Genomic DNA, 288,358 nt, shown 5'->3' with positions numbered 1-288,358 from the left:
TCACATTTATTTGTTTGTTTTTTATATATGCCAAACAGATGTAGATCCTTCATTAGTACCAGATTTATATCTACCCAGAAGCGTGTGCTAATATCATTATCATTCTTAACACCTGTGATTTAATCAAAGCAGGAAGGTGGGAGCGAAAAGCTGTGGTTCTCATCCTTGATTGCATACTGCGAAAAGCTGTGGGTCTCATCCTTGATTGCATACTGCGATCACCTGAGGGCCTTTAAAAACTAACGCCTGCGCCCCACCCCCATATGGGTTCTGACTAAATTGCTCTAAGGCTGGCGGGGGCTCCCCAGGTGATTCTAATGTGCATCAGTGGTTGAGAACCGCTGGCATGGAGATGGGCTGTTGCTGTGGGCCGGGGTGTCTAGGGTGGACGTGAGGGAGTGTCTGTTGCTCACACTGCCTAGAAAGTCACTACACAACTTGTACAATGGCTGTATCTCCCATCAACATACTTCAATAAGCATCTGAGATAGTCAAAGATCAAGTCATAAAGAGAACTTCCATACCACGTAAAAACCTGAATTCTATCCTTTGTTTGCTAGAAACTAACTACTTAGCTGAGAAAAAATCTAACCCTTGATGTTATCTTATTCCTTTCATTAAAATGCTCCAAGAATTGGCTAAGTGGGTAGCTGGATGCCCTAAATGCGTCATCTATTTTTTCTATTTAATTTTATTACACCCACACCAGTGGTCCTGTACAGTACAGAAAATACAATAACTAAATAAAACAATAAAAGATTAAAAGAATCACTTCCATTCCTAACTGCCAGAAAAAATTTATTTTAACATTTTGGCACATATCTTAGGTTGCCCATACACATATTTGCCATCTACTTGGTAAGTGGCCAATAAATATTTATTGAATTAAGTATATTTGTGTAGATATTGTGTCATACTGCACATAATATTTTTTGTGTCAGTATACATCTCATTTCAGATTTAGTTTCCACTTTGATTAGGTTGAGCAATTTTCATATGCCTATTAGAAATGTGTTCTTTTTGTGAACTTGCTGTTAATACACTTTGTCCATTCTATCACTGGCTGCTCAGTTTTGTGGCCCATTGACAGCCAAGACATGGATGACATTTTCCTCAGTTCTGATCACCATAATCTCTGTAACCTCCACTACTACAGTGTAATTGGTCTCAAAGACCCATAATTCAATCTATTCTCCACTCTACAACTGATCTCATCACTTAAAACCCTTCAATGGTGTTTAATCATCTTAAATATTTAGTACAAAATCTTTAGCCTGAGTTGGAAAAGCCTTCAGCCTCCTGACTGGTTTCCAGTTTAGAACAGCTCTAATCAATTTTCCAATTTAAATTTTACCTGATCACAACCCAGATTAAAACTCCCCAGTAGCTTCCATTTACCCTCAGACTCTAATCCGAAAACCCTAATTCTCTTCTCAAATACTGATTCAAGTCTCCTTTCTGGTCACTGCCTCGCTAATGAATGTGTTTGGAGAGTAACCTGAAGAATGTAAGAGAAGAAGTAGTGCTTTTATCTGGAGAAATAACTTTCTAGGCGGAGCAATTAGCAAGTGCAAAGGCCTAAACTGGGACCACACTTGGCTTGTTGACTGAAAAAAGCAAGGCGAGCTGAGGCGATGGAGCAGAGTGAAGGGAAGCATTAGTGGAAATCAGAAAGGTAGCAAGGAACAAAATCCCATAGGATTCTGTAAGCTATTGTCAAGTCTTGGAACCATGGAATGATATTATCTAATTTACATTTTAAAAGGACTACTCTTGTTGAAAGTAGACTGTGGTTTGGGAAGGAAAAAGGCAGAAGCAGAGAGAGTTATGAAATATAACTAGAGATGATGGTGATAAGAACTGGTAGTATTCTGGGTGTATTTTAAAGAAAGAAAAGAAATATTTTCTGACAGATTGAGTTTGAACTACAAGAAAAGGAGAGAGTCAAAGATGCCATCAAGGTTTTTGATTCAATCAACGGGACTAATGGAGTTGGCATTACTAAAATGGGGAGAGTTTGAGAGGGTCAGGTTCAGTGCAGGGGATCAGGATTGAGTTGGGGAATTTTAAGTCTGACTTAAATTACCTATTAGACATCCAAGCAGAGATATTGAATTGGGAGTTGGATATACAAGCATGGAGATAAAAATCTGGAAGTAATCACCATTTGGGTGGTATTGAAAACCCTGAGATTGGATTACCGAGGGTAGGACTACATGCGTAGGAGATAAGAGATACAGGGGTTTGGCCTTGGGTGATTCAATAGATCCAAGGTCGGGGAGAGGTAGGGAGAAAGAGAAGGAACAAGCAAAGAAAACTTGAAGGAACAACCATTGATAAAGAAGGACACTCAGAAAGGGAGGCTGTCCTGGATCCATGAGAAGAAAGGTTTTCAAGTTGGAGAGAGCTCCTGATACTTAAAGTAAGATGGGGACTGGGAATTGATCGTTAGATTTTTGCAACATTAAGGTCATTAATTTGTGACTTTGATGAGAGGAGTGTACATGGAGGTTGGATGTGAGAGCCTGCCTGGAGTACATTTAAAAGAGAAGGAGGAGGAAAAGATCACCAACGTGCAAACAGCAAATATAGAGAACTCTTTAAAAGAGTTTTGCTGTAAAACAAAATAAAGAAATGAGATGGTAGCGATAAGGGATATGGGACTCAAGAGTTTTGTTGTTTTTTTCCTAACCTGGTAACGATTACAGTATGTTTATGTTGTGGATGGAGATGACAGAGTAGAGAGGGGAAACTGATAGTGATTTGAATCCCACAAATCTGAAGTTGCAAATTTTAAAATAGAATTAGTAAACTCGAATTTAAATTTAAATAATTTTTTTAATGCAAGCAGTTTAACTATAGTGTGGCCTTATAACCCTTGGCTATGTGAACACTTTTTAAAATTGAGATATAATTTACAAACCATAAAATTCACTCTTTTAAAATGTAAAATTCAGTGGTTTTTTAGTATATTCACAATGTTGTACGACCATCACCGCTATTTAATTCCAGCCCATTTTCACCACCTTAAAAAAACCTGTTAGGGGCTGGCCCTGTGGCCGAGTGGTTAAGTTCGCCCGCTCCGCTGCAGGCGGCCCAGTGTTTCGTTGGTTTGAATCCTGGGCGCGGACATGGCACTGCTCATCAAACCACGCTGAGGCAGCGTCCCACATGCCACAACTAGAAGGACCCACAACGAAGAACATACAACTGTGTACCGGGGGGCTTTGGGGAGAAAAAGGAAAAAAAATTAAAAAACATCTTTAAAAAAAATAAAGTCTTAAAAAAAAAAAAAATCTGTTAGCAGACACTCCCCATTCTGCCCTACCTTAATCCCTGACAAAAACTAATCTATTTTCTGTCTCTATTGATTTGCCTATACTGGACATTTCACATAAATAGAATTATACAGTATTTGACCTTTTGTGTCTGACCTTTTTTTGCTTAGCATATTTTCAAGATTCATCCACATTGAGCATGAATTAGTATTTTACTCCCTTTTTTTGTGGCTAGATAATATTCCAGTGCATGAATATATACCATATTTTCTTTATTCATTCATCAGTTTATGGACATTTGGGTTGTTTCCCCTTTAGCTATTATGAGTGAAGCTGCTATGATCATTCATATAACAAGTTATTGTGTAGACATACGTTTTCATTTCTCTTGCATATAGTATCTAAGAAAGGAATTGCTGGGTCATTGGTAACTCTATGTTTCACTTTTAGAAAACAGTTTTTTCTGCTTCTATTGAGATGATCTTATGTTTTTTGTCCTTTGTCCTATTGATATATTACAATGATTGATTTTTATATTTTTTTAAGGTTTTTTTTGAGAAAGATTAGCCCTGAGCTAACATCTGCTGCCAATCCTCCTCTTTTTGCTGAGGAAGACTGGCCCTGAGCTAACATCCGTGCCCATCTTCCTCTACTTTATATGTGGGACGCCTGCCACAGCTTGGCTTGCCAAGCGATGCCATGTCCACACCCAGGATCCGAACCGGTGAACCTTGGGCCCCCAAAGCGGAATGTGCGCACTTAACCACTGCACCACTGGGCCGGCCCCTGATTTTCGTATATTGAACCAACCTCACATTTCTAGAATAAATCCCCTTTGGTCATGGTGTCTAATTATTTTATATGTGGCTGGATTTGGATTGCTAGTATTTTGTTGAAGATTTTTTGCCTCTATATTCATAAGGGATATCAATATTTTTTTATCTTGGGATATCTCTGTCTGGTTTTGGCATCAGGGCATGATGGTCAGTTTTATGTGGCAACTTGGCTTGGTTACAGGCCCCAGTTATTCAATCAAACACTAAGGTAGGTGCTGCTGGTATTTTTAAGGTATCTTTTAGATGTAATTAAAATCCATATGAGTTGACTTTAGGTGAGGGAGATTATCCTGGATAACTTGAGTAAGCCTGATCCAATCAGTTAAGGCTTTAAGAGTAGAGCTGAGGCTTCCGTGAGGAGAACAAATTCTGCCTGTGGAGAGCAGCTTCACGTGCTGAAGGGTGCCCGAAGGATTTCAGATTTGTCTGGACAGCTTCTGCAATCGTGAAAGCCAATTCCTTGCAATAAATCTCTTAATGTTTATGTCCTACTGGTTCTGGTTGAAGGCTGACTGATAACATAGGGTAATTAATACTGTCTTCATAGAATGAGTTGAGAAATATTCCTTCCTCTTCTATTTTTTGAAAGAGTTTGTGAAGGGCTTAATTGTTATTTAAATGTTGGTAGAATTCAGCAGCGCAGCCATCTGATTATATGAGTGTTTATAAGATTTGTTTTTCAATGTGAGAAATTTATTTTATTGTATGTGTTAATTTGAAGTTGTTCTTTCATCTCAAATATATCTAGGATGTCTGTCCGTGTTAGTTTTTGTTGACCTAGTTCATACCTTTTTTATTGCTGAATTATATTCCATAGTAGAGTATGTGAGGTGTTTTTAGCTTGGCAGATCCGGGTTTAAATCCTCCTAGCAGTGTAGGTTTGGGCTGCTCTTTTCTCCCCCCTGAGATAGAGCCACAGATCAACCCGGGACTTAAACATGCCTGTGTTCTTTCTGTGGTGGTCTCCGCTCCAACATCTGAGCCACATCCCTTGCCTGTTCTCAAGTCTTCTGTTTTTGTTTTGTTTTCTTTCTTCTTTCTCCCCTTAAATCAACCTTGATCTCTGGAAATTTGTTGAGGAAAAGTCAACGAAAACAAAACACAAATCCCCTTGATATTAGTAGCCTGGTCACAGTATGCCCCATTGCAGTCACTTGTGAAAATTAAATGTTTCCTGCTAATAGTTTTATGGATATAGTATGGTATGGATATGGTAAAAATTATGGATTTCAGCGATAACAGAGAATAGGTTTAACCCCAGCAGAGTTGAATAGTTAAATGGGAAGAGAGGTTTTATTTATACAAATAATATACAATCTTCTGAGTCAGAAAAGGGAGAGAATGTGTGTGTGTGTGTGTGTGTGTTTTATTTATTTATTTATTTTTGCCTGCCAGTGATTGGCGGGTGAAATTAAGCAGGCCATGTGGACTATAGCTAGTTAGAGAAAGAAGCTTCCATCTAAAGATGAGAAGAACTCCTCAGATCCAGCCAATTGTTGATTAGATGGGAATTTAGGACCACTAATTTCAAAATTTTTAAATCTGGAAATTTGAATTTTAATTTCAAATCTCTTGAATTTTAAATGTTGGCCATAAATTCAAGATTTTGCTTTAAAAAGAGCAACTTACGGCGCCAGCCCTGTGGCCCAGTGGTTAAGTTCATGCTCTCCGCTCTGGCGGCCCAGGGTTGCGCAGGTTCGGATCCTGGGCACAGATGAGGCACCGCTCATCAGGCCATGCTGAGGTGGCGTCCCACATAGCACCACCAGAGGCACCTACAACTAGAATATACAACTATGCACTCTGGGGCATCGGGGAGAAGAAGAAGAGAAAGGAAAACAAAAAAGATTGGCAACAGATGTTAGCTCAGGTGCCAATCTTTTAAAAAATTAATTTAATTTAAAAGTGAACAATTCACAACATAAACAAAACATGTCTGTTTGCTAAATTTTGGCCCCAGGTACCATTTTGCAACCTCTCAGTTCATGATCTCATTCATTTCATGGCTTCAAGGATCTTCAAAGGTGAAGTAAACTCGTCCTCTCCACCATCAGTCTCAGGATCGTCTCCCACTGAATCACTGTCCCCAGGAGACACTACTGTCATCCCTGGACAGAGCCAGAAACCCAGTAGTCGTTAGTTTTACCTCCCTCTCTCTCACCACCATCCTCCAATCTTCAGATGGAGCCTCAGTATCTCCTGGTGCCATTCACTTTTTCATTTTCTCTACCACCTTCCCACTCCCAAAAGAGCAGGTCCATTACCACTCTAACTTATACCCATCTAGCTAATGCCCTCGTTATCCACTATGCTCCCTTCGCCACCATTCTCCCTTGGCAGCCAGAATCTTGTTTAAATACAAATTTATTTATGTTACTTGCTCTATTTAAAACCTCAAAAAAATTTACCATTCTCCTTAGCTAAAAGACCACAGCATTCAACTGTATAGAGAATTGCCTGACATATGTGTAAATGTTCAAATTACAGTTAAATTAATAAATTTGCTGGTAGTGCTGTTGAGTCGATTCTGACTCCTGGCCACCCTGTGGGTAGCAGAGCGGAACCTGCCCAGCCTCTGTGCGCCATCCTCTCACCTTCCGGCGCTCTATCGGACAGTGCTCTGCTGCGATTCACAGAGTATTCATGGCCAATTTTTTCAGAGCTGGGGGGGCCAGGTCCTCCTTCCTAATCTGTTTAGCCCGGAAGCTCTGCTGAAACCTGTCCACCATGGGTGACCCTGCTGGTATTTGAAATACCGGTGGCACAGCTTTCAGCATCACAGCAACACGCAGCCACCAAGGTATGACAAGCGACAGACAGGTAGTGTGGTTCCCTAACCTGGAAACAAACCCAAGCCTGCAGCAGGGAGAGTATCTCATCTTAACCACTAAGGCTGGCAAATTAATACACATATAATATGATAAAACAAAAACTATGAAATCAAGGACAGGAAAATTCCAAATTGAATAGAAGTTTAAATTAATGAAGAGGAATAGTGTATAAAAATGCAAGCTATTTGATCTTAATTAGATACTAATTTTGAGCCAAGAGTTGATTCAGAATTGTTGATTTGAGTCTCTTGACTGCCAAAGTTAAAAAGGACACATGATTAGTATTTTGAGAGAATATGTTAGTTTTCTGGAGAGATCAAAGTTTTTCCTGTGACAATTTTTTTAAACAATAGTAATTTTATCTGAGTATAAATTTAACATGTGATATAGACGAGCATCTCAATTAGGCAGTGAAATCACCTCTGGGACATAAGACTGAAATTACATCAATAATATACAGAGGAAACTTGTCCTCCTATAATCTATATAAGGAAAATGCATATACCTATCAAGAAACATCAATTTTAGGTACTAAAAACTTGGAAAGAAATAAGAATAGAAAATAGTCCTGTTTGCCCTTACTGAAAAGTCCCAAGACTTTCCTCTCTGAATTTTTGGGAAATAATTGCTGTCACCCCACAGTAAGGAGCAGGATTGAATGCAGGTTCATCACAAGCGTCAGTAACTATATGTGTCTAATTGAGCACATGCAATTGAACCCTCAGCTGCCAACACAAATTCAAGTCTAAGGGGAAGTGAACAAAAGCTACTGTGGAATTATTGCTGGCAGTTTCTCCTCAAGGAAATAAAAGGTGTAAAAGTGGTCAACAATGGAGTTTTCATTCTGGATCACACTTTCTAAGATCATTTGATCCAGTAGGTCTGGCACAGGGCCTAGCGAACCAGGACTCACTGTTTCCTACCTTCAAATAGCATTTTGTGTCAGAGACATCTACAAATGCTTAATTTTAAAAAGTATATGGATCAAAACGACTATCACATGAATGAAAAGAAAATTTGAAGGCCCCACAATGTGAGAAATTTAAATATGGAAAATTTAATGAGAAGGAAAATTATTGAATGATTCCCCAGAAAATCTATTTCTTTACAGCCTAATAAGTAACTTGTCTTATCCCTGAACTTGAACCTTCTCTCTAGAGATAGTTTTTCTCATTTTGTTAATGATTACATTTTGCCTTAATCATAATCTTATTCCCAACTTTCCCTTTCAGCTCTCCATTTCTGACTAAAGAGATTGTTTCCATATATGAAAGGTGGTGTTTAGGGAGTAGAAGGAGAGAGGAATGACTGGGTAGCCCAGGATATTGATAATGGAAGATATTGAGAGCAGAAATGATCCAGGATGCTTGGTAATGGTAGTACCACCAAGCATACGTACCCCATCAGTATCACCCATGTACTGTAAGGACCAGTAAGGGTCTATCGCTTGCAACAATGAAAGCAAATGTTGGCTTTGGTACTGTTTTTAGCATTCTTGGGCTTCACAATTACATGGGGCCTGTTACACAGCCAAGGAGGTGCAACACAGAAAGGCACAGTAAATTGCCTAAGATCACAAGATCATTAATTGTGAAAACTGAAGCAATATCAAGTCTGATTTGGAATAGTGCCTCCCAGAATCGATACGGGGTTGCTTAGAAACTTGGAGGGTTGCAAGGATGGGAAAGAGAATACAAAGTTTGAAATAGGTATCAGGGGCTCCCGGGAGAAGATGGTAGAAGTTATGGTTTGCTAAATTAGAATGCACAAATTATAATAACCCCAAAGATTTTCAAGAAAATATTTACTGTCTCTGTGAATTATCAGAAGATAAAAATTTTATATTACTATGTTTGTTAGCTGGAGAAATCAAAATGTGGGAAAACAATATTTTCAGGTACACTGAAATTAGCAAAGTCATTCTAAGCAATCCTGTGCTATACAGGGATCATTGAAATTTTAGAAATAAAAACAATTCTTTGTACTTTGTTTATTTTTGCAGTAAGCATATTACTTGGAAACATTTTGTTATAAATTGTACTTATTTTATTTTACATATTTTGGTTTTTGTTTTTGTTGTGGTGGTTTGTTCATGAAGGCTAACCCTGAGCTAACATCTGCTGCCAATCCTCTTTTTGCTGAGGAAGACCGGCCCTGAGCTAACATCTGTGCCCATCTTCCTCCACTTTATATGTGGGACGCCTGCCATGCGTGACTTGACGAGCAGTGCTCGGTCCATGCCCAGGATCCGAACCAGTAAACCCCAGGTTGCCAAAGCAGCGTGTGCAAATTTGACTGCTATGCCACTGGGCCAGCCCCTATTTTCCATATTTTGAACAAAACCAGACTGATGACGTTCAAGTTGGGAATTCAATAAGTTTAATGGGGTTCTTTTTCAAATTAGAGACATCTGGGAAATGGAAAATTCAGTTATTTACTTATAAGAGCTTTTGAATGTGTTCCTACAAGAATAAACTTTTTATCTCTTTCAGGACTTAGATAAAACCGTCTGGTGCTGAGAATTTTTTCATCTCTAAAAGAGAGAAAAGGAGAGAAGACCCAAAACAAGACGGTCATGGACCTATATCAGCAAGGGTTGGAAGCTAGTGACAACTTCACAAAATCCAAAAGTTGGAGTAAGAGTGAATTAAGTAGAAATCAAATAATAAGCAAATCGATTGCCTCTTACCTTTTATTCCATTCTAAACTGTTCTTTTACCTATAACCAAATCTTAGAAATTCATTACTAATTGACTATTTTGGGGCCACACAGGCACACCTAGTTCACAAAATAACTGGATTGGCCTGAAATGCAATATAAATCCACTTTTGGAGGATGGCATCAATGGCATCGATGGCATCAATGGCATGAGCTTTGAAGAGACCCTGAGTTCAGTACTACAATTTTTAGCCCAAGATGAACAATATATGAACCACCTGCAACATCTCCAGGACACAAAGACGTGTGATAAAGCCTTCCTTAATAGCTCAGATGCTACTCGGTCTGCAGGTATTCCATGGAATTATTAATATGATGGTTTTCACTAATTTCTTTTTTTTCTTTTTCTTTTTTTTTGAGGAAGACTAGCCCTGATCTAACATGTGCCTCCAATCCTCCTCTTTTTGCTGAGAAAGAGTGGCCCTGAGCTAACATCTGTGCCCATCTTCCTCTATTTTATGTGGGACACCTGCCACAGCATGGCTTGACAAGTGGCGCATATGTCCACACCTGGGATCTGAACCGGCGAACCCCAGGCTGCAGAAGCAGAACATGGGAACTTAATCGCTGCGCCACCGGGCCGGCCCTTACTAATTTATTTAAACAGACGCTGCTATTGCACAAGGCTCAAACAACATAAACGTATACAGCACAAAATGCAAAAGTCCCCCTCGTTCACTGGACACTTTATTTCATTCCCCCTTTGTAACCATAATGAAATTATGTGAGTGTCATTCACACTACACTCTCTCCTTCCATACCTGCACAATTATGCATGTACATAATTTTTACATACATGAGATTATACTAAAAAAAATTTGTAATTTGCATAGTATTTCATAGAATACGTGTAAAATACTTAAGCATTCTTCCATTGATGAACCTCAGTTTAAAAAAATAACATTGCCTATAATGTTATAATAGACGTCCTTTTACACACAGCTTTGTGCTAATGAACACGTATTTCTTGAACTTGCTAGATCAAAGTCTGTGTACCTTTTCCACATTGTTAAGTACTTCCAAATTTGTTTTCAAAAAGATTTTTACTGATTTGGACTCTCACAAACAGGGTATAAGAAATGTCATCTGCGGGGCCAGCCCCGTGGCTGAGTGGTTAAGTTCACACACTCCGCTGCAGGCGACTCAGTGTTTCATCAGTTCCGATCCTGGGCACGGACATGGTGCATGCCAGCCACGCTGAGGTGGCATCCCACATGCCACAACTGGAAGGACCCACAACTAAGAATATACAACTATGTACCGGGGGGCTTTGTGGAGAAAAAGGAAAAATAAAAAAATCTTTGAAAAGAAAAAAAAAAAGAAAAAGAAGTGTCATCTGAGGGGCCGGCCCCGTGGCCAAGTGGTTAAGTTCATGTGCTCCACTTCGGTGGCCCATTCGGATCCTGGGTGCAGACATGGCACTGCTCGTCAGGCCACGCTGAGGTGGCGTCCCACATGCCACAACTAGAAGGACCTGCAACTAAAATAAACTACTACGTACCGGGGGACTTTGGGGAGAAGAAGAAGAAGAAAAAAAAAAGAAGATTGGCAACAGACGTGAGCCCCGGTGCCAATCTTTAAAATAAAAAGAGTGCTACCATTTCAACAAGTTATTGACCACATGGAAGGCGTTGTTTGGAGGGAGCAGGTACTAACCTCATTTCTAAAAACAAAAAAAGAAATATTATCTGAATATATGTATTGTTTTAGGAATAACTTAAATCCAATCAAAGTAAAAGGGGTAAGCCTATGATTTATGATTGATTTAGGTTTATAACTATTACTCTATAAAAAGGGAGCTCAAAGATTACATTTATTTGTCATTGTCCAGAGAAAAAAGAACTATAGACCTCCAGATGTGGCAACACCAGCAAAGTACTACGTCCTCCTGAGACGCTGTGTCAGCAGCCAGGTGTCTGACTCTATTTTCAAGTCTTTGCCTTTCCATGAGTTCCTTAATTTCCAGAAAGAGATTCATCTCCTTTCCCTTTGTAAATCTACTTTAAAAAATTCTATGGAATATCGGAAATATGCAAAAACCTAGTTGACATATATTTAATTTATAGGCAAATAAATAACATGAACATGTAAGAATCAACCAACTCAAAAAACAATATATTTATTTTATAAAATATAAAACCGGGGCCAGCCCAGTGGCTCAGCAGTTAAGTGGGCATGTTCTGCTTTGGTGGCCCAGGGTTCACTGGTTCAGATCCCGGCTGCCGACATGGCACCACTTGGCAAGCCATGCTGTGGTGGGCATCCTACATAGAAAGTAGAGGAAGATGGGCACGGATGTTAGCTCAGGGCCAGTCTTCCTCAGCAAAAAGAGGAGGATTGGCAGCAGATGTTAGCTCAGGGCTAACCTTCCTCAAAAAAAAAATAAATAAAAATAAATAAAACCATATATATTATGTGTTATGTAGTAAATAATGTATCTTATTATCAATGTAAGCACAGCATTACCCATACATTTCTTCTACTTATCTGTATGCTTCCTCTAGTCTATCTTGTTTTTCCAACCATCTTTCTAGATTTTGTTTATCATTTCCTTAGTTTTATAATTTTTATCACACATTTATGTACCCTCCAATAATATTATTTGGGTTTTGAAGTTTTAAAAAATAATATTAATCATTATGTACTTTTTTGGACTTACTCTTTTTACTCAAAATTATGTTTCTGAAACTAACCATGTAGTTGAATGCGGTTTTAATTCATTAACTTCATTTGGACAGTAGACATTGGATTATTCCCACTTCTGTTGTTTCAGGCAACACTGGTCCGTCTTTATTCCTGTCTCCTGACGCACATCTGCACGAGGTTCTCCATGCACCCACCAAGGATAAGAGACTGTATAATTTTACAAGAGTGCTAAATTGTTTTCCAAACAACTCGAATCGCTTTACACTTCCACCAAAAATATATAAAAGTTCTTGTCAATCCACCACCATCTAACACTTGGTATTATTAGATTTCTTCATTTCTGCCTATCAAATGGGCATAAAATGGCAGCTCATTTTTATCTTCATCTTAATTACTAATAAGGCTGAAATTTTTTTCAAAATATTGGCCATTCAGGTCTATTTCTGACTCCTGTTATCCCCCTTTTCTTATTGGATTGTTGTTCTTTTCCTTATTGATTTATGGGAATTCTTTGTATGTTATAGATACCAATAATTTGTCAGTTATCTGTTACATATATTTTGTCCAGATTTGTGACTTTTCTCTTCACTTTATTATGGCATCTTTGGTTCTTTTTTTTTTTTTCTAAAGATTGGCACCTGAGCTAACATCTGTTGCCAATCTTTTTTTTTTTTAATTATCCCCAAAGCCCCCAAGACATAGTTGTATATTCTCGTTGTAGATCCTTCTAGTCGTGCTATGTGGGACGCCACCTCAGCGTGGCTCGATGAGCTGTGCTATGTCCGCACCCAGGATCCGAACTGGCAAAACCCGGGGCCACCGAAGCGGAACGCATGAACTTAACTACTCGGCCACGGGGCCAGCCCTGGTTCTCAATTTTAATATAAATTTTATCAATCTTTTCTAGCAGTATTTATTAAATAGCCCATTACTTCCCCCACTGATCTGTAATTCTCCTCTATCATATCAGTTTTTGATGATATACATGGGTCTGCTTTTAGACTCACTTTCAGTTCCAGTGGCTAATTTGTCCCCCTGTACAATATTACCTCACTGTCTTAATTACTATTGCTTTCTATTAACTTCCTAATTGTATTCTTTTTCTGTTGTGTCTTGGTTATTTTTAAGTTACTGATTTTTTTTTTTTTTTGAGGAAGTTTAGCCCTGAGCTAACTACTACCAATCCTCCTCTTTTTGCTGAGGAAGCCTCGCCCTGAGCTAACATCAGTGCCCATCTTCCTCTACTTTCTATGTGGGTCGCCTACCACAGCATGGCATGCCAAGTGGTGCCATGTCCGCACCTGGGACCTGAACTGGTGAACCCTGGGCCACCGAGAAGCCGAACATGCGCACTTAACTGCTGCACCACTGGGCTGGCCCTAAATTACTGATTTAATTTCTTTAATGGTACAAGTAGAGGGGATCATATAATATGTAATTTAAACCAGAGTTTAAAAGGTGAGAGTAAAAGGTGAGAGTTTAAACCAGAGAGTAAAAGGTGGTATCATTAATATTAATAATTATGACAGGACATGGGCATATGCCAGGACAATCCTGGGAAAACTGAAACATATGGATAAATTTCTAAAAACTATATGTCTTACCAAAACTCTCTCAAGAAGAAATAAAAAGCCTAATGGTCCTTTAACTAAAGTCACTTGTAACTTATGCATTTCAAGGTAACATTTTTGACTAATTAACATCACAAGGAGATGTATTAATTTCGATATATAGCCCTTTCAGCATATATTTAAATCCAAAAGAAAATTATTTTTAAGTTGTTCTCTTGATGAAAATCTTCGTTGAGTCTGACAACTTTCCTTTTTCTTTCTTCTCTGCTTTCCACCAATGTACAACATTCCTAGTTTATGAAAATCAAGGGGCCAGCTCCGTGGCCGAGTGGTTAAGTTCGCACGCTCTGCTGTGGCAGCCCAGGGTTCGGATCCTGGGCACAGACATGGCACCGCTCGTCAGGCCACGTTGAGGCAGTGTCCCACATCCCACAGCTAGAAGGACATGCAACTAAGATATACAACTGTGTATGGTGGGGGGGGGGGGGGTGTGTTTGAGGAGATAAAGCAGGGAGAAAAAAAAAAAGATTGGCAACAGTTGTTAGCCCAGGTGCCAATCTTTAAAAAAAAAAAAAAAAAGAAAATCAAATATATTCTTACACTGAAAAATGTCAACTATGATCTGAAAGTCAAGTTTAGCTGCAGCTTGATTTTATTCCACAGATCTTGCTACACAGAAACAACTACCTAAGCCTCGTGATCAGAATTCAGACCAATCAAATAGGAACCATAGTGAAGATGAAAGAAGCGGAAAGAAAAAATGGAAAGAAAGAGAAAAAGAAGAAGAAAAGGAAGATGAAATAGAAGAGAAACAGGAAGAGGATCAGAACAAAAGATTAGTGAGCAAACCTCTCATGGACGCTCTCTGGGCAACATTCAAGATGAACAGATGCCCCACAATAGGAGATAAGCTATCACTCGCATTTGAATTCAACATGACGGAAAAACAGGTGTGACAACATATTTCTTTATTGAGAGAGTCATTTGTGTAGCACTATAACTCATATAAACCAATATCCTTATTCCTGGATTAGTCACCTCCCCCACCTCAATTCTTTTGCAGATAGATCAATGGTTTTGTAAAAAGAGGAAGAAATACAATAAAGAAATGAAAAAGCGGAAATATAAGAAAAGACTTAAGAGGTAAGAATGTTTTATATGTAGAACACTAAGTTGTAAGGAAGTGAAAAAACATACTGACTTTTGGAGACAGATTGTGTTCCCATAGTTAATGGATAACCCATAAACTTTTTCGTGTTCCAGCCAGTGGCACAAAGAACAATTTAGTGCCCTTTTTTCACTCTGCTCAACACACAAAAATGCATATGCTTACATAGACATGCCACTATTCACCATGTAGTCGTATTACCAAATATACTGCTACAGCCGATAGATTTTTATTGATTGCAGTAGAATTAATAATTAATTTAAATAAATAAAAATAATTTAATAATTTTGTCTGTTTTTTTTCCTTAGATGCTGAATATATTTGATGTTTGACGTTTCTTTCTACCAATTGGCAGAATGTCATGTGGTTAGAAGGAATTAAGATAAGAACAACATTGACATTTTTAATAGCATTAGACTGCATATAGAATTTTAATATATTATTTATGTATATTTACATACAAATTTTTATGTATTACCTCAGTTGGTTATCACTCTAAACCACAAATGAGGACACTGAATTGCTGGGAAATAATGTGAGTTCCATCAACAAGTACCAATTCCAAATGTCTAAGCTTGAATTTGTGCTTTTGTCTCTCAGCTACAAATGCTGTGTGTTTTCAGTTATTACCTGGAAAATATTCTAGGCCGTATCAATCTGGGTTTCAAATGTAGAGTTTGTATACTCCTAATGTTCTCTATTAATTCCATTGTGAGACTATTTCAAATTTCTTGTATCTTCTCCACCTCCATAACTTCTTTACCCCTTTGAAATTTTTTTAGGAAAATCCCCTTGTTCTTCAGTGGAAGTTTTTTCCCAAATTTAACATATTTTGTTAAATATGTTTTGTTAAATGTATTAAATATTTTGTTAACATATACATTAAATACATGGAGCACGTTGTGGAAACATTTTATATGATACCATTCCCATGTATGAATAGAGTTCTGGAAGAATAAACAAGAAAATATTAACAATTGTTCATTCTGTGGAGTAGAACTGGATGAATGGAGTGCAAAGGAATGTCTAAGCATTTTATTTTTTACCCCCTATGGATTTGAAGTTTTTATAATACAAGTTCATTGATTTTATTTAAGAAAAAAATCAGTGAAGAAATTACTAACCTCTGGGGAAATGTTCAGAGATTGCAAGGGACATCCACCGTAGAATCAAATGGGTTTCATGCACCTGCAGTGTGTCAGTCTATCTCTAAATGACTCCTTCTGCCTTTTCTCTACAGACCTCACTGTGCTCCTGGAAGGGTGGTTTTTGTCTGGTGTGTGTATGTGAATGACAAGAGCAAAGTTATTAAGTTTTTTGCAAGAGAGATGTGATGAACGGGCCATGAATAAGGAGGGGAGTGAAGGCAAGAAGATGACACCAATGAACATGAGAACAAGAGACAATAAGTTGGGGGATAAATTGGAATATGGAAAGTGATTGATAAAGAAACTTAAGAGCATTATCTACCACTACTCTGGTCACTCCCCAGATTTCATCAAAGATTTTGACATTGATGTGATTTTCACAATTCATCTGGATAAACCATTTAACACCTAAGCTTTATACTTTTTGAACTGCCTGAAACTCACTGACCTTCACCCACTTATGGCCAAGATGTAGACCTTGTCATCTAGTGCATTTCACACCAGAAATCTCAAACTCGAAATCCCTTTCCTTAACTTCTTTCTGTTCTTCCAGCTGTTTCATACTGTCCTTCTACAGCTTCGAGGCAACCTGATAGAGAACTTCTGACTTGACGACTCAATTTTCTTCTGATCTAGCAGCACCATGCGGGTCTCATTCGAGTCTTTAAAGTCCGGATTATGTGGTTAACAACCTGAATTACCATCTCACCTCAGTTGTCTTGCCCTTTTTTGCATGCCTGGCAAAATCTCAGCCTTTTGCAATTCTCAAAATGCTCCTCTGCCAGGGTGGTTGTATACTGTTGGTAAAAATCAGGTTAAAAAAAATCACAGGAGGGGCTGGCCCCGTGGCCGAGTGGTTGGGTTCACGCGCTCTGCTTTGGCAGCCCAGGGTTTCGGCTGGTTCAGATCCTGGGTGCAGACATAGCACTGCTCATCAAGCCACGCTGAGGCGGCATCCCACATGCCGCAGCTGGAAGGACCCACAACTAAAAGTACACAACTATGTACTGGGGGGCTTTGGGGAGAAAAAGGAAAAATAAAATCTAAAAAAAAAAATCACTGGAAAGAAAGACAAAATGGGGCTTTCTGGTTGCATATATTAATACCTTAGGTGTGAGATAGAGTCATAGATGAGGTCAGGGTTTCTTTTGTACATATTATTTAGTACTTCAGAATAGTGGTTTCGCAGTTTATGTTAAAGGTTATGTCAAGGTTATGAAAACATTGTTCTTCCCTCTCTTGTTTTTTATCTTATCTTACCTCTTTTTGTCATCTCATCTCCTTCAACTCAGATTTCATCAAAGTGCACCAAAGCTTTTCTACTCATTCCTTCCTCTCAGTCTACAAAGAAGTGCAAATCCTTCTGATCCTAAAAACAAAACTTCCCTTGCCTTGCCTGCTACCCTGACTGATGGTTTGTAACCTCAGGAATTTCCCAGGTGCAATCTGAACCTGGCCCCCGGTACACAGAGGGCAAAGAGAGACAGAAGAAGGTGGCAGACCCCACTAGATTGATAGGTGGCAGGTTTAATAAACCAGGAATTTACATACGCGACTTGTCTCAGGTGGCTGCAAGATGAGTCATCTCTACACCCACTTGCCAGAATCTCAAGAGTTTATACAGAGGCCTGAACTGGATTCAGTCACATATACCATCCCGATGGTTTCAACGAGACATTGTTCTCTCAAGGCTGTGTCCTTGAAAACAGCTCTCTCTGTAGGAATGGTGGGCAGAACATACATTCCAAGGACAGGGGAGAGGGTGAGACAGCGCTGACGTGCCTGGGTCCAGCTCAAGGGTCAACTGGCGGTCACATTATCTCCATGACCTCCTCCAAAACTCCATCCTACAGGACCAGCTCTTACAATCTTCCACGCCCCCTTCTTCCACAATGTACCCTGAGCAGTCAGCAAGGGGTTTCATCAGCAAGGATGTACCTCAGATCTCTGGCTGTGCTGGAGGCAGATACCACAGCAACAACACAGGCATGTGCAAGAGAAAACACAGATTAAGGTACTCATTCACAAAATAAATAATCATTTTTTCCACCAAGAGCCCCAGGATCCAAACCATTGATTTATTCCGTCCCCTAGGCTGGGAGTCTGGTCACTCAGGACGTTCACATGTCCTCATGTGATTTGATAAAGATGATACGTTAGCAGACTCGTCAGGTAGGAACACAACACTCCATTTAGACAACGCACAAGTGCCTCGTTGCGAGGCAGTAATAATGTCCAAGGCCATCCTATTTTGGAGGACAGTTTTTCTCCTTAGAGACATTTCAGTGTTCATAAAGACAGGCTTTGCCGGCTACCATTTAAGGCTTGTTGGATGAATTTAGTAAGGGTTTCTACGTGTCCTATAACATCCTCCAGGCCAGGAGAAGGGACAAAGATAGTGGCCAAATGATTGTACCAGTGGAAAACAGAATGTGCCCACCCGGCCTTGAGGAGAGGGAGATTGGAAGCTTTAGGAACGTGACCTGGTTGTGTGTACCATACATGCTGGCCGGGGGAGGCAGCACTGTCTGGTATGAGGGGATAAACTGGGGGCAGGATATGCCAGACCAGGACCCCCACCTTCCTCCTTCCTTCAATGGTGCATATTCCATTCCAAGCATAGTGCATTTCAACAGGTCCAGCTTGCAGCAGAACAGCGGGATCCCAGTGGAGACTAAGGATTCCCCTTCACCCAGGGGTGCAAAGTAACCCACTCAGCCTTGTGGTATGTCCCTCTGGAAATTCCAGTAGATAATGCCATTCCCAGGCATGATGGGACTTGATGTTCTAAAAAGCGTAGCACCCTGATCCACAGTGAGAGTCAGGGCAGGGGTCTCCAGTCCGGCAGATGGGGAAACGGACCCTGCTGGTTGATCATTCAAACGTGTTAAAGCCTGGGACAGTACTTTACTTTAGTTCACTCAGCCAAGGTGGTTTTACATGTTAGTAATTTGATCTGCTGCTTTAATGTTCCATTTTTCCTTTCTACCAGCCCTGCTACTTGCGGGTTATAGAGGAGATGGAACCTTCATTCCACGTCATTTTCTTTTGCCCAGTCTTGCATATTATGACCTTTGAAATGTGACCTCCATCGCTGTCTCTTCAACGAGGGTTTCTGTACATAGTACTCAGCTTCTTTAATCCCTTAACGGTGGCCTGGTTTGCACGGTGACAGGGGAATGTTTTGTTAGCCAGATGCAGTGTCCACACAAACCAAGTCATATTTAGAAACCTCACTCAGAGGGAGGGCCCAGTATAATCAATTTGCCAGTTTCCCGCTGGTTGGGAACTCTGGTAGACGGCCCCAGACTCCTTTGGTGGTTGCCTTGGGTGTTATTTAGAACACGCAGGACATGCTGCTACTACTTTAACCAAGTCACTGTATTTCAAGGGAAATCCAGCATCCTTGGCAATGTGCCATCCCACCTGGACACTACGGTGGCCTCTCTTTCTATGCACCCAATCTGCTGTGTCTACTGAAGGGTCAGTTGTAATAGCTCATACCTGAGTTAGGGCATTAGCTTCCTGATTGCCAAGGGGCTGTCAGTACCTTATAAGCCGGGATGTGGAAGAACATGAGGACTCCCTCAGGCTCTTGCAGGCCAACCCAAATCTCTTTCCACATATCCTGACCCTGCAAGGGCTTATTTGTGATCATCCACCCGTTGGCTTCCTGTTGTCCAAGCCATAGGGTTAATCCCTTTAGAACAGCCCATGACATATGGTGGGGCTATGCAGGTAGCCTTGGGGAAGCACTTAAAATATCCATTGTTGCACCTCCCACATGAAGGCAAATTGATCTTGTGACTCAGCGGTCAGGGGGATACTGAAAAAAGCATTTGCTAAGTCCAGTACAGCATCATACACTTGTAAGACCATGGCCAAGGTATCTAAGATGATGGCAATGCTGGGCACAGCCATTTGGATGAGGGGGGCACCACCTTGTTCAATTCTCAGTTATCCACAGTCATCTGCCATGAGCCATTTGACTTTTTTACTGACTATACTGGGCTGTTGAAAGAACTACAGGCCGAGCATACAATAACCACTTGGTGCAGTTCTTTGATAGTTTCTCCTATTTTCTTATGCCCCCAGGCAATTTATACTGTTGGACAGTTACCACTCTTCACAGGGGTGGTAGACTTACAATTTCCCAGTTGGTGTTTCCCCTCAGCACTGGTATGATTACTCTAACCTGGAGACAGAATTCACCAACAGAGGTTTGCAGAGTTTAACCTGGTAGGATATCAATGCCCAACGTGTTCTCTGGTATTGAAGAGATAAAAAGCTCATATTCTCATAGGGGAGAATGGATAATTTGCAGTGTCAAAGGGACATTTCTGACCAAATCATTTGCCCCCTGTAACCATCGATGGTGTGAGGGGGCCAGAAAACTTCTGAGGGTTACCATGTAGTAGAGTACATTCAGCTCCGGAATCAACCAGAGCTGTCTCCTTTTGTTTATTTCTGGAGGATCAGTGAATAGTGAGCTCAAAATCAGGCCTCCCATCACCTCCAACAGCCCTCAGCTGGAGGCAGTCTTGGCCTGCATCCTATACCCGACGCATGGAAGGCAGCCCTCCTGAATAGGACTGTATCCCTGGGGCCTCTGCTGGAGCAGGAGGGGCATCAGGGATGGTAGGGGCTGGTGCGGCAGGTCTGAACTGTTATTCAGGGTTTGTTTGTTTGGTTTTGTTTGTTTGTTTGTTTGTTTGTTGAGGAAGATTCTCCTTGAGCCAACTTCTGTGCCAATCTTCCTCTCTTTTTTTTGTATGTGGGTCACCGCCACAGCATGGCTGCAGACAAGTGGTGTAGGTCCACACCCAAGAACTGAACCCAGGCTGCCAAAGCAGAGTATGTCAAGCTTAACCACTGGGCCACAGGGCTGGCCCCTGTTATTCAGGTTTTAAGGTTTTCCCCAGGCTGACCAACACAGCATTGGGTTGCCAGTCTCTTTTCAGGGGTGGTCCAGGCAGCAATGAGGTCCAACCACATTTGCTTCTGGGTTACTTTTACTAAAGCCTTTACAGCCAATTGGGATAGCCTTTTGGCTTTCTGAGCTCCCTGTCTATCTCAAATCTTTCCCACAGCATGTACCCATTTCTGGGATTTGTGTCTTTCCCCCGGAACAGCAATGATTTCCCAACATCCTAAGTGTCTTGTCCCACGACTGGGCTGAACATGGATATCTGTGTCCCGTACCAGGTGCTGGGGGCAGACTGCAGTATCTTGGCTTTCATTTCTGCAGTGAATGTGACCCAATCAGGGCCTTCAAAAACAGGGGCATAGATGACCTCTCTGGTTCCCAACTCCCAAGAATTTGTTGTACCTCCTCTATAGATTTCCAGGGTCCCACATGCTCAGGGAGATCCCCGCATTGGGCCAAACCTCCCTGCAGGCTAGAATAATCCAGTCTATAAGGGAGTGAGTTCCTTGAAACCCCCAAGCACCATTCAGGCATTGTCCCCCATCTCTCCATATCCCATAGCTACACTAACCATGCCTGGGTACTTTCCCTGGGCTTTTACTGAAACTTGGCAGTTATATCAATAAGCACAGTGGTAGTACATTCTCTCATCATGAACATTTCCTGAGCTGGGGGCTGCCCCCTGGCTCTTTTGTTGTTGCTGTGCTTTTGCTTTCCCTTGTATCAGGGGTTGGATGGCACAGGGCCTTTCACGTGTTTCACTGTCAATCACTACAACATCCTCCTCTTCCCTCTCCTGGCTTACCCAGGGATTCCACCCAGTAGAATCCCAATTAGGCTTTGTCACAAGTGCTCAGAACGTAACCTGTGACAGTTTGTGCCTCTTGGCTTTGCAAAACAGTGCACTGAGGTCTCCAGCTTCTCCTGCTCTCTCACCTTGTCTGCCAGCCCCAAAGCTAGCAGAATACTGACAACCACACGTCCTTCTCTAACCTCAGCTTTTCTTCCAACTTTCTAATTTGAGGTTCAGCCTCTAGTTGGGCATTGATGGCCAGCCAAACTGCCCACAGTAGAGGCCAGCCCACTGTGGCAGCCATTCGTTTCCCTTCTTTGCTGCAGTGCACTATGCACAGTTCCTCAAACCAGCTCATCAAACCAGTTGGCATTTTCAGGGCATCTTATATTCACGCAGTGGGCCACAATCATCTAACAAATGGGCCACTCCTCCCACATAGAGGTAGAAGGCCAACTACCCCCGAGAATGCCTTTTACCCAAGGCCTATTCCTTTGGTCTCCTGGCTGGCTCACTAATTGTTGACTCCTAACATTGAGAATTTCCCAGGTGAACTCTGAAATTGGCCCCCATGCACAGAAGGTAAGGAGAGACCGAAGAAAGAAGCAGACCACTCCAGATTGGTAGGTGGCAGGTTTAATAAGCAAGGGAACTTACATACAAGCCTTGTCTTGGGAAGAGGCAAGAAGAGTTGATCTCCACACCCACCTGCCAGAATCTTAAAAGTTTAAACAGAAGTCTTACTTGGGTTCAGTCACGCATACAGTCCAGATGATCTCAACAATACATTGTTCTCTCCAGGCTGCGTCCTTGAAAACAGCTCCCACACTGGGAATAGTGGGCAGAACATACATTCCAAGGACAAGGGAGGGGCGAGGAGCCTCTGAATGCCCAGATCCAGCTCAAGGATCAACCAGCGGTCATGCTCTCTCAATGACCTCCTCCAACGCTAACTCCTTCCATTCTCATATGGAATTTCCCTTTTTTTCCTTTTCATCTTTTTGTTTTTTAAATATAGAAGTAAGACCCTTTTGGGGAAAAAAAAGCCCAAAGGAAAGTAAAACCTACTTTTGAGCACATCCCCTAGAGATAATCCTTTAAGGTTTGATTGCGTTTCCTTCTAAGCTATTTTTGGTGCATATTTCAAACATTAGATTCATACTGTATGTATAATTTGCTTCTTTTCTTTTAAATAAAACACAAATGTGAAACATTTTCAAATCACACGCTTAAAAAGACTTTTTTATGGCTGCATAGTATATCACCTATAAACGTGTAAGTTTTACATTACTTAAATCTCTAGATGTGAAGTTACTGGGTTAGCATAAAATTTTTAAAATTATTTTCTATATAGCTCTATAGAAACAATTTAAAAATGTATTCTCTAGTAATATATGAAACCAGTTTTTCTGTTGTTGGTTTTTGGTTTTTGAGGTTTTTTGCAGGGAAAGATCCACCCTGAGCTAACATCTGTTGCCCACCTTCCTCTTGTATTTTCCCTCCCTAAAGCCCCAGTACATAGCCACATATTCTAGTAGTAAGTCCTTCTTGTTCTTCTGTGCGAGTCGCTGCCACAGCATGGCAATTGACAGACAGGTGGTGTAGTCCCACGACGGGGAAGCGAACCCAAGCCACTGAAGCAGTGAGAGCACTGACCTTTAACCACTAGGCCATCAGGGCTGGCCCTGAAACCAGTTTTTTTTTTTTTTACTGTATTATCATTTTAATAATCATTGACAATATCACACAAGATTCGTGTAAGATCTTCCACCAAATGTTTCCAACAATTAACCAAAAGGTACTTGTCTACCTGCATCAAAATCACCTGAGAACTTAAAAAAAATTCTCCCCAGTTGGTTATGATGTGCAACCAGATTGGGAACCACCGGTTTACACTCACAATCCCTACTTTCTCACATCTCATTTACTCCAATCCACTGAAAACTGACAGTGACTCCACTTATATACCAAAACTGTTCTGGCACAGGTAATCGATGACTTCTCTATTGTCAAGTCCAAGGGACTCTTCAGTCCTTAACTTTTCAGGTCACTAACTCTAGTATTCCCACTCCAACAGGTCTTCAATCCTTCCCTCACCTTCCATTCCCTATGATGGAAGTTTATATCCCATGATCTATTAGCGTAACAATCATCTCCTTCCTTATAGCCTCATTTTATACTCACCTTGCAAAGCCACAACCTTTTTTAAATTCTCCATTCATTTCACATTTCACCTGAGTAGCTGAAAAACACAACCATATTGGTTGGTAGCATTTTAAATTTATGATCATATGCCTCGGGTGAGAACCTCACTACTACACTACAAACCTACTGCATTTTCTCAATCCATTCATTCTTCCATTCTCCTAGACACTTTGACCCTTTTTCCTGCCTTCCAGTCATCAGCTTCTCTTTTCTGTCCTCACTCCTGGCTAATGACCTTTTTAAATATCTATTATAGAATAAAAGCCAAGAGAGAAAAACTCTTCATTTTCCCAGCACTAATTATACCAACCTACTTACATCTCCACCTGAATATTTTGTCTGCCTTCCTTAAAGCCTCCCCCACAACATTCCAGCTACTACAGATTTTTTTTTTAGGATTTTATTTTTTTCCTTTTTCTCCCCAAAGCCCTCCAGTACATAGTTGTATATTCTTCCTTGTGGGTCCTTCTAATTGTGGTATGTGGGACGCTGCCTCAGCGTGGTTTGATGAGCAGTGCTGTGTCCACTCCCAGGATTCGAACCAACAAAATACTGGGCCGCCTACAGCGGAGCACACGAACTTAACCACTCGGTCATGGGGACAGCCCCCTGCTGCTACAGATTTCTTGGCTTCTCAGTCCTCACATTACTTGATTTCTCATTATCATTTGGAATAACTGATCATTCCTTCTTTCTGGACATACTTCCTTCACTTACTTATACGACACCATTGTCTCCCAATTTATTTCTTACTGCATTGGCCACTCCTTGGTCTTCCTTAATCTTCTCCATTCTCTTCTCCAAGTCTACAGTTGGCAGAGCTCAGACTCCTCCCTAGCTCTCTTCTTAATACATACTCACACTCATTATTTTGTCTTTAAATACTACATATGAAAAGGAGGAAGCAGATCATCCTTATTTTCAGATGATTGTTTCCTGGAAAATTAAAAGAATCAACAGAAAAACTACTACAAAGAATAAGAAAACTCAGTAATTAAAAAGAATAAAATTATGATTCAAAAATCAATAGATTTCCTGTATACAAACAACTAGTTGGAAGATTTGATGGAAAGTGTCATTCACAATACAATAAAAAGATAAATAAATAAATTATTTAAGAAATAAACCTAACAAAAGATATGTAAAACCTTTATGAAGAAAACCTTAAAATGTTTTCACAAAAAGCTCAACATCCATACATTATTTTTTACTACTAACACCAAAATAGAAATAGAAGAGAATTTACTCTGATAAAGAGTATCTACAAAAAGTCTACAGCAGGGCTGGCCCGGTGGCGCAGTGGTTAAGTTTGTACCTTCCGCTTCTCGGAGGCCCAGGGTTCGCCAGTTCAGATCCCGGGTGCAGACATGGCACCAATTGGCACACCATGCTGTGGTAGGCAGCCCACATAGAAAGCAGAGGAAGATGGGCACAGATGTTAGCTCAGCACCAGGCTTCCTCAGCAAAAAAGAGGAGGACTGGCCGTAGTTAGCTCAGGGCTAATCTTCCTCAAAAAAAAAAAAAAAGTCTACAACAAATATCATACTAAATGGTAAAACAGTAAGGGCTTTCACTTTTAGACTGAGAATAATTCATAGCCACCCATTATTACTTCTATTTAACATTGTTCTGGAGATCCTAGCAAGTACAATAATGTAAGAAAGATAAATAAAAGGTATAAGAATTTGAGAAAGGAAGAAATACATCATTATTTACATGATAATAATTATGCACATTATACATTTAAAATCTACAGATAAGTTATTAGAATTTAAAAATTATCATGATGGGGGGGCCAGCCCCATGGCCGAGTGGTTAAGTTCGCGCTCTCTGCTGTGGTGGCCCAGCGTTTCGCTGGTTCAGATCCTGGGTGCAGACATGGCAATGCTCATCAGGCCATGTTGAGGCGGCATCCCACATGCCACAACTAGAAGGACCCACAACGAAGAATATACTGGGGGGCTTTGGGGAGAAAAAGGAAAAAAATAAAATCTTAAAAAAAAAAATTATCAAGATGGGGCTGGCCCAGTGGTGCAGTGGTCAAGTGCCCCCGTTCTACTTCTGTGGCCTGGGGTTCGCTGGTTCAGATCCCCAGTGCGGACATGGCGCTGCTTGGCAAGCCATGCTGTGGCAGGCGTCCCACGTATAAAATAGAGGAAGATGGGCAGGGATGTTAGCTCAGGGCCAGTCTTCCTCAGCAAAAAGAGGAGGATTGGCAGCAGATGTTAGATCAGGGCTAATCTTCCTCAAAAAAAAAATTATCAAGGTTGTTACATCAGAAATCAATATACAGGGGCTGGCCCCGTGGCCGAGTGGTTAAGCTCGCGCACTCTGCTGCAGGTGGCCCAGTGTTTCATTAGTTCGAATCCTGGGCGCGGACATGGCACTGCTCATCAGACCACGCTGAGGCAGCGTCCCACATGCCACAACTAGAAGAACCCACAACGAAGAATACACAACTATGTACCAGGGGGCTTTGGGGAGAAAAAGGAAAAAATAAAATCTTAAAAAAAAAAAAAAAAGAAATCAATATACAAAAATCTACTATATTTCAATTTACAAGTAAGAGTAAGAAAAGAAAAGTTAAGAAAAGAATGTGATGTACAATAGCGTTAAACAATTCCGAGGACCTAGAAATAGATGTAACAAAAGATTTGTAACACCTCTACAGAGAAAACTATATCTTACTAAAAAAAATTTTAAAAGACATGCAGAGAGAGAAATCTTATTCTATGACAAAATTCAATATTTTAAATGTGTGAATCTTTCTAAAATCTCTACGCATGCATTGTAATTCCAAAACAAATTCTTAAAGTGTTTTTTAAAAACGCGACAAATTGAGTCCATAATTTATGTGATGGACTTTGGGTCAATAACATGAGCCGCAAATAAACCAGACACTTTTTTTAAAGAAAAATAAAATATGAGAACTTATTGTATAATATATCAATATTTATTATAGCTATATCAATTTAGACAGTGCAGCATTATAGAAAAGTAGACGAGTAGACCAGTGAGATTGAGCAGACTCCAGACACAGATAGGCGCATATATGGAGATGATTTATGATAAAGACAGCACTGAAGAAAAATGGATCAAGGACTCATTAACAAGTGCTGGAACACTGGCTTATCCATATGATCATTCACATGGAAAATAATAAAAGTAGTCTTCTGCCTCACACCATACACAGAAATAATTCCAGATATTTCATAGAACAAAATATAAAAAGTAAAGAAATAAAACTTTAAAAAAAAAATGGGTTCTCACTATACATATTGTTTTGTATTTTATTTTTGTTTTGTTTTTTATTTTTTTAATGTCAAAAAGGATTATGAATATTTTTCACATTAGTAAAAATTGTTGTAGAACAAAAAAAGTGGTCATCACAGAAAATTAAGCAGTAAAAATGATTTTTAAAATTTGAAAGTATACAAAAAATATAGAGATCTAAGATTATTCCTTATTTTTAGTATGGCCTGCCTGAATCAGTTCACCTTTTTTGTTTCCATTTTCCATTTCCATCTCAGAATAATGATTGAAGGATTAATATATTTCCTGTGGTGATTCAATAGAAGCATGTTTTAAAGATTTTTTTAGATGGTAAGGTATACTTTTTTTTTTTTTTTAAAGATTTTATTTTTTCCTTTTTCTCCCCAAAGCCCCCCGGTACATAGTTGTGTAGCCCCCCGGTACATAGTTGTGTATTCTTCGCTGTGGGTTCCTCTAGTTGTGGCATGTGGGACGCTGCCTCAGCGTGGTCTGACGAGCAGTGCCATGTCCGCGCCCAGGATTCGAACCGACGAAACACTGGGCCGCCTGCAGCGGAGCGCGCGAACTTAACCACTCGGCCACGGGGCCAGCCCCGGTAAGGTATACTTTGTGGGTATGTATTTTTACTCTTGCTAACATTTTATCAGAAGAAAATTGAAATATAGTTAAATATCTTTCCAATAAAATGGATTTATTAATATGGATATTGGAGATTAGATCAGAAAAAAATCAATCCCCCACATATCTTACAATTCCTAGTAATACTGTGTATGAATAAAGAAAGATTAGAACTCAGGATGTTTGAGGATTTGTGAATTTACTTGGCACCATGGATAACTTCTATTTTAAATATTTCTGGGGGAAGATTATTTAGAAAAGTGACCAAAGTTGCTCGAGTAAGGGACCTAAAGGCTGAGTAATAATAACAAAAGAGGGGAAAAGCTAACCCTGCTAAATAAATGTTGATGTATTAGGAGTTTTATATACATTATCTCATTTAAACCTCAAATCAACCCTGCGGGGTAGTAATGTCTCTGAAGGACAGCAGAATATGACATTCCAAAAGATACCGCTTATGCATAAGGATTACTTTGAGCTAAAGGCACTTAAAATCAGCAGATGCCGGCTGGCCGGATGGCATAGTGGTTAAGTTCGCATGCTCTGCTTCGGTGGCCTGGGTTTCACTGGTTTGGATTCTGGGTGCAGACCTAATACTGTTTATCAAGCAATGCTGATCTTAGCTCAGGGCCAATCTTCCTCAGCAAAAAAAGAGGAGGATTGGCAGCTGGTGTTAGCTCAGGGCCAAACTTCCTCAAAAAAGAAAAAAAAGCAGCAGATGCAAGAAAGGTGCTCTGACCTCCCTTTTCTTCTTGAAAATAGGAGACAAAACTCCCATGTGAAAGATGCCCTCAATGTGCCAGAAAGAAAGGAATAGTCTTATCACGAGAGATGGGGAATCTGTGTAAGTAAACCTTGTTAAAATAACCTTTATCTTCTTTGAAGATATTTTAGTTACTTTTTTTAGTTACTTTTTCAAAATTACTACTGTTTTTTTCAAGCTTGTATACAAGCACTTATCTACGAACTGCTTTTCGGGTCTTTATTTTCCTGTTTAGAATTGCATGTGTAAAAATATTAAACAAAATAAATGCTTTTCTATTGTTAACTCGTTTTATGTCAACTTAATTCTTAGACCCAGCCAGAGACTCTAAAACGTTAGGGTTTTAGTAGAAGTAAACTTTTGCCTTCTGTACAGCTGTTTTACAGGTAATGGCACTAGAAAATCAGGCAGGTTAAATTAATTTACTCAAGATCCAAAAGCTGGAATAATGGTAGATCTGGAATTCAAACCCAGCTCTGACTAGCCTCAAAGCTAACAGTACCTTTCCAGGTTCCCCCAAACCATACAACACTACCTACGATTTGTAGGAGTGAGGGTGGGAGAGTGGGACTAACCTGAGGGAATTTTGTAAGAGGAAAGTAGAATCTTAAAAATTCTAGATATCTACTGTGACCAAAGGATCGTTATCTTTTTCAGCTATAACCTTTGACATTCTAGAGAACACGCACCATCCAAATGGGGATAACAATCTTCAAGAAATATAATAATGCCTTTAAAAGTGAGTTTGAAACAAATCATGTGTTCAGGGAGTAGGCAATAAATACAAGTGGAGGAAGAGGGTGGGGAAATGGAGATAGAATGCTAGAATAGACAAGGACATGGTTGAAGTGGGAGTCCTTAAAATAAAATGAACCAACTGTCACAGCCAAGAGGAGCCTTAGGAGACATAATGACTACACGAAATGTGGAATCTTGGATGCGGTTCTAGAACAAAAAAAGAAAACACAGGCATACCTCATTTCATTGTGCTTTGCAGATATTGGGGTTTTTTTTAAGTCGAGGGTTTGTGGCCACCCTGCGTTAGCAAGTCTATTGTGCCATTTTGCCAATAGCAGTTGTTTTCATGTCTGCTAACACAACATCCATTCTGCAGTCCATGGATCAAAGAGCAATTTCGACTTTCACGTCTTATTGTTTAAGAAAGACATTTCACAAGGCTATAGCTGCCACAGACAGTGATTCCTCTGATGGATCTGGGCAAAGGAAATTAAAAACCTTCTGGAAAGGATTCACCATTCTAGATGCCATCAAGAACGTTTGTGATTTATGCGAAGAGGTTAAAATATCAGTATTAACAGGATTTTGGAAGAAGTTGATTCCAAACCTCATGGATGACTTTGAGGGGTTCAAGACTTCAGTGCAGGAAGTAACTGCAGATGTGATGGAAACAGCAGGAGAACTAGAATTAGAAGTGAGGCCTGAAGATGTGACTGAATTGTGCAACCTCCTGATAAAACTTTAACAGATGAGGAGTTGCTTCTTACGAATGAGCAAAGAAAGTGGTTTCTGGCGATGGAATCTACTGCTGGTCAAGATGCTGTGAAGACCATCAAAATGACAACAAAAGATTTAGAACATTGCATAAACTTAGTTGATAAAGCAGCGGCAGGGTTTGAGAGGACCTACTCCAATTTTGAATGAAGTTCTGCTGTGGGTAAAATGCTATCAACCAGATCACATGCTACAGAGAGATGGTTCATGAAAGGAAGAGTCAATTGATGAGGCAAACGTCATTGTCTTATTTTAAGAAATTACCACAGCCGCCCCAACCTTCAGCAACCACCACTCTCATCAGTCAGTAGCCATCAGCATGGAGGCAAGACCCTCCACCAGCACAAAGATCAGACTCAGCAATTTTTAGCAATAAAGTATTTTTTAATGAAGATATGTACTTTTTTTAGACATGAGCTATTGCAAACAATAGACTTCAGTATAGTGTAAACTTAACTTTTTTTTTTAAAGATTGGCACCTGAGCTAACTGTTGCCAATATTCTTTTTTTTTACGCTTTTTCTCCCTAATCCCCCCAGTACATGGTTGCATATTTTTTCTTTTTTAGTTGTGGGTCCTTCTGATTGTGGCATGTGGGATGCCACCTCAGCATGGCCTGATGAGGGGTGCCATGTCTGCGCCCAGGATCTGAACCTGTGAAACCCTGGGCCACCAAAGCCCAGTGTGCGAATTTAACCACTCAGCCCTGGCCCCAGCGTAAACGTAACTTTTATATGTGCTGGGAAACCAACAAATTCATGTGACTCACCTTACTGCGATATATACTTTATTGCTGTGGTCTGGAACTGAACTCACACTCTCTCTGAGGTGTGCCTGTAGAGATCTGAGCCCTCCTGCCCCTGGAGACAATGGAGGCAGCGGGCAGCAGGAGAGCAGAACCCCGATGCCTGAGCATCCCTGCTACTCTCCTGTTTGAGAGGCAGTGTACCACTGGTGCACCGCCCTGGGGCATGGAGCAGTGAAGTGATTCTGTGCCGACCCTGGGCTGCAGTGGTCTGGAGCATTTTTGGCAGCGATGGCAGTGCCCACTTGTGGGCCCCTTTGGATGCCTGCGTGGGCATTCACCCTAAGTATTTTGAAATGATGGAATTAGATGTAGGAGATGCCACCCAAGTTTATATAGGATTCTTGTTTTACCTGGACCTCTTGGAGACTAAAAACCAGCATGAAGTAATCTGTGTGGGATTACCAGAAATCCAACTCATCTGCCTTGTCAGTACTGAGACAGAAGGAGAAGGGTTACCGACTGTGGTGCCCACACTCACTGGTGCTTCCCTCAGCCATAACAGAATATTTCCCTTAGAAGATGACATCTATTCTCCCCGATGCTTACTTTATTCATGCAGGATTGGATTGGAGACCCATCAGACTGCTTCATCTTTTATTTCTGAGAGAGTCAGGGTTGACTTAGCTGGTCCCATTCCATAAGTTTTCTTTCTGAGGAATAAACCTTCCCAGATAGAAGAATTTTTTTTTTGGTCAAAAATATAGAGTAGTTGCTTGAGAACTTTCTCATTGGAGACATTTAATTACAGTTATATACAAGTTTATGCCTAGGATGTGTTCACAGGAACGGAATAGATGCTTCTTCTGTCAGCCCCTACTCCTAGCTGCCTCTTTGTTCATTGCTGCCACTGCTAGCTCATTGTTGAGACTGTCGCCTCTTTCCCTTGCTCCACCCTCGCAGTGCATCATGGTCCCAAAAGCTAGCCTGGAATGGCATTTCATATGCCTTGACAGCTGGAGAGTTTATTTCAGTCTGCTTTTTCATCTCCAGTAGAAAGTAAAAGGTTTTTTTTCAATTAGTTTTCATGTTGAAATTACTGTCCCTCTTCATTTGACTTTAAATCAAAACTAAAAATATGCTCTTCCAGAGTGCAGACGCACTTATGTGGGGAACAGAGAAGTGCTGCCCCTCAAGAGCACCACGCTGGGGCTTCCCTTCCATTCTTGTTACCACCTCCCTTATTACATATGTCATAGCTGGAAAACTGAGAGAGACAGTAGGAGACAATGCCAGCCCTAAAAACATCTTTATTAAGTAGACCAGTCACACTGCTTTTGTCAGTGCCTCCCAATTAAGTTGCCTAAAGTATAAAAAATTATATGCACAAAGATGTTCCAATGGCATTACTCGGAATAGCCCAAATTTTAAACCACTTAAAAATTTAGGGCAGGGGTCAGCAAACTTTTTCTGTAAAGGGCCAAAAAGTAAATTTTTTTTTTTAAAGATTTTATTTTTTCCTTTTTCTCCCCAAAGCCCCCCGTACATAGTTGTTTTGTATATTCTTCGTTGTGGGTCCTTCTAGTTGTGGCATGTGGGACGCTGCCTCAGCGTGGCTTGATGAGCAGTGCCATGTCCGCGCCCAGGATTCGAACCAACGAAACACTGGGCCGCCTGCAGCGGAGTGCGCGAACTTAACCACTCGGCCACGGGGCCAGCCCCCACCAAAAAGTAAATATTTTAAGGTTTGCAGGACATACGGTCTCTGTCACAACTTCTCAACTCTGCTGTTTGTAGCGTGAAAATAACCATAGAAAATATGTAAACAAATGGGCTGGACTGGGTTCCAGTAAAACTCTATTTACAAATGCAGGGTCATTGTTTGCCAACCCCTGGTCTAAGGAAATACCACTTAATTAATGGTACATTATGCACTCATTAAAATTAGTGATGAATATAATGAAAAACATGAGAAAATATTATATTAAGTTATAAAAAAGCAAGACACAGAAGTGTATGAATGGGTGTGATCATGGCTGTAAATAGCACATCAAGCATGTAATGAAAAGATGAGAGTGGGCCAGACTGGTGGTGCAGTGGTTAAGCGGCACATTCTGCTCCGGCGGCCTGGGGTTTGCCGGTTGGGATCCCGGTTGTGGACATGGCACCACTTGGTGAGTCATGCTGTGGCAGGCATCCCATATTTAAAGTGGAGGAAGATGGGCACGGATGTGAGCTCAGGGCCAGTCTTCCTCAGCAAAAAGAGGAGGATTGGCAGCAGTTAGCTCAGGGCTAATCTTCCTCAAAAAAAAAAAGATGACAAAATAAATTACTAACTGTGGTTATAATAGGATGGCAGGGCAGTAAATGGGTGACTTTGTCCTTCAATATTTCAGTTTTTCTTTATTTGCATTACTTTTATAATACAAACATTTTAAAATTAAAAAAGAAAATAAATGAAAACTTAGAAAATATGAACAAAGTATGGACATCAGTTAATGACAGTATATCAATATTGGTTCATTAATTGTGACAATTGTACCCTACTAATGAAAGATGTTAATAACAAGGGGAACTAGGCATGGAATATGTGAGAATTCTGTGTACTATCTTCTCAATTTTTCTTTAACCCTTATTCTAAAACAGTTTATCTTCAAAATTACAAAAACGTAAATAAAATAGAACAGTATTACATTTGTTTGCTCAATATATGTTTGCTAATATTGGTTAAATATTATCAAACGTGAGTTTTCAACGTATTTTTTAAAGATCAAGAAAAACTGATAGAAGCCAAATGAATAGAAGAACTTTGTGAATAACAAATGCCAAATTCAACAAACCAAATAAATCAAATGCCACTTCCTTTTTTTAAATGTTGTTTTACTCTTTTAAAATTTTTATTTATTTATTTATTTTGAGGAAGATTAGCCCTGAGCTAACTGCTGCCAGTCCTCCACTTTTTTGCTGAGGAAGACTGGCCCTGAGCTAACATCTGTGCCCATCTTCCTCTACTTTATACGTGGGACGCCTGCCACAGCATGGCTTGCCAAGCGGTGCCGTGTCCGCACCCAGGATCCAAACCAGCGAACCCTGGGCCGCCAAGAAGCAGAATATGTGAACTTAACCGAACCCTGGGCCAAGAAGCAGAATGTGTGAACTTAACCGCTCTGCCACCGGGCTGGGGCCGGCCCTCAAATGCCACTTTCAACAGCTAGGTGTTAACATTGTTTGAGTTTATTCATTGTTAACATACAAAACAGCTGAATAAGTCAGGGTTCTACCATAGCAACAGAACCAGTAGGAGATATGTATCTATATGGTTATGCAGATAACAGACATTTATTTCAAGGACTTGGCTTACATGATCGTGGGAACTGGGGAAGTGGCAAATCCAAAATCCATAGGGCAGGCCAGCTGGCTAGAAATTCTCAGGCAGCAGCGGAAGCTGCAGTTCACAGGTGAAATTTCTTCTTACTCAGGGAAACCTGGGTTTTGCTCAAGGCCTGTCAGCTGATTGGATGAAGCTCACCCAGATTAAGGATAATGTCTTTTACTTAAAGTCAATTGATGGAAGATGTTAACTACAACTACAAAACACTTTCACAGCAACAGTAGAATAGTATTTAATTGAATAACTGAGTACTATAGCCAAGTTGACACATAAAATTAAGATTTTATTTTTTTCCTTTTTCTCCCCAAAGCTCCCTGGTACATAGTTGTGTATTTTTTTTTCCTAGTTGTGGGTCCTTCTAGTTGTGGCATGTGGGACGCCGCCTCAGCAGGGCCTGATGAGCCGTGCCATGTCCGTGCCCAGGATCCGAACCTGCGAAACCCTGGGCTGCCGCAGCAGAGCACACAAACTTAACCACTCGGCCACGGGGCCGGCCCCTGACATAAAATTAACCATCATAGTTCACCCCTTCTCAACTTGGCACCCACGTACATCTCCTTAAACCATATTTAATCTCCAAATAAAATAGCAAAGTCATACTTCTGCCTAACATGATACAACTGTCCTGTGTGCAACCAAAAACATGCTCTTTCTCAATAAGATGATACAAAGTCTTTGGGTGATGTTCACTCTTCTCCTTGACATCCTGTAACTTAAATACTATGATATAAAGTTAACTATTATTAATACATCTTATGTCAGATGATACAGGGATAAGAGAAGGATGTAAACAAAAATATTTGCTACATACATACGTTTGTAACTTTTATGGACTCAATTATGTCCTCCTCCAATTCCTATGTTGAAGCTCTAACTCCCAATGTGACAATATGTGCAGATACAGCCTTTAAGAGGTCGTTAAGTTTAAATGAGGTCATAAAATTGGGGCCCTAATCCAATAGGACTAATGTCCTTACAAGATGAGGAAGAGGGGCTGGCCCAGTGGCACAGCGGTTAAGTTTGCATGTTCCACTTCGGTGGCCCAGGGTTCGCCGGTTCGGATCCCAGGTACAGACATGGCAATGCTTGGCACACCATGCTGTGGTAGGTGTCTCACATGTAAAGTAGAGGAAGATGGGCACGGATGTTAGCTCAGGGCCAGTCTTCCTCAGCAAAAAGAGGAGGATTGGCAGCAGTTAGCTCAGGGCTAATCTTCCTTAAAAAAAACGCACTTCAGCTGGTAGTGATTCTTTGCCTGGTGGGGTGACCCAAACCTTCATTCCTGAAGGGTCTAGACCATTAGTAGTCCTGCCTGGGTTGGCTTGTTGTAGTTTTCTATTGACCTTAATCATAGGGCGTGACCTCTAGGCCAGCAGAGCATAACGTCACGGGAACCAGAAGCAAAAATCTTGCTAGTAGATCACTTGGGATAATAGTGGGTGCTGCCACTCCCATTTCTACCCCCTAGATTCTTGGACTTGTAAATCCTGATTATAGGAGAAACAACGACATGTGTTGGATGCTGATTTAGAGCATATACAGCCTCTTGGAGGACATGGCCCCAGCCCTGAAAGGCACTACCACCTAGCTGGCACTGGAACTGAGTCTTCCAAAGGTCATCTCAGCATTCTATTGAGCCAGCTGCTTTAGGATGATGGGAGACGTTGTGAGTCCAGTGAATTCCGCGTGACCGAATTGCAGCGCCTCATTTCCTGGTAGATAACATTCTACAAATCTGCAGATGGTAGTTTTGGCAAAAACGTTGCATGCAGGGAAGGCAAATCCATATCCAGAGTAAGTGTCTATTCCCATAACGACAAAGTGCTACCTCTTCCAAGATGGAAGTGGTCCAATGTAATCCACCTGCTGCTAGGTAGATGGCCGATCCTCTACGCTGGGGAATGGTGCCATATTTGGGATGCAGTATTGGTCTGCTGCTAGCAGATGGGGCACTCAGCAGTGGCTGTGGCTAGGTCAGTCTTGGGGAGCGGAAGTCCACGTTGCTGAGCCCATGCCAAAACTCCATCCCTGCCATCATCTTAGTCCCCACTACACTCCACTGTCTCCTGGATTCCCCGCCCCCCTCTAATCTGAGTGAGACCTGCCAAATATCCTTGCCACTGAAATGTTTATTTTGGCCTTACATGAAAATTAAGGGTAAAGTGAGTTATTTTCTACATCCATGTCTCTCTCAAATTTTATCTTACTCGCTGTCTGCCTGGCCCCTAGCATGTCTGAGTTTGCAACCTTGCTCCACCCGTTCACTCTGGCTGATTTTACAGCTTCAACTACCAGCCAGACACCAAGAACACGCTAATCTCTGTAAGATGAGCCCTCTCTAAAGGGTTTCATCTCTTATCTCAGCAACAGCTAGATGTATCTCAGATACTTCAATCTAAACACACCTGAAATTTAATTATCTTCTCCTCCAAAATTATTTCTGTTCGCCATTCAAGTTTGAGTCTATCCACTCAGAGACCAGCCAGAAAAAGTGTCCCAGAGATCCCTTTCTTCTTGCTCCCTACATCAAATTAGTTGGCAAGCCCTATCAATTGCACCCATTAATGTAGTTCATGTTCATTCACTCCCATGCCTCGTCTGCATGGCTCCCACTGTCGTAGAGACCCTGATCACTTCCGTTTAGGTCCAGAGTCAGCAAACTTTTTCTGCAAAGGGCCAAGCAGTAAATATTTTAGCATTTGCAAACTATGTGGTCTCTGTGACAGCTACTAAACTCTGCTGTTGCAGCATGAAAGCAGTCGTAAACAACACATAATTGAAACAGTGTGGCTATGGTTCCGAAAAAACTTTATTTAAGGACACTGAAATTTGAATGTCATATACTTTTCACAAATCACAAAATATTAATATTTTGATTTTTGTCTCCAACCATTTAAAAATATAAAAATCATTCTTAGTTCATGGACAATATGAAACAGGTAGCCAACTAGTTTACCAACCCCTGCTCTGGATTATTGCGTTAGTCTCTTAATGGGTTCTACTCCATCCGCTTCCTCAGATCCTCTTTAGGTGTTCTTTGTTTTTTTTTTGAGGAAGATTAGCCCTGAGCTAACTACTGCCAGTCCTCCTCGCTTTGCTGAGGAAGACTGGCCCGAGCCAACATCCGTGCCCATCTTCCTCCACCTCATATGTGACACGCCCACCACAGCATGGCGTGCCAAGCGGTGCCATGTCCGCACCTGGGATCCAAACTGGAGAACCCCAGGTCACCGAAGTGGAACGTGCGAACTTAACTGCTGCGCCATCAGGCTGGCACCTAGGTGTTCTTGTAAGACTGATTACACCGTTCCCCACTGACTCCGCTGACTTTAGTACAAAATCCAAACTCTTCAGTATGACATACAGCTGTAAGTTCTGGGTCCTATTTACCAGTTTCAGCATCATCTCTATCCATACCTGCACCAAACTATACATAGTCCCCAGTAGATGTCAGGCTGCTTCTTCATACTTGCTGCCTTTTTTCCTACTGCCTGCCCATCTTTCAAGACTGAATTCAGGTACCATCTATTTATGGTGATATTCCTAACTCATTTCCCTCCAAGAAAGAAGTCCCTCCTTTGTACTCCTGTTATATCTCACACATATTTATACCACAGCTCCAGGAACACTTTAATGCCTTCCTTTGTTTACACAGCTTCTTCTCCATACACCATAAAAATACCTTGGTATAAAAAGCGTGCATAATTCATTTCTTTCTCCCAGCACCTGACACTTCAGAGATGATTAAGAAATTTGTTGAGTGAAGGAATTAATGGATTCCCCAAAATATAGCATGCACAGAGAAAATAATAATAGCTACCTTTCTGATCAGTTCATACAGATTACCTCATTTACCAGTTAGTTACACGAAAGAAACTGAGGCATAAAAATGTGAAACTACTTGTCACATAACTAGTGGGTGGAAAGGGGATTCAGATTGAGGCTGTCTGACTCCATGTCTAAAACAGAAAAGAATGTGACAAAGGTCAAAGGAACTTGATTTCAAGATTCCTGGGCCTTTAAGAAAAATGCAAGCTGGCCTACTGGGGTGCTGGGAATGCCTTCTGTCTAGATCCTGGTGGTCATTACTTGAGTTGTACACATAAGTAAAAATTCATTAAGCTGAACAACTTGAGACTTGCTCACTTCCAGTATGTACGTTATTTCTCAATTTAAATTAAAAAAAAAAAAACCTTTGCCATATTGCCTCTTCTCTCTCTAACCCTTTCTAGCACCTTCAACAAATGCTTCCTTAAATTCGAATTCCTTTTTCAACGTCCTGCTGTTTGCCTTGGCTTGGAATGCTTTCTTTTATGCGATCAAACTTATTTGCTCCTAGGAGGCAGGAACCTCTTGCTGCCCCTTCCTCTAATCCGTTTATATTAGAATACTCTGGCATCCTGGAAGAGTCGAAGTACAACATTTAGATGCAGTATTTCTAGGGTTAACAGCTTTATTTCATCGCACTACCATCTAATTAGAACAACTAAGGTGCTAGATTTTTCCCTTTATTCTCCACACCAGCAGCTCTTCGCTTCACCTTACTCAACTCCTCCCACAATCGCCTCCTTTTGTAAGTTCTTCTTCTTCATTCTCTAACACCTACCGAGAAACTGAGAAGCTTATTGTCTTCTGGGCCAATAATATCACACTGTTCCAGAGCAATTTTATACATTTGCTAAACTTTGGTAGACATTCCTAGATGTTCCTTCTCTCCCTGGGGGCTGGACTTAACAGGGGTGAAAAAGAAATCTCTTTTTACATTGGGTCAAAGATCCCCTGAGGGTAGGGTGGGAAGAGGGAGTAATGCCCTGCTATCAACATGGCTCAGGGTCAGGACTCCGACAATTCAGTTTGATGGTTTCTCCTTCTGAACTCTTCGCTAGGAGACTTTAGAATCTGGTCACATAATAATTTAGCCCTTAAATATTAAAAGCCTTTGGTTAGCATAAGATCTGACAAATCCAAAACTGAATGACAAGGGAGAAATTTGGGTGTTTTTTTTTTTTGAGAGTTCTTGTAATTCTCCAATTTTCTGAATATCAATATTTTAGCCACTGGAGCTGATTCATTAATTTAATAAATATGTATTAAGATTTTTTCCCTGCTGCCAAGCACCATATTCCAGAGCAGTGCCTCTCACCTTAGGGTGACCAAGATTCAGAGATTCTTAAAAGACAGATTCCCGGACCCCCTCACAGAGATTCTTATTCAACAGCTCTAGGGTAACACCCAGCCCAAGAATTTGCATTTCAAACAAGCTTCCAGGTGATGCTGATGTTGCCGGGAAAATGGAACTAAGCTTTGAGTAGTATTGCACTTGGTTATATTAACAAACCAGTCCCTTAAGGAGGTATCGTTCCAGCCCAGAATCCAAACACGAAAAAAAGTACATAAAATGCAAAGTGACAACTGCTGTGGGAGGAGTTGGGCAGAGAAGAGGGGAACCTAATTCACTGGGAAAAAGGAGACTATAGATGGTGACACCTGATCCGTGTCTTGAAAGATAACTAAAAAGAACCGAGCAAGGAGAGGGGAGAAAAACCCTCAGGACACAGGGATTCCTTGGGTAGAGCAATTTGCCAAAGCTTGAAACTGGCTTGAGAGGCAGGCAGAGAGCAAACTGTGAGCTTACTTAGAGAAGACTTAGGCAGAGGGAAACCATAGCTGAATTTAAGGTAAATCACTTTGGTGCACTTGTTGGTTCAGCCTGTGGAAGGTAGACCGGAGGTCTACAGAAGTCTGGGCAAGAGATGATGCCTGAACAAGGGTAAAAGGAGTGGTGTTGAACATCCAGGGGACAGACTGGAGAAGTGCTAGGAAATAAAACTATCAGGACAGTTATTGATTGACTGAGTAAAGGTTTGGATGGTAGAAATAGGAGTCAATGATGTCTTACATATATTCCCATTAGATGAATGTTTTATTGAACTTCAAAATTTTTGCTTATGGTAAGGTCATTGATGAAACAAGATTGGCCACGAGTAAATTACTTAAACTGGATGATAGATGCATTATAAGGTTTATCATATTGTCTACTATGTAAATTTGGTTTTTCAAGAGAAGGTTCTTTTAGGGGGAAAACGTGTGTTCATGCTGTTATAGCTGCAATAGGCAAAATAAACAGAATATGCTATGTAATTCCAGTTGTGACCTCTAAACCAGCAGTTTTGGTGGTTGTGTGTTTCGTCTTTACAATAGGCAATTTGAGAGTAATCCATCTCCCAGAGGAGCCAAGATCCATGATTTGTTGCAGATTCAAGTGGACTCTTTCAGAAGAGCTCCAGGGTCAATGAATTCTGTTTAGGGGACTGGAGGCAAAGAGCATTGTTTTTTAAGGGTTATTTTACATATCACATTGAAGCAAACAATGTTTAAATGTAAGGAAACGGCTCCTACTATTTATTTGCTTACAAAGCCCTAGGTCTCATTTAAACAAATTCCTTCATTAACAAATAATGATGATGTGTTTACTATTTGCCTGGTACTATTCTAGACGGGTAGTTCCCAAACAATAGCAGGGGAAAGAATCACCCCGAGAACTTCTTAAACATACATTCCTAGTCACCTCCACCAGAAATTCCTATTCAGGAATTCTGTGGCAAAACCCATCCATCTGTGTCCCTAACAAGCTCCCAGGTGATGCTGATGATGCTGGTCTATGGACCACACTCTTTCAGGGCTGGGGATACTACGCGAAACAAAATGGAGAAAAATTAAAATAATTGCCCTCACAGAACTTATATTTTAGTGGTAGTGGGAGATAGAAGATGATGATAGATAGAGATAGATAGATAGATTGATAGATAGATGAATATAGACGGAATATATATTATGCAAGATGGTAATAAGTACTATGAAGAAAAATGAAGTGGAGAAGGATAGGAAGGGGGAGACATCATTGAGGAGGCAATATTAGAGATTTAAAGGAGGGGAGAGATCAAGCTGGTTAGATTTCTGGGAGAAGAACAGATCAGAGATAAAATCAAAGTAAGGTCAAAAGCCCTGATGCTGGAGCTTTCCTGGCTTGTTCCAGGATCAGGAAGGAGGCCAGCTTCATGAGGGTGGAGGAGAATACAAGAAGTACAAGGCCAGAGGAAAGCTAATGTACTTGAGTATTTTGACTTGTCACTCTGAAACTGAGAAAGCCAAAGGAAGATTTTGAGCAATGGAATAGCCTGGCGTGACCCGTCTTAAAAAAATTCATTCTGGCCGATAGGTTGAGACTCGATTTTAGGAAAGCTAAGGTGTGAATAGGGAGACCAGTCCGGAGGCTGTTGGAATAATCGACGTGATAGAAGGTAGCTTGGATAGGGTGGTGCCCTGAAGAAACCTAGAAAACATCGAGGGCAGCTTGTGTTGGCACACTTACCAATCTGAATTTACTGTTTTGCCAAAGGATGCAGACACTTTCAAGCCCCCAGCTCTCCTGTGACACAAGCCATAATAAAATAGATACATGTTCTTTAAAAGAATTAACCGTTTCTTACTACTCTGCTAGTTCTCCAAGCCCAAATCCAGGTGATGATCAAAAACTCATTCAAACAGCGGAAAAAGGAAAGCTGTGGAGGAAAAAATTTTTTAGAAAAAAGCAATTGGATTCTAGACATATGTTGACGGCATAGTCAACAAAGATGGCTTTAAGATTTTGGTCTGAGCAACCAGAAAGATGGAATTGTCATACACTGAGATGGAGAAGACTACAGGAGGTGTTTGTTAAATCACGAAATATACGACACATGTGTGTGCACAGATGTTGACAAGAAACAGTTACTTATAGAATGGGTTTATTAGGTAGAACGAAACAATGTAAAGAAGAGAGGAACAGGAGCAGAAACTTACATGAGAACTGAATAAAAAGAAAACAAGTGAATGCCTATCTGTTTCAATATACTCAAGCAAACTCAAGTGGACAATGGAGTGAAGAGTAAAAGCAATGATAAATCAATAATAAATCATGGGGCCGGCCCCATGGCCGAGTGGTTGAGTTTGCGCGCTCCACTTTGGCAGCCCGGGGTTTCGCTGGTTCGGATCCTGGGACATGGCATGACACAGACATGGCACCGCTCATCAAGCCATGCTGAGGTGGCGTCCCACGTGCCACAACTAGAAGGACCCATAAGTAAAAATATACAACTATGTACCGGGGGGCTTTGGGGAGAAAAAGGAAAAAAATAACATCTTAAAAAAATAATAATAATAAATTCAATAATTCTGCCAATGATAAATCAGAAATAAATTTGATAATTCCACCTGTTTGGTGTAATATCCTATTCCTGAGACTTGAGGGTTGGTGAAGACTATATTAATACTCATTATGATTGTCACTTCCTCCTTACCTAGACAATTCAGCAAAATTTGATAGAAAGGTAGCAGGACCTGGTCTCTTAAAAGATTGTGTGCCCTAAAATGCATTTCTTATTTATAACTGAGGAATAAATCATATCTGTGAATTATTTTTCATTTGTAACATTCAGCCTTTTTCCCCTTCTCATTCTCTGGTGATGCTCTGAGAAAAATAAAATCTAAAATCAAGATTTCATTGAATCACTTCGGCATTTGTGGCCCTGAATTCTAGCACATTATAACACACCCCTCCTCCACCCACACAGCCCACCCCAACAAACCCAAGGTCTCCGACAGCTTCGGAAGCATTCTCAACCTTATTCAAATAGCTGCCTTGGGCCAAGAATGTGGTAAGTCTGCCTTCCCGCCACCAGCCCCCTGCCCTTTGGTCTTTCACTCCGGAGGCTCTTCCCCTAGATACAATGGGACGCGGCTTGGGGGATGGGGTGAATTCGTCCCAGGCTTTCCTGCCAAGCCCCTGGTCAGCGAAGAACAAAGCTTCTCCTGCCCGCAGTTTAGAGAGCTGTGGGCAAACTGAGGTAATTTGGTGGGCTTGACTGAACCAGGAAGTCTAGTTTTCCCCTTTTTTATTTATTCTTTCCCCCAGTTTGATTGAGATGCAATTGACATATAACATTGTACTAGTTTATGGTGTACAACATAATTATTTGATAGATATATGTTGCGAAATAATTACCACAGTAAGTCAACACTCATCTAAATAAATAAGTTTAGTCATCACCTCATATTCCCGTTTTTAAAGAAATTATATTTTATTTCTAATGAGACAGGGACTATCTGCCTAAAGAACAATGTAGTTAGTCACCGGCAGCATAAGAACATTTGGGTCAACCATGGTCCGTATAGGTGACAGTGGTTCCATAAGGTTGGTACCCTATAGCCTAAGCGTGTAGCAGGCTATACCACCTAGGTTCATGTAAATAGAATCTATGATGTTCACACAATGATGAAGTCGTCTAACAACGCTCTTCTCAAGGCTATCCTCCATCGTTAAGCGACGTGTGACTGTATTTCCACCCACCCTCTTCTTGACGTTCCTATTCCAAACTCTATTGCCTTCCAGAATGATAGTCTGAGAAGACAAAGAAAAGGTTACATAAAATTTCATCCCTTGTTTGGATGCGGCAACACTCCTTCGCTCACAAGTTGGCATCTTTGCCTGGTGAACGAAAATCAGCTTGCATGGGAGCAAAGCCAGCAGCTCCAGCTGGAGACCCGCGTAGCAGAGTGCATGGGAGGATTAGCCAAGAGTTGCATCTTACACAAACATATAACTGGAATTTGCTATGGGTTTACTTTTAGGGGTGGGTGATTGGAAAAAGGGAAGAAAAGTTAGGTTTCTTGAGTGTTGAATTTGGGAATGGGGAAGAAAATTGAAAGCTGTGAACTGTTATATTTGTCCATAAATATTTTAGTGCTGGAACCCAACTCTAAAAACTGTTCCTTTGGAAGGCATACCAAAAAAACAAATTGACAGAGTGGGGATGGAGTGGGGTTGAAGGACATGAAAGGATCGCCAGGCTAGAGAAGGAAAAGTTGATTAAAGAGCGAGCCAGGGGGAAAAACAGCCAGAAAAAGACGTGAGCTTGGGAAGGAGGGCTAGGAGGGCAAAAATTGATTCTAAAAGGAACGCGTCACAAACGCTTGGGCAGGTCTGTTACGGGACGGTCATTTGCCTAGAGGGCGTTCTTCTTTGCCTCCCTCCTTTCACTTGGGTGGATTTACAGGTCAATAAATGCCTTTATTTCACATCTAGTAATGTCCCAGGTAAAACTAAAAGGGGGTGCTTTCATTCTATCATGTTGCTCACTGGATTAAAATAAAAATTACAGCACAAAGGTAATTTCAAACTTGGAGGTCATGGGCGTGGGATCCTAATAGAATTCCTATTAACAGCCACTGTTTGTAGATCACTGACACATCAAATATTAAGAGTACTTAGTGCTTAATTTTCCTTAATTATTACTTTCATCCTTACTTACAGATGAAGAAACTGAGATTTACTAAAGTAGCTGAGCCAAGAGTCTATCCAGAACATGTGTATAAAAACTAATTAAAACTCTTCCATAGTAATGGTATAACCTCTAATTACTACAGGGCACCAAAGTGCCTTAGGTCCGCAGCTCGCAGCTCCTTTCCTCTGGCTTTTGTTAAAAATAAGATAACAGTCCTGGTGGGGAGACTTGCCTGCCTTTCTGAAAGCTAAAAAACAAGAAAGAACTAAAGTGGGAGTTGAAAACAAGTATTTATTTTTAACATCAACTGATGCCTTAGCAACATACAATATGTCTTTTATTGTGACCTTAGGGTGAATCAAAGAGGAAAATGGAGCTAGTGGAAGCTTCTGCCTCCATTAGCCCGACTGAGACCCCAAAGGGTCTCAGATCAAGAAATTAATTGTCCTGGTGGGAATTCCAATCACCTGAGGTAGCCTCAGAAATTGGGGGTGCATCTTTGATCTTAAAAGGTGGAAACATGGTGAATCTACAGGTACTCAATTGCTGGGTTTATTTTGTCTCCAGGTTCTGTAGCCCCAGTTGGCTAGTTCCCCACCCAGTCTGGGTTATTCGGCAGCTACCTTTTGCATTACAATGGCCTTGGTGAGACTGGCAGACAGGATTAACTGAGAATTCGCAAGGGTGTGAGTGGGCGTTGGGCTGCCAGGAGGGGCGGGTCTACGTATGGTTGAGCCTTCCTTATAAATCTGGAGCCTCCAAAATTCTTACCTTTAGTGAGAGATTGGGCTGAATGGCTTCTATTACTGCAGAGGTGACTCGCTAAATCCTGCCTTTTTGGTAACTTCCGTTTGGCGATCTTCATATTTCTCTAAGGTCTTCTGCCTGGATACTTAAGCCTGGGCCTTTTTTACAATCTCACCCTTTGGATTCTTGCCCTCTCCTTCAACTTAACAGCATGAGTGTGGATCCCCATCTTGCCCAAAGCCTGCCTTGCCCTGAAGCATGCAATTCTAGGGGATCTTCACCAGTGCCTGAGATTTATGGGCCTGAAGAAAATTACGCATCCTTGCAGATGTCGTCTGCTGAGACACCCCACATGGAGACTGGTAAGAAAAAATTGAGTCCTTGAAAGGCTAATTTCCTTAAGGGAAAGAGAAAGAAGGAAGCGGGAGGTAAAGGTCATCCATTTCCCTCTTGAGCAATTATAGCCCATTAATACAAGCGGGTGTCATTATCTATTAATCCTCTTTATACCTCTCTTTCAACTGTAACCTGGTGGCATATGCCCTTTCACTTATGTCCCAGGTGTCAGGAGTTTTGGACTGAGGCGAGGGACACAGGACTCAGTAGTCCAACTGTACTGTATATCTGAGAGTTTACATGTGCGGCCACTGGAAACAAGTGTCTGATAAGTAAGCTGATGTATAAATCTTGGTGCCAGGCACACAGTAATAGGAAATGTTGCTGCTGAGCCACAAGTTATAACATCACAGCTTGGGGGGGGGGTGCATCATCTTTTTGGTTTGTCTATTCAAGGAGTACCAGAAACGGCTTGGCCAATTATGTGAATCTCCACCTTGTGGAAATGTTTTACCTTTCTACAACAGTAGCAGTCGGCTCCTCTCCCACCCTTTGGATGTGTGGGTGTCATTGGGCAGCTCCGAGTTTGTGAGTGCCTACTATTCTCAAGCCCCCCAAATGCAAAGGAAGCGCTCACCTCAGTTTATGGCAGATAATTCCAGAAGCTTTATTCTGCTGGCAGAGTGACTAGATCTCGGATTTGAGATCCAGTTTGGCTTCAAAACCTATACTCTAGTATTTAGGCCTCCAAATGGTAACTGCGAGTGTGGGGGAAGCTCGGGATACTGTTGAAGCTGCTACCACTTTTTTGGAAATCAATTTGGTAGTAGTTGTTAAAGAGGTAAGCCAACCTTTACCCAAAATGCCAATTTTAGCATTTACAGTATAAAATAATAGCTCAAATCTATCTATATTATGGTTACATCTGTAAAGCTAAGTTGTGGAGAAGGGATAAGTAAAATAATTGTTCTATCTTTCACGGTTAGATTTTCATGTTACTCCATTTTCCTAAACTTTGTGTTAATGTCCTTTTATAACCTCAAACGTTGAGTATACAGTGGGGTTTGTAAGAGAAATATCTTGGGAGTGAGCAAGTGGGCATGTCCTTATTAGCAAGCCAAGTGTAAGTTTTTATAGATAGTTAATTTTTAGGATAAACCCCACTTCCAGTCATCAGTTGAGGACTTTCTTTCCTTCTTAGATCTACTTGCAAAAAGCACGAGATTGTGGATTTGCGCCTTTTATTTATTTTATTTATTTTTTTGGTGAGGAAGTTTAGCCTTGAGATAACGTCCGCTGCCAGTCCTCTTTTTGCTGAGGAAGAGTGACCCCGAGCTAACATCTGTGCCCATTTTCCTCCATTTTTATATGTGGGACACTTGCCACAGCGTGGCTTGATGAGCGGTGTGTAGGTCCCTGCCAGGGATCTGATCCAGTGAATCCGGGGCAGCCAAAGCGGAGTGTGTGAACTTAACCACTACACCACCGGGCCGCCTCGAATTTGTGCCTTTTAAGCCTGTCTATTTATTCCACTACTAGGGTAGACGTGGAGTTGAGCACTGGGAATGCCTCAGTGCAAATTAGGGCATAGTGCCTACTAATGCTAGGTAATAGAGGAAATTTTCCGTTACACAGTCAATGTACACAAAGTTCCATGCTAGACAATTTTTATCTATTATCTCGTTTTATCAATGAGGAAACTCTGAAGGAGAAATAATTTTGGAGAAGGGGTCACAGAGTCAGTAAAAAGGTAAAGTCTGGATTGAAACGGAAGCCTATCGAAATTCACATTTCCTGCTAGTCCTGGTATTTAGAACGGGGCAATAAACTGCTGATTTTATAGGGTCCCCAGAATCTGATCATCAGTTTTAAAAATCATGTAGATTGATGAATAAGGTTACAAAAGAAAGTTATGGAGGGAACACAGCAAGTGGGAGTCAAGTGATCGTTTTGACCTTTATGAGCAGCCAGGATGTGGGCTCCTGAGCATCAGTTTACAGTAAAAATCGGTAGTCAAAAGGTTAATCTATGATGTTAACCATGTGCATTCTATGTGAAATGGTGACAGTGGTACACTTACCGGACGGTACAACTGTTGGCAAAGCATTCAGGGTCACTTACGAATTGTTACTTACTATCTAGCTCTAACGTTGTGAGGACTTTAAAAGTGCTTCGAAAACAATAAATTTGTAAATGTGATTTAATGTTTGAAATGTTTTAGAGAAAAGCGTCATTTTATTCCCAACAGTCTCTCCTCTGCCTTCCTCCATGGAAGAACTGCTCATTCAGGACAGCCCCGATTCATCCACCAGTCCCAGAGTAAAACCGCTGCCCGCTTCCGCAGAGACGAGCGAGGCAAAGAAGGAAGAGAAGGTCCATGGCAAGAAACAGAAGATCAGAACCGTGTTCTCTCAGACCCAGCTCTGTGTCCTCAATGACAGATTTCAGAGACAGAAATACCTCAGCCTCCAGCAGATGCAAGAACTTTCCAACATCCTGAACCTTAGCTACAAACAGGTAGGACTGTTTTGTTTTGTCGTTGTAATAAGAAATAAAAAATAAAGCTAATTTGCAGGTGAGCATTGCTCACATCTTTCTAGGTATTCTGTGTTTATGCACTCTCCCTACAAATAATTTAATATGAAAGTGGACTCTTTTTGTAATGTATTTCATGACCCTTTTTCAGTAAGTGCTCTGTTGTGGGACTATGCCATAAATTAGCCACTTTCCCTTATTGCACAAACCAAAATTGTGAAAATGTTTGCAATTTTTCCTTAATTAAAGGAGGAATATAATCCCATCTTCCAGGGTAGGAGAATGCCTAACCAACACTGGTTCTCATTAAAATAAAAACTGTGTATTTGATTACTAATGAGGATAATCATTTTTCATGCATTTATTGCTCATTTTATTCAGTCAAATATTTTATGGGTTTCTATCACTAGTGCCATACTTAGAAAGTCCTCTACCCCATGATTTTATAATATATATATATATTCTTCTAGTCCTTCTGTGATCTCGTTTTCTAAATAGTTGTCCTAGTGGTATATTTCATAATTCCTGAATTAAAAGACCACCATCACCACATTAAATGTAAATGTGCTTATATGAAGGGGGCTTTTTATTGCAAACATATAGTACCTTTAAAGATTTTATTTTTCCTTTTTCTCCCCAAAGCCCCCCGGTACATAGTTGTGTACTTTTAGTTGTTGGTCCTTCTAGTTGTGGCATGTGGGACGCCACCTCAGCATGGCCGGCTGAGCAGTGCCATGTCCACCCAGGATTCGAACTGGTGAAACCCTGGGCCGCCGAAGCAGAGTGCATAGACTTAACCGCTTGGCCATGGGGCCGGCCCCATATAATACCTTTAACTGTGGCTAATGGCATGGGTAAACCTTATGAAAAGGGAGATGAATAGACATTTAAATGTGAAGTCCTGGTTCGTAGATTTGCAGTGTCTTCTCTAACTGGTTAGGTTTATTAAACAAAAAGCAGCCAACTGACTTGAGGGGCTTGAAAATTCATTCATGGGATATTGGTTCAAGATTTAAGAAAGGACTCTAGAAATTCAAACTCGTTCCTGAACTTCAGATGGTGGTAGTTGTCAGGAAAAAAAAGGTTAACTGTATTGTTTGATCCTTAGCACATCCGCATTACTAGTATTTTATGCTTTCCTGTCACCTTTTTCCTGCAGGTTAAGACCTGGTTCCAGAACCAGAGAATGAAATGTAAGAGGTGGCAGAAAAACAACTGGCCGAAGACTAGCAACAGTGTCACTCGGGTAAGAGGAAACTTATTTTTTCTGCTCTTTCCTTAGGATGACTTTTTAGCTTTATCCATTGCTGAAGAATACAACCCAACCACAGACAATTCTGATTTTCCTTGTACCGTTTCCGTTAACCCACCATTCTTTTTCCGAAGGGCTCAGCAACTACAGACTACCCGGGGCTCTATTCCTACCACCAGGGGTGCCTGGTGAACACTGCTGGGAACGTTCCAATGTGGAGCCACCAGGCCTGGAATAACCCAGCTTGGAGCAACCAGACCTGGAACAGCCAGTCTTGGAGCAACCATTCCTGGAACAGTCAGACCTGGTGCTCCCAAGCCTGGAATAACCAGGCTTGGAACAATCAGGCCTGGAACAGTCCGTTCCACAGCTGTGGAGAGGAATTCCTGCAGCCCCAGATCCAGTTCCAGCAAAATTCTCCTGTCAGTGACCTGGAGGCCACCTTGGAAACCGCTGGGGAAAGCCATAACGCAACACAGCAAACTGCTAAGTATTTTAGTACCCAGCAAATCATGGATTTATTCCCAAATTACCCCATGAACATACAGCCTGAAGATATGTGAAGATGGCTACATTGAATCTCGATTTGGGCAGTGGCTATATTACTTCTAGGATTTTTCTTGATATTCTGCTTCTAATTATGCCCATTGTGTCAATCTGGGGAGTCGGGAGAGTATGACGGATTCTAGAGGGCTCGGTAGCCTTGGCTGCTGTGGCCAACATGGTAACAGGTGTCTCTGGCTGCAGATAACTAGATAGAATACTAGTTTGGATGTCTTTAGGGTCTAGAATCTACTCTCTAGGAAGTAACAGTACAAAGACGGGTGGTGAAGGATTATCCTATTTTCTGGGATTGGGAGACTTTACTTCTGAAAAACCTCACTTGTTAAGGTGAAGGGTTAAGCTATTAAGTGCTTCATTAATTTCCTCTACCCCTTTTGCTCTTTTACTGCAACCCCTAATTTGTTCTTACTCTAGTGCTTGTAGAAAGAGGCTTTATATTTTTGCTGCATCATGATAATAATAGAACCAGTTTGGCCAGTTGGTTTGTAAGTTTAAGTACAAATAAATAAAATATACATTTTACCTTTAGTTGTCTCTATCTTGATTTCACCCAGTGGCTCAAGGAGTAAAAATTTGACTAAACATGGGTCTTAATTACATTTTTTGAGGTGGGGGGGAAATTAACTGAAATCTTTTAGCTGTTAGGGAGATTGCTATCTTAGAAATGAATAAAGGAAAGGTAACCAAGTATACAATGCTGGGTGACTGATTAACCAAACCTGAACAAAGCTATTTACTCCCTGTGTGTGTAATGTTACTGAAACGATAAAATTTATGGTTATTTGCAGTTAAAGAAGAGTGCCACATCTGGAAAATATGGAACGGAGAAGTGATAAGCAGAGATCTTAGGTTTGTAAAGAGGATAAATGAAGGACAGCCAAGGGGAGAGGCAAATGATGGAAGGTGTAGAAGGGAGCTAAAGGAGGAGGGAAAAAGTGACTTATCTCACCCTGCAACTCACACATAGGAAAGGTTCTGTGACTGCTCTTCTGTACAAACACCCTGCCAGAAAGAACTATGTTGAAACAAGCTTATTTTTAAACATTTAAAAAAAATGCGAGCTTTTATTTTTTACGCACTGTTAAATTTGTAGGCCAACTACAAAGCACAATTCTTTTCTTTTTTAACAATTGGCACCTGAGCTAACAACTTGCCAATTCTTTTTTTTTTTCTGCTTTTTCTCCCCAAGCCCCCCAGTACATAGTTGTATATTTTTAGTTGTGGGTCCTTCTAGTTGTGGCATTTGGGACACCGCCTCAACATGGCCTGATGAGTGGCGCCATGTCCACGCCCAGGATCCGAACCGGTGAAACCCTGGGTGAAACCCTGGGCCACTGCAGCGGAGTGCGAGAACTTAACCTCTCGGCCACGGGGCCCGCCCCTACAAAGTACAATTTAATGCGTTATCTTAATGTATGAATCTATAACAGTTTAAAAAATTGGATCAGAGACTGATATATAAGTAAATTCTAAGCCTGGTTTGAATTTTTTTTTTTTTTTTTCAGTTTAAACTATGCTCTTAGCTTAGAAGGAGCTAAGCAGGAATCTTATGAAGTATGCTAATCCTTTTTTTACTGTCCTTACCCCATCCTAGCTTGCCCTAAGTTGATCTGATGGGGAGCCCTCTCATTTCACCACTCTGCCTTCCTGCTCCATGGGAACCTCCAGCCTCCAGCAGCAGCAGAGATGAAGGGAACAACCAAAGCAGTTTTCCTAGTCATTTCCCTCGGTTCCCCCAGTTTTCCAACGTTGCTCTGTAATAGTGTCCAACCCAGTTATCTAGACATTTGACAAAAGAGCAAGTCAGGGATAATTAATTTCTGCCAAGACCTAAGGACAACATGATATTTTCAACTGGCACATGAATTTTGAGTTTTGTGCCAAGCACCATATTATGAACTGAGTAGATAATGGAAACAGTGTTGATTGAGCAGTTAAACTGGCACATGAAATCTCATTCTCTAAGTCACCACTTTTTAGTCTTATAATTCAAACAGATTAAAGTGTGACTAAAAAAACAGAATCTCACTGGTCCTGCCAGTTTTTTCACTTATATTTGAAATGTATAAGTGAAGGAAAAATTCTTAGAAGAGATTGAAGAACTTTTTTTGTTAAAGATCTGTCAACTTGAACAGTTTTACAAAATCCTTGGCTCTAACTAAATGCACATAATGAATTGACAGCAAATTTGAGGAAATAGTAAATGGTGAACCAGAGCCTAGAAATTTGGGAAAATAGCTATTTTAAAGTGACAGAACCCAGGAAACTCCCAAATTTAGTTTTCCAGTACTGAACCATGCTGTGGAACAATTTTTCACACCCTGGTCTTTGCTTTGGATTAAGTTCAGCTGTAAGACTGGGAATAGGCAAGGAAGGGCTGATAAGGAAGGTTTAGAGGCAGAAAAGACAGGAGCATCTATTACATTTAAAGCATCATGCTAGATGATGGAGAAGAAAAAAGAAAGCAAGTAAGAGAAGGAAAGGAAAGAAAGATTGAAAAAGAAGAAAAGAGAAAGACTTGATTTCTGGTGTTCATCATTTTATTTGCTTTTGGAAATTAGTCATTTATGGAAATGCCATTCATCTATTGTTTCTTATACCCAAAAGGTGAATAGTAAAGGTGAAAAACCTAAGGCAGAGAAAAGTAAAATCCACAATCATCAAGGAACCAAGGAAAGTCTTGATTTTTCAAAAGATTGGAACTTTTGATAGCAAAACTTAGAAGAAACGAATTTAAGCAGTAGTGAAATAATGAAGCAAATCAAGTAATCACATCTATTCAGCACATATAATATGGGTGGTTTTATATATGAATTGTAATGGATAGTGTAACAATTATACATTCTCTTCTGAAAGCTTTTTTTCCACTCAGCATTACATCTTTAACCTCTTTGCATGTCAGAATTCAGAGATAATTTAGAGATTTTATATATCTATTAAAAATTGAAAACAGTTTCATTCAAAAATAAGATTTCCTATTTTCCTTAAATGTATTAGCCAAGGTTGAGATAGTTTTTTTCTCAAATATTCTGTCAAAATAATTCTGACATGAAGAAAAGAGTCATTCCCTTTTAAAAAAGCTATTCATAAAATAACATCATTATGTAAAGTTAACTTTGTTGACATCACTGTTAACTTGGATGTCGTCTTTCCAGACATTTTTATGCGTACACATGACACAAATAGAATTAGAATACATTTTTTTCTATCCAAATATGTAATTATATCACGCATTTCGTTCTGCAAATTGCTTTTTCTACTTAATGTATCTTTCCACATCAGTAAATTTAGATCAGACTCATTTTAATTGCTGTATAATACGCATTACTGTACTGCAACTTATTTCTGTTTTCATTATTTGCCACTGCAAATTATGTTGCTATTAACTTTTGCATTATTTAAACATGTTAAGACATTTTTCAAAATATGAAAAAAATGTTTTCATAAACAGAATAAGATTGAACTTTAAATTCACACTTGAAATTGCACACTACTTTTGGATTGGCCATTCCTTTGGTTCTTGCTGATTTCACACCTACCACTGGCTAATTTACTAAAGCACTAATTAGAAAATACTGTTAAAAAAATTAAGAAAATCTATATGTTCTTTAAAACTTAAAAAACAGTTAATACCTAAAAAGATTAAAGCATTAAAGTAAATTTCAGAGCCAAATTTACTATCTGTGTAAGCCACCATAGAAGCTGGAAAAAGTTGTCAAAAAGAATTAAGACAGGTGCAAACCCCATTTAAAAGTTTTGAGCTTATACCCTGGTCACAGGATCACCAAGAATATTTAGTATAAAAAAGGGAGATGAGGCAAAAAGGGAATTAAATATAAATTCACCTGCCAGCCTCTCCATCTTCATATCCCTCCCTTGGAAGATCGTGCTCTCTCCATTCTCCCCAAAGGAGGTGGTGATTACTTCTGATATCATATTTTGGTTACTTTATTATGAATTAGCTTTTAAAATTCACTTTGTCTTGATTTTCAGCTTGCGTCTCCGTTTCAGTTTGTACTTGAAGGGAAGAACACTGGATTGAATGCGTTTGGGTCTTTGAATTTCACAGTCTGGATTCAAAGCTCAGAATGGGAGGAATATAGGCTTTGCGTAGTGAATTTCAAGCACTCAATTCTCGGGAGTAAAGGCTGCGACTGTGAGCCCAAAGGTAAAGGCAGACAACCGCCAGACAGGCATGAAAGTGGGGGAGGACCTTTAGTAAATATTGCATGCCTCCTGGGGCCAAGCGAGCCTGCCTCAAGCAGGAGATACAGGGAATTTGTTAAATAAAGAAGCCATTTGGGGCAGACAAAAGCTTCTGGCACAGGAAGTTAGTTCGACTGAGGATACCGAAATGTAGGCATTTGAATAGGTTCCTCGGGGTGTGAGGGTGAAGTGGAACCTGATTGAAAAGAAGCAGCCGCTGGTGGCGAGGCTCTCCTTAAGCGATTCCTGGTTTCTAGGTAGTTGATGTAAACTCCAGGTCCAGGACAAAGTGTCCTTGAGAATTTTAAAAGGTTGAGCACCTGGGAGATTAATGCAATGGTAGCACTACCTCCAAGTATACTACCAAGCAAGCCATCAAATGGAAAAGCTCACAGATCAAATTAAGATGCTAGAATCATTAATTTAACTCACATGGCACAAAGCATGGGGCATGAGATGGGGCACACTGATGCACTTAGGATGTGTACGGTGCAAGTGGGGTAGGAAGGGTAGCAATATTCATACGACCTCTCTGATGCATGATATGGTTACAAAAAATGAGGACAAGGACTGAGGATGAGAATTTGAGATTGAATTGGGGCCAGGATTCTGCAGAAGGAATGTACCAGGACACAATCGCACCGGCTTGCTCTATGAGAGGCCCCGAGGGCAAGACTGGCCACAGAAGTAGCTCTCCTTAGCTTGATGAGCACCTATAGAACTTATTTTCACTGCTTGGGCAGAATACATGTGGGCTAGAATGGATGTCACCAATGGCTGGCCAATTCCAGAGTCAGGGATGTTGAGCGCCTTTGCCATATAAGGATATTTAAGTGTGAGACTAAGTGTGAGGTGCTTCTAGCTGCTTCCATCGCTTTGTGTCTTGTGTTCTGCGCACATGTACTCTGCTTATCTAAATCTACCACGTAGTACCGGTCACTAACTTATTTACAGTTAATACGCCTTATGTGTTACATAATTTTCGTTTTCTCTTCCATAGTCAAAGTGAACATTCTCAGACAGTTCAGTAAACACACATTACACCAGATTAACTGCACAGTTCTCGTCCTTTCTGCAACTCTCAATCTTCCCTGCTTCTTAGCCTCCCCCAGATCCCAGATCTCATTTAAATCTCATATCCTCCCTCAGTCACTTAATTCTACAATCATACTTAACATTCCCAAACTGCGTAAGGCTTTGCAGATTCCTTCAGCACTTTCCAATGAACCATTAAAAACTGTCCATCCCTGGGGCCGGCCCTGTTGCCAAGTGGTTAGGTTCCGGCACTCTCCTTCGGTGGCCCAGGGTTTCGCCATTTGGAATCCAGGACGTGGACATGGCACCAGTCATCACGCCATGCTGAGGCAGAGTCCCACATGCCACAACTAGAAGGACCCACAACTAAAAATACACAACTATGTACCCGGTGTGGGGGAGGGGGGGGGCTTTGGGAGAAAAAGGAAAAATAAAGTCTTTAAAACAAAACTGTCCAGGGGCTGCCCGGTGGCGCAGCGGTTAAGTGCGCACGTTCCGCTTCTCAGAGGCCCGGCGTTCTCCGGTTCGGATCCTGGGGCGGACGTGGCACCGCTTGGCAAAAGTCATGCTGTGGTGGGTGTCCCATAGGAAAAGTAGAGGAAGATGGGCAGGGATGTTAGCTCAGGGCCAGTCTTCCTCAGCAAAAAGAGGAGGATTGGCAGCGGATGTTAGCTCAGGGTTAATCTTACTCAAAAAAAAAAAAACCCAAAATTGTCCATACCCACTGGTGCCCTGATAAATTCTTATCTCATTAGGTCAATAAAAATGGTTCCTTTTATCTATTGAAACTCTCTACGGAAGAAAAGCCCTTGTTTAATTATCTGCTACGTCAGTCTTTGTCAGGATAAGAAAAATATGATTATTATTCTTAAGTCCACCAATGGCTCGTTACTGTCTTTCCTTATGCCACTTGCATCTTCCAAAAGCATAGTGAAAAATAAAGTGAGTTTCAACTTGGAGAAAATATCTATAAGAGTTCTTTACATTTATACAGCACTCTTTTACATGGGAAAATATGTATAAATTTTGTTTCACATGATCCTTAAATTACACTCTAAGGTTAACTACCATTTATATGTGAAGAAACTAAAGCTCTGAAAGTTTAGGTAACAAATCCCATGTTGTTTCACTGCCTCCCCTTCACAGTCTGAGTCGACTATAATGCCTGTCTCCGTTGAGAAATCTATTTTCTGTCCTTAAGCCATTGTAATAAGTCAAGCTAAAACTTAAAAATCACCTCAAAATTAATGCTTCAGTCGTTCATTCAATTAATATTTGTTAATACTAGGTATCAGATATTTTGCTAGGTGTTGAGGTGAGCAAAATAGACACAGTGCCTGTTTTCTTGGAGGTAACGAATGGTTAAATCCTTTGACCTTAGATATTATCTTACTTGACTCTTTCTAAATGGACATTTATAGCAACTACGTGCCCGGTATTGTGATAACTACTTTAAATGCGTTCTCTCGTTTAATTTTTGTAAAATGAGATATTGTCCTATTAGAGATGATGAGGGTTAGAGCATGAGTAACAACTTCCCAATGGACACACATCCTGAACTGACTCTAGAACTCATAATCTTAGCTATACTTTTATACTAATTTCTCTCCATTTCAGAATGTTGACACCACCTCCAATTTTAGTATATTTTTATTTCTAATTGTATTATACCATTTTTAAAAACAATCCTCTATTCCCTAGGCATGTGAATGCCTCTCCCAGCTTTACAAACTTTTATGGGCTTCTCTTCCTCTGCTAACTATGAACAGTGGTGGTGCCCAGGATTCGGTTCTAGTCTCAGCTTTCATGATTTCCCCTTGTTTTCCACTAGCCCCTCTATACCTCTAGGCTAATTGTTCTCCACTCTGTATCTGCAGTTTAAGAGTCTGCAGTGCCCCGACCCCAGACATATCTGCCTACTTGGTATCTCCATTCATGCTAACCTGACTCAGTTTCCTCGTCTGTAAATAAATATGAGTAATAATTTTCTTACTCTGTTGTGATGCGGATTGGTGCTAATGTATGTAAAAGACCTCCCGGATAGGCACTCAGTAAATGGTAACCACAATTCTCATTGTGGGAATTCCACTAGCATCTCAAACTTAACATGTCCAAAATCAAACCCATTATCTTCTTTCCCCACTCCTCTTTCAGCATTTTCATGCTATTCATGGCACTATAATCCACCCTCTTATCATGGCTGGAAGCCTGATGGTTATCCTAGGACACCTCCTTTCCTCCACCTCCCATATCCAAATAGTTACTAGTCAAGTCTCTCTTTAATATATTCCAAACCAATCAACAGGCTTCCATGTTAGCTACTGATATTGAGCAACTAGTGTATAATGAGCTTCTTCGTACTCCCCAGAATATTCCTGTGAGGGAGATAGTATTATAACCATTCTTATATGAGGAAAAAGAAGGCAGGAGCTTAAGTGACATGGCAAAGGTGGTACTGGTTCAAACCAGTAAAATCTAGACTCAAACTCTTAACTGCCTGACTCCAAAGCCCCAGATGTTCTTGCTGCACTGTTTTCCAGTGGATCCTGATCTAGACCCATATTGGTAGGCCTAATTATTAAAATTTATTTCTAGTGTTGCCCCGTTGCAATACCTTCCCCCTTGCAATTCCTTCTCCCCATAGGAGAGTAATCTAAAATGCTAATCTAAGTGTGTTACTCCTCAAAACCATTTTTTTTTTTTTTGAGGAAGTTTGGCCCTGAGCTAACATCTGCTGCCAATCCTCCTCTTTTTGCTGAGGAAGATTGGCCCTGAGCTAACATCCGTGCCCATCTTCCTCCACTTTATATGTGGGACACCTACCACAGCATGGCCTGCCAAGCGGTGCCATGTCTGCACCGGGGATCCGAACCGGGGAACCCTGGGCCGCTGAAACAGAACATGCAAACTTAAAAGCTGGGCCACCGGGCCGGCCCCTCCTCAAAACCTTTTAATGGCTCACATTTGCCTATCCTATAGTGTTTCTTTAGTATACTATCTTAATCCAAATGGTCTTTGGAGTTTATAAAAAATGCACATTCTGGGAAATCATCACAAATGCACAGAATCAGAATCTCTGGCCCAAGAATATGCATTTTAACAAGGACCTTAGATAATGCTTAAGCATGGTAAAGTCAGAGAGTCAAGAGGCCTACTGAATAAAATTTGAATTCATTTTTATGACAAAACAGTCCTACTGGAGGAGCTTCCAGGCTGGTGAACACGTGGAGGTGCTGGCAGAGTGGTGTTCCTGGAAAGAGCATGGAAGCTCCGCACCCCTTCCCGCACACCTTGCCCCGTGCATCTCCTCTATCTGGCTGTTCCTGACTTACATTGTTTGGTAATAAACCAGTAATCAAGGTCACAGTAAGTACAAGGCTACATTTCCCTTAGGAAGCTAACAGATGCTAAACCAGGCATCTTCATTTTGAAACAAACTGGACCAATTTGAATGAACTTCTTCAAGAATCAAGAACTAAGTTCTGTTATTGTTCTAGAGCAAATAGCATTAAAAAAAATCTTTAAAAAACGCTTTTAAGGAAGTTATAATCAGGGGCTGGCTCAGTGGTGTAGTGGTTAAGTTCGTGTGCTCCGCTTCGGTGGCCCAGGGTTTGCAGTTTCGGATCCCAGGCGTGGACCTAGCACTGCTCATCAAGCCATGCTGAGACAGCATCCCACATAACATAGAGGAAGATTGGCACAGATGTTAGCTCAGCGACAATCCTCCTCGAGCAAAAAGAGGAGGATTGGCAATGGATGTTAGCTGAGGGCCAATCTTCCTCACAAAGGAAGAAAGTCATAATTATTTTAGCCAAAAGGAAGGGAATATGAAATAAATCTGCTCAGTTTAGGTATTTACAAAGATCCTACTGGAGTCATGGAACTAATTTTTTTAAGATTTTATTTTTTTTCCTTTTTCTCCTCAAAGCCCCCGGGTACATAGTTGTATATTCTTTGTTGTGGGTCCTTCTACTTGTGGCATATGGGACGCTGCCTCAGCGTGGTTTGATGAGCAGTGCCATGTCCATACCCGGGATTTGAACCAGCGAACCCCAGGCTGCCTAGAAGTGGAACTTGCGCACTTAACCACTGCGCCACCGGGCCGGCCCCTGTGACTTATTTTTTTGACCCATGGATTACCTACTTACAAGTCTGTTTTTAATTTTCAAGTATTTTGTGTTTTTCCACTCATAATGCTATTGATTTCTAATTCAATTCTGTTGTAGCCAGAGAACATATTCTGTAAGATCTCAGTGTTTTGAAATTTATTGAGACTTGTTTTACGGCGTATTGTTTATCTTGTTTATAAGCATTTTCTTTATCTCGTTGAACGTTCCATGCATACTTTAAATAATGTGTATTCTTCAGTCATTGGGTGTAACGTTCTATAAATGCTATTTAGATAAAGGTGGTTGGTAAAGTTGTTCGGGTCTTCTATATACTTGCTGAACTTTGAGCAGTTGCTCCATTCATTTCTGAGAGGTGGTGGTAAAACTCCAACTATTTTTCATTTGTTTCTCTCTTTCTTTAGTTCTGTCCATTTTTACTTCATGTATTCTTAAATAGTTTTGATCCAAGCATATTTGATCCAAGACCTAGGCATTAGGTCTTCCTAATGAAATGATTCATTTTGTGATTTCTTAAAAATTATTTTATCATCCTGTTATTCTCTTTTAATACTCCTTTTCTTGAAGTATATTCTCTCTGATATCCTCCTATTCTATTGTAAACCCATGACAATTACATTTTCAACATCACTCCACCAAAACTCTTCCTGTAAAGATTGCAAATGATCTCTGCATTGCTAAATCCAATGGTAATTCTCAGTCCTTGTCTTACTAGACCATACAGAGGAAATCAGCATTTCCACAATAACTCTAAGTCATGTATTAAGATAAAAATTCAACTAACAGAAAAGATGCTTCACGTTTAGCTCCCTTGGACAAACATCATAATACCTTCATAGATATTCAATATTATACCCTTGGGGCTGGCCCAGTGGCGTGCAGCAGTTAAGTGCACAAGTTCCACTGTGGCAGCCCGGGGTTCGCCACTTCGGATCCTGGGTGTGGACATGGCACCACTTGGCAAGCCATGCTGTGATAGGTATCCCACATATAAAGTAGAGGAAGATGGGCACGGATGTTAGCTCAGGGCCAGTCTTCCTCAGCAAAAAGAGAAGGATTGGCAGCAGATGTTAGCTCAGGGCTAATCTTCCTCAAAACAAACAAACAAACAAAAACAAAACAAAATCAATATTATACTCTTCTTTGTTCCTTTTTTTATAAAGATTTTATTTTTTTCCTTTTTCTCCCCAAAGCCCCCCAGTACATAGTTGTATATTCTTAGTTGTGGGTCCTTCCAGTTGTGGCATGTGGAACGCCGCCTCAGCATGGCTTGATGAGCGGTGCCACGTTTGTGCCCAGGATCCGAACTGGCAAAACCCCGGGGCCACCGAAGCTGAGTGAAGCCAAGCGCGGGAACTTAACTCCACTCCACCACGGCCACGGGCTGGCCCCTTCTTTGTTTTTCTAAACAGTGTTATTCCTTTTGTTTTCAAACGTAAATGTGACTTCTTTTCCAATATATGTTTTCAGTACCCTCTTTCACATGTATATTATCAGTATAGCTTTCCAAAGACCTTTTTGGAGTTTGCTAATTTATAATAAGGTCCACCTTTTCCTCACCTGCTAAGCACCAAATGTCTACTCTTCCATGCTGGTATCACGAAGTTCTTCCTTCTCTATTTACCAGTAGGCAAATCTTGGAGTGGATCTTTGGTATATTTATGTATATAATGGAGAGCCTATAATTTTAATTTAAAAGCCTGGGGTGCTGATACCTAGGTCCTCTCTGATAAGCATTTTGCTTACCTCCTGTAACGTAGTTCTCATAAATAACAATGTTTTATTTCTAATTTGTTTCTGTGGTCTTTTCTCACAGAAAATCGATATATTCTTGGAAGGATCCGGAGCAACACAGACCCTAAGACCAGTGGAGGTAGAGTTCCAGGGTTTGGATCAAGTGTGCATATGGTGAAATTCCTTGGTGTCTTGCTTCCTTCAGGTGCCAAGCAAGCTCCATACTTGAGCTGTTTTCAGAAAGATATTGTTGTTTTCGGGTAGATATCATATACTGACCCTGTCTATCTGTTTGCCTGTCTGTTATGTCTAGCTTCTTTGTTACTGCTTCTTACCTGGACCCCAGAAAAATTTTGTCTACTCTTTTTCAACTTGGGAGAAATCCACTTCGCATTAGTAGTGCTTACTCCAACAGTCAGGATGGGAGCCCACTCCCACTTAGTTCATTTTAAACTATTGTGTTTTCCTTTATGCATAATTTGGAATTGGTACACCAGAAAAAAAAAATTGGTGGAGTTTTTTTCTTGACTTATCTTTCATATTTTATCTGTCATAAAACTTTCTCAGTTTATGGGGCAAATTTTCCAACATGTCTGTAAAGCTTTAGTCAAATTTCAACCACTTATCTTGTACCACCCTCATAGCTCTAACCAGGTAGAATGCAAACTGTGGCACTAAGCAAGGATTAAGTAATTTAGCAACAAAATATGCTGTGAGAGTCATTAGACCCTTCTAATTATCACGAGTATGCTGTGAAGTGCAGGTTAATGAATTGTGGGGCACAACCCATAGGAAATCCTTGCGGAACCCTAGAAGATTACAGCAGTTCACCTTTAACACCTAAAGGAGACATTAGTCTCATTTTCAAGAACTCACTCCTTTTCAGAATGAGCACAGGCTGCAACAGCCTATTTTCTTATCTGTCTCATCTAATGGAATACGGCCACAGATAACTGGTAAACTCCTGTGGTTTTCCATTAAGCTCAGTGCTTGACAGAAAAGCATGCACAAAACATTTGTGGTAAGGAAAAGAATGAAAATAAACAGAAGTGAAAGAAAAGAAATGAAGAGAAAAAGAAAAAGAAAAAGGCAAGAAAGTAGTCTAATAAAGTGCATGACTCAGCAGGGAAGAGCCTCCTAATCAGAAGAGGAAGTGTCTTACCTACAGAGATAAGAGGTGAATTGACGGGTCCAGGGAGTCAGGCTCCTCCTGGAAGTGCAGGCAAAATTTTGGATTTGTGCATGTGTGTTTTTCTCAGTAGAGTCCAAAACTTTTATCAGATTCTCAAAAAGTTTAATTACTAATGCAGAACATAATAAACTGTTTTCAGAACCAGAGGTTACCAACCTGTGACCCATCCCCTCTCCATCCCACCTCCATGATTGTGGTGATGACATCACAGGTGTACACATATGTAAAAAAATTATTGAATTGTATACTTGTTGTGCAATTTGTTATATGTCAATTACACTTCAATAAAGCTGGTTTTTAAAAACTCCATAATAAGAAAACTAACAAGCCAATTAAAAATGGGCAAAATATTTGGGCAGACACTTAACCAAAGAAGACATACAGATGGAAAAAAAACACATGAAAAGATGACCAAACATCATGGATCATCAGAAAACTGCAAATTAAAACTACAGTGAGGGGCTGGCCTGGTGGCACAACAGTTAAGTGCACACGTTCCACTTGGGCGGCCTGGGGTTTGCTGGTTCGGATCCCGGGTGCGGACATGGCACCACTTGGCACGCCGTGCCGTGGTAGGCATCCCACATATAAAGTAGAGGGAGATGGGCATGGATGTTAGCTCAGGGCCAGTCTTCCTCAGCAAAAAGAGGAGGATTGGCAGCAGTTAGCTCAGGGCTAATCTTCCTCAAAAAGAAAAAAAGAAAGAAAAATTGTATAGGGAAAAGAGGCTGGAGACTGGAATCCAGTCTGACTGACTGCCCCAAAAGGGCAATTTAAAATAAGTAAAAGATGCAGGGCACCTAACAACTAGAACAAATTAACTTTTAAAATGTGGTCTTCTTCCAGTCAACTGATTCATTGAAACATGAGGCTTGGGAAGAGAAAGGATGAGAGAGGGAGGAGTTGATGAGCCTTTGATTCCTGGGTGGCCACAAAGGCACCCGTGGTATGGAACTGCTGCCGTGCTGTGATCAGCTACTGGAAGTAAAAAGTTACCATTGAAATTCAGAAGTGATGGATCCAACTCCTGGGGCTCATGGGATGTATAAGGAAACAGAAAGTAATAAGAAACAAGCAAAATATGCAATCCCTTGGTTATTGTCATCTGTAATAGCTAAAATCAAAGTACAAGAGAGTGTTAGGGTAGATCCTGATGCTAGGCCAAGCTTGGATTCTGGCCAGCCTGAGCTACAGCTGCCAGCCTCAGACTCACTTCCAAACGGAAAAATTATGCTGAAATAACAAATAGCAAAGAAGGAATAATTTGTAAGAGAATGGACGAAACAAAAGGGAAAGAGAAAGGGAAGAGACAAGGGATTTGTCCTACCAGGGTGAAAATTCTTAAAACAATTAAGAAACAAGACGAATAAAGCAGACATTGATGGGGTCAAAACAAAGGTCTTAATGCAGCACTATCAGAAGTTGGCTGGACTGATGAGAGCCCTACTGGTCCCTCAACACTGAAGGGCTCTAAACAAAGCTGCTTTATTCACCCTAGTTTGAAGGAATTCAAGAAACTTGACCTCCAGTTACCTAGGGTAATATTCCTGCAACTTAATCAAAATAAGAAATGATGAGAGGTCCTAGGTCCTTTGTCCTGATCCCCAGCGGGGGACCCAAAGCCATATGTACATGAGTCAGTAAAACAGTCAGGGGATACACAAGTGTCATTTCTGGGACTCCTTGACATGGAAGCCCCATGCACTGTGGTTCCAAAACCTGGTGGTGAAGACCTAATGTGGGCTACAGTTAGGTTGGAAGGATATAAGAACACAAGGGGTTGATGAGACTAAGGTGAAAATTTCAATGGAAATTGGTATGTTTGAACAGGCTTTATGTGAAGTGGTTGTGTCTCCTTTACCCAAACGTATTATATAGATGGATATTGTGTCTGACTGGGGAATGCCTCCCTCCCTAGTTTTGTACAAAGCATGTAAATCCACCCCTCTGCCTATACTGATTGGACACACCAGGGTTGACCAAGACAATATTTTTTTCTTTTTCTTTTTCTTTATTTTTGAGGAAGATTAGCCCTGAGCTAACTACTGCCAGTCCTCCTCTTTTTTTGCTGAGGAAGCCTGGCCCTAAGCTAACATCTGTGCCTATCTTCCTCTACTTTATACCTGGGACACCTACCACAGCATGGCTTGCCAAGTGGTGCCATGTCCACACCCGGGATCTGGGCCAGCGAAACCCGGGCCACCTAGAAGTGGAACGTGGGAACTTAACTGCTGCGCCACCGGGCCGACCCCGACCAAGACAATATTTGAAGGAGTTGTTACCTAAAACATTGCTGATAGACTCTGCAATAATGAAACTTATTCCAGTGTTCTATTAAACCTATCTTTCAACAGAAAAGATGTCATTTACAATAAGCATCAATAAAATAAAATGATATAAAATATCTCCTAAGTATTTTATTTGAGAACCTCTACGAATAAACCTGTAAAACTTTTCTAAGGAATATACAGATAGGAAGACAATATTGTAAAGATACTAGTTCTTCTCAAATGAATTTATATTCAATGTTATCCCAATTAAAATACCAAAGGGATGGATTTCTTTTTGGAAGCTGAAAAAAATTAATCCTGGGAAATTCTAGGGGCCAGCCCTGTGGCGGAGTGGTTAAGTGTGCATGCTCCGCTTCGGCGGCCCAGGGTTTTGCTGGTTCAGATCCCAGGCGCCGACATGACACTGCTCATCAAGCCATGCTGAGGTGGCGTCCCATGTAGCAGAACCAGAGGCACTCACAACTAGAATATACAACGATGTACTGGGGGGTTTTGGGGAGAATAAGAAGGCAAAAAAAAATTCTGAAAAAGGAAAATGAAGAGGGTGTAGCCCAGCAGATATCTTATTTTATTTATTTATTTATTTTTTCCCTTTTTCTCCCCAAAGCCCCCCACTACATACTTGTTTATTCTTCGTTGTGGGTCCTTCTAGTTGTGGCATGTGGGACGCTGCCTCAGCGTGGCTTGATGAGCAGTGCCATGTCCGCGCCCAGGATTCAAACCCATGAAACACTGGGCCGCCTGCAGTGGAGCGCACGAACTTAACCACTCCGCCATGGGGCCAGCCCCTCCAGCAGATATTTTAAAAATAAGTAAGCAATTTGGTGCTGCAGAAGAAACAGATCAACGGGAGAAGATGGTCCAAAATAGCCCCAAGTACGTATGAAAATTTAATATATGGTAAAGTTGGTATTTCAAATCAGAGAAGAAAAGGAGTGTTCAGTGAATGATATTGGTTAGTTGTTGAGGAAAAAAACACAAAGGTGTATCCCTATTTCACACCATACTCACAAACTCCAAAGAAATCAAAGATTTAAACATAAATGAAAACTGTCAAATTACTAGAAGAAACATTGGTAAATATTTTTAATATTTGATACTTATAACACTGGGATGAAAAAGTCCTTTTTAAGAAGGAATTGGTACACAAAGGCTGTAAAGGAACAAATTGTGAGATTTGATTAATAACTATTTTTTAAAAATCCTGTGGGGCAAAACCAAAATAGAAATCTACCTTTGCAATATATATCACAAACAAAAAGTTAATTTCTTTCATATACAAAGAAGAGGGAGAGTCCATGGTAAAGAGTCTGCTTAAACTATCACTAACTGAAACTGATGTGTTGGACTCTCCAGCTATTATGGTGGATTTGCTAGTTGTATCAATTTTGCTTTATATATTTTGAGACCATTTTATTGGGTTTATACATATTTACAATTGTTAAATCTTCATGGTGAATTGGACCTTTGTCTTAATGAAGTGATATTCCTCTATTCCTCATTTTGATTTTGGTCTTAAGGTCTATTTTGGATAGTAATATAGTTAAAATAACTCTCTTCTAATTAAAGTTTGCCTGACATATCTTTAAAATTTTTTTTTTTGAATTTCCAGATCTTTAGACTATAGGCGCATCTCTTGTTAAAAGCATATAGCTGTTTACCACTTCTTCCAGCTCCATGGGTACCAAGCCATAATCGTCTTTTATCTGGATAATTGCAGGAGCTTCTGACTGGTCTCTCTGCATCTCTCGTTGCCTAAATTCAGTGCAAAATTTCCTTTGGGTACGTGACTAAGGATGGAATTACTGGGTCATTGGGTAGTTGAATTTCATCAGTTATCTTTTGCTCATAACAGCCCCAAAATTCGGTAGCTTAAAGTAACAATTATTTATTATCATTCACACATCTGTGAATGGGCTAGGGGGTCAGCAGATCCAGGCTGGGCTAGGCTCTGCTCCAAGCTAGAGATTTAGCTGAGTTAGGCTTCTCACTGATGTTTGGACTAAGATCTAACACCACTTGGTAGAGAGCATGGAATTGGGGGTGGGGTGGGGTGGGTGAAGAATTGGGGTCAGACTTGTTCAACTTTCCTAGATAAGCAAACTACTTTTTAAAGTGATGGTACAGCTTTACACTCTCACTAGCACTAAAGACAGTTTTCAGAGGCCAGCTGCGTGGCCGAGTGGTTAAGTTCACTCGCTCTGCTGTGGCAGCCCAGGGTTTCGCCCATTGGAATCCTTGGCGCGGACATGGCCCTGCTCATCAGGCCATGCTGAGGCGGCGTCCCACATGCCACAACTAGAAGGACCCACAACTAAAAATATGCAACTATGTACCCACGGGCTTTAGGGAGAAAAAGGAAAAATAAAATCTTTAAAAAAATTTAGTTTTACCAGTTTCCTATTCAGAACATTTAGGTTTTTACATCACTTTTTAATTCCTTACTTTCATTCTTGTTGTAAGCTTTTTATTAAACAGCTTTATTTTTACATAATTTATGTCTTATAAAGTTCAACTGTTTAAAGCATATAATTTAACGATTTTTAGCATTTTTACAGAGTTGTGGAACCACCACCATAATCTAATTTTAGAGTGATTCCATCACCCTTTGTCCCTATTAGAAGTCATTCCCTATCCCTCTGTGTCCTCACCCTCCTTCTTTTTCCTTCCCTTAGTTCTAGGATACCACTAATCTACTTTCTCTCTATAGATTTGCCTATTCTGAAAATTTCGTATAATATGTGGTCTTATAATATGTCATCATATATATATATGTGAGTCATATAATATGTGGTCTGTTGTGACTGGCTTCATACACTTACAATGTTTTCAAGGTTCATTCATATTATACCATGTATAGTATTTCATTCCTTTTTTATGGTCAGATAATATTGCATTGTATAGATGTACCACATTTTGTTTTTCCACTCATCTATTGATGGATATATGGGTTATTTCCAACTTGGGGTTACTGTGAATAATGCTGCTATGAACATTCATGAACAAGTTTTTGTGTGAATCTCTGTCTTCATTTTTCTTGAGTAATATACCTATTGCTGGGTCATATAGTAACCACTGTTTTTATAAACCCTATTTTATTTATTTTGTCTTGTTTCTTCTCCAAAAGACATCCTTTTCAAAATATTTCTCCTCTGATACATACAAATGGTTCACAGATAGGAAAATACAAATAGCATTTAACCATGAGAAAAAATGCACAATCTCATAATAAAAACGCAAACTTGAAGCACAGGATCCTTTTCTCACTTCAGACTGATAAAGATTAAATGTTTGATAATAAACCATTTTGGTAAAAATGCGTAGAAACTGTCACCCTTACACATGGTTGGCTACTTAACTTTACTCCAGTCCTTGAATATCTAATGAAGAGACAAGGGGTGCCAGTTTCAGTTTTGCCAATTCATTCACTGGGTTTCCTTATTTTCAAAAAAATGAGATTTGCATCTAATTTCTGAAATCTAGCCCAACTCAAATGATTCAGCCCTATCAATTAAGTCACAAACACTAAAACAACCCATGAAGGGTGGCTGAATTCACTTCAGAATAAGACAGGCGAGAAATACCTGCATTTGAAAGTTTGCTGGGTTCCCAGCATTTTCTGGGGCTATAGCTAGAACTGGTTTTAACGGTCTTGAACAAAACGGAGTAAGAACGACGGATTTCCGCGGCGCCCGCGCCTGCGCAGGAAGGCGGCTCGCGGAAGGCGCCGCGCGGCCGAAGCCCCGCCTCATGCAGGATCTGCAGCTCGCCCGCGCGGGTCGGGCCAACAACACGGCCCGGGCTGCGCAGCTGGGCGCTCTAGGCCGCAGGGCCACGCCTGGGGCCGTCGCGGCCGCGCGCCCCGGAACGCCTAGCGCGCTCTGTGCTCGCGGGCGGCTGCCGTCGAGGCTGGAGCGGTGGCATCGGAGAGAGCAGGGCTGCGAGCACAGAAGGAGGGTGGACTCCTGGCGGCACCCCCGCTTTCAGCGGTGCCGCCGCATCCTTGGCTCGGATCAAGGACACAGATTTGTTACTGGATGATTTGTTGGTGCCGCTCTGGGACTCGACACCCAAGAGGTTCTCCGTGGTGATGACCCAGAACGTAGAGCCTGATCTAGTCGGCTCAGGCCTCACCCGCAGCCTGGTCCCCAACATCATCTCGCAGCTCTGCGGTTCCAGGCGCAGAGGCACTCCCTGTGCTTTTCCCTTGTCTCACTCACTTGATCAGCTCTGGACAGGGGCCGCCAGCGCAGCCTCGGCTGGAGCCACCCAGTTGGAACTTTGGCCAAATTTCTGCAACACATATTTTTGATTAAAAAAAAAAAGTGACATGTTTCTAATTGAATTTTATCTAAAGCCCAGGTGGCTTTGGGAGGTGTAGAAGGAGGAAATTATTTCAATCAAGGACCACTTCATACAGACAGCCGTCTAACGTTTATTGTGCTAGTTATCAATTTATTGAAGTTCGAGATTCATCCTTCAATATCTGCTTTGTGGTAATGGATGGAATTCCTTTAAATCAGTTCTTCTTTAGAGTGTTAAGTACAATGAAGTTTTCTTAATAGAGGGTGCTGGAAGGATATTGTAGGAGGAAGGGGGCTTCTCCTGCTGGTTCCAGGGGCCACACCATAGGTCAGCAGTGTCCATGAGAGAACACTTGGTGTGCCCTGCCTCAGCCATGAACCCAGAGTGCGAGTTCCCTCAGCCACCTCATGGCCCCAGCCCAGGCCTGGCGATCAATTTCCACAAGGCTCCAGGCCTTCCACTCATAGTAGTTTCCTCTGAATATGCACATACTTGGCCACCAGCTGTGTCTCACCTGGAGAATTGTGTCCCACTTGTCTGGGGAATGCACACCAGCTCTGGCCCATGCAATCCAGCAAATTTGTCTGCTATCCGGCAGACTCCAACTATGCCTTTTCCATTAACATCTTAACCTCAGCTTTGGTATCTAGGATACCATACTGAGTTCTCTTACATACTTTATTTTTTACTTAGTCTTATTACAGTTTAATATTCTTTACATTAAACTTTCCTGTTTATTTATTTTGAGGAAGATTAGCCTTGAGCTAACATCTGCTGCCAATCCTCCTCTTTTTGCTGAGGAAGACTGGCCCTGAGCTAACATTTGTGCCCATCTTCCTCTACTTTATATGTGGGACACCTGCCACAGCCTGGCGTGCCAAGGGGTGCCATGTCTGCACCTGGGATCCGAACAGGTGAAACTTGAGCTGCCAAAGTCAAATGTGGGAACTTTGCTGTGCCACAGGGCTGGCCCCTAAACTTTGTGGTTTGCCTTGATAGGAGCCAGACTGATACACTTAATAAACATCAGTTACATGTCAGGCAGTGTTCTAGGCATGAACAAGGCAGACAAGGTACTTGCTATTATGGTGCTTATATTTCACAGAGGTTTTTAACTAAGACCTAACTTGCAAGATAGGCTCAGCCATGCCAACTTTTGAGACAGAATATTGTAAGCACAAGGGGACAAGTGTAAAGAAACTAAGTGATAATGAACTTGATGTAATGAGAACTAGGAAGACCAGTGGGGCTACACTTCAGTGAGCAGAGAGAATAACAAGAGAGGAAGATGAAAAAACAAACCTTTTAGGTAAAGTTAACCGTAACTTATTGTCAGGGTGGTTTTGAGAATGAATGAAAGCAGTATACTAAAAGTCACACCAGGGTAACAGGAGCAAGCTGGGACTTATGGTCACCCAATTTATAGGCCACAGTAAAGGAGTCTGGATACTATTTTAAGCGTGACAAGATGTAACTGGAAGGCTTTAAGCAGGGGAGTGACATGATCTGACTTTAAAAGATCACTCTGATTATGTGGAGAATGAACTATGAGGAAGCAAAGGTGGAAAAAGGGAGCTAACACAACCACAATTATGGAAAATGTGGTGTACTCAGAGGCTCTTTTGCGACAGTCAGGGGTCTTTCATTCTTTCATTTCCTCTAACATACAAAGTACCACTGTAAGGATTATGTTGAGAGTAAGGAAGCTCATGCCTGGGCTGAACAGAAATAGACAGTAGCAATTCAAATATCTTTAGTAAGTGAATAGAAACATAGGGAAGGGAGTGTCAGAACTACAGAAAGGCAGGCATGCAGGTGTTAATGAGTGCCATAGTGGGTGGGAGGTGTTTTCTTACATAAATGGGAGCTGACCGAAAAGGTAGCAGAGACCTTGCCCTGGAGGGCTGTGTGAGTCTTTTCTGTAGTCGATTGAAAACTATAGAAGGATTTTAAGTAGGATAGCGATAAATATGTCATATGGATGCCTTGACATCAGTGTAGACTGAATTTTAGACATCAAAGACTGGAGGAGAAAGGAAGTAGGAAAGACTCTAAGAAGGAAGAAAAGAATTCTCACGGGGGGAGGGCAGGGGGAAGAAAGCAACGTAATATATTAAATATGCAAAGCAATGTTACTAAGGCTTTTTCGTTTCATCTGCAGAATAACAAGTACTATTTTCATATGTATGAGACTTTCTTAGAAGAAACTTACTCAAGGTTACAACAGGTACTGAGTGGCCAAACCAGGATTTAAAGCTGATATTGTTGTTATAGGAAGGACAAAAATAAAACAAAACAAAAAAACCCAAGCCTGTGATGTCATATGTACTTTCAGAATTTTTATTTCAAAACAAAGAACTACAGTAACATTAATAATAGAAAATCCATTTGGAAATATTCACAATCTGGTCACTGAGAAACGGGAAAACTTCCACACTCCGTCACTGCCAACCCACTGCTTTTGAGGAGCCAGAAGGAGAGGCGCAGTTAGAGGAAAGTCACCTGTTCCAGCAAAGCCCCAGTCCATAGCTCTATGAGTTTTTATCCAAAGGCTCAATGACCAGAGGGAATGGTGAGAACTGAGAACTAAAATACTGCCGTAGGCAAGGGTTTGGCTAAAGGGCCTGAAATGTGTAAGCACCAAGGAGGGAAAGGGAGACCAAGCAACATACAAGAAAGGGAACATCGGGGTCCAATCTCCATTTATAAAAATACTGGGAAAGTAGATGACCGTGGAGGTGTCCGTGACCTGTAGCAAGTGTAAATCCCTCCACCTCATCCAACTCTCTGAAACACTCTAGTTAGAAAAGTCTTTAGCTTGTTTCTTAGCCCCTGAAAAGAATGCCTCCCTTTCCCCCAAGACCCTCCTCCAGGGTCCCCAGGAGGCCACATGTCCTGAGCTCACACTCTCCTTCCTACTCCCATCGTCTGGGTCTGGAGTGAGGCCGAGCCCTCCACTCTCAATCTCAAGATTTAGGGAGTTCTCCCCCTACTCTCCAACAAGGAAAGGTAGCCAGATGAGACTGAACTCTAAAGTCTGGAAGAAAACCATAGATGCAAATTCGACCCAGCAGAGGCAGTGTTATTTACATACATAGGGATGAGTTTTAACACATTCTACCCAAAGCGGGGCTGTGGGAACATAGAGGAAACAAGTTACCAGTAAACTACTTCCACCCAGAGCAAAGTGACAGTGCACATACATTCATACTCTCAAGTATGGGCTACACCGCACATTTACTCAATACCATCTCAAATGTGGCCTGCGGGAAAGACTCAAGTTCTCTAAGAGCACTTGACATAATACTATGGTAACATGGTAACAGGCTAACTTGACATGGTAACAGACATAAACAAGCATGCAATGACCCTAAAGCAACAATATACTTCAACTAAACAATCATTCAGAAAAAATCCTCCCCCAGAGCTGAGGTTACAAATTCCAAGTTAGCTATGAACATTCTCCTCCGAATTCCTTTTAAAGCTGTGGCTTATAACAAAATAAAAATCAACATCTAAAATCTCCTAAAGAACAAAATGGAGAAACAACAAACCTCTACCAAGAATCAATAGTTTAGGTTGGTCATTTGGAGGGCTTTCCCATCAAATGCGTGGTAGAAGTACTTGAAAAAAAAAGTGAGTCCACTACAAGGGGAAGAAGTTGTTTGATGCAGTGAGGGGAGAGATTTCTAGAAATAACCTTGACTTCTCTAGACACTATCCAAAATTAGAACCCATCAACCACCATTAACCACAATGCCCATCTTAGCAATAATCCTGGATTTCAAGTAATACTACATATAATCTTAAACAAAGAAAAAATTTCCAAAGGAAACCAGTAGCTTCTTTACACAGGCACATGACTTTTCTGAGAAATTAAACTTGAACTTTCCATCTGAAGGACAGAAATTGTTAAGAGGCAATGTGCAAACCTCACACACATCATATACCCTCCAATAACGCATTACATTTCTCCCTAAATTCTTCCATTCTTATTGCACCTTAGCCTCTCCAGTATCAAATCTTCCACCCTATAACCTATCTTTAAGCACCTCCCTCCAACCTCAATTTCCTTATGTTTTCATTATTTGGTAAAATTACTTTACACTTAAAAAAATAAATATTTATGCAATAAAACCAGAAGGTAAAATAAATAAAACTCAAGTTAATTTGCTCTGCAGAGCTGTATGGAAGTGAGGAAGGTGCTCTTATTGAATCCCTCTCTGTCCTCCACACTCATGTATATTTGCTTCCTGGTAAGTCTGAGGCTGGGGGGAATTGTACCCTCACTCTCATTCCCCTATGTGCCCTCGTGAGGCAATATTAGAACCTAAGGGGGAGGAGCTGGCAAAGCTGTCATATGCCAAGTGGCCAATCCCTCCTGAAATGAAGGTAGGTTCACTTGGTCTCTCCTAAACAGAAGAGAATGTCCAAGAAATGAAATGTTTAAAAAGCCATTGAAGATACAACTAACCTCAGCATTGGGTTCCTCTGAGTGCTCATGGAGTGTGTGGGATGAGAAAGGAATCAAGTAGCAGCATTCAGAAACAGTCCTGGGTTACAACCTGATGAGGTCTCTCCCTCATTCAGAGAGAGGCTGCTTTTCCATGTTGGGAGGGGGGCGGGAAGCAGGCATGGCTTAGACATTGGTGGTGGTCTCCTTGACAGGCTGGATGCTGTTCATCTCCATCATGGGGCCTTTCTCAGCTCTATTAGGATCCTGTACCTGCACTTCAAAAGCTCGCGTAATTTCCTCAAAAGTCCTGCCACGGGTCTCAGGGACTTTGAAGTAGGTGAAGACCAAGAAGATAACAAGGAAGGCGGAGAAGACAAGAAAAACGTAGGCTCCTAAATAGGTCTAGTGAAAGGAAACAAAAAACAAGTGTTGATATAAAAATCTGGTCATTGACAAACTCCAGTTTCCTTCACATCCATATTTCCAATAGGCTTCAAGCCTATATTTAACCTGATTGATGAACATCCCATGCTTAGTGAGCCTGTAAGATCATGAAGCTATTAACACTAATTCAAATTATAGATTTTAAGTACAGATCTTCCTCGACTTACGATGGGGTTATGTCCTGATAAACCCATCATTGTAAGTTAAAAATATCATTAGGTTGAAAATACATTTAATACGCCTAAGCTACTGAGCATCATAGCTTAGCCTAGCCTACCTTAAACGTGCTCAGAACACTTACATTAGCTTATAAATGGGCAAAATCATCTAATACAAAGCCTATATTATAGTAAACTGTAGAATATCTCATGTAATTTATTGACTACTGTACTGAAAGTGGAAAACAGAATGGTTGTCCAGGTATGGAATGGTCCTAAGTGTATCGGGTGTTTACCGTCACCATCTGATTGAAAGCTGGGACTCAAAGCTGTTGCCCAGCATCATGAGCGTATCTTACCACATATTGCTAGCCCAGGAAAAGATCAAAATCCAAAATTCCAAGTATGGTTTCCACTGAACGTGTATCACTTTCTCACCATCGTAAAGTCGAAAAATTGTAAGTCGAACCATTCTAAGTCAGGGACTGTTTGTATTGGTTTGGAATCCCTTGAGGCTTATCACTATCATTCTGTTTCTAGGCAGAACTCTGCCTGTATCATCTCAGACTAGCAGTCCTTTTTAAAAGTTTCCAGTTTTGCCCTCATGCTTCAATCTTTTCTGCTATAATCCCTTCTTTTTCTATATATCATTGAAAATTAGGGAAAAATCTGGTTTAAAGCCCTTGATATCTAATCCTTCATGATGTCAGTAACCATTATTAAGGTATATCTTAAACATGTTGGCTTAAGTGGGCTGGTTTCAAGATGGACTAGGTGAGTTTTATTTTACTTACTGCAGCTGAGGGGAAGAGCAGTCCAACTAAAAAGTTGGAGGTCCAGTTGGAACAACCAGCCACTGCCACTGCAGCTGGGCGAGGTCCCTGGCTGAAGAGTTCGGCCACAATAAACCAGGGAATGGGGCCTGGGCCAACTTCAAAGAAGGCCACGAAGATCAAGATAGCCCCAATACAGACAAAACTCATCCACTGATAGTCACCCTATATGAGGAAGGAAGAGATAAAAGTTAACATTAAAGACAGCATGATGGGGAGGGGGGAGAGCAAAAGGGGGGATTAGGCACAGATGTCTGGTGATGGACTATAATCAGTTTTTGGGTGGTGAACATGATGTAATGTACACAAAATTCGAAATATATTACAATGTACATCTGAAAGCTATATAATGTTATAATGCAATGTTACTGCAATAAAAACAAAAAAGGAGAAAAAAGAGAGAGAGAATAAAGACCATCTGAGCTTTGGGAAGTTCATTGAAAAAAAAAAACATAAAGACAGCCTGACTTAGGTAGGATCCAGCTTGCCAGAGATGAGTACTGATTGATAATGAAAAGCTCCTTCTGTCCTATGGAATAATGGAGTTACTGGACTGAGCCAAAAGCCTTGGGTTTTTGAATCCTAGCTGTGTGATTACACAAATGTCATTTTGCACTGAGACCATTTCATCATCTGTAAAACGGGAATAATAATTACCTCAAGATTACTTTAACAATTAGATAACTTTTTTTAAAAATAAAGATTGGCCCTGAGCTAACATCTGTTGCCGATCTTTTTTCCTTCTTCTTCTCCTTCCCAAAGCCCCCCAGTACATAGTTGTACATTTTAGTTGTAGGTTCTTCCAGTTCTGCTATGTGGGATGCTGCCTCAGCATGGCTTGATGAGCAGTGTTAGGTCCATGCCCAGGATCCGCACTGGTGAAACCCTGGGCTGCTGAAGCAGAGTGTGCGAACTTAACCACTTGGCCACGGAACCGGCCCCTAGATAACGTGTTTTACAAGCCATATGTTATATAGATTTAAGGATTCCAGCAGTTGTTTAATTACCTATCTCTAATGATCCACTTTTTTTTTAAAACTCTGGTAATGTTGCTTCTCTCAAATTTGACTTGATCCACCCCCAATCTTCAGTACCCATCCATCACAGAGAATCAACTGTAAGCTCTCCTTCCCCCATCCCCTTCCTTTCCTTCACTCAAAGAGCACTCACCTTTAATAAGAGAGAAACAGTCATGAGGATAGAACAAAAAGCCATCCCTCCAAGGCCTATCATATGTAGCGTCCTTCTCCCTGCCCTATCCACCAGGAACAGCTAAAAGAAGAAGAAAATAACATGAGACTTCTGCTTTCCCCCTTCATGAAAACACTGTATGAGCTACCTGCATCTGCCTTCTCAATAGCAGGATACTTGTTGCAGTCACACTCCCCCTTTTCCAGTTCCAAGTTTAAAGCATCCTATATAATAATCTCTTCTGTATCTCTTTCTTTCCCATCCATTCCACATTTGCTTGAAGAGAGTGAAGACTACTTACACTCATCATTCAATAACTCTTTTTCCCCAAAGAGGAAAAAAGGTTTAACTAAATGATGGTAAGGAGGTGGAAGGACATGCAACCTATCTTTGAACACGTGTAGCAAGAATTCTCCTTCCCCCCTGCTGAAAATTATCAAATCATTCAACTTACAGAAACTACGGTGAAGATAGTATTAACCACACCCGCACCAATAGTGGCATAAATTGGCTCCTGAACACCTGCATCTCTGAAGATTCCTGTTGAGTAGTAGAACACCTAATAGGAAACAAAAGAAGACGCACACTTGAAACAGCAACTATGCACAGCAGTTAAACAGAACTGTCAAAGTCCCAAAAGTTTCTAGGGTTTTTTGGTTCAATCACAGTATCTTTTCTGCAAATGAAATACCTTTTGTATCTTATCTCTATTCTCAATTCTAGTGGCTCATTTCCATTTTCTCTTCTAACTACGCTTATTCCTACCACTCCATTTAGTCTCTTCCTTACATTCACTTTATTACCTTATATAAAGGTTTAAGTCTTATTAAGTTTTTCATTTAAGCTTTTTCAATGGACTTTTCCCCTAACCCTCAAAACAGTGATAAGTACACTGATGTCCCAATTTGACAGTGAAGAAATTGAGGAGTAACCCCAGCTCGCTCATACAGTTAGAAGCAGAACTTGGGCAAGTATTCTTAGCCCTAGGTGCTTTCCAAGTGTTTTAGGAAATAATACTAGCTACTACTTTAATTTAATATAGTAAATAAACTACTATTTAATATATACTATTTTTATTATTTACTCAATACAGTGCTAAAACATAGGGTCGCAACAACTATCATTGTCAAAGAGATGTCAAAATATTGGACTCAGACTTCAAGGTAACATGAACACAGTATCTAGATCACCCAGATTCAGTCAGTCCCTCAGGTATGGCTCAGGAATTTATTATTTCACCCACAGTATTTGCCTCTATACTGGTACTCGCCAGACTTCTTTTTTGTTTCCTTTTTCTCCCCAAAGCCCCCCGGTACATAGTTGTATATTCTTCGTTGTGAGTCCTTCTAGTTGTGGCATGTGGGACGCTGCCTCAGCGTGGCTTGATGAGCAGTGCCATGTCCGTGCCCAGGATTCGAACCGACGAAGTACTGGGCCGCCTGCAGCGGAGCGCGCGAACTTAACCACTCGGCCACGGGGCCAGCCCCTCTGGTCAAGTGTTTTAAATGAAGTATTGTATGGCACCTTTGACACAAAGTAGATACTCACAGCATTGATTCCAGAGAGCTGCTGAGAGAGCTGGAGCATGATGGAAATGATGATGGGCTGCCGGTAGTTGGGTGCTCTAAAGAGCTCCAGCACAGTGACTTGCTTTTCCTGGGCCATCCTAATACTCTCATCTTTCATCTCCTGGATGTCCTGAGCCACATCCTGGGTGCCCCACAATCGCTGAAGGACTAGCAAAAAGAACAAAGAGGAAAGGATAAATATAAGGTGCTGTCCCAAATTCATTTTTTGCAAAAGACAGCTGGGAAGAAGCCACACAAGAGGAGCCCTGGATGTGGCTGATCAATCAGCATCCATGCCTTAACTTACCTTCTCATCTCATTCTTTAAGGGTTGAAAAAGTTTCTTACTTAAGAGTAATAAGAAAACTCACCACTTGGGTTCTGAGGGGCAGGGAAAGGAAATTACAAAAAATAGATCCAATACCCCCACCCTAAAACGAACCACAACCCTAAAATTCCTATAGTGAAGGTGTGAAAAATACTCACTCTTCTTAGTACTCTCCTCTTCCTTTCTGTTAATGAGCAAGAATCTAGGACTTTCAGGGCAAAATGGAAGGGCTGCACTTTGTAGGATAGCTGGAATGATGGTGAAGGCCAATAGCAGGGGCCAAAGATCATCAGTTCCCAAGATGACTTTCAGACCAAAGATCTAGAAACCAGACAAAGATAACACTATAGTATTATGCCACTATCTTATGTCACTATCTTATCCCATATAGTATTATTATAGTAGTATAAAGTAAATCCTGTACTTTATAGGTCTCAAGTTGATTTAAAAAAAAGTTCAGAAAATCATCCACTTTTTTTACCACAAGAAAAGATAAATTATGTTTCTTTTCCTTTCTCTACCCTGCCTGCTTCTTTAGCTGTCTGTGAGCTATCTGAAACTTATAATTGAATATGTGCCAGACATTCTTTTGAGTACTTTATCCATGTTAACTCATTTAATGAGCCATGAAACTAACATTCCTTAAGTATAACTTCTAGAGTACCTGGGCCACCAGAATCCCGACGACGATGCCCAGCTGGTTGAGAGTGCCAAAGGCCCCCCGTAGGGCAGTAGGAGATATCTCTCCAATGTACATGGGCACGAAACCTGTACAGAGTCCGCAGAAGAGGCCAATAATCAATCGGCCCAGAATCAGCATTTCAAATGACTCCGCTAATTTGCAGAACCCCATAAGGCAGCCACCAGTGACAGCCAACAGGTTGGCAATAAGCATTGAATTGCGCCTGAAAGGTTAAGCAAAGACAAGTGAAGTTAGCAAAATAGGCCCCAATCTCTCCCCTTCTTTCCTATCATTCTACTCTTTTCCAAACTCACATATTCTCTCTTTTTTTAAAAAAGATTTTATTTTTCCTTTTTCTCCCAAAGCCCCGTGGTACATAGTTCTATATTTTTAGTTGTGGCACGTGGGATGCCGCCTCAGCATGGCTTGATGAGCAGTGCCGTGTCCACGCCCAGGATTCAACCGGTGAAACCCTGGGCCACCGAAGCAGAGTGCGCGAACTTAACTACTTGGCCATGGGGCTGGCCCCTCACATATCCTCTTTTGGTCTAACTTGTCCACTTTCTATTATCAGATCATTTCTAGTTGGGCTAACTATGATCAATGGTTCTTACACCTCTATATGCATAAAACTCACCTAGAGAACTTGTTTAAGATTCCCCTGTCTTAGCTGTGGCCTAAGATTTTAGCAAGCACTTTTAGGGCAATAATTCTCAAAGTGGTCCGCAAACTAACAGCAACAGTTAGAAATTTGCTACATTGTCCCCCTCCACCCCAGAATTACTAAATCATTAGGTCTGACTCTGGAGCAAGGCCCACCAATCTGTTTTTCTAAAAGGCCTCCAGGTGATCTGATGCAATGCGGGGTAGCAGAGCTCCAGGCAAGAGTGGTCATATTCAGTGCCAGCTGGACTAGGTTTCCCTTGATCAGAATTTGAGGCGCTCTCACTTGAACGCATCATCACTTCCCCGCCCTAATTCTCAGTACCTTTTCTCAGCATAACCAGTAAAACCCTCTTCCTTGCCCAGTTTCTGGTCAATACCTGCCAAAGCGGTTGACAAAGAGTCCAACGGAGAAGGAGCCAATCATACCACCAACGGAGAAGATGGCCACAGACAAGGACCAGAGGGACGTGAGTAACACCTCAGTGGGACGGTATGTTAACTTGTCTTCCAAACTGTAATTGAGAAAGTCCCTTATGATCTGCAAATTAAAATGGTTGATGGGAGGGCAAACTGTTAGAGCTGGATGAGAAAAGAGACAAATATTGCAGATCTTCCCTCCCCTAAAAGAACAGCATTATGATTACCTTAAAAGTAAAGAATCAAGGGAATGAATAGATGGGATGGAAGAGATAGATAACATACTGGAGCCAATGTTACTAGCTCTGAAAAGAACAATTTTTTATTTGTCCTGAAAATCCCAGTAGGTAGTAGCACTGATGTTCAGTGACTACACCAGCCCACTCCTAAGAACAACCCCCTCTTCTTTGTAACTGACCCCTAAGGAATAATAAAGGAAGTCTATCACCATAGGGTGAGAGGAAGAATGAGTATAGTCCACAGTATAGGGGGCAAATGAGCTTTTTGATTTGATTAGTGATTCAACCAGACTTTCCCATCGATATTATTCTCCCTCTTCAGTCTTAAGACAAGTTAGATACCAAGTTTGTCTTAAAGTCTTAATTCTTGAAACCCTTCTTAAAGGAATAATTTCCCTATTCCAAATTCTAACTCTACTTGCTGGGCACTCACCATCTCAGGAGCATTGATGACTCCAGTGTTGTAGCCAAACTGGAAAGAGCCTATTGTAGCAATGCTGATGGCAAAGATCAGAGAGGCGGTGACCTGAGGAGGGGGAGGAGGAAGGGGAGAAACAGTCCTTAAAGCTCTTGATTGACGAATGACTCATTAATTAAGGAGAGGTATTAGGAGAACTTGGCATATGAGTAGTAAGAAAAGAACAAAAACTTAATAAGATTTAGGTAACGAATGGGGAAGACAAAAGAGGAGGTTATACTGAAGAACTTATCTGGAGATAAATGGACAGGCATGTAGAATAAAGTTGGGAAAACTGACAAGAAAATTTAGGAAGAAAGAACTTGGTTAGTCCGTTTGGAAGCATTCAAAAAAGTGCCCCAGTTAAAAGCAAGCATAGAATTGCACCCAAGAATAGAAAGAACTGGGAGATCAGAGGAAAAGAGAGCTTTAGGATTCCTAACAAGAGATTATTTTGTAAACAGCTAGGTCCACCGTAGTCTCATCTGTACCGCAGATTCCATGGAAGCCCGGAGTGGTGACGGCCACGTGCGTCTTTACCACTGGGCTGCTCTTTGACTATCTCTGGGTCATGGAATGTACAGTATCTACCCACTGCATCCTGGCCCCATTTGAAATTCTTCCCGTTTATTTAATACTGTACTGCTATCCTGCACCCAGCAGGGGGAGAGCACAAGCTCACTCCCAACCCAACACAGAGGAGACATTTCTTAGCGGAGGGTGGGGGGCAGAATCAACCCAGTCATCTCACCTTGCCGGGAATAATTCAAGTGGGTGTTATCTTAGATTTCCACCTCAAGGTAGCTCAATTTTTATGCCTGGGGCCATCCTCTATGGCCCCAAACCTTCCTTATCTTAAACTCCTTCTCTCTCAGGCAGGCTGGGACTTTCTGTTCCCCAAGTTGACCTTGCCTGCCAGGCAAACAGGCGTAAGTACCCCTGAGATCCTCTGCTAGTGCATAGTTCTTTCTGTTTAATCCTTTTCTTTTCAGTAAAAATTTCTTCTTTTCCCCCTCATCATCTACCATCCTTGAAGGCCTTTTCCTCTTCTTTCCCATTTTTCATCCCTTCTCTTATCTTTCTTTATTTTCAATTAAGTTTACCTTAGTGAAAATACCTTTTTCCCTGCAAATATTGCATACATGACACACAATAATACATTAACATCTCCTGCACTCACAATCATAACCACAATGGGAAAGACAACTGGAATTCTCTCTCCTTAGTATCCAGGGAATCCCAGAGGTTATGGAACAGATAGCTGGACACTGACCCACACCTCCAAACAAATCCCAGGTCCTTTCAAAGTCTAATGCTTCCAGGGAAATCCTCATGCTGGCTCTGAGACCCCCACTTGTAATCACCACAACCAAGCTGCCCCTGGTCCCCTGAACGCTTGATCCTCTCATCCTCAAATCTTCAGTAGCATGTAATTACGTAAAAAAAAAAATCTGAGAAGTAAACACAACTTCTCCAGGTGACTTTCTGTACAGCAGGAAGATGAACGGTGCTGGGATAAATCCTTTACAGGATATGACATTCAAAGAGAACTGGTGAAACTGTAGCATTGCAGGTTGGACAAGAATGAAAAGGCCTTCAGATGGCTAGGCTACTTAGAATAGAACACAGCAATCACCACTAAGGTTTGCCTTTCTGAATATATCCCAAACAAGCAAAAATAACTGGTAATTGTGTCATTCTTACCTTCTGTGTCCCCATGGCCCTAATTTAATTCTTTTCGAATCTTCACGAAAGATCTAGGAGTAGTATTCCAGAAACACCTCTTCCAGCCAACAAAACCTTAAAAATGTCCCCAGCAGCAAGTTTTCCTTCAGGTCCTCAGTTGTCCTCCTATGCCTCACCCACACTGTTTAGAGATCACGCCAGGCACCCATTTATAATCTCTGCAAGGGGTGGAGTCTGGAAGGGGACAAGCCACCCCCCCTACCCCCGCCCTGGCCCCACCCCGGCCCCACCCCACACCGGCTCCCAAGTAATCTTGTGACCTCTCAGAAGTTTCTGACCTCAAATTCTGGCTCCACCCTAGGCAACGACATACTCCTTCCTCTCGTTTAAAACCACATCCTTTACTGTCCCCATTCGGTTTTTTTACGCCGTCGTCCTTCCCTCTTTTAATAGCAGCTATAGCCTCTTAGTTTCACAGACAAAATGCTACCAGAAAAGCCTGGAGGGAGGGCAAATAAATTTTATCTTTTGCTCTCACATCTGCTCTGAATTGAATCAATCTATAAAGAGATGAGAATAAATATTATCTAAGTAAGGCAAGGTCGAGTGGGTGCTATTATCTGAGAATTAAGGTTTTTTGAAGGAGTGTAAGCAGAAAGAATTCATAATCCTATACATTTATCAGCTGCTTTTTGACTGCAGGCTGGGTCTACAATCTTGAAGGAGAGGGAAGGAAGGACAGTCTGAGAGAAGAAAAGAGAGGGAAAAATTGGACCAGTTTTTGGCTCTACTTGTCCTCAGATTAGCATAATCTCTCCTGGGAGTAAGGAAACCTGAATATCCAGGAGCCAGACCAACTCTCCTGGGCTGCAGGAAGGAGACAATTAACTGCCTGTGGGATACAATCCAAAATCCTTAATATGGCATTCATCATACCACCCATTCTGCGTTCTACCCATTCTGCAATGTTTTGCCCCTAGTCTCAGGTTTATAGCATCTAGAGATGGAACAGTTTGTCAAATTCAGTTAAACAGGTATTTGCTGAGCACATACTATGTATCAGGTACTCTTTAAGAAGTTGGGAATTTATCAGTATTAAAGGACAAAAAAATCCTAATCCTTAAGGAATTTGTAGTATTTCCCTTCTTCCACTTAAAAAAATAAAAAAGGGTAAAGCCAACTGGTTCTTACACAGATGAGACAATTATCAATATCTCAGTAACTATAGACTGAATTTCTTGAAAGAAAGTATGAGGTAAATATATGATTACTAAGCTATAAAAGAAAACTGAGCAAGTAAGAAAAACAGATAAGAAAAATGTGAACAGTGGAAGATGAAGGATAATGAAAGGAGAGAGGTGGCTGCAGTATGAGGGTAAACAAAGCAAAACAATTTAGTTGTGGTTAAAGAGTTGGGTAAGTGAGAGATAAGATCAAGGCTTTGCTGGAGGGGAAATATCAAAGGTCAAATTCCTAATGCCCATTAATTTGTAGCCTAGCAACCCCTTCAGTATGGGGTAAGAGGGTGTTTGGGTAAAAGAAGCCTGGTAAAGGGATACAATTTTTCTAAATTGTAGCCAGAGGAGATGCATCTTCTTTTGGGGTTTTGGTTGTAGGTCTACAATTCAAATTGCTACCACAGGACCTGAAACAAACCAGATGATGATGTTTCCTTCCCTTAAATGAGAATATCTGTTGTTGTTTTTTTTGAGGAAGATTAGCCCTGAGCTAACATCTGCTGCCCATCCGCCTCTTTTTGCTGAGGAAGATTGGCCCTGAGCTAACATCCGTGCCCATCTTCCTCCACTTTATATGTGGGACACCTACCACAGCATGGCTTGCCAAGTGGTGCCATGTCCGCACCCGGAATCTGAACTGGTGAACCCCAGGCCGCTGAAGCGGAACTTGTGCACTTAACCGCTGCGCCCCCAGGCTGGCCCTGAGAGAATATCTTCTAAATCTGATTGTTAGCTAAGAGAACTGAGGACGGGTGAAAGGTGACATCCAAGAAAACCTTCTCAGAGTTCACACTTCCCCTCCCCCATCTCATCCTGGTTTTCCAGGAAACACTGGGCCTAGAGGCCCCTTTAGTTAGCACAGCAACTGAATTTAGCAGCCGAAGGACAAAGAATATCCTATAGGGCAACACTGTCCAATAGAAATATAATTCAAGCCACTTGAGAAATATTAAATTTTCCAGTAGCCACATTAAAAATTTAAAAAGAAACAAGAGAAATTAACTTTAATAATTATTTTATTTGACTGGCTGTATAAAAAAATTATCATTTCAGCATGTAATCAACATAAAAATTATTAATTTACTTTTTGTCCAAGTCTTCAAAATCCAGTATATATTTTACATTTATAACACATCTCTATTTTAGACTCTAAGTTTTCTACAGTTAGAGTAACATGTCATTCTATCAAAACAACATGGGGCCGGCCTGGTGGCACAGCGGTTAAGTCCACATGTTTCGCTTCTCGGCGGCCCAGGGTTCCCCGGTTCAGATCCGGGATGTGGACATGGCACTGCTTGGCAAAAGCCATGCTGTAGTGGGTGTCCCACATATAAAGTAGAGGAAGATGGGCACGGATGTTAGTCAGAGCCAGGCTTCCTCAGCAAAAAGAGGAGGTTTGGCAGCAGATGTTAGCTCAGGGCTAATTTCCTCAAAACAAAACAAAACCAAAAAAAACTAAAGTTGTGTTTACTGGGAAAATATTTTAAATTTCTTCAATTTTAAATTAATTAAAATTAACAATTAAATTCCTCAGCCTCCCTAGCTACAGGTAAGTGCTCAACAGCTACCCGAGGCTCATAGCTGGACCTTGCAGCTTATATTAAGAAGATCATGTTGTCCCCTCTTTTCCTCTACTTTTTTCTCCAATGTTTTTTATGTTTGACTTTATTATTTGTCTCACAATGTCTTCTTGGCTTTAAATCACTTTGTCTTTTCTTTCTCCCTCTCCCTAGCCTTAGAATAATTATTTTTTAATGTTTTGCAAGAGTAAATGACAGGAGTGAAAGTAAAAAGTAGGTCTGTTTTATCTCTTCATTTACTCAGAGCAGGCTCCAATATAATTCCAGAACACAGCGTTTGCTCCAGTAATTATTTGCGCAATATTTATTAAAAGAATAAAGGAAATAATTACGAAGGCACAGGAATATACTTGTCCCAAAATAACTTGCGTAAAACAGCTATGGAGAAAGACAATACTGAGGGTTAAGTTTTAGATGTTTGAAATCTGTAGAATACTTTCTTCTTGGTAAAAAAAAAAAAAAGAAGGAGGGTGAAGGGGAGAGAGATCTGAAACCTGTTTTCTCTGGCTAAACTCAGTCTGAGAAAATTACTTTTAAAAACTAAGAACTACCAAATGATCTAGCTATTCCATTTCTGGGTATTTATCCAAAGAACACAAAAACGCTAATTTGAAAAGACATATGTACCCTTATATTCACTGCAGCATTATTTAAAATGCTAAGACTTGGAAACAACCTAAGTGCCTGTGGGGGATCAGAATCGGCCACCCCAAAATATGTCTCTTTGGCATGAGGATCATTTTGGGCTGGTTACTTTTAAAAACTGCACAGGGCCAGCCCTGTGGCCGAGTGGTTAAGTTTGTGTGCTCTGCTTCGGTGGCCCAGGGTTTTGCTGGTTCAGATCCTGGGTGCAGACATGGCACCGCTCATCAAGCCATGCTGAGGTGGCATCCCACATAGCACAGCCAGAGGGACTCACAACTAGAATATACAACTATGTACTGGGAGGGGGGGAGGGGGAGCTTTGGGGAGGAAAAGAAGAAAAGAAGAAGAAGGAGAAGAAGAAGAAGAAGAAGAAGAAGAAGAAAAAGAAGAAGAAAAGATTGCCAACAGATGTTAGCTCAGGTGCCAATCTTTAAACAAAACCTGCAGACATGGGAGAAGCTCTGAAAAGTAGAATTTTACCCTTTGCATGAGACATTTACATTTGTAAGGGAAATCTCCATCTGAAAATCTATATCCCTCTCTGTACCAGGAAGAAGGGGGCATGACCATATCTCTAGAAACTCTTATCAGTGCAGAAGGCAAGGACGTAAACCTGCATAATAACCTTACTCTTGTTTACTGTGCTTTTCTGGTAATCTCTCATAACTGACTCTCCCTACCCCCAACATCTTCCTTTGAAGATGGTATTTAAGAAGAGAGCCTCCACCATTTTGGCAAGTTGCTCAGTTTTCCTGAGTGCCTCCCATGTATATATGTTATAAAGCTTTGTTTGATTTTCTCCTGTTATTCTGTCTCATGTCATTTTAATTTGTAGCCCAGCCAGAAGGATCCAGAGTGGGTAAAGGAAATGTTCTTCCTCACCTACAGTTTGGTGACTTGGACAGGATAAAACTTCACTGGCTGGACACTGCTTGCTCCGGGACTACTGCAGCCAAGAGATTTTGGACCCCTGACAAGAGCCAGCAGGAGGTAAGAGTTCTTACCACATCAGTCTCCCGGATCTCTGCCTGCAGGGTCCAATGGAAGCAAGAGTGGTTGAGTTTTTTGCTTTTCTAAATTTAGATTAGCAGGAGAAAATATTGGTGAAGCTAGCTTCTTGGACTTAGCAATTCTAGGATTTGGTTGAGTACTCAAGGGTTGTAGATCCTTTTCCTCCCAGAGATAGTATTTTGCCTTGTCTCTGTCTTTTTTTTGTTGTTTGTCATAAGAAACAGGCATCTGGTGGTTGACAGATAGAAAGTTTGATGTTTGTTGTATTAATTACAGAGCACAGATAGAAACAACATGCATCTTTTTTCTTTTTTATAGTAAGTTGCAGTAGAACTTCAAATCTGCCAGCCATAGGTCCTTTCATTTTATTGTAGCCATCTTTGTCATTCATAGGTATTAAAACATTGCCTATAATTTTAACAGTTGATGTCTTAATGTTGACCAAAATTCTCTCTCTCTTTTTTTTTTTTGAGGAAGGGCTTTGAGGAAGCCCTGAGCTAACATCTGCTGCCAATCCTCCTCTTTTTGTTGAGGAAGCCTGGCCCTGAGCTAACATCTGTGCCCATCTTCCTCTAATTTATATGTGGGAGGCCTGCCACAGCATGGCTTGCTGAGCGGTGCCATATCTGCACCCAGGATCTGAACTGGTGAACCACAGGCCACTGAAGTGGAACATGCAAACTTAACCGCTGCGCCACTGGGCTGGCCCACTCTAAATTTTATTTAAAGAAATTTTTTATTTTACCTAATATTACTAGTCTTTAATACCAGGATATGTTGTGAGCTCTGATTCATAAAGCAGGGTAGCACTGCTGTGCTTGAACCAGCTCATGAGAGCCAACTGTGTACATGTCTTCCCAACTCTGTGTTTAGTGATATCATGTTGGTAACTTGAAATCTATCATGGTGGGGGATTTACACAATGGAAATTAGCAAATGCTACAAATCAGAGTCTCTATTTTTTTCAAAGTACTGATTTACTCGTGACTAATACTACTCTCCATTAAAAGTAAGACTTCTTAGAGAAATAGCTGATTCTACACCTGAGGCTAAGAAATAGAAGATGAGCCTGGAACATCTTACTGTGTCAGAAAGCAAGGAAGCTTTGAAAGAGTAATGTGGTCATGTCAAAAGGACAGAGAACCAATTTAAAAGGGACTCTCACTGGCCAAAGTTAAGATAATTTAGACATCAAAAAAAGAATATTTCTGAAGTTAATATATTGTAAATCTAAGAAATCCATAATGATACCAAAAGGAAAAAAGGTAACATCAAGTATTCTAAAAAGAAATTGAATAGAATAAAATGTATTTCTGCTAAATCTTATTATTCAATTATATTTACTCATTTATTTATTCATGAACAATATAGAAACAAGTAAATGTAAAATGTACCAGTTAGAAGGCATTTTTTGACTCAAGAGGAATGTTGGTAGAATGATTCTATGAATATGTCCTCAAGTCAAAGGCAGATTTAATATCCTAAATTTGAGTGGGTATAATTTTAAGTATTCTTAGAAATTGTACATTCCTGAGAATATAAAACAATTAAAATTCTATCAGGGCCAAGAGTCTTTAAAGTTATATTTCTTTGAATTTCAACAAGTTCAAGGCTTTGAAGTTATGGCTACTGTAAAACAAAAACGATCTGTGGCTGTCAGAATTGAAGTTTTAAGGTTACTAACTTTTACAAATTTTTCAGATCATTTCCATCTATACTATACAATTTATTCAATATGCATTTATTAAACACTATGTTAAACTGAGCCATTTAAGGAAAACAATGACCATACCAGTTACTATGCATTATCTACTAATGACTATGACGAGACACAAAGAATCCATTTTATTAATGAGAAAATAACTTGCTAGTTTTACACACACAGCTGGCAAATATAAAACTCTCGAACAACAGGCTTTGATGAGCTTCCAGGTTGAACATATCCACATTTGGGGAGGGTGATGTATCCCAGTTCCAGGGGGACAGAAGCTTCTGCTCTAAGGATCCTTCTGGACCTCGCCCTATGTACCTCTTCATCCGTATCCTTTATAATAAACTGTTAAACGTAAGTAAATGTTTCTCTGAGTTCTCTGAGCCTCTCTAGCATATTAATTGAACCCAATGAGGGGTTCATGGGAACCTCTGATTTATAGCCAGTCAGTCAGAAGCACAGGTAACAACCTGGACGTGAGATTGGTGGCTGAAGTGAGGGCAGTCTTGTGAGACTGAGCCCATAACCTGTGGGATCTGGTGCTATCTCCAAGTAGATAGTGTCAGAATTGAGTTAAACTGATAGGGCACCCAGGTAGTATCAGCTGAGAACTGGAGAAGTGCTTGGTGGCATGGAAAAATACACACTGGAGCCTGCCATAACAATACACCACAGAATGGATGACTTAAACAACAGAAATTTATTTTCTCACAATTCTGGAGGCTGGAGGTCCAAGATTAAGGTGTTGGCAGGTTTGGTTTCTCCTGAGGCTTCTCTCTTTGACTTGCGGATGGCTGGCTTCTTGCTATGGCCTCACATGGCCTTTTTCTCTTGGTGCATGCATCCTTGGTGTCTCCTTGTTTAAATTTCTTCTTCTTAAGAGGACATCAATCAGATCAGATTAGGGCCCACCCTAACGGCCTCATTTTACCTTAATCACTCCTTTAAAAGCTCTATCTCCTAATATAATCATATTCTGAGGTACCAGAGGTTAAGACTTCAATGTGAATTTGGGGGGCCAGGGCACAATTCAGTCCATAACGCCATGTTATTGGAGACTCACTCTTTTGTACTTTTCCATATGGAATGTCCTTTTGAACTGGCTAACTCCTGGTCATACGTCAATAACCAGCACCTCTTCCCCTTTGTGAAACATTCCCAGACAAACCTAAGAAGATATGATTACCTTGTGCCACAACCTATCTCAAACATACTTATCTTATAGTATTTATTAAATCCCATAGTGATTATTTGTTTACATATTTGCTTACCTTTCTAAATTGTGAGCAGAGACTTTATTTTACCTATCTTTATGTCCACAGTGTCTAACAAATAGGTGAACAAAAATGTTTGTTAAATTAGCTGAATAAAACATGTCCAAAGTATATCCTTAGGACTGTTGAGTATCTAAACAATCTATAACCTAATTAGTAAATAATATAACATGATTATAGAAATGATTCATTAATAAAGGTAGTGGTTCACAGAAGTCTTAAAAAATGTTCTTTTGACAAGAAAATCCTTTTAGGGATGTATGTGGATGGGGCTTGATAACTCAATTAAGGTGATCCAGTTTCTTTTATTTCCTGAGAATCATTCCTTTATGCATGTATGTATGTATTTATTTATTTTAAAGATTGGGACCTGCGCTAACATCTGTTGCCAATCTTTTTTTTTTTTCCTTTTCTTTCTCCCCACAGCCCCCCAGTATATAGCCGTATATTCTAGTTGTAGGTCCTTCTAGTTGTGCTATGTGGGATGCTGACTCAGCATGGCTTGATGAGTGGTGCTAGGTCCATGCCCAGGACCTGAACCAGCGAAACCCTGGGCCACCGAAGCAGAGTGAGTGAACTTAACCACTCGGCCACAGGGCTGGCCCCCCCTTAATGTATTTAAAGATCACAAGTATACTAGCATCCTTGAAGCTTTATTTTTCATTGGTAGAGTATAAAGTCAATTTATTTTTTAATTTTTTTGCTGAGGAAGATTCACCCTGAGCTAACATCTGCTGCCAATCTTCTTCTTTTTGTATGTGAGCCTCCGCCACTGCATGGCCACTGACAGATGAGTAGTGTAGGTCTGCGCCTGGGAACTGAACCTGGGCTGCCAAAGTGGAGCGCGCTGAACTTAATCACTAGGCAACTGGGGCTGGCCCTAAAGTCAATTTAAATAATGTAAAATCAGTCTTTTGTCTGTTTTGTTGTGCGGCACCACTACCCATCTCTGAAGCTCTGTCCAATCAGTCAGTAAAGCTCTCTGATGTTCAAAAAAAAACCCCAAAAACTTTAGTAGTAGTCTAGGCTAGTTCACTTAATTGGTAAGCATATACTGTTGAAGACACATATCCTAACTATAGCATTAAAAAGCTACAGGCTATACTCCTAATTTAAATAGGTATCTTGAAATGTGAGCTTTTGGTCAATATCTTATCTCTTAGAACATCTCATTTTATATGTTTTAGGTCTGTTATTAATTTTAAAGTGGGTAATTTCTAAGTGTATTTAACATAGACAAATTTATTACCATACCATATTATTTTGTATATTACTAAAAAATGTTTTGCTATTATTGGTTTATAAATTTACTCCTCCAAATGCACTGTGAGCTTCCTGACAGCAGTGACTACACTTTATTTGCCTCAATATTCTGAATATCTGATACATTATAAGTAATGAATAAATGTTTGTTGAGTGAAAAGTTGACATAAGTGGAGCCATTTTAAAATAGAGTAGAGCAGGTAATTCAGAGGAACTGCCTGCATGTCTTACTCCTTGAACCTTTGGACTGTTCAAACTGGGTCAGACCTTTGTACTGTGCCAGATCAACACTGTCTTCCAAACAACTGTTTGTAAAACTAACAGGAAAGCAGACATCCTGACCACAAAGACTGATGATTATGGACTCTCTTTCTGAAGACAGAATCAGTAACCAGTCACGTATAGCTAAAGAACCACCTAGCTTATTAACACCTATAGAAGGTTGTTTTTCCTCTTCCTCTTCTTTTCATGTAATTACTCCTTTCCTTTCCCATAAATACCCTCTTCTTTCACCCTGTAATTGGGACACTATTTGAGTTTCTACCTTAATCTGTGCTCCCTGAACTGCAATTCTTTGATCTCAAATAAATGCTTTGCCTCTTAAAATATGTTTTTGAAGGTTAACATATGGTGTCAGAAGTGGGATCTGAAGCAATCTCATCTTTGTGGACCACTGTCCCCTAGAAACGGGTACAGTACCTACAAGAGGCCCTTGTGCTTACCGCTTCCATGGAACACTGGCTTCTCTAATCGTGAGTTCTCTCAGGTTCTGATCTCCTTTCCTTTTGGTTGAGGTCACTGCCTTTCTTTGGGATTCTGTGGGCAATAGCCCAAACTGGGGTTGATCAACCAGGAGACAATTGTCTCAAAGCCGGCTCACAGCTATGGCTATCTGAAGGGTTTATTCTCTATCTAGGGAGTACTCAGTGAGTCTTTTGTGTTGTTTGTCCAAACAGCTATAGTCAGTGGGTCAGAAGCACAGGTAATAATCTGAGACTTGCAACTGGCATCTCTTTGTCTTTTTTTTTCTTTGAGGAAGATTAGCCCTGAGCTAACTGCTGCCAATCCTCCACTTTTTGCTGAGGAAGACCAGCCCTGAGCTAACATCCATGCCCCTCTTCCTCTACTTTATATGTGGGATGCCTACCACAGCATGGCATACCAAGCGGTGCCACGTCTGCACCCGGGATCCAAACTGGCAAACCCCGGGCTGCCTAAGTGGAATGTGCACACTTAACCGCTGCACCACCAGGCCAGCCCTCTCTTTGTCTTTTTGTCTGGGCCTTGCTTTTACATGAGAATTTCATCTTCTAAAACTTTCCAAGATGTTTGTCCCATGGGAACTCCAGTTGGGTTTATGTTTAAGAACTACAATCCTTCCTCTTGTAAATTTTTGTCCTGGTGGACCGATAATACTAAAGATGATTTAAAAGTATAGTGGCCACTTTGGGGCTCTTTTGAGCTTCCAAAACTTGTCTTTTTGCACATTAGTTTTGAGAGCAGCAGATTTAAGACCAGAAATAAGATATTTAATTTCTAAAGAGTCAAGCACACCACCTTCTGGCACACCTGCTTACAAACTATGGTCCTGGAAGCAATAAATACTTACAAAGAACAGTGCAATCTTATTAAGCTTGTTTTGTGTCCTGAGAGCTTAGCTGCATAGCCGTCAGGTTTGGGGCCCAAAATATGGTCAGACAGAAACGTGGGTTGCACCCCATTTGTGGCCAGATATGGCTAGGCAAAATTGCATGTTGAACTCTATTTGTGGCTAGGGTCCTACCAAATTGCTGCCAGCCCTCAGGAGAATTACATTAGCCATTATAAGGAATGTTCTAATTAGATAAGCTAATTTAAGAAATGCATTTAAAACCAAAGCCTTCAAAATTCCAAAATAGCCTTATTGAAAGTTTTGTTGCAAAAAGCTAATGAAAAATTAAAGATATAAGGTGTACCTAAAAGAAAAGACTATATGACCATAAACAAAAGTCCATTAAATTAATGCCTTTACAGACACCCTATATCTAACTTCTAAGGAGAGTCCTCCCTTATTGGCTCCTCCCAGAGTTAACAAGACTCTGAGAGATCCTCTGGTAAACGGCTATGTTATTGCATTAAACAACAAAGGGAAAACTAACATTAAAAAATTAATGGAGTAGTAACGGAGTTGTTTAATACTGCCAGAAATATTCACTGTTTATCCTAGCTGAAACCTAACAAGATATTTGAAAGGATTTAGTAACTTATGATGAGAAAGTTGGCCAAATTGGAAGCTCATATTCAGAGCCTGATATAATTTTTTTTTCTAGGGTTTACCTGGACTAAGCTAAAATAAACCTATGTACTCAGAGGGAAAGAAACGAATTAAGGTAATCGGATGGGTATCTCAGTCCTTTCAAAAGCAACTGACCTTCCCTGTTTATCTCAAAAAGGCTTGTAACCTATCCAAGAACTCTAATCTAGACCACCCATGACTCCTAAGACTGAAGGAAAAAAAGGGGAAGAAGCCTTTGGAGATGCAGACTGCTATGGAAGCACCGTTGCCCAAAAATCCAGGGAAAATTTTCAAACAGAGGCTATAAGATCTCTATTTGCGGGGCCAGCCTGGTGGCTGAATGGTTAAATTCACGCACTCTGCTTCAGTGGCCCAGGGTTTCGCTGGTTTGGATCCTGGGCGCGGACATGGCACCGCTCATCAAGCCATGCTGAGGCGGCATCCCACACGCCACAACTAGAAGGACCCACAACTAAAATATACAACTATGTACTGGCGGGCTTTGGGGAGAAAAAGGAAAAATAAAATCTTTAAAGAAATGAGCTATCAAGCCATGAGAAGACATAGAGGACCCTTAAATGCATATTATTAAGTGAAAGAAGCCAGTCTGAAAAGACTACATACCGTATGGTTCCAACTATACAACATTCTGCAAAAGGCAAAACTATGGATTCAGTAAAAAAGATCACTGGTTGCCAGGTTCTGGAGGGGCAGGGATGAGTAGGTGGAACAAAGGATTTTTAGGGCAATTAAACTATTCTGTATAATGCTGTAATAACATGTCAATATACATTTGCCCAAATCCCTAGAATGTACAGGGCCAAGAGCAGACCCCAAGGTAAAGTATGGACTTTGGATGATTATGATGTGTTAATGTAGGGCATGCATAAGTGACTGACTTAATATCTGCTAGGGCTTTAGAGTTTATCAGGTTTATTTTTCACTTGCATTATCTCATCTAATTTTCCAATAATTCCATGAGCTGAGTGTTAAGGTCTTTGATTTAAAAACTGAAATTGAGACTCAGAGAAGTTAAATGACCTGTTCAAATGTCTAAACTCTAGTTCATATTCTAATTCACGTTCATGGACTCAGATTCTGCTCTTTTGACTTCCAATCTTCTGCTTAGTCGATTACACTTAACTATAATTATTCTCTCTCTTACCTATTCTTCCTAGTATTGATAATAAGAGGAAATAGGGAACATGCTAATGGCAGTCTCTGCTGGGTGTTGACAAGGGTATATAGAGTGAGGAGGATATTAGTGCCCCACCAAGGCAGCTGTGGTCAGTAAGGGGCGGTGTCAGAGAAGGAGCTTCTGCTTTAGTGGTGGGTGATCATTTCAGGGAAGCACTGAGATGCTCTGCAAAGAGAGCGTGTCACTTCTTTCTCTAATCTTGGAAGAAGACAAGTTAAGAAAACACTGGAGAGAGTCTATAAATATAAACCCAAAGATTTTTCTCTGTGCTGCTTATCTTTCAAAATTAGTTCGGCATAGGAGGACTGAGGAGAGTTTGGGGCTGAATTGTGGGCAGCTGTTGTATAAGGTAGTGTTTTTTTTTTAGTTTGAATTGTGACATAAACAGTCACTTCTCCCTCTTAGTAACCTGGTTCTTCCTTTTTCTTCAGATCTTCCTTTGTCAACTTCAATGATCTACTCATCTTTCCAGATATTGTTTAGAGCATATTCTAACATACTGTTATTGATTATTAAGTACAATATACATGATGCTATGGCATAGTAGAATCCATTTACTCTCTGCCAAGTGTTAAAAAGTACTTGATCCAAAAAAAAATAATTACTTGGAATTGGCAAACAGATTTAAAAGCATGAAATGAGGTTTCTAAGGAGATAAGTACTAAATAAGGGATTATTCAAAGAAGTTTTGGAGTATGGTATTAAACAGCAAAGTTTACTGTTTTTTCCATATAGCATTCTTACCAATTGATTAATTGTTCGATAGAAATTAATAATTGAATTTCATTAAAGAAGTGACAAAGAGCAAGCCTGGTTGACCACTTAGGCAGGGCTTAAAAATCAAGTTGTTCTAGTGAAAGTGACAAGAGGCAGATTATAAATTTTTAATTGGCATTCTGGTTTACCAGTAAGAATGAAGAGTTTATGTCCCATCAGTACATTCTCTCCCATGCAGATCTGTCTGCCTCCAAAAGGAAACTTTTTAATGTCCCCTAAATACTTATCAAATGTTTACTCTAAATAATGTATTGTGCGAAGTATTGAGAGAGTGATGGAAATGATGCTGGAGGAAGAGACACAGAAGTGAAATATACACAGCCTCTGCTTTCAAGATTGGATAAGATTGCTTGTATACAGAAATGGTCATCTTTTTGTTTTTAAGATTTTATTTTATTATTTTATTTTTCTTCTTCTCCCCAAAGCCCGCCAGTACATAGTTGTATATTCTGGTTGTAGGTCCTCCTGGTTCTGCTGTGTGCGACGCTGCCTCAGCATGGCTTGATGAGCAGTACTAGGTCTGCACCCAGGATCCAAACCAGCGAAGCCCTGGGCCACTGAAGTGGACTTGGCTGTGGGGCCAGCCCCAGATTTAATTTTTTTAGTTCTCAACATCAGTAATCATCAGGGAAATGCAAATCAAAAAGATTTCACCTCATACCTCTCAGAAAGGCTATTTATCAAAAAGACAAAAAATAACTGTGGCCAGCCCTGCGGCCTAGTGGTTAAGTTCAGCACACTCCACTTCAGTGGCCCAGGTTCAGTTCCCAGGTGTGGACCTACACCACTCGTCAGTGGCCATGCTGTGGTGGCACCCACATACAAAATAGAGAAAGACTGGCAACAGATGTTAGCCAGGGTGAATCTTCCTCAGCCAATAAAAAAAAAAAAAGACAAAAAATAAGAGGTGTTGGCGAGGATGTGGAGAAAAGGGAATCCTGGTGCACTGTTGATGGGAATGCAAATTGGTGCAACCACCACAGAAAACAGTATGGAGGTTCCTCAAAAAATTAAAAATAGAACTATCATACTATCCAGCAATTCCACTTCTGAGTATTTATCCAAAGAAAAGAAAAACGCTAATTCAAAAGGACATATGCACCCTTATGTTCACTGAAGTATTTTTTACAAAAGCCAAGATATGGAAGCAACCTAAATGTCCAATGATAGATGAATGGATAAAGAAGACATGAGATTTATATATATATATTGTGTGTGTATATATATATATATATATATACACACACACATTGTGCATAATGCTTGGCCATAAAAAGAATGAAATCTTGCCATTTGTGAGAATATGGATGGACTTAGAGAGTATTATGCTAAGTGAAGTAAGTCAGACAGAGAAAGACAAATACCATATGATTTCACATATATGTGGAATCTAAAACATGAAACAAAACAGGAGCAGATTCATAGATACAGAGAACAAACTGGTGGTTACCAATGAGGGGAGATGGGCGAAATAGTTGAAAGGAATTAAGAAGTACAGACTTCTAGTTATAAAATAAATGTCATGGGATGTAATGTGTAGAGAACATGTTAATAACATTGTAGTAACTTTGTATAACAGAAAGTAACTAGACTTATTGTGGTGAGCATTTCATAATTTATATAAATAGTGAATCACTATATTGTACACCTGAAATTACTATAATATTATATGTCAATTATACTTGAATTAAAAAAGATTTTATTTTTTTAGAGCAGTTTTAGGCTTACAGCAAAATTAAGAGGAAGGCACAGAGACTTCCCATATACCTGCTACCCCCACACATGCACAGCCTCCCCCATTATAAACATTTCCCACCAGAGTGGTACACTTGCTACAACTGATGAACCTACATGTCTATCCTATGCCTGTCCCACCAATGTATTCTGGAAGCACATAACTTGTCTGGTTTCACAGGTTTACAGCTGGACAGGAATTTTGTCTCAGGATGAATCATACCTCGAGTATCACCCTCATCTGATTTAGGTGATGTTCAGATGAGACTTTGGACTTGGAATTGAGGTTGGAATGGGATAAGACTTTGGGGCTGTTGGAGTGGAGGTGAATGTATTTTGCATGTGAGAAAGATATGAATTTTGGGGGGCCAGAGGGTGGGGTCACGGACTGAATTGTGTCCTCCTGAAATTCATATGTTGAAGCCCTAACCTCCAGGACCTTAGAATGTAACTGTATTTGGAGACAGAGACTTTAAAGAGTTTATTAAGTTTAAATGGGGTCATAAGAACGGAGCCCTAATCCAATATGACTGATGTTCTTTTTTTTTAAAAAATTTTATTTTTCCTTTTTCTCCCAAAGCCCCCTGGTACACAGTTGTATATTTTTTTAGTTGTGGGTCCCTCTAGCTGTGGCATGTGGAGCGCCACCCCAACATGGCCTGAGAAGCGGTGCCATGTCCGCCCCCAGGATTAGAACTGGCGAAACCCTGGGCCGCTGAAGCAGAGCGCGCAAACTCAACCACTCGGCCATGGGGGCAGCCCCATGACTGGTGTTCTTAGAAGAAGAGAAAGAGACGCCAGGGGTGTGTGCGCAGAGAAAAGGCCATGTGAGGACACAGCACAGCCAGCTGCAAGGAGAGAAGTATCCAGAGAAACCAACCCTGCTGGCATCCTGATCTTGGACTTCTGGCCTCCAGAACTGGGAGGAAGTAAATTTCTATTACTTAAGGCACCCAGTCTGTGACATTTTGTTATGGCAGCCCTATCAGACTCATACAACAGACAATAAACAAATAAATAAATACATAACGTTAAGTAATGGTAAGGGAGGACTTTGAAGAGTAAAATAGCAAAGTAAGGTCATAAAGAATCGGAGGGGGGTTCATTATTTAAGATAGGGTGGTTAGGCTTGATCTCACTAGAGATGACATTTGAACAGCAATCTGAATGACATGAGGGAGCAAGCCTTGGGAGCACTTGTGAGAACAGTATTTCAAACAGAAGGTATTTCAAATACCAAGACACCAAGAGGAGGATGAGTGCTTAGCATGGTGCTAAAAGGCTGATTTGCAGGAGTGGAGTGAACCAGGGACAGAGAGATAGGAGAAATGATGTTGGAGAGAAAAGAAGGAGTCTGATCGTGGAAAGCATTGTAAGCACTGGTGAGGATCCTGGATTATATTTCAAATGCAACAGAAAGCCAGGAAGCTACAAAGCCACTTTAGGTTTTTGGGTGAAAGAGTGATATTGGTTGATTTATATTTTTTAAAAAGTATTTGCTATTGAATGGAGAAGATGTTGCAGGGGAGCAAGAGTGAAAACACTGACCAATTAGGAGGCTACTGGTCCAGGTGAGAATTGATGAGGGCTTGGACAAGCTATCGTGGTGGAAGCAATGAATTGTTGTTGGATTTGAAATATATTGTCAAGATAGAACCAAAAGAATTAACTGATAGTCTAGATGTTGGGCATGAAAGAAAAAAAGGAGTCAAGAATGATCCTAAGCCAGAGCAGCTGGAGAACTGGAGTTGTCATTTACTTCAATCAGGAAAGCAGAGAGAGGAGCAGTTTGAGGGGTCAAATTAAGAGTTTTGTTTTAGATATGTGAAGTCTGAGACATTTTTAGGATAAGCACTAATAACAGAACACTTTCCTTCTCTTTCATCCCTAGATTCTGGGAATATAAAGATACAAAAGATATGGTTCCTGCCTTTAAGTTCTCACGGAAGGGGATGGAAAGAGACGTATGAGCCAGCGGTTTTTCTTGTTTTGTTTTTTTATTAATAGACTTTATTTTGGGGGAGCAGTTTTAAGTTCACAGAAAAATTACGTTGAAAGTACAAAGATTTCCCATATACCCCTTCAACTTCTCTATTATTAACATCTTGCATTAGTGTAGTACATTTGTTACAATCGATGAACCTACACTGATACATCATAGTCACCCAGAGTCCATACTTTAGATTAGGGTCCACTCTTGGTCTTGCACATTTTATGGGTTCAGGCAAATGTATAATGGCATGTGTCCATCATTACAGTATCATATAGAGTAGTTTCACTGCCCTAAAAAATCTCTGTGTTCTGCCTATCCATCCCTCCTCTCCCTAGCCCCCAACCCCTGACAATTAGTGTTTTTATCGTTTCCATAGTTTTGCCTTTTACAGAGTGTCATATAGATGAAATTGTACAGTATGTAGCCTTTTCAGTTTGGCTTCTTTCACTTAGTAATAAGCACTTACAGGTCCTCCACGTCTTTTCATTTTTTTTTTAGTGCTGAATAATAGTCCATTTTCTGGATATATCATAGTTTATCTATTCACTTATTGAAGGACATCTTGGTTGCTTTCAAGTTTTGGCAATTGTGAATAAAGCTGCTATAAACATTTATGTGCAGGTTTTTGTGTGGATGTAGGTTTTCAACTCATTTGGGTAATTACCAAAAAGTGTGATTGCTGGATCATAAACAAGTATTTTAAAGATTTTATTTTTCCTTTTTCTCCCCAAAGCCCCCCAGTACATAGTTGTATATTTTTTAGTTGTGGGTCCTTCTTGTTGTGGCATGTGGGACACCGCCTCAGCATGGCTTGATGAGCGGTGCCATGTCCGCACCTAGGATCCAAACCAGCGACACCCCAGGCCGCCGGAGTGGAGCACACAAACTCAACCACTCAGCCATGGGGCGGGCCCCTAAACAAGTATTTTAAGTATCAACTTCTATACAAGCCTCTATAGGCAAGACAGACTATTGCTTGCCGGAAGCTAAGTGCTTTCTTTGAGTTTCTTAAGTTTACTCCAGCAATGCTCTAAAACTATAAATGTCCTTCCTTCTCTGTGTGGTTATTAGTCTGACACTGTCACCACGATACACTTTCCTAGCTCATTCACAGGAAGACAGCTACCAAATACTGATAACTAAAGTGCTCACGCTGACTCACATCCACCCTTTCAAAAAACCATGTGCGAGTGCCAATCTGTGGAAGAAGTAAGGAGCGAAACCACTTTTCAAGTGTTTTACAATTAAAGGTCTACGTTCTTTTAGCAAGGCTCTTCCCTAACTTTGGTGACCTTCCAGGCCAGCACAGCCTAACTCCTGAGAAAAAGTTCATCAAGTTCTCTGGAAGAAAAGGCTATTGAAGCTCTAGGGTAGTGTTTGTTAATATGGGGTTCTAATACGGACTAGGCAGATACACAAACCCCCTGAAAGTGAATGCAAATGTTGTGTTTCAATGTACTTTTCTAACGGGGAGGGGGACCATAAGCTCTTATCACATTCTCAAAAAGGAGTACACAAAACAGCCAAAGGGAGCTGCCAAACGTGTGATGTGGTAGGAAGGGGGAGGAGAAGAATCTGACCCCGCCTGGGTCATCACAGGAACTCTAGTGTGGAAACTGCAGGCATCATCTGTTTTCACATTGGTTCTCCTCCCACTCTTAGAGATGGTCTGGGCTCCAGCTAGAAACACAAAGAACAAGCTTTTTCAAGCCAGAGGGGAAGTTAAGAGAAAGCAGTCTTTTCTGAGTGCAGGAATAGTGCCACTTATTATTAGGGTACTTCAGCAAGAAGTACAACCAATCCTTAGAACAGGGCATAGTTTGAAGAGACTAAAAATCTTCACCTTTACTCATCTGAGCAGTCACTGTAATATTTTAGCATTTGCCTTTAGCAACTCAAAGAGGAAGAGATGTGGAGCAGTGGAGGCAAAGCCCTCCTGAGCTAAACTGAGAATAACGTGTTCTCCTTAGCAAAACTGTCCACACTGTATGCATTCAACAAACTTTATCAAGTGCCTATTATGTGCCACACAGTGTTCTAACCACCGTACTTCTAATAATTCTATGTCTCCTATATATGCTTCATTTAGAAGTGCCATGTGATCTTTCTTTGTAGTGAAAAATCAGCTTCCCTAATTTGCAAACTTTTTCAGAAATAATCAAATCCATTGTTCCTCTTGTTTTCAGTCTCAAATTGAATCTGGCAGTTACAGAAATATCTGGCTAAGGCGGGCCCAGAAACCAAAGAATCTCTTCTAGTCTAAGTCTATGCTGTAGGTTAGTCCCGCCTGCCTGCGTTTTTAAGAGGCTACGTAAGCTAGTGCAGACGTGCCTTGTAGAACGTCAGCAAAATCTCTGAAGTGACCAGTTCCATCACTCAAAGCTGACCAAAGGCTTCTGTCCCTTCTTTATATTTCTGCTTCTCCCCTCCTCCTACAGAATTTATTTTTGTGCTGATGCTACCCAGGGATGCAGGCAATATCCTTAACTCCCTCATCATCCTGTTTTTCTTCATCCTCTTTGGTTCTTGTTCCCTGTTTGATATGAATCTGCACAATCACATGGGCGTGTAAAACCCTGAGTGCTTCTTGCATGGCTGGATGCAAATTTATTGAATGAATATGTACCTATTTCAAAAATGTGTGCAAGAAGTGTTGACTTTGATGGCCTGACCCTCTAATTCTATAAGTAAGTGTTCAAATATGGGGAAGTTACTTTGATTACAGTCAAAATCTAAATTCTCTAAATATTAGGTTCCAGGTGGACTTTTCTATCCAATTTAATTCCAATTACATGTAAATTGCTGTTTTAAGCTAATTGGAAATAAACAAGTTTACACATGTTTCTACAAAATTAAGAGGAAAGAGATAATCCATTAAATCTCATACCCATGACAAACAACCCTTTAAAGGCTGTGGGCCTTAGCTTGTTATTCTCTGGCCTGCTCCCTCTCAATACTATTAATAAGCAGCAGCAGATCAACATACTGACAGCAAGAGTGAAGAAGAAATACAAATGGCCTGAAAAATGGTCTAGGTTAATTCATTTATTCATTCATACAGAGCTACTGTGTTGCCAGGCCCAGTTTTAGATACTGGGGATACTGTAGTGCAGGTGGTAGGAGAACTCCACTTCTTGTTTGCCTGGAGCTTAAATTCAAGTGGGTTGGGATTACATACACATTTTTAGTTTTTATTTCTATTAAAAAAATTATTTTAAAGCAAGTATAGCTAGAAGCATGGATTCTGGAGCCAGACATCCTGGGTTTGAATCCTAGCTCTGCCGCTTACACTGCTTTATCTTGGGAAAGTCACTTAGCCTCATTTGGTTCTATTTCCTCATCTATAAAATGAAGGAAATAATAGAGTCTAGTTCATAACACTTGTTAAGAGGATTAAATTAAATCAGTTAATATATGTAAAGTACTAAGCATAATGCCTGATATGTATTAAGTGTCATATATGTGTCGAATTAAAAAAATGGAACAAACATATCTATTTAATTTCATAGTTGAATATATATGTTCAGAGATAAAGAAGTTATTGCAGGTCATGGATTAATATCTAGATCTCCATTCTTTTTAAGAACATAAAGACTTTCTAAATATTCTCCAACACATATGAGAAACTCAAACAAATCATCACAGAAATATTCTCTGCAGTAGCAGTAATAATAGGTTCATGATAAATTGAAACTGTTTTTATTAAGTGCCAGGTTCTCATCACATTACCTCTCTTACAATTCACAACAATAGTTTAAATTTAGTATTATCATTCTGATTTACCATGAGACGTCTATAAGTAATTTGCTCAAGGACCAACAGTTTGGGGCAGAACCAGCTGTCTGATTGTACTATACTATATTTCTGCAGATTAGGAGAAGGATATAGCCAATGTAAGTTCAGAAAAAAGTATCTGGGGGCCAGCCCCACAGCAGAGTGGTTAAGTTCACGTGCTGCGCTTTGGTGGCCCAGGGTTTTGCCAGTTTGGATCCTGGGTGCCGACCTAGTACCGCTCATCAACCCATGCTGAGGCAGTGTCCCACATAGCAGAACCAGAAGGACCTACAACCAGAATATACAACTATGTACTGGGGGGCTTTGGGGAGAAGAAGGAAAAACAAAAAAGACTGGCAACAGATGTTAGCTCAGGTGCCAATCTTAAAAAAAATAAAATAAAATAAAAAATATCTGGGATAGCCAGTGTTTCCCCATCCCAACCCCCACCCCTTTCCTCCTAGAAACGGGGCCTATTTTGGCTTTCTTCTTAAGCAGCTGGTCATAAACAGGAAGAATGGCTGGGGTGCAATAAATCTGGAGGCTGACGATAAGTGGCTGTTCAAGAGTTGTAGGAAAAGGGAGCCATCCTCCCTCATTGGTTCAGTAAAGATCCTTATGCTCAGGCCATAGAGAGAAGATACTCCTAGTTGAGGAGAGATGAGGATGGCAGGGAAGGAGGCTACATGAGGAAAGGAAAGCTCTTGCTATTTATCAGTCTTGTCTTTGCCAGCAAGAAACACCAAAGGGAAAAAAGGAGGAGTCTCCATCAGGAGTAATGGATTTGGAGGGGTCAGCCCCGTGGCTGAGTGGTTAAGTTCTCTCGCTCCGCTTCAGCAGCCCAGGGTTTCGCCAGTTCGGATCCTGGGCGCAGACATGGCACTGCTCATCAGGCCACGCTGAGGCAGCGTCCCACATCGAACAACCAGAGGCACTCACAACTAGAACCTACACCTATGTACTGGGGCGCTTTGGGGAGAAGAATTGAAAAAAAAACATTGGCAACAGTTGTTAGCTCAGGTGGCAGTCTTTAAAAAAAAAAAAGGATTTGGAGAGCCCAACACCTGCTTTTGTACCACTCATAAACTAAGAATAGTTTTTATATTTTTAAATGGTCGGAAAAAAATCAAAATAAGAATAATATTACATGACTTATGAAAATCATATGAAATTCAAATTTCAGTACTCATAAGTAAAATTTTATTGGCACCAGCCATGCTCATTCATTTATATTGTCAGTGGCTGCTTTTGCATTACAATGGCGGAGGTGAGTAGTTAGGATGGAGACAACACAGCCCAAAAAGCCTAAAATATTTAGCTATCTGACCCTTAACAGTAGAATTAGCTAAATGTAGAAAAATGAATGAGTTAGACAGTAGATGAATCAAATGAATTATGGTCCTAAAGTTGTGAGAACCCACAGTATAGGGTTATACTAGGACTAAATCAGGGGAAGAAACAGAATGGGGCAGTGTAGCAGGAGTAGAGGGTGAAGAGAGAAAAGAATGGAATACAATTGGGCGGGATATGGACAATCTGAGTAGTAAAGATCTCTGAGGATTTCTTGTTAGGGAAGCAAAAAAGTGCGCCTACCAAGATGGAAATGCAAAATGGCTGAGACTAGGAAATAGAAATTTATCCTGTAAATTTCTCTCACTCCACCTAATATGGTATGAGAGAAAAACTTAGCAATGTTGAGAGCGCCCTCTCAAACTGGTTCCCTAGATTCACGGAGGGCTGCCAGGTTCACCTGATTCTTTTTACCTATCTAGAAACATGGTATAACACCTAAATCCCTAGTGGCCACCTTCAACATGGTGTTGCCCTCCACATTATTAGGAGAGGAAAACTCAGGAATAGATTAGAAAAGTGGCTAATGAAAGATGGGCTGTCGGCTAATTTTCAAGTCCAGTCTCCCTATCTTCCTTAGCTCCATGGTCATTTTCTGTGACCCCAAAAAGATGGCAGACACACTGCACTTTACATAATTGCCAAAGGGTATAGGAAAGAGCCCAGTAAGGACGGCTGAAGTGTACAGTACTGCACTGATAGTCAGACTGTTACCAGGGATTTCCCCATCTTCTAATATTCCTTTTTCCAGATGGAGAAGTGGAGGTCGAAAAAGATGGGGAAAAAGAAAAGATATGGAAGAAAAAATTGCGTGCACGTAAGTCTTCGGAGTCGGGGGCAGGGACAGGATGCAAGCGCGCCTTGGGCACCGTGCCACCATGCACGTCCTCTGCAGTGACAGGAAGCCGTTGCTCACGCCTCCTCTCTGCTGGGGTGAGATGCTGAAAGACTGGGGCCAAAACGTTACCACCACCATTCCCCATATACCTAATGAAGTGATGGGTGAAGAAATGGGATGTGGAGGATAGCAAATGAATAAGGACCTTGGTGGAGTTAGGTCCCTGAATAAAACGTTATAAATAGGAAGCATTATTAAACATAAGCAATTAATTTGTTTTTTACACTTACTGATTTCTATCACTGCTAGATGCTGAGTCATATTTTTAAATACACTTATGGGAAACAGTTATAAAAAAACAAAGTCAAACTATAGTTGGTTAAAGCCCTTCATAATTTTATAATAGAAATGCTTTGTTCCAATTCATTTCTTAGCAAATTCAGATTTTAGTCTGGCAAATAGGTGTGTATAAAGTAGAACATGCTTCAATTTTCTACTGACTGACTGACTTTCTACAATATATCGGATGCTACACTGACACTACCACTACCAAGTGCACAACTACAACATAATACACAAATAGAATGTCATGATACTTAAGTCACCTCGTTTTTAAAACGTGGCGCTTGTTTTTCTCCATGGCACAAAAAGGGAAAGAAAAATAAACACCAACAGAGGAATTAATTTACATCTCAACAGTAACGAAGATGAGGCAGGAAAAGGAGAGTCTTGACTTAGACTTTTTTTCCCCTTTCCTGGTTTCCTCTCGTTTTTCCTCTCAGGCACCCCTTCTGCCACAGCAAGCAGCGCGCAAAACGACCCCGCAACTGCCTCAGTTTGCTTTTTCTCCGTTTCCCTATACAAGTTTATTCTCTTCTTTGACGCCTCCATTAATTCTTACTGCTCTTCCCCTCCCAATCTTGCCTTATCTTTCTCAGCGTCTCAATTAGTTCAAAATAATCTCTTTTCTCTGTCTTTTCTCCATACAGCTCTGTCCACCCTTTCCCCTAACTGCGCTTTCTCCCTCTTTTTCACACACATTCCTCTCTCTCCAGTTTCCTTGTCCCCTCTCTTGCTCTCTACTCCGTCTTTTTCTTCTAAGCCCTCCCTACCGCTTTCCACTTCCATTCTTTTCACTTGTAGCTCTCCCTCCTCGACCAAAATTGGCCCGAGGTAGAGACCGAGGCAGATACGGAAGAAACTATGTGTGCACGTCAGTCTGCAGGGTCGGAAAGAAGCTGAGAGAATCCAGCCAGTGTGCTCAGCCCCCCAGCCGGGATTCCCGGGCCGGGGCGGCGACAGGATGCGAGCGCCCGTGGGCGCCGTGCCACGCCGCACGTCCTCACGTCCTCTACAGTGACGGGAAGAAGTTGCTCACGCCTCCCCCCTCCCCTGGGGCGAGAAGCTGACAGGGGCCCATAGGACCGCCCACCCAACAGGCCAGAGAAAGTTGCAATTTCCAGGAATCGGAGGCATCTCTAGGGAGATGCAAAACGTTATACAAAGGTTTTGCCTCAAGGGCAGATGCTTTTGTTCTGGGCAACTTAGCCCCAGCTTATCCCTTTTAGCAGCACTCAGCAGTGTCAGTCTGCATCCTCTACTCCTCCATCATACCCCAACAACCACGCCTGTTTAGTCTCAGGTCTGGTCTGGTGTTCCTTTCTGTCCTCTCCTCCCCCCTTTTCTTCTCTCGTCTTCTTTTTTCTATGTACATTCCACATTTCACACTTCCACACAGCACATCCTGTCGCCGCCCGGACCTAGGAATCCCGGCTGGGGGACTAAGCTAATCCCCCCTTTTTAGACCCTCAGACAATTTAGTCAGTTGACTAATCCTTCCGGAGAAATGAATGTTTTCTTTTTTCCTAAGGAAGGCTGAGGGTGAATAAAACACACTAGAGCAGAATAGTTGCTGAGTAGAAAGCAGGGTGGGAAAGTACTAAAACAGGGCGAGTTCCCTGGAGGCCTGGAAGGGGCATGCCCTAATGACAGTGGGAATGCTACAGGCACTGTTTCAAAAACAAGTTGATAAAAGTCTGAGAATGCAGCTGTAAAGGCTACTTGAAGGCTCCTTGGGCACGAGGACAGGATGTGAGCCCCTGGAATAGATTCATAAAGGAAAATGTCAGGAGGGACCATTGAGTTTAATGCGACACATTAGAAAAGATGGGAAAGTAGGTTACTGAGGAGAGATGAAGAAAAGTTGAAGACACCCCCCCCCCAAAGGGTATGTTGTATGGGAGGAGGGTGAAAAATCAATCTAAGAAAAGTAGACATAAGGACACAAAGATGAAAGATAAGAAGAAAAGGAAGGAAAAAACAAAAAAAAAATAGATTTGTTGCAATGTGGATGTAAACCTGGTCCTCTTCCTGAACCAGTGACACAGGGTTTCCACTTCCCTTTATGATCATATGTTGCTCAAGTCTAGAAACCGAGAAATCTGACCACCAACTCTGAATAAGGGAATAACCTCTAGTTCCATATATTAGATGTTCAAATTACAAAACTGAGCCTCTTTAATAATGCTAGGACTGTTAGCATTGAAACATTTCAAGAAAAAGAATTTGTCTTCTAGTAGTGTTAGAATTGAGGGGTGAATTCTTTTTTCCTGTTATGTCTTTTTCTTTCTTTTTTCTTTTTTACTGAAGTATAATATATATACATTAAAGCAGGTAAAAATGCACTAATCTTAAGTATTTACATCTATAGTCACCTCATAACCACTACCCAGATCAAGATCTAGATTCTAGAACACTTCTAGCTCCCCAGAAGTTTTCCTTGTGCCTGTTCCAGTCTATAGCCTCCCTCTCCAGAGGTAACCACTATACTAATTTCTATCATCATCAATTTATTTTATTGTTTTTGATCCACGTATAAATGGAATCACATAGTATGTACCCTTCCGTGCTAGGATTTCCTTTTGCACTCAGCGTAGTGTCTCTGAGCATTACGTGGTGTGCATCACTAGTTCATCCCTTGTTATTGCTGAGTAGTATTCCACTTATGGACATGTCACTATGTATTTATCCATTCTCCTGTTGACGTACACGTTATTGTTTCCAGTTTTGAGCTATTATAAACATTATTGTCATTTGCCATATGTATGCACTCTTTTCTCTTGGGTATATACTTAGGAATAGGATTGCTGACTAGCTATTTTTTCTCTTTTTTTAACTTTTTATTGAGATTCTGATAGTTTACAACCTTGTGAAATCTCAGTTGTACATTATTGTTTGTCAGTTGTGTTGTAGGTGTACCACTTCACCCTTTGTGCCCACCACCCACCCCCTCTTTCCCCTGGTAACCACTAATCTGTTCTCTTTCTGACTTGCTATTTTTGGCAATAAATAATAAATTCTAAATTAAAAAATGAGCTACATCTTTGTCTTAATATATGTATAGTATTTTAATAAAACTTTTTTTTTTTTTTGAGGAAGATTAGCCCTGAGCTAACTACTGCCAGTCCTCCTCTTTTTGCTGAGGAAGACTGGCCCTGAGCTAACATCCGTGCCCATCCTCCTCTACTTTATATGTGGGATGGCTGCCACAGCATGGCGTGCCAAGCGGTGCCATGTCTGCACCCAGGATGTGAACCGGCAAACCCCGGGCCACCGAGAAGCGGAATGTGGTAACTTAAGTGCTGTGCCACCAGGCCAGCCCCATAAAAATCTTTTATATATATATTGTTTCAATAGATCTTCAAAATGTTTTTGTGAAGTAAGTAGAGTAGGTAATACTAGCTCCATTTTACAGGTGTAGAAACTGAAACAGAGAATTGAAATGCCCAATTTAAAGCCATAAAATTAATAAACTGTGAATTAGGACTAGAAACCACATTTTCTTATTCCTAGTCAAGTTCATTTTTCCTTTTATATTCCTCTTTCACTGGCCTCATCTGAATGGAGAGATCACCTAAAGTCCAGTTTTAGCACTGAAAGGCCCTGGGCACACTGGCATGGTTGGTCACTCTCTGGAAAAAAGAAAGGAGTCAGATATCACGCCTTGCAAATGGGCAGAGAAAAACAAAACCTGTCTGATTTAGCTCATTTATGCTCCTCCATTCCCAAAGAAAAATATATTTTTAATCAAAGAACAATGCAATATCCATATATTTATGTACTATGTATGTCAGCCATATCCCTTGGCTTTGGAAATCATCTAGACTAGTGCTACTCAAATTGTGGTCCACGGACCAGAAGTATCAGCATCTCCAGAGAGTCTGTTAAAAATGTAAATTCATACCCCCTCCACCCCTGCTCCTCAACCCCAGACTGACAGAATCAGACTCTCTAAAGGAGGAGCTCAGGAATTTGTGTTTAAAAGCTCTCCAGGTTGGGTCAAGGAAAGCAGTGGGAAAAGGTGGCTAAAGTTTGAGAAGCACAGATCTAGCCAATTTCCTTTACAGAGAAATGGATAGCTATCTGGTTTTAAAGATCTCTGGGCAGAATGATTCCATTACTATAAGTAAACTTTGCTTATGTAAAACAAATCCCATTGTTGGTAAAATCATTCTTCCTTATTAAATCTCTTATCTAGCATTCTGGTCTTGAATGAGAGTACACTACATCATTTCATAGTTGGTTTTTTTCGTTCTTTTCTAGGGGCATTCCAAGTGTTCTTCATTATCACTTAAAATATGGTGTCCAGAATGAACCTAGTGAAAATCTATAGTACATCAAGAGACAGACCTTATGGTTCCAATGTGAATACTCATTAATCTTTAAGAAAATCACTTTTCAAGTACGATACATTAGAATCCATACATGTATAAGAATCATGAAACCTAGAAACAGAGAAAGAAAGAATAGTTAATCTGGATCATAAGAGAGGGAAAAAGAGAAGACAGACTGGCATAAAAGAGAAGGGATTTGCTGAATGAGTTTTGCTAGAAGGGGCCAGATTTGGTCCCCCAATTTGTGTTCCCTTAGGGTTTGTGTAACTTGGCTGGCATCCATTTACATAGTTTGTCTGTACTCTGTTCCAGGACTCAATCCAAAAGCTCGCCCTCCAACTTCAACCCAGCTTCTCAATGTCCATCTATTCTAGGCTCTCTCTTCCTTCTCTTTCCCCTCATTCTTTGCCAGAAGGGGGTTGCCATGGGGATGGAATCATAGTAAACCAGCTGGTAAAGAAAAGCAGTGACATAAGTAGAATGGGAAAGGGTGCAGAGAGAAAAATAAAGGACTAAGGCAAAAGGAAAAGACATAGATGAGACTTGAGACAGTCAAAAGAGGAACTACACAAGTGATAAGATACTATAAACAACTTACTTACAGAAATGGATGGAGTCATATTGCCCAGTTAGAGGAACAGAGTAGAGCTACTAAGGCAACAGACATAAGCAACCCAGAGGTCTGAAATATATGTAGAGACACAGGTGGGGAGAGTCACAGTGAGGTGGTGAACCAGATAATACAAGATTCTGGAGAAAGCAGCTGCAGACAGAACTTTGCTAAGAACAGAGACATTTCCAAGGAAGTGTTTATTTATCCTCATATGCCTCCCTGAGTCATTCCTATTTCCAAGGAAGGGATCAGTGGGAGGTTATAAGAGGATACTCTTAATTCTGCCTTGTTTTCAGTTCGTTTTCTTGCCTGTGGTCTTCTGACGTGCCAGGAAAGGAACCTCCCAAAGACAACCAAAGGCTAGGATCTTCCCCTTAGATATAACACTTTTAATGACTTGACTAGTCCTCCTTCCATCTCTTCAATATATGTATCTCAAAACTTCCACAATTCCTTCTCTTTCTTGCTCCCTTTTTCCTTTGTTTCCATTTTCCTCAGGTTCTAAGCCACTGTCTTAATGCTATCTTTGTCTATTCCATTCTCTTTCCCAATACCTCCCTTTACCTAAGTCATACTTGTCCCCACAACCTAGCCATAAACCTTGCTTTTTATAATTCCATTCTCAAATTTTGACCATTAGCTGCATACTTACTTGGACCTCTCAGTCTTTGGATAAGATAACATCTAATAAAAACAATGAGAAACAACAGTTTTCTAAATTCAGGAAGATTATGATGAGTCTTTTTTTTTTTAAAGATTTTATTTTTTTTTCCTTTTTCTCCCCAAAGCCCCCAGGTACATAGTTGTATATTCTTCGTTGTGGGTCCTTCTAGTTGTGGCACGTGGGACGCTGCCTCAGCGTGGTTTGATGAGCAGTGCCACGTCCGCGCCCAGGATTCGAACCAACGAAGCACTGGGCCGCCTGCAGCGGAGCGTGCGAACTTAACCACTCGGCCACGGGGCCAGCCCCATGATGAGTCTTTTTTTTAAGGCAATGTTGAGAACAACTAAAATATATCAAGGGTGCCTACAAAATGCACAGCACTCTGGTGAACAATGCAGAGGACCCAAAGTCCCTACCCTCAAGTTGATTATAATCTGGTTGTGGAGAGGACAAGAAAAGAAAAGTGCTGAAGGAAGCCAAAGAATCAAGAGATTTTATTCGTGTGGGAACAATCCAGAAAGGTTTCATGAAGTTAGAATTTGGAATGGATCTTGAGATGGGGAGGATAAGAGATAAAAGATAGGCAGAGATTAGAGACAGGCATTTCAGGAAGGTGGAATGGCCTGGGCAAAGATATGGTGGTAGGAAGTTTGTGCAGAAGGTTGGGGAATAGATCTTTGTCCAATTTAGCTGCAGAGTAGGGTACTTATAGGAGTCTAGTAAGAGATAATGCTAGAAAAGCAAGTTTGGGCTATGATACAGCAGTTTTTGAATACCAGAAATACTATTTGGAGTATAAGCCCTTAGGTGAGGAATGAAGTAAAATCTTGCGGCATTTTTTTCTTTTTTATAGCACCAGCATACTACCTGTACTCCAGAGATACCAAAAGTGTCACTTTTATCTTATATGCTTTGCCCCAACTGAAATATGTTCTCCTTGTTCTGTGCTTTTTCTAATCTCCCCTTTCTATAGGTTCCCTCAACCCCAACCATGAACCCCAAACTCTGTTGCTTCATTTCACTCTCCTATCCATTCTTTCAGTCAGAAGTCTTTCTGGATAGAAACCAACTTGTACAATGGTGGAAAGCAGACAATCTTTTCTGCAGACAATCTTCTCACTTCTATTTTTAGAACAAAGACGAGGTTGAAGGTTAGAAAACCCAGGTATCAGCTCAGACTATGGTACTGACTTGCTGTGCCACACACTATGCTAATCATTAGCTAACTCATTAAACTTGTGTCTCAGCTCTCTAATTCTAAAGGGTGGTCTTCGGACTGAAGGAGAAGGACCCTAGCTGTTTTATTCTCTGCAATCTCACGGGTCCCACAAATACTCTGCCTATACAAATATGTAGTGAGTTATGTATGTAAAGTAATCATTACCCCATGGAAGAAAGGTGATAAATTATATAAATATTTTGATTACTAAGTAGGTATTCACTTATCATTCCTCTTTCAAATACATACTTGAACTTTCCAAATTTTTAGAAGCTTTCCCTGGTTCAAGTCCCTTTTACATATAGACACATTCAATAAATATATGAATGAATGAATGAAACTCTAGCTCTGAATATAAAGGTATTGGGAAGGATTATTTTCACCACCAGATTCTGAGTGGGAACATAGTAGAAATTTGAAAAATTAGAAGCATCTGAAAGATGCCACCTACTTGTTTCTGGGTATGACCGAGGAAAGAATTTGTTTCCCCCGGTTCACTTTTTTTTTTTTTAAAGATTTTATTTTTCCTTTTTCTCCCTAAAGTCCCCTGGTACTTAATTGTATATTTTTAGTTATGGGTCCTTCTAGTTGTGGCATGTGGGACACTGCCTCAGTGTGGCTTGATGAGCAGTGCCATGTCCGCACCCAGGATCCCAACAGGCGAAACCCTGGGCCACCCAAGAGGAGTGCGTGAACTTAACCACTCGGCCACGGGGCTGGCCCCTGAGCCCCAACCCTGGTTCACATTTTAATCTCCATCAGAACTTGCTTCTTCCAGGTACCCTGAGAATGAAGCTATTTACTCCTGTCTCATTATTTCCTCTTTGATCTTGACAGCTGCAGTCACTACCAAGAAATAAAACAGCTGCAGGAAAAGACTCACATGTTCCCACCATTAAGGACGTGTAGTGACCAGCATTCTTCTCTGTCCCCTACACCTCTACCTCTAAGTACAACCAGTGACAGGAAAGTAACTTCCACCTCCACCTCTCTCATTAATAAACTAGTGACTATAACTAGCATAGCCACATCCTAAAATAGCTGCATGCCTCACTGGGGCTCCTGAAAGATAAGGAGAACAGAGCTTCTAGTTTAAGTTGTATTGTATTTATCCAGAGTTAAGAGATGACAGAAGAAAAGCAGGGTTATTCCTCTTCTGAAGAAACATAACTTTTCAGAAAGAATGAACAAAATATGGGGAAGAGAAACTAAAGGCCAGAAAATGCAATGAAACAGTAAGAGTGTACATTTGCTTTAAATAAAAGCATATGAAAACAATGTCCAGATTTGATCACTGAACATTGTTAATATTCTAAAAATTATGGAGTTTGGGAGAGGTGACAGAAGATTGGAGCTATGATAACTTTTCTTATTGAAAAAAGTAGTGCTTCATTATTTTCCATTAAATTCTAGAAGGATTAATAACAGATGGGTGGGTGTGTCATGCAATAAAAAGAGCAGTGATTAGTTGAAGCAGAAGTAATGCATTAACTTTAAATTGTGTCAATTTTTTCACATGTGGTTTTACTACCCTTTTTTCAATAAGGTTAGTAAACAAAATCAGAAAAATATTATAGTCCAGGGTTTTAAAATCTAGGTACTATTGACATTTTGGGCCAGATAATTCTCTGTTATTGGGCTTGTCTTGTGCATTGTAGAATGCTTAGCAGCATCTCTGGCCTCTACCCACAGATTCCAGTAGCATTCTCTTTGCCACAAGTCATGGCAACCATATATAGCTGCAGAAACTGACAAGTGTCCCAGGGGAGCAGAATCACTGCCGTTTGAGAACCACCACCTTAGACTGAGAACAACTCCAACGAGATCCCTGCATAAATGACTGAAATACCTCACCCACCTGGAACTCAACTATTTGGAAAAGTCACTTATTTGGAACATAGGTTTGAAAAACAAAGTAAGGAAAAAAGATTTTCTCACGAGAGTTCAAAGTTTTACTCATAGGAAGGCTCCTCTGGCTCCTCTCAGAAAGCACATACTCTTTCTCTCTTTTTAAATCATTATAAAATATTCCAAACATACAAAGCAAAATGTTAATATCTGATACGGAGCATAAGTTGGTTATTTGATTTCCAAACCAAGAACAGATTAGAAGAAAATTAGAAGAAACGTTGTATGCTACAGGCAGGGACTCTAACACACTAATGACAGCAAGGAAGAAAACAGACAAATTATAAAAAGTAAACATATTTCTGAAGTTATAACAAAGCAGAGAGATAACAGTTCTACATTCTGGGCATGTTATTCAGATCACCTTAGTCCCTGGCATCCTACTTTAAGAAAATTTGACCAGGATGATGAAGTTTCTGGAAACAAGGTCATGTAGAACAGCTGGGGGAACCAGGGTTATTTCCAGAGTCATATAGCTATAGCCTGTGTGATATCTCCACTTGGGTGGTCAAAAGGCATCTCAAACTTGGCAAAGTCAAAACAGAAGTACCGATTTCTCTTCCAAGCCCCCAAATCTTTTCCTTCCTCAGTCTTCTCCATCTCAGTAAACATTATCATTACTCACCCTTTTGCAAAAGCCAAAATGCCAGGAGCTATTCAGCATTTCTCTCTTTCCCACATCTTCCACATCTAATCCAACAAGTACCATCAGCTTTACCTCCAAAATATACCCAGATTCTTTCCACTCTCACATTTCCACTGCACCACCCTTGTTAAACCATCATAATTTGTCACATGATCTCTTACAATAGTCTTTTAATCAGTCTTACTGATTTCATTCTTATTCTTCTACAATTCATTCTTCATAGAGCTATCAAAACTGTACCTGGCCCCATCTCTCTTTCCTGCCTTGCTGCCTACCACTATTCCCTTACTTCACTGAGCTCCAGCCATATAGGGTTTTTTTTTCTGTTCCTCTATTATATCCAGTTCATTTCTGCCACAGGGCTTGCCTGGAGATGTCTTCACAAGATCTTCACAAGCCTGATTCTTTCTTGTCATTCAGATGTGAGCTCAAAACTACTTCCTCAGAGAGGCCTCCTTGACCAGGCTATCTATGTTGCCCTTCTACTCACCCACCATTTATCACATTTCCCTGTTTTAATTTTTTTCATAGACCTTATCACCAACTGAAATTATTTTTTTGGTTATTGTCTGTCCCCATTACAATAGGGACCTGTTCAACATATTTGTCCAATATACTTAATGCCTAGAAGAAGCCTGATACATACTACATGCTCAATTAATATTTGTTGAATAAATGAGTAACCAAATAATGATACAGATGACCTGGATAATTATTCCTACATTTGGTAGGCAATTGGACTAGATGATTACAGATTGGTGAGTATTATCAATAACTCAATGAGATTGGTGACTCTGAATTTATAATGGTACCAATCCTCTGCCTAGTTGTGTCTGTTTTTTTCAGCACCCCAGGTGTAATATCAAAGAAGGCTAAATCAATCCTGCAGATTTTTCAGGTGGGTGAAAGAGGACTACTGGGCAAGAGCCTCATTTAACCAAGCAGTTATCTTTGGAGGGTTAAGTACATGAAATGACATCTCTTTACAGAAGCTCGACTCAAGATTTTAGGGTATGGAGAAAATACTGCATTTAGAGAGACAAACCTTTTCCCAGCCTCTTCAAGCTCCAATCCCATTCCTGTTTCCTCCCTTTACCCAGATGACCAGATTCCATGCTTTTTCAGAAAATGGATTTTGTTCATTTTTATTCCTTACCCTCACCTCACCCTTAATCCATTTGTTCTAAAACCCTGCCTATTTTAGAAGTTTTCTGTCCTCCTCTCCATATCTGAATATCCCATCTATGCTCCAGGACACCATTCCATCCATAATTCCCATTTCTGCCCTATATTTCTTACTTTCTGCTTCCCCTTTCCCTGCTACCAATGGGAGTCTAAAGTATCCCCATCCTGAACTACTCTCATTCTTCCTATACCACTACTCCTCATAAGGTACTCTGTCCTTTACTGTCAAATTCCTCCAAAGAATGATCTATACTCCTTCTTTCTATTTCTTTCCCTCTCATTCAGCATCAGCATATTTCAGAATATCTAGTGGTCTGCACAGAAGTTCAGACCTCTATATGAAATTACATACCTACTACTAACAATATCTTTGGTATGACTGGAACTCTTATTTACTTTATTGAAATAATGATTATCCTCCTATGGCCACACCCTGGTGTGAAGGCATGGTTTCCCTGAAAAAAGTGGACATTCCCATTCTAGAGAAAAGAGGCGGGTCTACAAAAAAGGAAACCAGAACTCTTACACACATGTATAAGGAAACTGGACCTTGCTTCCTTAGACTTTGAGTTTAGATGTGGTGAGGACCCTCCCAAGAGGCACAAGGAAAAGTTGGCCTCTGACAAATGGAACTAGGCCAGGAGCTTCTCAGGAAGACAGCTCTGTAGTGAATCACCTCATTAAAAGAGAAATATCTATTATTCATAACTCTTGTAATATATTTTTTTCTTCTATCTCCTAGTCTTTGGAAAGTCTTGCTTCAACATTCCAGGCTTATCTCAGTTGTATTAAGTAAGTATTGAGTACTGAGTTAGAATTAAAGAAGAAGAGAAGCATTCTGCCTTCCTTGTGCCCCTTCCCTTAGGCTACCAAGATGGTAGTTATATAGTATTTAGCAATAATTTCCAAAGTTAAGATGTTTTTTGCTTGAAGGTTCAAACACTCTTCCCCACATTCCATTGCAACCTATTTACTGAAGCTGCAGTTGCAAAAGGCATGAATGACCTAATTGCAAAACCAGTGACCTCCTAGGCTATTATCAAAGCATAACCTCTCTTCATCATTTAAATTGTTAGTGAGCCCCCCTAATTTCTCTTGGCTTTCACACCATTCTCCAGGTAGTCTTCAACTTCTTTCACTCCTAATTCTACTTCTTTTTCATTGGTTCTCCTCATTCAATGACTCTTAAAAGTTAAGTTCATCTTTGACCAGATTCTCAGTGGTCTCAACTCCCACAGAAGAAGGGGACTTCCAAATCTACGGTTTTCACTACAAACATTCTTTTGAATTCCAGACCAAATTTACAATTGCCTGCCATGAATCTCAACATGGATATCCTGCAAGTACCTCAAGCTCAACATGCCCAGAACTGATCTTCCAAATCTGCTTTTGCTCTTCCTCCTCTAATTGATTTGTCCATTTTGGTTAATGGCATTACTAATTATCTAGTTCCTAAACTAAAATTTCTTATTCTTCTATCTCCTTCACCTTCTAGCTGTCAAGTCCTTTCAAGTGTGCTTTCAAAAAACATCCCACAATATCGGACTAGTTATTGACAAGATCAATCTTGTTTTGAAAAATAGTGCTGTGACAAGTGGATATCCACAGCACACAAATGAAGTTGAACCCCTTCCTCACATCATACATAAAAATTAACTCAAAATGGTTCACAGATCTAAATGCAAACATTGCTGACTTGGGTTAGACAAAGCCTTTTGTGATATGATGTCAAAAGTACAAGTAACAAAAGAAAAATTAGATAAACTGGACTTCATCAACAAACTTTTGTACTTCAAATAATACCATTAAGAAAGTGAAAAGACAACCTATACAATGTGAGAAAATATTTATAACTCATATATCTGATAAAGAACATATCCAAAATATATAAAAATTTACAAGTCAACAAAAACACAATCCAATTAAAAAATGGGCAAAGGACTTGAATAGATATGCCTCTAAAGAAGATATACAAATGGCCAATAAGCAAAAAAGATGCTTAATATCTTCAGTCATTAAGGAAACACAAATCAAACCCATACTGAGATACCAATTTGTACCCACTGGAACGGCTATAATAAAAAAGATACATAATAACAGTTGTTATTGGCAAAAGTATGGAGAAATTAGAACCCTCATACATTGTTGGTGGGTATGTAAAATGGTGCAGTGTTTTGAAAAATAGTTTAGCAGTTCCTCATAAGTTAAACATAGAGTTACCATATGACCCAGCAACTGCACTCCGATGTGGTATACCCAAGGGAATTGAAAACTTATGTCCGCACAAAAACTTGGGCAAGAATGTTCATAGCACCATTATTCATAATAGCCAAAAATGGGAAAAATTCAAATGTCAATCAACTAATGAATGGATAAACAAATGCAGCATAATCATCATACAATGAAATATTATTTGTCCATAGAAAGGAATGAAGTACCAATACATGCTATAACATGGATGAACCTTGAAACATCATGCTAAGAGGCCAGTCACAAAAGGTCACATATTTTATGATTTGGTTTATGAAATATCCACAATAGGCAAATCTATAGAGAGAGAAAGTAGTTTAGTGTTTGCCAAGGGCTGGGACTGGTTAAGGAGGAATGCAGAATTACTGCTAATGGTTATGGGGCTTCTTTTTGGACTGATAGAACGTTCTAAAATTGACTAATAGTTGCGCATCTCTGTGAATATACCAAAAATCCTTGAATTGTAACACTTTAAGTAGGTGAGTTGTATTGTATGTGAACCATATTTCAATAAAGCTGTTATATTTTTTAAAATGTCCCTCAAATCTATCTTCTATTCCCCATGCTAACAGCCACTGCTTCAATTTAAAGTGAATAACAGTTGGTCTCCTTTTCTTCAATGTCCCCAGCCCCACTCCCCGCCAGATACCTCCACATCACTACAGTTGCCTTTTTAAAATTTTATTTTTTCCTTTTTCTCCCCAAAGCCCCCCAGTACATAGTTGTGTATCCTTCGTTGTGGGTTCTTCTAGTTGTGGCATGTGGGACGCTGCCTCAGCGTGGTTTGATGAGCAGTGCCATGTCCGCGCCCAGGATTCGAACTAACGAAACACTGGGCCGCCTGCAGCGGAGCGCGCGAACTTAACCACTCGGCCACGGGGCCAGCCCCACTACAGTTGCCTTTTTAATACAAATATGATCTAAGCAAAACATGGAACATGTGAATTATAAAATATTTATAAATATTATCACATAAAGTTAAAACTTTCTATTGTGATAAAACATCATCAAAAATTTTTAAAGAAAAACTGGCAAAAATTTGTGCAATTCATATGATAAAGGCTTAATTTTCATAATATACAGAGAGCTCTTTCAGAGGAATAAGAGAAATGAACAATAAGAGACAAAAACAGGCCAAGCACAGAAACAAGCATTCACATAGGAAGACTCAGTAATGGCCAAAATGAAAAGACATCCAAACTTACTAAGAATAAAAGAAATGAAAATAAAAGCTTTTTTTTTTTCTCCTACAGAGACTGGTAAAATTATGAAGACTGACAATACACAGGCCTGGCTAAAGTTTTAGAAGATAGACACTTGGAATGAATGTAAAATTGCAAACTTTTGTGAAGGCAGCTTGACAAAATGTAAGCATTCATACTCTTTGACCCATAATTTCTACCATGCATGGATCCTACAAAATACTGCCACAGTGTGTTCAGATAAAAGTACAAGATGATCAATGTGGCATTATGTCATAGGAAAAATTTGGAAGCAACATAAACATCTAGCGGAATTTGTTTTAAAAAATGTTATCCACGGGGTCGGCCCCGTGGCCGAGTGGTTAAGTTCGCGCGCTCCGCTGCAGGCGGCCCAGGGTTTCACTGCTTCGGATTCTGGGCGCGGACATGGCGCCGCTCATCAAGCCATGCTGAGGCGGCATCCCGCATGCCACAACTAGAGGGACCCACAACTAAGAATATACAACTATGTACCGGGGGCTTTGGGGAGAAAAAGGAAAAAAAAAGTAAAAAAAATGTTATCTACAATCTCGCCTTGCACTATTAATCCCCCTTATTTACTAGCTGCAGCAACCACACTGATATTTTTTTCAGTTCCTCAGAAATCACCAAGCTCTCTTGCATTGTAGGGCCCTATATATGTTCCCTCTGCCAAGAGGGTTCTTTCCTCCCTTGCGTAGCATATTCTTTTAGGTCTCAGCTTCAATGTCACTACTGGGAAAGGTCTTCCCTAACCACCTTTCTTTTTCTTTTTTTTCAAAGATTGGCACCTGAGCTATCATCTGTTGCTAACCTTCCTTTTTTTTTTTTTTCCTTCTTCTTCTTCTCCCCAAAGCCCCCCAGTACATAGTTGTATATTCTGGTTGTTAGGTCCTTCTAGTTGTGCAATTTGGGATGCTGCCTCAGCATGGCCTGATGAGCGGTGCCACGTCCGTGCCCAGGATCCAAACCAGTGAAACCCTGGGCCGCCGAAGCAGAACGTGCGACCTTAACCACTCTGCCAAGGGGCCAGCCCCCCTAGCCACCTTTCTTAAACAGGGTCCTTCTCTGTTAATTTCTATTTTAAGTGCTTGTTGTTTCCTTCAACGCCCAACCTGGTGCCTGCTGTAAAGTGAGCTCTCAATAACTGTAGAATGAATAACCACTGTATGGTATAACCATACAATGAAATGTTATGTAGTTATTAAAAAGAATCAAATATAACTATAAATATTGACTTGAAAACATGTCTAGGCATATATTTCTTCACTGTATATTTTAAAAATAATATATGTTCATTGTAAAAAAATACCCAAATGAAAAAAGTAAAAAGTTAAAGACAGTCACTGCATTCCTATCCAATTTCAAGATTAATCATGGTTACAACCTTTGGGGGTGTGTATACAAATATACAAACACGTCTCATATATGTACACATATACAGATGAGTACATACACATGCTCTCTGCTTGTATACATGTATAATTATTAAAAATGGCATTATATAAATATATATCATTTCAGTATTTTGATATTTTTCCAATCAAAATTAAATCATTATTTAATATCAGTGCATTTAGATATGTTGCACAGTGGTCCATAATATGATAGTGGACAATAATTTATTGTCCATTTAGTTTGCTTTCTTATTACAAATAGTGCTGCAATGAACATCTTTGTGCATTTAACCTTGTGAACTTCCAAGAGCATTTTGTACGAAAAAATTTGTAGATATGGAACTGCTAGTTCAAAGGTACATATATTTTAAATTTTGAAAAGAACTGCTAGATTTCCTTCTCCTAAAGTACTAATTTTTATTCCTACCACTTGTGTAAAGAATGCCTTTTTCGTTATATCCCCACCCGAAGTGAATATTGATCATTCTTTTTCATTTGTCCAATCTTATAGGTAAAATAGGATACCACTTCTATGCTGATTATTAGTGAAGTATATTTCCAAATGTTCATATTTTTGTTGTAGTTGATAATGTTTGTGTGATTTGCCTCCCCATAGAAGATACCATTACTTCAAAAAAGGCAATGGCTAAAAGTATGGTTAGAATGATCTCTCTCTTCTTTTTTTTTGAGGAGGATTAGCCCTGAGCTAACATCCGCTGCCAATCCTCCTCTTTTTGCTGAGGAAGACTGGCCCTCAGCTAACATCCGTGTCCATCTTCCTCTACTTTATATGTGGGACGCCTAGCACAGCATGGCTTGCCAAGCGCTGCCATGTCCGCACCCGGGATCCGAACGGGCAAACCCCTGGCCGCTGAAGCAGAACACGTGAACTTAACCGCTGCACCACCGGGCCAGCCCCTGACCTCATTCTTATAAATAAATGAGTTATATATACACACATACACACATGCATATAGGCACAGAAAAAATATGCAGCATTATACCAACTGGTTAACTGAGTTGGATTATAGAGACCTTTCACTTTATCTGATATATATATTTTTCGGGAACAAACTTTTAAAAAAACATGCTTTGGTTTGTAGTAAAAAATAATGGTGAAAAATATTTTGAAACACATATCTGACTATATCACTGCTGTGCTCAAAACTCTTCAATGATTTGCTTCCTAAAGAATAAAATTCATATTGATTAATGAAGCATGTAAGGCCTTACACAATTTACCTTAATTTCCATCCCCCTCATTTATTCCTATTTAATCTGGTCACACAGACTATCTCTACACTCTTTTTATTGTGATTTCCTCTACTGGAAATATAGTTATTTACTTTTTCTGGCTGTTGCCATCCCTTCAAGGCCCAGCTCAAATGTCCCCCAGCGTGTACTCTTTCCAGTACTCACAATTAATTATGTTCTCCTGAGTGCTTACACAGTACCTTATTTTTTTACAATTTTACTATAGGACTAACCATAATCTTGTTATGTATTGTATATTATAGTTGAATGTACATATTAATTCCTTTAGTTTCCTTTATTTTTTTCCAGCACTCACTACAGAGCCTAGAATTATAAAGGCTGCAGTTATGTGGGCAAGAATGATAATGGCAATATCACTACAGAGTATTAGTCTTAGGAGGGAAGCATAGGAGACTCATGAAGCATAGGAGACTCATGAAGCATAGGAGACCCACGGGACTCTTACATTCCAATGGGGACATTGCATAGCATTGTGCAGGTTGTGTCTGCATACCCCAGATTACCATTCACACCAGAATTTACATGATTGGAGCTCCCCAGCAACCCAGCAGTGCACAACTTCCTGTCTTGCATGAGGGGACTTGGGAAAGAGATACAAAATTCATGCAGGAGGAAGGGGTGTGGTAGCATGCAGAAGGCTTCCTCTTTGAGAAGGTAAGTTGAGAAAGACCTGAAGGTTTGGTAGTAGTTGCCCTGACAAAGTAGGAGGGAGGAAGATAGGAGAACATAGTGTTCTAGGTTGATGGTATGGTATGAAAGAGGGCTTGAACGATAGAGTATGGTGTGTTTGTGATCCTCTGAGAATTTCAGCATGGCTGAAGTGTACAGGAGAGGGTCAAGAGGTGAGAAGAGGCTGGGAAGTAAGCAGGGATCATACCACAAATGGCCTAATATGCCAGATTAAGGAATTTGGACTTCATTCTGAGTACCATAGAGAACTAGTAGCTTAAGCATATTAATAACATGAGTAGATTTGAATCAGAAAGATTACTGACTGTATAAAACTAGTTAGGAGGCTTTTATACTAATAGATGATGATGACTTGAACTGAGGTACTGGCAGTGGGCTCGGAATAGCAGGTTTCAAAAGGATTTAAAAAGTACATCTAACGCAAACCTCTGCTTTCATGTAAATTTCCTTGAAAGGTAGATCTTATGATTTCTTGCTTGATTTTGTTTTTCCTAAACTACAGATGAGAAAAATAAGACAGAAATATTTGTAACAAAGCAGGAAAAATAAAACAGATCTTGACCTTGGGGTACTCATTCAATTCACATTTATTGATCACTTACTATATATTGGGCCCTCTTGGCATTCTCTGTATACTCATAGAGAGTTGTCATATTACTATGGCTTAAAGCCACTGCTAAGCTTCTAGACATGTGCTATCTGACCATGGAGAAGTGCCTTTCTGAGGGCTGGTGGCCCTCCTTGAACAAGAAAGTCTTTTAGAAAATGTTTCAGCTAATCCTAGTTTGTTTCTCCAGAACGGAGGCAAGATTACATATTCATTAGAAGATCAGGTGCTAACTACCTTGGCATTTGCTCCTCTTCAGCATTCTTGACCTTGCATGCTATTGGTTTTAGAAGAATAACCTTACAGTTTATCCACTTAAGAAACCTGTGTGGGTTGACCTTTCCCTCTCTTTCTCCCCTGTCAGGCCTGTCACAATTTTCATCAAGGGGATTTTTCCATGTCTGGTGCACATTTATTTTCATCTCTAATTGATCTATATCATTTTCTCTCTCCTGCTCGGCTTTTATCACCGCCACTTTGGAGCCATAGATAACACTATAACCTAAGAACAAAAGATATTTGGAATGTTAGGTACTCAGACAAGGAGAGGTGTCTGGGAGGGAGCATATGCAAGAAAGGGGGAAAGGTGAGGAAGGTTGATGCCCTCTAGCAGTAGGTAAGGAATCTCCATCTACAAAGTCCTCTTATTGCCTGGAGACACCAGTTCTCAACTAAGATTGAGTTAGGTTCTGGAAACTCTAACAATTAGATAATCTTTAAGGTCCCTTCCTGTTTTAAAATTTTATAATTCTCCTCGTGTGATTTCACCAACATATTTATTCACAAGGCTGATTTGTAAAGAGGACTAAATAATTCTTTTTTTTTTTTTTGAGGAAGATTAGCCCTGAGCTAACTACTGCCAATCCTCCTCTTTTTGCTGAGGAAGACTGGCCCTGAGCTAACATCCATGCCCATCTTCCTCTACTTTATATGTGGGACGCCTACCACAGCATGGCTTTTGCCAAGCAGTGCCATGTCTGCACCCAGGATCTGAACTGGCAAACCCCGGGCTGCCGAGAAGCAGAATGTGCGCACTTAACTGCTGTGCCACCAGGCTGGCCCCTAAATAATTCTTAATTAAAATTAGGACTGAGGATGTGAGACTCACAGATAAATCTGGGAATAGTACAAGTTAAATTTCTGGGATTTCCTACAGTTCCTTCAGTAGATTCCTGTAAAAGTTACCCAAAACATTAACAACCTTTTGCCTCTTTTGGGTCCTCTTACAATCCAAACAGTAGCAGTAAAACAAGAGTATTAGCTGGGCAATCTGTTTAAGATGTGCAATGTATTTTGAAGAAAAGTTAATTTATTCTTAATATGAAGGATAAAAGAAACAGGCAGAGTTGCCAGATTTAGGAGAAACAAACAAACAAACAGAATGTTATTAAATTTGAATTTCAGATAAACAATGAACACTTTTTTTAGTAAATATATCTAATGCAATGTTTGGGACACACCTATACCAAAAAACTATTTTATCTGGCAACCCTAAACAAGGTCTAAAAAGAGACAGCTAGGGGCTGACCCTGTGGCATAGTGGTTGAGTTCACCATGTTCTGCTTTAGAGGCCCAGGTTCATGGGTTTGGAGCCCAGGCGTGGACCTACACTACTCATGAGCCATGCTGTGGTGACTACCCACATAAAAAATAGAGAAAGAGTGGCACAGACGTTAGCTGAGGGCTAATATTCCTCAGGGGGAAAAAAAGAGGTAGCTGACGTTCTTTTCCATCTCATAGGTTATTAGGAGGATTAAATCAGATTAAGTGGAAAAAGTACCTAATACAATATCAATAAATAAAAGTTCTTTTTGCCTTCTCCTTAAGCTAAGGGATATGATATGGATAATTTTCTATTATTCACGTGTAGATTGTCCATATAAAAGTTAAATCCCAGTCACCCAGCTACTTGTGGTTCATTTTGTCTGCTGTCCATCTGTCTTAGCTACAGAAATGAAAAAATACTTAGCACTGGCTGAAACATAATTAGAAAAGAAAATCTGCTAGTGGATATTGAAAAAGTCATAAATTATTGTGGTTTAGTCATACAGTAGCTTCCATTAACACAAAGAACTGGCTTTATATTGGGCAACTGCAGATGTCAGAAAGAATTTTTGGTATAAAGTGAACGGCAGATTACAAATTGTATGACCTTGGCTGAGTTGTGCTTTAAAGTTTAGGTCTGTAGAATGGTGATAGGCATCGATTTATTGGGAAGATTAAATAACATATGTTAAAGTTCTTTGCACATTATAAAGTACTAACTTGATACTGCACTGAGTCCCACACAGTACAGAAAGTGAGGATTCCTTGAACCAGAGGTCATGCAATAGCTCATCCCACGGGCAGACTTTCCTCAAAGGCATGTCTCTTTACATATGTGTAGCTTGGGAAATCAATGAATGTCATTTGCCCAGTAAAATGACTTCACCACTTCCCAGGGTAATCCCTTAATTTTCACTCTGGACGTTAGGCAACCTATCTTTACATCCTCTTGAGAAAGTTACATCAATTTCAGTTCCTATCTGATTTCTGAAGACTGGCACCCTTTGCTCCCCACAGGTCTTTTATCGGTAATGTTGTGACCATAAGAAGAAACCTAAATAGGTCATGTAAAACACCCACAGCTTCATATTCTCCTTAATCAGGTGATGATGCATTCTTTACTCTAAACATTTACCGTGGTTCCTTCCAATCCACAAATACTCCTTCTTAATGCACCAACCTAATAACATGAAGTAGATTCAAAAAAATTTCTTTGTATTTACATTAGCCATACCATTTTGCACACAATTTTACATTTTTTAGTGTAAAATCTAACATGTGAAATTTTGACTACTTTGGTCACTTTTTTTATCCAGTACCCTTCAAACTGAAGTATCTTTTTTTTTTTTTTAAAGATTCATTATCAACATTCCCCACCAAAGTAGTACATTTATTACGGTTGATGAACCTACACTGGCACATCATTATCGCTCAAAGTCCATAATTTACATTAGGATTTACTCTTGGTGTTGTTCTACGTGTTTAGACAAATGCATGATGACTCGTTATCTACCATTATAGTATCATACGTATATACATACACAGTATCACAAGGTAGTTTCCCTGCCCTAAAAATCCTCTATACTCGACTTAGTCAACCCTCCCCCAACCCGTTTTTAATAAGTAATTTTCCAGATCTTCAACTTTCATGTGTTTTCTTTCCTAAAATTGTTTTTCTTAAGAATGTGTCTGGTTTGCTCCTTTTTCTTTCCCACCTTCCTTTTCACTACTTTCTCTCACTTTGCAAAAGAAAAGCTTATTTGTAACCAATCTTAATTTTTTATTATGGTGCAATATACACAATTTGAGAGTGCACAGCTCCTGAGGGAGAGTGCTGTGACAGACAACATGGCATTAATGGGAAATATTAAAGTGGGCAGCGCCTTATTTTATCCACTACTAGGATGAGCAACATCACCATCTCCTGGAAGCTTGGCAGACATGCAAACTTTCAGCTCCATCTTAGACCTGCTGAGTCAGAATCTCTCCAGGGCGGGACCAAGAAATCGGTATTACGAAGCCTTCCAAGTGACTCTTAAGTGTGCTAAGCTTTTAGAAGCATCAACTGGTAAAGAAACCCTAAGCAAAGTTCCATAGCATCTGTATGTCTTAGAATTAAATAAGATGGTTGGCACAGGGAGACATATCTTAAAATTTGTTTTTTTTTTTTAAAGATTTTATTTTTTTCCTTTTTCTTCCCAAAGGCCCCTGGTACATAGTTGTATATTCTTCGTTGTGGGTCCAGCTGTATATTCTTCGTTGTGGGTCCTTCTAGTTGTGGCATGTGGGACGCTGCCTCAGCGTGGCTTGATGAGCAGTGCCATGTCCGCGCCCAGGATTCGAACCAACGAAACACTGGGCCGCCTGCAGCGGAGCGTGCGAACTTAACCACTCGGCCACGGGGCCAGCCCCTTAACATTTTTATTTAAAATAAAAAAGGAAGTCAGATTTTTTCTGACAGAAAGGCAGTCTGATTTGGTTTACCAATGAAGAAATGGCATTGTCATTTAATTTACATTTGCACAAATTGAATGAGCTGTCTGTATTCAAAGGCTAAAAAAAAAAGACTACAAGGCCTCTGTGTATGGTTGTGCAGTTTAGGGGGCAAGAGGGTGCTGAAACCCAGTAGTGCACTTTTTTGGGGTAAGTAGAGGCTGAAACACAGCCCTCAATCCACTGGCCAGACTCTGCTCCTCAGCCAGAAGGAGAGACACCTTTTTCTTTGCACAAGGCTACCATCCCTAGAAAACTTGTCCACTCCGCTTTTCCCCAGAGGGATGCCTTTTTCTAATTGGCACAAAGGCACCTGAAAGGCTAGCAGTGGCCCTGAAAACATGTATGTGATACATTAGACAGGAGAAATTAGTCCCTGGAAGCTATTTAAATATAAGAAAATTGATTTTAGATGTCAACTTGAAAATGTGTGAGGGGGTTACATAGTTTTCCAAAAGTATTTTGTGAGTAAACAAACAAGAAAAAAAAAGATCACTGCTTCTATCTTTCCTTCAGTATTGCTCTGGTGCCCATTCCCCACCCTACACCCACAAGTCTGCAAGTCTCTTCCTTTCCTTGTGGTTCCTTCTTTCGGCCTTCGCTTTTTATACCCCATCATACCCTACCCTGAGACTGCTTCCTTTCCTTTTATCTATTTCTTGAACTTTTGCCTAAAGGTTCTCAAGTTTATTTTCTTCTCTTGAGGGCTTTGCAACTTCATTGCTAGGACCATGACAACACTTTTAGGCCTAACAAAATACACCAATACACATCACTTGCCTCACCCCAGCAACAGCTGTGGCTAGATTCTCATTTCCCCACAATCACACAGTACTAGGAAGGGTGCCTCACAGACATACACTGCCACCACCTAGTGGCCGACTGTTAAAGAGATCTGGCAACACCAGGATGCTCTTGGCAACCTAGCAAAAAGCCAGAAGGCAGATTTGCAAAAGCACCAGTTGTGGGCGGAACCAACAGTGTTAGCTCCTTCTTCCTTAGTAATAGTATTTTCTCTGGCTAGAAATATCTTTCTAAATCTGTTTCTCTCAAAATTCTTTTCATCTTTCAAAGTACAGCGTAAATGTCACTTCCCCCTCCATGATCCCCTTTCTGACCTTACAAGTCAGAGTACCTCAAGTCGGAATACTCTAAAAGTACCACCAAGTAGGTTCAGCATTTCATTCGTACCTCTTATGAGCTCCTCACTGCCTATTCCAAACTCTTTCTCATCCTCTAGTCCCTCAAAAACTCAGCTCCTTCGAAGTACATGCCATCAGCATACTGCAATCATCTGCTGATCTCCTGGGTCACTTCCCCTCATTCTCTGGAAATTTTAAAACCTGACTCACTCTCTCGGTTACACCACTCATACTGTCATCATTCCTGGTGACTTTGTCACCAGTGGAAACAACTCATCCCATACACTGGCCTCTCTGCTCCTTGTCCACTCATTTCCAATCATCTTGTCTTCCAGCCCACCTCAGTCATTTATTCCCATGATGATACCCCAGCTTTGCCCATTAATAATAAATGCACTCCGTCCAAAACCTGTTTTCTTGCATCTCACACTGACCATCACCTCCTCTTCAACAATTTCTTGACACAAGCAGGATTTCTAAGCTGTTAACCCTATCAATTTTCGCTGCCCATCACCCTTCTATTTTTACTTTCCACATCACCCAGCTTCAATTCCTTGACTCATCATTCTAAACGCTTCTTTGCATAAACTTGAACTCCCTGGCACTTCTTTTCCTTCTTTTGTATTCCTTGGTAAAATCCCAATTCTTGGTTAAATCCAACTCTACTTACTCTACTTGCTTGCACTCAATAACTAAAGAAACAGAGCTGGAGAAAAATCCCCAACTGTGCTAACTGGTTTCACAAGACATTTAGGGTGCTAATCTCAAGTGGGCACTCAGCACTGCTCTGTAAAGCTTTATTTTCCCAAATCAATTCACTCCCTACTCTCCAAGAAAACAATTTCACATCTTTTCCACTCTCCTCAAATTTCCAAGATCTCCTCTTCTTTTTTCACTCTCAGCTGATAATTTCATTGAAAAACTAAAGAGAAATTCCTTATCTTCCTACTTCACTTGCTGTATCAGTATCCACAGACTCAGCTTCCTCCCTGTTGCAGTGGATGAAGTCTCCTGCCCCCCTTCTCCTAAGGTCAGCCCTTCCACCAGAGAACTGGATTCCTTTCCCTCTCACCTTACTAAAAAATTTTATCCTAAAAGTATTTCCCGTATATCATCAACTTTTCCCTTTCTACTAGATCCATATCATAATACCTCCTAACAAGACTAAGACTTTCCCTTAGATAAAGACAAAATTCAGAAAAGTGAATACTATGGCATGGTGAGAAGCTAGACGAGAATCTTACAACACCTGTAAGATTCTATTTTTTGAGCAGATTGGTGGTTATCAAGGTCTTCATTTAAAAAATTCTTGCCTTTTTCATGAAGATGGTACTGAAAGCGAAGAGGGAAGCCCCTGCTCCTCCCAAAGCTGAAGCCAAAGCAAAGGCTCTGAAGGCCAAGAAAGCAGGACTGAAAGGTGTCTACACACCGCAGTTCTGAAGGCAGCTCAAATATCCTTGGAAGAACACCAGCAGGAAAAAAAGCTTGACCACTACGCCATCATCAAGTTCCCCCTGACCACTGAGTCAGCTATGAAGAAAATAGAAGACAACAACACACTTGAGTTCACTGTGGATGTCCGGGCCTACAAGCACTAGATCACACAGGCTGTGAAGAAGCTCTATGACACTGACGTGGCCAGGTCAACACCCTTATCAGGCCTAATGGAGAGAAGAGGGCATACGTTCAACTGGCTCCTGACTGTGATGCTTTGGATGTTGCCAACAAAATTGGGATCATCTAAACTGAGTCCACTTGGCTAATTCTAAATATAAATTTTTTCACCATAAAAAAATTCTTATATTGGGCCGGCCCCGTGGCTGAATGGTTAAGTTTGTACACTCCGCTTCGGCGGCTCAGGGTTTCGCTGGTTTGGATCCTGCGCACGGACATTGCACCACTCATTAGGCCATGCTGAGGCAGTGTCCTGCATGCCACAACTAGAGGGACCCACAACTAAGAAATATACAACTAGGTACTTGGGGGATTCAGGGGTAGCGGGGAAGAAGACTGGCAACAGTTGTTAGCTCAGGTGCCAATCTTTAAGAAAAAAAAAAATTCTTATAATACATATATTGCTTCACAGAAATGAAAGAAATAATTCTTCTCTTGCTCTTAAGTCCTTCTCAAGATTAGCACCCTAGATCTCTGCTCCTTTAAAGTAAAATTCCTCCAGCTCCTTAAAGCATTCTCTATTAAACCTACTCCAATTAGGCTTTTGTCCCTCCTGCTGTATTTGAACTACTTCTGTCAAGGTTATCAACAAACTCCATCTCACCAAATCCAATGACCAATTCTCTATCCTTACTCAACCACTCAAAAACATCTGACAAAACTGATCACTCCTTCCTTGTTCAAATATATTTCTTCCCTTGGCTTTTGATATGCCAACCTGTCCTGGTTTCTAGTTTATCTTCTTGCCTTTGCTCAGCATTTCTAAATGCTGGGGTGTCCCCAAAGTTCAATCCTTAAAATTCTTTTCCATATACACTCACTCCCTGGGTTGTCTCCTCTAGGTCCATGGCTTTAAATACCACCTATATTAAATCTGTCTACAGCTTGGACCTGGTCTCTAAGCCACACACTTGGATGTCTCCACATGGAGAAGTACCCAGGAGCGCACCAGGCTCCTGTTCTACTCCTCTGCTAACTTGTTCTTCCTCTAATTTTCCTACCTCAATTGCTTAAGCTAAAAACAGAGGAACTAGTATTGATTTCTGTATTACCTTAACATCTCATGTCCAATTCATTAGCATGTCCTGCCTGCTGAATCTGACTGCTTTTACTACCCTTTACTACCACCTTCGCCCAAGTCATTACTCTCTCTGCCAATATGATATCCGATAACTCATCTCTCTGCTTCTAAATTTGCCCCCACACAGTTCATTCTCCAACAGACAGGAACAGTTCTCTCTTAAAAACATAAATCTGGGGCCAGCCTGGTGGCAGAGTGGTTAAGTTCGTGTGCTCTGCTTCAGCAGCCTGCAGTTTGCAGGTTCGGATCCTGGGCACAGACTTACACACCACTCATCAAGCCATGCTGTGGTGGCATCTCACATACAAAAGAGAGGAAGACTGGCACAGATGTTAGCTCAGAGACAATCTTCCTCAAGCAAAATGAGGAAGATTGGCAACAGACGTTAGCTCAGGGCCAATCTTCCTCCCCCAAACCCCCCCCCCCCCGTAAATCTGCTTATTTCTCCCCTAGTCAAAACCCTTCCAGTGACCTACCTTCATATCTAGAAAAAAAAAAATTAAACATTTCACCATGGACTACTAGGCCTTACATGATCTGGCTCTGGGCTGCCTCCCCAACCTCATTTCCTACAACTCTTCTCCTTGATGCACCACATTCCTTCCTTGCCGTTCTTTGAATGGCCTGTGGGACAAATGCAGCCTGCCACCTGTTTTTTATTGTTGTTGTTTTTATTAACTTTTTATTTTGAGATAATTATAGATTCACATATAGTTCTAAGAAATAATACTGAGATCCTACATACTCTTCATCCAGTTTCCCCTAGTAGCAACATCTTGCATAACATACAACATCTCAACCAGGAAATTGATACTGATCAATCCACTCATCTTATTCAGACGTTACCAGATTTACATGCACTTATTCGTGTGTATGTGTTTAGTTCTACACAATTTTATTTCATGTGTAGATTCATATGACCATCATCACAGTCAAGATACAGAAGAATTCTATCAGAAGGATATCTCCAAAAAAAAGGAGAATCCCCCAGCTTCCCTTTTACAGCGATTTCTCTCCCTCAATTCCAACCAGTGGCAACCATTAATCTGTCCTCCATCTCTACAAAGTTGTCATGTTACAAGTGTCATATAAATGGGACCTATCTTAGTTTGGGCTGCTACAACAGAATACCATAGACTGGGTTACTTAACAACAAACATTTATTTCTCACAGTCCTGAAGTCTGGAAGTCCAACATCAGGGTGCCACCATGGTTGGGTTCTGGTGAAGGTCCTGTTCCTGGTTTACAGAGCCATCTTCTCATTATATCCTCACATGGTGGAGAAAGAGCAAGCTAGCTCTCTGGCTTCTTCTTATAAAGGCACTAATCCCATTCATGAAGGCTCCACCCTCATGTATGTATCAATAGTTTGTTCCTTTTTATTACTGAGTAGTATTCTGTGGTATGAATGTACCATAGTTTAACTATCATCTATTGAAGGACAACTGGGTTGCTTCTAGTTTCAGGGTATGATGAATAAAGCTGCTATGAACCCTCAAGTACAGGTTTTTGTATGATTATGTATTTATTTCTCTGGGATAAATGCCCAAGAGTGCAACTGCTGGGTCATACGGTAAGTGCATGTTTAGTTTAGAAAGAAATTCATATTTATTTTTTAAGATTTTATTTTTCCTCTTTCTCCCCGAAGCCCCCCGGTACATAGTTGTGTATTTTTAGTTGTGGGTCCTTCTAGTTGTGGCATGTGGAATGCCTGCCTCAGCATGGCCTGATGAGTGGTGCCATGTCCACGCCCAGGACTCGAACCTGCAAAACCCTGGGCGCAAAGTGGAGCGTGCGAACTTAACCACTCAGCCACAGGGCCAGCCCCAGAAACTCATATTCTTTATTGGAGTGGCTGTACCATTTTACATTTTCACCGTTAACATATGAATAATCCAGTTTCTCTGCATCCTCACCAGCAAATGGCGTTAGCATTATCTTTCATTTTAGCCATTCCAAAGTTATATCTTATTGCGGTTTTAATTTGCATTTCCCTAGTAGCTAATGATGTTGAGCATTGTTTCATGTGCTTATTTGTCCTCTATATATCTTCCTCAGTGAAATGTCTGTTCATGTCTTTCCCCATTTTTTTAACTGTTGTGTTTTTTATCAATAACAGCTTTATTGAGATATAAATCACATACTATACAATTCACCCATTTAAAGTGGACAATTCGAGTTTTTTTAATATATTCACAGAATTGTGCAGCCAGTATCACAATCAATTTTGGAACAATATTATCACCTGAAAAAGAAACTCTGTACCCATAAACAGTCACTGTCTTATTTCCTCCAAACTCCCAGCCCTAGGCAACCAGTAATCTACTTTTTATCTTTATGGATTTGCCTATTCCAGACATTTCATATAAACGGAATCATATAATATGTGGTCTTTTGTATCTGGCTTCTTTTTCTCAGTGTATTGTTTTCAAGGTTCATCCATGTTGTAGCATGTATCAGTACTCTACTTCTTTTTATTGTTAAATAACCTTCCATTGTATGGATATATCACATTTTATTTATCCAATCTTCAGTTGACGGACATTTGGGTTTTTTCCAGTATTAGGAATAATGCTGCTATGAGCACTCAAGTACAAGTTTTTATGCGGACATATGTGTTCATTTCTCCTGGGTATATACCTAGGAGTGGAATTGCTGGGTCATATGGTAATTCCATGTTTAACCTTTTGAATAACTGTCAGACTATTCTTCCAAAGCAGCTGTATCATTTTACCTTTCTACTACCAGTGTATGAGAGTTCCAATTTCTCCATATCCTTGCCAACACTTTTCAATGTTTGTATTTTCAATTATAGACAATCTAGTGAGTGTGAAGTAACATCTCACTGTGGTTGTGATTTGCATTTTGCTAGTAGCTGATGATACCCAGCACTGGTGGTCTAGTGGTTAAGATTCGCCACTCTCACCGCCGTAGCCTGGGTTCAATTCCTAGTCAGAGAAATGCACTACCTGCCTGTTAGTTGTCATACTATGGCAGCTGCATGTTGCTATGATGCTGAAAGCTATGTCACCGGTATTTCAAATACCAGGAGGGTCACACATGGTGGGCAGGTTTCAACAGAGCTTCCACACTAAGACAGACTAGGAAGAAGGACCTGGCCACGCACTTATGAAAAAATTGGCCATGAAAGCCCCATGAACAGCAGCACAGCATTGTCTGATATAGTGCTGGAAGATGAGAGGATGGTGCAAAGATCAGGCAGGGTTCAGCTCTGCTGTACACAGCATTGCTAACAGTTGGAATCGACTCAATGGCACTAACAAGAACAACGGCTAATGACACTGAGCATCTTTTCATGTGCTTACTGATCATTTGTATGTGTTCTTCTGAGAAATGTCTACATGGATCCTTTGCCCATTTTTTAATTGGGTTGTCTTTTATTATTGAATCAGAATAGTCTTTATATATTCTAGATACAAGTTTCTTACCATGTACATGATTTGCCAAAATTATCTCCCATTCCGTGGGTTGTCTTTTCACTTTTTTGATGGTGTCCTTTGAAGCATAAAAGCTTTTAATCTTGATTATATCCAATGTATCTATTCTTTCATTTGTTACTCATGCTTTTGGTGTCATATCTAAGAAATCACTGTCTAATTCAAGATCACAAAGGCCTACATCTTTGTTTCCTTCTAAGAGCTTTATGGTTTTACCTCTTACTTTTAGGTCTTTGGTTCATTTTCAGTTAATTTTTGTGTATGGGGTGAGGAAACGGTCTAACTTCACTCTTTTGCATATGGCTATGCAGTTGTTCCTACACCATTTATTGAAAAGACTATTCTTTCTCCAGAGAATGGCCTTGGCATCTTTATTGAAAATCGCTGAACATAGACACATGAGGTTTATTTCAGGATTCTCAATTCTATTCCACTGATCTATATGTCTATCCTTATGCTAATACCACACTGTTCTGATTACAGTTTACTGTTGAGTTTGAGAGGGCTTTTTATTTTCTAGATGCAAATTCTTTGTCATTATGTGGTTTGCAAATATTTTCTCCATAGTCTGTCTTTTCACCTAGAATCTTTCACAGAGTAAAAGCTTTTTAGTTTTGTAAGGCCGAATTTATCTATTTTTCTTTTTACGGCTGGTGCTTTTGATGTCGGGCCTCTGCTCATTTTGTAAATAAAGTTTCACTGTAACACAACCAAGCCCATTTGTTTACATAATGTCTGCATCTGCATTAACTTGTAACAGCAGAGTTGAATAGTTCTAACAGAGACCATATGGTCCACAAAGCCTAAAATATGTACTATTTGGCTCTTTATAACAGAGTTTGCTGACCTGTTGCTCTAATCCAGGGCCTTTATATATGCTCTTCCCACTGTCTGAAACACTCTTTTCCCAGATCATCGTCATTCTGGTTTCTGCTCAAATGTACCTTAGAGAGGCCTTCCCTGACCACATTATTTAGAATACGCAACCCTCCCCCCAATTTCACCCTCTATGCCCTTACCTTGCTTTATTTTTCTTCATAGAATTTATCATTTTCTTCACTAGAATGTAAGCTCCATGAGGGCTGTCCCTGGCACCAATAGTGCCTGTCATATAATAGCACTCAAGAAATATTTGAATGAATAAATGAGTCATACAGAATTACCACATCTTTCTAGGAAAAAAATCCTACTTATTATCCCATAAATTATTTTGTTAGAGGAATAATACTTGAATAAAAGAACAATATGTCTGATTCCCATCATGATTTGTGTAAGTGATGTTTACGTGTCACTTTACCTCCATGGTATTCCCTAACATAGCAAGCTGAGGAGTTACAGAGAACCAGAGAGTAAAGAAGTTTAAAAGTCTTTAGATTTGTTTCTAACTCTGTATTCCTTCCTGATGTCCTCTTGAACCTGAGCTGAAATCCAACGGGTGGATAACAATGCAGGTTATCTTTTTCACACTATAACTGATTTCTCCTGATTTCTCTTAAATTCTGAACCTCTTGATCTGTCTACTAGGGGAACAATGTAGAAGAGAAGAGGAAACAGAGTTCTGGTATCAGTCATAGGCCAGCTCTAGTAGTCACTGTGTGACCTTGAAAATTTATCTCAAGATCTTAAACCTTGATGTCAGATAATAATAGCTGCCTCACAAATCAATGTATGTAAATAATAATAAATTCCCAAGTATTTAACATCTTCTATATGCCAAATACTTTGCTAAGTGCTTAGAATATATTACCTAACTTAATTGTCACAATAATTGGCAAAGATGGACATCCAAAGGGCTAATTATAGTGTCTGGCTAATAGGTATGAAATAGGACAAACTTTCACAGCCACATATATCTGGCTATGTCAAAATGGCCTTGTCAAAAGTAAAATCACTGTTTGTAACGCCAGTAACAACAGCAACAACCATCTTGAATCTTCACTGATCCTTAAGTCCCATCAAAATTCAGGGGACTTTGTTCTTTAATTTCTGTGTTATTGGAATGTTTCACAGACATGTACTTCCTTTTAAATAAAACAACAACAATGATATACAATATCTTAATAATGATAAGGTTGGCATAATTGGCAAGCCCACAAATAATACAGGTAGACTATCCTATGATTTTTGAAATGGAAAACAAAGTTACTCCTACTCTTAAGTAGTAAAATCTAGTTATTAAATTAAATGAATATGCAACAAGGAGAGCCTCGTGGGGAACTGGGTTGGGCAGGGGGCACAGAATCTTTGCTTTTGATTGGTGGAAGAATAAAGACATTTAAAAAAATGATCACTCTTTGACTAATTTCTATCTCATATCTTGCTCTTACAGTACTTCGTCTAATGTCTTTCCAAAGCAGTCTTAACAATTGTCATCTAAACATATCATTTTTAAAAATGTGTTGACTTTTTAGATTTTCCAAAAGATACATCTTCTGGAAAACATGCTAAAGAAGAGCAATTGCTCCCCCTGCTCTGCTTCCCTTAGCATGACCATCAACAAGTTCAGGGAAAATCGGGCAGTCTGAGATGCCAGCCATTCAGACACTAGTGAATTCCCAGAGAATAAGCTTACTTAAAGTCTTTCTAGATTGATCACTTATGGTAAACCCTTGACTTCAGGAAATTTAGCCACCAGATGATGGATGCCTACCCTACCCCCATGCCATTCCAGAGGCTCATACATTACTTAACACCTTTTTGTGGATCTTCATCGCCACGCTTTGCAAGTAATATGACTCAGTTACACTCTAGAGTCTGCTCTATAAGAATAGCTCTTATTATTGTGCACATTCATATAATACTCTTCACATCTATACAGCCATGGCTTTTCTCAGGGAGATTCCCTCAAGACCAGTTGTGTATAATTTTACCGAGGCCTGTTTGCAATTACAATGCTGAACACAGATATCATTCTTATTGTTCTTGATAATATTAAAGCACTAAATGCCACAAATGGCAAATACTAATTAATTGTAAATAGAAAGAATGTGGGGATGTACCAACTCCATTGGCTGCAACAGTCTCTCCCACCATCACTTATGTCACACATTATGAAAACAAGAAAAATTTAGGAAGACGACAGGCATGTGATTATTAACATAAACATCACAAAACAATTTGATACCAATCTAATATAAATTCTTAATACTCACATCGTGTTTGTTGCTCTCCATCTCTCTGCTATACTAAGAATTGACTCTCCCTCCAATTCGTCTTCAAGGCACTGCTTCCTGTAAATTGTAATTGGCTAGTTATTTATGTGCTCTATCTACTTAAGCTCCTTGAGACAAGAAGCTGTGGCTTAGCCCCCTGGCCAAAGGCCACACCAACAAATACTTGTGGAAGGAGGTGAAACCTCATATAATTCTAATGATGCCTTAGACTAACTCAATTCTGGGGTCCTCAACAGAGCTCCTTCCATTTGTTCAGTAGTCAGTGGAAGAATTTTATCAAGTTAAGGGTTCTGGGGAGAGAAATGAGGGCTGAATATGGTGAAAACAGAACCTCTATATTTTTGAGTCATTGCTCTGTCACTACCGAGCAGTTTGCCCATCAGCAAAATGAGCAGGGACTGGATTAGGTGATCTTGCTGTTATAAAATTCTGCGATTTCACCTGAAATTTACACAATGTTATAAACCAATATAACTTCAATAAAATAATTTAAAAAATAAAATAAAATTTTGTGATTTAATGTGGCTTATTTTGCCATATAAAATTTAAACTATTTAAAGCAAGCCACCTCCTCATAGAATCACCTTTGCCTAAACCGCTAAGTGGGCTACAGGGGAGTCAGAAATCATGATTCTGCACAACCAGTTAGCAAGTCTGAGTCTGTTTCTTCCTCTACCAGCTCTCCTGACTTGGATGCATAGTTTGGGGGATCAGCCGAGATGCTGTATGTTGAAGCACCAGTATTATTTCCTGAGTTTATGAGGAGGAGGAGGAGAATTAGGATAAACCACTGCTTTGACTATTCCAGGTCTCCTTATTACCTTTTCCTTTTCATTTCTCTCTTCAACCTTCCCACCCCCAGCCTCATCGCTCTCCTTTCCTCTGTCTGCTAATTCTTGTCTTCTAGGTCATTGCCATTTGGGAGAAAACAAAATCAAAACAACCCCACCATTCTTTTAACTCAAACAAATATACTTTTCTTAAAAGGTGAGGTGCTACTTAGTTATTTGCAAAATTAACTCAGATGAACTCTACTTGAAAATCAATGGAAATTCTAAATTTAGTCAACGTATTAAACTGGGATAAAATTAAAACAGTATTTGCCAAGGGCACTTGCGCTTACCCTTTCTCACATTTCAGGAATAAAGTACCGAATGAATTCAGCGCTGAATGAATGAATGATCCATAATTTTCTAAGAAAATTCCAATTTTCACCTTGCAAGAACCTGCAAAGCTAATCTCGTCTGCACAGCACTTAAACCCCTGGTGGACATCTTTCAAAGGCAACACGGTTCCCTCTTCCTCAGTCCTGTTCCCTCTGCCTGCAGTATTCTTCGACCACTCCCTCAGGTCTCTGGTCCAAAGACACTTCCTCAGAAAGGGCTGCTCAGGTCCTCCCCTCTCCCTCCCCTCAATTTAATACACCAGTTTCCCCCCCCCCCCCCCATTCCCTAGTGTATATTTTCTTCAGAAGATGCATCACCGTCTGGCATTTTATTACGTGTCTATGCGTTTTCGTGTCTGTCCCTTCCCGAGAATACAGGCTCCAGGAGGGCAGGGCCTCTGTGCATCTCGGTCACCGCGGGATCTCCAGCACTGGAGCAGGGGGCGCTCGGGCCCCCGCGGTGCTCAGGAAACGCAGCTATCGTCGCCCGCGCTCCGCGGCCCTCGGCTAGTTTCTCCAGAGCCACGGGACCCCTGCCCCTCGGCCCAGCCCAGCTGTGGGGCCCACCCGCTTCGCCCGGCGCCCGGCTCTGGGGCCGTCCTCCCACCTGCCGGCCACACGGACAGCCGCGCTCCCGCCGCCCGTGCCGGCAGCTGCGGTTGGGCCCTGCGGCTCCGCTCAACAGCCCACCTCAGGGGCCACCCACGCCGCTCGGCTGCTCCGCGCCCGGCAGTGACAGAGCCGGCGCCAGCGCGCTTCCGCCGGCCCGCAGCGCAGCCGTTAGGACCCCCGCGCCGCTACGAAATGCCGAGGGTTCTTTTTTGAGAGATCCGTTGACGCGGTAGGAAAACGTGACTCGGTTTATCCCGCTCCTTCCGTCAGCGAGACGCAAGCCCCCACCCGGCGTGCAAGCAGCGGTCCCGCTCGCGACTCCCGGCCGCCGAGCCCCCGACTTCTCACCTTCACAGCTAACCGACCCGCGCCGGCCGCGCCGCGCGTCCCCCCGGCGCCCCTCAGGCGGCTCCCGGCGGGCGGGCGGGCGGGGAACCCTTCACGGGGAAACAGTTCCGGGCCCCACCATCCTCAACGTCGCCGTTAAGAGGGTGTTAACATTTCTGCTTTAAGAGATACCCGTCCCCTCACCGCCTTCTCGCCCGGGAGATGGTGCGCCAGATACCCTGCCGGGCGGGCCGGAGTCGGGGCCAAGATGGCCCAGGGCAGTTTCTGGGAGTTCTTTTGGACCCAGTAGTTCTTTTCTTTTCTTTACTTCCACCTCTTGGAAAACACCCTCTAGAGTTTTGCTTTTAGGAGTAATAAAAGTCGTCTCCCCCTGCCTCGTCGGTGCTGTCCAGGCGAGGGGGACCCCAAGAGACAGAATGCCAAGGTGTTTTGGCGAGTCTGTTCTCTCCTGAACCTAGGTTGGAATTATTTGGAGCTTCACCATGACAGCATGGGCTTTAGTAAAGGGTTAAAGATTTTAAAAAAGGGCTACCCTTCACTTCCCCAAAGAGAATATCCCAGTGAACAATAAACACAGGAAAAGGTGTGCAACTGGTCATCTGGGAACTCGAAATTTAAACCACATGAGATTCCACTGTACACCCGTCAGAACAGCTAAAGTGAAGGAGGAGGAAAAGGAAAGAAAGAGAGAATGCCAAACCTGAGGGGAAGTGGAACATGCAGAACTCTCATACACTGTTAATGGGGGTATAAATTGACAAAATGGTGCAACCACTCTGGAAAGCTATTTAGCTATTTATTAAAACAGAATATACGCTATGACCCAACAATTCCACTCCTAGGTTTATACTCAACAGAAATGCATACACCTGTTCATCAAAAAACAGACACTAGAGTGTTCATCTCAGCAGTATATGTAATAGCTTCACACTGGAAATAACCTAAATGTCTATTAAGAGAAGAATGGATAAATATATTTGGTATATTCACATAAGGGAATATTATACAGCAATGAGAGCAAATGTACGACAGTGACATGCAACTATATGGATGAATCGCACAAAGTTTGGTGAAAGAAATCAGGTGCAAAAGAGCACAGTGAATTATTCCATTTATGTAAAAGTCAAAACCAGGCAAAACTAACATATGGTGTCATAAATCTAGATTGTGGTTACCCTTTGAGGGTTCATGACTCAGAAGGGATGCTGTCTTCTATGACTTGGTCTGGGTGCTGTTAATTTTGGAAAAACAATCATCCACCTGAATATTTTTCCATACGTGTTTTACTTTAAAAACTTTTTAATTAAGAAAAAAAATCCTGAGCTATTATTTTGTCCAAGTTCTCCTCTATTCACGTCAACATACATTCATTTTATAGTCACTATATGTAAGGCACTAGTAGGCACTGTGGAGTCCTGGAAAGGTGCTCTGCCTTCCAGGAGTTCATAGTCTAGAAGGTGGTACAAACACAGAAGTCATTGCTTGGGAATAGTCTTTGATAGTAAGCTAATTGTTAGGGAAGTCCAAAATAATTACTTTGGAAGAAAGTTGGGGAAAAGAATATGCATCCAGGCAGAGTTTCTAAGTTAGAAAGGATCTTAAGATCCTCATAATTTCTTGTGGGCAGAGGCTAGGGTGATCAGCTGTCTCAGTTCTCCCAGGACTGAGGCGTTTTCCGAGATGAGGGACTTTTAGTGCTAAATCCAAGATAGTCCTGGGCCACCTGGGATGGGCCGTCACTCTAGCAGAGGCTGAGCCTGATTCATCTTTGAACTTGCTGAAGTATCTGACACAAATTCTGGCACATAGAGGATGCTCAATAAGCTCTCTAAATATTTGTTGAAATGAAACAGGGGGAAAGGGTAACAGAAATAAAGGCACCTATTCAGGTCATGTCAGTTGTTTTTTGGGGGGAAATTGTGGGAAATATGGGTTAGGACCAGGTTGAGGAGGGCCTTGAATACCAGGCTGAATAGTTTGGATTATATTTTATTGACAATTGGTAGCCATGTAATGCTTTTGAACAAAAGGAGTGACATGAAAAAAAAAAAAATCTGTGCTTTTCTTTATTAAATTTGGGTCGCTGAAGGGGACTAGTTGACATAAGTAGAGTCTACAAGCTGATGTCCAGGTGGAAGGTTATTAGGAGTTCAGAAAAAAGTTAAATAATAGACTTTTAGAACTGTAAGGGAAACAAGAGGTCCACTAATCTAATGCCTTTCTTATTTTTTCATTAACAATTTTTTCTTATTATATATTCCTTTTAGAAACTTTCTTTCATATCTTTTCTTCTCCTTTCTTTTTTAAAGATTTTTTTTCCTTTTTCTCCCAAAGCCCCCTGGTACACAGTTGTGTATTTTTTAGTTGTGGGTCCTTCTAGTTGTGGCATGTGGGACGCCGCCTCAGCATGGCTCGATGAGCGGTGTCATGTCCGTGCCCAGGATTCGAATTGGCGAAACCCTGGGCTGCCAAAGCAGAGTGCGCGAACCCAACCACTTGGCCACAGGCCGGCCCCTTCTTCTCCTTTCTTAAATGTTAATATTTATTTGTAATATAATTGTAGTTAGCAATAAATGAAAGCCCAGTGGTAAGGTGCCTTGTTCAAAGTTATTCAGCAAGTCTTATGCAGGGCTGGGCAAGAAAGTAGTTTCTTCCTTATACTACTTCAGTGGTTTCACAGCCCTGCCACACCGGAACAAAGTGTTCACTGAGAAAGGCAAGGACAAGGTAGTATTTTTCTTGAAGTTAAACGTATCCAGTTGTGGGGGCTGGCCCCGTGGCCAAGTGGTTAAGTTCTCGCACTCTGCTTGGGGAGCCCAGGGTTCTCCAGTTCAGATCCTGGGCACGGACCTAGTACCACTCATCAGGCCATGGTGTGGCAGCGTCAAACACAGAGAAACTAGAATAACCTACAACTAAGATATACAGCTATGTACTGGGGCTTTGGGGAGGAAAAAAAAAAAGCAGCAGCTTGGCAACAGATGTTAGCTTAGGGCCAGTCTACTACAAAAAAAAAAAAAATGTATCCAGTTCTTCAATTCTGAGAGTATAACCTTCCCACCTTTTTGGTGTTAAAAATGTTCATTTTATGAAATGATGGTTATGGTAGACGATAGTTCGTAATGTCTTTATGTGACAACGTAAAAAGTTCTCTGCTCCCCCTTGTGTCTCTATTTGTTTATAAAACGAAAAAAAGTCTAAAATAGATTTTTGCTTCATTCTTGTGCTGCTTTTAGCTTTGAATCCTTTCATTCTACTTATTACCAAGGACATTTTTTAAATGTAGATACATATACACTTGTGATGGATATGGCTGACCCACATTCTGTCTTGTTTTTATATTTTCTCCTGTACTGCATGAGGCTGGAAACCAAAAACTATTTCCCAGATTTTCTTGCATCTAAGATTCTAGTTGTGAATTTTGATCTATCCATAATTTGCACACCCAAGAGCCTTGAAAAGTAGAAGTGAGGCAGAGGCTGTTTGCTGGCTGCTGTGGCTGTTGCTCCAAGCGTGGTCATGAGATGGGTTTTTCTTCAGCAGTGTTCCAGCATCCATTCACTAGCTTCATGACCACTGAAGGTTGTTGAAGCAGTGTTAGCAACAGTAGCTTCCTGATTCCTGGATCACAGCTAGGCCCCTGTGTTCTTGAACTCAACAGTTTCAGCAATATACTCTTTTTTTTTTTTTTTAAAGATTTTTATTTTTCCTTTTTCTCCCCAAAGTCCCCTGGTACACAGTTGTGTATTTTTTTTAGTTGTGGGTCCTTCTAGTTGTGGCATGTGGGATGCTGCCTCAGCATGGCCTGATGAGCAGTGCCATGTCCACGCCCAGGATCAGAACCTGTGAAACCCTGGGCTGCTGAAGTGGAGCGTACAACCTTAACCACTCAGCCACGGGGCCGGCCCCAGCAATACACTCTTGATTCCTCATCTTTTTGAAGCTTCCCTGGTGGATGACTTTAGTAATCTCATTCTTGGAGCCATTTCTGGAATACAGCATAGACCCTGCTCCTTAGGTCCTTCCAATGATTTCGTAAGCACTATGTCCCTGTAATGAGGCCTTTTCTGCTTAAAATAAAGTGGATTCTGTTTACTGCAACCAACCCTGACAGATAGAATATCTGACTGAACAACAGTAAGTGCATTGTCCCCTGGATGTCTCTACCAGCCCCTCCTATACCCCGGCTTTCCCTTTTTCTCTTTCCCTAACTGCCAAATGCAGTATAACCTGGAGCTTTCATCCTTGTTTTTTTGAGGCCATGTAGCTGTTTCTTGGGTCTCAGGAGAGGAAAGAAACTCATGATCACCGTTTCACAAGGGGGCACGTTAGGGAGAGGGGTCAGCTAGGCTAGGAAGTTGAGGATTTTTCTAAGGCCCAAGATTTTATCTGACTCAGTGCCTCCTGTTCTCACCAATCAAGATGCCACTGGTTTATCTTTACATGCTGCAGGGCTTGGATCTGCAGTTAAGAACAATGACGGGTTTTTTTCTTCCTTAGACTTGCTGGTGGGCTCTAGGTCCCCTCAGAGACAATTTCTGCTTTGGTTTATTGGCCATCATCAAAGGGAAAGTGACAGTGCTATAAGTATATGAATTATTAACCTAAAAACAATTTTGTATGTTATGATTCATATAACATTAGGAACAAAATGTATTTTTCTCTCATGGACACAATTCTTAAAAATTTTCTTAGTATTTCCCTCCCCTCCCCTCCCCTCCCACTGCCCTTTGGCTTTTAAAGGCCTCAGGGTGTTAAGGAGAAAATGGTAACATTTTCACAAGTAGGTAGCTTCCCAGGTGGGTTTGGGAAGCAGAGCTATCTCTCAATTATGGCTGGATTAACCCAGGTGCTAAGTGAGTGTGAAACAGTTCTCCAGGATCATAAAATTGGCAAACATACCTTTAAAAACATATTCTAAAGCCCTGGCATCTTTAGAATTTGTCCAGCATACTTCATAAAAGTATTCTCATTCTGGTTTAGTTCAGTTTGATTCAGATCACCTACGACGTATCTGACACTGCCAGGCGCGGGAGAAACAAGGATGAATAAAATACACTCCCTACCCAAGAAGGTTTGTGTGTGTGATTAACGCCCTCCTTTCAGACACATGTTCAGAGTTCTCTTCGCCTCCACCCACCCTATTTCACGAATGGTTTCTTTAGGAACCCACCTGCTTGGATACCGTGATCCACGTTCAGTCCTTATCTTTCCATACGAGAACCTCAGTTTCCCTAGCCTCCCCTAAAGGCAGGGTTAAACCCCATGCTCTTCCTTTCCCCTGTCTCATTTCTTCTTTTAGGTAACCTAAGTAGGTGGGAAATCTGGGACCAAAGGCTCATAAGAATACAATTATCATGTATATTCCAGAAAGCCAGGGCGCACGCTGACTTCGTCGAGTAAACGGGAAACCATCCATCCCATGCAGGAAATGACTTGTTTGAGGGCAAGAAAAGTGCCGCGGATTTTCCTTTTTCCTTCAATTCCCTTCTAAACTCATTTCCGGGTTGCAGTCAAGGCGGTCCTTCACTACAATAACTGAGTCTGGATGGCTCTTCCCAGTCCCGCCCTAGACAACGTCCCTGCAAGAAAGGCCAATAGGCCCTTCCCTTTAGTGAATATTTGTATACCTTGTTTTACGTCATTGCAAATCTCAACCAATCAGTAGTTGGGGTAGGAGGTACGAAAATAATCTTCACTTCCTCCCCAAATAGCCACCCCTCGCTTGCGTCATCCTGATAGATTACTTATGGAGCCAATCAACAAGCAGCCTTGGGCCCAGCCTACCTTAAACCCAGTCAATTAAAATGAAGACGAGGAATTGGGGCGGAGAATGGAAAACTTGCCCCCTCTTTTGGAAATGGTTTGAAGAGGAGTGCCCGGACCTCAGGAACTTACAAATTTCGACTAATGATCACCGCATGCTACATATCTCAAAAGCCTCAGTTCCATCCCCTTTCGACCACACCCCAAGATGAGCCACACCCCTCAAATCCCCCCCTTCCCCCCCCCATTTCAGTAGAACATATCCCCACCGTGAATCCTCCGGAAAAGAACCAAACCCTAATGGCCTGTGCTTTACACGCTCCTCCCCGTGCCGGTAGAGTAGGGGGAAGGAGAGACCCTGCAGCCTCTGGCGCCAATCTTTCCATTCAGTTCGTCTCTCCTCCCTTCCCCACGTTCCCGGGTCGGGGCTGACACGGGAGTGGGAGGAGCTGAGTGCTTGCTCAGCTAGGGGAGAGGCTAAAGCTTCTTAAGGTGGCACAGAAATGTTGGGTGTCTGGGCCTCAAAACAACTGGATGATGACGTCCTCCTGCCTCCCAACCTCGCTTCCCACAGTTTCTCATCTGTCCCCCAGCCTTAGTTCTAGTCTTATTTTTTAGGGAGAATAAACAGGATAGGTAGAGGATATAAAATTAAAATAATAAAACAAAATAATGTTATGTAAAGGAAATACAAACCTTGGAGAGAACTTTTCCTTTATGAATCTCTTCTACTTTTATCCCGACATTGCCTTTTAAAGTAGCAGCTAGAATTTTTCTGATGTGCAAATGTGAGCTCAAATTTTGTCTGATAAGTATTTCTAAGTGACTCGTTTGTACGTTTGTTATTCTCTCCCCTCTAGATCTGACAGCAGTCACTAGTCGGTTACCTCCCACTCCTTTTTCCGCGGGTCCCCTGAAGCTGGAAGAGTGGAGGTGGTATATTTCGCAGCCTGGCAGTCTTGGCTCTGGTTCAGTCTTCTCATTTGTGAAATGAGGATAATAATACCTACCTTAGGTTTCGTGTGAGTACCAAAAGACACTGTGTAAATGAAAACACGTTGTAATCTGAAAGGTATAAACAAACGTTAGATAATATTATAAATACAAAGCATGTAGTAACAGTAATTATTTACCCAGTCCTCACTGTGTTCTAGCACTTTTTAAATAGTATTTTAAAAAAACTATTTTTTAAAATTTCAAACACATACAAAAGTAGAGAGAATAGTATCTAAAAGAAAAAAACAATCCATGTTATAATAGTAACACTTGGTCAGTCTTTTATCATCTATATCTCTCTCCTCCATCACTTGATTATTTTGAAGCAAATCTCAGGCATTTCATGATTAAATACTTCAGTATCCATCTTTAAAAGATAAAATTCTTAAAAAATAATAATTCTATGAATACATCTAAAATATAACAATAATTCCTTGCTATCACCAAAGTCAGGATTGAAATTTCACCATTTGCTTCATGATATTTTTTCCAGCTGTTTTCTTCAAATCAGGATCCCCCAAAAGGTTCACATATTGCATTTGATGGATATGTCTCTTGATCCATATATTGCATTTGGTTAATACGTCTTTTAAGCCTCTTTCAATCTCTGGGGTCCCTTCCCTCCTGCGCTGACTTCAATGCATTAGTGTACCTGCATGAAGCCACACAGTCCCCACACAACACCGTGAAGGAGGTACTATTATCATCCCCATTGTACTGATGAGGAAACTAAGTAATAGAGCAGTTAAATGACTTAAATTCTTTGTTATTGAGTACCAAAGCTGAGATTTGAATACATGAATCTTATCTACTATACTACCTTTCATATAACACAGGTCTTTAATAAATGCTTCCAAAATGTGTATTAGTCACCAATATTATGAAGAAGCATTTTGCTCAAGGTAGACTAACACTTGTGAAGAAAAACATAATATGTTCTAGTACAGAGAAGGGTGGATCCTTACACTTTGATTCCGAGTATGTCTAAGTGACTATATGTTTATTCTGCTCCATATCATCCTCCTTAATAGAAAGTGAGGGAGAATGACAGCAAGAGCTTTCCCCTGTCTTAGGGCAAAAACCAAACAAAACCAGGTTTACCAGGTTTTTTTTTTTAATATTAAAAATTACATAAGCAAAAACCATACAAACACTAATTATAGATATAGTAGAAAATGAGATAAATTAAAATAATCTTTATGTTCACATCTTTGGTGTATACCCATCTATGTCCGTGAGTGTGTCTGTGTATGTATATACACAGATACATACATACATAGACATACGTATCTATTTTACTATATGATTATATTACACAAACTTTTTAAACATGATTTATCACTGCAGTATATTCAGATATATGAAAAAAATTGATTCTTTAAAATAATACACGCCTATTTAAAAATATCTAAATGGTAAAGAAGATATAAAAGAAAACCAACTCCTCACTAATTCTGCCTTCCGGAGTTAAATACAATTACTCTTTTTTTTTTTTAAAGATTGGCACCTGAGCTAACATCTGTTGCCAATCTTCTTTTTTTTTTCTTTTTCTCCGCAAAGCCCCCCAGTACCTGGCTGTATATTCTAGTTGTAGGTCCTTCTGATTATGCTATATGGGATGCCACCTCAGCATGGCCTGATGAGCGGTGCTAGGTCCATGCCCAGGATCCAAACCAGTGAGACCCTGGGCCGCTGAAGTGGAGCAGGCGAACTTAACCACTCAGCGTGGACAGGCACCACAATTACTCTTTTAAAAGCTAAATAGTATTTTACTATATAGATGTACCATAGTTTATTTAACACCTACTCTATTACGGATATTTAAGCTTTTCTAATTTTCTACCATTACAAATAATGCTGCAACCAATATCTTGTATATATCAAATAATTTCTTGAGCTTTTAATTTTTCTAGATTTCTAGGAAAAGAGAGTCTAATCCTTCCCTAGCTTTTCCATTTTTAGTACTTCTACCTCTCGACCCTTTCCCCTCAAATTCCATATACATGTCAAAAAGGGTTGGAAAAAGAAACATTACAAAACATCTAACGCAAGGCAAGAGACATCTGATGAGAAATTATCTGTGTATGAGAGACTGAGTTAATGTTTCAAAGAGGGGAAAAAATATACAGCTTTAAACCTGGACTTGGAAGGGTGGGGAGGAAGAAAAGGCTCAGGTGGGCTTCGCTTCTTTTAAGGTTAAGACGACTTTTAACTCTGACAGCTTGGGACAACAGAATAGAAGTTAAGAGCCAGGTCTTTGGAATCATGTGGATCTATTAGTTTAAGTCCTGACTTTGCTATTTATTAATCATGTGAACTCAGACATACTCAATATCTCTAACTCATAGTTTTCTCATCTGTAAAACAGGTATAACAATAGTGCCTTATGGGATTGCTAGAAGAATTAAATGTGATAGCACATGCAGAGTGCTTAGCTCAATAAATGCCTGGCACACTGTAAATACAATGTAATTATATGTATAGTATAATTTAAATAAAATACAGTATCACATATTTAGCCAGAAGACAAAAAGACTTTATTATCTAAATGTGAAATGCAGTCATCAAGCTGTAATCTTTGAGTATGCAGTCTTTTTTTGAGCAATTCAAATATTTATGGATAATATTTTTGCTTTCATATTATTGTAGAGTAGATTGAGAAAAGTTCAATAGGTCACAGGATATATATATAAGAATTTGTAGAGGAATAATACAACTCCAGGAGGAAGAGTGGAGGTGTTCTCTCCTGTAGCATTTTGTCTCTGGGTGGGGATTATTCTGGAAGGGGCAGAGAATGAGAACATTCTATACTCTGTGACCAGGATAAGATATGTTATAGGATTGTCGGGGGAACTGAACAGTAGTCATACTTTGTATCCTTTGTATACTATATAGTTTAAAAAGCATTTTCACATAAATTATCTCATTTAATCTTTGCAACAGCCTTATAGGGTGGGCAAGGCGAATGTCAAGGTCCCCTCTTCGCTGACCAAGATTCCACTGAACTAGGGCCTTGCACAAGTTTTTATACATCTAGATTTTCTGATATTTAGTCCAGAGGTTTCTCCATTACACGTTCATTTATCCCTGGATACATTCACTCATTCAATAAGCATTTATTGAACTCCAGGATATCAGGGTAACATTAACTTCGCCCCAACCCCGTAAGTCTTTGTAAACTATCTCAGGGGAGAGAAGCCCATGGAAGGCATTCCTAAGCAAACCGGAGATGTTCATCTGTACATAGAATACGACAGAATAAAAAAAAGGTCGGTGTACCAGAATTAGAGTGTTCAGCTGGAACCGACAGTGTTTGGTGCGAACGAGGGACTCTCCCGACAGACAGCAGGGGGCTGGCATCTCGGTGGATGGCACGCCGCAAGGAGCGCAGCGGCCCGGGGGCGGCGGCGCGCGTCCCCGTCTCCCCGGAGCGGCCGCTCCTCCTTAACCCGCGCCGGGAGGCGGCGGCGGCGGCGGCCCGGCGGGCGGGGGAGGGGGAGGGGCGCGGAGCGCGGCGCGGAGGCCGGGGAGGAGCCGGGGCCTGCAGCGGAGCCGAGCCGAGCCCGAGCCCGAGCCGAGCCCTGACACTGGCCGTCCGCCTTCTGGCTCCCCGGGAGCCCGGACTGGCCGGAGCCCGAGAGGTGGCAGCGCGGGGAGCCCCACGCGCCGAAGGGAGCGGCCCGGACGGGACGGGACTCGAGGAGGCGCTGCCGCCACAGTAGCCAGTGACGGGCGTCGGGAGCCGCGGCCTCCCGGACCCTGCTGCCCAGGCCAGCCCGGGAGAGCGGGGAGTACGAACCCCCACCCTCGGGGGCACCCCAGGAGCGGAGGCGGGAGCGGGGACGGGCGCAACCTCTCTCCCTGGTGGAGAGAAGACCCTTACCACCCAGGGGAGGGAAAGAAGAGACCCCTCGAGGGGACGAGTCTCTCCATCCCAGAGGCGAGGAAAATCCCCATACTGGCCCGGGAATAGCCCTCCAGAAGTAGAAAGGGGTGATCCTGACGAGAGGAAGCCGACAGAGAGAGACCGCCCCGCCGTGCCTCCGCCCTGCAACACACACTCGCAGCTCTTCAGGACTTTTGAGGCAAAGAGAGGAGGGACATGCGTATGGAGTAGGCACCCTGCATCCTATCCAGTACTCACAGGGAGGGGAGTCCTCACGTTCAGAAGCAGAGGGCACTCCAGGGAAAGAAGAGGAATCGGCTCGCAGCCTTTCTGGAGAGGGGAGGAACTTCCCCCTCAACTTCCTTGTACCTAGACAGTGGAACAGGGCAGAGCCCCTCCGCTCGGACCTCCAGCAGACAGAAAGAGCCCTCCACTCCCGAAAGATCCAGTTGGGGGGGGAGGGGGACTCCCCCGAGGGGGAGGAGACAACTCCTGGTTGGGAGAGGCTCCTCCCCTCCTCCCCAGGGTAACAGGCAGGGTGTGGGGGGTGTGCCACCTACCCCAGGTAGGACCTCCTTCTCCTCCTCCCCCTCCTCCCTCCGCTCCTTATCCTCGGGGGACTCAGTTCCCCTCCCCAGCTTGGGAGGCTCAGCCAAGTACAGGAAGAGCCACTGAGGATGAGACTCTTCAGCTGCCTTTGAAGAGGGGCGTCCCTCCAACCCCAAACTCCAGTACCAGGTGGTTCCCTCCCTTTGCTGGAGGAACCTTGGAGACAGGTTAGTGCCTTCTTTCATCTCTCTGTCATCCTTAGGCGCTAGTGGGTGTAGGGGGCTGGGATGGGGGCTCTCGGGCTTCATTCCTGGGGAAGGTAGAGTAATAACTCAGAGAATCCTCTGGGAAATGTGTTCTGAGGAAGCTCCTGGATTTGAACCCACATCTAGCTGCAGAGGCTCTGAGAAATGGATTTCTTCGTGTTTCGGGACTAAAGGGATGGGATTCATTTGAGGTCCCTAGGAAAGTGTGTGTTTTCATGCTGACGGCAAAGGGATATCAGAAAACGCCTGCATTTTCAGAACTCCATCCATACTGTGTAGTAGTGGTGGACACATCCCAACCACACTCCCATACCACCCTCTATCCTTGGGCCTCTTCACCCTGAGAGAAGGCCCTCACTGAAGTGATGGTGGCCTTTCGTGGCCTGGCCTTGTCTGGGGCTTCCATTGGTATTATGTTTTCTTACCTGTAACCCCAGCTCAGCTTAATGTCCAGCAGAGATCTCTACCCCCTGTGGTTATTGCCCCCTTGACAGAAAAGCAGTCCGTCCCCACTCACGGTGCTGCAGACACCAAGAGGCCTCTTCTCGTGACATTCCCCTTCCTGGCTTGAAGTATGCCTCTGCCAATAAAATCCAAAGGGAAAACGGGAATCCCACATGTCCTGAGGCAAGAAGAAAGGGTGTAAGGGAATTCCACCTCCTGGGTTGAAGTTCTTCCCTGATGCTGGCCCTGTACCACTGCCCCAGTGCCCTACATGACTCCTGTTCTTCGCTGACAGTTCCTCAGGAAAAAGCAGATCTTAGATAGGAAGAGAGGAGTGTTGCTGCTCAGCTCCTTCCAGTCTTCCGTCTAAATAACTTGACCACCAGGGAGACTTGACCTCGGAGCGGTTTCCTTTTAGAAAAGCACCTAATAGTCTCATCCTCTGCCTCCCTGTTTCTTGTTCTGTTCTGGGTCTCTGGAACCTCGTATTTAAGTTTTCTTTCATAACGTCGGAGCAGGAATCATCAAAGTCCAGAATCTTCAGAAAAAGCAGGAAAAACGTGCCAGGAAATCCTTCTAGCTGAGCCCGGGCTGTGTGTTTAGGAGCTCTCTGCCTTTCAACCTGGGCTCAGTAGCTGGGTACCTGCCTTCCTACCTTGCCAGAAGGAAATACCTTATCTTCTGTAAGGGGTATTATACCCCACAGCAAGACCACGTGGGAGGCTTCATCTTACTTGAAATTTTATGTTTCCTCCTTCTCTGTCTGGCTCATGGATGGGCTACCTAAGTCCCTAAGTACATCCACTTGGTCCTGGAGGCTACCTGTTAGTAGTAGTAGATGAGACAGGGCTGTGATCCAGGTTTGTGTGGCTGTGCTTTGCAACGATGTGCGTGTTTCTTAATTCAGGTGAATGGCTCTGTCTCTGTTTTGAGTAGGTATGTGTGTGGAGACAGGTACATGTGTACTTCCAGACTAAGCTTTCAGTGGCCTAGAATTCTGTATTTCTGGTAGGCCTCTGACAACAGGTGCCCCCACGCAAGGACCTGGAAAGGGTGCTGGTAAGGATGCCCAACTGAGAGGAAAGGCTTGGCCTCCCCTGGCCAGGGGGAGCCCTCATGAGTGGCTGCATGAAAGTCATCCCACACAGCAGGGCAGCCCAGTCTCAGGCTGGGAGCATTGCTTCTAGGACTAATAAGAGAGCCTCATTTCTTATATCTCTGGTCTCAAAGGAATCAGGATCCTTGGCTGCTAACTCTAGAACTCCCTCCCCTACTTTTTGAAAAGAGACAGCTCTGGTGTAACAGCAGCCTATTTCTTACAAAGTACTTTACCAGATGCTGGAATGCAACTTGTTGAATGGCTTGGAGGGAACTGTGTCACCACACCTCCAGGTGTACCACCGCCACACGGTCTAACTGGCTCTGCTTGGACTGAGTTTCCCTAATTCTCCCTGCCTCTGTGAAATCAGTTAGAAGCAGATGGCTTTTGGGTTGGATTAACTGTGATTTAGAGAGCGCTATTTTCCAGATCATGTCTTATGACTAGCCGTAGTCCCCCCTGAGAAAGAAGAGATGCTATTCTCCCATTCCTTCCTCCTTGGAGTTTACTCTATCCTGATATTGGTCAGTACTGGGGTGACACTGTCCCCAAAGAAGACGTTTGAGATTCTGACATCCTGAAAACTATTGCAAGCTCACTGCAGACTTTGCAGTGTAAACCATTGCAGCCTTGCTGCTTCCAGCCTTACCTCTATGGTCTGTCAGTTTTCTAATTTTTAATTTCTAATACTTTCTTTTTCCTATTAAAAATAATATCTACACTTACATAACACTAAGTGCTTTAAAGATAGTAACTCAAGATAAATCCTTACAAAACCCCTATGTAGGTACAGTTATCACCTCCATTTTATAGATGAAGAAACTACAACACAGAGAGGTTAAGTAACTTTCCTGAAGTTGCACAGCCGGTAGGTAATGGATCCAGAATTGAAACCCAGGAGCCTGACTGGTAATTAGTAATGTGGTTAAGTTAGTCACTGCTCTCTTAGTTTTGGCATTATGTACAGAGCAGTAAGTTATCACTCATTAATACTTGACTTTAGCACCGCACAGAGAACAATTACTGGCCTTTCAGATAAAATGGGAAGAAAACTGTGCCTGTTGTTTTGGATCTTACACTTCTCATCCAGGATCAGTCTTCCACTCCAACAGAATGTCTTTCTGTTTTTCTCTGCCTTTCTCCCAGTACTGTAGTCTTCATTAGACGTCCTGTGGATGTGATGGAGCCTGCCCTTTGGCTGCCTTTCCCAGTTTCTTTGGGTATTTCCTTTCAGTCTTCCAGCATGCAAAGAAGAATGTGGCCTGACTCAGATTCTGCCCAAGCCCAGTGGCACGAGGCCCACCTGGAGAGAGAGGTCTGGGTAACTAGGTTGGTTTGACTGAGAAATGGAAGTACCTCTTGTTTGCCTTTCTAATAATAGCCCTGAACATTAGCCTCGTGCCATTATTTTGGGGAGTGTGGAATGTGCGGCAGCCACAAACTCATTAAGCTTCATTCACTTCCCTCCAGGGAGGAAGCTTCGGCAGTGTTTATGACTTCATCCCTTTTTTTGAAGGGGGAAACTGAGGCATCAAGACTTCAGGGAGCAAGGGGTAGTTAGGGACATTTAGTGAGTCAGTGTCAAGGTTGGGAGTAGAACCAAGGAACCTCAGTCTTTGGGGTTCCACGCACTGGGCTGCCCTTCAAGAATGGGGAAGTGGCGGGGGTGAGGAAGTGGGATGGGTTAAGGGAGAATGGTGCTGAAAAATCAGAAGGCTTTTTCTCTGCGAGCTTCTTGTAGCTGGGAAGACTGGAATATATTTTGAGTGCTGCGGCAGTATGTGGAGGGCTGACTGGGAGGGTGCTGGAGAAAGGTTAAATTTAACCTCAGTGTCCTAACCTGGTGTTGGGGTAAGGATAGAGGAGGGCATAGAACCACTAGCAAAAGGCTGAGAGTGCTTCCCTTTCTGGAATTCACAGTGATTGGCACGTGCCAAATGGGTTCTGCTAACCGCTTTAAATCTACTCTCGTGCCCCTGTCCAGTGTTGAGAGCGTTTCAGATGAAATATCCACTGAAGGCTTCTGTGTTCTTAAGATGAGATTTCCCAGGGATCATTAGCAGGAGATAATAGGAAATAGGGTAAAATTTCTTTACAGACCTCCCCTTTTAGGAAGGACCTAGGAGAACCCTGGTCATTGAGAACCTGCTCAATGTCGTGTCACTGTCCAGTTGGGATAACCCAGCTACAGGACCAGATTACTGCCCAAAGTGCTCTGCTTTGCCCCAGAGGCTGTGGCATGTGGATTTAGTAAAGTGCTAGGAGGTCTGAGGCTTTCTGGGATGATTAAACGTCCCTGTTAGTTTCCAAGTTTCCATGATTTTAGAGCAAAATGGTGGTCATGGGATGAAAAGGAGGGTGGTAGGGAGAGGAGCTAAGGATAAAGGGGGAAACCCCTTCATGATTCTACTGATGTTATTTATAAACAGTTTTTTTTTCCTTTCTCTTGTCAAACAATTCTTGGGTTGCAATTGGGTCTCCTGCTGCCCAGGCCCCTGAGGCACTAAGGTGTTTCCTTCAGCCCTGTGGAGTGGGCGTGTTGCTGGTGAGGACCACAAGGCAGGGTAGTTGCAGGTACACGCAAAGATTGTGTGGGTGGGGACCTTGGGAGAGGGAGGTGAGTGAGAATGCTGACCCTTAGGAGTAAGTGTCAAGGAGTGGCGAGTCGCTAACTGGTAGAGTGAGCTGGTAGCCTGCAAGAGGTGTTGGAGTCAGGAGAGAGGGCTAGGCAGTCATATCAGGGACTGAGCTTTTAATTGCAAAGTGTGTGGACTTGTATGTAGTTGTATGTATATGCTTGTGCATATTATCTGGGTGTGGATTTAGCGATTACATACATAATGCATTTCTGCCCAGGATTCTGAACCCTGAGGCATGCTAGCCCTGGCTGCTCAAGAGAAATGCCCTGGTGGGTCAGTCAGCAGGGATATGAGGAAGAAATACTAGCTGGAATCTGATGGCAGTACAGGCACAAACCTGTTAGGCTGCAAGTACTTAGGAGGTTGCTGGCATCAGCTGTGGTGGAGTGCCAAATGGCCACCAAGTGGTTCCTGTCAGCCTTTCTAGACCCTGCAATACAGATATCACCCATCATTTTTCACCTTCCCCCACCAAGACGTCACTCTAGCTACTCCTCTCTGCCAGCAAGAGCGCCCAGGCTGTGTGGGTGGCAGCAGGGCATGCAGACAGCAGGCGTGGGCGGTTTGGCAGCGCCAGGAGTTTGCATGGAGGTGCAGCGAGTGTGTGTGCCTGGCTGGGAAGGAAGGAGAGAGGAGGAGGGCGGGAGAAAGGGAGCCAGCTCTTAGCCCCAGAGTGGCTATTTTTAGCCAGGCTATCTGATTGTTACCGGTGTGCACACAGCTGGGTGTCTCCCTGGCTCAGCGAAGCCCAGCGGGCTGAGAGGTGGGAGGTCCTTGCTGATGACTTCTTCCTGGTGTTGGTGTCTGTGGGCGGGAGCTTGCAGGGGGTAGCTTTAAAGGTGTGAGGGCAGCTGTCCTTAGGATCTGTTACCTGTGTCTGTGACTTGTGCTCTGTTGGTAATGTATGCTGTATATCTAATTATGATCTCTGGGTATGTGGGCCACTGTTTATGTGTCTGTCTTGCTTCTGTCCTTTGTTGATTGTCATATTGTAATTTATGCTTGGGATATATCTAGTATGCCTCACGTGCACATGTATGTGAGATAAAAAGACAAATGCTCAAACATATCTAATAGGAAACATCTTGAAGAGTGTTGGTGTGTGCTTCACTTGTGTATATTTATGTTTACTCAGACTATTTTTCTTTATATGTTCACTCGTGCTATCTATCCGTGGATGTTGTATGTAAATATAATAGGCATCACATAATTGGAGAATAAACTTTGGCCACTTTACCCTGCTAACTAAATATTTTTTTGAAAAATTACTTCTACGTAGCTTAAAAATATTATGTTGTAGGGCTTTTAAGTAAGGAGAATTGAGAGAATAGCTCAATTTGGTGGGTGGTTTCATCTTTCTTAGTCCTGCATGAAAGGAGAGGCTTCTGGGCCATGTTCTGCATTAAGATGTAGGATAAGTACCAGTCTGTCATCTGGTAGATGGTTGGTGATATGTTCGTTTGTGACTCTGGGAACAGCTGGTTGAGGACTGTCCCCTGAGAGGAGTCTCCTATGGGAACATAGTGGGAATAAACTCTACTTCCCTTAAAGCTCTAGGATTTGAGTATTACTTTCCACCAGTAACCAGAGGTAACACTCACCTATTCAATTTTCCTCTCCCCTTTGTCCTTTTCTCTGCAGAACCCAGAAGTACCATGGCTTCTGACCTAGAGAGTAGCCTCACCTCCATAGACTGGCTCCCCCAGCTGACCCTCCGAGCTACCATTGAGAAGCTTGGGAGTGCCTCCCAGGCTGGGCCTCCAGGGGGCAGCCGCAAGTGTCCACCAGGCTCACCCACCGATCCTAATGCCACCCTGAGCAAAGATGAGGCAGCAGTCCACCAGGATGGCAAACCACGATACAGCTATGCCACCCTCATCACCTACGCCATCAACTCCTCTCCAGCCAAGAAGATGACCCTCAGTGAGATCTACCGCTGGATCTGTGATAACTTCCCCTATTACAAGAATGCTGGCATTGGTTGGAAGGTGGGACGGCTTCTATAACCTGGGGTTATTTATAGCCTTCGACAATATTTTTATCTACTTTTGCTTCTTCTGTAACCTGATTCACTTCACTCTGACCTGTCAGAGATGTATGAACTTAAAATCTCATATCTCCCATCCCTTACTTTTTTCAGAGTTGAACGACTTTCATAAGGTTTATCAGGGGAACTCCTGTGAAATCAAACCACTAAGTATACTTATGAGCATGGCAGGATGTTGTTACTTATCTCACCCTCTTATCTCTTGACTCTTCAAAAAGGAGATTCATTCGTTTCACAAATATTTATTGCCACTCTACTGTGTTCAAGTCACTGTGCAAGGCATAGCATTGCGCCTTCCTACCTAGAGGAAGGACTCTCACCACATTTCCAGAGCCTCACTGTGCACGGTCATCATCTTTTAAAAAATTGTATATCAGGAAAGAAATAATATAATTAGGTCCTTCACCAGCAGCTCATCCACCAAGCAAATAATGAGAGGATAAGTTGTTTGGCTGGAGATAAAGGAAGAAGGGGACTCCTCTTCTAAGCAAAGAAGGAAGGCTGATGTTCTTAGTCTTTTGGAGCAGCCATTCATTGTGATTCTTACATTCTATAAATCGCTGGTTGACATAGAATCCAGATGATGAGCTGGAGACTGTTGAAAGCATTCAGTTTTTCCTTTATAAATTTGTCCCTCCTAGCTACCACAAGCGCAGACCCCACCCAACACATATGCACAACAGTATTTCTTTCCTGCAAATGTGACCATTCTATGGGCTGTTGAAAAAACAAAGGTGAACTGTGCCTTTGTTTCACTCGTGATTTATATAAACAGTTTTAAAACGTTGTTCTTTGACTACAGAGAGAATGAATTAAGGAACTGGGCCGATGTGATTTTGAGGCATTCATATGCCTGTTGTCAGATGGGTGGAAAGATTGAAAGACTATGTAAGCAGCCTTCCAGAAGCACCTGGTAGTTGAGTTTATAGCCATTACCTCTCATCGGTTTAGTTTCTGCATTTTTCTTATTTCGTTGCTCTTGCTCCCTATTGGTAATTTCCTCCCTGAGTAGAGTTAAGAGGTGCTAAGTTTACCCTGATAATTGAACTTTATTGTGTGTTATGTCCTTTTGTGTCTCTCTGTGTCCTCTTGGTAAATTTTCTGCTATGCACAATGCTCAAATCTAATTTGGTTCTCTGCTTCCCCAGAATTCAATTCGGCACAACCTTTCTCTCAACAAGTGTTTCCGGAAGGTGCCCAGACCTCGGGATGACCCTGGGAAGGTGAGATACTGCCATAAGCGTTGAAGGGAGGAGCAGGAAGGAGAGAGAAGTAGTTGACAGCCCAGAGTCCTGCAGCTCTTTTAATTATCCAGAAGAGGAAATCATGTTAATTAGAGAAGCAGCTTTATTTTATCTCAAAGGAAGAGCTTGGTTATCAAGCTTGTGGGCCCCACTAAGGGGTGACTGAGGAGTGAATGAGTGAAAGAGTGACTAATGAGTGACTAAGAAGATTGTGAAATCTTTTTTTTTTTTTGAGGAAGATTAGCCCTTAGCTAACATCTGCTGCCAATCGTCCTCTTTTTGCTGAGGAAGATTGGCCCTGAGCTAACATCCATGCCTATCTTCCTCTACTTTCTATGTGGGATGCCTACCACAGCATGGCTTGTCAAGCGGTGCCACGTCCGCACCCGGGATTCAAACCGGCGAACCCCGGGCTGCCGAAGTAGAACGTGTGCCCTTAATGGCTGCACCACTGGGCCAGCCCCGAAATCTTAATTTTTTAATAGAAATATCTGTGGTAAAGTTGACTTTGATACCTCCTTCTTTGCGTGTAGCACTCTTTCTAGATGTAAAAGGTGGACTTAATAACCTTTGTTATATTCTATATAAAAATTCTGTTAGAAAAATAATTATAAAATATTATAAAAATTATATAAAAATTTTCTGTATAAAAATCTCATGACTTTTATCTTGAAAGGGGAGAAGGGAGAAATCATTGTCTTCACTTGACAGATGTGGGCTCTAAAGTCCAGGAGAGTCTTGCTTCATGTCGCCTGGAAGGGGAGCGTTGTGTATGGGCCTTTCTAGCTCTGTGAACTAAATATCATTGTTGCACCCCTCCAGACCAATCAGGGCCTGTGTTTGCACCCCAGGGGGTGCCTCTGACATACTCTGAGCTTTTAGGACAAATTTACTCCTCAAAAGTAGCCAGTACCCTCAGGATTCTGGGTGAATCTCCAGGTTTTTTTCCTTAATATAGCTGTTATTTTATGTGAAAATCCTCCCAAATATCTACTTTTCCAAAGGTGGGACTTTTCATATATAATGATTTTGTTCTCTGTGGGGATGGATTCTCCTACTAGGGCTCTTACTGGACAATCGACACTTGCCCTGACATCTCCCGAAAGAGAAGACACCCTCCAGACGATGATGTAAGTCCCCTCCTCATGGGGAGGTGCCATTTCTGAGCCAGCTGCTCCTTCCACATTCTTCCCTGTATTTTCAGTCCTTTCTTATATTTGGGGCAAAGGGTGAATACCAACAAAGGTGAAACCATGGGTCTTGGGAGGATGTTTAGCTTCTTCTTATAGGTTTCTATTCTTTCACAATCCTCAGCTATCCCAAGACTCACCAGAACAAGAAGCAAACAAGAGCCCACGGGGAGGCGTTCCAGGGAGTGGAGAAGCCTCGCTGCCTCCCGAGGGGAATCCTCAGATGTCACTTCAGAGCCCCACATCCATCACCAGCTACAGCCAGGTAGGAAGTAGAGGGGGCAGGGCCATAGGGGTGGAGGGATGGATGGGTGATTGAATAGATTCATATATCTGTCCGTTCAAAATTATGAATTGAGTATCTGTGATATAGTAGGCAGATAAATTGGGAAAGAAGGGGAAAGTAAAAGAGGGAAGCTGAGAGAGAGAGACATAACAGAACTTTGAGAAAGATCAGAAAAATAAAATAGAGAGAAGAGAAGAAGGGGAACCAAAAAGGTTATGAGAAGGGAAAGATGGGCATGGATGTAGCATAGGAAAAAGGCAAGACGCTACATCAACATAGGAACAAATGAGGGGCTGGCCCAGTGGTGCAGCAGTTAAGTTTTCACATTCCACTTCGGTGGCCCAGGGTTCGTTGGTTCAGATCCTGGGTGCAGACCTGGCACTGCTTGGCAAGCCATGCTGTGGCAGGCATCCCACATATAAAATAAAGGAAGATAGGCACAGATGTTAGCTCAGGGCCAATCTTCCTCAACAAAAAAGAGGAGGATTGTTGGCAGATGTTAGCTCAGGGCTAATTGTCCTCAAAAAAATTTAAAAAAAATTAAAAAACAAAAAGAGGGAGGAACGAATGAGAAAAGGAGAAAATGGTGCTCCTTCATTGAAAGGTTGGGACAGGATGAAGAGGACAGGCAGGAGAGCTGGGTGACCACTGAAGGATTGTATTTGTCCCTCTTTAGGACATGGATCAAGTCTTTCTTACCTCTTGTTTTCAGGGCACAGGGTCTGTGGATGGTGGAGCAGTGGCAGCAGGGGCTCCAGGCCGAGAAAGTGCTGAGGGGCCCCCTCCCCTGTATAACACCAACCATGACTTCAAATTCTCCTACTCAGAGATCAATTTTCAGGATCTAAGCTGGTCCTTCCGCAACCTCTACAAATCCATGCTGGAGAAATCCTCTTCCTCCTCTCAGCATGGTAAGTCTGGAGTTAGAATGGGGGCATGGATTTCCTTATATCTTTGAACAGCTGGTGACATTTCTCTTCTCTCCCTTCTTTCTTACTTTTAACACGAGAGGTCAGTCACTGCTCAGGGGAAGCATGTCATGAACCAAAACTGTTTGGAGTCCAGCTCTCCTGGCTTAGTTCTGAAGGACAGCTGTTTCAGAAGCAGGCTGGGTTAGAAGCTTCAGAATGTGGGTTGGAGGAATCCCCCTTCTAGAACTAAGGGCAATCATGTTATGGCTTCAGGCAAGTCATTTAGAGGATGGCCACTAGGGGACAGCAGTACATAGTTTCTTTTCCCAGAGAATCCTTGCATTTCGTTGTGAGAACAATTTAATTTTATGTTTTAGCATATTTATATTTATCTTAATTTCTATTAGGAAAAATTTCAAACAGATGCAAAAATAGAGAAAAAAGAATAATAAATCATGTTTTCATCACCCAACTTTAACAGTTACTAATGTTTTGTTAAGCGTATTTCATTTGCCATCAAGCTTTTTTTTTTAATTGGAGCAATTTAATGCAATTCCTAGACATGTCATTCTACCTGTAAATACTCTTTCAGTATGCATCTTTAATGACAAAGACTTTTATTTTAGTTATCCATTGCCATTATCACTCCTAACATAATTAATAAAGCTTCCTTAATATCAGTTTATACCTTGTCCGTGCTCAAATTTCCCGAATTATCATGTGAGAATGATTTTAAGTCCTTATTGGCTAGCTCCCTGAGAGGTCCTCAAGTTCAGCCCTCTGCAATTCCTGTTTTTTAATTTTTTTGCTTGAAGAACTTAGAAGTAGGGGTGAAGTCAAGACTTCAGGTGAGTCATCAGACCTTGTTCTGTGCAGTGCCCTTGTATGCATAGGCAGCAGAAGATTAATGGAATGATAAAAAGTGGTTAGAAGTCACTTTGTGGAAAATTTATATTAATTGTCATGAATTTCTTCTTTTAAATCCCGAAGGATTCATAGCTAGAGTGGTGTTCTAAGATTGTAGCATTTACTTGAGAAATGAGTCCAACTCAGATGATTGGTTGATTGTAAGTGGGAAACATGGAGGGGCTGTCAGAAACAAAGTGAAAAATTAGGGCGAGCGAGGACAGCAAAGTGTTCACTCAAGTTTAATTGTGGCTGAAAACCAGTAGGCTCAACCTCTAATTCTTCCCTGCGGAATCTGTTTGAGAAAGTCATCCATCTTACTCTCTTCCTCACCCAAGCCTCATTTGTTGGCAGTGAATATAAGAAGCCTGTACAGTAGGAGAGTGTAGACACAATAGGAAGAGGAGAGAGGGCTAGCCCGGTGGCGCAGGGGTTAGTTTCACACATTCTGCTTTGGCAGCCCCGGGTTTGCCGGTTCAGATCCCGGGTTCGGACATGGCACTGCTTGGCAAGCCATGCTGTGGTAGGCGTCCCACATATAAAGTAGAGGAAGATGGGTATGGATGTTAGCTTAGGGCCAGCTTTCCTCAGCAAAAAGAGGAGGATTGGCAGCAGACGTTAGCTCAGGGCTAATCTTCCTCAAAAAAAAAAAAAAAAAAAAAGAGGAGAGAATAGCTGTCCAATGGCTTTGTTTTATTTATAATTGACTTTTAAACTTTACCTGATGTCTGATTTCTTTTGAAACTGTGATTCCAGGCCTACACCAAAATCCTTGAAAAAATAGCATAAAAAAATCTCTTTTTGCTGGAATTTCAGTGGTTGTCACACTATCAAGGCCCTCCCTCTGTCTGTTATACCTGCCAAGGGGAGGGGCGGGGGAGCCAAGGGGATCCTTGCTGTCCCGGGACACACTTACCCTTTGAAGTCTGCGGTTCTGTCTGAGGCCTCCCATGTCAACCCAGCAGAAATCATGTTAAGTGAGAAATGCATTGGCCAAGTCACTTGCCTGCTTCCTCCCACCCTGCAGGCTTTTCGTCTCTCCTGGGGGACATGCCTCCCTCTAACAACTACTACATGTACCAGCAACAGCAGCCGCCGCCTCAACAGCAGCAGCCGCAGCCACCGCCACAGCCACCACCCCAACAATCACAGCCACAGCAACAGCAGGCATCAGCCCAGGGCCCCTCAACTGTAGGGAGTGCTCCTCCACTGCACACCCCAAGCCCAGATGGTTGTACCCCACCAGGGGGAAAGCAAGCTGGGGCTGAAGGCTATGGGCCTCCCCCTGTGATGGCTATGCATCCACCCCCACTGCAGCTTGGAGGCTACCACCCACATCAGCACCATCCCCACTCCCACCCTGCCCAGCAGCCGCCACCACCACAGCAGCAGGCACAAGGCCAAGCTCCTATCAACAGTACTGGCTTTGGTGAGTAAGGAGGGTGCAGGGAGATCCTAGAGGAGGGTGGAATGACCCCCTTGTTCTGACTCTGGCTTGGAGGTGCAATTGATTAGGAAGTTAATAGTGGGTCTTTTAGCCTTGCTCCCCCGTGGGGGCTCATCTGAGCAAACAGAAGTTGCTTCTTAGAGCTCTATAATATAGAATTCTTGGACAAATTGGGATATTTTTACATATTCTGCTTACGAGCTGGGCTGTCTATACCTAAAACATAGGTCGCTTTACTAGTCCTAAATCTCCAGGGAGGGGGATTCCGGAATTATCTTGATAATGCAATTGACAACCTGTGTAGATGCAAGAATCTTGCATGTAGTCAGTCTGCTATCAGTTGGCTGCCATCTTATTGGCTTCACTCTATCTTATTACCCACTTGCTCTTCCTCTTTACAGCCTTTCCTCCTGACTGGTGCTCCAATATCGACTCCTTAAAGGAAAGCTTCAAGATGGTGAATCGGCTCAATTGGTCCAGCATTGAGCAGTCACAGTTCTCAGGTTAGTGATCAAAGGATGATGATTGGAGGGAAGTGGGATACCTTGTAAGTGGGGAAACCCAATAGAAACCAAAACCAGAAGGGGGTGGTTAAGTGAAGTTTGAGGATTTCATTATTTCCCCTCTGTGTTTCACAAGGTGGATAATATTGATATTATTTTCAAATTAATTTTAATTAATTTTGCCTTAACTCAAAGTGTGACAATGGTTGTCAGAATTATCTTAGCTAATCTGTCTCTGGGAGAGGGAAGGCTCTCAGGAATTCAGAAACCCTAGATCACTATTTTGTAGTTTTGTCACCATTTACTGACAGTGTGACCATGGCTGATTCATTCAGTCACTTTGAAATTTTGCTTTATTCATCAGTAAGATGGAAATTATAATAAGAATTTAGTAAGGGACAAATAGAATGAGAGTTTTAAAATCTAGAGCTCTAACAGATGTCAATTGTTGTTGGTAACGTGCCTCATCAGTGGTGTTGATTTATGATGTGGTTGGAACAGTGAGATGGGTGGGTCTGGTGGGGGCTGTGGGACCACTGCAAGGTTGGCATTTCTTGCTTCTCTATTTGTAGAATTGATGGAGAGTCTGCGACAGGCAGAGCAGAAGAACTGGAGCCTCGACCAGCATCACATTGCCAATCTGTGTGACTCCCTCAACCACTTCCTTACTCAGACTGGTCACATGCTCCCTCAAGGGGGCTCTCACCGGCCACTAGCCTCTGCCCGCATTGCTGACTCCTGTGCTCTCACCAGTGGCAAACAAGAGCCAGCTATGAACCAAGGTACCAAATAAAGCAAGTTGCCAAGGGGGTGGAGACTGTGCTGAAAAGGGAGAGGGAGGAGAAAGGCAGAAGAGAATTGAGAAAAATCATCATGGGCACTGATCCAGACTGAGCAGTGGGACTAGTTTGTCTGCCACTTTGACTGAACATCTGTTGTATCAGTAAAGTCCTATACTGAAAAATGCCAGAGAAATAGACCATATGATTCCTTTTTAGACCTTGATTTGGGAGATCAGAATTACTTTAGAAAAGGGGGGAGATGGGCTGGCCCGGTGGCACAGAGGTTAAGTTCGCATGTTCCGCTTTGGTGGCCAGGGGTTTGCCAGGTCAGATCCTGGGTGCAGACCTGCGCACCACTTGTCAAGCCATGCTGTGGCAGGCATCCCACATATAAAGTAGAGGCAGATGGGCATAGATGATAGGTCAGGGCCGGTCTTCCTCCGGTGGAGGGTGTGGTGGGGAAGAGGAAGATTGGCAGCAGATGTTAGCTCAGGGCTAATCTTCCTAAAAAAAACAAGTACAAAAAGGGAGAGAAAGTTCCCACTCCAAATTTGTGTCTCAATAACCCCTACGTGGATCATATTAGGAAAGGCATGATTCTCTAAGTTATATGCTCTTCAAACTGGTGAAATGAGAGAGATTGGATGATCATGTTTCTGTATTTGTTATCGTTTTAATATCTTCGATATTTCACAATGCTAGTATCCAGTCCCTTTTTACCGTAAGTGGTGAGGACCGATAGCTTCTGTAGAAAGCCTTCATGCCTGCAGGAGCTACAGAACAGAGCAGGGAAGGGAGAAGAGACAAGGAGAGGAAGAGTACTTTTCTTCCCTCTCTGTTGGACCCTGCTTCTTTGAGTATAATGATTCCACTCAAGAAACTGTCATCTTGCTTTGGCAGTGAACTCTTACGGGCACCCACAAGCCCCTCACCTCTACCCTGGCCCGTCACCAATGTACCCAATCCCCACCCAGGACTCAGCAGGATACAATCGCCCAGGTAAGAACTAGACAGCTGGTTTTACCAGCAGTTGAGCACTCTCTACCCTGAAGAGTTTTTTCTCTTCCCTCTGGCTCTGAGCCTACATTCTCTGCCCTTTTGCCTGCACCAGCCAAGAGGGGAAGAGCCTTCATGATTCCCAAGGCTGGGGGGAGGGCCACCTGCTGGGGGGGTTATGTCATGGGAGACCAAAGAAAACTGATTTACTTTAAAATTAGCTCATGTCTTCAATAATGAAAAGAAGTAAAAACATGAATATAAAGAAAATATAGATATGTGGAACACTTTAGAATCTAGATGGGAGACATACTCAGGCAAATGAAATGAATGTGTTCAACAAACATACCTGCTTTGTGCCCATGTCTGCTTTCCTGTCACCTGACTTCTAGTATCAGGGGTCTAGGACTGAACTAGCTCTGATGGTGGAGGTGGGGGTAGAGACCCTAAATTGCTGTAAATAGTATAAATTTAATAGATCCTTCACCTTTAAATACATTTTAGAAGAGTCACTATGATCATCCCGCCTAACCACAAGGGTTTTCAGTTTTTTGGTTGACGTCTGACTCTTTGTCCATGTGTTCCTTATCCATGTAACACATATGCAAATTTATGCACTGCTATTTCATAGAATAGTATATTCTGTATTTTTTTTGTCATTATTACATAGTCTTTACAAGCATAATTTTTAATGACTGTGTACTACTATATTGCCATGTGACCTAGTTTACTGTAGTTTATTTCTTGAGACGTCACTGAAGTGGTGGCTGGCAACAAAAATAACTCTGGGCTGATAATGACAATAGTTTTACCAGACCTTCTCATGGTATTATTTGGGGCTAAGCACTGCCCATCCAGTTTGATAGAATGGCTTCCCATCCACTCTCCTTTTAATCTGTTTCTCTCTTCCTGACAGCACACCATATGGTCCCTCGGCCACCGGTTCCACCTCCTGGTGCCAATGAGGAGATCCCTGATGACTTCGACTGGGACTTGATCACTTAGTGCATCACAGAGTGTGGCCATCAGCCCAGGGCTGAGTGGTGAAGTCTGGCAGTGGGGAGAGAACAGCCCCAGCCCATCCCTTTCCCCTTGCCTGTATATAGATATATATCCTCTTTTTTCTTTCTCTGTCAGAGAAGCCACCGCAAGATGCTGCCGAAGATAACCCCCTCTTTCCTGACTGATTCTTCCTCTTTCTTGTTTTTTCCTAATTCTTTTATTATTATTCTTATTATATTATTATTATTATTATTATTATTGGTTATATGCTGTCCCCAGTCTCTTGTCCCTACACCATGGACCATGTCCATCTCTTGCTAATTTAAAATCATCTGGCTGGAAGGTGAGGCCATGATAGCTGCAGAGAAAGGTTTCAAACTATGACTTACCTTTCTCTTTGAGAAATTCAATGCTAATCCTACCTTTTGGCCCTGAATTTTTTTCTATTCCTGTCAGTTCACTTCAGGAATAGAGAGGCCACATTATCAAGTAGAAGGGATCTAAAACACTGCTTGGCAGCCATGAATTTGCAGGTTTTACTCAATGGTGCTAATTTTGTCCTTTGAGCTCTTCCTTGTCCTTTTATATCTTCAATCCTTACTTCTACCAATCCTCATTCCCCATCAAGGGTAAGAGTGATGGTGGTGGTGCAGGAGGGTGACAATAAAATCCTAGGCCTGGGTTGGGTTGAGTAGAATACTATAGAGGGGTGATGGAATATAAAAGAGTCAGAAATTGGATATATACTACTACATCAAATAAACTTCCATCGGCTTTTCCTAGCCCATTCTCTATAGGAGATAGGGTTACTCTTAGCCAGAACTCTGCTTCGATGGTAGGGATGAGGACAACTATTCAGCATAGGTTCAGCTTTTTGGAGATGGTACCAATTTAACCATTTTGGCTTTTTAAACATAATTTTCTCTGGAAATTAACTGTGGCTCTTACTTGCATTTACAAATCCTTGAATCCCCTTTTCTCATTCAGCAAATATTATTTTGTCCTCCTTTAATTGTTTGATCAACTCTTCTACCCATCTTATTTTCTTCCCCCATTTTCTGGGATTCTCAAGAAAGAAAAGTAACCCATTATCACTTTTTGTTTCATCACGTCCTAGGACTCTTTTCTACTAATCATACCAGAACCAAATCTCTAATACTGGCGGTAGGAGGATGGGGAAAGGAAAAGGGATCTGGCATAGACATGGCTAGGGAATATTTCACTTATTTAACTCTGTGGGCAAATGCTTCTCTTGGAATCCAGATCATTGGGGCTGAGGCTTTTTGCAATTAGGCTTTTGAGGGTGAAGGAAATCGGTGGAGGGGAGTAAATAATCTAGAGAGAAGAGTTCAGTGAGGGCCAAGGAAGACCCTCAGAAAAAGGTCTGGGGATAATTTATCTCCTTTAACAAGGACTGGCCATGATTTATTGCTGCAAAGTACATAGTGTATATTTAGTGTTAATTGTTGAACTTTAGTTATGAGAGGGAAGAACAAGTTTACTTTTGTTTTTATTTCACTGAATGTTCACTTTCTGAAAGCTACAGGACAAAATGTACGGAATGGACAAGCCACTCCCTCTGTGATTTCTGCTTTTTGTTCGTACTCTTTTATTTATCCATGATTTCCAAGAGATCTAGCTTTCTGCTCTCCTGCTTTTCCCCCTCATCCACCCCTTCCTTTCTTTGTAAGGGGGTTATATATGAGAGTTTGTTGAAGAAGTCCAGTGAGGCTGATGTTAAGAAAGGGTGGTTAACTAAAGAGCACTTTATTTCTTTGAAGTTTTTTGTAAGAAATGGGGGTATGAGTGGCTTGAATCCCCCATTGTGTTGGAGGGCAGTTAGTGGGGTTGAAGTATGACATAATATTTCCCATTGGGGAAAGGATAATTTCTCTTAGAGGGTGGTAAAATGCCTTTGCCCTGTGTCCTCTTCCTTATTCCTTCCAATCAGGGTGCCTCCTACACACAACTTCCCATTTGTTCTCCTCAAGATTTCCCCTCTACAAATCATCACTTCTCTTTTCTAAACTCCTTTTCTACTCAGATCCATACAGGATTTGCAAAGGTAGACTAAATCATACATGTAAATGTTCCTTTTTGTAATTCCATGTCTTCTGAAAACTAGTCTCGTTAAGAACCCTGGTGGGAGTCAGAGTAACTGAAGTTTGGGGCTAGAGCTGGAGATTGGCTATCAGACCTTCTGGGATTTTAGCTCCCCTCCACTAAACTCAGCTTTGGTAAACGGCACAGCACAAACCTGACCTTCTTTGGGCCTCAGTTTCCCCTCCCTTCCATGAAATGGAAAGAAAACTACTTTTTCTTGTTGGTCCAGCATTGTTGGACTTGAAGTATAGTCATTGTTGTTGTATTGGGTGATGTGTGCAAAACTGCAGGAGCTCACTGCCTACAAGAGGAAATAGGGAGGAAGTGGAGGAGAGGGACAGAAGGAGCAATTATTTGGTATAGATCCACCCATCCCTGCCTTCCTCTCTTCAACCCCCATGTTTCTGGTTTGGTGAGTCCTTCATACCACCCATAATGCTTTGCATTGGTGCAGGCTGGGAAGGGGGTGTATGGTCTCACAAGTTGTTGTTGTTTTTTGCATGCTTTCTTAATAAAAAAAAAAGATGAATGTTTATGGTTTTGTCTTACTGGTACTGGTCTCAAATTTCTTCTGGCCAGGGTAGCAAGGGAGAAATGCAAGAGCATTTGTTTTCAATTGGCCTGTAGCCTCTCCCTGACCCTCTACCACTTGGTGTGATTAGTTGACCCTGAAATTTTTTGTATGATTGATGGGAAAGAATAATTAAAAGCATGCCTTTAACAATCGTTTTTTCAAAACCTATTAAATATAGTGAAATATTTTGGGGAGAGGCAGTTACCCCTTGCAGCTTGGTGTGTGGACTAGGCCATTTTGCTTGTATTCTGGGATATTTTAAAGATTAAAGATATTACAATTTGGGGAGAAGTTGGGTCCCCATCTGGGACTTCCTGTGAGTACTTACAGGTACTCACCAGGGTTTTTCATCAGAAATTAGAGAATTCCAATTGTAGGAATTTCTTCAGAATACATTTCCAAGGCAAATGGAATTCTCAAAAGGAGTCCAAAAAAGCCAACTATTGGAGCTGGCCCCATGGCCGAGTGGTTAAGTTCGCGCAATCCGCCTCAGCGGCGCCAGGTTTCACCAGTTTGGATCCTGGGCGCGGACATGGCACCACTCATCAAGCCATGCTGAGGTGGCGTCCCACATGCCACAACTAGAAAGACCCACAACTAAAAACACACAACTATGTACTGGGGAGCTTTGGGGGAGGAAAAGGAAAAAATAAAATCTTAAAAAAAAAAAGCCAACTATTGAATGTTTATAACTATGCCAAGATCATTCACCCTAATATCCTATACACTGATCTCAGGAGTTTGGAACTTATACCCCGGGTCTTGTGAGATGTGTTGGGATTTTCAGAAGCCTAGCTAATTGCCACTTTAACAAGCCTATGAGATTTGTTTGTTCCATAATTAGAGATTATGATATAGTCTGAATGTCAAACAGTTAAAAGGATCCATGAATCTCTGAGCCTTGCGAGGAACCATGAGAAAGAAAGCATTTATTCACATCAAATATATAAACAGATTAAATTGGAAGGTAGCATTGCAAATCTTATGTCGTGTCAGACATTATTACCTCACAACTGAAGCTATTCCTAGTGATTTGAAATTCTTCTGCATAGTACTTTATAAGAAATTTGTAGTCCTACACCCTCACCTCAACCAGTGAACATATAGTAGTGCCTTACGAGTCTAAAACATCTTATTTTCTATTTGTTAGGTTAAATCATCATCTTCAGCTTAGATGAGGCTATGTTGTAGTACAAACAAACCTAAAATTTTACTGGTTTAACATAAAAGTTTATATACAGAGAAAAATGAGAAGGTGATAGGGAGTTGAATGTTTTTAGAAAGTGAAAGAAGGATAGAAGGAAAGCTGTATATATGGTTGGAAAGATTAGACAAAGTAGAAGAAAATGTGTGGTCATGAACAAATTAAAGTATGATGGTTAACGAATATTGGGATGCTAGATAAACAAAAAATACTAATGTGTTTGGACAAAATTATCTTTCAAAACAAGAAGTCATTTTATCATGTCTACAAAAACTAACAGCATAAGGATATGATTTCGAAATACCGTAAGTATCAGAAAATAGAGAACTCCCCAAACCGCAGCTTACATACCACTTCGTGAGTAAGTTTTTGGATGTCTTAGTAGTCTGTCTTTACACAATAGATGCTTATGTAGTTGCAATAATGGAAACTTGAAATTCCTATGTCCTCTCTCCAGGCGTATTCCAAATAGCAGGCATCCGGCATTGTACTCTGCTTCAGACTCAGTCTTAGAAGTCCTTGTTTCAAAGACTTTTTCTGTTTCCACTTTCTTTTTGTTTAAAGCCACCGCCAACCACCACCACAGTCACTACCACCACCACAACAAAGCCATAGAATAAATGATCATCTTCCACTTAGGTATGACCGGAAGAAATGGTTTTAAATGGAATCTGCAAGGGGATATAGATAATGCTAAAGAAAAACTTTAATGATGGTAACATCATTTTAAAACAGACTAGATTCTCATTTATCTCACGTGGCTTAGTTTGGGATAGAAGAAGACTAATTTTTTACAATGATTCTCAAATTTAGGATTCATCAGAAATGAGAGCTTCTTAAAATATTTGCTGGGTCCCACGGCCGGAGGTTCTGATTCAGCAGATCTGGGGGGGCTCCAGAATTTTCATTTCTAACAAGTTTCCAGTTGATGCTGATGTCACTAGTCTGGGACCACACTTCGAGAACTTCTGGACTGATTGACTCTTTGATGGTTTCTGAAATCCCCTGCTCACCATATTCCTTGTCCCTTTAGAAACATGTTGCACTGGGTGAATACCTAAGAGCCTCTCCTTCCATCAACTGCTCCACATTTTCACACAACTGTACCGATGCTGTTTTTTTCCGAAAAGACTTTGCTTGGGGTGCAGCTGGTAGAGTGTGTGAGCTCCTCACTGAAAGCTGCCTCTAGAATGCCCTGCATGGACTGCCTTGCTTTTTTCCTAAAATCTTTCCCCAGGAGGGCATAGAGGAAGGGATTGAAGCAACTATTGGCAGATGCTAGAGCAATGGACACATGGTCCCAGGCCAGCAGAGCTTCCCCAAAGGGAGTTTCTGAGTCAATAAACAATAATAGGACTCCAACAATGTGGTATGGAGCCCAGCAGACAAAGAAGACCACCACCACCACCATGGCCACTTGCAAGGTTTTGCTCCGAGACTTGGTAAGGCGGCCCCGTCGCATTCGTAAGATAATAAGGCTGTAACAGGCCACCATGATAAGAAAGGGCCCCAGGAAACCCACCACTAGCCTGGTGATGGTTATTGCCACAAGGGGTGTTGACATTTGATTGCTGTATGCAAATTGGCCTAAATTATCATCCAGGAAATCTTGCGATGGCTCATAAGTGTAGAATGAATTGCTGGAAGCATTAGAGAAAAGCTCTAAATCAGTAGAGAGAGAAGCATCAGAGTTATCCAGTGGGTTAATTCTGTGATCTTCAATGGGAAACCCACCGGGGCCTGTAGGTGAAATCTCATCAGCAGGTTTAAATAAATTATAATATAGATGTTGATTGGATAATCTAGCAGAATCCGTAGACAGTGAATCTCCAGATGGTCTTTGAAATGTTTGAGAATGGAGAACAGTGGTAGCTGTCCAAGGATGATCACCTGCTTGTAAAGAGAAAGAATCTAACCTATTATTCATTTCTCCAGGTAGTTGAACGAAGGCGTTGTCAAGAGATCCGTTTTCCAGTAGATCAAAGGTGAAGTCTGAGTAATCTAATGAACTGTAGGGACCAAAATTGTAGCCGCACATATTATGATTGTCTACACTGAACATTTCCCGGTATATGAACACAGGTATACACATTACAAAAGCCACCACCCAGATACATCCACAGATAGTGAAGGCTGTCCCCACATTGCGGTGATTCTGGCACCAGATTGGCTTGAGGACCAAAAGACAGCGGTCCAGGCTAATGGCAGTCAGCAGGAAGACGCTGGCAAACATGTTGAGGACAATGATGGAGGGGATGAGCTTGCATAGGAGCCAACCATACGGCCAGTGTCCTTGGAGAGCCAAGTGAGCCAGGGAGAAGGGCAAGGAGAGGCAGCAAAGAAAGTCCGCCACCGTGAGATGGATAAACCAAACTGTGTTCACTGTTCGCTTCATCTTTAGGCCAGCCACCCACAGCACTAGCCCGTTGCCTGGCAATCCCAATAAGAGAGTGAGGCTGAGAATGACCATGGAGAGAATTACTTGAAGTTTATTCTGGGGCTGTGAGTGTAGGTCAGTTGAATTGCTCTCAGCAGAGAAAGACTCCATTGCTAAATTTCTGAAAAAGATGAACAAAAATGTTTAAACTAAGAGTATCTTTTAAAAAATGAATATTCTTAGAATTCTAACCTTCCAACATAATGACGTAGAACCACAAAGGCTCTCAGACTATTTTAATTTATAACCCTTGACTTCCCATTGGATTACACAAAAACGTTCTCTGATAGACAATTTAAAATCTACTGTGTCAATTTAAATGTGTATCAAAATAATAACTCCATTTGGAAGTCCATATCGATGTAAATTTCTCCTCTTTCTTGTACTTTCAATCTCTCATTCTCCACTGATTCCTTTCCTAAGGTCCTCTATTTAAAACAAACAAGTTAAATGAGCAAACAAATAATAACTTTCAGATCAGATGTTCTCAACTTGAGATCCAAGAAAGGGCTTATGAAGCTCCATCACCACCTCAAATAATATGGAAAATTTTAGCTTTGCATATTTTTATTTCTCTGAGGGCAGAAGGTCCATCCATTCCTTCCACTGGATTTTCAAAGGACTCGCCATCACGGAAAAAGGTTCTCTAGACCAAGTTATGTTTTAGGTATAACCTCATGTTTTCCTTTTGCTATCAAATTTCTCAAGAGTTGTTTACCCTCTTTGTACTGATTTCCTCGCCACTTATTTCTTTCTTATTTATTTGTTTTTTATGAATATAACTTGGGAAAAATAGCTTTATTATTGCAGAAGCATAAAACATGCATGAAGAAAATTGGAAAATGTAGACAAGCAAAAATAAAATAAAAATGTCATATACCACCAGTGAGTGATTACTCTTTTAGCACCTTAATTTACATTCTTCTGAATCTTCTTTTCATATAAATATATGTATGTATGTGTGCATATGTTTTGTTAAGCAAAATTTAACAAAATTAGATCATACTATGTATATTGGTTTAAAAAATATATTTTTTTTGAGGAAGATTAGCCCTGAGCTAACATCTGCTGGCAATCCTCCTCTTTTTGCTGAGGGAGACTGGCCCTGAGCTAACATCCGTGCCCATCTTGCTCTACTTCATATGTGGGATGCCTACCACAACATGGCTTGCCAAGCAGTGCCATGTCTGCACCTGGGATCTGAACTGGCAAACCCTGGACCGCTAAAGTGGAACGTGCGCACTTAACTGCTGTGCCACCGGGCCAGCCCTTTAAAAATTTTTAATTGTGGTAAAATACATGTAATATAACATGTACCATCTTAACCATTTTTAAGTGTACAGTTCAGTAGCGTTAAGCATATTCACGTTATTGTGCACTCAATCTCCAGAATTTTTCGTCTTGTAAAACTGAAATGCTGTATCTATTGGAGAAAAACAGCCCACTTCCCTTTCCCTCCAGCCTCTGTCAGCCACCATTCTACTTTCTGTTCCTATGCGTTTGACTACTCTGGATACCTCACAGAATTGGAATCATACAGCATTTGTCTTTTTGTGTCTGGCTTATGTCACTTAGTATAATGTCCTCAAGGTTTATCCATGTTGTAGCATGTGTCAGAATTTCTTTCCTTTTTACTGCTGAATAATATTTCATTGTATGGATATACCATGTTTTGTTTATCTATTCACCTGTTGATGGACATTTGAGTTACTTCCACCTTTCAGCTATTGTGAATAATGCCGCTATGAACATGGGTGTAAAAGAATATTGTTCTATAAACTGCTTTTCTTTTTTTAATTTGCAGTCTCCGCATTATACAGTATGATTGTACCTTAAGGAATACTCAGTCTTTATCCAATTTTTTTCCAACAAAGAATGTTCCAAAACATCCTTTATAGTTGATTTGTCCACAATTATATCCAATCTAGTATCACACTTTGCATCAGATGTTATGTTTCTTAAGTCTCTTAATTTAGCATAATTTCTCTTTTTCAAGGATTCTGGCTTGTTTTGGGGTCTGTTGTTCTCACCACTCACTTCTTTTTTTTTTTTTAAGTTTTATTTTTCCTTTTTCCCCCCAAAAGCCCCCCAGTACATAGTTGTATATTCTTCGTTGTGGGTCCTTCTAGTTGTGGCATGTGGGACGCTGCCTCAGCGTGGTTTGATGAGCAGTGCCATGCCCGCACCCAGGATTCGAACCAACGAAACACTGGGCCACCTGCAGCGGAGCGCGCGAACCCAACCACTCGGCCACGGGGCCAGCCCCCTCACCACTCACTTCTTAATCCTTTGTAATTTGTCTTCTGCTCCATGGCTCCTTATAAGGAAGGTGTCCTTATAAGCTAAAATCACCTCTAAAGAACACATCCAAGTATCTTTTTCTGTCTTCATCCTCTACAGTAAAATATGTGTCATTTGATACATTGACTCCTTAACACTGTCTTCTCTTGGCCTCTGTGACATTACCCTCCCTTAGTTCTGAAGGGCCCCGTAAACATACCCTACTTTGTAGCTTTCCTAAACAACCCACTATTCCAAGTTAATGCCGCTTTCTATTTCTTGGCTAATGCTGTTTACTTCTATCTGGAATTAAGTCTTTCACCTTAATATCCTCTTTCCTCCATCTTTAATCACTACTTGTTGAAATCCTAGCTATTCTTCAAGATCAAGCTCAAATATTACATCTTCCTTGAAACCTTCTCTTATAATATCAATCAGAAATTAGTTCTTCAGCCTCTGAATTTTTCTGATATGTGTGGGTTGAACCTCTTTTCATATCTCTATGCAATAATGCATTTTGTCTTGTATTTATAATTATTATCGTGGCTGTCTTAGCCATCATTGTGGCCTTAAATTTCATGGTGGTGAAAAGGAGTTTTGTTCCTAAATGCTTGTTCCACAGAATTTGGCACAATGCCTTATATGACATAAAGATAAAGATTACTTGAATGGGTGGATGCTCATTTTGGGGGTTTACCTTTTTTTTCCCTTTTTCAACTAAATTTAAAATTTTTTCCCCTTTTCAACTAAATTTAAAATTCTTATTCTATGCCTTGAATCCAGTAAGGGTGCTACCTCTTCTCACTTCCTTTTTGTTTTCCAGTTCCCAATTCTTACAGGCTATAATAGCATTTCATAGAGTCCCAAAATAATTTTGTGACTTGGAAGTAGTTCTGCTGAGTTAACCAAATGTTGTCATAGACTCTTATATAATCAGCAGAACTTAAAATAACTGAGTCAACAAAATAGTAAAAAAGAAGAAGTTATTCTCATTCCCCTCTCTATAGCCTTACTTACTCAAACATTCAGATCCTATCAGATTCCCTGCCTTCCCTGTTGTGCATGGCAGCTGCACCCATCCACTGTTGTGCTCCAACACACACATTCACGTACAGATCCCTAAATTATTGAGAGAAGAATAGAGTCCTAGAATGCTAGGACTAAAAGGCAACTTAGCAATCATCTCTCCTTGTCTCTACTTTTATTTTGCAATTTTGACACTGAAACTCAGCAAATTAGGTGACTTTCACATATTCACAACTAGGAGGGTTCTCAGATCCTAGGTCCAGTGACTGTCAGACCAATACTCTTTTTACTACAAAGAATCAGATAACTGAAAAGCCTTTGGTATTGCTAATAAAAGAAGAGGTACTGAGAGTTGCACAAATTGAATTAATAAAGACTGAAAAGAGCAAAATTCCAATATAAAGAAACTGAGTCATATGGTGTGATCTATATTTTAAATGTCGCATATTATCCATCTTGAAATGAGAATATATATGAATCAGAGTCTTAGAAGTCTTTTGGAACAAGATTACTTTTTACATTTCTCCAAGTATTTTGGCTGAAAGATACCTCTACATTTAAGATTAGTAGAGGAATTTTTTTCAGTTTTCCATACTGAATTAACCGATAGTAATTAAAAAGGTAAGTAAAATTCTGAAACTAAAATTCAACTATGATAGGGGAAAAAAATGTAGATTCCAGAATCAAATACTAATGAGGATGACAGACTAATCCTATCAGCAATAAGGAATGAGCAAAAGAATAAAAGAAAAAAAAAGGGAAATGGAATGAGAAAAAAAAATCTATGTAAGGAAAAAACTCACGATCAATGATTTGAAAAAATGAACCTAACGAGGAAAGCTGGAATCAAAGGTCAGAAAGAGAAACATAGTCAATTTAAGACAGGGAAAAATGACATAAAAATTCACTATTAATTCAAGAATTAAAATATTAAGAGCAAAGTAAATAGAATGTGGAATATTTAGAAATAGAAAAAGGTGGATATAGGGTTAAAAAAAAGACAGAAAAGTTGGCGAAAGAATAGGAGGAAATAGAAGACAATGACCCTCAAACCATTTTCCATAATAAGCAAAACAAGCAAGGCACAAGTCATCACGTGAATTTAGGCTTTCTTACCAAAAACCCGAGACAGTAAGTGAAGGCGTCCTGTCTGGTCCCCACACTTAACTGCAGTCAAGTTGTGAAGTATGTTTAGGAAACGCGCTGAGCTCTTCTTTCTTCCCTTCTTGGGTTCTGATGGTAAACTCCACGCTTTTGGCTACTATCTGACTTCACAGGAAGAGTTTCAAAGTGAGTCATTTCTAAATGTCTTAGATAAAGAAAAGTCAAAAAACAGAAGTGGGAGGGCATCATTCTCAGATGTTTTCCGCAGGACACAGGATATGGTTAGAGAGAGAGCACTTCTCTATATAAGCCTCTCACTTATACATTTTTGCTTTTGTTTTGTTTTGTTTTAGAAATGCAAAAAAAAAAAAAAAAAAGACCCTATGGTATGTGAGGGTGAGGATGGAGAGCAGCTGGGAGGAAGGACCTACAGAACCCCAGGTAAGGAATCTCAAGTAACATCTCTTAAATTCTGAATATGTGTGAAGAAGTCTGCCATGGCAAAATCAGCTGAAGTAAACTGTATTCTAATCTCTAGAGATTCACAATCCAGTGGGAATATGCACCTATACACAAAAAACTGTAATATGACGCAGCCCGTGATAGATGTAATAATAGATGTCATAGGTAGGGGTATATTTAGCCTGGGGCCATCTAGGAAAATCTTAATGTAGAAATAAGATCTGAGCAAGCCCTTAAAGAACTGCAGGACTTCCATAGGCAGACAAAGCTGGAAAGTTGTTTAGAGTGTGAGAGCAGCATATCAGAGGCCGGTGGGTGGGAGAGTGCATCAGGCACTGGGGGACAGGCAGAAGTCTCGTCACTTAGACAATTTCATCAGGAAGGAGAGCAGAGGACGGAAGAGTGACCTTGAGTGGTGATTCCTGCTTAAAGTGTAGGTTGTAAAGAATTCTCACGCACATTATTCATTTACATGTATGCATAGGAAATAAAGTTTATTTGGGTCAAATGTATTTGATCACTATCACCTATGGTAAAGGCTTCAGTCCATATTAATCAGCTTATTGTCCAAACAATGATAGCTGCTTCTCCTCGTGTTTGCAGTCAAATAACCGTGTAATATTTTTGAGGCAGAAAGACCCAAGAAAAATGCCAAGAGTTGAGTTTTATTGTTTTATTTCTTTCTTTCCCTTGTTATTTTCTAATTACTAGAGTAGTACATACTTCTAAACAAAGATAAATTAAAATAATATGTAAGTATAAAGGGTAAAAGAATGAAGGTTTTCATTTCCAATTCCATTGCCCAGATGTAACTATTTTTAGTAGATTAGTATTCATTCTTAGTGAATTTTTTCTAAATACAACACACAATTTTTTTTTTAAGATTTTATTTTTCCTTTTTCTTCCCAAAGCCCCCAGGTACATAGTTGTATATTTTTAGTTGTGGGTCCTTCTAGTTGTGGCATGTGGGACAGCGCCTCAGCATGGCTTAATGGGTGGTGCCATGTCCGTGCCCAGGGTCCGAACCAGAGAAACCCTGGGCTGCCGAAGCAGAGCACATGAACTTAACCACTCGGCCACGGGAATGACCCCCAACACACATTTTTTAAAAAAGAGGTTCAAACAAATTCGAGATTATAATTTACACGTGATTTTTTAACTTTTTTCACTTAATATATCAGAACATATTTTCATGTCAGTGCATGTAATTCTATTAATTACATTCATTTTTTTAATCCAATATTTGGAAACATTGAATAATGAAGCTATTCACAAAGCAGAGATACAAAGCATACAAAAGAGACAGTATTACCATAAATTATATATGTATAATATATAATATATAATATATATACACACATGTATAAAGTAATTCATTTCCATGGTAAAAGACTTAAATATAAACGTAAAAACTAGAATTTCCTGAACTCCCAGCTACCCTAGTTTTGCTCCCAGCAGGTAATCCCTTTCATAAATACAAATGTAATTTCACCAAACATGTTTTATCCTGCTTTTTCTACTTATCTTTTCATTTCAGGATATAGATATAGTGGCCCACATCATACTTTTCTAATTGCTCCATATTATTCCATTTAATCAATTATTCCCCTGTTGTTGAATATTGTTTTTATCCAGTTTTAAAGAGTTGTGGTATTGTGATTTATAAGAAATACATATTTGATCATTCATATGACCAAAATATATTTTTCATATATATTTGGTCTTCATTCACAGTTCCTGGCTTACAGCTCCCAAAACCCTTGGAACTTCTGAAGCATTGAGAGCGATAAAGTGTCTTTTGTTTTGTGAGTAAGGTAACTTTTGGAAGCACCTGAGGATGTGAGCTGGTCACCAGGAAAACCAACCATGTGATTAGAGGGTTGGAACTTTCAGTCTCCGCCCCCCAACACCTCCAGGGAGGGGAGATGGGCTGGAGTTTGAATCAATTGCCAGTGGCCAATCATTTAATCAACCTATGTAATGAAGCCTCCATAAAAACCAAAAAGGACAGGGTTTGGAGAGCTTCCTAGTTGGGGAACACGTGGAGATTCGAGAGAGTGGCATGCTTTCCCCATGTCTTGCCCTATGCATCTCTTCTATCTGACTGTTCCTGAGTTGTATCCTTTTATAATAAACCAGTAATCTAGTAAGTAAAATGTTTCTCTGAGCTCTGTGAATCACTCTAGCAAATTAATCAAATCCAAGGAGGAAGTTATGAGAACCTCTGATTTATAGCCAGTTGGTCAGAAGTACGGGTAACAACCTGGGCTTATGACTGGTGTCTGAAGTAGGGGAGTGGGGGATATTCTCATAGGACTGAGCCCTCAACCTGTGGAATCTGTTGCTATCTCTGGGTAGATAGTGTCAGAATTGAGTTGAATTTTCGGACACCCTGCTGGTGTCCATTGCCTGCCACCCGCCCTGCCCTGCCAAATTAGAAATTGGGTCCAGGAATCCTTTGCAGCAGTTATAAACAATGCTTCAGTGAGCACTCTTGTGTTTTATACATCTATAAATATTTCTGTAGAGTAAGTTCCTAGAAGTGTAATTGCTAAATGGAAGAGCATGTGCATTGAAATTTTTGAAAGATGGAATTTCCCACTAAGGAGACTCCACCAATTTACACTCCCAGCAACAGTGGTGAGAGCATCTTTTCCACTTGCAAAAGGTAAGGTCTTTATTATTAAGTTTAACATCATAAACACGTATTCTGCCCCTACTATAGACACCATGCTTTGCCCTGGAGGAAATGCAGAATAATTGAGACATATATATAATTATAACACAGTCAGGGCCGCTAGGAGGGCACAACATACTCTGGGAACACGGAAGAGGGAAAGACTAATTTTCATTGAAGCAAACAGGAAGATGATGCATGGAAGAGGTGGCACTTGAGCTGGGCTTTGAGGGTGGGTAGGAATTTGACAGGCATTAATAGTGCTATAAAGTAATAATTTATCTGTCTCTCTACCCTGCTAGACCATAAATTTGTTTCTATATCCATTGCCTCCTATCGTGCCTGGTATAATACATGTTTGGGGCACCAATGAATGAATGAATGAATGGTCGAAAAGACTGTTAACTTTTGAGTACAATTCAAAGAGTTAATTTGAGTCTTTAAAGTTGTTTCTGGTGTGGATTCAGTTTTACTGATTCCTTTCTCTCTAAAGATTATAAAGCAATTAAAACCAGTTGGAGCATTTATAGCTGGATTCCTTGGATTTTCAGATCAGGAAGGAAATTACTGAAAACATCTTGGGAATCGCGCTCCAATTTCTAGGATGACTTTTGTCTCTTCTTATAAAGTACTAGTTGTTTCGCGGTATAATGTGGAAAATTGAGGGAAATTTATGTAGTTCACTTGTGTTTTCTTCCTTTTTAGTATCTAATTATAAATTTCTAAGCAGAGATCATATGCTTTGGACAGAATGAAAGTTTGAACATATATTACAAAGGCAGTCACATTAAAACCTTTTATGAGTCACTGATTAATTCTACAGTTTCAGTGATGGAGATCTGTATTCATTTGACCCAAATAAGAAATTTTAGAGTCATCGGATCTCTAGCCTGTTTTGTATGAGAGAATTAAAAATAAATATATGACAAAGTTTCTGCCCTTAAAGATTTTGATGAAAAATGATTAGCTCAATCATTAGACTGTATGCAGTCAACTATATTCTAAACTAAATATACCAAGTGCCCAAAACTGGATGACACAGACAAATGCTATGGCTAGCCAGCAAAGGGCAAGACTGATGGTGGTTAGAATTAACTAGGAAAATTTAATGGAAGAAGATTTTTGAGATGAAAAAAGCACTAGATTGGAAATTTGAGTTCCAGTTTTTGTAATAACTACTTGACCTTCGGCTAGACACTTGACCTAGAAATTTATTTTTAGGTGTAAAGTTAAAGAGTTGTATTGAATGGTCTTTAAGATTTCTTTTACATCTCACAATCTATAATTCTTCTGTTTGGGCAGGGAGAGAGAAGATGAAAGAGACGTTCAGAAAGGGGGAAACATAAGCACATATTAAGGTGGAGGTGAGCCCAATGTGTGAGTAAATGGCACAAGTAAAGTGGTTTGGCTAGAGTAAAAAGAACATACTAAGGAGTAACGGAAGGTAAGTAGAGAGAGCCTGACTTTGAATCTCAGCTCTGCCACTTATTAATTGTGCGACTGTACAGAAGTTATTCAAACTCTGTGTCTTCATTTCCTCTTCTGTAAAATGGGGAGTATGTCAGATACTATCTATTGAGACTCAAGCCATTCCCCTCCTTCCTTATTATCCCTCTATTGGAAGCCTGGCTCCTACACTTCCTAGGCTTTCTCTCCACTGGGTTCTAAATAGTTTCTGCCAGAGGGGCATGTTCATGTGCTCTTGGAAAGTGAAGAGAAAAAGGAATCATTACATTTGATTCTGGAACTTAGTTTGTGCACAGAAATTGCAAATCTATTTTAAAAGTAAAAGAATAAAAACTATAAAATAGAATAAACATTAAAACTACTAAAATAAAAGAAAGAGAGATTGAAGGGGAATCACTCAGCTTCTGGCTCCTGCAGAAGCAGACAACTCTGGTGGGCTCCAGCAATGGAGGTGGCAGGTGTGACTGTGGCAGCTGCTGGCTGCTGGGTGCTCTAGCAGGATTACTGCTTTCAGCAGCAGCCACAAGACTGAGTTCCTTGATTCCTGCTAAGCAGCAGCAAGAACCCCCAATCTCAAAGATAAGTACATACTTGCCTGTTCTAGGTAATACCCTTTGCTATTTTTCTCTTCCACTTGTAGGGAACAGCCCCTTGCAGTTATATCATCTTCTCCCCATTTATTTCTCTAGTCCTTCCAATACTTTTGCAACCAAGTCCTTGTATTAAATATCCTGTTTCAAGTACCTATAATGGTTTCTATTTTCCTGTCTGGGCAATGACTGATTTGGGGAATATTTGCTGTACCTACTTTATAGAATTGTTAAGAATAAATGAATTAATACATGGAAAACGCTTAATGCTGGCACACAAGCACTCAATAAATGTTAGCAGTTATTATGTCAAAAAACTAATGAGGCTTCCAGTTGTCCATTAGATCAAAACTATTCTCCCATCTTGGATGTGTAGCAAATAATTTACAGAATGTTCTTTTCCCATTGTTAAGTCACATCCTTTCTGTCAAATCAAATTCCAACCCATGGCTCTAAAGGATGTAGATTAGACATACTCTCTCCACCCTACAATATAACTCCCTAATTATGTACATAGTTATAATTTTTTTTTTTTGAGGAAGATTAGCCCCTGAGCTAACATCTGCTGCCAATCCTCCTCTTTTTGCTAAGGAAGATTGGCCCTGAGCTAACATCTGTGCCAATCTTCCTCTGTTTTGTATGTGAGATGCCTGCCACAACATGGCTTGATGAGCAGTGCATAGGTCCAAGCCTGGGATCTGGCCCGGTGAACCCCAGGCCACCAAAACAGAGCACACGAACTTAACTGCTACGTCATGGGGCCAGCCCCTGCACACAGTTATAGTAAAACCAAGTAGGAGCACAAATTGAAGAACAAAGTCACCCAGAAAGTAAAGTAATTCAGTGGAAAGGTAAATAAAACAAAACAAAGAACTCTTAATCTCATGATAATAACAAATACTTATCCAAGCACTTATGCTTGGATCTTGAATAAATTAGGAAAATTTGGCATGATGAATCATTCAAATCTGAGTGGTTTAAAGAAAATTCAACGAACTTTGTTTCTTCTGTTCATTTGTTGGTTATTGATTTTCTATAGTATGTATCTAAGTATGTATTACAGGATGTATCTAGGACAGCTGAAGAAGGGAGACTGATGGGGAAGTAAATTGAGTTTCATTAACACCCTTTGTGACTTTAGTTTCATGAAATGAAAGTGGACAAGGGGAAAAGGTTTCAGTTAGCATTCAACCAGTCTAATGAGAAGCCATAGGAATTTTTCGGGGCGGGGTGACAGGATTCAGGACTATTGGGGAGTGGATGGCTCTCATTAATGTGGGTCTAGATAAATTTTTTTTAATTTTTATTTTTTGATTGAGTTCATAATAGTTTACATCAATGTGAAATTTCAGTTGTACATTATTTCTTGACTGTCACCACATAGGTGCTCCCCTTCACCTCCTGTGTCCACCCTCCAGCCCCCTTCCTCTGGTAACCACTGAACTGTTTTCTTTGTCCATGTGTTTGTTTATATTCCACATATGAGTGAAACCATTTGGTGTTTGTCTTTCTCAGTCTGGCTTATTTTGCTTAACATAACCCCCTCGAGGTCCATCCATGGTGTTGCAAATGGGATGATTTTGTCTTTTTTATGGCTGAGTAGTATTCCGTTGTATATATATACCACATCTTCTTTATCCAATCCTTGGTCGAAGGGCACTTGGATTGTTTCCATGTCTTGGCTATTGTGAATAGTGCTGCAATGAACATAGGGGTACATATGTTACTTTGGATTGTAGATTTCAAGTTGTTTGGGTAGATACCCAGTAGTGGGATAGCTGGTCATATGGTAGTTCTATTGTTAGTTTTTTGAGGAACCTCCATACTGTTTTCCATAGTGGCTGCACCAGTTTGCATTCCCACCAGCAGTGGATGAGGGTTCCCTTTTCTCCACACCTTCTTCAACATTTGTTATTTTTTTGTCTTAGTAATTAGAGCCATTTTAACAGGTGTAAGGTGGTATCTTAGTGTAGTTTTGATTTGCATTTCCAAGATGATTAGTGATGTGGAACATCCTTTCATGCGTTTATTGGCCATCTATATCTTCTTTGGAAAAATGTCTGTTTATATCCACTGCCCATTTTTTAATCGGGCTGTTTGTTTTTTTATTGTCTTTATTGTTCAGTTGTGTGAATTCCTTATATATTATGGAGATTAAGCCCCGTTGGATATATGATCTGCAAATATTTTATCCAGATTGGTGGGTTGTCTTTTTGTTTTCATCCTACTTTCTTTTACCTTGCAGAAGCTCTTTAGTCTAATGAACTGCCACTTGTTTATTTTTTCTTTTGTTTCCCTTGTCTGAGAAGACATGGTATTTGAAAAGATCCGTTTAAGTTTGATGTCAAAGAGTGTACTACTGATATTGTCTTCCAGGAGTTTTATGGTTTCACGACTTATCTTAAAGTCTTCAATTTTGAGTTTATTTTTGTGTATGGTGTGAGATAATGGTCTATTTTCATTCTTTTGCATGTGGCTGTCCAGTTTTCCCAACACCATTTGTTGAAGAGACTATCTATCTTTTCTCCATTGTATGTTCTTGGCACCTTTGTTGAAGATGAGCTGTCCAGTCTAGATACATTTTTGAGGAAATTTTTATGGATTTTTTAGGTTAGCTATCCTATTTGTGCATTATTTAGAAAATGTCTTCTCCATTTCCTTTCTCCTTTGCTTTTTTCCCCCATTTCATCTCCACTAGAATGCAGACAAAAGAAAGTGGTGATACATAATAAACACACTGGGTTGGAAAATCACCCACTTTTTTCCTCTTTGTAGGGAAAAACACAGTTCTTCATCTCTTGTGTGTCTCCTTTACTTTCACACAGCTGACACCACTTCTGGTCACCAAATCTGTGGGGTTTTTTCCCCATATCAAACAATTCCGTGACACCAGTTGGGTGCCTTACAATTTAACTTAATTCTGACATTATCTACCTGAAGATAGCATCAGATCCCACAGATTAAGAGCTCAGTCCTACAAGACTGCCCCCCATTTCAGAGGCTTATCATGAGTGGTAGGTCCCCAGGTTACCCAAAACTTCTGTCCAACTTGGCTACAAATTTGAGGTTCCCATGATCTACTCCCCCTTGGATTTGATTATTTGCTAGATGGCTCACAGAACACAGGGAAACATGTTTACCAGTTTATTTAAGGATATGACAAAGGGTACAGATGAACAGCCAGATAAAGAGATACATAGGATGAGGTCTGGGTGGGTCCCAAGTGCAGGAGCTTCTGTCCCTATGGGGTTGGGGTGTGTTCACCCACCCCTATACACGGATGTGTTCACCAACCTGGAAGCTCTCTGGATCCCATACTTTTCGGAATGTTATGGAGGCTTCCCCATGTAAGCATGATCGATCATTAACTCCATTTTCAGCTTTTCTTCCTTCTCAAGAGAATGGGGGGTGGGGGCTGAAAATTCCAGACTTCTAATCGTGGCTTGGTCTTTCCAGTGATCAGCACTCATCAAGGAGCCCACCCGGAGTCACCCCATTAGAACAAAAGACACTCCTATCACCCAGGAAATTACAAGTGTTTCAGGAGCCCTGTGTCAGGCACTAGGGTCAAAGAGCAAATATTAGAACAAAAGATGCTGCTAGTGCTCTTGTCACTTAGGAATTTAAAAAGGGTTTTAGGAGCTCTGTGTCAGGAACCGGCGGCAGAAACCAAGATAAATATTTCTTATTATAAACTACCATTTAACACATACTCATTTCAGATGAAATGCTCCTTTTAAATTTCTCCAATCACACTACATTGGTCACATTTGTCAGCCATGTAGGGGAAAATGGTGTTAGAATGGTAATTCCATTTTAGTTATTATGTTCTCTAGTGTATAGCTTCTGAAATACTAAAAATGAGTGTGTCAATGTTTATATTTAGCTAAACAAACATAATTCTTATTTCAAAAGTAAATTATTATTAATATTAGCAATATCTTACACATTGAGGGCTTATCTACCAGACACTGTACTAAGTACTTCATTGACTGTTTGTCATTTAATTCTCATAACATTCCATTGATGAGATAGACACTAATGTTAGTACCTCATTTAGTATGTCATTGTCAAAAAGGACACTGAGATGCAAAAAGGCTAATGAATTATCCAAGTTCACACCACTATTTAAATGGCAGAACTGGAACCAGACAGTTGGCCTGCAGAACCTATCTTCTTAGCTAGTATGCTCCTCGTGAATGCCGGAACAGATTCCCTTTGTATTCGTGGTAGGTATGCTCTGTTATGTCACCAAGAACACTAAAGTAGCAGATACTGAGCCCTTGCTCCTCCGGGAAGTACAGGGTTAGGATCTTGCGAGCCTCTGGTCACAGCATTTTGGTCAGCTGATCAATACATAACCTTGCTATATGTGTGTTTCTGTTTAAAGACACTTGAATATATTGTGGTGATTAATTTACACTGACCTCTCCACCAACAGCACTATATCTCATGCCTGAATAAAATTGATCTAACGTATATTTTCTCCATAAAGCACATCACAGGCCTCTTGTGCTTAGGATACCACACAGCACTGCAGCACTGTGCTTGGGGACCATTGCCAACAAAAAGCCTAGAAATGAGAAAAACTTGGCACTAAATAGACTGTGAAAAGAACACTAGCTTACACTATGAGAGCCGACATAAGAAGGTGCCGCCCCACCTGGGATAATCACAGCTGTGTATGTGCATGTCCAGCGATTCAAATTTTTTGTCACTTTGTGCATGTCCTGGAATGACTGTGAAAGTTCAGTCAATGTTGATTTTGGGGTTACAGATAAATTTCAGTGAGTGGGCATATTCACAAATAGGAAATCCATGTATAATGGGTATCTATTGTAATTGCTAAAACTCTTGAATATTCTGTGCATTTTCTAGATGGAGGGAAAAGGAACAAACAGCTGAGGCAGAACTGCATATTGGTTAAGGACCTGGGCTTGAAGACACTTAGATCCATGTCTGCTACTTGTGACAGTGGAAAATTACTTAATCACACTGTATCAGTTTCTTCACCTGTAAAATAGGCAGGGTAGTAATAGTACCCATCTCTTGTGAGGATTAATGATATAATGTACATAAGCATGTAGAACAGTACTCAGTATTTAACAAATGCTAGTCATTACTATAATTCCACCATAGGCACAGGAATACTAATAATACATACAAACATTTAAATATAAGGCATAGGCAGCTGTTGTGTTGGTAACAGAAATTGAGAATTTTCCTTTCCTGACACTTACAGATTGGATGAGCAAGTTAATGACCTTTCTGTGTCTCAGCATATTTTTTTGTGAAAATGGGGAGAGTACTAGCTACCAGGCAAGACTGTTGTGAGAAATAAATACGATAGTGAATGTGAAAGCATTTTGTAATCTTGAAGGTGCTGTATAAATATTAGGTAATATTATCATTATTGTTATACAGAATGTTTACTGTTGAAATCAATGACAATTTAGTTGCTTCACATATCACCTTTTAAATTTTACTGTGAGGTATACAACACATTTGAAAGAGTGTCTATAATGAACATGTACATTTTAAATAACAATAAAATGATCCCCCATGAGCTAGTTTTAGAAGTAGAATGCCGGTTTTAGAAGTCGAATGCTACCAGTGATCTCAAGGCCCCTCTGTGCCCGTCCTCATCTCCTTCCTGCACCCTCCCCCTCCAAGTACCCACAACTGGGAATTTTGTGTTTATCGTTTCCTTACATTTTAAAAATGGCTTTACCACCTAAGTGTATTTCCCCAAATTATACAATTTTAGATTTGTCTATTTTTTAACATTGTGCAAATGGACAATTTTGTTTTTCCTTTTGTTAACTTACTTTTTTCCACACTCAACATTAAGTTTTTGCGATCTATTTATGTTGATGCACATAGCCAGTGGTTCATTCATGTTCACCATTTACACTAAACCATTATAGGAATATATCACAATTGATCTGTTCTAATAATGGATGTTTATTTCCAACGTCTTGCTGTTGTAAATGATAAACAATGTTGCAATGAAACTCTTGTACATTTCTCCTAATTACATCCAGCCCCTGGATGTATGTTCCTACCTAGTGTATTTGCAGGAGTTGCTTTCTTAACTCCTGTGATAAAGCGTGAACATGTTCAGCTTTAGTAGGTACTGCCAAACTCTCACCCGTTCCCATTGTCCTACGTTCTGGTCAACACTGGGTATTGACAGATTTAAAAAATTTTTGACGATCTGTGGTGTGAGACCTCAGTCAGGTGTAAGACTCTTTTCTGAATAAGGGGATTACTCTGGAAATCAAGTATTTCCTCAGTAAATCATCTGCCGATTCTAGTGACTATAGTAGGTAGTAGACATTCTTCCTGTTGGATTTGCATTTGGTAGTGTACTGGGATGGCAGAATTGGGAGGAAAAGTAGACATCTTTAGTGTCTGATCCTTCTTCTATTTACATCCAGCACCCGCCAATGCTTCACATCCTTGGGATCGAGTGGAGATTCTCTAAGGATGAATTATTGCTGCAAACTTCCCTGGATCCAGATCATTATCCATGTTCTGCAGCTGTTGAGGTTAGAACACCTAGGAGGAAACAGGTATTTTTTTAAATCAGGAAAAAGAATCCTACCTCCAGAGTTCTCATCTTGAACTTAAGTGTCTCCAAGTGAGACATATCCTTTGCTTTTCAGGTTTGTAGGACCTGATAGAGTTTTTTCCACCAAGCTAAGGTGACTTTGATCCTAAGTTCTGTAGTTCTAGGATTTTTTCAGTCTTTTTTTTTCTCTCTTGGCTTCTAGGTCACTATCTTTCAAACTACAGATATTGATTGAACACACCAGGTGTCAGGCACCGTTTTCGGTATTGGGGATACAGCAGTAAATCAACTGGACAAAGTTAGAATTTATTACCCCTCAGGTTTAGAGATGGTAAATTCACAAACTGGGCCAGTTTAACCTGACATAGTGGCTGCAGCAGAACACTGGGGAGCAAGGAGTAGGAAAGGCTAGATTTTGTCAATGGCTGACTTCATTTACTATTTAATTAAAACATTGTGAACTTATCCTAAGGCTAGAACAGTGTTTCTAACTTTTAAAAATGTTCAGTTTTTGAATTAAAAAAATAATACTTGCGCACTGTAAAAATCAAAGGCAACATGTATAAAGTAAAAAAAGTGAAAATTCTTTCTCTACTTCTCCTCTTCCCAAGTCCGTTTCCCAGGAGGTGACTGCTATTAAATGTAGTGTGTATCCTTTTAAATAATCTTTGATATACATGTAAGCAAATGTTGTGTTGTGTGTTTCTGAACATTGCATATACTCATTTTAAACTATAGATATAATTCTGCAACTTATATCACTCAGTAATTTATAAGGCCATTTCTTCATTATTTAATTTCTAGCTTTTGCTTTTTGGACTCTCATTCTCCATGTTATTATTATGGAATATTTAAAACAGATGAATAAGAATGCAAAAATATAATTAACATCAGCTTTATCAAGTTGTAACTAATCAGCTTTATTAAGGTCTTAACATACTTTTGTGCTTTTATTTTATATTTGTATGACTCCATAAGCAAAACATAGTTTTATTTTCATGTTTTAAAATTTTATGTGAACAGTTCTTGATTTACTTTTGCAAGTTATTGCTATTATTATAAGAGTAATATAAAGAAGGGTATAAAATGAAAAAGAGTTTCTCTTCTTTTCCCTTTTGTATTTCCCAGAAATAATAGCACCTGTTAGGTGTCTCTGCTATAGTGCCACAATTATTTTATGCCTATCAAACCTCAATATTTTATATTCATTTTTTATACAAATGACCTAATAGTATACTTTTTCTTATGTACCGTGCAGTTTTCACTTATCAATTTACCTTTTTATGTCAACATATAGATCAATCGAAATTCTAATGGACACATAGTACTTTATTGGTAAAAGTATAGTAATTTATTTACTTATGGAATTGGTCAGACTGATGGACATTTTGATTATTTCCATTTTTAATTACAAAAACACTGCCATAAATATCCCATATAACTTTGTGTACTTGTGAAGTTATCTTTATGGTTTATATCAAATGAAAAGCACAGATATGTGTACAAAACTGCACAAGTGTACTATTTTTGAACCAATGTCTTGGGTGTTTCTTGTAGCAGATAGCGTGGTGTGGTGAGGGAGCGTTAGTTTGTAAATCATGAGACATTAAGTTCCAATTCTGGCTGCAGCACCAACTGTGTCTTTGGACAAATGATTTAGTAAGTCTGGGATTCAAGTCTCTCATATGTAAAATGTGGGATTTTAACTATAAGATCACTAAGGTCCATTCTAAGTAAGAAAGATCTGTAAATTATGATTTAAATCTTATTACAATTTTTATCACTGCATTTGTAGCAATCTCAGGATTTAGGAAAATTATACTTTAGCAAGTACCATTTCATAACAGATAACAGTACCCTGAGCAAAGGCAAATCAGAATTTAAGAATCTGTGATAAATAACTTTTTGTGTGTGGCAAAGAAAGAGCTGAGAAATATGTTAACTGGTGGAGATGTCAAGAAACCCATGTCTTTTACTTTTTTGTTAAATTATATCTAAAAGTAATAAAGATTTAGATGGATGCGGCCTCCGTCATTTCCAACAAAAATGGCTTTTGGTTAAGTCACATAAACTTGGAAAGTCACACATATGGGAAAATTTGCTTAATTTCTGGGACCTTCTATTCTCCAGTCCAGAACTTTTGAATTGTGTTGCTACTTCCCCCTAGTGGTGGGCAGAGGTGAATTCCAGCTGAGACATTTTAAATGTTCTTGATTCAGAAAGAACAAATTATCCCTGAAAGATGGACAGAAATGATCATTCATTTAACAAAAAAAATGTACAGAGTTCTTACTATATTCTGAAAACTATGATAGATGGTGGGAAAATACAAACATGTTTCTTGCCCTTGGAAAATAGACACACCTATAAGCAATTGAATGCAATGTGATAAGAACTAAAACTGAAGTATAAAAAATGTTTTGGGAGCATAAAGGAGGGAGTTACTAGCTCTATTTAGGGAAGTTGAGGACAGCTTCTCAGAGAAACTGATATTTAAATAATTTCTGAAGGCATTTTACCAAGGAATGAATGGGAAGAGCATTTCAGCCTGAGCAAATGTACTTAACATGAATGAGGACGGTGTGTTTGGAAAATTATGGCAATGTGATCAGCTAAGCTAGAGAGGACATTGGGAGTGAGAGTGAGGAAGAGGGTGTGAAAGCTGTCTCTAGGTGTGGCTGGAAGGAAAAGCTGGGACAAGATTATGAAGAATCATCTAGCTAAGGAGCTTAGACTTTATTGTACAGCAAGTGGAGTGTTTATGACCCCAAAAATAGAGTACAAGGTACATAATGATCTTAGCATATGATCTAATCATTAGAAATTCTCTTTGTCTTCCTTAATTACTTTTTGTTTTAAGCTGTGAAACCATGAGCAGTGTTAGATCTGTTTTTAGTTTTTCACTGTGGGTCAAGAGTTACTAGTGTGTATTGAAATCAATTTTGTGGGTGGAGAGCAACAACATAAAAAAGAACAGGATGGAATAAAACACAATAAAAACTACAAACTGCCATCATGTTTAGTAAGGGTAATATTTTGGGAAACCTTTATTTCAGTTACATATCTGCTAGTATATATATGGGTGCATTGGGTTCTAATATAAAATGTATTCTTACTTTGGGTCATAGTAAATAAAAACGCTTGGAAAAGACTATTAAATAATGTCTAAGTATGTCTCCTAATTCAAAGTTCCTATACTTATACTACCTTCCAATGATTGACTGATTTTTTGAAAGTAAATCTTATTAATTTAACTTATAGGCAGTTCGAAAAGATTCAATAGGTAGTCTTTGAATGGAATGTATGAAACGTTGAAGTTTGAGGTCTACCTATGTGTACTGACATAAAAAGGTGTCTTGATGTATTGTTAAGTAAAAAGCAAAATGCAGACACTATGTATAGTATGATTCCATTTGTGTAAATTCATATCCTCACAACACACATACTTATAAACGCGCAATGCATAGAAAATACCAGGAACGAATATACAAAAAATTGTTTACAATAGTTAATTCAATGGAGAATGAAAGGAGAATGGATCCTGAGGAGTAAGGAAGTGGACTTTAAAATTTTTAAAAAGTATTTTTTATTATAATTTACATACAATAAAAATGCATGCATTTTAAGTATATACTTTCTTGAGTCTTGACTAGTACATACACTTTGTGTAACCAATAAGGTAGTCAAGATATAGGACATTTCCACCACACCCCCACCCCAAATAGCCTTGTGTCTTTTCCTGTTTAATCCCTGATCACCTTTGGTACCAGGCAACCAGTTATCTACTTTCTGTTACGATAGACCACTCTTTTTTAGGATTTTGTATAAGTGGAGTCATACAGTTTGTACTCTTTTGGGTCTGGCTTCTTTCATTCAATATGTTTTTGAGATCTAGCCATGTCATTGTGGGTATTAGTAGTTCAAACCTTTTTATTGCTATCACTGAGTATTAGCAGTTTGGTCCTCTTTATTGCTCTTCTATTTATTTTATTACTATTGTATGTCAATATGACAGTATTCTTTTTTATTATTTTTTTTATTGAGTTACTGATAGGTTACAATCTTGTGAAATTTCAATTGTACATTAATGTTTGTCAGTCGTGTTGTAGGTGCACCACTTCACCCTTTGTGCCCACCCCCCACCCCACCTTTCCCCTGGTATCCACTAAACTGTTCTTGGTCCATAGTTTTAAATTCCTCATATGAGTGGAGTCATACACAGATTATTTTTCTCTCGCTGACTTATTTCACTTAACATAATTCTCTCAAGGTCCATCCATGTTATTGCAAATGGAATGATTTTGTTCTGTTTTGCAGCTGAGTAGTATTCCATTGTATATATGTACCACATCTTCTTTATCCATTCGTCTGTTGCTGGGCACTTAGGTTGCTTCCACGTCTTGGCTATTGTAAACAGTGCTGCAATAAACATTGGGGTGCACAGGACTTTTGGGATTGCTGACTTCAGGCTCTTTGGATAAATACCCAGTAGTGGGATGGCTGGATCGTATGGTAGTTCTATTTTCAGTTTTTTGAGGAATCTCCATACTGTTTTCCATAGTGGCTGCACCAGTTTGCATTCCCACCAGCAGTGTATGAGGGTTCCTTTTTCTCCGCAACCTCTCCAACATTTGTTGCTAATAGTTTTAGATATTTTTGTCATTCTAACAGGTGTAAGGTGATATCTTAGTGTAGTTTTGATTTGCATTTCCCTGATGATCAGCGATGATGAGCATCTTTTCATGTGCCTATTGGCCATCAGTATATCTTCTTTGGAGAAATGTCTGTTCATGTCTCCAGCCCATTTTTTGATTGGGTTGTTTGATGTTTTGTGGTTGAGTTGCGAGAGTTCTTTATATATTAAGGATAGTAAGCCTTTGTCAATATGACAGTATTCTATTACAAGGATATACCACAATTTGTTTACTCATTAACCTGCTGATAGACATTTGTGTTATTTTCAGTTTTTGACTACTGTAAACAAAGCTGTTATGAACATTTGTATATATGTCTTTTTGTGAACCTATATTTTAATTTCCCTTGGGTAAATATCTTGGAGTGGGATGCTGGGTCATATGATAAATGTATGTTTAACTTTTAAGAAAATACTAAACTTTGTTTTCTAAAATGGTTGCACCATTTTAACTCCCCACTAGCACTGTATGAAAGTTGCTCCATATCTTTATTCCATAGTCTTGCCAGCATTTTGCTGTTGTCAAGTTTTCTTTCTAAGCCATTCTATTAGTTGCGTAGCGTTATCTCATTGTGGTTTCAATTTAATTTAACATACATATATATGTTTTGAATACAAGTCCTTTGTCAGATATATGTATTGTGAATATTTTCTCTTAGTCTGTGGCTTTCTTAGTGGTAATGGTATCTTTTGAAGTACAGAGATTTTCAATTTTTATGAATCTTAATTTATCAAATATTTTATGGTTTGTGGTTTTTGTGTTTTATCTAAAAGATCTTTGCCTACCCTAAGTTTGTACAGATTTCTTTTTCCCTAGAAGTTTTAGCTTTTATTTTTAAGATTTTATTTTTTATTTTTCCTTATTCTCCCCAAAGCCACCCAGTACATAGTTGTATATTTTAGTTGTGGGTCCTTCTAGTTGTGGCACGTGGGATGCCACGGGGCCAGCAACCTGGCTTTTACACATAGCTCTATGATTCATTTGAATTAATGTTTGTCTACAGTGTGAGGTACGGGTTGACATTCATTTTTTACCAGTTGTTCCCGCACAACTTGTTGAAAACTTCATCTTTCTCCATAGAATTACTTTGGCATCTTTGCCAAAAATCATTTGACTAGGGGCCAGCTCCGGGGCCGAGTAGTTAAGTTCGAGTTCTCCCCTTCGGTGGCCCAGGGTTTTGCTGGTTCAGATCCTGGATGCGGACATGGCACCACTCACCAGGTCATGCTGAGGTGGCGTCCCACATGCCACAACTAGAAGGACCCACAACTAAAAATATACAACTATGTACCGGGGGGCTTTGGGGAGAAAAAGGAAAAAAATTAAAAAATCTTTAAAACAAACAAACAAACAAACAAAACCATTTGACTATATAGCTGTAGGCCTATTCCCGATCCTCTGTCCTGTTACAATGATCTATGTGATCTATATGTTTACCCTTATGCCAGTGCAACACTGTGATGATTCTTTTTTTTGTTTTAATTCTTGTCCCCAGAGCCCTCCAGTGCACAGTCGTATATTCTAGTTGTGAGTGCCTCTGGTTGTGCCATGTGGGACACTGCCTCAGCATGGCGGGATGAGCGGTGCCATGTCTGTGCCCAGGATCCGAACCGGTGAAACACGTAGCTGCCAAAGCAGAGTGCGTGAACTTAACCACTTGGCCACGTGGCCGGCCCTGCACTGATTCTTGTATCTGGATTCTCGAAATAAGATAGTGAAAATTCTCCGCCTTAGTTCTTAACTTTCTAAGTTGTTTTGGCTCTTCTAGGGGCTTTGTATTTCCATATGCATTTATATATCAGGCTGTTGATTTCTACAAAAAAGCCTGCTTAGATTTTCTTTTTTGTGAGGAAGATTGGCCCTGAGCTAACATCTGTGCCAATCCTCCTCCATTTCGAATGTGGGATGCCACCTCAGCATGGCTCAGTGAGCAATGTGTAAGTCCGTTCCTGGGATCCGAACCTGTGCACCCCAGGTTGCCGAAGTGGAGTGTGCAAACTTAACCATTATGCCACTGCGCCGGCCCCACCTGCTCAGATTTTGATTGGGATTGCACTGAATGTATGGATCAATTCAGCAGAACTGACCTTTTAGCAATATTAAATCTTTCAATACATAAACATGGTATATCTCTCTTTTTATTGGGGTCTACTTTAATTTCTCTCAGCAGTGTTAAATTTATTTCAAAGTATGCCATGGTTTTTGATGCTATTATAAATGTTTTAAATTGTTTTGTATTTCAATTTCTGGTTATTGCTAGCATATGGAAATGAAATTGATTTTAGTGTACTGACTTTGTATCTTGCAACTTTGGTAAACTCAGATCTGTTGTTTTTTTATAGATCCCTCATGATTTTCTATGTAAGTAAAGAAGTCAAGGCAGTTTTTTTTTCCTTCCTTTCCAATCTGTATATTTTTAATTTCTTTTTCTTGCCCTATTGTATTGGCTAGGACTTCTAGGATGATAACAGACGTGGTGAGAGTGTAACACTTCTCTTGTTGTTCACTTGTTCTTGATCTTAGCAGAAAAGCATACAATCTTTAACCATTAAACATGATGTTAGCTGTAGGTTTTACTTAGATGTCCTTTATTGAATTGTGGAATTCCCCTTGTATGCCTAGTTTTCTGAGAGTTTTTATCATGAGTGAGTACTGATTTTTTTTTGTATTCTTTTTTCTGCTTCTATTGGGATAATTATTGCTTTTTCTTTATACTGTTAATATGGTGTATTCTATTTATTGATTTTTGAATGTCAAACTAACCTTAAATTCCAGGGGTAAATCTCATTTGGTCATGGTGTATTACCCCTTTTAAACATTACTGGATTTGACTTACTGGTATTTATTAAGAATTTTTGCTCATGAGGAAATGTTTTTCTATTGTTTTCTTATAACATCTTTGTCTGGTTTTGGTATCAAGGTAATGATTGTCTCATAAACATTAGTTGTGATGTGTTTTTTCTCTTCTGTTTTTTAAGAGAGTTTGTATAGGATTTCTATTATTTCTTCCTAAAATGTCTGATCAACAATGAAGTCACCTGGGCCTAGAGCTTTCTTTGTGGTAAGGTTTTCAGTTATGAATTCAATTCTTTTAATAGATATAGGGTTATTCAAATTTTCTATCTCTTCTTGAATTATTTTTGCTAAATTGTGTACATCAATGACCATTAAAGTTATTGAATTTGTTGGCATAATGTTGTTAGTAAATGGAGATGTGCACTTTTGCTTTTCATTTTATACTCTTTGAATTTTTTGCATAGTATATGTAGGGTCCTGAAATTGGAGAATTTTGGGAAATGGCCAAATTAAGTTAAATGATTAGACAAATATAAATCTTGTATTATTCAACAATTGTTATTGCCAACTATGTGAAGGACATTGTGCTGAGTGCTGAAAAAGCAAAGTTCTCACCTTCATGGAGCTCACGGTTTAGTAGGAGATATCTGAACTACAGTAATACATTAGGTACAATGAAAAGGTATAACAGAAGCAAACGGAAGGATTAGAGAAAATTTATCAAAGTAAAAGTCACAGAGGAGATATTATTTGAGCTGATGTCAGTTTGCCAAATTGGCAGGCTAGGGGAGAGTGTCTAAGGTACCAGGTTTAATGAATATAGAGGTATGAAGAATATGAAGATCATGGACAATTCAGGGAACCATAAGTAGTTGAGGATTACCAAAATTTTAAGGGAAAGTTTGCTGTTTTTTTTTTTTTTTTAAATCTTCGATCTCTTTCTATGGATTTAATATACATATCTATCTATATATCAAAGCATCCTATAGTAATGGATCATTAATCATTTTCTATTGGTAGACATTCATGTTGTTTCCATTTTTTCACTAGTATAAACAATGCTGTGATAAACATTTTTGTACATACTTTTTTGTGCATGTAAGAATTTCTCTAAAATACCTATTAGCATATTTGCTAAATTGAAGGTTATGTACAATATTTTGATCAGTTCTACTAATTTCCGTTCCAAAATGCTAATTTACATTTCTGCCAACAGTGTATGAGAGTAGCTGATCCTTGCCAGGGATGGATATTATAATTCTTTTTGAATTTTAAGATACCACTTTGCTACATACAGTAGACAAATGAGAGACAGGTTTTCAACCAGTCAATATAAGGAAATTATGAAGACCATTGCTGTCGTAGTCAGACGAGTTCGTACATCGGTTTTGCCTTTGCTAACCGTGCTAACTAAATAGTTTTTAAGTGAGAGTTTAAATGTGACAAGTTTACATTTGAGTGTACAAGGAATATATTTACGGAGACAATTCAGTAGGATTTATCATAATAATAGAACTGGGAATAAATAGCAGCCATTAAATAGTTCATTATCTTTCCCGAATTTGTCAGGAATTGAGATGATCCCACTTAAGAGTTTAACAGGGTCAAATTTTCCAAAATGATAACTAGAATAAACATGGAAAGTGCGACAGCCCACTTCAACAGATGCCGTTCTGAAAGGTCCCAGATAAAAGGGTGCTATTAGGCAATTAACTCAGGCTGGGTATTATTAAAATTTAGGCTCTGGAGGGTTAAAATTCACCATGTTTACTACTGGATCATCCATTTCCTGTAGGTACCCAATTTGGGAGCACCGACGGGCAGATGCTCCTTTTCCGTTTGGCAACTATGATGAAAAACTGACTGCTAAAAGAAAAATATTCGCCAGATGGCTCTTGTCCTCCGAGAGAACTGCAGGCACCTGCCGGGAGCGAGACAGCACTGCTCTTCTTTATCTCCCGGGGATGAAGGTTTCCATAACGTGAAGCACGCGCGGGGAGGGCATTTTTGCCATTACCCAAGATGGCGAGGCGCGCAGCTTCATGTTTCCAGGTTTCAACATGGCTCCCCGAACGCGCGCCGGCCGAGGTTAATCTCAGGAACCAAGCCAACTCGCGCGGAAGTAGCGTCAGCGGAAGTTGAGCGTATCGCAACTCCCCGCTCCCCTGTCCGGCCCGCTTCCTACGCCCCGCCCCCGGTGGCGCGGAGAGCAGAGCCAAGATGGCGGCTGAGTTGGAGTACGAGTCTGTCCTGTGTGTGAAGCCCGACGTCAGCGTCTACCGGATTCCGCCCCGAGCCTCCAACCGCGGTTACAGGTACTAAGTCCGAGGCACTGCAGCGTACGCGTACTTGGTTGGGGATAACACTTTCTTCCTCAGGTAGCACGCCTCCCGTCCCTGCCACTGCCACCTCTGGGTTGTCACCTTGCTAGCCTCCCTACCTGGGTTGTTATAACCCTCCTCTCCTGCTCTTCCTCCACTATGAGCTGCCATCATCCTTGTTTCCGCTGCTTTAAAAAATTACCATCCAGCATCCTCCCCCCCGTCCTCCCCCGGACCCCTCTGGGTTGTCCATCTGCTCCCTATCATCCACATCCTGTCGTGCCCGCTCCATCGCCAGTCACCTTTCGTTTGCTGTTCCCTGCGTCCTTCAGCTTATCACTCTCACCCCCCACCCCCCCATTGCTAATACCCCATGCACGTTTGTGGGTAATCCTTGTGTTGTTGGTCATTCTGCACGAGCTAATTTATCTTTTGTGCTGTTGTCAGTCTTGCCACCAAATATCGTCATCCACCCTTTGGTTTTCCTTTCAGCTCTTTTGCCAGTGGGCAAAGGTTATGATCATAAGTTTTCCAATGGTTGTCCAGTCTGATTCTTGTCAATATTTTCTTGGTGATCATCTAGTATTTTCTATCTTCCTTCCCTCCCTCTCCTCTCTTAACCTCTCCTATAGCTTTTCCTTCCAGAGTTAATGCAGCATTTTCTCTGTAGGGCTAACAAACCACCTTGTAATGTAATGACTGTGAGAGTCTGAAGATGCTGTAGGAAGTCTTGAAATCATGTAGTCGAAAGACTTAATGTGTAACTGACTGGGTTACATGTTAAATAATATGAGTATGAGCCCTGGCAACTTAAGAACTGTATGATTTGGGACAAATCTCTTAAGCTCTGCAAGCCTCAGTGTTCTCATCTGTAAAATAGGAAAAAAGAAGTTAATGATAATAAAACCTGCTCTCTTTATGTACCCCACAGAAGTTTTTGGAGGATTCAATGAAATCATATAATAAATGTGAAAGGATTTAGGAAGCAGTAAAGCAGTTTATAAATATATGATACTGTTCTTATTCCTCTCTCTGAGCCACATCACCATCCTGATTTTCCTCTTGGCATTTACTACCTTGGCTGAAAGGTTATCCTCTCCCTATGCCTGTTGTTTTGCCTCCTTACCAGAGGTTCATTCATCTTGAATCGATATCTTTGTGCTTGCTGACCTGTGCACTAGACCCTGTGGGTTGTGCCTTTTGTCAAAGAAGTAGTCCTAATTTCAAGCTTTCAATCAGACCCCAAATTGACTGTGAATGGGAATCTACACGCTTTTTGATGGTAGTCACAGGTACTAATATGTGTGGCTCATCTGAGACATCACTGTTTTTGGGAAGGCCTCCTTGACCCTTCCAGTCTGGCTTGGGTATGCTGTCTGTGTGCTTCCATAGCACCTATGCTTGTGTCTCTCACAGTGGTCTTCCTTCTGTGTCGTAGTTGATTGCTTGGTCTCCTGTTTCTCCAGTCTAGACTATGAACAGCTTGAGGTCTTCTTTAACTTTATGTTCCCAGAGTCTAGCATAGTGTCTGGCACATAGTGGGCACTCTGTAAATGTTAACTGAAAGAAGAAATAAGTAGATTACATTTAATCACATAAATTAGCATTGATTGAACTGTTGAATAAGGTAAAATAGCTCATGACTTTCAACTTTAAGTGTTAAGACTTCCTAAAGGATTTGATATACATTGAAGTGGGGTTCTCTTCTTTTTCTTCGACTTCAGGCTTTTTAAAAGACCTTCCTTCTCTTACCCATCTGCATTCTCTGCCTTCACTTCCTAGTTTATCCACAGCCTTTATCCTTATGTCAGTTAACTGCACTGAGCCATCAAAGCAATTTCTTAATTTTCCTCTTTTATTCTTTTTTCTCATTATCCTTCTATGTTTTCCATGCTTATTATTGACATTTCTTATCCTCCAAGAGGCATTTTTATCATCAACCGCTCTTCTCTTAGTATGAGTGAAGAGAACAGAGCAAAGTTTGAATCGTGATCTCATTTATTTGCTGGATTACCTTTGGTGGATTACCTTTGGCAAGTCACTTAACTCTTTTGGACTTTAGTTTCCTCATCTATAAAAATGGATATAATACTACTTAGTTTGCAAGATCCTCTCACTTAATTTTTCACGAGAATGGGCATAATGCCTGGCATATAATAGATACTTGATAAATACTACTTTTCTTTCTGTCTGCGTAATCTTTCTTGTTGTTTAGCAGAACCCATTTTACCTTATGAGCACAATTTATTCTTTAGGCTGACATTAAAGGAGAAACTGGGCTTTTTAGGAAGCAGGCGAAATCCTTTCATTGAATGGCTAGTAAGATCAGAGGGAATAAATGACTTTGATTCACCTAGTGTAAGCTGTTGCTTCCCAGACTTTCACTGACCAGACTTATGGAAGGAAAATTTAGGTTGATGAGAAAATTAAAAATGATTGGAAAATGGTTTCCCAACTTATAAAACTGTTTTTTTATTCATCACTACATTCCTCCCCAGCTAAATTAATATTAAACTGTATAGTGTGTTTTTATGTGATAAAAAGAATGCTGGACTTTGAAGTTAGGCATTAATATTTATCATGTTATTGTCATTTCCTTCATTTAGAGAGAGAGAGAGAGATGACAGGCTTTTCATGCCTATTGCATATGGCTGCTGTAAGGATTTATTGCTAAGGCAAATGAAAATATGAGGCCAGTTTAGAGTATTGTCAGAAGATCAGCAAAACCAGGAGTTATTTAGGCTGGGTGTTAAGAGTGGGAGAGGAACTAAGGCTGAGGGCTGAGCAAAACTGCTGCCATGAATATCCATTCACTTACTGAGAATTTGTTAAATATTGGTCACTAGACACACACGATAAGACGACAAGGAAGCTGTCCAAAGAAACACACATTGTAGGCTCATTCTTAATATTTTCAATAACCATTTACACAGTGTCTACCTCTTGATAGTATGGTAGAATAAGTAGTGAGTCATTTAAAAAAATTTAATGGGCAGAGGACCTCTAGAGTGCTCTAATCTGGATCAGATTCAGGTACTTGAGTCCCTCAGGGCAGGGCAGCAAGAGAGAAGGCATGACAAGGATTTATCTTAACAAATCCTCTTCAAAATCTGTGCTGATTTTAATTTTCACTCTCTTCCTTTCCACCTTTTGCTTACCCCCTTGTTAAATTCATTCTTGTTCAGATAAACCTGATTGTTTCCTTTCTAACCTGCGAATATTAGTCTTCAGGTTCCTAAAGGATGAGCTATTAATGACTTTTACTTTGCATTCCCTTTTCCACACTCCTGGCAAAACAAGATCACAAATGTGATGTTTTGTAAAATTGGTCATATTTGAATAATGTCTTAGATGTCATTCAAATTCATTTATAACACAGATTATAAACATTCAGTGTTTTATAATGCTTCCATGCACTTTTGTATTTCTAGCCCACATTTGTTTCCTGAACTCTAGACTCCTATATTCAACTACGTACTCTTTATCTTCTCTTGAAAGTCTGCTAGACTTCGCAAACTCAGCATATCCAAAACTGAACTCCTGACCTTTCTTCCCAGACATTCTCTCCTTATAGCTTTCCTCATCTCAATTATTGGCGACTCCTTTGCTCAGACTAAAAACGTTGTAGTCATCCTTGTCTTCTCTCTTTTTTGTCTACCTCACATCCAGTCCATTAGAAAATCCTGCTGCTTTAAATTTGAGTGTATCCGGAATCGAGACACTTCTGCTACTCTCTTCCTAGTTGTCATCATGACTCTCCTAGATTACTGCTGTAGTCTCCTAACTAATCCCTCTGCTTCAGCACTCATATCCCTACATCTCTTCTACACACAGCAGACAAAGTAATCCTTTTTTAAAATAAAAAGGAGACCATGTCACATCTCTGCTGAAAACCTGTAATGCCTTCTTTCTCACTCAAAGTAAAAGCCAAAGTTCTTAGCATGGCCTATGAGGTCCTATGTGATCCAGCCTTCTGTTCTCTCTCCCACCTCCTCTCTTACTTTATCCTAATCACAGTGGCTTCCCTGCTTGAGGGCCAACATGCCAGGCATTTGCCTACCTTAGCCCCTTTGCGCTGCATGGTCATTGATTTGGAACGCTTTTCCCCCAGATCTCTGCATAGGTAACTCTTGCTTCCTTGACATTTTTGCTCTTATTTCACCTTAATAAAGTGACTACTCTCTTGAATGCTGCAACCTGTTCACTGTCCCGCTACCTTCCCAGTCTCCCTTTTCTGTCTCTGCATTTTCTTTTTACTTTAGCACTTAATCACCTTCTGAGATAGGAATTATTTTACTTATTTATTATGTTTTTTTTTGTCTACTGTTTAGAAGGTAAGCCTCATGAAGGCAGGAATCTTGATTGTTGGCTATTGTATACCAAGCACCTAGAATAGTGCCTGTGACTTCATACACACTCTATAATATTGGTTGAATTCAATGAAAGATAGTAATATGTTTAGGGATTTGGGAAGGCTTCTATTACCCAGTATATTTCATTTAGTAGACTTTATTGTTATCTGATCAGTAAAACACTATTATATAAAATATTATCTACAGTATGGAAATAATATCATCATGACAGTTTTTTTTTAATTGCTTTTATTTGTACTTATACATGTTTTTATTGATGTTTATTGGAATCCAAAATCCTCAGGTAGTAACATGGTCTTCTATTTGCTTTGGACTGTATATAACATGAGGCGTCTGTATTGAAGGGAGCATGAGTTATCCTTGTTGGTTGTTTAATAGGTAGAAAGAATAAGCAATCCAGGACAGGGAAATAGAAATATGGCAAATGATTCTGTGTAGCTTCTTAGTATATTAAAGATGTGGACCCTAGGCCTGAGGCTTCCCATTTTCCTATCCTAGGGCATCTGACTGGAAGTTAGATCAGCCTGATTGGACTGGTCGTCTCCGAATCACTTCTAAAGGGAAGATTGCTTATATCAAACTCGAGGATAAAGTTTCAGGTAATCTTTGCTGGTGACCTTCTAACATATTCGGGATATTGGTTCAGTGTGCTTTTAAAAACACCTTCAAGTACTTAAAGTGACTGGAATGGAAATACTTGTTAATTGGAGTTTTAGGTTTTTGCTTCCTTTGCTCAGAGTCTTTTTTTTCCTGTCAGGGGAGCTCTTTGCTCAGGCACCAGTAGAACAATATCCTGGTATTGCTGTGGAGACAGTGACAGATTCCAGCCGCTACTTTGTAATCCGGATCCAGGATGGTACTGGTAAGACATCTGGAATTTTGAATGGGATGAGATTAGGAAAATAGGTAATGTACTTCAATGAAAGTGTGACCCAATTGCATGTATCTTACTTTAGTTTACTAAATTTTTCCTCCCCTTTCACCAAAGTTAATATAGTTGCTAAAGGAGAAGGATTAAATGTTATTTGTAATAGATACTGACACGAGTTCAAGACATGGTAATTAATGGGTAGACATAAATAAATCAAAATGCATATGTAACAAAAGAATGAACACATATTGCCTATTCATTCTTTATGGTGGTTTTATGGTGGGGCTGTCTTAAATCATCTATGTCTAGGGTAATCCTTCTCTATTTTTCCTCCATAGTCTATACCAGAGGTCGGCAAACTTTTTCTGTAAAGACACAGATAGTAAATATTTTAGGTTTGCGGGTCAGGTGGTTTCTATTGCATCTACTCAGTTCTGCTATTGTAGTGTGAATGCAGCCATAGATAATATGTAAACAAATTGGCGTGGCTGTGTTCTAGTAAAATTTTATTTACAAACACAAGCTATGGCAGTATTTGGCCCATGTTTGGGCCAGCTGTATGTAGTTTGCGGACCCCTAGTCTTTGAGAAAATGGTTCACATTCACAGATTTTATCTAGTTAGGGTAACTGTTATATTTTCATTGGGTAGGATTTTTCCTAAGGGACACTTCTTATTCTGAGTATTCCTTCCTATCTTTTTCACAGGGCGTAGTGCTTTCATTGGCATTGGCTTCACAGATCGGGGTGATGCCTTTGATTTTAACGTCTCCTTGCAAGATCACTTCAAGTGAGTGAAGCTTGTTCTTGGTTACCAGGTTAAATGGTTTTGAGAATGCTACTTCTCAAAATTGAGTGGACACTCTCTCTTTTACCTCCTGCTTTCTTTATTTGGTAAACTAGTTCATTGTGAATAGAAGTCTTCCCAGTCACTCTGTTTCCTTACGTTATCTTTCTGTCTATTCTATCCTTTCCTTATAGCCCGGCATATGTTTTAGATCCCTTGTGCAGTGGTTTGAGATGATGCTCTTGTTTACGCCTCTGGGGAATTTGCCCTTACTTTTAGGTGGCTGAGAGAGGCATCCAATCACAGCAGGATGGTATGTGAAGTGTGTGGGGAGTTATATGCCAATTTTATTACTTCACGTAGCTGACATGTTTTGTGCTTACTGCAACTTTTCTTCAGCCCACCTGATTCTGATGCAGCTTTGGTGGACAGCACCATGCACACTGTCAACTTCCTACCTCAAGGACAGACATACTTCTACTTTTTTGCCTCAGGACTGTAAAATTTTGGAAGACCACTCAGCACAGGGGTGCAGCCTTAAAGGACTGAAGAATTAACACGGCCTCGGGGCAGCCCTCAAGCATGGGGGATGGAAGTTGGTGGCTAAATGCCCTCCTTTGGAGGGACAACTTTAATATGCATTTTGTGTGGTTCCTCAGTGGTATTGAACCCCACTTACCCTTTTTCTTGACTTTTCTTCCTTTCTTTTCTCACTCTTCACGTTCCCCCACTCTGCTTTGTGGAGTTCTGTTTCACATAAATTAGCTATACTCAAATATGTGTGTCAGACTGTGCTTTCAAGGAATCTCAAATTAAGATAAGTTACTCTTTTACTGAAGGTGGGTAAAGCAGGAATCTGAGATTTCCAAAGAATGTCAGGAAATGGATACTCGTCCTAAGTTGGATCTGGGCTTCAAGGAGGGACAGACTATCACGTTGAGTATTGGGGTGAGTATGGTTTTCTTCCCCCACCCGGTCCTCCACCCCCACTGTATTTCCATATGCCATGACTTCTCTTTTTCTCTCCCTCTCCCTCTCTTTTTTCTTTGTAGAACATTACAACCAAGAAGGGAGGTGCTTCTAAGCCCAAGACTGCAGGGGCTGGGGGCCTAAGCTTACTCCCACCTCCACCTGGAGGCAAAGTCACTATTCCCCCACCGTCCTCCTCAGTTGCCATCAGCAATCATGTCACTCCACCACCCATTCCAAAATCTAACCATGGAGGTAGTGATGCAGGTAAATCTCTCTAGTACTTTTAACTTTGAGAAATCATATTTTAGATTTTAACACTTATTTGCCAAGGAGACTGTTGATGTTTTTGCTATTAAATGGCACTTGGTACTGACAAGGTGATTCTGGCAGCCTCTAGCAAGGATCAGAGCTTTTCTAGTGAACCAAGAGTCTTGGTATCTGGTAGGTTCTTTGGCAGAAAATGGGTGGATATTAAGAAAGACTGTTTCCTTCGTTGTATCTTGGTTAGATGCAAGTATTCCTGAGAGTTAGATGGACCAAGATTTCAGTCATGGCTCTGCTACATCACATGTGAATGTGCTTAGTAACGTTACTTAAGTTCTTTGAGTCTCAGTCTACTTATCTGCAAAATGGAGATGTAAAACTACCGCAGGGTTGTGAAGGTTCAATTATGCCATGCCCCGAAGGACAGTACTTGGAAAATAGTAGCCGTTCAGTAAATGTTATTTCGTAATCCTTTCGATTTCTTCACAAGGGCAATTGGGAGAAAATGAGACAGCATCTCATTTGTCCATATATTTTTGTTCTTCCTTACTATGGTGGGAAAAAGAATAAATAATAGTTATTTCCATTTAAAGAATGAGAACATTAGAACTTGGAAAGAAATTTTCTTAAGATCAGAGAACTAAATATTACAATCTGGGAGTTTTAACTTAATGTATTGGATGATATAGATAATTCGTATAATTGATTGCTAAGAGTAAACTTTCTGGAATTTTTGAGGTAAAAGTGATTAAAGCCTACTTCTTTTGGTAAGTGTTGCCAGAAGACACTGGAGATAGTATTTAGATTTATTTTTTATTTTGAGATAATTGTAGATTCACAAGCAGTTGTAAAAAATAATGCAAAGAAATTCTGTGTTCCCTTTATCCAGTTTCCCTCAATGGTAACATTTTCAAAACTATAGTCAAATATCACAACCAGGAATTGGACATTGATACCATCTACCAGTCTTACCGGTTTACTTATTCTCATTTCTGTGTATATGTGTATTTAGTTCAATGCACTTCTATCACGTGTAGCTTCCTAGATCTGCCACCATGGTCAGGATACAGTTCCATCACTACAGGGATCTTTCGTGCTACTGTTTTATAATTACAGCTCCCTCCCTCCTAGCCTCTTTCCCTTCTGCCCAATTGTCCATCCTTCTGGGTCCCTAACCCTTGGCAATCACTAATTTGTTCTCCATCTCTATTATTTTGTCATTTTAGGAATATTGTATAAATAGCGTATAGTATAAACCTTTTGGGATTGGCTTTTTTAACTCAGCATAACTCCCTTGAGATTCATTTAAATTGTTGTTTATATCAATAGTTTGTTTCTATTTATTGTTGAGTAGTAGTCCATAGTATGGATCACAGTGTGTTTAACCATCATCCATGGAAAGACTTCGAGGTTGTTTCCAGTTTTTGGCTATTACAAATAAAGCTGCTGTGAACATTTGTGTATAGATTTTTGTTGTGAACATAAGTTTTCATTTCTAAGTTTTTTATTATGTTTCCCCTTTTCTTTTTTCTTTTCATACCTTATATTCAGATATCCTTTTAGATTTGGATTCTCCTGCTCTTGTCACGACACCAGCACCAGCTCCAGTTTCTGCAAGCAGTGACTTGTGGGGAGACTTTAGCACTGCATCTAGGTATGAGCATAGTGAAACCAGCATACTCTCAATCAGGGTACAGGCACACCTCATTTTATTGTGCATTGCAGATATTACATTTTTTACAAGACCCCCACCATCAAAAAGATTATGACTTGCTGAAGGTTCAGATGATGGTTAGCATTTTTTAACAGTAAAGTATTTTTAAATTAAGATATTTACATTGTTTTTTTAGACATAATGCTATTGCATACTTAATAGACTACAGTATAGTGTAAACTTTTATATTTTATTTGGGAAATGAAAAAATTCCCGTGACTTGCTTTATTGTGATATTTGGTTTATTGCGGTGGTCTGGAACTGAAGCTGCAATATCTCCAAGGTCTGCCTGTATGGATGGTATGTACAGTCAAATGAAATCTTTGATCTGGGAAAACAGGGCATTTGCAGGTCACATAGAGTCTTTGGCAGGAATTCTAGGTAAGGAAGTATAGGAGTTCTGGTGATGGTGGGATAAGAAAGCTGTAGGATGGAGTTTGAGTGAGCTCTTTCAGGCTTTGCTAAGTAGAATTGCTGTGATGTGTAGTTTCAGAAATTCTGGGCAGTGATTTCTTGGAAACTATTAAAAATGGAGTAGCTATCCTAATATGCCGTTGACTTTCTCTCTATTCTCCTGTCTTGCAGCTCTGTTCCAAACCAGGCACCACAGCCATCCAACTGGGTCCAGTTCTGAATAGCATTGACAGGACATTAAGGACAGACTTGAAGAATAAAAATGACCTTGAGGGCACCAATCTGTGAGGGAACCACACATTCCTTCCCTTCCCTCCCCAGAACCACAATTACTGGACAGTCTTTTTCATGGCTTCTCCATTGCATTCAAGCTGGTTTATGTCACTCCCCTATGTTGTTATGTGCTGTGCAGCCAAGAAAGTATCTCTTATCTCCTGTTCACTGTCTAGGCAGAGGAATAGTGGGTCTTATCATACTTGTGGCTGACTGTGCAGGCCTCAAAAGGCCAGGGTCTCTTTGATAAGGAAATGACCTCTAAAATTTTTTTCCAGCTTTTAAATTCTTAGACGTATTTCAAAATCATCTCATGACCCTTGTGTTCCTCTTTGTGAAGCCCTATTTAGCAATTTCAGGGGGAGATAAAAACCTTGAAATTTCTTTTTCCATTAACCCAAGACTCTAAGAGTGGACAAGAGTGACTTCAGTGTTTACAAATTCAGAATTTTGATAGGGATAGGTATGAAGAACGACCTGTTTTCCTGGGTCTCTGCTACATCTCTTCCTTCAGGCTTATCCTATTCAGTGAACATCCACTGCTGGGTGCACCTCCATCACCCTCTCATGTGTTTACGTGTCTCTTCCTATGATAAGAGGGTTGTGTTGGTGGCGCCTCCACTATTCTTTTGTTTGTTGAATAGTGCAAGTCTTTGATCAGTGGATCTCTTGGATGAAGGAGGTTCAAGGGGCTGTGTTTTCCAAGTTATATTCTAGAGAAGCATTTATTTTCGTGCAGCTTCATCTAGATGCTGTGTTTGAAGCACGGCTTTACTTGGTATTTGCCCCATTATTTGACCTAAAGTTGAAGGGTTTAGGGTTTTTAACCTAATTTGTAGAGCAGAGAGGTTGTGAAAGCACTTAACTCTTGTTCAGTACCCACGTTGCCCTGCTGCCTGGGTATCTGGCCCCTTTCCGTAAACATATTTTTCAATCCATCTAGCTCTTCAGTAGAAAGCTGCTAGTACATGTGTTGTCATTTTTGAAGGAAGCTGGGGAGTCACAGCTTTAACTGTGATAGGTTTTGCCCAAGTGATGGCTTTGGTACCCATTTCCCAGGGTATGTCAAAAGCAAGTTGATCTCCCATCACATTTCTTTCCTTTTGCCCCACCATTCCTTTTACAATACTGTGAAGAGAGGTCCCTTTCTTAGATGAATGGGCACTATCTGTTTTGTTTGTTAAACGGGCAACTTTGAGGATGAAATGGGAGGATATCATTTCTTCCCTTAGCACCTATTTGGGAGTGTACAATCTGGCTAAAGGGAATCCTTACATTTAGTTTCAAAATACGTTCTTTCTCCCGGATTTTCTTCTCGACTCTTTAGCTTTGGGTCCATTATTTTTCATTGCCCTCTGTTGCAGGCAGCTCTATTCTTACAGAGCCTTGGCAGGACGTTTTAAAATTCCAATAGAAAACACTAAAAGGAAAGTCTATAGAATCACTAGTGACTGACTACTGAGAACCTGTTTTCTCAATCTTCCTCCATGTTGTGTTCTTTGTATTCTCAAGATGATAATATATTATGTATTTGAATTGCTGAAAAATTGAAAATGAAGTTTAAGATATATGTATATAAAGCGTATGCTGTATTGGTGCAATAATGGTAATTAAAAATATGGAAAAAGGTAGTGTCTCTTTTAATTTGCCTATTTCATTACTTTTTTAATTTGATTGACCTAATATAAAATGGGCCAGTAGGTAATAAAAGGATATTTTGTATCTATTACTCTTTCTCAAGAAATAGAGCTTTTAAGTTGAAGCTAGACCTCTGTGCTCATGGTTCTAAACCCACAGAGCTCACCCTATAGAGATCATTTATATTCATTACTTATTTGCTGATATAGTTAATTTCATTTGCTTCAAATTCTCTTCATAATGTAGGCTACCTCTCACACCCCAGAACTATAATCAGCATAAATGAAGGGAATCAGTATAAAAGAGAGAACTAAAGTCAGAGTCAGAGACTTTGGAAGCCAGAAAGATCTTGGAGTTCTTCAGTGATTCTTACAGGAGATAAATCAGAAAGATATGGGCGCTTGCTCTTTTTTTTTTTTTTTTTAAAGTAATGCATATGCTCTCTCCAGAGATTCTGCTGTGCCTCCCCTGTTGGCTCTCCGAGGGCGGGTCCTAGATGGCTTCCCCAGCCGTGGCCTTTCTTATCATTACTAAGGTTGTGAGACACTATCATTGATAGAAATATATCCTGAACCATAGATTTTGTTAGGGGAAAAATGTGGACAGTCATTTTGTAGCTCAGCCCCCCAGTTGTACATTGATCTGCCTTCACAATCGAATGGGAACCTTTATTATTCCTCACTGTCTCCATTCTGATAACCTTCTAGGTAGTTGGCTTTCCTCTAGCTTTCTCAGCTCCAATTCAGTTTATGTATTGCCACCACAGTAATCTTCCTAAAACCAAGCCCTGCTCATGCCCTTTCTTACCTTACTCATTGCCGTTAATGATTTTCCTTTGCTTACAGAATGAAGTCCACAGTACCATTTCATCCTCAACACTCAGTTTTCCCTTTTACTCACAACATGCTCCAGCAAACCAGAGTACTAGTCGTTCTTCAATTGCCATCAGCACCATGAGCATCGAATGCTTGCTAAAATTCCTTCTGCCTAGAATACCTTCCCTTCTGTTGACATCCTTCTCATCCTATAAAGCTAGCTCAAATACCACTTCGAGGAATGTTACCTATCCACTCAGTGTGAAAGATGATCTCCTTTTGTTTGGGTTGCTGTTGAAACTCTTTTCCTTATTAGTTTGTAAGCTCTTTGAATTTGAAGACCATGTTTTCATTTTTATCTACTCACTACTTCCCATATACCTTTCTAGACAGTAGAGGCTCATTAAATACTTGTTCTGTTTGTTTATTGAGGGAAAATTTGTTCATAGTATAAATTTCAGGTGTACATCATTATATTTCAATTTCTGTGCAGACAACATTGTAGACCCAAAGTCTAATTATCCATCATGGTACACATGTGCCCTCATACTCCTTTTGCCATCACCCTGACTCCTCCCTCTTGGTAACCATCATTCTAATTTGTATATCTATGTGTTTGTTTGTTGTTTTTATATTCCACATATAAGTGAAATCATACAGTATTTGGCTTTCCCCGTCTGACTTATTTCGCTTAGCATAAAACCCTCAAGGTCCATGCATGTCGCAATTGGCAAGATTTCATCTTTTTTTGTGGCTGAGTAGTATTGCGTTGTATGTATATACTACATCTCCTTTATCCATTCTTGTGTCGATGGGCACTTAGGTTGTTTCCAAGTCTTGGCTATTGTAAATAATGCTGCAATGAACACAGGGGTGCAAATATCTTTTCAAATTAGTCTTTTTGTGTTCTTTGGATAAATACCAAGAAGTGGAATAGCTGGATCATATGATAGTTCTATTTGAAATTTGTTGAGGAAACTCCATACTGTTTTCCATAGTGGCTGCACCAGTTTACATTCCCACCAGCAGTGTATGAGTGTTCCCTTTTCTACACATCATCTCCAACACTTATTTCCTGTCTTTATAACAATAGCTGTTCTGATGGGCATGAGGTGATATCTCGTTTTAATTTTGAATTACATTTCCCTAATAATTAGTGGTGTTGAACATGTTTTCATGTGCCTTTTGGCCATCTGTATATCTTCTTTGTAAAAATGCCTGTTCAGATCCTTTGCCCATTTTTTAATTGGGTGGGTTGTTTTTTGTTGTTGAGCTGTATTGTGAGTTTTTTAAAATATATTTTGGATATTAACCCCTTATCAGATATATGATTTACAAATATCTTCTCTCAATTGTTACGTTGTCTTTTCATTTTGTTGATGGTTTCCTTGGTTGTGCAGAAGATTTTTAGGTCAATGTAGTCCCATTTGTTTATTTTTTCTTTTGTTTCCCTTGCCTGGGGAGACATGATATTCAAGAAGATACTGCAAAGACCAATATCAAAGACCATACTGCTTATGTTTTCTTCTAGGAATTTTATGGTTTCAGGTCTTACATCCAAGTCTTTAGTCCATTTTGAGTTAATTTTTGTCTGTGGTGTAAGATAATGGTCTACTTTCATTCTTTTGTATTCTTTTGTGGCTGTCCAGTTTTCCCAACACCATTTATTGAAGAGACTTTCATTTCTCCATTGTATGTTCTTGGCTCCTTTGTCAAAAATTAGCTGTCTATAAATGTGTGTGTGTATTTCTGAGCTCTGAATTCTTTTCCATTGCTGTGTGTGTCTTTGTACCAGTACCATGCTGTTTTGATTACTATAGCTTTGTAGTGTATTTCAAAATCTGGGAGTGTGATAGCTCCAGCTTTGTTCCTTTTTTCCTCAGGACTGCTTTGACTATTAGGGGTCTTTTGATCCATATAATTTTTAGAATTCTTTGTTCTAGTTCTATAAAAAATGTAATTGGGACTTTGATAGGGATTGCATTGAATCTGTAGATTGCTTTAGGAAGTATAGATGTTTTAACTATGTTAATTCTTCCAATAGAAATGCAACTGATTTTTCTATGTTGATTTGTACCCTGCAACTTTACTGTATTCATTATTTCTAATAGCTTTTTGGTGAATTCTTCAGGGTTTTCTATATATAAAATCATGTCATCCACAAATAGTGACAGCTTTACTTCTTCCTTTCCAATTTTTTTCCCATCTTTTGTTTCTTTTTCTTGCCTGATTGCTCTGGCTAGGACTTCCAATACCATGTTAACTAAAAGTGGTGAAAGTGGGCATCCTTGTCCTATTCCTGTTCTTAGATGGTTAGCTTTCAGTTTTTCACCATAGAGATGATTTTCTCTGTAGGTTTGTCATATATGGCCTTTCTTATGTTGAGGAACTTTCCAACTATACTCATTTTATTCAAGGTTTTTATTATAAATGGATGCTGTATCTTGTCAAATGCTTTCTCTGCATCTGTTGAGATGATCATGTGATTTTTCTTCTTCATCTTGTTAATGTGGTATATCATGTTGATTGATTTGTGGATGTTGAAACATCCTTGCATCCCTGGTATAAACCCCACTTGATCATGGTTTGTGATCCTTTTGATGTATTGTTGTATTTGATTTGCTCGTATTTTTGTTGAAGATTTTTGCATCATCAGCAATATTGGCCTGTAGTTTTCTTTTTTTGTTGTCCTTGTCTAGTTTTGGTATCAAGGTAATGTTTGCCTTGTAAAATGAGTTAGGAAGTGTCCCTTCCTCTTCAGTTTTTTGGAGAGTTTGAGAAAGAAAGGTATTAAATTTTCTTTGAATGTCTGGTGAAATTCACTGAGAAAGCCATCTGGTCCTGGACTTTTGTTTTTTTGGAGTTTTTGATTACTGTTTTGGGCTTCTTACTAGTGATCAATCTTTTCAGATTCTCTGTTTCTTCTTGATTCAGTTTTGGAAGATTGTATCATTCTAAGAATTTATCCATTTCTTCTAGATTATTCAATTTGTTGGTGTATAGCTTTTCATGGTATTCTTTTATAATCATTTGTATTTCTGTGGTATCTGTTGTAGTTTCTCCTTCTTCGTTTTTGGTTTATTTATTTAGGCCTTATTTGTTTTTTTCTTGGTGAATCTAGCTAAAGGTTTATCAATTTTATCTATCTTTTCAAAGAGCTAGTTCTTAGTTTCATTGATTCTTTTTATTGTCTTTCTAGTCTCCACTTCATTTATTTCCATTCTGATTTTATTTTCTCCCTTCTACTAATTTTAGCATTCGTTTGTTCTTCTTTTTCTAGTTCTCCTAGGTGTATTGTTAGATTGTTTGAAATTTTTCTTGTTTGTTGAGGTAGGTCTGTATTGCTTTAAACTTCCCTCTTAGTACCATTTTTGCTGTATCCCATAAGTTTTGGTATGTTGTGTTTTCGTTTTCATTTGTCTCCAGGTGTTTTTTGATTTCTTCATCAATCCAATAGTTTAGTAGCATGTTATTTAGTCTCAACATATTTGTGACTTTTCCAGTTTTCTTATTGTAGTTGATTTCTAGTTTCATACCATTGTGGTTGGAAAAGATGCTTGATATGATTTCAATCTTCTTAAATTTCTTGAGGCCTGTTTTGTTTCCCAACATATGGTGTATCTTTGAGAATGTTTCATGTGCATTTGAGAAGAATGTGTATTCTGCTGCTTTTGGATGGGATGTTCTCTATATATCTACTAAGTCCATCTGGTCTAGTGTTTTACGTAAGGCCGCTGTTTCTTTGTTGACTTTCTGTCTAGCTGATCTGTAAGTAGAGTGTTAAAGTCCCCTATTGTTATTGTGTTACTGTCAATTTCTCCTTTTATGTTAGTTAATATTTGTTTTATGTATTTAGGTGCTCCTATGTTGGGCACATAGATATTTACATGTTTTATGCCCTCTTGTTGGATTGTCCCCTTTATCATTATGTAATGCTCTTCTTTGTCTCTTGTTACAGTTTTTGTTTTAAAGTCTATTTGTCTGATTTAAGTATTGCTACCCCAGCTTTCTTTTCATTTTCATTTGTATGGAGTATCTTTTTCCATCCCTTCACTTTAAGTTTCTGAGTGTCTTTAGGTCTGAAGTGTGTCTCTTGTATGCAGCATATATATGGGTTTTGATTTTTTTTTAATCCATTTAGCCACTCTATGTTTTTCTGAATGTTTTTGTAGTTCTTCTCTGTTCCTTTTTCTCTGCTTTCTTCCCTTGTGATTTGATGACTATCTTTAGTGTTATGTTTGAATTCCTGTCTCTTTATTTTTGTGTATTCATTATAGGTTTTTAGACTGTGGTTATCGTGAGGTTCATATATAATAATCTATGTAAGTTGATGGTCTCTTAGGTTTGACCTCTTACTTTTACTTACACTTTTACTCTCCTCCTCCCACATTTTATATTTTTATATCATGTTACCTAAACATTTTTATGTATCCCTTAATCTCTTATCATAGATATAGATGATTTCAGTACTTTTGTCTTTTGATTTTTATACTAGCTTTATAGGTGGTTGATCCACCACCTTACCTGTATATTTGCCTTTACCAGTGATATTTTTTCTTTGATAGTTTTCTTGTTCCTGTTTGTGGCCTTTCTTTTCCACTTAAGAAAGTCCCTTTAACATTTGTTGTAAGTCTGGTTTAGTGGTAATGAATTCCTTTAGTTTTTGAGTATTCAGGAAGCTCTTTGTCTCTCATATCATCTAACAATAACCTGGCCAGGTAAAGTATTCTTGGTCATAGGTTTTTTTCCCTTCAGCACTTTGAGTATATCATGCCATTCCCTTCTAGCCTGTAAGGTTTCTGCTGAAAAGTCAGCTAATAATAGCCTTATGGGATTTCCTTTGTATGTAAGTTGTAGCTTTTCTTTTACAACTTTTAGGGATCTCTATTTTTAACTTTTGACATTTTAATTATAATGTGTCTTAGTGTGGGCCTCTTTGGGTTTATCTTGTTTCATGCTCTGTTTCCTGTACCTGGAAGTCTGTTTTCTTCTGCAGGTTAGGGAAGTTTTCAGCTATTTTTTCTTCGGATAAGTTCTCTGCCCCTTTCTCTCTCTTCTTCTTCTGGGACACCTATAATACAGATGTTAGTATGCTTGATGTTGTCCTGGAGGTCCCTTAGACTGTTCTCATTCCTTTTAATTCTTTTTTCTTTTGTCTGTTCGGCTTGGATGATTTCCTCTACTCTTTCATCCAGATCATTGATCTGTTCTTCTGTGTCACCTACTCTGCTGATTCCCTCTAGTGAATTTTTCATTTTCATCATTGTATTCTTCAGTTCTGATTGGTTCTTTTTTATATTTTCCTGTTCTGTGTTGAAGTTCTCACTGAGTTCATCTATTCTTCTCCCAAGATCAGTGAGCAATCTTGTGACTTTTAGTTTGTACTCTTTATCAGGTCAATTGTTTCTGTTTCGCTTAGTTCTTTTCCTGAGGATTTGTCTTTTTCCCTTATGTGGAACATACTCCTTTTCCTCCTCGTTTTTCCTACTTCTCTTTGCTTATGTCTATCTATTAGGTAGATCAGCTATGTCTCCTTATCTTGGAAATGTGGCCTTATGTAAGAGATGCTTTATGGGCCAGCCTGGTGGTACAGTGGTTAAGTTCGCACGTTCCACTTCTCGGTGGTCTGGGGTTTGCCAGTTCAGATCCCGGGTATGGACATGGCACTGCTTGGCAAAAGCCATGCTGTGGTAGGCATCCCACATATAAAGTGAGGAAGATGGGCAGGGATATTAGCTCTAGGTCAGTCTGCCTTAGCAAAAAGAGGAGGATTGGCAGTAGTTAGCTCAGGGCTAATCTTCCTCAAAAAAAAAGAGTGCTTTATGAAGCCAGCAACAGCCTCCCCTCTCATCATCCATGCTAAATGCTTCAAGAGTATCCCTTGTCTGTGGTGTGTGCAGGTGCTCTTCTGCTGTGGCAGGGTTACTATTGCTGTGGGTGCATGGGTAGGCTAGGCTGGCCCTTGGTGTAGAGCTTGGCTGCATGTGGCTGCTATGGTTTTTATTGAGCTGGGAAGCCCTGGCATGGCTAGCTGTGAGATTTAATAGCACACAACTACTGCTGTTGGCTATTAAATGAGTCAGGCCTCTTGTGTGGCTGGTTGCTAGGCTCAGGGCTCACAATTGCTGCAGGCCTCAGGTGTAGCTGCTTGTGGTGTGCGGCTGTTATCAGCTCTCTTTTGGGCATGGCAAGCCTCTGGCTAGACCTGGCTGTGCTCTCCTGTGGTACACAGCTGCCTCAGAAGCACAGATGGGTGGAGCTGGCTCCAGGCATTTCAGGTGTTGGAAGACAGGGCAGATCCCCTGTGTGGTTGTTTGTGATGGCCAGCAGCACAGCTTTGCTGCGGGTCCAGATGTCCTGCTGCCCACAGGCCCACATGTTCCACTGCGGCAGGCCCACATGTACCCTGTGGGCCCACAAGTTTGCGATGTTCTTGCTAGCGGGCAGGGCCCATCCCTGGGGCAGGCTGCCTGCTGACTGACTGCGTTCCATTACCTTGGGTGTTCTAGTGGGTTGAGCAGAACCCTGTGCTAACAGGCTAGAGGGAGGAATATATATCTAGTGCCTGCCAGTGTCTGTGTCAGCACGACTGAACTAGCTCACTATAATTGCTGCCACCAGCGTCTTGGTCCCTGGGTTTGTGGGCCCAGCTGCCTCCTGCCTCTTCAAGATGTAGTTTGAGCCTAGTAAGTCTCTTTTACCAATAGACTATGCACTTTTTCTGATGTTTTTGTGTTGGTTTCTAGGTCAGGTGAGTATGTGTGTGCACTCTTAGAGAGTTTTTCCTTCTCTGAAGCTTTATCATTTTCCTGGGCATATTCCCCATTGGTTTTCAAAGTCAGCAAAGCCAGGTGTAATGGGATCTTTTCTCTCTTTTGCTGGATCTAAGGGCTTGGGTGCCTAATGGCGAACTTAAAACCCCTGCTCCTTCAGGAGAACTTCTGTACCTTTGAGATCGTTCCTGGCCGTGAAGTGCTGTGGCTAGAGTGTGGTTTTTCCTCAGCAGGGCTGTATTTTGGCCTCTTTCTCCCTGTCTGCCTTGTTCCTTGTTGTGGAGGTTCTTTTTATCTATTTTCCAGATCTCTCTCAGAGGAAATTATTCCACAGATAGTTGTAATTTTATTGTGTCTGTTGGAAGAGGTGACTTCAGAATCCTACTCCACTGCTGTCTTCCAAACTCTTGAATCTACTCATTCTTATTTGTGTTGTTTCTAGCTACATGGCATAAGTATTCCTTATATGCTTTGTCGTAGTCGCAGAGAATCTCATTTATGTGCTCCAGAGTCAGTCAATATTAGGGATCAAAAAAGCAGTAGTGAAGACAATTTTACTTTGGTGCATAAATCTCATGACTTGGGCAAAGAAAAACTGGATACTCTGTAGCATAGTGGCTGATAAATTTGGTATCTTAGCATCTCACTTTATTTATACATAACTGGCTAAGATTACATTGTAGTTTGGTTTTGTTTTTATTTTCTAGCTTTATTTTTTTAACCGTTTCTGTTATTGCTTTTTAACTGTGCATGATAAAATACATTTGGTTTAGAGCTCCTCATCAATCATGTATTCTCTTGAGAAAGAAAGGAAAAAGGAAAAGAGTTATCTTTACTTGCAGGTCTTGTAAGCCTGGGGGATGTATAGGTTTATGATTATTTTTATAGCAGTTTTATGGTCTGGCATTTACTTCAAATTTTGCAAGAATTGTCATTTTCAGTTCTCTTTCAAAAGATAGCAAGATATAGGGATGGTATATTTTAAAAAAGCTCTTGTATAGTTGAATTGTCTACATCTGAGCCAGGAACAAAATAATTTTCCATTGTGACCTCATGTTCTGCCCTGTCAGTCTAAGGATAGCATCATCCCCTCAGTTAGGCACAATAATGCGTTAAGACCCATCATGGAGTTTTTGGTTTGCTTTTTAATATTTTCTTTTCCCTTTTTCCGTGTGCTCTGCCGCTGAACCTATAACAGGAAAGAAATGTTGAAACACTTTCTGTGAATGCTTCACCTGGCTGCATATCAGCATGGGGCCACTAGAGGGCGTACTCCTCTAGCAACTCTAGCCCAACTCGAGGAAATATTGCTCAGACTTCTGGTGATCGGAGAAGCATTTAAAAAGACATAAATGAAGACTGTCAAGGGGCATGTCATCTATGGAGTTTAAACGTGCACTCAATCCAAAGTTTATTGGGAATGTAGAAAACTAGCTCTTTGAGTAGGGAGAAAATGAAGTACAAAATAATGTTTTTTTTTCAGGCTTTAAAACCTACATAAATTTTTGAATGGCAAATATACTTATTAATTTTAATGACTGCCCCCCTGCCCCGTCCCCAGCCACACAAAATAGATGATTAGTGAGTAGTAAAGAGTAGTGATTATGAGCATGGATTTGGGAGGAGACATTGCCTTAGTATGAAATTTTGCTCTGCTACTTATTGACTTTTTGAACTTGGCCAAGTTACTTAGCCTTTGTTTGCCTCAGTTTTCTTACATGAAAAATGAGTATAATAGTTCCTACTTTATAGGGTTATTATAACATTAAAATTTTCAAGCCAACCCTGATGCCTAGTGGTTAAAGTTCAGTGTTCTCACCACTTCAGTGGCCGGGTTCATTTTCCAGTCGCGGAACCACACCACCTGTCTGTCAGTTACCATGCCGTGGCAGTGGCTCACACAGGAGAACTACAAGGACTTACGGCTAGGACATAGGACCAGACACTGGGGCTTCGGGGAGAGGAAAAAACCAGATTCTTCTTTCCCCTAAAAGCGTTCATTCTTCCAATTCCAATATGAAAATAATACAAAAGCTTCCCATAGCCACGTCTTGGAATAGAATCTTTAAAAAAACTTTTTTCAAGTGCCTAGAACAGGGCCTGTCATATGGTAAGCTCTATGTTAGTCCTGCTACTACTACTGCTGCTGCTGCTGGACTGGCTGTTCCAATTCTGGCTGTCAGAATGTGCAATAAGATCATAAGTTTAAGGGCAAAACTATGGGAGTTCCTTTCCTTTTTAAAAAAATTTAATTTTTATTGAGATATAATTGACATTTTACATTCTATATGTTTAGATGTACAACATGTTGATTTGATATATATTGCAATATGATTACTACTCTAGTTTTGGCTAACACTTCTATCATATCACATAATAATCATTTCTTTTTTGTGGTGGAAACACTTAAGATCTAGTCTCTTGGCAACTTTGAAGTTTATAATACAGTATTGTTGTCTGAAATGACTATGCTGTGCATTAGATCTCCAGAACTTATTTGCTGGTTGCAAATGTGTACCCTTAAACCAAATCTCTCCAATTCTTCCTCCTCCCAGCCCCTGGTAACCACCAGTCTATTCTCTGTTTCTATGAGTTTGGCATTTTTAGATTTGACATATAAATGATATCACATAGTATTTGTCTTTCTCTGATTTATCTCACTTAACACAATGCCCTCACAGTCCATGCATGTTGTTGCAAATGGCAGGATTTCCTTCTTTCTCATGGCTGAATAATATTTTGTTGTATATATATACCACAACTTCTTTATCTGTTTATTGTAAATGGACAGTTAGGTTGTTTCCATATCTTGGCTGTTGTGAATAATGCTACAATAAACATAGGAGTGCGTATATCTCTTTGACATCCTGTGTTCATTTCCTTTATATATAAACTCAGACGTAGAATTGCTGGATCATATGGTAGTTCTGTTTTTAATGTTTTGAGGAGCCTCCATACTATTTTTCATAGTAGCTGTACCAATTTGCTTTTCCCACCAACAGCATACAAGTGTTCCTTTTTCTCCATATCTTCACCAACACATATCTCTTGTCTTCTTGATGATAGGCATTCTAACGGGTGTGAGGTGAAAGCTCATTGTGGTTTTGATTGCGTTTCTCTCATGATTACTGATGTTGAGGATCTTTTCGTGTGACTGGGCCCCAAGTATCACTTCTGCCAGTCTGGGCCCCAGTCCTAGGACTTAGAATGGAGTGAAGTAGAAATGGTTTCTTTGTGTCACACTGAGTCAGTCAACTGCTTGTGACTCTAAATAAACATAGCCTACCTTTTGTAAATGAAAAAAAAATGACCTGTTGGCCATGTCTTCTTTGGAAAAATGTCTATTTAGCTTATCTGCCCATGTTTTAATTGGATTGTTTGTTTTTTTGTCGTTGAGGTGTGTGTGATCTTTATATATTTTGGATATTAACTCCTTATCAGATGTATGGTTTGGAAATATTTTCTCCCATTCTGTAGGTTGTCTTCATTTTTTTGATTGTTTCTTTTGCTGTGCAGAAACTTTTTAGTTTGATGTAGTCCTAGCAATTGACTTTTGCTTTTGTTGCTTGGGCTTTTAATGTCATACCTAAAAAATTGTTACCAAGACCAAAGTTAAGGAGCTTCCTCCCTGTTTTTCTTTGAGGAGTTTTACTGTATTAGGTTTTATGTTTAAGTTTTTAATCTATTTTGAATTAATTTTTGGGAGTGGTGTAAGATAGGGGTCCAATTTCCTTTTTCTGTATGTAGTTATCCAGTTTTCCCAACTCTGTTTGTTGAAGAGACTATCCTTTCTTCACTGTCTTGGCTTCCTTGTCAAATATTAGTTGACTATAAATGTGGGGACTTATTTCTAGGCTCTCTAATCTGCTCTATTGGTTTATGTGTTTACTTTTATGCCAGTACTGTACTGTTTTAATTTCTGTATCTTTGTAGTATAGTTTTAAATGAAGAAATGTGATGCCTCTGGCTTTGTTCTTTTTTTCTTGTGATCACTTTGGCTATTGATTTGGAGAGGTCTTTTGTGGCTCCTTACAAATTTTAGGATTTCTTTTCTCTTTCTGTGAAAAATACCGTTCGAATTTTGATACAGATTGCATTGAATCTATAGATGGCTTGGTATAGACATTTTACCAATGTACAGGCATTTTATACATTTAAATATATAGACATCTTAACAATATTAATTTTTCTAATCCATGAACACAGGATATATTTCAAGTTTTTTGTGTCTTCAGTTTCTTTCATAAAGTTGTAATTTTTGGCGTACAAATTTTTGGTTGAGTTTATTCCTAAGTATTTTATTATTTTTGATGCTATTGTGAGTGGGATTGTTTTCTTTATTTCTTTTCTAGCTGTTTTATTGTTACTGTATAGAAATGTAACTGGTTTTTGTGTGTTTATTTTGTAACTGCAACTTTACTGAATTGATTTATTAGTTCTAACAGTTTTTTTTGATGGAGTCTTTAGGATTTTCTCTATATCAGATCATATCGTCTGCAAACAGAGACAATTTTACTTCTTCCTTTCTGATTTGGATAAATGTTATCTCTTTTTATTGCCTGGTTGCTCTAGCTAGGACTTCCAGTACTATGTTGAGTAAAAGTAGTGAGAGTGCGGGGCTGGCCCCGTGGCTGAGTGGTTAAGTTCGCGCGCTCCGCTGCAGGCGGCCCAGTGTTTCGTTGGTTCGAATCCTGGGCGCGGACATGGCACTGCTCATCAAACCACGCTGAGGCAGCGTCCCACATGCCACAACTAGAAGGACGCACAACGAAGAATATACAACTATGTACTGGGGAGCTTTGGGGAGAAAAAGGAAAAAAAATAAAATGTTAAAAAAAAAAAAAAAGTGAGAGTGGGCACCCTTTTCCTGTTCCTGATCTTGGAGGAAAAGCTTTCAGTTTTTCACAATTGAATATGATGTCAGCTGTGGACTTGTCATATATGGCCTTTATCATGTGAGCTATGTTCTTTTATACCCAATTTGTTGAAAGTTTTTATTATGAAAGGAGGTTGTATTTTGCCCAATGCTTTTTGTGCATCTATTGAGATGATCATGTGATTTTTGTCTTTCGTTTTATTAATGTGGTGTAACACAGTTAATGATTTGCATATGTTGAATCATCCTTGCATCCCAGGGATCAGTCCCACTTGATCATGGTATATGATCCTTTTAATGTGCTGTTGAATTTGGTTTGCTATTATTTTGAGATTTTTATATCTATATACATCAGGGATGTTGGCCTGTAGTTTTCTTTTCTTATGTTCTTATCTGGCTTTGACATCAAAGTAATGCTAGCTTTTTAAAATGGGTTTGGGAATGTTATCTCCTCTTGAATTTTTTAGAAGAGTTTGAGAAAGATTGGTGTTAATTTTTTAAAAATGTTTGGTGGAATTCTCCAGTGAAACCATCTGGTCCTGGGCTTTTCTTTGTTGGGAGGTTTTTGATTACTGATTCAATATCCTTACTTGTTATTGGTCTGTTCAGATTTTCTATTACTTCCTGATTCAGTCTTGGTAGGCTGTATGTTTCTAGGAATTTTTCCATTTTTGTAGATTATCCAATTTCTTGGCATATAATTTTTCATATTTGTCTCATGTAATCCTTTGTATTTCTGTAGTACCAGTTGTAATATCCTCTCTTTAATTTCTGATTTTATTTATTGGAGTCTTCTTTTTATTTTCTTAGTCTCACCAAAGGTTTGTCAGTTTGGTCTGTCTTTTCAAAATACTAGCTCTTAGGTTTGTTGACCTTTTCCTTGTTTTTCTGGTTTCTGTTTGATTTATTTCCACTCTGCCCTTTGTTATTTCATTCCTTCTGCTAACTTTGGGCTTAGTTTATTTTTCTTTTTCCAGTTCCTTGAGGTGTAAACTGAGGTTGTTTATTTGAGATCTTTCTTTTTTCTTAATTTAGGTATTTATCACTATAATTTTTCTTTTAGAACTTCTTTTGCAACCTCACATAGAGTTTGGTATGTTGTGTTTCCATTTTTGTTTGTCTCAAGATATTTTTTTGATTTCTCTCTTGATTTCTTCTTTGATCTATTGGTTGTTCAGGAATCCGTTGACTTCCTTTCCATATATTTGTGAATTTTCCAGCTTTCCTCCTGTTATTGATTTCTAGTTTCATACTGTTGTGGTTGGAGAAGATACTTGGGATGATTTCAAGCTTCTTCAACTTGCTAAGACTTGTTTTTGATCTAACATATGATCTTTTTTGGAGAATGTTCTATCTGTGCTTGAGAAGAATGTGTATTCTGCTTTTGTTGGATGGAATTTTCTGTATATGTCTATTGGAGTCCACTGGTCTAAAGTATGGTTGAAATTTGACAAATCTTTGTTGATTTTTTTGTCTGGTTGATCTGTCCATTGTTGAAAGTGGGGTATTGAAGTCTGCTATTATTGTATTGTTGTCTTTTTTTCCTTCAGAACTGTTAGTGTTTGCTTAATATTCTTAGGTGCTTTGATGTTGGGCACATATATTTTTATGATGGTTATATCTTCTTGATAATTATATAATGATCTTCATATATAATTATATCTTTGTTTCTTGTTACCATTTTTGACTTAAAGTCTGTTTTGTCTAATCTATGTATTCCTACCTCCTCTCTCTTTTGGTTTCCCTTTGTGTGGAATATCTTTTTCCATCCCTTTCCTTTTAGCCTGTGTGTGTTCTTAAAGCTGAAGTGAGTCTCTTGTAGGCTGTATATAGTTGGGTCTTATTTTTTTATCCATCCAGCTACTCCTCTTTTCATTGGAGAATTTAATCCATTTATATTTAGAGTAATTATTGATTGGTAAAGATTTACTAATGCCATCTTTTTAATTATTTTCTGTCTGTTTTGTAGTTCCCTTGTTTCTTTCTTCCTCTCTTGTTGCCTTCCTTTGTTAATTAATGATTTTCTCTAGGGCTATTCTTTAATCCCCTTCTCTTTGTCTTTTGTGACTCTGCTGCAGGTTTTTGATTTTTGGTTACCCTGAAGTTTACATTAAGCATCTTCTATATATTTACGTAACAGTCTGTTTTATGCCGATTACAATTTAATTTCAATTGCAAATCAAAACTCTACCCTTTTATTCTTCCTTTTTATGTTTTTGATGTCACTATTTACTTCTTTTTATATTATGTATCCATTAACAAATTATTGTAGCCATAGGTACTTTTAAAGTACTTCTGTGTTTAACTTTTGTACTAGAATACACACCATCATATTACAGTGTTAGAGTATCTGATTCTGACTGTATGCTTACCTTTATGAGTGTGTTTAATGTTTTCATGTTACTAATTAACATCCTTTCACTTCAGCTTAAAGAACTCCTTTCAGCATTTATTGTAAGGCAAGTCTGTTGTTGATGACTCCTTCAGCTTTTGTTTGTAAGGGAAAGTCTTTATCTTGCATTCATTTCTGAATAACAACTTTGGTGGGTAAAGTATTCTTGATGGGCTGTTTCTTTCTTTCAACAATTGGAATATATCATCCTGTTCTCTCCTGGCCTGCAAGGGCTCTGCTGGAAAATTTGCCTGTAGCCTTATGAGGGTCCTTTTGTATGAAAGAAATATTTTTTTCTCTTGCTACTTTTAAAATTCTCTGTTTCTCTTTGATTTTAGACAATTTTGCTATAATGTGTCTTGGAGAAGACTGTTTTGGATTGAGATTTGCGGTGACCTCTTGCCTCAGTAACTTAGATATCTAAATCTCTCCCCAGGTTTGGGATATTTTTAGCCATTATTTCTTAAGATAGCTTTCCGTCCCTTTTTCCCTCTCTTCTCCTTGTGGGACTCTGGTGATGTGTAGATTGCTTCTTTTAATAGTTCCCCATAAGTCCTGTAGGCTTTTTTTCTTTCCTTTTCATTCTTTTTTCTTTTTGCTTCTCTGAATGGATAATTTCAATTGATCTGTCTTCTAGAGCACTGATTCTTTCTTCTTCTTGGTTAAGTCTGATGTTGAAGCTCTCTATTGAATCCTTCAGTTCAGTCATTGTATTTTTAAGCTCCAAAATTTCTGTTTGGTTATTTTTATGTTATATCTCTGCTGAACTTCTCTTTTTTTTCTTGTATTGTTTTCCTGATATCATTAAATTGTTTATCTGTGTTCTTTTATAGCTCTCTGAGCATCTTTAGAACAATTATTTTGAATTCTTTGTTAGGTAATTCCTGGATCTCCATTTCTTTGGGCCCACATACTGGAAGTTTACTGTATTCTTTTACATGTTTCCCCGATTCTTTGTTACCCCTGTAGCCTAGCATAATTGTCTGAATATTTGAAGAAGCAGTCACCTCTTCTGGACTTATAGACTGACTTTAGTAAGGGAAGACTTTTGCTTGTGGATAGGGGCATGCTGGACTCCAGGTCTAGTAGTGCAGGGTGCCAAATGCTGGGGTGTGTAGTTGCACCAGATCTGGGAGATCATGATGTATCTTTCACTTAGGTCATTGGGTCTACATCATTGACAACTGTGTGGTCCTTGGTGAGCACTGCAGGGGATCTACAGAGGCTGTAAGGGCTTTTGGGCTCAGCGGGGCCTCCAAGTCCAGCAGCTAAGGACCAGAGTTAGCAGGCATTTGTGGTAGCTATAGCCAAGCTGGTGGTGTGCACACACTTGACTGTGGGGAACAGCTGCAGGTACCTGTGAAGTTGCTGAGGCCAGTTGGAGACATACATGTAGTGGTGGGGCCAGCGCAGGCAGCAATGGCCATAGCCAATATGGGCTCACTGGCAGGTATGGGAGCCCAGGCTGTCGGAGTGCTCTCCTCTTGTTGTGTAGTGTCCCCCTTCTGGTGTGGGCACTGGAGTGGAGGCTGGCGATGGGTGTGAGGCCTGCAACGTACAAATACACAACTGAAGAGGCTAGCCTCAAGTGTACATATGGTATTTGGGGTCAGTTGCTTGGGTCTGTGCTGGCAGCTTGTATTTGCACAGCCACTCAGGTGGCTGGCATCAGCAAATGTGGATACCTGTGGGGTGAAAGCTGATGAAATCTCCAGGGGGTCTGCTGTGGCTGTTAGTTTCTGCAGTGGTGATATTTGCTGGGTTTGTCTGCAGAGCGGGTCACTGAACTGTGATCTCTCCTGCTGTGTGGCTTCTTTTGATAGCCCCTGCTTTTCTTCCTTACTCCTAGCTGTCTTTGTGTCTCAGTTTTGTCAGTCTGGGTGGGGTGAAACTGAAGTGGGACCTTCTTGAAGTGCCTCAAAAGGCTGGGGAAGCTGATTGCTCACCCCACTCTCCTTCCCAGTAAGAGGAACTCTTTCTAGTTGTGAAGTTCCCTCTTTGTCTGAGCAGTGTTGGCTTGGTGGGTGGATGATGGAGGTGGAATGAAGCTGTCTTCCTTTTCTTCTTGTGTGGTTACTCTCAGGTTTTTTTTTTTTTTTTTTTGTCATTATGTTGCTAAAGTTTCTTAAGTGGAATCTAGAGTTCTCCTAAGAGCTGTTTTTGTTCATGGATAGCTGTGTAATTGCTTATCTTTTTGGGAGAACAGAGGCTGAGATCTCCTATATTGCCATTTTGGTGACAAAAAATAATTTATCCGATTCCTTTATATATGATGGGACAAGATATTCCAAATTCACCTTGTACTTTCCTACTGGTTTTTCTTTTTGAATGTAAAGCCCAGGGAGAAGTATTACTGATGGATGATCTTTTTCTAGTTTCCCTTTCACTTAATTTATAGTTTTGCAAGGATTCTGAATTAGGCAAGGGTCACAGTTCCAACTCCTTGCTTAGTGCTTGTCCAAGGCTTGTTTCATGCTCTTTGTGTGCATTTAATTCCAAACCTTTAGCCATCACTGAATCCTCCATTCAGATTAGATGACTCTCAGTTCATGATGGTTAACTCAGTTTGCATTTTCATCTCTTGTCCCACGTTCATGTGTTCTGATTCTGTGAGGATCCAGTGGCAAACTAAGAGCATTTCTCAGGAATAGAATGGTTACTTTCTGAAAGGGCATGACCTGCTCTAAAATATCATAGAGGCCTCTCTGGATCATCCTACTAGGGTTTACCTTACACTCCAACAGCATGGATTTGCCAAAGAGGGTTCAAACACCACTGGTTTATTAGGGCTAAGTGCAGACTATCTACTGTGCAGCCTACACTACCTGGACAGCCTTTACTTTGACTAATTAAATCCTGGAATGTTTTCAGTTATCTAGGGACGAATGTATTTGAACACCCAAATGTGAAATATGTTGCCTTCAAGATCCAAAGAGGCTTATAAATCCTATCTTTTTAAATGATAACTTGTTATTTTGGAGGGGATATTTATTTTTTTTAATAAACACTTCTCTAAATGTGGTACAGAAGAGCTATCTCTTTCACTCGTGAAGAAACCCTCCACTCAGTGTATTCTGGAGGTCCTACTTTCATAAACATAATGTGTACGGAAACACTTCTCTAAATACAGTACAGAAGAGCATATCCATCAACACCCAGAAATAGCATTCTTCTTAAGGTATTCTGCAAGTACTACTTTCGTAAACATCTTTAGTATATTTGCTTTCAAACAATCCTCCTATATTACAGAGGTGCTATCACTTTCATTCTGGAGTGAATATGTAAATGCCCTAGATATCCTTCAGAGTCACCTGGAGGGCCTGTTTAAAGACAGATTCTGTGCCCCACCCCCAAAATTTCTGATTCAGTCTCTCTAGGGTGAGGCCCAAGAATTTGCATTTCTAACATCTTCCCAGGTGATGGTGGTCCTTCTGGTTTGTGGACCACACAAAGAACTATGGCTTAGATCACTCAGAAGTTCAGTGGCATGAAGCTTACCAAGGCAGCTAAAAATCCAAAGAGGCTTATGAATCCTATCTTTTTAAATGATAACTTGTTATTTTGGAGGGGATATTTATTTATTTATTTATTTTTTAAGAAACACTTCTCTAAATGCAGTACAGAAGTGCAAGTTACCAGATTGTGCTCTCCTCATAGTATCTGCGTGATATCACTATTGGAGTGAACCAGCATGATGTCCTGTGAAATGGTGAGATGTTTAAGTTCTCTGCAGTATAAATGGTAGGACAGAATGAAAGAGTTATGTAGATCTGAGGCAAGATGTTGAAAGTATACTATTGTTTCTGGTAGGAGAAAAAGCAAATTGATTCTGATTTTTCTTCCTTATTTACTAAGTGGAGGAAACGATATCCACTATATTAACAGTATATACTAAGGACCAAGGACTGCACTGATTTGCTCTAGACCTCACATCTGGAATAGCAGCTAAAATTAGAGTCACCACCTGACTAAATTTTTGGTAATCCACTGCCATTGTCTATAACCCATATACATTGGCAAGATGGGCAAGTTAAATCAAGAATATAATTGGAATCATCAACTCTTCATCTTTGAAATCTTTGCTAATAGTACTAATCTCTGTGATTTTCTTATGGATACTTTACTGTTTTGGGTTTACTATTTTGTTAGGAAGGGGGAGATTTAGGGGCTTCAATTTGGCCTTTTCACCATGATAGATCTAAAGGAGACAATGTGGAAATTCTGCCAGCTGCAGATTATCTATTCCACCTGTGCAGTAGGCGCTTGGGCAATAACCACAGGGTAGATTCAGCCTCTCATCTGCCTACTCCTTTTGTGGGCAAAGGAAACTCAACAGACTTTGATGTTTGGGATGTTTTGGGATATATGGGAGTCTTTCATATATCTCTTTATCAGTTCTTGAGATCACAAATTAATCACAGTCAAGCCTCTAGTTTTCACTTAAGAGACCTAGCAAAGGTTGAATTCAACTGAGTTTGTAGTTTTCTAACCTGTAGAATCAAACTTAGAGTTTGGTTTTTGGCTTCTTCAGCCTGCATCTGTAAGCAATAAAGGAATCTTTTAACATAATCATAGAAACTCTGGTTTTCCAGTTTTACCTTAAGCCAAGAATTAAGGGCTTTGAGCTTGTTACTCTCTTTCTTTAGGTGGTCCAGTGCCATAAGAAGCAACTATTCTACTCTAGAGTGCTTACATTCTCTTTTTGCTTGCAGTCACTTGGTCTCCTAAAGTCTTGTCTACAATGGGCATTTTTTTAAGGTGACAGCATGTTTTAATTTTCATTTTAGTCTGTTCAGGCTGCTATTTAAAAAAATACCATAAGCTGGGTGGCTTATAACAGCAAACATTTATTTCTCACGGTTCTGGAGGCTGGGAAGTCTGAGATCACGGCACTGGCAGATTCTTTGTCTGGAGAGGGCCTGCTTGCTCATAGACAGCTGTCTTTTGTAATAGCCTCACAGGGTGGAAACAGTAAAGGAGTTTTCTCAGCCTTCTTTTATATGGGCACTAAGTCCATTCATGAGGGCTCTGACCTTATGACCTAATCATCTCTCAAAGGCCCTGCCTTCTAAAGCCATCACCTTGGAGGTTAGAATTTCAATATATGAATTTTGGGGGGACACAAACTTTCAGACCATAGCAATTTACTTGGTTATTTTGCCAGTGTATGACGAGGACTGCCAGGCCCATCCATTAACGCTAGTTGGGTTCACTCCTCTCTCATCTTCAACCAGGTTAGATAATAAATCTCAAATTTCCTCGATTTCACCGAGAGTCTATTGCCTTCAAGTTTTTATGGTACCAATTTCTGAAAGCAAATGTCTGGATTTTCAGCTTCTGTAGTATGTGAAGAGCTCTGTTTCATAGAGTGGGAGTGTTCTCCAAACACGGGAAGAGTTAGATGCTGGACAGCCCAACTGAATGGCGATACTGACCACACTTGCCATACTGTGATATGTTTCTCTTAATATGCTATTGTATTTTATTTGGTATTATTTTATTAGGATTTTTAAAAAGCTATATTCTTATGTGGTATCTACCTAGAGTCGTGATTTGTAGTTGTCTAATTTGGTTATTGGAATTATCTTCAACTTAAAGAAGGACTTGAGAAAGTTTCAATCATTTTTGTGTTCTAAAGAGTTAATAAAAAAGAGAATTATCTGCTTTTTTGAGGGGTAATAGAATTTGCCCATGAAGTGGCATTTAAAAAGTTGTTCTTGGGAGGCAGGACCAAGATGGCAGAGTGAGTAGTCTTCTTTGTCTCTCCCCCTTCGAATCTACAACTAATTGGACATTCACCGGTTAACAAAGGATATCCAGATAGCATCTCAAGACGCCTGAGAGACCCGTGCTGCTATACATCGGAAGGCGGATGAACTCCCCCCCAGGAGGAGGTGGAGATAGGTGAAAACTCTCTGACCCCTGACCCCCGGACAGCCTAGTACCTGCAAGAGGCTCTCTTCCAGCAGATTCCCCAATAGCATCGCCACGCACCAAGGGCGGGAGTGTGCACTCACTGGCGGAGCGACAGTGGAAACAGGTGAGTATAGCCCTACCTAAACCCCCCACGATTACACCTAAGCCCAGGGGGAAACTCCAAGGTCCCGCACCTGCCGGCAGGGAAAGCCTCTGCTCGCCATTAGCAGAGAGGCCCCACCCAGCATTCAGAACACTGGGAAGCTCCCAAAGAGTGGATTCCCCAGCAGGGCACCAGCCTGCCAGCCGCTGCTGGGCCCACAGTCTCCGGCTGTGCATGGGACAGTGCAAGAGGTGTCCAGAGTTCCCGTGGGTGTGCTTGGGGGCTGGGTGGAGCTCCAGCACCTGGCTGCATGGCCCAGGGGGAAACTCCAGAGTCCTGCACCTGCCAGCAGGGAAGGCCTCTGCTCGCCATTAGCAGAGAGGCCCTTCCCAGCATTCAGAATGCCAGGAAGCTCCCAAAGAGCAGAAATCCCTGCAAGGCAGCAGCCTGCCAGCCGCTGCTGGGCCCACGGACTCTGGCCGTGTCCTAGAAGGGGCAAGGGGCTCCCAGAGATTCCATGGGAGTGGTTTGGGGCTGGGTGGAGCTCCAGTGGAATGGCTACGTGGCCCAGGGGGGAACTCCAGGTTCCCACAGCAGCCTCAGCGAAAGCCTCTGCACAGCACTAGTGGAAAGGTCCCAACCAGTAATCACAAGGCTGGAAGGCCCTGGGGCAAAAGTAGCACAGCTAGGTGAGCTAACCACAGACTGCAGAAGATACCCATAGCTCTGCTGGGACCTATAGTGGACAAGTGTGATCTTGTGGGCTCTGACAGTGACAGAACTGTGATTATAGGTGATCCTGCTCCCGGCTGCTGGGAAAGCCCATGACACCGCTGCAGACCCCAAGGAGGGAGCACATGTAGGTGGTCTGCAACAGTAGGCACCAGCAGCCTGAGGCCCCCTTGCGATTGCCCCCACAACTGATGAGGGACCCCACAGGACCAGTGTGACTATGAGGAGGGGCCCAGGTCCAGTCAGTAACAGCTGACAGGGTTCCTGGTTGGTGTGGTCTAAACAGCTGCTCCCCCCCACACCAGTTGCAACAAGTAGAAGCAGTGGCTAAACTCTATCTGTATGCGGAGGCACAAATCCACGCCATCAAGCAGTATGAAAAAATATATTAAATCTCCAGAACAGAAGGAAAATGATAAGTACCCAGAAAACAATTCCAAAGACAATGAAATCTATAACCTAAATGACGATGATTTCAAAACAGCCATTATTAAAAAATCAATGAGTTAAAAGAGAATTCAGATAGACAACTCAATGAGTTCAGGAGCTATGTCACAAAAGAGCTTGATACTATAAAGAAGAACCAATTAGAAATACTGGAGATGAAGAACACAATGGAGGAGATTAGGAAAAATCTGGACTCTGACCAGTAGGGTCGATAATATGGAGGACAGAATTAGCAATTTGGAGGATAGGAATATAGGAATGCTGCAGACAGAGGAGGAGAGAGAACTAAGACTAAAAAGAAATGAAGAAACTCTCCGAGAATTATCTGACTCAATTAGGAGATGCAACATAAGGTGTATAGGTATACCAGAAGGAGAAGAGAAGGAGAAGGGGGCAGAAGGTCTGTTCAAAGAGATAATGGCTGAGAACTTTCCAAACTTGGGAAGAGAGCTGGAACTTCATGTGACAGAAGCCAATAGATGTCCAAACTTTATCAATGTAAGAAGACCAACCCCAAGGCATATAGTAGTGAAGCTAGCAAAAGTCAATGACAAAGAGAAAATACTAAGGTCAGCCAGGCAGAAGACAATAACCTACAAAGGAACCCCCATAAGGCTATCAGCAGATTTCTCAGGAGATAACTTACAGACTAGAAGAGATTGGAATGAAATATTCAAAACTCTGAAGGACAAAAACCTGCAGCCAAGAATACTCTACCCAGCAAAAATATCCTTCAAATATGATGGGGAAATAAAAACTTTCCCAGATAAACAAAAGTTAAGGGAGTTCATTGCCACAAGACCTCATCTTCAAGAAATGCTCCGGAAGAACCTCATACCTGAAAAATCAAAAAAAGGAAAGGGGTTACAAAATCCAGAACAAAGGAGATAAGCAGAGGACAATAACAGAAAGTAGCAGCTCTCCATCAGAACATGTTAGCAAAAGTTAAATAAAACATTAAAGATAAATGGAACAGAAACACCAAGAATAAATATAACCTAGTCATTTTAACCACAAACTCACAACACAAAAAGGAAGAGGAAAAAAAAAAATCTGACAATAACAACCTAGAAGGGGAACAGAAAAGAGATGGAACATTTTAATTTAAGGAAATAAGAGGCTATCAGAAAAAGGACTATCTCATCTATGAGATGTGTTATACAAACCACCTGGTAACCACTAAACAAATAACAAGAATAAAGACACAAATTACAAATAAGAAGAAAGCCAATACAGACATTTACCTACTTGAATTAGGAATCCAAAAATCATGGGACGAGAAACAAAGGAAATGCAAAAGAACTGGAAAACAAGTGATAAAATGGCAGCAGTAGGCCCCCATGTTTCAATAATCACTCTAATGTAAGTGGATTGAACTCTCCAAATAAAAGACACAGAGTGGCAGGATGGATCAAAGAACAAGATCCAACAATATGCTGCCTCCAGGAAACACACCTCAGCCCCAAAGACAAACACAGACTCAGAGTGAAGGGATGGAAGACAATACTCCAAGCTAATAATGAACAAAAGAAAGCAGGTGTTGCCATACTTATATCAGACAAAGTAGACTTCAAAGCAAAACAGATAAAGAAAGACAAAGAGGGGCAGTATATAATGATAAAAGGGACACTCCACCAAGATGACATAACACTTATAAATATATACGCACCCAACACAGGAGCACCAAAATTTGTAAAGAAACTATTAACAAAACTAAAAGGAGACATCAACAACAATACAATAATAGTAGGGGACCTCAACACCCCATTAACACCAATGGATAGATCATCCAGACAGAAACTCAACAAGGAAATTATAGAATTAAATGAAAAATTAGACCAGATGGACTTAATAGAGATATATAGAACACCTCATCCAAAAACAGCAGGTTACACACTCTTCTCAAGCACGCATGGAACATTCTCAAGGATAGACCGGAACTTGGGAAACAAAGCAAGCATCAATAAATTCAAGAGGGTTGAAATAATATCGAGCATCTTTTCAGATCATAATGCTAGAAATCAACTACAAGAATAAAGCTGGGAAAGGGGCAAAAATGTGGAGACTAAACAACATGCTACTGAACAAACAATGGATTATTGAAGAAATTAAAGAAGAAATCAAATATTATCTGGAGACAAATGAAAATGAAAACACACCATACCAACTTATTTGGGACACAGCAAAAGCAGCCCTAAGAGGGAAATTCATTGCAATACAGGCTCACCTCAATAAGCAAGAAAAATCTTACATAAAGAACCTCAAACGACACCTAACGGAATTAGAAAAAGAAGAACAAACAAAGCCCAAAGTCAGTAGAAGGAGGGAAATAATAAAAATTAGAGCAGAAATAAACAATATTGAAACAAAAAAGACAGTAGAAAGGATGAATGAAAGAAAGAGTTGGTTCTTTGAAAAAATGAACAAAATTGACAAACATTTAGGCAGACTCACTAAGAAAAGAGAGAGAAGTCTCAAATAAATAAAATTAGAAATGAGAGAGGAGAAATCACAACAGATACCAAAGAAATACAAAGGACCATAAGAGAATACTATGAAAACCTATATGCCAACAAGTTGAACAACCTAGAAGAAATGGATAAATTCCTAGACTCATACAACCTCCCCAAACTGAATCAGGAAGAAATAGAGAATCTGAATAGACCAATCACAAGTAAAGAAATAGAAACAGTAATCAAAAACCTCCCCAAAAATAAGAGTCCAGGACCAGACGGCTTCTCTGGAGAATTCTACCAAACATTCAAAGAAGATTTAATACCTATCCTTCTCAAACTATTCCAGAAAATTGAGGAAGTTGGAGCACTCCCTAACACATTCTATGAAGCCAACATCACCCTGATCCCCAAACCTGACAAGGACAACACAAAGAAGGAAAACTACAGGTCAATATCACTGATGAACATAGATGCAAAAATCCTCAACAAAATTTTGGCAAACTGAATACAGCAATACATCAAAAAGATTATACACCATGATCAAGTGGGATTTATACCAGGGACACAGGGATGGTTCAACATCCACAAGTCAATCAACGTGATTCACTACATTAACTAAATGAGAAGCAAAAACCACATGATCATCTCAATAGATGCAGAGAAAGCATTCAACAAGATCCAACATCCATTTATGATAAAAACCCTCAATAAAATAGGTACAGAAGGAAAGTACCTCAACATAATAAAGACCATATATGACAAACCCACAGCCAACATCATACTCAACGGACAAAAACTGAAACCCATCCCTCTCAGAACAGGAACAAGACAAGTGTGCCCACTTTCACTGCTCTTATTCAACACAGTACTGGAGGTTTTGGCCAGAGCAATTCAGCAGGAAAAAGAAATAAAAGGAATCCAAATAGTCAACGAAGAAGTAAAACTCTCGCTGTTTGCAGACGACATGATCTTATATATAGAAAACCCCGAAGAATCCATAGGAAAACTATTAGAAACAATCAACAACTACAGCAAAGTTGCAGGGTATAAAATCAACATACATAAATCATTAGCATTTCTATATGCTAACAATGAACAAACAGAAAAAGATCTCAAGAACTCAATCCTATTCACAATCGCAACAAAAAGAATAAAATACCTTGGGATAAATTTAACCAAGGAAGTGAAAGATCTATACAACGAAAACTACAAGACTTTCTGGAAAGAAACCGATGACGACATAAAGAGATGGAAGGACATTCCATTCACATGGATTGGAAAAATAAACATAGTTAAAATGTCCATACTACCTAAAGTAATCTACAGATTCAATGCTGTCCCAATCAGAATACCAATGACATTCTTTACAGAAATTGAACAAAGAATCCTAAAATTCAGATTGGGCAACAAAAGACCCCAAATTGCTAAAGCAATCCTGAGAAAGAAGAACAAAGCTGGAGGCATCACAATCCCTGACTTCAAAGCATACTACAAAGCTACAGTAATCAAAACAGCATAGTACTGGTACAAAAACAGTGCACAGATCAATGGAACAGAATTGAAAGCCCAGAAATAAAACCACACATCTATGGACAGCTAATCTTCGACAAAGGAGCTGAGGGCCTACAATGGAGAAAAGAAAGTCTCTTCAACAAATGGTGCTGGGAAAACTGGAAAGCCACATGTAAAAGAATGAAAATTGACCATTTTTTTTCACCATTCACCAAAATAAACTCAAAATGGATCAAAGACCTAAAGATTAGGACTGAAACAATAAGTCTTCTAGAAGAGAATATAGGCAGTACATTCTTTGACGTCAGTTTCAAAAGAATCTTTTCGGACACCATAACCCCTCAGATGAGGGAAACAATAGAAAGAATAAACAAATGGGACTTCATCAGACTAAAGAGTTTCTTTTAGGCAAGGGAAAACAGGATTGAAACAAAAAAACAGCCCACTAATTGGGAAAAAGTATTTTCAAGTTATTTATCTGACAAAGGGTTAACCTCCATAATATATGAAGAACTCACACAGCTCAACAACAAAAAATCAAACAACCCAATCAAAAAATGGGCAGGGGGCATGAACAGACATTTCTCCAAAGAAGACATATGGATGGCCAATAGACACATGAAAAGAGGCTTATCATCACTAATTATCAGGGAAATGCAAATCAAAACTACACTAAGATACCACCTTACACCCGTTAGATTGGCAAAAATATCCAAAACCAAGAGTGACAAATGTTGAAGAGGCTGTGGAGAAAAAGGAACCCTCATACACTGTTGGTGGGAATGCAAACTGGTGCAGCCACTATGGAAAACAGTATGGAGATTTCTCAAAAAGTTAAAAATAGAAATATCTTATGACCCAGCCATCCCACTACTGGGTATCTATCCTAAGAACCTGAAATCAGCAATTCCAAAAGTCCTGTGCACCCATATGTTCATCGCAGCATTATTCACAATAGCCAAGTCATGGACCCAACCTAAGTGCCCAGCAACTGATGATTGGATAAAGAAGATATGGTATATATGTATGCAATGGAATACTACTCAGCCATAAAAAAGGACAAAGTCGTCCCATTCACAACAACCTGGATAGACCTTGAGGGTATTATGTTGAGTGAAATAAGGCAGACAGAGAAAGACGAACTCTGTGTGACTCCACTCATAGGTGGTAGTTAACATATAGACAAAGAGAACTGATCGGTGGTTACCAGGGGAAAGGGGGGTTGGGGGGAGGGCACTAAGGGTGAAGTGGTGTACCTACAACATGACTAATAATAACGTACAACTGTAATTTCACAAGGTTGTTAACTGTCATAATCTTAATTAAAAATAAAGTTGTTCTTGGGGCCAGCCTGGTGGCACAGCGGTTAAGTTCACACATTCTGCTTCAGCGGCCTGGGGTTTGCTGGTTCGGATCCCGGGTGTGGACATGGCACCACTTGGCAAGCCATGCTGTGGTAGGCGTCCCACATATAAAGTAGAGGAAGATGGGCACGGATGTGAGCTCAGGGCCAGTCTTCCTCAGCAAAAAGAGGAAGATTGGCAGTAGATGTTAGCTCAGGGTTAGTCTTCCTCAAAAAAATAAAAGTTGTTCTCAAAACCTTTGCCTTTAAATTTAGTGAGAAACAAGTATGTGATGGTTAGTTCAATCTACAAAACGGAAGTTACTGTCAAGTTAGCTGCCTTTTGCTAAGTGTATGCTTCACTGTTGATGGTTGAAGGTCAGCCTGGAATTATTCAGTAGGGGAAACTCTAAGGGGCTGATTTTGAGATAGCTTCTTCACAGAAGGAATGTCTTTCAACCATTGACAAGTTGCCACAACCTCTATTTAGTTGCATGGGATTTTTATAAAAGTAATATTTGGCAATAGGGGGACTGGAGACCCACATCTTTTTTCTGTTTCTCACCAGCCACGACATAAACTCCATCCTTTTTTTGATCAGGATCCTTAATATTTTTATAGGTTCCAAGGAATCACAAAATCTTTGTTTTGAAAAAGACTTAATGACAATTTTGCAGAAAACATCATTTTCTGTAACATCCTTGAGAGATAGTTATCCAATATCTGCTTGGGTAGCTCACTCCTCAAAAGTTAGCCTTTTGAAATACAAACAAATTTTGGTTTTGGAATTAGGCAGGCCTGGGTTAAAATTAAAAGCCTATTTTTGTTGGATATGTGATCTTGGCCAATTAGCTAAATTCTCAGACTCTCAGTTTCTTTATTGGTCAAATGAGGAATAGCAATCCATATTTTTCAGGATCATTTTGAATATTAAATGAGATAATGAAAGCAGTATATTCATCACAGTGTGCAGGACATAGTGGGTTCAAATATGTTAATCATTATTGCAAGTCATTTCCCTGTTGATGACTCTAATAGCAAGCCTATTTGCTTTTTCCTTTTTTCTACTTCTTCTCCCCAAATCCCCCCACTACATAGTTGTATATTTTTAGTTGTGGGTCTTTCTGGTTGCAGCATGTGGGATGCCACCTCAGCGTGGTCCAGCAAGCGGTGCCATATCCATGCCCAGGATTCAAACCTGCGAAACCCTGGGCCGCTGAAGCGGAGTGTGCGAACTTAACCACTCAGTCATGGGGCTGGCCCCAAGCCTATTTCTTTTAGTGGGAGGAAATCTAAATTGAGCCATTACAATACAGGAGAATTATTGATTCACAATACCAGGAAGGGCAAGGGTGAGGATGACCTTTAGAGTGACTGGTACTAAGAACTTTTTTGTAGACTGATACCAGTCCATGGATGGCTGTTAATGGCTATCATATAAATTGTGTTTAGAAGCTTGAGGAGTCTTGATTATTATTCTTTGTTTGGGTTTTATGGAAGCATTGTAAACCAGCAATGGAAAAACATAGAACAGTTTTATTTCTCCAATAACTGGTACCAACTTATCCCTCTTTTTAGATCTAGGATCAGAAGCAGAAAAATATGGCAGTCCATGTTTTCTTAGTTCTTTTCAATAAACACTAGTCCTTTCCAATAAATGATTATCCAATCTAACAATTAAAATGTCATTCTGAGGGCCTATCAGTTGCTGGTCATATGTAGAACTGTTGATCCTGTGTTATTTGCTTGCCGTACTTGATGGGTTTCTACGTCTTAAGAGTGCTTGGTGTATGTATTGTGTGCTGTCTATGTGTGCTGTCCTTGCCCCTACTCCAGGTTATGATGGCCTCTCAGACAGGACCTTCTAGTCTTCAATCAGTGATTGCATCTCACCCTTTTTTGGTATGTTTCTTTGTTCTTAACCGAGGTGTCTCTCACAGCCTAGCCCACTGACAGCATCTCAGTGTCCTTAGTACTATGTATCAAGGAGTATTTTTAAGTCTCTTAGTTTGCTCTCCTGGAACAGGGGATGGTGTAGGTCTCAGGACCTATCACTATTGCCATCTCAGTACAGAACACTTCTGCAAGCATCAAGCTAGGAGAAATCCCAGTGAGAATGGGTACTTAACCTTGCATTCCAGATTTACTCAACCTCCTGAAAAAGATTATTACAGCAACTCTAATTTGTCCGCACTTTCTGGTAGTATTTGTCTTGTAACTTTATACTGATTCTTGACTTGACCATGTAAAATGCTTTGGCTGGTGAAAGACTACACAATGTGATGCAAGTAGAGATTTGAAACATGTGCACATTGGACTTGCCCTCTTGCTGCTTAGAACCTTGCTGGTTTAGCCTGCTGAAGAAGGAGAGACCACGTGGAGCAGACATAAGCTGTCCCAGTTTGGGCCATCTTAGCTAAATCCCTATCAATCTGGCATCTGACATAGATGCATGAGCAGAGTGAGCCGAGACCTGACACCTGATTCAAACCAGAAGTATCCAGCTGAGCCCAGCCCAGTTTGCTGAACTCACAGGAATTTGAACTAAATAAATGGTGGCTGTGGTAAGTTACTAAGACTTAAGATGGTTGATTATATAGCAAAAGATAGCTGATAATCTCATAAGTAATTCTGTTCTATATGTTGTAATAAACACAAGGAACTAAAAGGGATGTAGTAAAGGCAAAGTAAATAATATTTTAAAATAATTTTCAAGTTACTTATTAATGGAACAAAATGTCTGTCTAGTTGTAAATTTGGTTTCTTCCAATATTCGCTTTTAATAGCTGTCAGTTGTAAAACATACCTCACAATGTTAATATGGCCCAGAATGAGAAGTATACTATTCATTGTGCTTAACAAGTTATGATTCTCATTTTTCAATTCTCTCCATGAATCTTTTTGTTGAAACTATCTAGTAAATACCTTATTTCATGATATTAATCCAGTTGTTCTTAAAAACTAATGAGAGGGTGTTACTCTCATTTTAAATTCATCAATAAATGAGTTCAAAAGCCACTGAAACCCCTCATTTTGAATATTTCAGAGAGGAGGGTGTATAAGCCACACCCATACATAATTTCTGGCAAAAGGAAAAAAATCACAACATGATGGAAATATTTCTTTTCCAAGCATCACTTTTCCAAATGCTCTTTCCATAACACAAGTTTCTTTTATAAAGTGGTTGTCTTCTCATTTATTCTGAGTCGCCTTCTCATTTATTATTAAAACATCTTTACCTTGAAAGCACAAGTTAATTATGTGTGTGTGTGCTCATGTGCTTTAATATCTGCTAATTGACATACCACTGGAAGCTATTTCACAGCACTGAAAAAGTGAGCAAAAGTTAGAACACTTGTCTTTTTTTTTGTTTTTCAAGCATAGTAACATTTAATAAGCTTCCAAATTCTTTTAAGGAATTTCCTAAGTGAACAAAATGGTCACTTCCCATCTTGTTAAAAAATATAGATATTCTAACAAACAGCTTGTTTTTATGAAATTAAACATATTGAAGTATTATAATGATTTATCACACCAACTGCCTGGAGTTAGGCCAAATTTCACAGGTTAAAGGCATATGCCTCCACAAGACTGGCCTCATTTCAGATACTAGCCACAAATTTGGGGGTTTCTAGGGCTACCCACACTTCTGATCAACTACCTACAAATTTCAGGGCTCCCATGACTCCTTTAGATTTGAGAAATCCTTAGAATAACTCACTGAACTCAGAAAAGTGCCAGCCATACTTACAGTTACAGTTTTATTATAGCAAAAGGATACAAATCAGAGCCAGCTAAAGGGAGAGACGCATAGGGCGAAGTCTGGGAGGATCCCAAATGTGGAGCTTTCATTTTCCCTATGGATGCATCACCTTCCTGACACATTAGTATATGACAATACGCAGAGTATCCCCAACGAGGGGAGCTCCCCTGACCTTTGGTGTCCAGAGTTTTTATTGGGGTTTATTACATAGGCGTGCTTGATTAAGTCATTTGCCACAAAGTTGAACTCAATCTCCAGCATCCCTCCATTGTCTGTGCTGATATCTCAGGGCTCAAAGCCTCAACCCTCTAATCCCATGGTTGGTCTTTCTAGCTTGGCCAGTCCCCATCTTGAATCATCTTGATAGTATAAACTATCCAGGGGCCCACTATGAGTGACTTTATTAGCATAAAGTATCAGGGCTCACCATAAATAACAAAGACACTCCTACTACTCAGGAAGTTCCAAGGACTTAGAGGCTACCTCTCAGAACTGGGTTCAAAGGGCCAGCCAAATTCTTGATTATACAGATATTTAAACTACAATATGATGTAACTTGCAGAGTGAATGAACAGTGGAGGTACGCCATCAACTTCTCAGAGTTGTGGAACCTCCGCTCTTTCCCCATGATGGATCCCATAACACGCATGACATGCAACCAACACTAAATCCATATGATATTAGTAAGGCTTATTTTCCTTAACATTTTGAATACATATAAATAGAAGTTCTAATATCTTCTTTCTGTGCCCCAGAGGATCCTCTTTTATACCACCTGGGCTACTTGTGCCCCATTTTGGAGATAACTTCCCTAGAGATCCCTTGGCTAAATAATTTAAAGAGTGCTGTGGTCTGAATGTTTGTGTCTCCTCAAAATTTATATGTTGAAATCCTAACCCCTAATGTGATTGTATTTGGAGGTGGGGCCTTTGGGAGGTGATTAGGTCATAAGGGTGGAACTCTCATGAATAGGATTAGTGTCCTTATAAAAGAGACCCCAGAGAACTCCTTTGCCCCTTCTGCCACGTGAGGACACAGTGAGAAGATGGCCATCTACCAACTAGGAGGGAGAGACTCACCAGACACTGAATCTGCTGGTAACTTGATCTTGGAATTCCCAGCCTCCAGAACTGTGGGCAATAAATTGTTATTTAAACTGTCCAATGTATGGTATTTTCCTGTTTTTGACATGTCTCCCTGTAGGTAGAGTATACTTCCCTGCCCCATTCACAGCAAGTCCAGGTGATTTCCATTGGCCAATGGAAAGAGAGTGGATATAACCACTCTTAATAGAAGATCTGAATGTTACTGGATGTTTCAGGTTACAAGGAACTGCTCTATGATCCTAGGTTCCAGAGTGAGACAATACTTAGAGACGAGCCAAGCAGAGTTACAGTCAACCTTACAGACCCTAAGCCCGCATGTAATGTGAGTGAGAAATAAATGTTTGTTGTTGTAAGCCACTCAGATTTTGGGATTGTTTATGATACAGTGAAATCCAGTTGTAATGCAGCTTACTCCAGGGAAAAAGAGATGCCTTGAAGAATATAGTTTGCTTTCTCCTTACAAGCTTAGATTGTTAAGACTGTGATGATCGCTGATTATTTTTGGGGTGAGGGTGTGTACATGCACACTTGTCCACATGCAAGTGCTTGTTAGGTCCAGGGGTTATTTTGCTGGAAAATTGGTAAGAATTAGCTCTTCCTCTTCTCTTACTTTTTTTCATACACCTTTCCCTTTTCATACTAAACAATTCAGTCCTAAATAAAGCATTAGATGGGACAGAGCAAGGTAGGTGTCTTGTTATAGACAAGACATATATATATAGAATGGGGTGGGAGAACAGCAGTGGTCTGGTGCAGGTTGTGAGGGCTCAGGCAGGGGGAGAAGGGTGGCTATGCAGGGAGTTGGCTTGGCAGTGGTGTTAGGGCCCAAGAAGAGTGAGGAGAACATCCCTGCAGTGTCGAGAAAGTGCTGTGGCATGGGGAACTAGAGCCTGTGCAAGTTGAAGAGAGTATCCACACATGGCATTGGCCTGGTTTAGGGTATCAGAAGCAGCCTGGTGTGGGGTGCCAATGCCTGAGAGGTGAAGAAGACTTCTATGTGGTGGAGTCGTCAGGTGCAGGGAGCTCAAGCAGGGTAGAGAGGGCGTCCTTGCTGGGAGGTGGAAGACCTGTCATGGAGTGTCAGGGCCCAAGCAGGGTGAGGAAAGCATCCAGGCAGAGGGTAGACCTGGTGTGGGTTTCAGAGGCTGAGCAGGATAAGGAGGCTGTCCATGTGGTGGGGCACCCCAGTGTGGGGGCTTAAAGGCAAGGCCGGGTGAGGAGGATTCTACGCATGAAGGTAAGTAGGATGTTAGAGCCTAAGTAGGGAAAGGATAGATTCCAAGAGGGGATTAGGGAGCCAGCATCAGGAATCAGACTCTAGGCAGAGTAAGGAGGGCTTTCCTGTGGAGGCTGGCCTAGCATAAGGTGCCACGTCTCAGCAGGGTGAGGAGGGTGTCCATGGAGGTTGGCTGGCCCTGTTCAAGAAAACCAAAGCAGAATGAAGAGGGTGTCAACAAAAATGGGGGCCTGGATTTGGCCTACCCAGGGAGAGATAGGCATCTTAGGCAAGGAGTGTGAGCAAAAATAGAAGACGGGTTAATTCCAAGGGATTGATCAAATAAGTAAATAAGTTAAAGATAATGGAAGCAGGTTTCTTAGTGTCATGGGATGGAGTTGAAAATGTGGAAAGGGAGAAAACTAGAAGGAACTCTTTGCTGTTGGACTGGAATTACAGGTATTAGTGTGAACTCTTGGTTTTCAATATGTTTACATATAGAAATAAATATAGAGGTAAATGTGCGTGTGTGTGTGTGTGATGCAGAAGAAGGAGGAGTTAGGTAGGGGAGATTAAAAGAAGGAGGATCCTTTGGGGAGAGCTGAATCTAGGGTGTGAGCTGAGCATGCCTGTGGAAGGATGAAGTATATAATTTTTGGAGTGTTTTCCTCTTGATCTTTGGAAAAAGTCATATTTAGCACTCAGTTTATCTCCTTACAAATTGTAATTCCATTAAATTATCCTAACTTGTTGAAAATAGTCATATATACCTGTGTAACCTTTTGTTGTGGACTTGTGGGGCTTATATGGATAGAGAAGGATGGAAAGAAAGGGTAGCCCACTCCTCTAACATTCAGTAGAGAGATCTGCTTTCAGGAGTTGCTGGAGGTGACTATAGCAAAATGAGTGGAGATTCATGATGGAGTTAGTTAAGAACAACAGGGAAAAGCAGAGAGCGCTGAGGAGCAGCTTCAGAAGGCATACGATCTAAACTTTGACTTTTCCACTACATTGGTACACCGACTCTTGAAAGTGGGGAGGCTGACATGTAAATTTTCGTTGATGATCCTCTTAGAATGTGGTACCCCAAAGTTGCCCAATTGGCCACAAATGATGAGGAGCATGCAGCATGAATGAGTACATGCCCAAGTTGGTTGGTCTATAAATAATTATATTTGCCCATAGATGCACACAAATTCTTGAATTTCATTCCTTTTTTTTTTTTTTTTTTGGTGAGGAAGATTGGCCTTGAGCTAACATCTATGGCCAATCTTCCTCTTTTTTTTTTTTATCTCCCCAAAGCCCCAGTACATAGTTGTATATTCTAGTTTTAGGTTACTCTAGTTCTTCTATGTGGGATGCAGCCACAGCATGGCTTGATGAGCAGTGGTAGGTCTGTGCCCAGGGTCCAAACCAGTGAACCCCAGGCTGCTGAAGTAGAGCATGCAAACTTAACCACTTGGCCATGGGGCTGGCCCCCTTGAATTTCATTCTGGCTAGTGAGTTCAGATATCACAGTTCTCAGGAAAGATTTCCCTAATTGCTTGGTTCCTCTTTTCCTTTCCTTCCTATTGCTTTCCTCTACACTTTGAGTTTGTACTTTTATTACATTTGTTAGCACATGTTTAAATGTTGTGATTCTCACTGTGCTGGTCCTGGGGGTTGGGCCTCTCTGAGGTTTTTAGTTTTCATGAGATTCCTCTCAGGGTTGTTTGCCTATCTGGGACCTCTGTTCTCATCTAATTGTGTGATAGGAAGTATGTCAAGTTACCACCATATTTGGGTTTTATTTTAAGATGTTTTCAGGAAGAGGTGAAATGAACTTTTTGAAGAGAGCAGAAGATCTCAATATGTCTTCAGAGGTCACTTATGCTGAAGTGAGGTTCAAAAATGAATCCAAGTCCTCAGGCAGCCAATCAGAGCCTCCTGAAGGTAAGAAACGTTTTCTTGTGGTCAGAGTTAATGATGAGATGAAGGATGAGGAGACAATACTATAAACGAAGCATAGGGAATGTTAGTTGCTGGTTCTCTGGCTGGCCACAGTCAGAAAATGGGATTTACAGAAGATTGAGTTTCCTGAAAATAAGCTTTAAGGGATTGTACAGTTATACTATAACAAAACTGAAGTGTGAGAAATCCACTAAAGGCCCGAGCTAAGGAGAGTGCCAGTTATGGTGACAAACTGTCCCTCCTGTGCCTTCTGAGGCTGAATGAGGTTGTGGTCAAGAGATTGGCTACAGGTCCTTTAAACCATCAGCCCAGATGCAGGGGCTATTGATGAATTAGCGGACTTAAGAAGGGAAGAGTTTGGGTGGAAGTGATGTGGGTGTATCTGTTAGTCCTGGACTAACGTGGGACAAAAGATCTTTGCAGATGAAAGACTGGAAAGTCTTACCGAGAAACTCCTTTCCATTTCAAGGGAAATTGCTCTGCAGTCAGAAAATCCATTGCATACTGCATCTCTGAGATGGATTGAACGAAGTTGGGACTAGATAGAGGGTAATTTGATTAGCATGTATGATAGATATAGAGCAAAAGAGAGAGAGAGAAAGCACGTTGACTATAAGAAACTATGAGAGAGATAATGATTGTTCTTCTAAAACGCTTCTGTGGAGACATGGAGAATGCTTAGGAAATCTGTTCTTTCCCTTAAAAAACTTTATATAACTTTTTATTATATATTGAAATGTTCATTACAGAAAAAAATCAAAAACTAGAGGTACACACAAATTTAAGTTATATGTGTTCTTACCATGTAGCAATAACTATAATTTACATTTTAGTGTATATGCTTCCAGATATAAATATACATAAATGTGTATATGTATTTTTCTAAATGTAAGATCATATTATATGTTATTGAGGGTTTTCTCCCACTTGTCAATTATTCACAACTTAAAGAAAATAATTCTTTTTTTTTATTGAGGTATAATTGACATAGAACGTTATATTAATTTCAGGTGTACAATGTAAATGATTTGATTTTTGTATATATTGCAAAATGATCACCACAATGTCTAGTAAACATCTGTCACCAGACATACATACACAAAATTTTTCTATTTTTCTACTTTTTTTTTTGAGGAAGATTGGCCCTGAACTAACATCTGTGCACATCTTCCTCTATTTTATATGTGGGACCCCTGCCACAGCATGGCTTGATAAGCAGCGCTAAGTCTGCACTTGGGATCTGAGCCAGTGAACCCTGGGCCATTGAAGTAGAGTGCACAATCTTAACCACGCTGCCACCAGGCTGGCCCCCACAAAGTTTTACTTTTGAAGAATTTTAAGATTTATTCTCTTAGCAACTTTCAAATAAAGTATGCAATGATATTTAATAGTTAATAATACTGTAAGTTGCTATAGTCACCATGCTACATTACATCACTGTGACTTAAACTTATTTCATAACTGGAAGTTTCAACCTTTTGATGTCCTTCACCCATTTTGCCCTCCCCCGCAACAAACCACCTCTGGCAACCTCAAATCTGCTCTCTTGTATCTATGAGTTCTGTTTTTAAAAGATTTTATTTAATTAATTAATTTATTTTATTGAGATAACATTGGTGTATAACATTATATAAATTTTAGGTACACATCATTATATTTTGATTCCTGTGTAGATTATGTTTACCACCCAGAGTCCTTTTGCCCTTCCTCCCATCTTCCCCTGCACTAACCACCAATCTAGTCCCTGTATCTATGTGTTTGTTTGCTATTGTTGGTTTTTTTTAATCTTCCACATGTAAGTGAAAACACATTATATATGGCTTTCTCTGTCTGACTTTTTCGCTTAGTGTAATACCCTCAAGATCCATCCGTGTTGTTGCAAATGGCAAGATTTCATCTTTTTTTATAGCTGAGTGGTATTCCATTATTTTATGTTCTTTATCTATTCATCTTCTTTATCCATTCATCCATTGATGCGCACTTAGGTTGTTTCCAAGTCTTGGCTATTGTAAATAATGCTGCAATGAAGATAGGGTTGTAAATATCTTTTTGAATTAGTGTTTTTGTATGTTTTTGGAAAAATACCCAGAAGTGGAATAGCTGGATCATGTGATAATTATATCCTTAGTTTTTGAAGACTCTTCATACTGTTTTCCATAGTGTCTGCACCAGTTTACATTCCCACCAGCAGTGCATAAGGGTTCCCTTTTCCCCACATTGTCACCAACACTTGTTATTTCCTGTCTTTTTAGTAATAGCCATTCTGCTGGGTGTAAAGTTTTATGCAAGTTTGACTTGCATTTCCCTAATAATTAGTGATGTTGAATGTCTTTCCATGTGCCTATTGGATACTGTATTCTTCAGAAAAATGCCTTTTCAGATTCTTTGCCTATTTTTTAAGGGATTGTTTGTTTTTTTGTTGAGTCCTATAAGTTCTTCATATATTTTGGATATTAACCCCTTATCAAATGTATGATTTGCAAATATCTTCTCCCAATTGTTAGGTTATCTTTTCGTTTTGTTGATGGTTTCTTTTGCTGTGCAGAAGCTTTTCAGTTTGATGTAGTCCCATCTGTTTATTTTTCCTTTTGTTTCCCTTGCCTGGGGAGACATGATATTCAAGAAGATACTGCTAAGACCCATGTTGAAGAGCATATTGCCTGTGTTTTCTTCTGGGAGTTTTATGTCTTACATTCAAGTCTTTAATCCATTTTGAGTTAATTTTTGTGTGTAGTGTAAGATAATGGTCTACTTTCATTCTTTTGCATGTGGCTGTCCAGTTTTCCCAACATCATTTATTGAAGAAATGTTCCTTTTTTCACTGTATGTTCTTGGCTCCCTTGTCAAAAATTAGCTGTCCATAGATGTGCGGTTTTATTTCTGGGCTTTTGATTCTGTTCCATTGATCTGTGTGTCTGTTTTGGTGCCAGTACCATGCTGTTTGATTACTATAGCTTTGTAGTATATTTTGAAATCATGAAGTGTGATACCTCCAATTTGGTCTTTTTTTCCTCAGGATTGCTTTGGCTATTTGGAATCTTTTGTTGTTGAATGTATATTTTAGGAATCCTTATTCTATTTCCATGAAAAATGTCCTTGGGACTTTGATAGGGATTGCAAGGAATCTATAGATGGCTTTAGGAAGTATGGACATTTTTACTACCAATTCTTCCAATCCATGAGCATGGAATATCTTTCCATTTTTTTTGTGTCATCTTTGATTTCTTTCACCAATGTTTTATAGTTTTCAGTGTACAGGTCTTTCACCTCTTTGATTAAATTTATTCCTAGGTGTTTTATTCTTTTTGTTGCAATTGTAAATGGAGCTGTATTCTTGGTTTCTCTTTCCGCTATTATGTTGTTAGTGTATAGAAATGCAACTAATTTTTGTATGTTGATTTGTACCCTGAAACTTTGCTGTATTCATTTATTATTTCTAATAGTTTTTTGGTGGATTCTTTAGGATTTTCTATATATAAAATCATGTCATCTGCAAATAGTGACAGTTTTACTTCTTCCTTTCCAATTTGTGTCCCTTTTGTTTCTTTTTCTTGACTGATTGCTCTGGCTAGGACTTCCAATACTATATTAAATGAATGGCAAAAGTGGGCATCTTTGTCTTGTTCCTTTCTTAGAGGGATAGCTTTCAGTTTTTCAACACTGAGTATGATTTTACCTGGGGGTTGTCTTATATGGCCTCTATTAGGTTGTGTTACTTTCCTTCTATACCTATTTTATTCAGACTTTTTATCATAAATGGATGCTATATCTTGTCAAATACTTTCTCTGCATCTATTGAGATGATCGTGTGATTTTCTTTTCATTTTGTTAATGTGGTGTATCACCTTGATTGATTTGCAGATGCTGAAACATCCTTGCTTCCCTGGTATAAACCCCACTTGATCATGGTATATGATCCTTGTATTTGATCTGTGTATTTGATTTGCTCATATTTTTGTTGAGAATTTTTGCATGAATGTTCCTCGGCAATATTGGCCTCTAATTTTTGTGTGTGTGTGTTGTCTGGTTTTGGTATCAGGGTAAGGTTGGCCCCATGGAGTGAGTTAGGAATTGTCCCCTGTTCTTCAATCTTTTGGAAGAGTTTGAGAAGGGGAGATATTAAATATTCTTTGCATGGCTGGTTGAATTCACTAGAGAAGCTGTCTGGCCCTGGACTTTTGTCTTTTGGGAGGTTTTTGATTACTGTTTTGATCTTCTTACTAGTGATTGGTCTATTCAGATTCTTTATTTCTTCTTGATTCAGTTTTGGGAGGTTGTATGATTCTAAGAATTTACCCATTTCTTCTAGATTATCCAATTTGTTGACACATAGTTTTTCATAGTATTCTCTTATAATCGTTTGTATTTCTGAGGTGTCCGTTGTAATTTCTCCTTTGTTTCTGGTTTTATTTATTTGAGTCTTCTCTCTTTTTCTTGGTGAGTCTAGCTAAGATTTGTCCATTTTGTTTCTCTCTTCAAAGAACCAGTTCTTAGTTTTATTGAACCTTTGTATTGTCTTTCTAGTCTCCACTTGATGTGTTTCCACTCTGATTTCTATTATATCCTCCCTTCTACTAATTTTGGGCTTCACTTGTTCTTCTTTTTTCTGGTGGCTTTATGTGGATTGTTAAATTGTTTATTTGAGATTTTTCTTTTTTCTTAAGGTAGGCCTGTATTGCTATAATATTCCCCTTTAGTACTGCTTTTGCTGTATCCCATAAGTTTTGGTATGTTGTGTTTTCATTTTCGTGTGTCTCCAGATATTTTTTGATTTCTCCATTGATCCAATAATTTAGTAGCATGTTAATTAGTCTCAATATATTTGTGACTTTTCCGGTTTTCTTCTTGTGGTTGATTTCTGGTTTCATACCATTGTGGTCAGAAAGATGCCTAATATGATTTCAGTCTTCTTAAATTTCTTGAGGCCTGCTTTGTTTCCCAACATATGGTTTATCTTTGAGAAGATTTCACATGTATTTGAGAAGAATGTGTGCTCTGTTGCTTTTGGATGGAATGTTCTATGTATATCTATTAAGTCCATCTGGTTTAACGTTTCATTTAAGGCCACTGTTTCCTTGTTGATTTTCTGTCTAGATGATCTATCCACTGACATAAGTGTGGTGGTAAAGTTCTCTACTATTATTGTGTTATTCTCAATTTCTCCCTTTTGGCCTGTTAATAGTTGGCTATATACTTTGGTGCTCCTCTATTAGGTGTGTATATATTAATAAGTGTTATGTCTTCTTGGTGGAATGTTCCTTTTATCATTATATAATGTCTATCTTTTTCTCTTATTATCTTTTTTGGCTTGAAGTGTATTTTGTCTGATATAAGTAGAGCTACACCCACTTTCTTTTGGTTGCCATTTGCTTGGAGTATCATTTTCCATGCTTCACTCTGAACATATGTTGTCTCTAGAGCTGAGATGGGTCTCCTGGAGGCAGCATATTGTTGGGTCTTGTTTTTTAAACTGTTCAGCCACTCTGTCTTTTGATTGATGAATTCAATCCATTTACATTTTGAGTGATTATTGCTATATGAGGACTTAATAATGCCAGTTTATCTTTTGATTTCTTGTTGTTTTATATTTTCATTTTTTCTTTTTCCTTGTATTTCTGTCTGCCATTTCAGTTTGGTGGTTTTCTGGGGTGTTTTTCTCAGTTTCCTCTTTATTTATGATTTGTGACTCTGTTCTGATTTTTTGCTTTGTGGTTATCATGAGGTTTGTATAAAAGATCTCATAGATGGATGAGATAGTCCTTTTTCTGCTGATAGCATCTTATCTCCATTAGCCTATTCAGATTCCATCCTTTTCTCTTTCTCGTCTATGTTTTTGTTGTCACTAATCATCCTTTTTTGTATTGCGAATTTGTTATTAAATTGAAATGGTTATAGTTATTATTGATACTTTCTTTCCCTTTAGCCTTTGTGTTATAGTTAAGTGTTTACTAACCTATTCTGATATAGACTTGCAATTTTCTGATTCTGTCTGTCTATTTATCACTGTGTTTAAAGCTTGGTAAACCTTTTTTTTATTGTTTCAGGTAGGAAGGCTCCTTTTGACATTGCTTGTAAGGCAGGTCTAGTGGCGATGAATTCCCTCAGCTTTTGTTTGTCAGGGAAAGCTTTTATTTATCCTTCATATCTGAAGGATAAATTTGTTGGATAGAGTATTCTTGGCTGATAGTTTTTCTTTCAATATTCTGAATATATCATTCTACTCTCTCCCAGCCTGTAGAGTTTCTGCTGAGAAATCCACTAATAGCCTGATGAGGGTTCCTTTGTAAGTTATTTTCTTGTCTCTAGCTGCCCGTCGTATTCTTTCTTTGTCACTGACTTTTGACAATTTTAATATAATATGCCTTGGAGAAGATTTTTTTGCATTGAGATAGTTAGGAGTTATATTGGCTTCATATACTTGTATATTCAGTTCCTTCTCCAGATTTGGGAAGTTCTCAGCTGTTATTTCTTTGAGTAAGCTCTCTGCTTCCTTCTCCGTCTCTTCTACTTCTGGGATACCTATTATCTTTATGTTGCATTTTCTTTTTTTATTTTAAAGATTTTATTTTTCCTTTTTCTCCCCAAAGCCTCCTGGTCCATAGTTGCATATTTTTTCTTTTGGTTGTGGGTCCTTCTAGTTGTGGCATGTGGGATGCCACTCAGTGTGGCTTGATGAATGGTGCCATGTCTGTGCCCAGGACCTGAACCAGCAAAACCCTGGGCTGCCAAAGCAGAGTGCTTGAACTTAACCACTAGGCCACGGGGCTGGCCCCTATGTTGCTTTTTCTAATTGAGTTGGATATTTCTCATAGAATTTCTTTGTTTTTAAAAAATCTTAATTCTCTCTCCTCTTCCACTTGAATCATTTCTATATTTCTATCTTCAGGCTTACTAATTCTTTCTTCCATATGGTCTGCTGTATAGTCAATGATTTCTACTTTACTTTTTGTCTCATTAATTGTCTTCTTCATCTCAAGAATTTCTCTTTTTTCCCCCGAGTTTCAGTTTCTTTGATGAACTCCTTTTCTTCATTAGTTTTATTCCTGAGCTCATTGAAATGTCTTTCTGAGTCTTCTTGTAACTTGTTGAGTTTCCTTGTGTCAGCTATTTTGAATTCTCTGTCAGTTAGATTGTAATCTTCTGTGATTTCAAATTTGGTTTCTGAAGAGTTGTTATTTTCTTTCTGTTCTGCTGTGTTACTGTAGTTCTTCATGGTACTTGATGAGTTGATCCTCTGCTGGTGTATTTGTGGTAGTAAACACCTTTTTTATTTGGGTAAGGCTTTGGTTACTTTGGTTCTGAGCTTCTTCTGATTGTATTTGAGAGCCTGCACTTTCCATCCTCCACTGCCTCTGCTAGAGGTGTCTTCAGTGCCTTCCATGTGCTGCTTGTGCCTCTGAGGTTGCTGGTGCCTTGCTGCTTATGATGTCACTACAATCTCAGGTGTCACCACTGGGGTCACCAAGCTGTGAGCACTTTTGCTGCTTCTGGGATCACCTGGGTCTTGTGGTCCCCCACAGGCTTTCTGCAGGATCTCCTCAGGCTCAGGTGCTGTTACTCCGTTAACCACCTGTGCTGCTGCTCCCAGATTATCTGGGGTTGCTGGAAGCACCACTGCCAGGGGTGCTAAGTTCACAGGTGTTGCTGTTGCTGCCAGGGTTTGGGGTCTTATATGCAGCCCTTGCTGCTGGTAGAGCCAGTGATGGGGATGCTGCCACTAGGGTTAGGTCACGGGTTCTACTGTGATTCATGAAGCCTCAGATAGCAAGTGCCATCTGTCACTGCTGGGGGAGAGACAGGGGCTAAGCCATGACTGTTGTTGCTGGTCCTGCAGTTTCTGGTGGTTGGCATGCACTGGTGTGCTTTGAAACCTTAGGTCAGGGCACTCTACCCCTGCTGGGGAAATATGTGTTTTAGATGTAATCCCCATGTTAGAGAGACCAGTGCCACTGCCAGGGGAGAGGGAAGTGATGGGTCACTAGCTCTGCTTTGTGTCTTGAGGCCTCAGGACATGTGCACCACCTGCCACCACTGTGGTGGGCAGGTGCTAAGCTGTGAGTGAGTGTCATTGCTGCTCATGCAGCCTCTGGTCACTAGCATGTGTTGGTGTATTTTGAAACCTCAGATCAGAGCACCCCACCACCACTGGAGAAATGCATGTTTTAGTTGCTATCCCCACTGCTGGAAAGACCAGAGCCACTTCTAGGGGAGAGGGAGGGAGGGGGCTGGGTCACTGGCTCCGTTCTGTGTTGTGAAGCCTCAGGATGACTGTGCCACCTGCCACCACTGGTAGGGGGTAGGGGCTAAGCGATGAGTGGTATGTCTGCCCCTGCAGTCTCTGGTTGCTGGCACACTCACCAGTGTGAAGATTCATGTTTTGAATCACTGCTGTGGGCAGGCGGACGGGGCTGCTCCAGTGGTTCCACTTGCCTCCTGGAGGTCCAACCCACCACCTTTAGATATATAGATGCATGGATCTCTCAGGCATTCTGGTGTGCTGTGCAGGGAGTCCTCTGTTGGTCAGTGGATATCCTACTGGGTTTTAATTTAGAGAGGAGTGACAAAGGGAACAATTCACTCTGCCATGATACTGATGTCACCTCTATATTTTCCAGTCCTTCCCTGAAGTTCTCACTGTGTTCATCTATTCTCCCAAGATCAGTGAGCATTGCTGTGACTTTTAGTTTGTCTGGTAGATTGTTTATTTCTGTTTTGTTTAGTTCATTTTCTGAGGATTTGTCCTGTTCCCTTATTTGGAACATATTCCTTTCCTCTTCCTTTTGCCTACTTCTCTGCTTATTTCTATGTATTAGGTAAATCAGCTACATCTCCTAATCTTGGAAATGTGGCCTTATGTAAGAGATGCCTTATGGGGCCCAGAATGTTCTCCCCTCTCATCACCAATGCCAAATGCTCCAGGAATCCCCTATGTGAGTTGCATGTGCCCTTCTGCTGTGGCAGGATTGCTATTGCTGCAGGTGCATGGGTAGGCTAGGCTGGCCCCTGGGCCAGCTAGTTGTAAGACTAAGCCACATGTGGCTGCTACAGTCACTTTATTGGGTGGGGCAAGCCCCAGCATGGCTGACTGCAAGGCCTAATATCACACAACTACTGCTGTTTTGCTGTTAAGTGAGTCAGGCTCCAATATGTCTGGTTGCTAGGCTCAGGGGCTCACAGTTGCTGCAGGCCTCTGGTGAGGCTCCCTGCAGCATGCAGCTGTCATCAGCTCTCTTTTGGGCAGGGCTGGCTTCTGGCCAGATCTAGCTATGCTGTCGTGTGGTACACAGCTGCCTCAGGAGTGCAGACGGGTAGAGCCAGCCCCAGGCATGGCAGTGCACAATAATTTCAGGCTTTGGAAGGCAGGGCAGATCCCCTGTTTGGCTGTTTGTGATGGCCAGCAGCGCAAGTCTGCTGTGGACCCACATGTCCCACCGATGTGGGCCCACGAGTTTGCTGTGGGGCCAGTCCCTGGAGTGGGATCCCTGCTGCCTGGCAATGCTCCATTACCTTGGGTGTTCTAGTGGTCAGGGAAGACCCTTGTGCTAACAGGCTAGAGGAAGGAATCCAATGTCACCTGCCAGCATCAGTGTCAACACAACTGAACTAGGCCACAATAATAGCTGCCACCAGTGTCTTGGTCCCTGGGTGGACGGGCCCAGCTGCCTCCTGGCTCTCTGGGATATACTCTGAGCTTAGTGAGTGAGTTTTGTCTTTTTGTTTGTTTGTTTGTTTTTACCAATAGACTATGCACTTTTCTATCTGGTGTTTTTGTGCTGGTTTCTAGGTTGGGTAAGTTTGTGTGTGGGCCCTTTAAGAGCAGGTTTTTCTTTCTCTGAAGTTCTGTAATTTTCCTGGGTATATTCCCTATTAATTTTCAAAGCCAGCAAAACCAGGTATTATGAGATATTGTCTCTTTGTGCTGGATCTAAGGGCTGGGGTGCCTAATATGGAGCTCAGATCCCCTACTCTTTCAGAAACTACTCCATACCTTTGACATCACTTCTGGCCGTGAAGTACTATGGCTAGGATGTGGTTTTTTCCCTCAGCAAGGCTGTATTTCTGCCTCGTCCACACCTGTCAGCGTTGTCCCTTTTGTGGAGGTTCTTTTTATCCATTTTCCAGATCTTTCTCAGAGGAAATTGTTCCACAGGTAGTTGTAGATTTGTTGAGTCCACGGGAGGAGATGAGCTCAGGATTCTTCTGTGCTGCCATCTTCCAAACTCTCCCTGTCGCCCTTTGGATTCCACATATAGGTGGGATCATACAGTATTTGTCTTTGTCTGACTTATTTCATTTAGCATAATCCCTTCAAGGTCCATCCATGTTGTCTCAAATGGCAAGATGGCATTCTTTTTTATGGCTGAATAATATTCTATTGTATATAAATACCACATTTTCTTTATGCATTCATCCTTTGATGGATACTTGAGAAAGTAATTCTTAACCATGAAATAGCAATTAAAAGGATGTGACCTTATTTTAAGGATGTGATGAGGGATGATTCTAAAGATTTATCTGCTATGGTATTATTTAAAGTTTTTGAAGTTGGAAACAATCTGGAAGGTTATTTAAATACATAATGAAATACTATGCAACCACAATAGAGAATGTTAAAGAAGAAAATATAGTGGTATGAAAAATGTTCATCATATAGTGTATGAGAAAATAGGAGATCAGAAACTGGTATATACAGTATGTCAATCATGTGGGAAAATGTGCATGCATGTATATACACTTTAAAAATTACTGGAAGGATATATACCAAAATATTAACAACAGTTATCGTCAATGGTAGAAATTTGTGCTTTTATGTATTTTTCAAAGTTTCTACAACGAACATTATTATTTCTTTCCTATTTTCATGTTATTTCAAATATTGCATTGTTAGTAATAGTGTGTCATCCAAGGAAAGGAGATGAGGAAGAGAAAGAGAAAGAGGAGGTAAAGGTCAGAATTTATTACTGATGAAACTAATTTGATTTCTCCTTCAGCTCCTAAAGAGAACACCAGCTTTCGCAAATGTAACTCTGGTTTTCTCAAGCTACTTCTTGTCTTATTGCTGACATTTTTGCTGCTATTTGGAATTTCATTTTCTGTCGCTTTTACCAGTAAGTATCCAACTGAATCTATAAGGAATGTCTGCCTTATATGAACAGATGGCATACATTAGATACTGATACTTAACAGTGGGTTTATCCAGAAATTTGGAAAAGAAGTCTTCTCTGGGGGGAGACATAATTAGTGGGAATCCATTGGAAATTCTGTTTTATTTGAATTTAGTTACTCTTCTATAAAAATAATGGAATCCACTCTCTTTAGAGAAATTGAGGAATATATGTGTGTGCATGTGTTTGTGTTGTAGAGTGAAATCTATAGGGCACCATTTCTACACTAGACAGTTGTGCAAGTGAGAGAGAATCTATATTTCCTTACTAGTGTTTATAAGGCCATGCCTTTTTGAGTGCACAGACATGTATTTTGGGATGAGCAGGTAGACAAGAAGGAGATGGGAAGAAATATTCCAGGAAGAGTTTCCCTGTGAAATTTCACCTTAATTATTTCTATTGTGCCCAAGACTGTGTGGAATCTAAAAGCCCATTTGGCAAATATGTGGATTTCTGCATATCTTTGGCTTTAAGAATTTCTCAAATTTTTAAAAGGTATTAAAATGAATATATATTTGGGTAGATATTTTATTCTTCCATTTTGTCATTTAATAAGCAATAATGGCTGTCTACTATATGTCAGGCACTGTGCCAGACAGAGTCTAGACAGAGCCATAGCCCTTGGTCTCAAGAAGTTCAGGGAATGGTGGTAAGTGTTCAAATGAACCAATGGTTATAACATTTTATGGTAAGTGTTGTGTAGATAAGAAGCACAGGATGCTGAGATAGGCTTCCTGAAGGAGGTGACACTTACAGCTGTGTGTACCAAGAATGACGTAGAGATGTGAGAAAGCATGGAAAAATTTGTGGAAACATAAATATAAATAACTGGAACATATGGTGCTAAGTGCACTGTGAGAAATGAAGTTGTAGGTGGGAGACATAAGTAGGGCTCAGATTATGAAGAGTGTTTTGTAGCATTCTAAAGAGTATGGATTTTTTTCCCTGAAGGCTGTTTTATTAGTATCTTCTGCTGCTTAATAAACCAATCTAAAACTTAGTGGATTAAAAGAACAACTATTTATTTAGCTCATAATTCTGTGGTTTGGCAATTTGGACTGAGCTCAAGTGGGAGGTACCTTGCTCCTGGCTGAAATCATTCATGCATATGCAGTCAGGTTCCTGTCACTCAGTTTCTAAGGAAGAGGATGTCAGCTGGAATGACATGGGCAATTCGGTCATATTTCTTCCATAGTTCATTAGGCTAGCCTGAGCTTATTCAAATGGAGACTTGTAGGCTTCCAAGAGTGACAGTGGAAATGAGCAAAGCCTCTTGAAGCCTTAGCTTTGAACTAACTAGAGTTGCTTCTGCACATTCTATTGGCCAAAGGAAGTCTTAAAGCCAGCCCACATTCAAGTGGTGGAGAAATAGACCCCACTTATTTGTTGGAAAAGCTGAGAAGTCATATTGCAAAGGAATGTGGACACATGGAGAGTTGAATATTGTGGCCACTTTTGCAATGTGTCGTAGTCATGGAGAGCCATGGAAGGATTTTAAGCAAGGAAGTGATATAATTAAATTTGACTAATAGAAATATGCTTTTGGCAGAGGTGTATAAAATGGATATTTGAGGACAAAATTGAAAGTAAAGAGAGCGGTTAGAAAGCCAATTCATTATCCAGTTGGGAAATAATGAGAACCTGATCTAAGGCTGTGGTAGTGAAGAAGGAGAAGAGGGGGTAGCTTTGAATGATAGTGAGGAGGTAGAATAAAGGAGGTAAAAAGGCTTGATGAACATTTAGATCTGAGGAATAAGGGATCAAGAGAAGTAAAGTGCAGCTCCAATATTCTGACTTGGTGAACTAAGAAATCATGAAGTTAATCAAAGAGGGAGATAATATAGGATGAATAACAGGTTTGTGATGAAAGATGGAGATTTAAGTTTTGGGCATACTGAGTTTTATATGACTCTGGAAACCTCAAATGGATGTATTTAATTGGAAACATATTTGTCTGGATCTCAGGAAAGAGGTCTGAGTTTTGGTAGTCATTTACATATGTGTAGCAGTTGAAACCATGGGGACACGTAATATCACTCAGGAGAGGATTTAGTACGAGGAAGAAGGATAAAGATGGAACTTTGGGGATTGTTACATTTTAAAAGAGATGGATGGAGAAAGAGGAGCTTTTCAAGGAGTATAAGAAGCAACAACAAGAAACATGGGGGCAAAACCAGGAAAGAGTAGTGTCCCAAGAGTTAAAAGGGAAGAGAACTAGGGTCAAGTATTACAGGAGGTCAAAGAGGAAGAAAACTAAGAAGTGGTCTAGGATATTACTGATGACCCACTGCAAGCCTGATTTTAGTGGAGTGGTGGAAGCAGAAGCCAGTATGTGGTGGGTTAAGGAGCAAATGAGGTCAGGAGGAAAGAAAGAGAAAATTCACTTTCTAGAGGGAGAGTAGGTTAGTTTTAAGTTGTGAGAGACTGGAGCGTGTTGGTGTACTAAGGAATAAGAGTCAGTTGGGATGGATAAAGGAAAGAAAGTGAAGAAAATAATGTCCTGCCCTCCTGATCAATGTTGGATTTTCTTTTTTGTGTATGTGTGAGGAAGATTGGCCCCGAACTAAGATCCATTGTGAACCTTCCTCTTTTTGCTGAGGAAGATTAGACCTGAGCTAATATTGGTGCCCATCTCCCATATATTTTGTATATATATGAGATGCTGCCACAGCATGGCATGATGAACAGTGCATGAGTCCATGCCCAGGATCTGAACCTGCAAATCTCAGGCTGCTGAAGTGGAGCATGTGAACATCCTCAGATAGAAATGTTTAACCATTTTCTCTCCATTTCCCCTCCTCCAAGGCTTAGCCTTTGCATGCATCATACATCTAGTATTGAAGGAAAATATAGGTAAGTCCCTTTAGACCCACTGTAGGGGAACTGTCCTGTTCTCTTTCAACTACTGATCTTCAGCTATTTCTGAAGAAATCTATGGTTTCAAAATCAGTAGGATTAGGATTACATTAAATGTGGGGTGATGGGAAATTTTTTCCACAGTCTGGATCCTTCTACTCAAGTAATTGAACATTTGTAGACTTTGTTTGTGTAAAGAATGCAAGAGAGTAATAATAAAGAACAAAGTCAAAACACTACCAGTAAAATGAATGGTCTTATTCTCTTTTTCAGTTTATTATCACAAATATTCTCACTGTCTTAAAGAAGAAAAGACTATAAAGGAAATCAGGTACACAACACTGGAATGTGTGAAAGAAAACTTGAAGATGGAAGGTAAAAATTAATGTGCCTATAATTCAGTTGTTGACTATACTGTGTAAGGATTCCAAATCAATATTTCCAACAAGATTCACAGGGAGATCATACTAAGAAGTTGAGTCTCAGGATCATTTTAAGCTTTAGGTGTACAAATATATAGAACTTAAAACTCTTATATGCATATCTTTAATTTGTGCAAGGAGAGTCTTAATTGTGAAAAAGGTTATGTTGCTTTTGGATTTCTTCAGCCTTCACTTCTCTCTGAACTTTTGTGCACACTTGCTCTGTTTCTCACATATCAGTTAAAGCACACTTTCTCAAGAGAGATCTAATCCATTTGTGCTTTGAGAAAACATGTGTTGTATGTGTGTAAAACGTTTATGGGAGGATGCATAAAATACTCTTACTGAGTTCTGCCTACGGAGACTAAGCTTGAAGACGTTGCAAGAGAGCGAAAGTTTTAGTTTTGTTTGATGAAGAAGATGATGATGATATGAAGATGATGATTTTAATATAGAGGTGAATTGTTTAAATTAAAAAATAGACTATTTTTAAAGAATAGTTTTATTTTTGCAGCAAAATCGAGCAGATAATAGAGTTTCCATGTCACTCCCCTCCCCGTACATACAATTTCCCCAATTATTAACATCTTACATTAGTATGGTACATTTCTTACAACTAATGAACCAATATTGATACACTATCATTAACTAATTCACAGTTTATTCAGGTTTCCTTAGTTTTTACCTAGTGTTATTTTTGTGTTCTGGGATCCCATCCAGAATACTGCATTACATTTAGCTTTCATGTCTCTTTAGGCTCCTCTTGGCTGTGGTAGTTTCTCAGATGTTCCTTGTTTTTCAAGACTTTGACAGTTTTGAGGGCTATAGGACAGGCATATTGTAGGATGTCCCTCTGGTGGAATTTGTCTGATGTTTTTCTAATGATTAGACTGGGGTTACTGGCTTTTCAGAGGAAGATCATAGACATAAAGTAGCATTTTCATCACATCATATCAACATAATTTTTGACTGTTGATGTTGACTTTGATCAACTGGCTGAGGTAGTTTGTTAGGTTTCTCCACGGTAAAGTTATTCCTTTTTCCTCCTTTCCGTACTGTACCTTTAGAGGGAAGTTGCTTTGCACAGCCCACAATTAGGGCTTGGAGAATTAAGCTCCCTTTCCTGTAGGATAGAGTATTGTATTAGTCTTCTTGGGCTGCCATAACAAAATATCACAAAGTGGGTGGCTTAAACAACAGACAATTATTTTCTCCCAGTTCTGGAGGCTGGCAGTTTAATATCAAGGTGCCGGCAGGGTTGGTTTCTATTGAGGCATCTCGGCTTCTCTCTCTGGCTTACAGATGGCCACCCTCTTGCTGTGTCCTCATATGGCCTTTCTTCTGTGCACACGCAGAGAGGTAGAAAGAGAGAGAGAGAGGGAGCTGATGTCTCTTCTTCTTATAAGGACACCAGTTCTATTGGATGACCGCCCCGTGCTTATGACCTCATTTAATCTTAATTACTTCCTAAAAGGCACTATCTACAAATACAGACACATTAGGGGTTAGGGCTTCAACATATCAATTTTGGGAGAACACATTTCAGTCCATAACATTCCACCCTCTGACCCCCCAAATTCATATTCTTCTTGCATGCAAAATACATTCACCCTGTCCCAATAGCCCCTAAATTTTTAACCCATTCCAATGTCCATTCCAATTGCAATTGGAATTCCAATTCTAATATCAAAGTCTCATCTGATTATCATCTAAATCAAGTATGGATGACACAAAGTATAATTCATCCTGAGGCAAAATTTCTTTCCATCTGTGAACCTATAAATCCAGACAAGTTATATGCTTCCAAAATTCAATGGTGGACACACATAGGATAGACATTTCCATTCCCAAAGGGAGAAATCAGAAAGAGGAAAGGGATGATATGTTCCAAACAAGTCCAAATCTAGCAAGGCAAATTTCATTAGACTTTAAGGTTTGAGAATAATCTTCTTTGGCTTGATGTTCTGCCCTCTGGGCCCGCTAGAGTGGCAGTGTCACCCCCATGGTTCTACATGGGAGCTCTGTCCCATGGCTCTGTGGGATAGCCTTGCCCCTGAGACACTGGGCAGCGGCCTCCTGGCCCACTGAAACCGAGAAGGTTGCCCCATACTCTGAAACCAAGGAGGAAACAGCCTTACCCCCTTCACCTGTGGTGAAAGTGGCAGCCCTGATGATCCTTGAATTGCCTTCAAGTCATTGTTCCCTTTTCATAAAAGATAATACATGTTTGAAGCCTATAGCTCTATTGCCCCATGCTGTAGAATAACAATACCATGCTGTAGAAAGTCCAATAACTTTCCTTCGTTCTGTCCCATTTTCTATCTCCTTTAGTCCCAGCTGACAGTATTTCTGCTGGTATGATCCTATTTCAATTCCTGGTTAAATCCATGGTAATCTCTTTATGGAGTGATTGTCCAGCCACATCCTTAGTGTTCTGTCCAGAATATATTTTCTCATTTTTTTACAATATGGCTAGGTTGAGAATTTTCCAGATCTCCAAGTTCTTGTTCTTTTTTGCTGAAAACTTCCTTCAATTTTATCTCTTTTCTCTTGCATTTTACTATAAGCAGGAAGGAGAAATCAGGCCACAACTTTGACACTTTTCTTAGAAATCTCCTCTGCTAAATATCCAAGGTTGTCACTTAAAGTTCTACCTTCCATAAAACAAGAGGAAAACATAATTCAGCATTTTTTTTGCCAGTTTATTACAAGAATTGCCTTTCCTCCAATTTCCAATAGCATGTTCCTCATTTCCACCTGAGACCTAAAGCATCTTTAACGTTATTTCCACCATCATTCTATTCATTACAATATATGTATTCTCTAAGATGATAGAACCTTTATCTACAGCTCTCTTTTCTTTCTGAGTTCTTACCAGAATCACATTTAAGATCCATATTTCTACCAACACACCTTTCCAGGCAATTTAGGCTTTTTCTAGCATCACCTCAAAACTCTTCTAGCCTTCCCATCACCCATGTTCAAAAGCCGCTTTCACATTTCTAGGTATCTGTTACAGTAGCGCCCTACTTTGTACCAAAATCTGTGTTAGTCTGCTTGTGCTGCCATGATAAAATGTCACAGACTGGGTGGCATAAACAACAGAAATCTATTTTCTTAGTTATGAAGGCTAGAAGTCCAACATACCATAAGAGTTGGTTTCTAGTGAGGCCTCTCTTCCTGGCTTATAGACGGCTACCTTCTTACTGTGTCCTCACTTAGCTTCTTCTCTGTGTGCATGGGAGGAGAGAGAGAGATTTCTGGAATCCCTTCTTTTTCTTATAAGGAGAAATCCTATTGGATTAAGGCCCTACCCTTATGACCTCATTTAACCTTAATTACCTCCTTAAAGGCTCTACCTCCAAATATAGTCACATTGAGGGTATAGCTTCAATATATGAATTTTTGGAGAACACAATTCAGTTCATAACAAGTATCTATATAATTTATTTGGAATTCTTGTGCATGTGAGATTTGTCTCTTGTACCCTATTTATTGATTTATTCAATCATTTATTTATATTTGTATGTACTCATAGATATTTATTTTATATTTTGAGTTATAATCCAATACTGTATTTATTTTGTTGCTCAAGTTATTTTACCATTACCATTGGGAGCTCTTTCAGTTGGCTCTTGTGTCTTTGTGACATACCCTCATCAATGTGTTGTTTTGTCTTTGAGCACTTCCCTATTTTCGGGGAGTACAATATGCTCTGGGCTTGTATTGTATATTTCCTGTGCCAGTCTTAGAATCAGCTACTCCTCTGTGGAGCTCTGGCTCATGTTATTGAAGAATGGTATTAGGAACCAAGATCTGGACACTAGGTATGCTTATTACTACTGGGGTGTAATTTCTTTTAGGCCCTCTCAGCTGACAGAGCAAAGAAATATATGTGAGTACTAACCTGTGAATGTTCATATGTTAATAAATATTTCTACATGCAACCATCTGTAACTACAATAAGTAAAACATCAGTTTTTACTGATGTCTTCAAACTGTAATCCACTGGCACATCCATCATTCTAGCATACTTCTTTTGATATCATTAAATGACCACTCCAACAGAGAGAATCTGGTTCCCACAATCTGCTCAGTACATTAAGTTAATTATTCAATTCCAATGAACACATATAGCAATGTCAGAATTGTCAACTCCTACCACCATGGGCAACAACTTTATCAACTAGAATATAGTGCTTATGTGCAATTTCTTTTTAACTTTCTTTCTTTTGTAACTTCTTTTATAAGTTCTTTTATAACTTTTGTAATTTTATTTTGTACTCTTATTAGACTCCATTTCCAAAGTTACTTAGGTTATCACTTTACTCCCACCCTCTTCATTGTGGCTGCTGCCTACATTTGTAATACAGTTAGATTCTCTTGTCGCAGTCTTCATTCTTTCATGGGATACCCTGACCTCCTAAATGAATTTTTAACATTTGCATACAATAGATATGTAATATTCTATGGATTTTCTGTGTTCTAGGATGAATGTGTAATGTCATGTATCCACTGTTGCAGTATCATACAGAATAGTTTCACTGCCCTAAAAATCTCCTGTGCTCCAGTCTCCTCTCCAAACTCTTGGTAACCACTGAAATTTTTATTGTCTCTATAGTTTTGCCTTTTCCAGAATATCTTATCATTGTAATCATACAGTCAGTAGCCTTTTTACATTGCCTTATTTTACTTAGCAATCTGCATTTAAAGTTTCTCCGTGTCTGTTCATGACTTGATAGCTCATTTAAAAGTCACTGAATACTATTTCCTTGTATGGATATACTGATGTTTGTTTGTCTGTCCATCTGTTGAAGGACAGCTTGATGGCTTCTAGTTTTTGAGGCTAATAAATAAAGCTACTATAAACATTTGCATACAGGGTCTAGTGGGGATGTGTTTTTAACTCAATTGGGTCAATACCTACAAGCATGATTATTAGATTATATGAGAAGACTATTTTTAGTTTTGTAAGAAACTACCAAATTGTTTTCCAAAGTGGCTGTATCATTTTGCATTCCCACTAGTAATGAATGAGAGTTCCTGTTGCTCAACATTAGCACTTCCTATTGTTAATTTTTGTATCCATTCTAATAAATGTGTAGAAGTATCTCGTTGTTTTAATTTGTAGTTCATAAATTGCAATGACATATGATGCTGAGCATCTTTCCATATGCTTGTTTACCATCTGCACATCTTCTTTGGTGTGCTGTCTATTCCCATCTTATGGCCATTTTTAATTGGTTTGTTTGTTTTCTTATTGTTGAGTTTTGAGTGTTCTCTGTATATTTTAGATACAAGTACTTTATCAGATATGTGTTTTGCAAATATTTTCTCCCAGTCTGTGGCTTGTCTTTTCATTCTCTTAATAATATCTTTCATATAGTAGAATTTTCTTTTTGAGGAGACTTTGAATTTATTCAACTTCAAGTTGGATCAGTATGTAACAATTGCAGGAGCTTAAATTTGAGATCAAGATACTAATTTCCAAAGAGACAATACAGATAGAGGTACCGGCACACATTTATAGAGTATGTTTGATTAGGTTTTTTTCCAGAGAGATATACAGATAAATATCAGATGACTCTGTATAAAGAGTATGAGTTACTTTGACGAATGAAACATCTCTATCTCAATGACTCAGATTGGCTACTAAATAAAATGGTGCATGTATCTGTGTATCAATTTCAGTCTCAGTGTTTTGTTTTGTTTTTTCACTTAAAAGTACTGGAAAATATATTTGATCAAATTCAGTTGCGTGATTTTCTTTCCTGTTTGAGGTCTGCATCACTTGCTTGTATAACATTCAAATGGGTGTACTGTTTGTTGAAATTTTCACTCCACTGAATATTTGAGTTCACATGGTCATAACATCCTAGTAACCTGATCCTTGTTTTACAGTTGGCCATGCCATTCTGAGCTGATGAAGGTAAATTTTAAAACAATAGATAAATAAGAAGCAATTACCCTTGGGTGATATAAGTACTGCTTTCAGTTACTTTAAAGTAAGCTTTTTAAAGCTGACAATAAGAACTCATTGTCTGATAAACACTACTGGAAAAATAAGAGCTCTCATTTTGAATTCTTATAAATTTATGAGGTTATATTAATGGAAGGCTCTAGTCATATGAAGCCTGCTGTAATGGAGTTGAGTCATCCTGGGGGTAACTGTATAATGATAACTCAAAGGAAATGAAATGCAGTTCTCAAATTGCTTATTTTGCAGTAAGACAACATAAAATGCAACAGTAACTTTGATAAATGTATCTTATAAATTCTGATCCTGAATTTCACAGTTAGTTGGTCTGTACAAATACAATATATTAAAGTAGGTATGTAATGTATTTGCTTTCATGAAAATAGAACAACTTTTATGTCATCACTCAGTTTATGTGATTTGGATCAAGAACTGTATTCACTTTTGTGTTTACTAATCCATTGCACCAAATTCCCCAAAACTCATGATGATGATGATGTGATATGTGCCATATGCAGAGAAAGATGACCAAATAAGCAACCTATTAAGAATGTTGGTTATCATCTTCTTCTTTTAAGGCTGAATAGTATATACCACATTTTCTTTATCCATTCACCTGTTGATGGACATTTCCAAAATAGTCAAATTCATAAAATCAAAGACTGGAATGGTGGTTACCAGGGACTGGCAGGAGGGGGAAATTAAGAGTTATTAATCAACAGGCATAAAGTTTCAGTTAAGTAAGATGGGTAAGCTCTAGAGATTTGCTGTACAGCATTTTAGCTATAGTCAACAATAATGTAACATACACTTAAAATTTGTTAAGGGGATAAATCTCATGTTAACTGTCCTTGCCACAATAAAATCAATAAATTAATAGGGATAAATCTCATGTTAACTGTTCTTGCCACAATAAAATCAATAAATTAATACATCAAGAATGTTGCTTACCAGTTGTACTTCCCTAGAGACAAGAATTATGACTGCAGATTCATCTGACAGCTATCAGGTTTTCCCAAAGAGTCTCCTTGGAAACTATAGTCCAATAATTTAGGTGGGAAAATATATATAGTTTGTTTGAAAAATAATATAACCTTTTATCACTGGGATATCCAGTGTGCCTTAGCATGTTAACAATTTTGTAAAGTTCTACATTTATCCTTTCATTTATTCATTCTGTACATATTTACAGATGCGGATGATGAGCCGGCAATGGGACATTGAACAAAACAGAAAGGTTCTTTCCCTTACAGAACTTTTCTTAAAGAGGGGGAAGAAAGTAAATATATTTTATGTGGTAATAAGTGCTGTGTTAAAAGTTAACTATTAAAAGGGGACAGCAAATGCTTGGTTATGCTATTCAATATAGAACGATTAGGGATGATTCTAAGAAAAGGAGACACTGAGCAGAGATCTGAAGGAAGTGAAGAAGCAAGTCATGAATATCTTAGGAAATGAGCCTCTCAAGCAAGGGAAGTAGATAGTGTAAAGGTCTTCTTGACAGAAACATTCTTAGAATGCGTATGAAACAGGTTGGCCAGTCAGCCAGGAACAGTGTGAATAAGAGGGGGTGAAGTCAGAAAGTTAGCAGAGATCACATGTGCTGTGGTAGACTTTGGCTTACATTGAGTGCATTTGAACGTGTGAGTGGCATAATTTCATTTTCATTTTTGAAGGACCATTCTTACTGATGAATGAAGAATAGATTTTAGCAGAGAAAAGGTAGAAACTTGGAGACAAATAAGAAATCTGTTGCAATAATATAGTGAGAAATAATGATGGCTAGAAACTGGACAATGGTGGATGATATGGTGGGATTCTGTATATAATTTGTAGGTATAGCCAATAAGAAAGTTGTTGGTAGATTGGATATGAAGTGTGCAAGAAAGATTCCTTGGCCTGAGAAACTGGAAAAATGTATTGCCAATTGTGAAGAAAAGGAAGACAAAGGAAAGGGCATAAGTTTTTTAATTTGTGAGACATCAAATGTTCTCTTTGGAAAATATAAAATCAGAGCTGCTTACTACGTTTAAGGGGGAATGTTGGGAAGTTGTTGGGCATAAGAATCTGTAGATTAGAGTATGCAAAGCTAAAGACTAGATTAGATCACTTGAAGAGTGACAGTGAAAGTAGACAGTGAAAAGTCCACTATTTGAGTTCATGGAGATAAGGAGCAACTTATAAAGAATATTAAGGGGTAAGAGCCACACAAATAGAACTTGAAGTAAAAGAGAATGACATACTGAAGGCCAAGGGAGGAAAATGTCTCAAGAAGAATTGAGTCATCTGAGTCAATTTATCTCAATAACGAACTCAAGTTGCATGTGGAAGAGAATTGAAAAAAGGATTTGGCAATTAGGACATCTTCAGTGACTTTGGGTAGAGCCATTTTGGTGGAGTTCAGGGTTTGAAAGCCTGACTAGAGAGGGCTTAATAGATGGTGGAAAGAAAATAACCGAAGAGGGTGAGAAAACTACTTTCAGTTAGAGCAAAGAGACGAAGATTGCTGATAACAGACTGTGGGCTTCTGAGGGCAGAGTGGGATGTTGGTTTAGAAATGAGCAGATTTAAAGTACTTGAATTGCCAAGTTTACACACTAAGTGGATTTTCTTATATGACGGCCTGTACTGTTACAGCATTCTGGTCTTATTACCTGGATTCTACCTCCATATATCACACATACAGTACAAATGTTTAACTGGTAAGGTTGTATGAGAATTGCACTAATTACTAACTTGTTTTAGAATAGCGCTTTTTGGTAATTATTTTTATCTCAACTGACTAGTAACTCAGAAAAAAATCAGTTATTTATTTATGTAGTTATTTTTTATTGCGTTATATTTGTCATACAACATTGTGTAAGTTCAAGGTGCACAACGTATTGATTTTATACATTTACATTGCAATATGGTTGTCATAGTAGCATTCGCTAATACCTCTATTGTATCACATAATTATCATTTCTTCTAGTGTCGGAAATACTTCAAATCTAGTCTCTTTGCAGTTTACTGTTTACAGTGCAGTTTTGTTGTCTGTAATCACTGTACTGTGTATCAGATCTCCAGGACTTATTTATTTACTAATTGCACCTATGTCCCCTTAAACATCTCTCTCATTGCCACACCCCCTGGCCCCTGGTAACCACCATTTTACCCTCTGCTTTTATGATTTCATTTTTTTAAGATTCTACAAGTAAGAGATATATCATATAGTATTTGTCTTTCTCTATCTGACTTATCTCACTTAGCATAATGTCCTCAAGGTCCATGAATGTCATTTCAAATGGTGGAATTTCCTTTTGTTCTCATGACTGAATAATATTCCATTGCAGAAATATACCACATCTTCTTTATCTGTTTATCCGTTAATGGATACTTAGGTTGTTTCCTTATCTTGGATATTGTGAATAATACTGCGGTGAACAAGGGAGTGCAGATATCTTTTCAATATGCTGTTTTCATTTCCTTCAGATATACCCTGAAGTGGGATTGCTGGATTGTATGGTAGTTCTATTTTTAATTTTTTGAGGAACTTCCGCACTGTTCTTCTAGGGGCTGAACCTGTTTACAATCCCACCAACAATGCACAAGGGTTCCCTTTCTTCGTATACTCGCCAACATTTATCTCTTGTCTTCTTAATGATTGCTCTTCTTAAAAGTGTGAGGTGATATCTCACAGTGGCTTTGATTTGCAATTCCTTGATGATTAGTAACGTTGACCACATTTTCATGTACTTGTTGGCCATGCGGACATTTTCTTTGGAAAAAAGTCTATTTGGTTCCTCTGCCCATTTTAAGATCAGATTTTTTGTTTGCTATTGAGTTATATGAGTTCTTTATAAATTTTAGATATTAACCCCTTATCTGATACATGGTTTGCAAAAATTGTCTCCCAATCTGTAGGTTACTTTTTCATTTTGTTGATTGTTTCTTTTGCTGTGCAGAAGCTTTTAAGTTTGATGTGGTCCCACTTGTTGATTTTTTTCTTTTGTTGTTTGTGTTTTGGTGTCATATCCAAAAAAATCATTGCCAAGAACAATGTCGAGGAGCTTCTTCCCTGTGTTTTGTTCTAGGAATTTTATGGTCTTATGTTTAAGTCTTTGATCCGTTTCTAGTTAATTTTTGTGAGTGCTATAAGATAGTGGTCCAATTTCATTTTTCTCCATGTGGTTATCCAGTTTCCCCAACATTATTTGTTGAAGAGACTATTTTTTCCTCAGTGGATGTTTCCAGCTCCCTTATCAAATTTTAGTTGATTGTAGTTTCTCTATTCTGTTCCATTAGTCTATGTGTGTATTTTTATGGTAGTATCACACTTTTTAATAACTATAACTTTGGAGTATAGTTTTAAATCAGGAAGTGTCATGCCTCCAGTTTTGTTCTTTCTCATGATTGCTTTGGCTATTCAGGATCTTCTGTGGTTCCACATAAATTTTAGGATTTTTTTCAATTTCTGTGAAAAATGCTATTGGAATTTGATAGTGATTGCATTGAATCTATAGATGGTTTTTGGTAGCATGGACTTTTTAACAATATTAACTCTTCCAATCCATGAACATTGATGTCATGCCATGTGTTTGTGTCTTTTTCTATTTCTGTTATCAAAGTATTGTAGTTTTCTTTGAATAGATCTTTCACTTCCTTGGTTAAATTTGTTCCTAGGTATTTTATTGTTTTTGATGCTATTGTGAATGGGATAGTTTTCTTTATTTCTTTTTCAGGTGTTTCTTTGTTGGTGTATAGAAAAGCAACTGATTTCTGTGTATTGATTTTATATCCTGCAACTTGACTGAATTCATTGATTAGATCCAACAGTTTTTAAGTTGAATCTTAGGGATTTTCAATATATGAGATCGTATCATTTGCTATAGCAATAATTTTACTTCTTCCTTTCCAATTTAGATGACTTTTATTTCTTTATCTTACTGATCGCTCTGGCTAGGACTTCCAGTACTGTGTTGAATAAGAGTGGTGAGAGTGGGCACCCTTGTCTTGTTTCTGATCTTTGAGGAAAAGATTTCAATTTTTTTCATTGCTTATAATGTTAGCTGTGGGTTTGTTGTATATGGTCTTTGTTATGTTGAGGTATGTTCCTTCTATAATCAATCTTTTGAGGGTTTTTATCGTGAAAGGATGTTGTATTTTGTAAAATGCTCTTTCTGCATGTATTGGAATGATCATAAGATTTTTATCCTTCATTTTGTTAATGTGGTGTGTCACATTTATTGATTTGCATATGTTGAACCATCCTTGCATCTCAGGGATAAATACACCTTGATCATGATGTATGAATATTTAATGAGCTATTTAATTCAGTTTGCTAATATTTTGTTGAGAATTTTTACATCTATATTCTTCAGGTATATTGGGCTGTTTTTTTCTTTTCTTGTAACACCATTTTCTGTCTTTAGTATCAAGGTAATGCTGGCCTTGTAAAATGAGTTTGGGAAGGAATAGTGTTAATTCTTTTTAAAATATTTGGTAGAATTCTCCAGTGAAACCATCTGCTACTGGGCTTTTCTGTGTTTGATTACTGATTCAATCTTCTTACTGGTTATTTTTATGTTCAGGTTTTCTATTTACTCATGATTCAGTCTTGGTAGGTTGTATGTTTCTAGGAATTTATCTATTTCTACTAGGTTGAATTCTACTAGGCTTGATTCTTCTTAATCCATCTAGCTTTGTGTCAGTGTCTATATATTTGATAAAGCAGATACCTCTTCTAGTCTTTATAGACTGTTTTTGTCAGGGAAATACTTTCTATTGCTGCTTCCTGGATCTTGGGGCTGCTTCTGGGATTGTAGTCAAGCAGGATGATCTGGATCACATGGCTACTGCTGGGTCTGCAGCTAAGTCCCTGGTTGGCATGCTTGTTCCTGGAAGCAAATTCAGGCATAGTTCCTGCTGGATCTCCAAGTGGATAGGACTGCCTCAGGATCACAATTCCATGGGTCTGGATCCAGGTCAAGGGGCTGCTTATGGGTCTGCATTTGTGTGTGCATACAGCGAGCCTGTGGTGTGGAGGGGTGTGATTCCTACTGGGCTTTTGGGTGGGCTCCCACTGTGTCCATGAGCAGTTCCCTGAGTGGGCAAGACTGCCTCTGGGACTGTGGTAGAGCAGGGCAGGAGCCAGGACATAGGTTTGTTTCATTGTCCACAGTCAGGTACATTGTTGTTGGGCCTACTACCAGGGGCATGGATGAGTATAGCTCCTGCTGAGACCCTAGGGAGGCAGGACTGCCTCTAGGACCACTGTAGAGTGGCTCTGGAGATGGGTTACAGGGCTGCTCCTGGATCAGCAGCCAGGTCCATGGTCAGCAGGCTTGTTATTAGGGGGTACAGTAGGGCATGGCATCTCCCAGGTCCCTTGGAGGATGAATGGTGGCAGGACCACAGACAAATGAGACTGGAGCCAACTCCACAGAGTTACAGGGCTGCTTCTGGGTCTGCAGCCCAGACCATGATTGGCATGTCTGCCACTAAGGTACAGCCCCACTCTCAAAGCAGGCCTCCTTGGTCTTGAGCTCCACTGGCAGTTAACAACCTCCTATCTAGATCCCAAGACACCCACAAAGGTGTTTTTGTCCATGGATGACTGCCAAATTGTTGTTTCTGTGAGGAAGGAGAGGGCTGGGACTTCCTATTCTGCTGTCTACTGATGTTACCTGCATGTTGCCTTTTTTAGCCACACCTACTTCCCTCTTGACCCTTCCAGAATGGCTGTATTGTTTTTCAGTAATGTTTGGGTGATTCGTTTGCTCTACATCCTTACCAGTATTTGCTGTTGTTATTATTTTTTATTTTAGCCATCTAATAGATGTGTAGTGATATCTCACTGTGGTTTTAATTTGCTTGTCCCTAATTGCTAATGGTGCTGAACTTCTTTGCGAATTCCAGTGGAGGAGAGTGTGGGCACCAGCTTTCAGAGATAGGTAAATTAAAAGCCAGACCCTCAAGCAGCAGCTAGAAAAATCAGAGTGCTGGATGTGTAGTCCAACTCCTTCCAGGGTAAAGCTGGAATCTTGGTTATTTTCACTGGAGCAAGCCAGGAGGAGGAGCCATGGGAAATGTCCAATGGCCCATTCAAGCTTCCAGGGGACTAGTAATTGCCTGCCCTTTCAGCTCCCAGGTGTAGCATAGTTAAAAGCCAGCCACTAGGGCTAGCAGCTGGAAAAGTCAGGAAATTAGATGGGTAATCGCATCCCTACCAGGGAGAAACTGGCAGCTGGGCTTTATTGCCTTGCTTGTTCTGTGCCGAGCCAGGGGAAAGAAGAGAAGGAAGGGTCTACTATTCCTATTTTTCTGAGTTTTTATCATGAATGGGTGTTGAATTTTGTTAATTTTTTTTGCATTAATTACTATGGTCATGTGAATTTTCTTCTTTAGTTTGTTCATTTTGTTAATTACAATGATTGATTTTTGAATATGGAAACAGGCTTGCTTCCCTGGAATAAATACCACTTGGTCATGGTATATAATTCTTTGTATATATTACTGAATTGTATTTGCTAATTGTAAGGTTTGTTTTGTTTTGCTGAGGAAGATTAGCCCTGAGCTAACATCTGTTGCCAAACTTCCTCCTTTTATTTTTGCTTGAGGAAGATTAGTGCTGACCTAAAATCTGTGCCAATCTTCCTCTACTTTATATGTGGGTCACTGCCACACTGTGGCTGACCAGTGGCATAGGTCCACACCTGGGATCCAAACCTGTGAATCCCGGGCTGCTGAATCAGAATGCACCAAACTTAATGACCACGCCAGGGGGCTAGCCCCAAGGATTTTTAAATCTATTTTAATGAGGCATATTGGTCTGTTTTTTCCTCTTTTTTTGATACTTTTGCCCCCCAGTTTTGATCTCAGGTAATACTAGCTTCATAAAATGAATTGAAAAGTGTTTCTCTTCTATTTTCTAAAAGAGATTGTGCAAAATTGGTGTTACTTCAAATAATCTCTTGGTAGAATGCCCTGAGCTTGGAGATTCCTTTTTTTTTGGAGTTTTAAAATTATAAATTGTGTTCCTTAATAGTTATAGGGATATTCAAATTGTGTATTTCATATCGGGTGAACTGTGATACTTTGTGTCTTTTTGAGGACGTAGTTCATTTTGTCTAAGTTGTCAAATTTGTGTGTACAGCTGTTTTTAGTATTCCTGATTATCCTTTTGACATCTGTAGGGTCTGTAGTGATGCTCTCTGTTTAATTCCTCACACTAGTAATTTGTGTCATCTTTTTGTTTTTTTGTCAGTTTTATGAGAGATTTGTCAATTTTATTGATCTTTTCAAAGAACCAGTTCTTTGTTTCATTGATTTACTCTATTGTTTTTCTGTTTTCAAGTTCTTGATTTCTGCACTTATATTTATCTCTTTCTTTCTGCTTGCTTTAGGTTTATTTTGTTCTTATTTTTCTAGGTTCTTAAAGTGGGAGATGACATTATTGACTTGGGACTTTCTCCTTTTTTCTAATGTATGCATTTAGTGCTATAAATTGCTGTGTTAACATTGCATTGACTGTGTCCTACAAATTTTCATATGCTGTATTTTCATTTTCTTTCAGTTCATTGTATTTTTAAATTTCTCTTGAGACTTCTTTGATCGGTGGATTATTTAGAAGTGTGTAGCTTAATTTCCATGTTTTAGGAGATTTTTCTCTTTCTTTCTTTTACTGATTTTTAGTTTGATTCAATTGTGGTCAGAGAACACTCTTTGTATGATTTAAATTGTTTTAAATTTGTTGGAGTTTGCTTTATGGCCCAGGATATGATCTATCTTGGTGTGTGTGCCATGGACACTTGAAAAGAATGGGTATTCTGTTGTTGTTGGAAGGAGTGTTCTATAAATGTGGATTAGATATTGTTGTATGATGATGTTGTTGAGTTTTTCTATGTTGTTGCTAATTTTCTAATTGTTCCATCATCTGTTAGAGAGGGGTGTTGATGACTCCAACTGTAATTGTGGATTTGTCTATTTCTCCTTCCAGTTATATCAATTTTTGCTTCACATATTTTGCAAATTTGAGGTTTGTGTATACTCATTTAGGATTACAGATCTTCCTTAACTTATAATGGGGTTATGTTCCAATAAACCTATTGTTAAGTTGAAATTATCATAAGTCAAAAATGCATTTAATACATCTAACCTACCAAACACATAGCTTAGCCTAGCCTACCTTAAATATGTTCAGAACACTTACATTAGCCTACAGTTGGGCAAAAATTATCTAACACAAAGACTATTTTATAATAAAGTGTTGGCTATCTCATGTGATTTATTGACTACTGTACTGAAAGTGAGAAACAGAATGGTTGTATGGGTACAAAATGGTCATAAGTTTGTTGGGTGTTTACCCTCATGATCACGTGGCTGAGTGGGAGCTGCAGCTAGCTGCCACTGCCCAGCATCAGAACAGAGTATTGTATCACATGTCACCAGCTGGGGAAAAGACCAAAATTCAAAATTTGAAGCATAATTCCTACCAAATGCATATCATTTTCACACCATCATAAAGTTGAAAAATTATACATCAAACCATAGTGAATTGGGGTACATCTGTACTATGTGAGGCTCTATTTACTTATAAATTTTTATTATTTCAAAGGACTTTATTTTTCAGAGAAGTTTTAGGTGCACAGCAAAATTAAGCAGCAGTTAGAGAGATTCCCATATAATGCCTGCCCCTACACATGCATAGCCTCTCCCATTATCAACATCCCCATCAGAGTGGTACATTTGTTAAAAACCCAATTAACCTATATTGACACATCATTATCACCCAAAGTCCATAGTTTACATTAGGGCTCACTCTTGGTATTATACGTTATATGGGTTTGGACAATTGTGTAATGACATGTGTCCACCATTATAGCATCGTATAGAGGAGTTTTGCTGCCCTAAAAATGCTCTGTGCTTCACTGAGTCATTCCTTCCTCCCCACTAAGCTCTGGAAACCACTGATCTTTTTATTGTCTCTATAGTTTTGCCTTTTCCAGAATGTCGTTTAGTTGGAATCATACTGTATGTAGGCTTTTCAATTTGGTTTCTTTCATTCAGCAATATAGATTTAAGTTTCCTCCATGCCTTTTGGTGGCTTGATAGCTCATTTCTTCTTAGTGCTGAATAATATTCCATTGTCTGTATATACCACACTTTATCTGTTCACGTACTGAAGGACATCTTGGCTGCTTCCAAGTTTTGACAATTATGAATAAAGCTGCTGTAAACATCCCTGTTCAGGTTTTTGTGTGGACATAAGTTTTCAACTCCTTTGGGTAAATACCCAGAAGTGTAAATATTGGGTTATATGGTAAAAGTATTTTAGTCTTGTAAGAAACCGCCAAACTGTCTTCCAAAGTGCCTTACTATTTTGCATTCCCACCAGCAATGAGTGAGAGTTCTCATTGCTCCACATCCTCACCAGCATTTGGTGTCAGTGTTCCAGACTTTTGTTCATTCTAATAGGCATGCAGCGGTATTTCATTGTTGTTTTAATTTACATTTCCCTGATGACATGAGATGTGGAGCATATTCATATGCTTGTTTGCTATCTGTATGTCTTCTTTGGTGAAGTATCTGTTAAGATCTTTGGCTCACTTTTAATCAGGTTGTTGGTTTTCTTATTGTTGTTTTAAGAATATTTTGTATGTTTTGAATAACAGTCCTTGTGCAGATGTGTCTTTTGCAAATATTTTTTTCTAGCCTGTGGCTTGTCATTTCATTGTCTTGACAGTGTCTCTCACAAAGCAAAACTTTTTAATTTTAATGAAGTCCATATTATCAGTTCTTCCTTTCATAGATTATGCCTTTGGTGTTATATCTATAAAGCCATTACCAACCCAAGGTCAACTAGATTTTCTGCTGTGTCATCTTCTAGGGGTTTTATAGTTTTGCATTTTAAATTTAGGTCCATGATCCACTTTCAGTTAGTTTTTTTGAAGGGTGTATGATTTGTGTCTAGATTCTTTTTTTTTTTTTTGTAAGTGTATGTCCAGTTGTTCCAGCACTGTTTGTTGAAAGACTGTTTTCTATTATATTGCCTTTGTACCTTTATCAAAGGTCAGTTGGCCATATTTATGTCATTCTATCTCTGGGATCTCTATTTTATTCCTTTGATCTATTTTTCTGTTCTTTTGTCAATACCATGCTCTCTTGATTATTGTAGATTTATAGTAAGTCTTAAAGTTGAGTAGTCTCAGCCCTCCCACTTTGTTCTCCTTCAATATTGTTTTGGCTATTCTGGATATTTTGCTCCACTGTATAAACTTTAGACTCAGTTTGCAGATATTCACAAAGTAAGTTTCTGGTATTTAAAACACTGGTTTCTGTGTCTTCTCAGTTCTGCTGTTGAGCCCATCCACTAAACTTTTTATTTTGGTTTTTATGTATTTCAATTATAAAATTCCATTTGGTTCATTTTTTTTTTGAGGAATATTATCCTTGAGCTAACATCTGTGCCCATCTTCCTCTGTTTTATATGTGGGACACCTGCCACAGCATGGCTTGATAAGCAATGTGTAGATCCACACCCAGGATCCAAACTGGTGAACCCCAGGCTGCTGAAGCAGAGCTCATGAATTTAACTGCTACACCACAGGGCTGGCCCCCATTTGGGTCTTTATTGTATCTTATTTTGTTTGCTAAGAATTTCTGTTTCCTTGTTGAGGCTTTCTATTTTTTTGTTTGGTTCAAACACGTTTGTACTTTCTTGTTGAAGCATCTTTGTTATGGTTTTGAAAAAATCTTTGTCAGATAATTCTAATATTTCTTTTATATTAGTGTTGGCATGTATTTATTGTTTTTAAATTAATTTTGAGAACTTTTTCTTGGTATGATGAGTGATTTTCTGTTGAAAGCTGAATATTTTCATATTTTATTGTAAGATCTGGATCTTATATAAACCTTCTGTTTTTGTTGGCTTTTCCTAACACCATTCTGGCAAGAAAAAGGGGGCTCTGCCTTGTTACTGCCTGATATAGGTAGACTTTACCTCCTTGACAGCTGGTGGACAGGGGCTCCTGGTCACCTCTGGGCGAAGATGGAAGTTCTGGTTTCCATGTGATCTCCCTTGGACTTAATTTTAATAATACACACACTTTAAAAATTACTTTTCTTATATTGTACCTATAGGGCCTTCTTTCAAGACGGAGCAAGTCTGGAGCTGCTGCCCAAAGAGCTGGATTTCATTTAGATCCCACTGCTACTTTGTTTCTGCTAACAACAGAAACTGGAGTGAGAGTGAGAAGCACTGCTCAGAAATGAATGCGCACCTGCTGGTGATCACCACCAAGGAAGAGGAGGTACTTTCGAATCGATAATGGAGTCGGGAGTCCTGTCTGGGTTTCGTAACCTCTCTTGTCTCAGGAGGAAGTTTTCATGGTTTTAGGGTATTGGTGCTGTTGCAGAAGGCTTTCAATAAAATAGAGAGGAAAGGCTACCTAAGTCTATACCTTCCACAGCTTCTTCCTGCTTCCATAAAAATAACCTCCCGCCAAATAAATTGGGGCATTTAAAATATATTACGTGAGGTTTGAGTGGAAGGGTGAAAATATTTCCATCTGAAATATCAGTTTACTATTTTTCAAATTGTTATAAATTATTTTAAAATGTGAATGTGTTATAAATTATTAAGTATTTACAAGAGAAGGGGTATTACATCAAATAGGGACATAAAGTTCAATCATGAAGATTCACAATCAACAACCAGAAATACAGTTAAAGAATCTCCAAAGTTATGAAAGGAAAATGATTTAATCTGCAAAAATTTTCTTATGTGTAACTTTGAAGAATACCATCTCTTAGTGAAGATAAGAGAGGAAGTGAGTCTGAGATGACAATTCATTATGAATATGGAGAGAAATGACTCCCATATGTATTGATCTTGCTATATTCTGAATGTCTGTATCCCCTCCAAATTCATATGTTGAAATCCTAACCCCCAAAGGTGATAGTATTAGGAAGTAGGGCCTTTGGGAAGTGCTTAGGTCATGAGGGGGGAACCCTCATGAATGGGATTAGTGTTCTTATAAAAGAGACCCCATACAGCTACCTTGCGCCTTCTACCATGTGAGGACACAGGGAGAATGCACCATCTGTGAACCAAGAGGAGAACCTTCACCCGAACCTGCTAGTACCCTGATCTGGGATTTACATCCTCAAGAACTGGGAGAAATAGATTTCTGTTGTTTATAAGCTACCAAGTCTGTGGCATTTTGTTATAGCAAACTAACAGACTAAGACAAACATCATGCTCACAGGTGATGTCTTTTATCCTGTGCTGCTCAGCCAGAGAAGACCTAGGTTCCTGGGCATGGCTCCCATGTAGCTCTTCTTCGATCCTCTCCTTTTCTTCTCCCTAAGAACATGAAGAACTCAATTCTACCTGAATACTCTAAAGGCTATAACTCTTTTCTTTTCTTCCCACAGGATTTTATCACCCAGAAACTACCTGTGAAAAATGTTTATTATATAGGGCTGTCAGACCCAAAGGGGAAAAGACAATGGCAATGGGTTGATCAGGCACCATACAACAAGAGTATAACGTGAGTATAGAGTTAGATAAAGGAATCCTCAGTCCTGGCTCATGCAGGGATTTTAGGGTGCTCCAACTAGGAGCTATTGAAATAAAATAGCTCACTCTTCTTTTAACTCTTGGGTACTAGGTTAAATAATTGCACTTATTATCTCGTTTAATCATCATAAGAACTCTGAGGCACATAGTATTATTTTTTCTACTGTAGAGATGAAACTCAATTTAGAGTTTGATAACTCAGCAAAGTTTATCCAGTGGCAACAATGGTCCTCAGATGCAGGTCTATTTGACACCAAAGTCTGTGCTATTAACCACTGCCTTTCTATCTCTAAATATAAGGAAAATTCATGTGAGTTAAGATGATAACCAGTTATTAAGATTAATATCTCATAAAGCAAATAAGCTAAATTCTGATACTTATATCATCATATTTATGTAGGTCTTTAAAAACTTTTAAGTACATTAGTACATGTTAGTACATTACCATCTTTGATCCTTATATCAACTGTGTGAAATATATGGGGATATTACTCCTGTCTCTGTTTTTTAGTTATGAAAAGTGAGAATTAGGGAAATTAAATTACTTTCCCAAGATAACAGTGATAGTAGCAGATTCAGAGATTTTAACTAGTTCTTCAGACTCCAAAAGCAGTGCATAAAAAAAGAAACAAAATTCATTCGTACTTGAGACCAGGATGAAATCTTTACATCATTTTAAGGGAGCATATGGACTGACAGTGTTCTGGAAACAGGACATAAATATGCACAAATAGAAGAGAGCCTCTGGGATCTGCTGGGAAAATGTTTAATGCAATAAAATGTCACAATACTGTGTGACATAAGCACAATTTTCAAGGGAGATGGCAGAGATACAGATGGAGGAAAAACTTCAGGAAAAGTGGAGAAAGAATGATTTGGGCATACCTGACTTTGACTTCCATACAGTTCAACCCCAGCCCCCTCCCTTGCTGTCTCTAACCCTTTTCAAAGCACTGTTTTGACAAACATCCTCATCATTTCTCCCTTTCAGATTCTGGCACCCAGGTGAACCCAGTAATCCTAGTGAGCGTTGTGTTATCCTAAATTATGCATCAAAACAATGGGGCTGGAACGATGTCTATTGTCGTGGAGCTCAGACTTCAGTTTGCAAGATGACGAAGATCTACATATGAAAGGAACATTCTTCATGAGCAAGTGGTTCTGTTGGTGTCCACTATTATAGAGATAGCTAATTTGTTCTTTTTATTCATGTGTGAGTCTTGTAAAAGAGATCTCCTTTTCAATTTTTCAGTAGCCTGTCATCTATTCTACTTATAGAATCAGTGCACAGATTCAATCATTTAATCTTTCATGAAATGAACATACATTGAACATTTTCCATGTGTAGAGACTATACTGGAAAGCCCTGTTGCAGACAAATGAAGGGAGTGTGAGCCTCCTTTCCTAATTTTGTCTGATTGCTAAAGGCTTAGATACTGATATAATTATATGATGTGATTCCTCCATCTGTCTGAATTTTTCTCTTTATGGGTTAGTCAAAAGCAAAATAATCCCAACCGTTACTTTACATTTCTCTCAGACAGATTAATTACCTTTAACTGAAAGCGTATAATGTAGCAGTTGGAATATAATACACATCCATGGAAGACAAGTTCTAGCTTTGGCCCAGTGGATTCTTTGGGCTTCTCAGCATTCTCTGTTCAGTCTTGGCCTGTCGTTTAACATCAGGGTAGGCAAAGGGAAATCAGAGATTGAGCATTAGAGATTTAGAATTAGAGAATTAGAATTAGAAATTATTACTAGTCAGTTGACATAGCTTTATGTTCATCAGGTATTCTGGTAATTTTTCCTTTGCTTCATTCAGTTTATAGTTTCTATGTGTGGGTTGCCACTCAAATGGCCCTTGACTTATTTGCATTTCCATTTTTACTAAAGTTCTTACAGATCATTTTCTTTCTACTACAGTATAAAATATGCCATATTTACAATAAAGTCTGTAATTCATTGCCTTAGTGTGATAATTATAATTGATTATGATAAAGCTGCTTCTCACCATGGCTATCTATTGAGACCTGGGATTGGGCCCTGATTATCTTGATGTAACTGAGTAATTGCATTTTTCACTTGTTTCCTGACTATATCTAAAGCCGAATTATTTTTATACAGATCTGATCTTATCTACTACATGTAGAATTTATCAGTTTACTTCCCAGAGAACAACTTACGTAATAAATCTGGGAGAATTCTGGGGGAACTTTATTTAGAATGAACTTTGCCCACTATTATTTCAACAATATGGGGATGGAATGAAGGAAGGGCAGAAAAAGCCACTTCACTACATGCCTTTGATTTTCAGAATAGACGGTGTGCTTGAACTGCAGCAAAATGGAGAATGGTGATATTAGTCAGTACTGGAACTTTTCTCTTCCCTTACATTTTATGAATATGATTCGGAACTTATTTTCTTTAAGTTTCCCCAGAGCACCATTAAATCAAGGTTGTGTGAAACAGATTTTATGTATTTTTTGTTTAAAGAGTAAAATAAAATGACGAAGTATCCAACTAACTCCAATTTATAAAAAGAATTGTGAAAAATAATAAAATTGTTTCAAGTCATTAAGTTTTGAGGTGGCTTATTATTCAGCAATGTATAACTGGAACACTTTTGAATTACATTACAGTTTTGAACCAAGATTCTACAAAATAATGAAAGATGCTCAATCACATTGCTGTCTCTAAAAAAATTAGTAATAATTTTAAAATGAGAGTATGTTAATTTTACCATCAGTGAGTAAAATGCAGAATTAAAGTGTTCATTTTTTATATCATTTAATTCCTATTCTTATATAGTGGGTATATTATATTACATCATAGGTATGTGGTTTTTAAATAAATAAGTGTTCAAAATTAAGTATGTGTATACTTAATGTTTTTCCTACTATTAAGGATATGTAATCAAAAATTGTTTTGAGATCACTATTCTAGAAGATGGGTCTTAAAATGCTTGATGAAAGTTTAGGTAAATGTTCTATTTAAGTTAAAAGAAAAAGACAGGCTACATACAGAAATATTTGAAGAAAGTATGTTTGTGTGTTGGTTTATTTGGCAGATATAGTTAAGTCTACAAATGAAATATGTCAGAATTTTAGCGTCTATATTCATCTTTATAGTTACTACTGAAAACAAATAAACATGTAAACAAGTAAATCTACCAATGCTTCAAGCTCTTTTGGTCCACCTCCCACTTAGTAAATGGAAGAGAAGGCAGGAACTCTGTGGAATGTCCGGTACTGGGGAAAGTACTTCTGCCCGTGGGAATTAAATTTTTTTATTTTTAAAATTTTTTCCTTCTTCTCCCCAGAGGCCCCCCAGTACATAATTGTATATTTTAGTTGTGGGCCCTTCTGGTTGTGGCATGTGGGATGCTGTCTCAGCATGGCTGGATGAACAGTACTAGGTCTGCACTCGGGATTCGAACCTGCAAAACCCTGGGCCACCGAGGCAGAGCACATGAACTTAACCACTTGGGCATGGGGCCAGCCCCTGCCCTCTGGAATTAAAATGATCAACCTGGATGATTTCTCTGAAGGCGAGAATCTCCTGACAGCTGACAACTCTTCAGGGTCTGTTTATGTTAATTTTGCTTAGATGATCTTAATACTGAAATATGGATTAATCGTTCTGTCTTTGCCAATATGGAAATCATCAATGGTTCACACTTTGTCAAAGATGAATTCGATGACTCAAGGATAGGAAAAATAATGTGACAATTCACCTGTATTAAGCCAAATGTTCAGTATAAACGTTTGATTAAATTAATCATATTCTGTTCACAGAATGAAATGTTCTGTAGCAGTTAAAATTGTTGCAAATGGGATTTTACAATAAAGAACCAGTATTGAGGACTGTGGTGCATGTTGTTGGTCTATTCATCCCTTCTTCCTTACAAACGAAACTTCAGTCTTGTTTAGAGAGTCACTTTCCTTCGTGCAGCCAAGGTGCCTTGGGATGCTGACCTCACATTCAGCCCTGTGGGTTGGTACTGAATAATCCAAGGCAATCAAAACAATCACCCTGCAGGTTTGCTTAGCAGTAGGCACAAACTGCAAGTCATGAATTGCCCCTCCTCGTTTTCAGAGGAATCAAGGAGCTAATCTTCCTCTCTCAAGGAATATGAACAGAGAAATGTATAGTCCTGCTTGCTACTGATAGTCATTCTGTGACCATGAGGGGAGCTAGCCTTCAGATGACAGGAACTGTGTGGATAGCAGAGTAGAGCAATGGAAATACCCTCTTTTCTTAAGGCTATGGTTGAACCACTGAGTCAACTATTCCTGAAGCACATTCTACTCCCAGTTTCTAATGATAACAGCTAAAAATTTCCTGATTAAGTCCAATTAAATTTTGACTGATATTAGAAAGCATATTATTTGTAGTGAACAAACTTTATTGAAGTTTAATTTATGTACAGTTCTAAACTAACATGTTCAGCTAACATATTCAGAGTAGAGTTGAGGGATTTTGACAAATGTATGCAAATCTGTAACCACCATGCTGATGGGGCTTCAGGCAGGCTGCCCCAAAATATGTTGGCATATTGATTATTTTGAATTAAAGCTATGTAGGAAACAGCCAATGCAAAAGGTCACTCTGACCCTTTTTTGTCCTCCCGAAAGCAGGAAATAAATCTCCCCTGTAAAAGGTATCCTCCCTGTACCAGGAGCAAGAGCCACATCGTTATCACCAGAGATGGGGAATGTGGGACTGAGAAGGCTGTATAAGCAAATCTTGTTACTTTCCTAATTTACTCCTCTAAGCCCAAACTTCTCTCTCTTGTCAACTCTTCACAAATTTATTGTTTCTAGAAGATACAGAGGCTGCCTGCTTTGGTCACTTCTTTGGGCTTCATATTCTTATGGAGCCCTCGTATGTATGAAATTCAATTTGAGTTTTTCCTGTTAATTGGTCTCATGTCAATTTAATTCTTAGACCAGCCAGAAGAACCTAGAAGGGTAGAGGAAAACTTTTTCCTCCTCAACAGTGCCAATCAACATAACACACATTGTCCTCATTGTAGAACATTGCCTTGTGCCCCCGCCTTAGGAAAGCAGTGATCTGATTTCTATCAACATTTGTTTTTCCAGCTCTAAGATTTCATATGAAAGGAATAATAAAGTATGCTTTTTTCCCTACCTTCCTTTGCTCAATATGTTTGTGACATTCATCCAAGTTTTTTTTACTTTTTCTGCCATACATTCAATTTTATTGTTGAATTGTATTCCATTTACAAATATATCTTAACTTGTTAACCCATTCTCTTTTTGGTTTGAATCTTTGAGGTCTTTCTAGATTTTAGCTATTATGCATAAAGCTGCTATAAACCTTCTTTTATATGTCTTTTTGAGGCCATGTGTTTTTATTTCTCTTGGATGTAGATCTAGGAATGAAATATATCTACCATTACAGTGTCATAAAGAATAGTTTCACTGCCCTAAAAGTCCCTAGTGTTTCACCTATTCATTCCTTTCCTTCTCCCCCATTACCCCTGGCAACCACTGATCTTTTTTCATTTTCTATAGTTTTACCTTTTCCAAATGGTCACATAGTTGGAATAATGTAGTAAGTAGCCTTTTCAGATTGGCTTATTTCACTTAGCAATATGCATTTAAGGTTCCTCCATGTCTTTTTGCGGCTTGATAGCTCATTTCATTTTATTGCTGAAAATTTCCATTGTATGGATGTACCACAGTTCATTTATTCACCTATTGAAGAACATCTTGATTGTTTCCAACTTTTGACAATTATGAATAAAGCTGCTATAAACATTCAAGTGCAGGTTTTTGTATGGCTGTGTTTTCTGCTCATTTGGTAAACACCTAGGAGCACGATTGCTGAACTGTATGGAAAGACTGTGCTTAGCTTTGTAAAAAACTGCCAAGCTATTTTTCATAGTGGTTATATTATGTTGCATTCTCACCAACAATGAATGAGTCTTCCCATTGCTCCATATCCTCATCAGCTTTTGATATCGTCAGTGTTTGGATTTAGCCATTCTAATAAATCTGCAATGTGGTATCTTGTTTTAATTTGCAATTCCCTAATGACAAATGATATTGAATATCTTTTCATAAGCTTACTTACCATCTATATATCTTCTTTGGTGAGGTGTCTCTTCCGATCTTTTGCTCGTGTTTTAATTGAGTTGTTTGTTTTCTTATTGTGAATTTTAAGAGTTCTCTGTAAATTTTGAATACAAGTTCTTTATCAGATGTGTCTTTTGCAAATATTTTCTCCCAGTCTTTAGCTTATTTTTTCATTCTTTTTTTGTTTAAAAGATTTTATTTTTCCTTTTTCTCCCCAAAGCCCCCTGGTACATAATTGTATATTTTTAGTTGTGGGTCCTTCTAGTTGTGGCATGTGGGGCACCACCTCAGCATGGCTAGATGAGTGGTGCCAGGTCTGCACCCAGGATCTGAACCAGCGAAAACCTGGGCTGCCAAAGCAGAGTGTGCAAACTTAACCACTTGGCCACAGGGCCAGCCTCTGTTTTTTCATTCTTTAACAATGCCTTTCACAGAGCAGAAGATTTTAATTTTAATCAATTCCATCTTATCAATTTCTTTTTCATGGATTATACTTGCAGTGTTGTATCTAAAAACTCATTATCAAACTCAAGGCCATCTAGATTTTCTCCCGTGTTATATTCCAGAAGTTTTACAGTTTTGTGTTTTATTTTTAGGTCTATATTCCATTTTGAGTTAATTTTTCTGAAAGTGTATGATCTATGTCTAGATTCATTTTTTTGCATGTGAATGTCCAATTGTTCCAGCACCATCAGTTGAAAGGACTAGACTTTCTCCATTGGATTGCCTTTACTCCTGTGTCAAAGATCAGTTGACTATATTTCTGTGTGTCTATTTCTGGGATCTATGTTCTGTCCTTGACTTATTTGTCTTTTCTTTCACCAATACCACACTGCCTTGATTAATGTAACTTTATAGTAAGACTTAAAATTAAGTAGTGTCAGTCCCCCAACTTTGTACTTCTTCAATATTATGTTATCTTTTCTAGATCTTTTGCCTTTCCATGTAGGCTTTTAAATCAATATATTGATACCCACAAAGCAGCTTGCTGGGGTTTTGATAGGGATTGTGTTGAATCTATGGCTCAAGTCAGGAGGAACTGACATCTTAATAATATTGAGTTTTCCTAACCATGAACATGGACTATCTCTCCATTTATTTAGATCTTTGCTTCATTTCATCAGAGTTTTGCAGTTTCCCTCAAATAGATCTTAACATACTTTGTAACATTTATACCTAGGTATTTGTTTTTTTGGTGCTGATGTAAATGGTGTTGTGTTTTAAGTTTCAAATTCCAATTGTTCATTGCTAAAATATAGGAAAGCAACTGACTTTTGTATATTAATGTTATATTCTTCCACATTGCTATAAGGATTTATTAGTTCGAGGAGTTTCTTTTATAAGTTCTTTGAGTTTTTCTACATAGTCATTTATGTCATCTATGAACAAAAACAGTTTTACTTCTTCATTCTTAATTTGTATAGATTTTATTTCCTTTTTTGCCTTTTTGCATCAGCTAGGACTTCCAGTAAGATATTGAATAGGAGTGATAAGAGAGGAAATCCTTGCCTTGTTCCCAATCTTAGGGGAAAGCATCCAACTTCTCACCATTAATTATGATGTTAACTGTTGGTTTTGTAAATGTTCTTTAAGTTGAGAATGTTCCTCTGTGTTCCCACTTTGTTGACAGTTTTTATCATGAATGTTTGTTGTATTTTTTCAAATGCTTTTTCTGTATCTATTGATGTGATCATATCATTTTTTTCCATTAGCCTGTTGATGCGATGGAGTACATTAATCAATTTTTGAATGTTGGCCTTGCATACATGAATAAATTCCACTTGGCTGTGGTGTATGGAATCTTTTTATACATTGTTGAGTTCAATTTGCTGATGTTTTGTTGATTTTCACATCAACATTCATGAGAGATATTGGTCTGTCATTTTCCTTTTGTGTAATGTCTTTGTCTGGTTTGGGTAATAGGGTAATGCTTGCCTCATAGAATGAGTTAGGAAGTGTTCCTTCTGCTTTTGTTTTCTGGAAGACATTGTAGAGAATTTGTTTCATTTCCTCCTTAAATGATTGGGAGAACTCACCAGTGAAACTATTTGGGCTTGATGCTTTCTGTTTTGGAAGGGTGTTAATTTTTGACTCAATTTCTTTAACAGTTATAAACCTATTCAGATGATCTATTTCTCCTTGTGTGAGTTTTGGTAGATTGTGTCTTTTAAGGAATTGGTTCATTTTATATAAGTAATCAAATTTGTGGGCATAGAGTTGTTCATAATATTACTTTACTATCTTTTTTATCTATGATGTCATTAGTGATAACTCCTTTTATAACTTCTTTTTCACTTCTGATATTAGTGATTTCTGTCTCTTCTTTTTCTTGGTTAGTCTGGCTAAGTGGTTATCAATTTTATTGATATTTTCAAACAATGAACTTTTGTTTTCATCGACTTCTTCTATT

The 288,358-nt window shown here is 39.9% G+C and overlaps 6 protein-coding genes and 1 pseudogene across 13 annotated transcripts; 5 read left to right on the top strand and 2 right to left on the bottom strand.

Annotated features, from left to right (window-relative positions):
• The first annotated feature begins 45,282 nt into the window (after nucleotides 1-45,282).
• On the top strand, nucleotides 45,283-50,649 carry NANOG (Nanog homeobox). Its single transcript, XM_014851002.3, has 4 exons — nucleotides 45,283-45,854; nucleotides 48,077-48,345; nucleotides 49,523-49,609; nucleotides 49,750-50,649. Exons 1-4 carry the CDS (start codon nucleotides 45,704-45,706, stop codon nucleotides 50,176-50,178), a joined length of 936 nt encoding a protein of 311 aa, XP_014706488.3. The 5' UTR covers nucleotides 45,283-45,703; the 3' UTR covers nucleotides 50,179-50,649.
• Nucleotides 50,650-71,388: 20,739 nt separating this feature from the next.
• Nucleotides 71,389-150,090, bottom strand: SLC2A3 (solute carrier family 2 member 3). 4 transcript variants are annotated; one of them, XM_070494590.1, is made up of 12 exons: nucleotides 149,934-150,090; nucleotides 146,355-146,723; nucleotides 137,747-137,824; nucleotides 80,484-80,576; nucleotides 79,772-79,932; nucleotides 78,711-78,951; nucleotides 78,205-78,367; nucleotides 77,700-77,887; nucleotides 76,606-76,710; nucleotides 76,131-76,232; nucleotides 74,922-75,125; nucleotides 71,389-73,927 (listed from the first exon to the last, which is right to left on the bottom strand). In XM_070494590.1, exons 3-12 carry the CDS (start codon nucleotides 137,765-137,767, stop codon nucleotides 73,709-73,711), a joined length of 1,497 nt encoding a protein of 498 aa, XP_070350691.1. In that variant the 5' UTR covers nucleotides 137,768-137,824; nucleotides 146,355-146,723; nucleotides 149,934-150,090; the 3' UTR covers nucleotides 71,389-73,708. The 4 variants fall into 4 exon arrangements, with proteins under 4 accessions (XP_070350691.1, XP_044612335.1, XP_044612334.1 ...); XM_044756400.2 differs by lacking the exons at nucleotides 146,355-146,723; nucleotides 149,934-150,090 and adding an exon at nucleotides 139,893-140,027; XM_044756399.2 differs by lacking the exons at nucleotides 146,355-146,723; nucleotides 149,934-150,090 and adding an exon at nucleotides 139,540-139,915.
• LOC139041578 (large ribosomal subunit protein uL23 pseudogene) lies at nucleotides 127,164-137,740 on the top strand (annotated as a pseudogene).
• A 97-nt stretch (nucleotides 150,091-150,187) lies between the features above and the next one.
• FOXJ2 (forkhead box J2) lies at nucleotides 150,188-169,487 on the top strand. The gene is made up of 11 exons (XM_014850976.3): nucleotides 150,188-151,316; nucleotides 157,179-157,525; nucleotides 158,733-158,807; nucleotides 159,890-159,958; nucleotides 160,143-160,283; nucleotides 161,017-161,215; nucleotides 163,149-163,550; nucleotides 163,970-164,071; nucleotides 164,644-164,853; nucleotides 165,754-165,852; nucleotides 166,766-169,487. The coding sequence occupies exons 2-11, from the start codon at nucleotides 157,193-157,195 to the stop codon at nucleotides 166,852-166,854; spliced, it is 1,719 nt and encodes a 572-aa protein (XP_014706462.2). The 5' UTR covers nucleotides 150,188-151,316; nucleotides 157,179-157,192; the 3' UTR covers nucleotides 166,855-169,487.
• On the bottom strand, nucleotides 168,542-177,730 carry C3AR1 (complement C3a receptor 1). Its single transcript, XM_014850979.3, has 2 exons — nucleotides 177,592-177,730; nucleotides 168,542-173,290 (listed from the first exon to the last, which is right to left on the bottom strand). The coding sequence occupies exon 2, from the start codon at nucleotides 173,278-173,280 to the stop codon at nucleotides 171,826-171,828; it is 1,455 nt and encodes a 484-aa protein (XP_014706465.1). The 5' UTR covers nucleotides 173,281-173,290; nucleotides 177,592-177,730; the 3' UTR covers nucleotides 168,542-171,825.
• NECAP1 (NECAP endocytosis associated 1) lies at nucleotides 177,628-219,781 on the top strand. Of its 4 annotated transcripts, XM_070494594.1 has the most exons (15): nucleotides 177,628-177,765; nucleotides 177,933-178,020; nucleotides 179,776-179,855; nucleotides 180,569-180,709; nucleotides 182,021-182,082; nucleotides 189,216-189,350; nucleotides 197,022-197,104; nucleotides 198,635-199,154; nucleotides 204,032-204,132; nucleotides 204,291-204,395; nucleotides 205,111-205,192; nucleotides 206,029-206,137; nucleotides 206,242-206,425; nucleotides 207,977-208,079; nucleotides 208,725-219,781. In XM_070494594.1, exons 8-15 carry the CDS (start codon nucleotides 199,060-199,062, stop codon nucleotides 208,771-208,773), a joined length of 828 nt encoding a protein of 275 aa, XP_070350695.1. In that variant the 5' UTR covers nucleotides 177,628-177,765; nucleotides 177,933-178,020; nucleotides 179,776-179,855; nucleotides 180,569-180,709; nucleotides 182,021-182,082; nucleotides 189,216-189,350; nucleotides 197,022-197,104; nucleotides 198,635-199,059; the 3' UTR covers nucleotides 208,774-219,781. The 4 variants fall into 4 exon arrangements, with proteins under 4 accessions (XP_070350695.1, XP_070350694.1, XP_070350693.1 ...); XM_070494592.1 differs by lacking the exons at nucleotides 177,628-177,765; nucleotides 189,216-189,350 and having other exon boundaries at nucleotides 177,851-178,020; nucleotides 195,539-197,104; XM_070494593.1 differs by lacking the exons at nucleotides 179,776-179,855; nucleotides 180,569-180,709; nucleotides 189,216-189,350 and having other exon boundaries at nucleotides 195,539-197,104.
• An 11,445-nt stretch (nucleotides 219,782-231,226) lies between these two features.
• Nucleotides 231,227-282,375, top strand: LOC106837442 (C-type lectin domain family 4 member A). Of its 2 annotated transcripts, XM_070494589.1 has the most exons (7): nucleotides 231,227-231,360; nucleotides 245,710-245,845; nucleotides 256,855-256,971; nucleotides 260,158-260,259; nucleotides 278,404-278,573; nucleotides 279,700-279,815; nucleotides 280,836-282,375. In XM_070494589.1, the coding sequence occupies exons 2-7, from the start codon at nucleotides 245,710-245,712 to the stop codon at nucleotides 280,975-280,977; spliced, it is 783 nt and encodes a 260-aa protein (XP_070350690.1). In that variant the 5' UTR covers nucleotides 231,227-231,360; the 3' UTR covers nucleotides 280,978-282,375. The 2 variants fall into 2 exon arrangements, with proteins under 2 accessions (XP_070350690.1, XP_044612121.2); XM_044756186.2 differs by lacking the exon at nucleotides 231,227-231,360 and having other exon boundaries at nucleotides 245,576-245,845.
• The last annotated feature ends 5,983 nt before the right edge of the window (nucleotides 282,376-288,358 follow it).

Source organism: Equus asinus, chromosome 22, assembly GCF_041296235.1.
Source record: "Equus asinus isolate D_3611 breed Donkey chromosome 22, EquAss-T2T_v2, whole genome shotgun sequence".
Taxonomy (NCBI): Eukaryota; Metazoa; Chordata; class Mammalia; order Perissodactyla; family Equidae; genus Equus; species Equus asinus.
The sequence above is the reverse complement of the archived record's forward strand: the minus strand, read 5'-3'. Positions and strand labels throughout refer to the sequence as shown.

Bases quoted from the DNA above. Each gene is read 5' to 3' on its own strand.
- NANOG (XM_014851002.3), top strand. From the start codon at position 45,704: ATGAGTGTGGATCCCCATCTTGCCCAAAGCCTGCCTTGCCCTGAAGCA. The intron at 48,346-49,522 runs GTAGGACTGTTT...TTTTTCCTGCAG, and splicing joins TGAACCTTAGCTACAAACAG to GTTAAGACCTGGTTCCAGAA. The intron at 49,610-49,749 runs GTAAGAGGAAAC...CTTTTTCCGAAG, and splicing joins CTAGCAACAGTGTCACTCGG to GGCTCAGCAACTACAGACTA.
- SLC2A3 (XM_070494590.1), bottom strand. From the start codon at position 137,767: ATGGAGAGCAACAAACACGAT. The intron at 76,711-77,699 runs GTGAGTATCTAC...GTTTCCTATTAG, and splicing joins AGCTCTCTGGAATCAATGCT to GTGTTCTACTACTCAACAGG. The intron at 75,126-76,130 runs GTGAGTGCTCTT...TTCCTCATATAG, and splicing joins CTGTTTCTCTCTTATTAAAG to GGTGACTATCAGTGGATGAG.
- FOXJ2 (XM_014850976.3), top strand. From the start codon at position 157,193: ATGGCTTCTGACCTAGAGAGTAGCCTCACCTCCATAGACTGGCTCCCC. The intron at 159,959-160,142 runs GTAAGTCCCCTC...CACAATCCTCAG, and splicing joins GACACCCTCCAGACGATGAT to CTATCCCAAGACTCACCAGA. The intron at 165,853-166,765 runs GTAAGAACTAGA...TCTTCCTGACAG, and splicing joins AGCAGGATACAATCGCCCAG to CACACCATATGGTCCCTCGG.
- C3AR1 (XM_014850979.3), bottom strand. From the start codon at position 173,280: ATGGAGTCTTTCTCTGCTGAGAGCAATTCAACTGACCTACACTCACAG.
- NECAP1 (XM_070494593.1), top strand. From the start codon at position 199,060: ATGGCGGCTGAGTTGGAGTACGAGTCTGTCCTGTGTGTGAAGCCCGAC. The intron at 206,138-206,241 runs GTGAGTATGGTT...TTTTCTTTGTAG, and splicing joins CTATCACGTTGAGTATTGGG to AACATTACAACCAAGAAGGG. The intron at 206,426-207,976 runs GTAAATCTCTCT...CCTTATATTCAG, and splicing joins CCATGGAGGTAGTGATGCAG to ATATCCTTTTAGATTTGGAT.
- LOC106837442 (XM_070494589.1), top strand. From the start codon at position 245,710: ATGTTTTCAGGAAGAGGTGAAATGAACTTTTTGAAGAGAGCAGAAGAT. The intron at 256,972-260,157 runs GTAAGTATCCAA...TCTCTTTTTCAG, and splicing joins ATTTTCTGTCGCTTTTACCA to TTTATTATCACAAATATTCT. The intron at 260,260-278,403 runs GTAAAAATTAAT...TTGTACCTATAG, and splicing joins AGAAAACTTGAAGATGGAAG to GGCCTTCTTTCAAGACGGAG.